Here is a 281,276-nt window from a genome sequence, read left to right as displayed (position 1 = left end):
TGTAGTACTTCTCCCAAGGTTGCAAAAGCACGGTTGCTAGTAGCTGCTGTGGCAGCGAGCTTTGACCAGGCCGGCACTGAGTCAGGGTTATGGGGGGTTAGGGGTTCAGCAGGCAGGACCTTCCTTAAAGTGCTGAGGGCAGTTTCTGTTTTCAGTTTTAAGTTTGGACTTTGCACACTCTACCAACACCAAATCACGACAATGAGCCTGACAGACCTTTAGATTTCTTCTTCACGTCACAGCATTGACGCCCGATGTCTGTCTTCAGGTCATCTTCTTCCAGAAGAGTCGTGACTTTCTGTGAGCCTCTCCATTCAGGTAGCCGCCTTTTATTTCCATCTTGTGTTTGTAGCTGATTACAGATGAAACCTGTTCAGCGTGGGACCGGCTGTTTCTTCCATGTTCTGTGTGGGCTTTAACTCCCATCTCTGCTTCGTTTTCTTCAGCCTCTGTCTGCTTTTGGTTTGCAGTTTCCAACAATCTCCCTGGTTTCAGTAGAACATCTTTTTCCTCCCCTGACCTTTCACTCTCCTGTCCATCTGAGAACAAGGAACTATTACAAGGAACAGTCCGCAACGAGGACTGTTCACTCTCCTCCCCTCAGGACGGAGGTACAGGAGTGTGAAATGCAGGACCACCAGATTTAGGAACTCTTTCTTTCCCTCTGCCATCAGACTCCTTAACAGCTGACTGGAGTCTGGAAAACAAACTGCACCTTTGCTCGTCCTAATTGTTGCTATTGTCATTGTCACTTTTGCACATTTGCACTTTAAAACTGCCACTCGACATCTTGTGTTTTTGTTTTGTGTGTATGATGTGAGTGAATTGTTTTGTTCCTCTATACTCTTGGTATTTGGAGCAGACAGCAAAGAAAGAATTTCATTGTGCAGGGAAACCCGTTTCTTTACTGTGCACATGACAATAAACCCTTTGAATCTTGAATCTATTTTACATTTATTAGTTCAGACGACACCAAGGTTGTCACAGTTCACTAAAGCCAAACAAAAAACGACCATGAGAATCAAAACATATAATTGAGCTGAAATAAATACTAGAGTTTGGAAAAAAATGAAAACGTGAAAATATTTAAACAATAAAAACCAAACTGGAACAAGTGAACCCACACTGGAAACTGAAACTGACTATGGAGCAGCTATGGTACAGAGGTAGAGCGGTCGACCTCCTATTGAAACATAAGTTTGGTTTCTGCCTTGCCCACATGTGTCCATGTGTTGAAGTGTCCTTGGGCAAGACACTAAACCCCACATTCCTGGTGGTTCTAGGTTGGTGCCATTGGATGTATGTTAGGACTGTGAAACACTTTGGGTGATCAAGTAAAGCGCTAAATACGTCTCCGCCATAGAAAAACAAAGTAAAAAAACAATGAAATGGAAAAACAACAACAGTATTAACTCTGGAGAACAGCAATGAAGATGAAATTACTAATAAAAAAACCAAAACTTTTAGATGTGAAAGAACATAAGCGTTCCATGCTGCTGTTCTCTGCTATCAGCTGCTTCTGGATATTCTGCCTTTAGCCTCACTCGTCTCCTTCTTCCTTTCTTTTGACCTCCCCTCCACATGAGTCATGGCAGCGCAATGATAGAACAAGAAATAAATCTGAGGGAGGAGAACAGCTTCAGCCCCTTAAATCCCACCATCAGCTCACGACACCTGTGGCTGGTTAGGTTAGTTTTTGCATGTATATATATATATATATATATATGCACAGTCAGGACCATAAATATTTGGACAGAGACACATTCTTTCTAATTTTGTTTCTGTACATTACCACAGTGAATTTTGAATAAAACAACTCAGATGCCATTGAAGTGCAGACTTTCAGCTTTTATTCCATGGGTTGAACAAAAAGATTGCATAAAAATGTGAAAAACTAAAGCAACTTTTAAACACAATCCCTTCATTTCATGGGCTGTTAAGTAATTGGACAAATGAAATAACTGAAAACAGAATGCTCATTACTAATATTTGGTAGAAAACCCTTTGTTGGCAATGACAGCCTGAAGTCTTAAACTCATGGACATCACCAGATTCTGGGTTTTCTCCTTCTGAATGCTCTGCCAGGCCTTTACTGCAGCGGCTTTCAGTTGCTGTTTGTTTGTGGGCCTTTCTGTCTGAAGTTTAGTCTTCAACAAGTGAAATGCTGCTCAGTTGGGTTCAGATCAGGTGACTGACTTGGCCGTTCAAGAATATTCCACTTCTTTGCTTTCATAATCTCCTGAGTTGCTTTGGCTGTATGTTTTGGGTCGTTGTCCATCTGTATTATGAAACGCCGCCCAATCAGTTTGGCTGCATTCACCTGGATCTGCGCAGACAGGGCTGCATTCACCTGGATCTGCGCAGACAGTCTGTCTCTGAACACCTCAAAATTCATTGGGCTGCTTCTGTCCTGTGTCACATCATCAATAAACACTAGTGTCCCAGTGCCACTAGCAGCCATGCAGGCCCAGACCATCACACTGCCTCCACCGTGTTTTACTGATGATGGAGTGTGCTTTGGATCAGGAGCTTCTCCACGCCTTCTCCATACTTTTCTCTTGCCATCATTCTGGTAGAGGTTGATTTTGGTTTCATCTGTCCAAAGAATTTTTTCAGAACTTTTTTAGATGCTTTTTTAGCAAAGTCCAATCTAGCCTTCCTACTCTTGAGGCTTATGAGTGTCTTGCATCTTGCAGTGTTCCCTCTGGATCTACTTTCATGCAGTCTTTTATGGTAGACTTGGATATTGATCCGCCTACCTCCTGGAGAGTGTTGTTCGCTTGGTTGGCTGTTGTGAACGGGTTCCTCTTCACCGTGGAAATGATTTTTTTTTTTTTTTTTTAAACTTGTCCTGTCCAACAGCTAGGCAGACAGATGAGAGCTGAGGGCCTCTTGGGTTGGACATATTTTACTTTAACAAGAGGGGTTATTAATCTTCAGACAAACCAAAGGCATGACTGAATAAACCCCTTTTGTAATTGAGGCCAAACTTTATTAATTTCAACCATGATTGAAAATCTTTGGTGTTGGACCGGACGGAAAAGGAAAGAAGGGAAGAAGAGAGAGAGATGTTAGAGAGGGGGGGGGGTGATAGTGAGAGGGGGGGGGGGGTAAGACCATGAAGCATCATAGAGCAGACAGGTTTACTGGTTGTTTATCATTATGGTAAGGTTCAAATGTAGTACAAAAAGGGCGGGGCCTGTTCACACACACTCAAATGTTATCAACACACCTGCTAGCTGCAAAAATGTCCACATGTCAACATGTACACAAAACAGATAGTGTTCACGAACGCATACCTATGCCTTAAAACCAACTAGTGTGAAATATTTCAGTCATTCAGTCATGCAAACTATAAGTGCAAAGGTGAGCTAACACCTGTGTTCAGGTGAGTGTTTATGTTCTTCTAAAATGGATGGTGGAATGTGAAAAGAAGGAGGGAGAGTGCCCAGCCATCCCCACACCAAGACCCCCGCCGCAGCAGCAGCGGCAGCCGGAACCCCCCCAACGCCACACGTGAACCGGCAGGGAACAACCGCCCCCCGGGCGACCAAGACCGCCACCCAGGCCAGGGCCAGCAGGACCGCCGCGAGGCCCCCAGAGCCAGAGAGCAGGGAGGCGCAGAGGGAAAGAGAGCGCCGCCCCAGCCCAGCCAGGAAAGCAGCCCCCCCGCCGCGCCGGAAGAGCCCAACGCAGGGCCCCACCGGAGAAGGACGCCCACAGCCCCAGACGAGCATCGTGGAAATGATTCTGCCATCATCCACCACTGTTGTCTTCCGTGGACGTCCAGGTCTTTTTGCGTTGCTGAGTTCACCAGTGCTTTCTTTCTTTCTCAGGATGGTCCACACTGTCGATGTTGCCACTCCTAGCAGTTTCTGGTTTTTTTCTGTTTTCTCAGCTTAATGATGGCTCCTTTCACCTGCACGGAGGACTCCTTTGACCGCATGTTGTCTGTTCACAGCAAAATCTTCCAAATGCAAGCACGAGTCCTCTAATCAACTCCAGGCCTTTTATCTGCTTCACTCATAATGACATAACAAGGGAATTGCCCACACCTGCCCATGCAATAACATGGAAGTCAAGGGATTGTGTTTAAAAAATGCTTTAGTTTTTCACATTTTTATGCAATCTTTTTGTTCAACCCATGAAATAAAGGCTGAAAGTCTGCACTTCAATGGCATCTGTGGTAACGTACAGAAACCAAACCAAACATTTTTTGGTCCTGACTATGTGTATACCCCCAAAAAATAAAAATGATCATAGTTAGTCACTTGACAGATTATCAGAAAAGAAACAAATTTTGTAAAGAAGATTTGTACTTGTGGAGTTCTGTAATATTATGTTTAAGGTTCCAAACAGTGTATTATATTTAGGCTGTGTCCAGATTCCCTCCGTGTTCTCTAACCCCTAAAAGTCACTAAACATTTGTACTCACTGCTCTTAGACCTGCACTCTGCTTGACAGCTGTGCAATACCTTTCCCTGCATATTGTACTTTGTAGGTCACAAACAAGATTTGAATTTAAACAAGCACAGATGGGTAAAAAATAAAAAAACATACAAATGACCTTTAATCTTCCCCATCACAAGCAGTGCTTGAGAAAAACAGCAGTTCTTAGCTTCATGATGGTCATTATCGTCTGAGGGATTAAATCAGCCGTTTTTAAATCTTATTTTCGCACCTTGGGTCATCGCTGAAGCAGCACCATGGTAACCTGAAGCTTTGGAAGGAGATGCTCTGCCTCTGATCCTGCAGCCTGCAGCATCTCTGTTGTTCTTTTTTGCAGGAACTTGTGCTGAGTCACTTCCATCCTGAAAATCCCAGCCTGGTCCTCGGCTCGAACACCCTGCCTGCTTTCCATCTTTGCTGCTGCTTTGCTGTCTCGGATGTTTTCATGTTCTGCCTGACCGAACACACCTGACCCAGGTAACCAGCAGCAGGGGGAGCAGACCTGGACTGAGCAGGGCAGAAAGAGAAGAACTGAAGCCAAGACGGGCAGACTGAGGATTCTGCTGTCTCTGTAGAGACAAACAGGAGTGATGACTTATCTCTACAGCAGCTTTTGGTCAGAGAGGTTTCATGGTTCTGCTGTGACCTCCTGCAGATGCTTTAATGTGCTGCTACTGTCCTGGAAGTAGCCATTAAGACAAGGAGGTAAGGAGACATAGTAACTTTATATAAAACATGAGAAACAACTCCAAAGGGATATTTTCTTCTCCTGCGAGCCCAGGATCTCCTCCCTCTCCTCTTCAAGGATGCTGCTCCGTCAGCATTCCCACGTTGGGAGTGAGTGTCATGGTGTGGGTGGATGACGCCATGTGAAGCTGCATAGATGAGTCCGGCGCGATTCCTGTTCCTACCAGCAGAGGGGGTCGTTGTTCACATCTCTGACAACAAAAACAAGGCGAATCCCCCCTCCCCCTTCCCTCCCCCACAGGCGTGCGCACACACACACACACGGCTGGGGGGTGCGGCGGCGGCGGGCAGCAGCATCTCGGCTGCTAGACGCGCATCGGTGCGCCTTGTTCAGCGGGGGAACGCGCAGGATCGGCGCGCAGGATGATCATGGACTCCCGGCTGGAGATGTAGCTGCCAGGATGCTGCCGAACAGAGTCCGTCTTCTGCTCCTGCTCGCCTCGGTCTGCACGGTTTGGGAGGCTCTGGCCAAATCCGTGCCAGACCAGGGAGCCTTTGGTAAGCTCAACTCGCGGGGGATGCAGCACAATGAGGAGATGGGAGTGGTTGCGTTTTTATGGCTTTTGTCCGCGTCTGCTGCGCTTTGGTCTCCGAGCAGATGGGAGGAAGAGGAGGCCTTCCTCTTCATCTGAGCTCGATGAGCTGATCCCGCTTTTAACGGATCCGTTCATCATGTCGAGGCGTTTTAATGACAGAGGCCACACCGGAGGGGGTGGGCTGCTGAAGAAGTGTGTGTTTGGGGGTCTGCTTTTAGCACTGGGCTGCTGGGGTCCAGGCCTTCAGCCTCTTCGCTGCTCTGCATGCTGATGACTGGAGGGGCCGGGGGTCCTGCAGGAGGGGCCGGGGGTCCTGCAGGAGGGGCCGGGGGTCTTGCAGGAGGACCCGGGGGTCCTGCAGGAGGGGCCGGGGGTCCTGCAGGAGGAGCGGGGGTCCTGCAGGAGGAGCCGGGGGTCCTGCAGGAGGACCCGGGGGTCCTGCAGGAGGACTGTCCCTCCTTTTTATGGCTGCAAAAGGCCTGTTTTTGTAGAAAGCCTCACACAGCAACAGCCTGCAAATTCTCTGTGTTTCTGTCATGTCGTGCAGTTTGAAGGACATTATGCAATGATCTTGTATTATGCATGCCTGCAGCTATTTGGAGCTGCATGGATGGTCACAGAGGCTGCAGGAGCCGAACCCTTCCTCAGTGTTGGCTCTGCAGTTTAGCACTTCATCCTGCAAAGAGAGCCAGACCTGCTTTAGCCTAACGTCTAGGATGCAGCTGATGAATAACGTCATTGCACAGACTTCACTGATTCAGTGTTATCTTTGGGAGCATTTTATTACAATCTTAGCACAGCAAACACCTGCTGTGTAGTTAAATTCTGATGTAAATCTATGTATTCGGTTACTTAGTTAGTTATTTAACAAAGATTCCATAGGAGGCCAGTTTACTAAAGCCTTTAGTGTCGCTGTAAGGACCACAGCTGGCCCTATTTATTCGGTTTGAAAGCGAACCGTTTGTCTCACCGTCAAACTGAATGATAGGGAAAGTGAATCGCTGCTTCCCTCCTGTGCATCAGCATGTTGATGGGGAACACGTGTGGTGCTGAATTTAAGGATTTATTATTTACCGTTTTATTTCATGACACCAAGCTTAGTATAGGCATAGTAAAAGGTTTTCCTTTGTTGTTAGCAAATTGAAAAGAGGATTTTTTGGTAGTTTTTTTTTCACAAATCATGTGTATAACCGAAACAAAAGTGTGACCCAAAAACTGAGGTTTGGCCTGAACCGTAAAGTAAATTGTTGCATTTCTACTATCAATTCATAAGAATAAACAGATTTTCTTTCGTTGTTTTTTTTTATGAAGAGTCCTAAATGCATTGTACTTAAAGGTTAAAGACTTTAATGATGCACATTAAACTTTAGTTTTCCCCGTTATGGGAAAAATCAATCCAAATTGGTTTTGTAAAAGAGATTTGAATTTTTTAAAAATTTTTATGATCTGTTTTAAAGCTAAATAGGAGGTGCTTGCTTAAATAAATAAACCCTGAATAGAAAAGTTAATTTTCAACACATTTCTGCTTCTTTTTAATGTAATTGGTGTGAAGTCACTGAGGCCTTGACTGTTGTTGAAAATTCATCCGGTTGTTTAAACCGCAACAGTTATTGATGTTAATGAAAACGTTCTTGAATTTCATTTTCAGATAAAAGTATTTGGCCTTAAGGGAGTTGTCATTTTGTTTTTTGGAAGCAGACGTGGAAACCAAGAGTTCCTTTTCTTTATTTATATTGGATTTCTAAAAATGCAAACGAGGTCTTTTGCTTGACAGGCGACCAATCAGGTTTGTGGTCACATGACCACCATGAAAACAAAAAAGCCCAGGCTGTCTTCAAACCAGCATCAAGCCTCAAGCCGGGCTCGTTTAATTAAAAACGGTGACTCTTTGAATGTTGACTAAAACTTTATATGCTGCCTTTTGTTTTGACAGCTCAGGTATGGTGGCCTGCAAGAGTAAAGTTCATCAACAAATCTCTCAATGTAAACAACAGAAAATTTAAAGAAAAGGAATAATAATAATTTTAAAAAAAGCATGGCGTTTTAGAAATGTAAACACAGTTCCAGAAACCAAAAGGTTTGAGTTTTGAATAGGAGGGAAAGCAGAAGTGTGTTAACGAGATGACTGAACAATCACTGAATCTTTGGTCAGAAGCTAAAAGACGCATCTTCTGTCTGTAGATACGCTACAACAATAACCTCCTGTTGAAAAGGTGAACGAACGTCATTATCCGTAACATCCACCTTCTCTGGTTTCTTATTAGTTTATTTTTTGAATTTCTAAAAATTACTTTTGTTTACTGAAATGATTTTTTGAGAAATTGTTTCTGGAATTTTGTTTTTACTTTTAAAAAGTAAAGTTTTTATTATTTGTTTTGCTTTTTTAATCCTCTTATTATAATACCAACACATTTCCCTGTGGGGTCAATTTGACCCCAGGGATAATTGCCTTCAGAAAATGATTTACATATAATTGTTAACCAGGTTTTTGTGTCAGGCGTGCTGTTTATTTGTTGAAAACATAAATAACTCCTTGATAATGAAACAGATCAGTGAGTTGATCTGTTCTGGAGTCTAGCGCCACCATCAGGAAAACATTTAAATTAAAATGAATGAATCTTGTAAAGTTTTCATACAAATCTTCTCAAATTCACTGACAACATTGATGACCACAAAAGTAGGAACCCTATTGGTTTGGGTGATGATATGATGTTTGCTGCAGCGCCACCATCAGGTCAAACTTTCAGTTTTAGAGTTAGTGGATCTTGAATATATTTCATCCAAATCTTTTCTAATTTGCGGTGCACATTAATGACTCACAGAATGAAGCATATTGACTGATGTTGGTGACCCCCCCCCTTCCTCCTATAAACATATTTATTTACTTATTTATATCTCCTTTTTTGTAACATATTTGTGGTTGGTCACTATAAAGTCTCTCTCACCCCTCCTCTTTTGTGATCCGGGCTTGGGACCGGCAGGTGTGAGTGCAGTAGGTCACACAGACACACACCTTCATGCCCATGGTGCGGGAAAAGTCTCATGAGAATACTGTTTCCCCCTCCCCATGTCACGTGAGCTCGAAAAAGGGGAAAATGATGGTCCTTCTACTCACTTCAACAACAAGGTAGACGTGCTGCTAAGAGTGTGTCCCACCAGACACACAGTCAGCCATGTTGAAGACAAAGTCATTATTCAAGCTCTTCATATAACCATCAATTGAAAATATTTTACTTGAATGATAGAAAATACCTTCCTTAAAGGCCCAAAGTGTTTTACAGTCACAAACCCATTCACCCATTCACACTGATGCCGGCTCCGCTGCCGAACACTGGCGGCAACAGTCCACCAGAGGCAAGGTGGGGTTCAGTGTCTTGTCCAAGGACACTTCGACACATGGCGGGAATCGATCCTGCAATCTTCAGACCAAAGGTCGACCGCCCTGCCACGGCCGCCATTGAGATAATAATTTCAGAGGGGAGGGATGTGCAGTTTGAGAGACTTGGATGAGATCAACTCACGAGACGACAGTGGCTTCCTCAGTTTGGCAGGAGTTCATGTTTCCCACATGCCCTCACCCCGAGAAGTATCAAAGTTCTCGTGGGAATAGTTGTTCCCCGTCCCCACCACCCTATGTATCAACTCAAAAGTATCAAGTCTGCACCTGCAGGTGTGGGGTTGTTAGGTCACACATGCAGACAGTTTACTCAGCTAAAACAGCCTGGGGTCAAATTGACCCCAAAGGAACACCAATGTATGCAATTAAAAAAATATATCATGATCATTTATGCTCAATCACTTGTCCCCATCAAATTAGGAAAAGTCATGAAATGTGAAGTAAAAACAAAAAAGTCAACTATTGTTTTTTTGAATGACAAACATTAAATTGGGGTAAAATTGACCCCAAGGATAATAGCAGGGTATCAATTGCCTTTGTGATATGATTTTCCATGAAGTGATTTGTATCCGGATTTATCTGCAGAGAGGGATGGGATTCAGTTTGTCAGCAGGAAAACCAAAAGACAGTTTAAACTCACAGACACGTTTGCTCAGGACGACGAGTCTCTGATGGAACCTGACAGAGTTTAGGCGAGTCCGCCGACACGTCGCGTCCACCCCACTGCCAAGCAGAGGCACTCCTCTAAGGATGCACAACTCTGAGCTCTCATATTGATTACACCCAAACACACACATGGCCGTCACTCGTTAAAAAAAAAGCAAGAAACATTTGTAAAAATCATGCTGTTTCTATTTGAATTTGCTTCAATGTTGGGAGTTACACAGGATTTGCTCTCTTTCTTGAAACCAGCTCGTAGTGGTCATCTGAGGATCTGCAGTGATGAAGGCCACGCTGGTCCTCGCTCAGCCTCGTCTCTACATCTCTGCTCTCCTCACACCATCACTGAGGGTGGGGTCATGATCTGCTCTGGTCTGGGGAGTCCCTGTGCTCGGAAAACCTGAAAACGTTTGGAGCGGGGCATCTACAGCAGTCTTTTCTGAGAGAATAGCGTGGTGGTTTGTTGGTGCTGTCTTCCTGAGACTGTGTTGGCTCTAAAAAGATCATGTTCGGCTGAATAGCTGCTTTGAGAGAGTCCTGCAGCGTGACACTGTGACTCAGTGTTTCCATCCGTGAAGAGACTTCAAGTGGGCCGTCGAGAGGAAGGAAATCCCCTCCCAGCCTCTCACTCAGACAAGGAAACCTTTATGGCAGCAGTTATTGTAATAGATGACAACATTGATCCTTTCTCAGTGGACATTCACGCGCCTGCACTCTCGTAGGTGCTGCTTGTCATCTGACAGCAGCCATTGGTGTGACCGCCACCGTCACGTGGTCGCCGGCGGCTTCCAAGGCCAGGGGGGAACAAAGTGGGGGAGACGGAGCAGCTTTTGGAGAGCCGGCATGTTTCCATGGAAACACTCCCAGCATGACCCACATGCACGCCGTCCAAGAGGCGGGATGAGAAACAAAATGTTCCAGGCGGAAAACATGGGGATTTGAAGAGGGTGTGTCTGTAACGACAACAGACGCGGGCGCCGCCATCGGGATGGTCATCCTGCTCCGCTGGGAAGAAGTCCATCCGTGTGTGTGAAGGCAGAGGCGGGACTGCTTTCATGAACAGCTCCTGGTTCTTTTAGCGCGGCAGAGACGAAACAAGAGGCTTCAGTTGATCTGGATCTTTACATTAGGATGTTCAAAAGTCTATACTTCATAGAAACCCCGCTGCCTTATCATCCTTAACTCTTTTAGAGGCTTTCATTAAACAACCTACTGATTTTTTTCCAGTCAAATTAATGAAGGATTAGCAATACTGGGAAGAAAAACGGTCACTAGTTAAAGTTGGAGTCACTTCATGCACTGTTTGCTCATGGAAGGTTCAAAGACAAGTGGACATTTGGACATTTCATAAATAAAAGTATAATGTTCTGAGTGCTGCTGCTTCGAATGACGCATCCTTCCTGTTTTCCCGGTTACAGAGAATGCAGGGAAGTTGAGTTGTGAGTTATAGCACCACCAGCTCATGCTGTCTGCAAGCTTCCTACTGCTCAGATTTTTGATATTTCTTCATTGCTTTAGAAGCTCATCTTAAAAAAGAAGATCCCTTTGTTAGCTTTAATATCTCTTGGGATACACTCTATTGTAAATGTCACATCTGTTTGTGTTCTGTGTTACTGGAACCGATTCTGAAAGACTTTGTAACCCATGATCTGAGCCAAGTGTCAGCCGTTCCTAGGGCTGCCTTTAAAAATGTATTCATTGATGGAATGCTCTATTATAAGACGCACAGACAGATTTGCCTTTAAAGAATTTAAATCCGTTTTTTTTGGGAGAAAACTGATTTCTGTTTGTTTTTCAGGTGAGAACTGACTTTTTAAGGAATGCTATATGTGCGCTTCATTTTCAACCACTGCTCATGTCAGGGGTCCCCACAGTTTTTCCAGCGAGGGCCACTTGGCGTTTCCATTCTCTGATCGGGGCCCAGGGTCAGTTTGAAACAGAAAGATTGTTTCCCAGAAAGCCACACATAGCCAAATATAAATAACCCGATCTGATATCAAATAATCCTCTCTGGGTTCTTCACCAAAAAAAGAAAATAATAAGAATCAGCAAATACATAGTAACTTAATTGCTTAATAGCTATGATAGCTTTGAGAGTTTGTCTGCTCACAGTTGAAAGCTATCATATTTCTCTTTGTGACAGGATTCATAATGTCGGTATAGATTGACTTCTTTGAATTCCGCCACCGTCTATTGGCAGACGATACAAACAGCCTTTTCTTTATGCTGAACAAAAAAATACTTGTTTGTCCTCCACAGGTTAAATACTCTGCATTCTGGACCAAATGTTCTCTTTCCTAACCTTTTTGTCATTTTTCCGTTCTGATTGGGGGTCTGTCCCAGTCGCCTGGACACAGCGCCATTTGGCAGTTTTACGACTGGGGCAAAGTGAGGTTGCAGTAGCAACATTTTTAGGTTGGCTGACATTTCAATTCAGCTAAGCTTTATTGACGTGAGGAAACAATTCCAGGGATTCTGTTGGGCAGGCCCAGTTCACCATGCTTCACTTTTCCATGCTTCCATGAGTCTCGATCATGTGACCATGCTAAAAAAATAAATTAAAAAGCAACAAAAAGAAAAGAAAAAGGACTCTCTCTGGTATCCTTCAGGGGGCCGGGTCAAATGCACAGGCTGGCCGGGTCTGGCCCCCGGGCCGCAGTTTGGGGACCCTATGCTTATGTTGTTTTTGTTAAAGCAATATTGGTTTTGCTTTAGAAATGTCAAAAAAAATGTTTCAATATATTCAATAACTGAATGTTAAAGTCTGAATTTTCTGACTAAATGAAATCCGAGTTTTGGCAGTTTGGGTTCAGTCCAGGTTAGCTTCAGAATTGCCATGAATAAATCTGATTTTAGAGATTGCGTGAACCAAAATGAAAACTCCACAGAGCACCATCAACTTGGTTTTTATGGATTTGTCATGTAAAAGATGTATTACAGCTAATAAGAACTTTGTTTAAACAAGAAGAATGAAGAGTTTAGCACTTCCTCAGTTGAACAAACATTTCTGGTCAGTGCAGGTTGTGGCCTTTGGCTTGTTTTCAGTCGTTTTCTTGGTTCTTGTCATGTTCTCTTTTCAGAGTCTGTATTTTCCATAGTTTTCAGGGGCAGGTGAACAGTTTGCTGCTGCATTTCCTCCACCAACTGAAGTGGAGTGCAGATCAGGATATTCATAACCTGCTCTTTATCTCCACATTCTTACCCATAAATGGCATCGGCTCTACTTCAAACATGTATTTGTCATAGAAACTTGCTTAAATCAAGACCATATAAATCCTAAGTTATGGCTCTCGAACTTCCTACTGAACTTGCCACGCTGCCTGTCTCAGTCACACCAGGTTTGCGATGATCCACACTAAGGTTCATCCTCCTTGGTGTCTGTTTTTCATGTCCTGTATGTCGTCACCCTTCTGGCGCTCTCTTGTTTCACAGTTCGTTCATGTTTAAGTGTTTTCACCCTCATCACTGGGTTTTCCTGGTCTTTACATCTCTTTCTTGACACAGTCTGTGAAGTCACAGCATCCCATAATATAAATTTCAACTGACTGATTCATATTTTAGACCAGTGTTTTTCAACCAGTGTGCCCACGGCACACTAGTAGTGGTCAGGTGTGCCGTGCCTCATTAACTGATCTAAAAACATTTCCATCTCCAGGATATCAGCTCTGTGTTCATCCAAACAGGCCCTGATAAAACACTGAGTAGTTAGGAATATGAAAGATCATAAAATACTTTTTTCTTTGTGTTTATTTGATTCTATTAAAGACATTTTGATAATAATCACGGTACCGTGATTTAGCCGTAGCTTCAAGACGTTTTCGGAAAAGTCCCGCCCCTTTAACTGTCTCCACCAATCATTCTTGGAGGTTTAATCACACGTCATCAGTCTGACCAATCAGAAGTGGTTAAAGTCTTCACTTCCTTGTTCTGATTCTGCTCATAAAGTCTCTCAGTTCCAACAAAAATACCAGCTAAAGCTCGTCTTTAGCGGTGTAGCTTTCCACAGAATCCGGTGTCAGACCGTGGAACAAGTGAACAAAACCATGAAGCTCAGAGAAGAGAGTCTGTCTGCGTTTGGCGGCTATTCGCACTACATCTCCCATGATGCATTGGGTTTAAATTGACAGCATCTCAGCACACAATCAGTCTTCCCTGTTAAATGTCTTGAAACCACAACGAACACACATCAGACAGTTTTTAAATCTTCTAACTTAACTTTTATTACATCTTTTAGGAAAAACAGCTGCAGCTTCCAGCTTTTTCTGCCACAATTATCACAGAAATGCACATGAGATTGCAGAGGGAATGTAGATCAATACAGACTATGAGTTTCTCTTTTTTAATTGTTGGATGCTGGTGTGCCGCGGGATTTTTGTCAAGGTCAAAGTGTGCCGTGGCTCAAAAAAGGTTGAAAACCACTGTTTTAGACTGTGTTGGCTCCAAACAGCTGGACAGTTGTGTTGTGGTGCAGTGTTTGACCTTACTTCTGACAAAGGAATCTACTGATTTGCTTTCTGAGTATGTCTTTTTTAAAAGTCTTTTTTCATGGGGAATTATAACAGAAGACTGCTTTGCCTCTTCTCTCTGTTTGTGCTTTCAGAGGTGCAAATTAAAGTCCAGGTTTTTGACAACAGTGACCTGTCGCCGTTGGCGGATGCTCAGGTGAACGTTCATGGTAATAAGACCCTTCTGGCGTCCGGCCGTGCGGGGAATGACGGCGTGGTGCGAGTCAGCTTCCTGTACCGGACAGGCTCGTGGGTCATCATCACAGCCGCTAAGCGGGACTATGTCACCAACTCTGTGCCCTGGCACTCCAGCCGCATCCCCTGTGAGTCCGTCCTTCTCATTTCAGGCTGCTGTTAGACTAAAACATGTTGTCTGGAGTGTCTGTTTAGCTGTTGGTGGTTTTTGTGGAGCGTCAGACAGAAGACACTGTCCTCTAATGCAGCAGCAAAGAAACTCATCATCCAGTCATGTGATGTGTTGAAGAAGCCTAAAAAGTCGAGCCTTTTTTAACGGAATTAGGCTTTCATTTATGTTTTTTTTTTAATTTTATTTAAAAAATGTCAAACACACATTTAGGCTGAGGTTTTCTTTGGAGTAGTAATGGCCCAACCAAGAGAGAGAAAGAAACCTGGGGTAACTTCAGAAACAGGCAATATTTCACAGAGAACTTATTCTTCTTCTGTTCTATGTTTATGGAAATGTTGTGCAATGAGGATTTTTACCCAGAAATCAAACACACCAGTTGTGGTGCATGTTGCACAATAACCTAGTCTTTTGTATTTCATTGATGGCGTCTAGAAAAGGATTCAGATTCTGGAAGAGTCAATTTACAACGAGAGGCTTATAAGATTTTTTCAGAGTCAAACTGATGACTTTTTATTTTTACATCTGATTGTTGCATCACAAATGTTGTCCAATACACTTCCACTTCCACAAAAGAGCTAACAATAACCAGTTCTTCAAGTGTTGGTGCTTTAGTTCAGAAACTGTTTTGGTTAGTAGTTTTACTTTTAAGATTTAATTTTGTCTGAATTTGAGATTTTTAATATTTCCACACCAGGTTCTGCTCATTTTAGCCTGGGCTGTTTTGTTTTCATGTATGAAAAGCAAATGTCTGGAAAAAGGACATGGAAGAAAAAACTATAAAACTGATATGAAAAATGCGTGGAAAACATAGTTGCTTTTTAAATTTCTTATATTCCACAGTCGATTTTTACATGATTCAGACATATTTCTTTTCAATGTCATTTATGAAAAGAATGAGAAAGAGGCCACTTTCAGGAGATTCTCATATAAAAGACTTATAAGTCTTACAAGATGCTCAATATATGTGAAATATACTGCAGGAGATCTAAGTTTCTTATAAGTTTTGGCTAGTTCTGGGATTTCATCTTCTCCTGATCCATCGTGATTTGAATAAAGAAATACTCAGAAATGCTGTTTTAATCTTAAGTTATTTTAAATATGTCCTCCTTCATGAGACAAATGCTACAAGAATACGTGAAAAAGACCAAAAGCCTGATTTTCATTAACGTAGACGTGCGTTTTCGCTGTTTCCCCTGTATGGTCTGCTCAGCTGGTTGTATTTCTGTCTTTCAGTATATGCATCTGTCAGCCTGTACCTTCTAGTTCAGAGGCCGGGAACTCTTATCCTGTACGAGGATGTCCTGCAGGTTCTGTCTGGGTCCCCAGGTAAAACTCACCAAACAACTTTTTACTACTCATGGCTGATTTCCTGCTTCAGGTGTGTCCAGCCAATCAGAACATGCCAGAGCAGGGTATGTTGGAAAACATGCAGGAATGCGGCCCTCAGTGCCCACCTCTGCCCTAATAAGAGATTATATGAGGAAGAGGGTAATTAGGGGACAGCTGGTAGACTGTCCCCCGGTGGTCAAACAGTCCTCTCCCCCAGCATAGGGCTCAGGTCCCCATAGCCCAGGGGTCCCATTCCCCGAAGCGCTGACCCCCAGGCCCCACACCACCCACCCCACACAGAGAGAGAGGAGCCAGAAAGCGCCACCCCCCAGAGCAAGTCCAGCCCCCCCCCCCCCCCCCCCCCCCCCCCCCCCCCAGGCAGGTGGTCAGGCCTCGACGGTACCGAGGCAGCCAACCAGCCGGGGCGACCGCCGATTGCCTCAGCGGAGACCCCGACCCGTCAAACCTCCAAGGTCCCGTACTGATGGTGGACCCTCCCCCAGACAGCCCCCCCCCCCCCCGATCTGTGGTTATTAAACATCTGGGCGACCGTTTGGTCCTTTAAAGCTGCATCTCACATCCACCTGTCTGTTCTGCCCTCATGCTGTAAAATCCGATGCTTTATATTTAGAAAACTGTTGGTTTTTCTCAGCTCCGTCACAGACTCCTCCTCCTTTTAAATGCAGTAGCAGCTTTTTTACCACCTCCTTGACGAGTGGGAATGTTCTCCCTGCAGGAACTCATAACCAGCCGCTGGTGCAGCTCCAGAGAAAGTCCCTTCAGCTGCCTTCCACCTCCAATTACACCGCGCTGTCTGCAGCACTGACCACAGCCAGGAGTCAGTATGAGATTGGAGGTTTCCCTTTCCTCCTGGGCCAGGACACCAACAGCTCAGGTCAGCAAATGCTTGTTTGGTATCAGCTCTTCTGCTTTCATCAGACATAGATAATAATGCATTCTTATGAACCATTGTTTATCAGGACGTTGTGACTCCAACCTCCTTCATACTATAAATTCCAAAAGAAAGAGTTAAGAGTTTTCCAGCCTTTTTACAGGCGAAATAATGCCTGAAGCTGTGAATGAAGCTCATCTTCATTTATTTTAAAAGGATCAAATAAAAAATCTAAAAATAAATATCAAAAGTGTGGAGTAAAATACATTTGGATGCTGATTTGTGGATTCAGAAGACACGTCCTTCAGGCTGAAATCTCATTTCCCTTTTCTCCGATCAGGTGCAGAAACCGGCTGGGCAGACCTGACAGCGCTGGCTGTGGTCAGCGTTGAACTCTACGATAAAGATGGAAGTGCAGTCAGAGCGTCCGATCCCATCCACGTCTCTGTGCCGCTGCCTTCTGACACGAGGAACCGGATGGCCACCAGTGTGCCTGTCTGGCTCTATCAGCCAACGAGTGGTAAAGAAAATCCCTGCTATTGTCCCAGAGCAGAATCAAAGCCATACCTTATCTGAAGTGGAACGCTGTTTTACACCTTGAACATTAAATCCTTACTCTTGAAGCAGGGATGAGCGACTCCAGGGCTCAAGGGCCGGTGTGGGTACCGGATGTTCTCGGGTTGCCGGATGTTCTCGGGGTCCTTCGGGGTCCTTCGACCAATGATGACGTCACACTATTTGATTGGCTGTAAGTTGCCACGGCCAATGAGTTAACGTCGCTAAGTTTTTCTAAAAACTTTATTGACAATTGCGGTATCATACATTAACAATGACATTAACGTTAACAACGAACAATAACGATGTAATCAATATTGCCTCGAAGATCAGTCACCATTGCCAAATATAACATATTGACATAGAAAATAAAGAATAGAGGGGAAAAAAAAGAAACAATGAACATAACACACAAATAAATAATAACATAAGTAAAAATAAAATAAAGGAACATAGAAAAAATCAAAGTAGTCTAATACTAGTTAAGTTAGGGGTACTCGTGAAGTTTTTATTTCTGAACAAAACTAAGCAATTTCAAGCCATTCTTCTTTTTCATAAAATGAAGTGATTGAAAGCAAAAACAGAGCTCTTTATTAAATGTTATAAAAGTGGTTTGGTCTTCAAAACTTGACCTCACCAAGATGGCGGTGCTCTCCTCCCATGAGGAACCACGTGATGTCTCCTCTAGTGATATAACTCATTTGAAGGACCCCCGAAGGACCCCGAGAACATCCGGCAACCCGAGAACATCCGGTACCTACACCGGTGTCTGTGATTTCCAGATATCCAAACCCTACTCATGACTGATTACCTGCTGTGTTTAGCCAATTAGAAAATGCCAGAGCATGGTGTGTTGGAAAACTTGAAGGAATGCGGCCCTCGAGGCCTGGACTTTCCCATCCCTGAACTATGAATAGGAAGATAACACTGGTCTCGATCATTTTGCAGGACTGTGGGTTCGGAATGGGACTGGTTACATTAAAAAGGACGGTAATCAGTTTGTGTGGAATGTGGTGGTTCCTCAGATGGGATACTGGTTGGCAGCCTTTCCTTCATCTTCAGGTACTGGAACTCTGTTAAATCAACATTTTCACGGCACTTCTGTTTTATTTTCTTCAAAATTGTGGGAGGCTGATGGTTCCCTGAAAAGACTTTGTGGTTCTTTGAAGTGAACTTGTTTCAGTTTCAGATAGTTTATTCATAAATTCACAGTTTTTATTGGCCTACTTCAAAATGTACCAGACTTCTCTCCAAAAACAATCTCCTGTTTGTTTTGAATTACATGTTTAATATGGGACTCACATGGGACAAACTATTATTTACCCTGGCTTTGTCCATTTTTTACATTTTAATGGAGTTCAGAAAACTCCATCCGTCCATCCGTCCATCCATCCATCCATCCATCCATCCATCCATCCATCCATCCATCCATCCATCCATCCATCCATCCATCCTGCCAGCCCACCCGCCAGCCAGCAAACTATCTAGCTCTGAATCCTTTTCAGGGTCACGAGGCTGCTGGATACTATCCAATGTGACCAATATGGAGTCTGTTTATCTAATCTTTTGTCCTTATTTGTCAAGTAATAGCTGAGTTCAGGATTTTCTTAGTGTTAGCTCAAAGCTACCATGGGGTTACAAAATGCTGTTATTGTTGGTCTTATAGTCACACATATATAATGAAGAGTGAAGAGTTACAACAACGATTTTCAGCCACATTTCCTGTAATGTTTCACAGGTTTCAGTCTGTCTCACCCGGGATTGAGGGACATCACCACCTACCACACCCTGTTCCTGCTCTGCATTCTTGCTTCATTGGCCCTCCTGGTGCTCATACTCCTCTGTGTACTGCTTTACTACTGCAGGTAAACTGGAGGAAGTCATTTCATGAGTCATTTCTCTTTGAAACTTGCTTTAAAATACTCTGGATTCTTTCTTTTGATCATAAGTAGGTACGTTTCTTTTAGGTGTCTGAACTTTACTGTCTGTTTACCATCCAGGCGAAGGTGTTTAAAACCCCGTCGACAGCAAGGCAAACCCCACATGTCCAATCTGAATGGCGCTAAAAGAGACCAGGGCACATCTACGTCACGTCTAAACCTGATCTGTGGAGGCCATGCTGAGTCAGGCTCCTCCAACGACAAATCAGAGTTATCCCCGTCTCGAGACTATCAAAGCTCAAGGGAGGACTTGACCAAGCAAGTTCCAGCCCACATGCTGCGACACACAAAGGGAAAAAATGCTTCTACTTCCCAACGAGGAGAGAGCTTCCCCATGAAGGTCACACGAGCCACAGAAACCAACAACCTGGACAACCCTTTGCTGAGTGAGGAATACAACCGGAGCTACAGCCCCAAGGAGGGTAAAGATTTGGAATATCACAAACACCACAACGACAATCGGGGATATTCATCGGATCCCCCTTCCCCCCCTCGCTTCCAGGGTTATGTGCCAAGTCAGTCAGACAAACCTCCGGAATATTCTGCAGCAGCAGCAGACAGCATTGCCAGACCTACTTCTCTCAACACCCAACCAGGTCAGATTATCTTCTGCAGCTCCATCGACCAGATGAAGGAAAACATGTACCGAAGCATGGTGCCCACCCTGGTTATCCCAGCACACTATATGCGCATTCCGTCAGAGTTTTCTAGTAAGGATGGCAAAGACCAAAAGGACCAGGACAAAGACGCACAGATGGGAGGAGGTCAACATCACCACCACCACCACCATTCTCAGAAACAAGGCCAGCAACAGCAGCAACAGGGAGGATCCCAAGGTGACGATTCCGAGGAACCAAGCTGGGCATCGGACTCGTCTGGTGGAGCTGTGACCATCCCAGTCCTTTTCAATGATTCTACAATGGCTCAGATGAACGGAGAATTGCAGGCTCTAACTGAGAAGAAGCTGCTAGAATTGGGAGTCAAGCAGCACCCACGGGCTTGGTTCATCTCTCTAGACGGACGTGCCAATGCTCATGTGCGCCACTCATACATAGAGGCTGGGAATGATCTCAGTGGTGGGGGGTTTGGAAGCGGTTCCAGTAGTGCTCAAAGAGATATTAACCTTGAGCCGCCCCTGGAGTCTCAAGAGCGAAAATCAGGTGCCAACAGGAAGGTTAAAGAAGAGCGTTGGGGGACCGGAGGGCGCAAGGGCCTCGGTGTACCCAGCAGTGGCGGAAAGAGTTATTCTAAGCTGGCCTACCCCGACCACAGTGAACCCAGCAGCATCGAGGGACGCCCAGTGTCCCCCGAGGAGAATTCGCTCACCCCTCTTCTGGACGAAGGCGCATCCTCGCGAGGATCCACTATTACCAGAAGAGGCCGAAGCCGTGTGAACAGCAGCCGCAGCAGCAACAGTGAGAACAGACGGGACTCCATGACAAGTCCTGAGGACGATCCAGAGGACAAAGACGAGAACAAGAAGAGCCCCTGGCAGAAGATCGAAGACAGGCCTCTCATGGTCTTCCACCCCAGAAAGTAAGCGACTTACTAAACACTGGACCTTCAAGACACAGAGGGGAGACCTTCCACACGGAAAATTAAATACAGGGGATGCTTTCCCAGAGAAGGATCCCAACAATCACCACTGCTGTGCTGGTTTGTTTTCTGATGGTTTGACGTTCCCATGATGTTCTTTGATCAGTCTCAGTCCTTCCCTTCATTTTCTACTGTTATAGACTGATTCTGTCCAGTTTTTTGTGCATCCTTTTACATGTCCAAACCATGTCTGAGCCATTGACTCTACTGACTTTGGAAATAGCCATTTTATAGAGCAAAATTAAAAGAACTTAAAGACAATTTGATAACTGATTGATATTTAGTAAATGTTTTTGAAGGTTAGGGTTAAGGTTACGATCAGGGATCTGTTCTTCAGGGTAACTGAACGTCTTTAGTTTTACTGCTGATGGGGAATTCCTCCAGAACCAGAGAAGCTACTTGGATTATTGTGAAACTTTAGGTGCCCTGAAAAGCAGAGCCTTCTTGTTTTGGTAGAAAGGAGATTTGTAGGGGATACATTGAAATGTAAATAAATCAGATTCCCTTTTTGTGTGAAGTTTGCACAAAGTTTCACTTATTTGACCTAAAATGTATGTAGAATCTGTTTCATTGGAAAAAAGCAGAAGTTGTCTAAATCCTGAAAACGTTTGACACCATCCATCATGCAACCTGCACTCGGCGGTGCACCTGATTTCCTTCTGCACAGTAATGCAGTTCATCATTTAAATAGCAACGGCTGGCATAATCAAGCATCGGTAGCAGTCTTTCACTGACTTCATTTATTTCTGTAGAGTTCTGCCAAATACTTCTGCCTTTTTCTTGGACTTAATCAGCAGACTTCTTGTAAATAGCCTAACAGACATTTGATAGGTTTATCCTATTGGAATAGGAAGGCTGCATGCAGATGAATGTATGACGTTAACTGAAGGCGCCAACAGCTGCCCCTCAATGTTGGGTTCCTTTGTAAACATCGCCCTATTTGCCAAGAAATATGTGAAAGTCCGCCAAACAGCCACTTCACTTGAAGCTTCACTGCTGAGATCTGCGCAGTTGCTCGTAGACGGGGCCTTTGCCCCTCTCTCTACTGTAAGTGCCTTCTTTCACAAAGGATGGGGTGACAGGCATACCCTTTAAAATGCAGTTTTTGTCACCTTGACTTGGCTGTCGAGATCAGCAGACACTAATAAGCACACGCTGCATTTTTGGCAACGACAACACCTGTCCCTCTGGAAAGCATGCCGGCTAAAACGGACGACTTTCCTTGTGGCTGTTTCGTCACTGATGATCTAAATTTCTGGTACTCTTTTTCACCAAACTTGTAAATGGTGTGATAAATTCTTAGAGAACTGATGTGTATACGATGTGCATGTAAGATGTAGAATAGGGTGTTTTTAATAAAACCTGTTTTTTTGTGAGGAGGTTTGGCAAAAATGGGCTTCACAGACGCACTGACACACGTCGCCAAATGAACTCTGCTATATGAAGAAACACCGACTTTTCCCTCAGTCTTGCTCTAACGAAACTCACTTCCGGTCGTTAATGTTTACAAGAATAACATACTGACCACCACCCTCCTGCCGTCACTGCCTGTGGCACATCAGTAACTGTGAACTTGAAAATGTTTTCCATTGTTCTTTTTCTTTTGCTGCAAAGTGACAGTTTGCCTTCCAAGTGGAAATGTTGGGACATTCACACTGACATGTTTCTGTTGTTTGCTTGCTGTTCATAAGCCTGTACCACCTCGCCTACGGCGCCAATCTGAAGGAGAACCCTGCCATAAACCACACGTCCACTGCTGTAAATGTACAAGTTTAGAACCATTTATGGAATAACTAAGAGTTGTGAAGTAGTGACTCTCCTGTCTTGGTTTTTGTTCTGCAGTCAAACCTGTGTTTTTGTTTCCTGTGTAGATTTTGTGAATTTTTGCATTGGAGAATATTCAGGCACAAAGGATTCATGAAGAAATGAATCGGATCAGACACTTCAAAGCTGACACCCAACTAAATTGGATTTTAATCCAGTTTAGGAGGGTTAAAGTGCAGGCTCTCATTCTGTGCAGAAAAACATTTGCTTTATCTACCCAGTCAGGAATTTGTAAACTGTACATTCATTATTTCTGTACACAAAACAACTTATAAATAAATTGGTTCCCACTGTATCTTGTGTGTCTGCCAGTATCTTATATAGAAATAATCTGTTGTTTTTTTAAGCAGTAAAGATAATAGTCACATAAATTTAGACATAATTAACTCTTTTGCGCAGAACAATGGTCCAAAACATGTTGTTTTATAATGATGATTCCGGTTAATGTAATGCAAATACAAAATGATTTACCTAACAGATAAATGACTCATCAATACATTTAACTAAGTTAGAATTTAAATATGCTTAAATTGTTTTAAGAAAAAGCAAAACATGTCATTAAGCTGATTGATTCATGAGTTTTTTATTGATGCAGAAAATGTGTTCTTGGATTACAACAAGGGTTTTATTTTAATGAATATTCGAATAAAAGATTATTTTTTTGGTCAACCTCACTACAAATAGCCAACCATTTTCCCATACATTGAATTGAAAGTGCTGGGCGGGGTTTATGCCGCCCCCTGCTGTTGGCTGCTGGGTACTGCCGGTTTCAGCCGCGCGAGTGCCCTCAGTGTCACGTGCGAGTGTGTCACGTGATTATTAGCCTAACGGAAGAGCACCTTAGCAGTTCTGTCTTCTCATAGAGCAGCAGGGAGATTTGCGTGGATTGGAAGTGTTTTGACTTTGCTGGGAAGTATGTTTCTCCTTCGTTGTACAGTTTTGTTTATCCTACAAAAATTAAAAATAACAGTAAAGAAGAACAAAAATGTCTTTGAGGTTTACAGCTAGCTTGTTAAGCTAAATTGATTTAGTGATTTGGATTATTAGGCTAACTGCAGCTAGCTCGTTTTTGATAAGTGCTTTTAAACGTTTTAAATGTTTAAATTTCCTAAATGCTGCTCAGAATTTTCTCAGATAACCCCTTGTTTTTTGTTTGTTTGTTTGTTTAGGTCATCAGAAGAGGATGCATCTGTGAGCTTTCTGTTGTTTTCAGACGACCTGCACGATCTTCTATCGGCTTTGAGGTAGAATGACCTTAAAACGCATTTATCTATTATTAAAACGCATTTCATGGCGTTTAAAATGATAGATAGGAAAACAGGAATGAATATGTTGTAAATTCTGACGGTCTGCTAATTACAAAAATTAGAAGTAGAGACATCAAAGTTGAATAGTGATAGAAAATAAGAGATGTTTGAGGTCATTTTTAATGTCAGGCACAATTTTGATGCACAGCAATTTCAACGCTTATTTTTTAAAGATTTATGATGCATAGATGGGCTGATGTATTATTTAGGTTCATGTGAGTTAGTGCAGTGAGGAAACCTGATCAATAGGGATGTGCAGCTGCCCAGGGAATCCATGAGAGGAGTGTTCTGCATGATCCCGTCAAACGCGGTTCCGTTTTGTCTGCGCTCCACAGATGAGGGCCTTGTGTGTGGTTCTGGTGGGGCTCAGTGCTGCCCTGCTCTGTCCTGATGGAGCCGTGTGTGCAGACGGACACAAATGCTTCCTGAACAGCCATGGAGGATTCACATGTCCGCTCCCCCATGTGAGGAAAACAAATGCCTCTTTGCTTTCAAATGTCTAAAATGAAGATTGTTTCACGAGTAATTTTAATGTTTACTCTGCAAGCCTGTGGAGAAAGTGTCATGATATGGGCACAGCGGTGTTCTATTCCCTTAAAAAGAATAAGTCATCTGCGTCAGTGGATGAAATCGTAGTATCTGTAGATTTTCTGCCCTTGAGGTGCAATGCCTATGTGCTCTTGGTAAACATGGTTACTGGAAATCCACAGAAAGCAGATTTTTTTTCTATCCACAATCCACTTCCTGTTTTTTTTTTTCTGTCTGTGGAGTTGCTGGAAGTGAGTTTATTTGATTGTAGTAACGGCTGACTTTGACAGAGCCTTGAATCAGCAGGATGTGGAGCAATGCTTCTTTTCTTTAGAAACAAAGTGTGGCTAAAGCAGAAACCACAGAGTGTTACCTAAGAGTCTCAAGAAATCCAGGTGAGATGGGCACAAAGCTGCATGAAGCTGGGTTTAAAAGTTGGTTCATCTTCACTTAGAAAATGTCACGTTAGTTCATCAAACTGAGTTGTCTTTCAAGATGTTTTCAGAGTATTATTATTATTATTTTTTAATATTGTAGTTTCAGGTATGGATTGATGCTAATTTAATATTTTCGAAGAGAAGAAATCTCTGTGGGCCATGAATTTTGCAGATGCCTTAGTGGTCTGTAGTGAGAGCTGGAAGCAGCTGGAGGTTTACTCTGAAAGGGAGAGGAATGAAGGTTGGAGCTACCAGGAAAGAGGCCTAGAGGAAGACCAAAGAGAAGGCTTATGGATGCAGAGGAGGAGGACATGAGGTTGGTTGGTGTGAGCGAGGAGGATGCAGAGAAGGTTGGATGGAGGCAGATGATGCAGCTGAATGACAAAGCGGGGTTACGTTCTAGAAATAATCTGCCACACGTACAATCCATGAGGTAGGATTCAAGGCTTTACAGCCCCTCAGTGCACACTTTCCACTCTCTCCTCAGACAGACAGACAGACGGGAACATTTTCACACTTTTCTCTCTTGTTTAAACTCTCAAAGTTCCAACATTTGTAGAAAAATAAGTCCAGTTTTATAGAATCAAAACAAACATCTAATCGCCAGCCAAGATTTCTGTAAACTTGGAGACACGGACAGAAGAGATTGATCAGATAAGGATGCAGAACACGGTGCACTGTTTAAAAAAAACAACAAACATGTAAAACTGCACTGAAAAATCTGCAAAACAGTGAGGCCATGAAAGGTGAGCCATGATTCAGTGAGGAAACCATGTTAACAGTGCTTTTGGGTGGTAGTACCCAGGAGGAGAGAGGACGTCCTTCTCCTAAACTAGGAGGAAGGCCCTCCTTCTAGAGCAGGGGTGGGGTAAATCACGGCCCGCGGGCTGGATCCGGCCCGCCTCCATGTGTGGTCCGGCCCGCTGAACAATATCTGTAGGATGTGCGACGCCAGAGTTGACTGACGCGCCAAGCGGGCTGTAGTTTCCCTATACGACAAAGAAAATGAGTCTTTCACTCCGATCAACTTTGCATTACTTTGTTTCTTTTATTATTTACACTACTGTACGGATTGGACTACTCTTTTGCTTCATTTCCCGCACAAGCGGTCAAAAACAGTTTCTCCGTCTGGCTCATGCACACCTGTGTGTGGTCAGGTCATCGACCAATTTATAATTGACAGCAGAATATGAAAAACAGCGACACCCACAGGACATGTTTCTCAATAGGGCTCCTACAATATCTGAGACCCATGTTTTATTTTTGTTTTTTTTCTGGCCACACGATCAAGACGTGAAATTTTATTCCCCCCTCCTGCAGTCTGTGCTCCAACCTGAAACCCTCTAAAGCAGGGGTTTAACCTTTTTGGCCGAGAGAGCCATAAACGCCACATATTTTGAAATATAATTTCGAAAGAGCCATACATTAATGTAGTGTCTCTTTCCCACACTGAGGCACTGAAACTTAGCCTCTGTTAAGGTTCTTTATTCTGGTTACTGCAGACCGCAACAAACGCCGTACAATTAATTCAGCAACTCCTTAGTCTCTCCCGCTGAGACGAGAGCGCTTCTCCCTACTTTATATTCCCCTGCTCCCAGCCCTCCCATTTCCCTTATTTGGCCCATAGCTGAACCCCATTGGTCCAAATTACTGAGCGACAGAACTGAGAGCCAATCAGATCTCTGCTTGATCGATGCGTTCAATGAACTCCAGAACTTATGACGCGGCCCAACAGCCAAGTTGAACTCAGTCCGCAACAATATGTTTAAAACTAAATATACAAATGAATGTGAGCATTTGATGTAATTTCAGCATTTTTAAAGTACAATAAGTCTGTGGATTCTTTTTAATAACATTGTTATGCTGTTGCTAATAAATGATGAGTATTTCTCGTGGTAGTTTTGCTGATGGTCTAGTTTGGTTGATACGTGGTGAGATTCTGCTTCATGCAGGCGTTGAGACTTCAAACGTGATCGTAGGTCTGAATGTTCTTTAGATGTGAGACAGACATGGAACCAAACACACACTCACACGCTGCAGTGAGTGACGGGCAGCGGGTTTACGTTTTTACCATCCCATCACCTGCTGCCCCCCCCCCCCCCGGCTTTCTTCCTCACACATCCCGTCCCCGAAACTGCGCGCTCTTCCTCAGAGACGGGAGCGCGCAGTTTGAGGCACGGCAATTCACAGGTTTCCGGTTGGTACAAACTCTGTGAAATAATAGATGATAGTAAACTGATAGTTTTCTCTCCAAGCACCACTACTACTGCGCGCCTCTGGCATCGCATCGCGCCCGAGAAGGACTGGTCTAATGAAAAAAAAAGTATAATTAAGGATTTGTCTGCGACCATCAAAAGAGCCATATATGGCTCGCGAGCCATAGCTTCCCGACCCCTGCTCTAAAGTCTCTGTCAACCAGAACAGAAGCCTTCCCAGTCCATCTTTCCCGGTTTAGCTCATTATTTCTGAGCGATTATGCTGCTTTTCTTAAACAGTGCACCCTGTTCTGTGTCCTGATTGGCTGGAGACCCTGTCAATCAATCTCCTCAGTCCGTGCCGTGTCTCCTGAACAGAAACGTGGAGCTCTTTAGATCTACAGAAGTTTGTGATCGATGATCAGATCTTTGTTTTCAATCAAAGATCCTGGACCTAATTTCTGTGAAAGTTTGAGAATTTAAACAAGAGAAAAGGTGAAAATGTTCATGTATGTATGAGAAAAGTGTATTTAAGCAGTGAGGAGATTTACTGCCATTAAAAAACGTCTGTAATAATCAGACTCTGTGGATTTTACAGAACACGGTTATTTTTTGAGTGCAACTCCTGCAATAAATGAGGGAACTCTGTTCTGGTGAAAAGGTAACACAGATATATGATTAGCTGCAGCAGAAGACATAGAAATGTGCTTTTTCATTATTACTGGATGAGAAACAGACGTGAAGGACACAGATGATCAGTTTTAGTGCAAACTGTTTGACGAGTGAGGAGCTGCAGCCTCAAAGTCTTTATTAGGATTATGATGGCAGAGGATCCACTATTTATTTATAATTATTTTTATTTATCAGTATATTTTTTCTGAATTTTTGTCTTTGAAAATCATAGTGTTATTTAGTCATTGTTTTATTTCATAAATATTTGTTTATTTTATTGAAAGGATCATGAATGAATGAAACTTTATTCATGTAGCACTATTCTGTTTTAGAATATAATTTTCAATCCAAATGTTTTCATCTACATTCCATGTTATATCATTCTCACACAGCTGCTCGTGGTCCAGCCCTGTTCTAGAGGGTTGACGTCTGTCAGTCAGGACCGTTGAACGTGAAACAAACGTCTGGGTTCAGCACACAGGAGCATGCTCTCCATTGTGGCATACCACAATGAATGTTGAGCGAGAACCGTTTGTATGTCTTCTGTAGGAAAAGGCCAAGTGGATGAAGTTCAGTAAAGCTCACGTCAACTCCTCCAGTGTCAGGCTTCATTCACAGCTGAGAACAGGCTTTGCAATGAAAGAAAACAGAATACGTGGGCAAATAGAGCGACCCATGGGACCCTTAGACATTTAGAGGGCGGAGTCTTTCATTTTCCTCAAACCGTACCAGGATGCACTGTGTGGCTACGGTGAAGCCTGGAACAGACTCTGCTGCATTTGAAAGCAAGCAGGTTCCCGAAGAGACACAGACGAGCCTGTTTAGAGAATCCAGAAACGGAAGAATAGTTTTAAGAAACGCTTTTCACTTAGTTGTTGTTGACTTTTCTGCTACAGTCGAGCAACTGATCGTTCACCTGGCCTCAACGTTTAGACGTGCAAACGTCAATGTTCTCCCCTGACTTTGTTCAACTTTATGAAGGTGTAGAAGTGGAGCCGCTGTCGCTGTGTGGACCAACTCAAAACTCAGTTACACACCGCTGTGTTTTGGATGAAGGTCAGGGGCAGAGTGAGGGTCTCCCACACAAAAAACGCTGGAAGGTTTAGTGCTTTAGCTCCAAACACATCAGTGTGGATCAGGACTGTGAAGACCCCTTCATCCAGGATGGATCCACAGCAGACAGGGTTCTCAAAAAGTCATCTGGACTCCGTGTCAGAGCGGATTTCTCTGCTATAACTTTGGTTCATACCAACCGTCAAACATCTCAAAGGACTGTTGCTCCCTCTGTTTATTCCAGTTTTGTGAAGGAACTCTGAGGAACATCCTGAAGCGAGCACGTTGTTCTGAGAATGAGATGATAACGCCACCACACAAAGCGGGTGTTTGTACAACGCTGGTCACTGGGAGACCCAGTGTGTTTCCCCGGGCAACCATTCATGTGACCCCGGCCATTCTTTAGCGCCAACACTTACATCCCTTATCGGCACATAAACATTCAGTCTGGTTGGTTTTTCTTTGGTTTTCTGTGTTGTGAAGAGTGTTTTTTAACTGTTCATTCCACCGTTAATGAAGAATATTTCTGTTTTTTTTAAACCAGGTTTTCTGAGCACTTCAAAGAAACATGAAAGTGGACATTTTTGATTGTTTCACAGCATCTGAACAAGGCTCCTGTTTGGTCACCTGTGCTATTTGAAATGCTCACATGCATTCTTGCACCAAGATGATGAAGAGTGGATTAGATAACAGACTTTATGTAAGATGCCTTTCCCACTGGAGAACTGATCAGGTCAAACTGTCACTGAAACTTTCATTTTGACACGAGTGGGAATGCTTTTGTTGTGGACAGTGAACAGGCATGTTTGAGTCTTGTAAGATAAATGACCCTGCAGAAAACGTTTTGACGTCCTTCAGAAGGCGTAAAAAGAAACCTCTGAAATAGGCCTGCACAATATACCGCAAATTTATCGTTATCGCAATATCCAGCTCTGCAATATGCATATCGCAAAAGACGGCGAATATCGCAATAAATAGCAAACCCAAAATGTGTTAAAACAATCTTCTAGCAGCTTGAAGCATTTAACACATCAAATAAATCCCTTTATGCTTTGACCAATCAGATGCACTCCTTCCCATTGTTGACCAATCAGATGGAGGCCTATTATGTTAACCCCTGGTCCTGAAGAGCCTCAACCCTGCCTGTTTTCCAGCTCTCCTTAACCAGCTTGCTGTTGATTGGCCGACTCAAGTGATTTCACATCCTGATTGACTGAACACACCTGATTTTGGTTATCATTATCGAGCAGTCTAGGGAGAATTGGAAAACAGACAGGGTTGAGGCTCTTGAGGACCAGGGTTAGCCACCCTGACGTTTGTCCCCCATGTCGATGAGGGTCATTTGGAGTATAATTTTTAAACTGTTGCGATGAAATGGGAATGATGTTTTTGTTTATTTTTCTATTTGTTTATTTACCGCAAATTTATCGTTATCGCAATATTGATCACTAATATCGCATATCGTGCAGCCCTACTCTGAAAGACACAAACCCACATGGTGGTCAGTTTTTGGATGCTCCATAGCAGATGCTCTGTCGTTCAGATGATATGCAGACGTTACAGGTCTTCTTCTTCTGCTCTGCCGTCATGTGTGGCTCCAGACGAGGGTGGGGGCAGTAATCTGTCCGGATCAGGAGTCCGAGTGTCCGGACGAAACCACGTGCTGCCAGCTTCCCGATGGCTCCTGGGGCTGCTGTCCTTTCCCCAAGGTGAGGAGCGGTCGCAGACCCACGTTCTGTTGTCTGAGGGTTGAACTGCTTTGATGACATCACTGTCTTATCAAAAGCCAGGCTGCAAAGAATTCATACTCAAGGGTATCTGAAGATCTCAGGATGTTGAGACTTGTTTCTGGTTTAAAAAAAACAACTGTCTTTTAAGATTTAAATCTCAGAGAAAGTATGTGTTCTGTAAATGGAGCACAAACGACAAAATCTGGTAAAGTGTGATGAAGGAGGATGAAAACGGCAGATCTTTAAAGTGTATAAAGCAGATTTAAAGTCTACCAAAAAGAGAGCAAACATGAAAGACCATCTGCTGAGAACAGGATGAGCTGTCATGACCACTGGCTGGAAAGTTGTCCAACAGCGATCCGGGAATGTCTGGATATTCTCAGAGAACAAAGTCTGACCTCCAACCTCCTGTTTTCAAAGCTTCTGGCTTCAGAGAAAAACGTTCCTTTAACGTGTGAGCGTCACGGTACGACGGCGGTTTATAAAATCCTCCACCGTCCTCACCTTTAAGAAGCCAAGGAATGCATTTTGTCAGCAGAAACCCAAGTTTGGGTCAGAACCACGAGTTCATTTGAATGTCTTTAATGCCCGAAGAGGACGGACGAATGCAATTTTTCATTGCATGACGAAGCAAAAAGTCCACTGTCACTTAGGCACAGACTGTAATCATGATTAGTAAGTGGCAGCCATATTAAATGATCTCATTTCTCTTCACACGAGGAAGCTCTCCTCCTCCTCCTCCTCCTCCTCCTCGGCTGTCTTTCCAGGAGGAGCAGAACTGCTCTTGGCCTGAGCGATGGTCCTGGTTGTCACAAGTGATTTGCTTCTCTGCAGGCGGTGTGCTGTGAGGACCAGCGCCACTGTTGTCCTGAAGGAACGACTTGTGACTTGGTGCACTCCAAGTGTGCGTCTCCGTCTCTGCAGGCTTTCCCCATGCTGCAGAAGGTGCCTGCTCAAAGGGTGGGGACTCTACCAGGTGGGGGGCCTTCAAACAAGCTAAGCATCTGTACAGCTGTTTCCATGTCAGGCATTCAATTCACAGCTCAACGTCTGTCCAGAAATGACAGACAAGTGTGGGAGGAGTCAAACGCCTTTACCCTGACCCCGCCACATAGGGTGATGTCTGTGTAAACCTCTTTACAAAGTACGGACGACCCGGGTGATGTTTAGAGATCAGGTTTATCTATTGTGAAAAGTTCTACTAGAGCAGTGTTTTTCAACCGGTGTGCCGTGGGAGATGGTCCTCATTAACTGATCTAAAAACATTTCCCATCTCCAGGATATCAGCTCTGTGTTCATCCAAACAGGCCCTGATAAAACACTGAGAAGTTAGGAATGTGAAAGATCATAAAATACTTTTTTCTTTGTGTTTATTTGATTCTATTAAAGACATTTTGATAAGAATCACGGTACCGAGATTTAGCTGCAGTATTAACTGTTTTCGGAATAGTCCTGCCCCTTTAACTGTCTCCACCAATCATTCTTGGAGGCTCGATCACATGTCATCAGTCTGAACAATCAGAAGTGGTTAAAGTCTTCACTTCTTTGTTCTGATTTTGCTCATAAAGTCTCACAGTTCTAATAAAAATACCAGCTAAAGCTAGTTTCCCCTTCTTCTTTTTTTTTTTTTTTGGATGCTGGTGTGCCGCGGTATTTTTGTCAAGGTTAAAGTGTGCCGTGGCTCTATAAAGGTTGGAAAACACTGAAGCATCGGTAATCATTCCTCCATGTCTGGATTCATGACATCATTCAGAGACTCTCACGGTACGGAGAGCTTCTCTCCTCCTGCGGGAGCTGCGTCTGAATGACGGACGCTTTCAGCGTTACTTCCGTCTCTCTCTGACACAGTTGGATGACTTGCTGTCCCGCATTAGTCCAGAGGAAAAAAAACACATCGTTCATATTGGAGGATCTTTTTAAAGCGGAGTCCCTTATTGGTTGACGCAACAAAGTTCAAATTTTTGCTGCACCGATGCGCCACATCCGACGCTGAAATTGTGCCTCAAGATCTCTAATCGCGTCTGCTCATTGACTTAACATTGAAACTGGACGCCTGTGCGAATCCCGTTGGGTGTGAACGCAGCTTAACAGTTCAAATCCCAAAATGTGTGATGAAGACGACATCTATACTCACGGAAGCACGTGACGCAGACGCCCCACTTGAATGAATCCTGATTGATGGACATGTGGTCTTCAGTTTGTTTCATCGTCTCTGATCGGTTTCTTTCTGTGTTCTTGAGTATTTGCAGCCGCTGCCTCAGTGGTGTGTCCTGGTGGCAAAAGCAGCTGCCCCAACTCATTTACCTGCTGCCTGCTGACCAGTGGAGACTTCGGCTGCTGCCCCTACCCACAGGTACGCACACAGGTGTCAGTGTTGGTTATTCTACATGGGACAAAAGGTTTTCCGCTGCTCTTCAGGCCGGATTTAAACCACACTATACCCTGTCTCCAAATCCCTCTCTCCCAACAGCATGTTTTTCTTTCATATTTCTGTTCACTTCAACACATTTGCCCGGATATTGACTCTAACTGAAACGATGGAGGAACACTCCGCTCCTCACTGAGGTGACTGACAGTGATGCTGGAGGACAAATGTAAAGACAAATTAGGATTAAAATTGCATTTTGGATTATTCCTTTATTCAAACTGTGGCATATCAGGAGCAGACGAAAACCTCCTGTTGGAAAGCTTGTAGTTATGATAAAACTACAGTCAGCGGGACCACAAGCGTCCGGCTCCACTCCATTCTGATCATCCACTGTCAGACCAACAGATCCACGAACGTCTCTGTTTTCCGGGTCTGAGCTGGAATCTGGATCTTTTGTTGCACCGCTAATGTTAGGCTGGGGTTGTGAGGGGCTGTAAGCTAAACGATGGGAAATGAGCAATGGCTTACTCTGCACCGACGATCCCGCCCACACCTCATCTAATGAAACTGTCCTAGAAAACAACGCAGGTTTTTGTCTAAAAACTGCATCATCATAATGAAAAAACCCACTGGGAACGCTTTGAAAGCAGATCAATAGATGATGGAGTGGGTCCTTAAAGCAAGTGTGAAATGTTTCAGTGAGACAAACGCACACGTTTGTGGTTTTACTGAATCCTTCCTAAAACAAAGGAATGCTGGGATGTCACTGGAGGCTTACTTCTGTGCCAACAGTCCCGCACAGAACCTAGAGAAGGATTTCTGATGGGCTCCTGCTTTCTGCGCTGCAGAAAATGGGTCTAAAAAATAGATGCAACGATTTTACAACAGATCCAAAACAGTTGGAGTGGGACTTTAATGGACCTGAAACATTTCAGATACATTTTTTTAATTAAAGTTTTTTAAACTCCTGTAGCTGAGCAGGTAAATTCAGCTTATGGGAAAAATCAACGTTAAATCCTTTTTCTCCTAGTCTTTCATAACAGAATGTGTCGAGCATTGAATCAGAGAAGGTTGAAGTTGCTCCCGCGACACGGTCCTGGATGAGCGGAAGAAGAAAAAATGCTACAGTTAAAAACCCTTTAACACCATTTCCATCAGAGATTCTACAGCGTTGTCTTCTGAGTACAGCTGAGCATCAGAGATGTTTCACCACAAGCTTATTTTCCCAACATTATTCAGCAGTTATTGGACAGACCACACCATCAAAATGATGGACGACAAAACAGATCTTTCCTCTGCACTGCCCCTCTGTGGGAAGAACGAGGATGAACACAAAGTGCAGTTGCACAGACAGTAATCGAGCGCATGTGCTGGTTTTCCTTCTTCACATGATTGGAAACGTCGAGCCGAACCCTCCTAGACTTTTCTTGTTTGAAGGGATTTCTGTCTACAGGAAGGATAGTCGCAGCTTTTGTTACTTTTCGGCAAAGTTCCTTTCTCTCCATTCAAAACATATTTTGTATTCATAAATATTTGATAGTTTTTATTCAGATTTACTCCATGGTCCTGGTGAATTCTTGATTCTGATTGACTGATGGGCGTTCATAATGCACGCCTAAAAAAGTAGATCCGGTCACCTAGCTTAAGTGTTTTGTATCCCTGCGCTGCTTCTTTAAAACAAACTTTAGCTTCATCATCTGGACAAAAACAAGCGGTAAGAGGTGAACTTTCTCTCTGAACTGATGCTTTATTTAACCCATCGTGACCATCAGCATGTATATCACTTTATATCGCCGGACCTTGACTGCAGCGGTGGTTACCGTGACAATGCGCCGCACCACGTAACAAATAGTCCACTTTTTGTGAAAAAAGTGACCCAAACCAGAAAAATAACAAGAATGAAGGACTAAAAAATGGTTGAATATTTCTGTGACCACGGTATAAGCGGGTTAATGGCCTTAGAAGTGTTCATTATCAGAAATGAACACACTTGGCTTCCTAATTTCTGATAATGCACACTTGGAAGGCCATCAACCCTTGAGTTTCATGCAGAGGCATGTCTTCTTCTAGATTTTTCTCTGTCAGTCGGGAAACAGAGATTAGACGGCATCTGTCAGTGTGAGCTGGATAATCCTGGTAGAAACACACCTTTCTAGGGTGTATCGGATTAGCCTCACCAGGGGGGACTGAGCTGAAGAAGCAGACTGAACCCTGTGAGCTACACTTGTGAAGGGTGACTCATGTAACGTGGGGGGAGGATCTTCGTGCGATGCTGTGGGTCCACACAGACGATGCTCCAGGGGTTTTCTAAAAGCATCAACAGAAGTTTGTTGATGAGCAGAGGAAGCTGCTCTCTGGCTCTGCTTTGTTTCCTCATGAACATGCTCCTCTCTCTCTCTCTCTCCTCCTGACATGGGGGACCCCATGCAGGCCACATGCTGCAGCGATCATCTGCACTGTTGCCCTGGCAACACCACATGTGACCTGGAGCGTGGAGTCTGCAAGTCTGGGGAGGCGCGCGTGGAGCCAATAAGAGCGGTCTCCGCTTCACCTGAAGACGGTAAGCGGCGGTTCCTGCTGAAGAAAAGATCCTTCACCAGACTGCATCTCCTGATCCCTCTGCTCCGTCTCCCCGTCAGTTTTGTGTCCGGACCAAAGGTCTATGTGTCCAGACGGGACCACCTGCTGTCAGCTGAACAACGGCACCTTTGGCTGCTGTCCTCTGCCCAACGTGAGTTACCTACACCCCTGCTCCCACATCTCAAAGTGCTCCTCAGGACAAGGGAGACCCTCTGATGCCTGCCTTTTGCCAGCTCAGTGGCCTTGTGGTAGAGCGTCCACCCTGTGGCTGGAGGGTCGTGAGTTCAAAAACAGGCAGAGTCATACCAAAGACTCTAAAAATGGGACACTCAGCATTATGGGGGGTTGAATTACCAAATGGTTCCCGAGCACGGCGGTGTCTGCAGCTCCCTCTCCCCCAGGGGAGGGGTCAAATGCGAAGAACAAATGTCACACACCTGGGTGTGTGAGAGATAATAGGACTTTTTGACACTTATGCTGTCGTTTTCCCACTTTGATCTGTTGTAAAAGTGTTCCTGGTGGTCCTTTAATGGGTTGAATGCTGTAAATCCTTCAACCATTGTTTTCCTGTTTCTCTTTCTTTATTCTAGGATCTTCCTCCATTTTTTGCCGCTTAACTCTTCCTACAATTATTCAGCTATTTCAACTATTCAAATGTTCAGCTCTTTCAGCTTTTTCCAGCTGTGACTTTTGGTCCTTCAGATCCTTGAACCTTTCCAGATTTTCCAGGATTTCCAGGGTTTTTGCCTCCATCGAAATACATGGAGAATCCTTGGTGCAGAGGCTCGCTGGTTCAATTCCCAGCTCTGGCATTTTTCCCAAAAATATATTTTTTGTTATTGTGCTGTTTTCACTTTATTTATGGTCAACTTTGATAATTTCTTTAATTATTTATTTATTTTGTTGTTTTTTTGTGCCAATTTTTACCCTTTAAGGTTTATTTTCTTTCAGCAATACAGCATCAACCCTGTATTTTCTTCTGGAAATGCAGTTCCTTTTTGGTCTTATCATAAAAAATCCATCCCAATTTAAATAAAGAAAAACTCAGAAACACAGTTTTCATCTTAAATTCTTTTATTTATGTCCTCCATCATCAGAGAAATGCTACAAGAAAATGCTCTAATAACCCGACTTTGTCTGAAAGACTGTCTTCATGAATCTAAAACTGCTTTGGAGACTATTTCTCTGCCTGTTTCCAGGCTGTGTGTTGTTCGGATCACATGCACTGCTGCCCTGAAGGCACCACGTGTGACCTGGCCCACAGTACCTGTGTCTCAGCTGCAGGGGGCACTGCTGAGGCTGTGATGGTGCCAGTTTCAGGGACGCCACCTAAAACACACCCAGTCAGAGGTCAGTGAGTCCGGATGTAGACCTTGTAGAAGTTTTCAGTCCAAATTCGATTTTAATCTTTTTCTCTCTCTCTGCTTTTACTTTCTTTGAGAAAAATTCCAAATGATGGAATATATTTAACAAAAACGATTCTATTTTAACATCTACTTTGGAAATTGTCTCTAACACAAAGTTCAACTGAAACCAAGCGGTAAAAATGTTTGCAGAACAAAGCAGCAGATGTTTGATGAGCCACCGCTAGCTTGAGCATCTCATGCAAAGAAACACTAGAACGCGCTCGGAAGAGCATTTTTGGGAGCAGCAGCACGGAACGGCTCGTTAGCTTAACATTTAGCATCATCGCATCAGTGTGGAACCACACCGCCGTCTCCAAATCAACACTATTATTCAAAGTTCTGTTTCTGCTGGGAGTAAAGCAGCTTCATCCTCCAGATCTGTCTGGATCCCCATCAAATCCTCTCACGTTCTGCCGCTTCAACAGCTTACACTGTAGCTACACGGAGCAAATTAGCTGAAGTTATAGGGGTGGGGGGCGCTTCTCATGGGGGGGCACATGGGCTTGTATTTTTTCTTCTTAGCCTCGCGGAAGAAGAAACTCCTCTTTGCTCGCTGCTGTTATCACAGCTTTGCAACAGACTGACTTTACCCTGAATAACGGAAGAGAGCAGAGAAAATAAAACCCCAATCTTCCCAAAAATAAATCGTCTAAAACAACAAATTCGAATGAATCGATGAATCGCCCAGCCCTATGTAGAAGTAACCTGGATTTCATCAGTGTGGATCCAGAATCTAGTCTGATGATCAGAAGTTGTTGTAGTTTTGTCTGTACTTGTGCGGCTGGATGGCAGTAAAACGTATAAAAAACCCTCAATATCTTTGTCAAAAAGACTTGAACAATCCCAGATGTAGGAGGGGAAAGTTCATAGCAACAGAGGAAAGCAGGAGAACCTGGAGAGATGAATGCAAGGGAAAGAAAAGCCACCAACATACCTCAGGATTAAAGCTGGTTAAACATTTTTAAGACCAACTTACCCCTAAATTAATGAATGTTGTTTAGGATTTAAACATTCTTCACTGGGATGATTTAACTTAAAAAAAAACTGGAAACATGCAGATTATCTTCCTGGTCTGTAGACAAATATCAAAGGTGTTGGAATGTAATCAGTGGAGTCTAAAGTCACGTTTGCAGACGTGCTAACATGTGATGTTTGTCCTGCAGGTCTGGCCGTTCCCTGCAACGCCTCTGTGGCCTGTGCTGACGGCAGCACCTGCTGCAGAGCTTCCAGGGGACAATGGGGCTGCTGTCCTTTACCGGAGGTACGGAGACGCCGACACCGCCTCCTCTGCTTCGCACTGAGCAGTAAAAACCCCCACCTACTTCCTTTGATGGTGACGCTAAGATGCTGCACAGCAGCTAAAATGGAGCTCAAACTCCTACAAGTTCTGAACTTTAAAAAAGCCTTCACATTGCCTCTGCTGGCTGTCTTTTCATTGGCTTACTGTTGAAAGGTAAGACCCACCTGCTCAGTGCAGAAACACCAATAGGCAGAGGGAAGTGTGAAAACAGAGCTATGAATCTTATTTGTTTTTTAACTTGTCCTGTCCAACAGCTGGGCAGACAGATGAGAGCTGAAGGCCTCTTTTGTTAGACATATTTTACTTTAACAAAAGGGGTTATGAATCTTCTGACAAACCAGGGGTATGCCTGAATAAACCCCTTTTGCTATGAATCTTTCTGCAGATTCTGGTGAGAAGTTCTGCCAAACATCACTCTAAACACATTTGGGTTTACTTTTGCTCAAAAAGTCAGTGAAGAACCATCTCAGAATGAAGTGCACGTCTCTCCATAGTATATCCTCTGATTTACTGCAACTGATTTGTATTATTTATGAGCCTGTCCTATTGTAGAACTAACTTAAAACAGATGAACGTGGCAGCCTGGAGAACAAGCCTGAGCGGCTCACCGTTCACCATCATGTGGTCGCTGAGACACCCCAGCAGGCGGCTGTGCTGCCCCCGCGTGGATCATTGGGGTCTACAGTTTTCTAGCATCAGGTTCAGGTTGAGATCCTTCTAGCACGTCAGCATTAGGAAGGACGGCGGCTTGTCCTTTCAGGGTTAGACATTTTCAGCCGTGAACGCCGTTCTCCTGTGGAAGGTGCCTGTTTTTGGCTGTTTGCTGTCAGATGTGTGTTGCTGCTTCCACACAGGCTGTGTGTTGTGAGGACCATCTGCACTGCTGTCCTCATGGAACCGTCTGCAACCTGGTTGCCTCCACCTGTGACGATCCGTCAGGCTCCGCCCTGACGCCTCTGCTCTCCAACACGCCCGGCTTCCCTTACCGAAGCGAGAACGGCAGGTGTGACGAGTCTGCGTCCTGTCCCGGGGAGGCCACCTGCTGCCGGACCCGGGCTGGAGGCTGGGCCTGCTGTCCTCTGCCACAGGTACTCCAGCCTGCGGACGCTTCTGAAAGAGGCGTTCACGAGCTCACCCGTGTGGGATGTGTTCACCTTCCAGGCCGTGTGCTGCGACGATCACATCCACTGCTGTCCAAATGCCACCATTTGCAACCTGGAGGCGGAAACCTGTGACGACCCTTCAGGCCTCTCCCCCCCGCTCCCCTGGCTGACCAAACGTCCCCGTCTGACGGCAGGGATGGAGGAGGAAAAATGCGGCAAAGACGCCGTGTGCCCAGGACGGACGACGTGCTGCAAGAACAGCTCTGGACAGTGGGCCTGCTGTCCTCTACCTCAGGTCAGAGATGTACAGTAGTTCAGTGGAGGGGAAGGTAAAGAAGACGCTGTCCTCAGTACCAACCTGTTTGCTGAAGCTAGGGGGTCTGGAGGCTCCACAGCCCCAGGCCGCTCCTCCATACCCACATTGTGACTCTTTGGCTTTAAAGAAAAATGCCAACCATTTCAATAAATGATGGCTTTGTAGCTTTGGCTCAGTTGTTTTAGTAAATTAGGTCATGACGGTATATTTTTAAGATGTCAGATAACTGAGACCAATTATGGTTAGAGTGGTTTATAGCTGGATCAAGCGTAAAGCACATAAAGAAATATTGGATTCTGCACCAATGTCGTCATGTTTCAACCAAAGATCCACCAAAAGTCATAATGATGGAAAACATCATGTTTCTTGCATATTAAAGAGCCTTAATGATGCTTTTCTTAAGCCTTTCAGAGTAAACTATATCCACATTTATGATAATATCTGAGCTTTGGCACACTAAAGAACTATTTCTTTTATGAAATATGAGCTATTTTCATAGCCCTTTTTCTCACCTGGAAGTGAGTCGACTCGATCTCTGAGGCCCCGCCTTTTTGTCCTTGTGGGTGCCGCCCATTTCATTACATCATCCTAGAGTCAATTAATATTTTATAAGTATATTAAAATAATTTTATTTAAAGAGTGTAGTGGTTCTTTTTCTGTCTAACCTGACACGGTCAGACAGGATCTCAGGTCATCAATTGCACCTCCCTGAAAACCATTTCCTGTTCCATGTGAATCCTGTTCCTCCAGGCTGTGTGCTGCTCAGATCTGGACCACTGCTGTCCCAAAGGCTACAAGTGCAACGCATTTGACCGAACTTGTGAAAGACCCGGCGGTCCAAGTCTGCCGTGGCGGCAGAAGCTCCCGGCTCTGCAGCAGCGGTCCGGTCAAACTGGGCCTGTTGAAAACAAGTGCGACGCTCAGACCAGCTGCCCCAAAGACACAACCTGCTGCTTCATGGAGCAGACGCTCAAATGGGGGTGCTGCCCGCTGCCACAGGTCAGTGCTCAGGTCAGATCAGTCCCGGATGTTCAGGATAGGCTCTGAAGAAATGGTTTGTCTCCCAGGCCGTGTGCTGTGGAGATGGAAACCACTGTTGTCCCCGCGGACACTCCTGCCAACCCCACCGCTCCTCCTGCTCAAGAGGTTCCCATGTGGTCCCCTGGTTCACCAAAGTCGGCGCTTTGACTGAGCCGAGCGGCGTGACCGACGTCAAATGTGACAACAAGAGCAGCTGTGCTTCAGGGACCACCTGCTGCCCGCTGCAGACGGGAGGCTGGGGCTGCTGCCCACTGGTCAAGGTCTGAACACCAACCATGCATCCACCAAGAGCTCCTCTGAAACCAGAGCCTCGTTTCCACTCTGCGGTCCGGTCCGGTCCGGTCCGGTATGTTGAGGTTTTCCACTATAAAATAAACTCATTAAGCCGGACTGAACCGCACCATTTTAGGGCCCGTGTTGCTTGTAGGTCCATAGAATAATGGAATGGACCGGTTAGGGCGGAGCTACTGTTGAAACCCATTGATTTTATAGGTCATTATGTCTAAAGAAAGTATTTCCTCTTCGCCCACAATCCTCCTAACGACATAGAATGCTTTGTATCTACGAAGAACCAAAACGAGCTGTTTGTTGTCAGCTTCACCCCACATGTGCCACGACGGTCCATTCTGAACCGGACCGGACTAGACCGGACCGCTCAGTGGAAACGAGGCTCAGCACTCGCTGAATCGAAGCTCCAAGAGCGAAGCAATGAAGCCCGTTTTAATCAAAGGAACGCAGCAGGTTTGCATTGAGAGCTAGATTCCAGAAACGCAAGCACTCTGCTTTGGATGTGAAGGCAGAGAAAAGGGCAAAATATCTGCAAAAACACAGCGTTTGCAGATGATTGATAAATGTTGCAGTCGGTGTTCAGGTAAGGAGGGGACTCAGGTGTTGAGGTAGAACAGTCCAGACCTGAAACAGGAGATTCTGTCCTCGGTCCAGAAAGGAACAGGATTCAGCTGCTCAGGCGTCTAGATGCTGCTCGCATGTTTTGCTGATCAAACACTGAATTCAAGAAAGGTTTCCTTCTTTTTAAGGGTTTATTAGCAAACACATGAAACAGACACGCCGTTAAATGACTAACTAAAAGGTGTGAACAGACAAAAAGATGGTGTCCTTAAAGAAGTTTGTCCTGTTGGGCGTTAGGCGGTTTGCTGTGCCGACCACGAGCACTGCTGTCCTCAGAGCTACACCTGCAACATGCAGACAGGAACCTGCGAGAAGAAGGCCGGCCAAGGCCTCCCTCTGAGCCGGGTGGTGCCGGCCCAGCCCCAGGACACCCAGGATGTACCATGTGACGGGACGGGGGAGTTTAAGTGCCCCAAGCAAAATACCTGCTGTCGGATCTCAGCCACGGCGTGGGGCTGCTGCCCCTCACCTGGGGTAGGTTCAGTAGACGAGGGGCTTTCCAGACGTTTGGAAATGCAAACCTCAAATGCAATGTTGATCTAAAGACTTAATTTTTGCCTCTCATGTACTTGAATCTCGGTTTGTATATGTTGGTATTTTTTATAAATCGCTAAAACAAGAGGAGGTGGAAGAAACCCAGCTGGTCAGTAACTGGATTCAGTTTCATCAAACCTCTACACGCTCCATCACATGATCAAATCCCGCTCATTACTTATTGATCTGCGTTAGATTCCACTGATTAATGCATGAAGTTGGTCTTTTTGTTTAACAGGATTCCTGATGGCTTTAGGGAGCTTCCACTAGCTGCGTTTTCAAATTCCAGAATTGTCCAAAAAAACACAATTTTACAAATACATTGTTTCCATTTAATCAAATTAATGTGAGTAAACACAAACCGACGAACGCGATAAATCATTCAAAAACATGCGACGGATGTGACCAATACTTTGATTGACAGCCGATACATTCACATTCTGCCACGGCGCTAGCGCTCATCATCATCTATCAAAGGAGACGCTTCTTCAGGCCGTGGAGCGGCGAGCTCCTTGCACGTGGGAGGGGCTACGGATGAAGCCATTTGGGGAAATGGTGGTTGTTGGTTCTACAGAGGAGCTGTAGAGCCAACAGTTCCACAGACAATGGAAAGACGGCTAGTAACGCCGTCCAAAACACGAATATGGTCTGTTATTTCTGCATGTGGAAGCGAGACGTGCTGCAGGCTAGCAGAGCGGGTCTCTGCTGAGAAGATCTGGATGAGATCTTTAGGATGTGAGGAGGATCTGTAGACCAGTGTTTTTCAACCTTTTTTGAGCCACGGCACAATTTAACCTTGACAAAAATCCCGCGGCACACCACCATCCAAAAAAAAAAAAAAAAAAGCAGGAATTCATGGTCTGTATTGATCGACAGCCCCCCCCCGCAATCTCACGTGGAAAAAAAAAAAAGCAGGAAGATGTGGCTGTTTTTTTCTAAGAGACGAAATAAAAGTTAAATTAGAAAAATTTAGAAACTGTTTGTTTGTTGTGGTTTCAAGACGTTTCAAAAGGACAACTCATTGTGCGCTGGGACACTGTCCCTTTAAACCAGGGGTCGGGAACCTATGGCTCGCGAGCCATATATGGCTCTTTTGATGGTTGCATGTGGCTCCCAGACAAATCTTTAATTATACTTTTTTTTATCATTAGTCCAGTTCTTCTCGGACGCGATGCCATGCCAGAGGCGCGCAGTAGTAGCGGTGCTTGGAGAGAAATTTCTGCGCCAGCACTTTCAGTTTACTATTATCTATTATTTCACAGAGTTTGTACCAGCCTGAAACCTGTGAATTGCCGTACCTAAAACTGCGCGCTCCCGTCTCTGAGAAAGAGCGCGCAGTTGCGGAGACGGGATGTGGGAGTAAGAAAGCAGAGGGTGGGGGTTATGGGGACAGGCAGTAAGGTGAATCGCGCAGGGATTGTAAAAACGTAAAACCCGCTGGCCGTCACTCACTGCAGCGTGTGAGTGTGTGTTTGGCTCTGCGTCTGCATGTGATCAGTCTGTCTCACATCTACAGAATATTCATACTAACCAACGATCACGTTTAAAGTTTCAACGCCTGAACAAATTTGGCTTTGGAAAATCATTTATTAACTGGATTAAAATACTATATGCCTCTCCTAATGCTCGTATCAGAACAAATGATCAAACATCTCCAAGCTTTAATTTACAAAGAGGAACCAGACAAGGCTGTCCACTATCTCCGTCTTTATTTGCACTATTTATTGAACCTCTAGCTGCTGCTATTAGGCAAAGTCGAGACATTGAAGGCATTCAAACCAAAAATTTAGAACACAAAATAAGTCTTTATGCAGATGATGTTTTACTATTTACTCCTAATTCACAATCTTCCATCTGCCAAATCATCTCCCTAATTAATAGATTTTCCTCAGTTTCAGAATACTCCATAAACTGGTCTAAAAGCACAATTTTACCAATTAATTGCAATTATCTAAATCCGTCATCTATTAAAATACAAACAGGCAACATAAAGTACTTAGGTATAAATATCTCCTCTAGGCTTTCTGATCTACTCAAGCTAAACCACACCCAACTACTTAAAACAACCGAGGCTGATCTCACTAGATGGAAAACTCTACCCATTTCTCTAATCGGGAGAGTTGCAGCCATAAAAATGATGATTCTCCCAAAAATTAACTACCTATTTTCAATGATTCCTTCCAAACCTCCAACTACTTGGTTCAAATCATTAGACTCATTCATTTCCCAATACCTCTGGGAAGGTAAACCCCCACGGATTAGTTTAAAAACTATTAAAAAACCTAAAGATAGAGGAGGACTAGGCCTTCCAGACTTCCAGGACTACTACTCCGCGAACAGATTGTGTTATGTACAAAAATGGCTGAATCCTGGTGTGCTAGATGAATCCTGGCTAGACATAGAACAAAATCTCTGTGATAACCTAGATATTTCTAATTTACCTTTCTTCAGTTCTAAAATTAAACAACACAAATGCTTCAGAAGTTTAAACATCAGCTCATCCTTAACAGCCTGGTGGGATTTTCTTAAAAAAAACAACCTCACATTATTTCCATGTAAACTTACCCCCATTTGGAATAACCCTGACATTTTGATTAACAAAAACATGATTCATTTTGCTTCATGGAAGAACAAAGGAATCGAGCAGTTCCAGCATATAATTCAGAATAGAAAATTTATGTCCCTCTCAACGTTATCCTCAACCTATGGAATTAATATAAACAAATTTCTAGAATATCAGCAGCTTAAATCAGCTATAAGCACTAAATACTGCCTGACCCAAATAGACCTAGACCCTCCCCTTACAGTAACACATTTCATGGACCTTAAAAATCCCAAACTCACCTCCAAAATTTATAAGATGTTATCAGACATAGATGAAACCATTTACTTACCCATGACAAAATGGGAGTCTGAGCTATCATTGAATTCTAGTGATCAATTTTGGCTACAGATCTGTTTGAATGCCTTTAATATGACCAAAAGCCCTAATCTGCAACTTATTCAATACAAGATTCTCCACAGAACTCACTACACCGGACAGAGGTTATTTAAAATGGGTCTCAATCAGTCTGCTACATGCACACAGTGCATAGGTAACAACATAGACGACTATTTGCATGCCCTGTGGGTCTGTCCACCTGTCCAATCATTCTGGCGTAAGGTTTGTGAGGATTTATCAATCTGGTTTAATCATAAGATTCCTGCTTGCCCCAAATTCTGCTTATTAGGTGACCTGAATAACATCAACATGGAATCTAACAAGGCTTATATGGTTCTCACCGCTGTATGTATAGCAAAGAAAACTATCCTCCTAAACTGGAAATCTAAAAATAATCTTAGCATCAACCACTACAGAAACCTCATGTCAGAGCATATTAGTTCAGAGATAATGTCCTCCACAAAAAACCTGTCGGCTTCAGACTCTCCCTGGCTCCAGCTGGTTAGTCACATCACCTAGTGGGGGTGGGATGGTGATAGGTTGAGCCGGGTCCTGGCTGGTTGGGTGGGCCGGGGTGGGTTTGGGGGGGTGGGCTCTGCCGGGCCTGTCGTTCTCCCGGTTCGGGGCTCTGGTTGCCTGGGTGGGGTGGTGGTGGGGGCGCACACTCTGCCGGCAACTTGGCAGGGGTTCCTGGGCGGGTGCCTGCTGGGCGCAGGGTAGGCAGTGCGGCTGACCGGGAACGGCGGCCGGGTGCCGTGCTGGGTGGCTGGTCGCCGTGGCGGGGGCTGGGGGGGGGCTTGGGGCTCTGGGGCCTGGGGTCGTCTGCCCGTGGCCGGTGTTTCGCCCGTGGCCGGTAGTTGGCGCGTGGCCTGGCCCCCCGGGGGTCGGCGCCGCAGTCACAGCAGGGGTTAATGGGTTCACTTGGGTGGGTTTATTTCATTATTATTATTATTATTATTATTATATTAATTATTTTATTATTATTATTATTATTATTAGTATTATTATTATTATTATTATTATTATTATTATTATTACTTATTTATTTTTTTGGGGGGGGGGCCTGGGGGGGCAGTGTGCTAGTCCTTAGGGGGGCCAGGGTATGAATGGTGGGGCTGGACCCCCTGCCCCCCCCGTTCTGGCACCGGGACCCTTCCTTGCTGGCTGTCTCTCGGCGCCGCGAGGCTCTGGCCTCCGACTGCGGCTGGCTTGGCGTTTCTGGCTGCCCGGCCGCTCTGGGAGGGGGGGCGCCTACCGCGGCCGGCTGGGGGGCCGGTCGCTCGGGGGAGCCTTCTCCCCCGGTTGTGCCCATCCGCCCGCTCCTCCCCGCTCTCACCCAAACAAATATTGCACACAGGCACATAGGGCCCCGGGATCTGGATGGGAGGGGTATGCTGGCGGGGCTCACTGGGGATGCCCCTCTCTGGGTTCTCGTTGGCACCCGCCCTCCTCCCCGCTTTTTACTTGCATATTAGACACTCTGATTCATCTAGGGCCTTGTGGAGAGGGTCTGGTGGAGGGGGGCACGGTGAAACATCCGTGCTCACCTTTCGCTGGCCCCCCCACAATTTTAACTTCCTCTGTAGACACACACACTGCATGCTAGCAGCACACACACAGCAAATACACACCACTCACAGAGGGACTCCGGAGTGGGGGGCTTTGCGGCTTGGCAGCGGTGGATCCCCCCACACTGGTGACCTCCTATTTTACCTGCAGCACACACACAGCACTCCCACACCTCCATACATGGGTGGGGTCGGGGGGGGGGCGGCCGGTCTTCACCCGCCTGGTCCTCTCAGGGCGGCCGGGCTTAAGGGTGTCCTGTCGGCTGCGGGAGGGGTCGGGCATGCGGCGCTGGGGGTCGGCCGGCTGGGGGGGGGTTGCTGCTTGGCGGCGGGGGTAGGGAGGGTAACCAGATGATTGTGAGTATGTGTGTGTGAGTGCATGGGTAGGACCGACCTGGGGGCTGGCTCGCTGGGACCCTCTGGGGCTTTCCCTCCCCATCACAGAGAGGGGAGGGCACTGAGAGGGTTGGGGAGGGGGGGTCAGATATTATGGCGGGGGGGGGTGGTAGTGCGTAGGGTTTTAGGGGGGTGGCTGTGGCTGTGGGTGCGTGGCGATCCCTGGGTTGCTAAGGTCGCGGGCCTGGGCTGGCTTGCGGGGACGGGGCGCCGGTCGGGTGGTGGCCGGCTCTTGGGTTCCGGGGGCCCTGGCTTCGTCCCTGGCCTTTGTCTCGGTGTCCGGCGCCCGGTGGCCCCCATGGCTGCCGCCTGGTACGGCTAAGCGCTCCTGTCTTGTGGCCTGGGGGCCGGACACTGGGTTCGCTTGTGCCTCTGGGCATTGGGGGGGGCCCTGTAGGGGGGCCCTCTCTGTGCCTGGCTGGTGGGGTGGGCGGTCCCCTCCTCCTCCCCTCCCGGGCTGCCTGGGTCCGGATGCTGGGGGGGCTTCTGGCCTGGGGGGCTCTCCTCCCCTCTCCTGGTCTGGCTGGTCTGGCTGGGTAGGATCTGGCTCCCTTTATGAACACACGGTTCACGTCGGCAGCATGCATGTATCTCCACCCCCACGTGCACGTGCACACTCCACACTGCTCCCTGTCTGCTTCATCCCTCCTCCTTACCTACAGTGTATTGATGGACAGTTTTTTTTTCTCGCTCATCTTAGTGTCAGATTTTCACCTTTGATGTAACATTCGTCTTTCCAGCAGATCTGGTATAATTGTTACAGCTTAAATTAATAACTTAGTCAAATCAGTGCTTGTATCCCCCACCTTTTCACCTTTCTTCCTTTTACTCTCTTCCACCCTCCCCTCACATTCTTCCCCTCTCCCTCCCCACACACACTAAATGTAACAAATAAATAAAAAATAATACGACAAAAAAAAAAAAAAAAAAAAAAAAAAAAAAAAAAAAAGTTTCAACGCCTGCATGAAGCAGAAACTCACCACAGATCAACCGGACTAAACCATCAGCAAAACTACTACGAGAAATACTCATCATTTATTAGCAACAGCATAACGATGCTTTTAAAAAGAATCCACAAACTTATTGTACTCTAAAAGTGTTGAAATTACATCAAATGCACACATTCACTTGAATGTTTAGTTTTAAACATATTGTCGCAGACTGAGTTGGATGACTGTCGGTCCGCGTTAAAAGTTCTGGAGTTCATTGAACGCATCATGCAGCGATCTGATTGGCCCTCAGTTCTGTCGCTCAGCCTGTTGTTAGGTAGTTTGGACCAATGGGGTTCAGCTATGGGCCAAATAAGGGAAATGGGAGGGCTGGAGCAGGAGCAGGGGAATATAAAGTTGGGAGAAGCGCTCTCGTCTCAGCGGGAGAGATTCAGGAGTTGCTGAATTAATTATACGGCGTTTGTTGCGGTCTACAATAACCAGAATAAAGAACCTTAAAAGAAGTTTGGGCCCGTGCCTCAGTGTGGGAAAGTACATTATTGTATGGCTCTTTCGAAATTACTTTTAAAAATATGTGGCGTTTATGGCTCTCTCGGCCAAAAAGGTTCCCGACCCCTGCTTTAAACCAATGCATCATGGGAGATGTAGTGTGAAAACTGCCGAAAAAGGGCAGAAAGACTCGCGTCTCTGAGCTTCATGGTTTTGTTCACTTGTTCCACGGTCTGACACCGGACTCTGTGGAAAGCTACACCGCTAAAGACGAGCTTTAGCTGGTATTTTTGTTAGAACTGAGCGACTTTATCAGCAGAATTAAGAACAAGGAAGTGAAGACTTTAAGCACTTCTGATTGGTCAGACTGATGACATGTGATTAAGCCTTCAAGAATGATCGGTGGAGACAGTTAAAGGGGCGGGACTTTTCCTGACAGTTATAGCTGCAGCTAAATCGCGTACTGTCATTCTTATTAAAATGTCTTTAATAGAATTAAATAAACACAAACAAAAAGTAATTTTAAGATCTTTTATATTCCTAACTACTCAGTGTTTTATCAGGGCCTGTTTGGATGAACAAAGAGCTGATTTCCTGGAGATGGTAATTGCTTTTAGATCAGTGAATGAGGGCAATTTCCCACGGCACACTAGTGTGCCGTGGCACACTGGTTGAAAAACACTGCTGTAGATGAACGACAAAACCTTTGGTTCTACCCGTATCTCAGTGTTTTCCCTGGGTTTGTTCTTGCAGGCTGTGTGCTGCATGGACTCCAAACACTGCTGCCCAGCTGGATACTCGTGTGACCTGAAGGCGGGAGGCTGCACTCTGGGGCCCCGGCTCAGCTGGGACTCCTTGATTGGGGGCAGGAGGACAGACTTTGTCCCTCAGGGACTCTAACCGTCACTTTTCCATCCTCCTGTACTTGTGAAGGGACGTCCTCCCTGAAGTCTGTCCTCAGAGAGGCAGTCATGATGGCAGACACTGAACGTTTTTAGTTTCATTTGAACTCTCCTCAGGAGCCCACGCGTGTTCTTAGCATGATTTTATAGCTACTTTTCGTCCTAGAGATGTTTGTGTGGTTTAGGGGCCGTCCCGGTCTGATTGACAGGTTGGAGGTCCACATCTGGAACCCTCCTCCATCATTTCTGTGAGGTCAGAGGCCAACATGAATGTACTCTGATGCCTGATGGGAGCCACACTCCCCCTGTGTGGCTTCAGGCCGCCATTGCTCCTCTGAACAGACTCTAAAGACATTTGGACTTCCCCTTGTTTCATGTAGACAATGAATACATTTCAGAAAGTGCGGAAGCATTTGAAGAGCTTCTCGTCTCATTTCTAATCTGCGTCTCTGGGATCTGTTTGTGTTTTTGGAGGATTTTTTATTTTATTTTATGTTTTAGAAAGAGGACAGCTGTGTAGTCCACTTCTCTTTTCTTCCCCTTTTAACGTCTTTTTGCTGAACGCAGAGGAAGACCGACCGAATCCAGACAACGTGTGCCTTCTTCAGGTTGACGGGTTCTTTGCATCCAAAGTGTTGCTTTTTTCTTATGTTACATTCTCCGTTTCTTAAGGTAATAAAAACAAATGAGGTCATTTAGCAGACCCCTTGACAACAGCATTTTTGTCTGTTTTGTCCTAAGTTGTCAGATGATTGGTGAAAACAGAGAAAAGCTTTTATAGTCTGTGACTTTTTGTCCCCTTGATGTTTGAAAAAGGCTTAAATAAAACCTTTGAAAAAGTTCTTTGGTCTGTTCTTAACAGCAGCTGACCTCCACACCACCTCCTCTCCTCCCTCCTGGATCCTCACATCACATCACAAATCCATTCTTGGATTACAAATGAGTTTTTTTCCCCCCTTAAAAATCAAACTGGAAATAGAAAATGTTCCCTGTAAAAAAACCAAACATTTAAGTATAGAGTTTTCATGAAATCTTTGAATAAAACAAATGGATGTAATGTAAAACCAAAGAACTAAAACTACAGCAGAGACGGAGGGGGGAGGATGAGGGACACGTGACATTTTAGTCTGTTTTCTTCACTGCAAAGGTTTCGACTTCTGTTCTTCCGCCGTAAACGGAGAAGTGCTGCTTCCAGAAATTCATTTTTTTTATTTTTATTTTATTTTATTTTTTTTTTTTTTTTAACTTGTCCTGTCCAACAGCTGGGCAGTCAGATGAGAGCTGAGGGCCTCTTGGGTTGGACATATTTTACTTTAACAAGAGGGGTTATTAATCTTCAGACAAACCAAAGGTATGTCTGAATAAACCCCTTTTGTAATTGAGGCCAAACTTTATTAATTTCAAACATGTCTGAAAATCTTTGGTGTTGGACCGGACGGAAAAGGAAAGAGGGGAAGAAGAGAGAGGGACGTTAGAGAGAGGGGCGGTAGGGGGTGATAATAGGAGGGGAAGGGGGATAAGACCATGAAGCAGCATAAAGCAACAAGTTTACTGGTTGTTAATCATTATGGTAAGGTTCAAATGTAAAAAAACAACAAAAAAAAGGGCGGAGCCTGTCCACACACACACTCAAATGTTATAAACACACCTGTTAGTTGCAAAAATGTCCACCTGTCGATATGTATACAAAACAGATAGTGTTCACACGCATACTTATGCCTTAAAACCAACTAGTGTGAAATATTTCAGTCATTCAGTCTGTTGAGCTAACACCTGTGCTCAGGTGAGTGTTTATGTTCTTCTAAAATGGATGGTGGAACGTGAAAAGAAGGAGGGAGAGTGCCCAGCCATCCCCACCCCAAGACCCCCACCGCACCAGCAGCGGCAGCCGGAATCCCCCCAACGCCACACGGGAACAGGCAGGGAACAACCGCCGCCCGGGCGACCAAGCCCGCCACCCAGGCCAGGGCCAGCAGGGCCGCCGCAAGGCCCCCAGAGCCAGAGAGCAGGGAGGCACGGAGGGAAAGAGGGCGCCGCCCCAGCCCAACCAGGAGAGCAGCCCCCCCGCCGCGCCGGGAGAACCCAACGCAGGGCCCCACCGGAGAAGGACGCCCACAGCCCCAGACGAGCACCCCACCACCACCCAGGAGTTCCGGGCATCCCCCCGCCCCAACCCCAGGTACGAGCAAGGACCCCCCAAGGGAGACCCACTCCGCACTCCAGGCAGCCATCCGCCCGGCCCACGGTTGGTCCAGGGAGGAGCGAGGCAGGGGCCCGCCGCCCCCGCCCAGGAGGGGGGAACCCCGGGGAAAAAAGAGGGCCCACAAGGGGTGTTGTAAATATGGCCCGACCAGGCTCGGCCACAGTTGGAAATTTGGCGGGGCCCAGCACTCAGGAGCAAGGACCAGAACCCACCCCCCAGGGACACGAACACCCCCGGCTCAGATATAATGTGAACCCCCCCACCGCGCGGAGAGAGCACCGCCGGGCCCAGGAAGCCGGCACCCCGGGGACACAGCCGCCGTTGCAAAGGGGCCCGTACCCCCCACCAGGGAAGAGGCAGGGGACAGATGGTCCTAGGTCCCACCTTCCTTGCAAAATGTGTGTGCGTGTATGTGTGTTTAAGAGAGTGTGTGTGTGCATGTGTGTGTGTTTATGTTGGGATGTATATATTGAGGGGGGAGGGGTGTGTGTACTAAGGGGGGTGCGGTTAAAATTGGCGGGTAGGGCACTAAGGGGACATCTCCTGAAGAAATTCATTTATTTTGATGAATTCTTTTGTCTAAGGCATTTTTTTCTGCAGGGATGGAAGCAAACTGAGGAGAAAATACTCAAAAATAAGCAAAAAAAATTGCTTAAATGGCCTAAAACGACTCATGTTAAAATAGTTTGTCCTCCCCCGCTCCTCTGCATCAATGGACTATTCCACCCTGATGCAGTGAGCAGAGACGCTTACAAGATATAAAGAATATGAAGCGTAGTTTTCCACAGGGAAAGTGGTCTTTATCATTATACTGTTGATGCAGTAAAAGACAAAAACATTTCACACAAAATTCTATTGTACGTTAGACAACAAAAACATATTGTATATAAAATACATTTGTTTAACATTTAAGCCCTTCCTGTTGCTAATTTGCAGTGTGCCAAATAACCAATTACTGCACTTAATTTAGCTTCATTTTGAACGGAAAAACGTTCTAGAATATTTTTCAATTTAATTGAAAGTAAGTCCGGACGCTACGGGTTTAAGCGCTATTCAGCAGACGTTTCAGCCTAGGAAAGGAACCTGTTAAGAATCATAAATACATACAGAAAGCCCCCCGTTACTGTTGGCCTGGGGCCCCCAAACTGCGAGGTCCGCCACTGGACCTCAGAGCAGGAAGTGTTTGGGCTTTTTTTTTTTTCAATCAGCCACTTTGACTTTAATTTTATTTTCCTTCTTTCTTTGAATTCTTCAGAATAATCTTTTTTACCCGCCCTCTCTAATTTGATCCAGACATTCTTGACATGGTGTAACTGGATTAGAATGAATGAAATATCCACATTTTTTTCAATATTATAAGTATCATTAAAAAAGAATGGCAAAAGATGAGATATTCTCACTATAAAGTTGAAAAAATTGGCAAAACTTTTCCCACTGAAAGAGTTTCATGGAAGCAGCCACTTTGAAATGATCAGGAAAAGCTCCTCTACTGCCCCTAGTGGAAGAACGATGAACTACAGGGCAGAAAGCATGGACCAAGTCATCTAGAATCCAGAAAAACATATTGAAGAAACTTGGAACAGCAGAGTTTGTTTTTGGTTGGCTGGTTGGTGTTTCCAGCCTCCACTGGCTGCATCCAGCAGACATTTCTTGGGTTCATCCTCTCAAAGAGAAGTAAAGGAACTGAGAGAGCTCACTGAAGATTTTCAGCTCTAAGTTTAGCTGGCCTGACCCCCCAACAGCAGAGACCCGGTGACGTGTGACGGACGCTGGGCTGGTCCACCGCTGATCCCACTGAGGTGTTGCCGGGGAGATGGACCTCCACCCACAACACACACTGAAAACAAACGCACACACACACAGCGGACACACTCCCTCCTCTGGTATTGTGCTAACTCCTGCAGGAATGTGTGGAGTCCAGGCCTCTGTGGTCCAAGCAGATGTGTTGCTGTGGAGGAAGAGCAGCTGAAGGACGGATGTCGCAGACTTTGCTTCTCCTTTTTTATTCAGCTTTACAGTCCCGCTACGATCCTCTTGGTCTTTTAATGATGATTATTCCATTTTTAGACAAAATCTAGGACATAGTTTCTGCAGAGCAGCAGGAGTTTCTTAGAAATTCACCTCTGAGTTGTAGACGGGACACAACAACATTTTGTCATTGGCTCCTGATTCACAGAGATTTGAATGAAGAAATACTCAGAAAGGCAGTTATAATGGAAAACTAGAACTGGAGTCTTCCAAACAAATCTGGTCATTTAAAAACCCCAAACTGTGATGCAAACTGTAAATATTGATGAGAAATTCATTCAGAAATAATAAAATAATATATATTACCTGTGTAATTGTTATCATGTTTTAATTGGGATCAAAGATAAGAACAAAAAAGGAAACAACAGAGAGACTTTACATAAGATTAAGAAGTGAAATAGATAAAACATAAATAAATACAAACTTTGCTATAAGCTTAAATTAAACCCTGAAGAACCCACAGGGTCACATTAATCCACAGAATTTTTGTTCTCAGTTTTATTTTGGTAATTTTATTTTTTTAATTGTAGTCCTTCATTGTTTTGGCTGCTGTTTGGCTGTGCGGCTTCCTGCCACAGTCCAGAAACACGCTTCATAGGTCAATCAGTGATTCTAAATTAGGTATGAATGTGTGTGTGTGGTAGCGCGGCCTTGCAACAGACTGCCAACCTGTCTGCCAACCAGAACACCAGTGGGGGACATGAATCAGAACACAAATGGGGGACCAGAACCAGAACACGGATGGGGGACCTGCACCAAAACACGGGTGGGGGACCTGAACCAGAACACCAATGGGGGACCTGAACCAGAACACAAATGGGGACCTTAACCAAAACACGGATGGGGGACCTGAACCAGAACACCAATGGGGGACCAGGACCAGAACATCAATGGGGGACCAGAACCAGAACACCAATGGGGGACCTGAACCAGAACACCAATGGGGGACCAGAACCAGAACACGGATGGGGGACCTGAACCAGAACACAGATGGGGGACCTGAACCAGAACACCAATGGGGGACCAGAACCAGAACACCAATGGGGGACCAGAACCAGAACATCAATGGGGGACCAGAACCAGAACACCAATGGGGGACCTGAACCAGAACACCAATGGGGGACCTGAACCAGAACACAAATGGGGACCTTAACCAAAACACGGATGGGGGACCTGAACCAGAACACCAATGGGGGACCAGGACCAGAACATCAATGGGGGACCAGAACCAGAACACCAATGGGGGACCTGAACCAGAACACCAATGGGGGACCAGAACCAGAACACGGATGGGGGACCTGAACCAGAACACAGATGGGGGACCTGAACCAGAACACCAATGGGGGACCAGAACCAGAACACCAATGGGGGACCAGAACCAGAACATCAATGGGGGACCAGAACCAGAACACCAATGGGGGACCTGAACCAGAACACCGATGGGGGACCAGAACCAGAACACGGATGGGGGACCTGAACCAGAACACAGATGGGGGACCAGAACCAGAACACGGATGGGGGACCTGAACCAGAACACCAATGGGGGACCTGAACCAAAACACGGATGGGGGACCTGAACCAGAACACCAATGGGGGACCAGAACCAGAACACCAATGGGGGACCAGAACCAGAACATCAATGGGGGACCAGAACCAGAACACCAATGGGGGACCTGAACCAGAACACCAATGGGGGACCAGAACCAGAACACGGATGGGGGACCTGAACCAGAACACCAATGGGGGACCTGAACCAGAACACCAATGGGGGACCTGAACCAGAACACCAATGGGGGACCTGAACCAGAACACAAATGGGGAACCTCAACCAGAACACTAATTGGGACCTAACCCAGAACATCAATGGGGGACCAGAACCAGAACACCAATGGGGGACCTGAACCAGAACACCAATGGGGGACTTGAACCAGAGCACGGATGGGGGACCTGAACCAGAACACGGATGGGGGACCTGAACCAGAACACGGATGGGGGACCAGAACCTGAACATCAATGGGGGACCAGAACCAGAACACCAATGGGGGACCTGAACCAGAACACGGATGGGGGACCTGAACCAGAACACGGATGGGGGACCTGAACCAGAACACCAATGGGGGACCAGAACCAGAACATCAATGGGGGACCAGAACCAGAACACCAATGGGGGACCTGAACCAGAACACCAATGGGGGACTTGAACCAGAGCACGGATGGGGGACCTGAACCAGAACACAGATGGGGGACCTGAACCAGAACACCAATGGGGGACCTGAACCAGAACATCAATGGGGGACCTGAACCAGAACATCAATGGGGGACCTGAACCAGAACACAAATGGGGGACCTGAACCAGAGCACGGATGGGGGACCTGAACCAGAGCACGGATGGGGGACCTGAACCAGAACATCAATGGGGGACCTGAACCAGAACACAAATGGGGGACCTGAACCAGAACACAAATGGGGGACCTGAACCAGAGCACGGATGGGGGACCTGAACCAGAACACCAATGGGGGACCTGAACTAGAACACTAATGGGGCATGTTTCTGTGTGGAGTTTGCATGTTCTCCCCGTGGGTTTTCTCCGAGGACTCCGGCCCACACATGGTCCAAAAACATGGTTCATAGGTTAATTGGCAACTCTAAATTGTCCATGGATTGGGAGAGTGTGTGATTGTGTCCTTGCGACAGACTGACGACCTGTCCAGGACGTCTTGTATAACAGTGATGACAGGACAGCATCAGTGTAAACCAGCACACACTGAATGCCCTTCTGTTAATGACACATTGACACATGGATTTCTAGACATAAAGTCTTATTTTGTCCTTCAGAATGAAGTATTTTTTCATCTACGCCGCTGTTCAAAGTCCTGAAAACATTTTTTGGGTTGACGTTCTTGTCTGCTGGTTTCCAGCGTCTGCATGCCGTTCATTAACAAACAGGCGGGTCAGAACCGAGCGTGCTCTGAGGATTGTGATGAGTCAAAGCTGAGGTGTGACAGAGGACATCTGCAGAATGCCTCCAGGCCACGGAGGGCGGGGGCCCGATGGGGGCGGGTTGGAGTGCCTGAGGTACAAGAGCTCCTCCGTCACGCTCATGGGTGCCAATGAGCAGGGCCTGCGGGGGCCGAAAGCCGGTGTCTTCTGAGGCTGACATGGACATGACAGAGGAGCTGACGGAGACGGAGCCGGGCGACTCTCCTTCATCTGGAGCTCCAGGTTTCAGCGGAAACTCCCAAAAGTTTCTGTCCCTCTGAGGTACCGTCCCACCTGCTGAGCTTTGCTTTCAGAAATTTGCTGCCTGATTTCGTCCTGTGCCTCCAACACTCGCATGGCCCAAACTGACCAGGACATTTGCTCCGTCTTAGTTGAAATTGTGAGGAATAAGAAGACCTGTCTGTGTCACTCCACTTTCATGGGGCCTCCAGGGCCTCAGCTGGCCTCATGGGGGTGGGGGGCCCATCTCTGTTTTGATCTTCCTGTGTTTGCTGTCAGCGTGAAGCGGGCTGAGGAACTCTGACAGCTGATCGGCCCGGGGGAAAGGCATGCAGCCGCCCCCGGCGTGCCGCAGCTCCACGAGCTATTTATACCCACCTTCCTGCTCAAGTGGCCACGTCTGTTCATTCACCCCCCCAGCACAGCAGATAGCAGCACATTGGAGGGCATCTCCACCGATGAGACGAGGAGAGCCGTGTCTGTTGATGGGACGTACCTGAAGCAGAATCAAGCCAGAGATTTTCTTTGTTCCTTGTGCTATCCTATGGGGTCCAGATGACCCCACCCTTCCAGTGACGTGTTCTCCCTACCATGACAAAGGTGGAGAGGATTTCATGTAATCCATGGACACCAGTGAAGATCACAAATCATTGAAGAAAAATGGTTGTGGGGTCCAGATGACCCCACTCCCAACGTTAACGTGCCTTGGAGGCACGTTAACGTTTGGAGTGGGGTCATCTGGACCCCACCAGACAGCACAAGGGTTAAGCTGCTGTTCTTCGTTTTTGTTCAGGGTTATATTGGGGGAGTGGAGGGAGGAATCTGGTGAGGGAGGGGTACCAATTTTGTGTGATAGTCCTGTGTTTTCTGTTTTAACACATTTTCACATTTTATGGCTAATCCATCTGCTTTTTTATGTAAAGCGCTTTGTGTTTTCTGTCGAAGCGAAAGGCGCTACACAAATAAATAAAGCTTGAGTTTGAAAGCTTTAGTTCATAAAACACTTTACACGATTTACAGACTTCAAACTGACTTTGAAAACTCAAATAACAACTAATCAGGTATAACCATAATATAATCTAACATAAGGAATCCAAAACCAAAGCTCTGAAAGTAGTTGTAGCTGTTGGATTATCATCTGTCTTATTAATGGTTTTTACAGCCATGTCTTTTATTTCTTTTGAGCAACAGAGTCAAAGTCTTTGTGTCGATCGTCCTCGGACATCAGTAGAGCCACCGACACGTCAGCAGCACTGACTTGTTAACTGAGGAGACAGTAAAGCAGGGAGGTGGTAAACAGCAGCATCCGTTTAGAGTTTCAGTGGCTCCTTTGTCGGATCATTCTAGGAAAAGCTCAGCAGATCTTGGAGGGTTTTCCTTCGACCGTGTTTCTCTGCACTAACATCTTTCCCAACATCGAATCTCTGCCGTCTTTGTGGTTATTGAACCTTCGTAAAGGAATGTTAAGGCCATGAATGTGAGTTTGAGCTCACTGTTTTCTTCTCTTTCATGGTTGTAACATCTGCATCAGCAGCTTTGGAACGACCTGCAGAAGAAACGCTCATCTGGAGCAGAACTGGGCTGAAACCGGAAAACATTTTCTACCATCTTCACCTACAGATCTTTTCTTCTTGTTGATCCGACTTAGAAGAAGATAAAGCTGCATGTCGTGTCAGGGGCACCCACATTTTTGCATATCTAAGACATAACCTGTGTCTGATGTACCACCCTAACCCCGAGATAGTGCCCTGTATAATAATAATAATAAACTTTATTTGTACAGCACCTTTCAAGATAAGAATGCCAAAGTGCTTCACAGTAAAACACAGAAAAACAGAATATAAAAATACTTGGGAGTGGACAGCTGCACAAGGTCTTTTATGTAGACCGGTGCTTGGCTGTTAAGATATATAGAGCGTTCTCCATTTCCTAGTGCTCTTCGAATCTAGAATTCCAAAATCCAGAGCCCTAGAAATTTCCCAGAAGTCCCTGCGAGAAACCAGTGTGCAGCGACGCTCACTAGAAAGGTGAATTTAAATTTTAAAAATATTTTTTAATCAACCATCCACGTTTTTTATCTTCAGAAGACAGTGGACTCATAAATAATCGTCCCAAAACGCTCATATTAATTACAGTTTAACTTTGTGGAATCGATGACGTCATATATACCGTTAAAAAGAGAAAGTAGTGAGGTTGGTGTCTGACTTGCTTTTAAAATCCAGGGCACTACATAGTGCTGCTATATAGTCTTTTAGTAGTTAGGGGTTGGGGGGGTGGGGGATTTGGACAGATTGATATTTCTAACCACAATGGTCCTTCAATCTTGCAGAGCATCAGCAGTGTGATGGAAGTGTCCACGTTTGATCCGCACCTTTCTGCTCGGCAGGTTGACGATGTTCTCCGACACAGAAGTGGAACTTCCACAGATGTCTCACACGTCCCTGGTTCTCGTGACGGACGGGTCGGAGCTCTCCTGTCTGGGTAAAGAAGGGGTCGCCCAAAGGTGTAAGGAGAAAGAGGAGCCCCTGGGTCAAGCCTGCACCCCCCCTTTGAGCCTTGTGATGCAGCGCGGCACTGCGAGGCACGTGGTTCCAGAAGGGTTCCACGAGGATCCCTGCGTGTCCATAGTTGTGCAAGCAGAACGTAAGGCCATAACCCTGAGAGTCCTTTGCATTTGGCTTTCTTTAAGATCATTTTAATCCAGTCGTTCTCTGATAATCGTCTCACGAAGCGGAGGCACGCCCCAGAACCGGTGTGGCACCACATTTGGTTTATGATCCCATGATGTGACTGATTGCATCATGGAGCGTTCTGGTGGCCCGATCCGTTTTGCTTGTTGTTTCTTTCCAGGAGAAGACTTCCAGGAGTTCAGCCCCTCCAACACCCGCTGCTCCTTCTCTCAATCGCGCCTCCTCTCTCCAAAGCCCAGGTGGGTTTAACCAGCTGGTCAAACGTGGGAGGTGTTCCACTTTGTCCCAGAGAGGATTTCATCCAGAAAACATTTTCCTTCAAACGTAAACATAATATACATTTTTAGAGATAATAAATATGTTTTTACGTACAGGCATAAACATAGATTATCATCTGTTGTTCGTTTGGATTTCAATAATGAGAATGAGTGGTCCTCATACATGAAATACCCACATTCCTCATTTCTACACCTGAAAAATCAATCCTTGTTATTGAGGAAGAGAACATCCCCCACAATGCATCTGGGTTCAGTCAGACCTGCAGATTCCAGTTCAGCTTCAGAGATCCACTCGATCCACTGATGATCCATCATGAGTGATCAAACCTCTGAAGGACTTTCAGTGACATTAAGACAAGAAGGAACATTAAATCTACGACGTTCATTCAAGCTTCTGTTCAAAATCCAACAATCAATCACTGAAATGAAGAATTTCACAAAGGCTTCCAGAAATAAGTGCATGAAGTAAATGTTTGTAGTCTTTGTTTGTCTTTTTACTTCATTGGATGAGAAGAAAAGTTCAGAGAAACACTGCTGCATTTTTAAGTTTGACAAGTTTGTTTTTTTGATGGCTGGACGAGTTTCAGCACAACAGCTGATCTTTTGAACCTGAATGAATATTAGTGCAACATTTGTGTTTTCACTGTTCCTGCCTCCATGTTAGATTTCTGTTTTTAACCACAAAACTCTTCAGGATGTCCTTCCTTCCGTCCTGCTCCTTCTTCTCATTTTGCCTCCAAAAGGTTCCTTCTAGAAAAGGATTGTAGGAAGTTTTCTTGAATGTCATCAACTGTTGGGTGTGTTAACCCCCCCCCCCCCCCCTTCTTGTTTGTTTCACATCATTTCAGATCGTGGAATGAAGTCTTCACCAACAGCACAGATGAGGAGGACCCCTCAGCCCCCCCTCCTCAGAGGAGACAGTGCAGGAGGACAAGAAACAGACGGAGGAGACAGGAGGAAGGGGAGGAGCCTCCCATCATCAGGGGTCTGTGGGTGCAGGAGATTGACTGGCTGAAAGCCACGTCAGCTGCTGGAGTCATCCCACCGCCTCCTCAGTTTACTGACCCGCCCCCGTGCTGCCATGGCAACCCGCCGGGCACATTTAGAGGCTGTGTCTGTGGGACAGAGGAGGCGCCACAGAGGAAGTCCGTCCACGCAGACGGCAGTGATAACAGAGGAGGCTCAGACTCCGACTGGGGGTCCATAAACTCCCGTGAGAGCCAGTCGGACTCTTCTTGTGTGGTTGAAGAGGATGATCTCGGGGAGGGTCCTTGTCTCGAACTCCTGCATGTGTCTGGATTTGAACCCTCGCCTCATGCAGGCTGGGACTCTGACTCCACAGAATGGGTGCCGAGTCCCCTGGGAACGCCAGCCTCCAGCAGTGTCCACAGCAGCGTGGACTCATCCCAGAGCGCCGTCCAGGACGACCCCGGGGACGGCGTGCTGGATGAGCTGAGAGGCAAAGTGAGGCATATTTCAAAGTTCATCGTCTCTGCTTTCCTCAGAGCTTCCATGAAAGACATTCTGAATGACTGGAAGACCTCAGCGTTCGCCAACCAAGGCCTCCTATTTCACAGAGTAAGACGTTTTAATGTTTATCTTCTCTTCTGCAATTCCACCTAAACAACAATGAAGCTGGAATCACGTGCAACAAACCGCGAGAAGAACAAAACATGCAATTTCAAATTGGCCCCGCCCATTTTAGAGCCAGGTCTCCTTTGATGAACAGATAGGACTTGAACGCATGGCATGACAAATGAAGGACAGATCTCTGGTCCAGTGAAAGTGGGATTCAACGGAGAGTCAAAACCTTTACAGCTACTGTAAAAAATAAACTGCATCCACTGCTCTCTAGTATAAAAACCCTTTAAGAAGCACAAACTTTCCTGCTGTTCTTAAAAGCACATCTAAGAAATCTGAAGAAATCTTTTGGTCTTAAACCTTGGAAGCAGCACAGCAGAGACACTCATGAATGCTTAGACGGCTGCCCAAAACTGTGTGCTGTGTCGCCCCCTTGTGGCCGTCCTGGCCCATCACGCTCTTAAGATGTCCTGTCAGCAAAAATTCTTGATAAAGAAATTATTTTGTTTTGTAAATAAATGTTTAACATTTTGGAAATACCGTGATTCGAATACATGTAATAATCATTGCAGGAAAAAGAAAATGCAACATTCATGGTCTTTCTGGACATAAATAGTGATAAAACTGAATAATTACAGCTCTGAATATGTTAACTTTTGATGTTGAAACATTCATATACTGTCTACAATTTGACACGTTTTGTTTACAGCTCATTGCTTATTACTGTCTAACTTTTAAATTTGGTGTCAGTCACAGGAGGCTTTTAAAACTGAAAGGCACCACAAAAAGTCCTTTTGTGCTGTTTCAATCCTTAAAAAACACATAACGACATTAATTAGAGCCCCAAATCTCTTGTTTTTTGTGTAACGCTGAAGAGGAAAAGTTCAGTTAGGAAAACGTACTTTTTCTAAAATAAATCAGAGGATTTGGATCTGACTTTGATTGTTCTGCAGCTCCTGCGGCCCAGCAGTTGTCAGTACCGGGAGTGTGAGGAGTACTCTGTCCTTCATCACATCCAGAACGGCTCCTACGGGGACGTGTTCTGCGTTCGGGATAGAAGCACCGGATTCCAATGTGCTGCCAAACGGGTGAGCTGCTGAACCCACGTCCGCCGCTCCCGGTGGCTCGGTCTAACTGTGCTCTCCTCTCAGATTCCACTGAGTCACTTCCACAGTGGGGAGGTGAGCTCGTGGAGCGCCCTGAACTCCCCCCGGGTTGTGGAGCTGTTTGGGGTGGTGAGGGAAGGCCCAAACGTTGTGCTGTTCATGGAGCTGAAGCAAGGTCACTTCTTGAAAGTGCGACTGAAAAACCTGGAGAAGAATGAAATCATAGAAGTTCTTTTTTGTGTGGTAATTGTTCCAGCTTGCTTGGGCCAGCTTTTAAGGCAGACGACCTGCCTCCCGGAGGATCTGGCCCTGCATTACCTTCATCAGACCCTGGAGGCGCTGGAGCACCTGCACAACAGGAAAGTGCTTCACCTGGATGTGAAAGGTGTGTTGTTTGCTGAGTCGATGTCAGGTTGGTCCTTTTTAGCATCTCTGTATCCCAGGATGATGCACTGAAACTCAGTTATGTGCTTTAAAAAGCTTTAAAGGTTTTTATTGACAGCATTCTCAGGCCTTGGAGTATCCTGTACGTATTACAGTACTTTAAATTCCACTCATGTGTTCATGATCTCAGGGAAGCTTGATGGTCATCTTTGTTTACTTTCCCTTGCTGATGATTTCATGTTGCATCGATCTGATGGAGTGGGGGGGGTCAGTGATGTGGAGGAGACTGGACAGTTATGGGGGGGGGGGGGGGGGGCATGGCAGTGATAATCTCTGAATTGGAAGTCCGTGACGGTGCTGGTGATGGGGGGAGGAGAGGGGGTCTGGATCGCTGCATCCCAACTGCATACCAGAATGTTTACATTAAAAGGGTCCAGCAACTGTTGTGCTAAATTAGGCCTGCACAATATATCGCAAATGTATTGTTATTGCAACATCAAGCAGTGCAATTTGCATATCGTAAAAGACGAAAAACACGGCCAAAATCGCAACGAATGGTTACCTGTGCTAAAAGAATCGTATGGCAGCTTGAATTATTTAGGCATTTGACCAATCGGATGGAGCCCTTTTGTCCTAGCTGTTCGTCTCCAATGCTGACGAGGGTCATTTAGAGTACAATTTTTAAATTGTTGCAGTGAAAGGGGAATTATGTTTTTGGTTGTTTTGCTATTTGTTCACATACCACAAGTTATATCGTTATCGCAATACTGATCATTAACATCGCATATCGCAACTTTTGCTCATATCGTGCAGCCCTATGCTAAATTTAGGAAGCATTTATTATTTATTATATTTGTCTTCATTGCTTCTAGCTTATTAGCAAATTTAAAAAAAGGACTTTTCGGAAGTTTGTAGTCTTTTGTTGTTGTTTGTAATATCCATTTCTTTTCCCGCCGCTACATCCCTGTCACGGTCACTGGGTTGCTGGTGTCAGAACTCTGTGACACCGGCGGGAGCAGTCTCCAGTGTACTGAAGGCACTTCATCTCCCAGCAACCCTAGCACACACTTCCTGGATGCCGCACACCTGACTCTCATTCACTCATCAACCACAGCATACTGAAGCTCTGCACTGAGCTTCATTCAGTGTGAAGTTTTGTTTGTGCCACTCTGCCTTCCTTACCGAGCGTTACATCTGGACCTGATCTTCTGTCTCCTAACCGCCTGCCCCGACCCTTGCCTGGATCCTGATTGCCTGGTCTCTCCTCTGATGATCTCATGTCTGCTGTCGACTCCTTCCTGATCCTGATTTAGCTTTGTGGACTTTTAGCTGCGCTAATAAACCTCCTGCGCTTGGATCCAGCCGCCTGCTCTTGTGACTTCTGGAACTTTTCCTGGCTGCTGATGGGTGAAGGCGGGGTGCGCACTGGTCAGGTCACCACTTTGGTACCGGGCCACACAATCACACACACACACACACACAAAACTAGGGACACACACACAAGAAAGTTTGTTTTGTCGTAAAGAAAGTTAGAAAAAAACAGGATCTAACTGCTGACAGATAAGGGGAAGTAAATAGATGATGAAGAGGGTGAAAGAGCCCTGAGGCACACCTAGAGGGACTGGATCGGGATTGAACTGAGAGATGAGGGTTGAACCGGTCCAAAGGGATGTGGGCGATGCCGATGGTGGAGTCTGGTGAGGGAGATCATTTCAGTAACCTAGTGGTCATTTGAGGAGCTGCAACATTTGTGTCTATTGTTTGATTTAAAGGAGGGGTTTAGGGGTTTGTTTTTACAGGACTAATGAAATCCAAAGACGCATGAGAAATGTAAAACCAATATCACAAGGGGCTTCTGCAGGGGGGGGGGGGCTCTCTCCACCTCAGAACTTTCACTCAAAAGGAATCTGTCATTAATTTTTTCAATTTTTTCAATTTTTTTCCATTAATTCCATTAATGGAAACAAGTCCCTTCAGACCATCTTCCCATGGAGCAGAGTCTGTAGGCTCGTCCTCTTTAGAAATCAAACTACTCTTTCAGAGACTGAGGCTTCGTCTCCCTGCTTCTCAGTCGACACTTTGATCTTTGAGACACCAAATACAAACTGTCTGACTGAATCCTGTGTGTTGATTTTATTCCAGCTGACAATGTGCTGCTGTCTGCAGACTGCAGAGACACATTCCTCTGCGACTTTGGCCTCTCAGAGACGTTGGAGGGCAGTGGGTGGAGCTCCAAGGCCGTCATGGGTGAGAAGATCCTGAAAAGTCCCTTTTTTATTTTTTTCCCTAACAAAACTGCAAACCAAACCCCTGAGACGTGTGCTCATGCTGGAAAACACAGTGGTTTAAGGGAAGTCATGATGTCATTTCTGTCACTTAATTACACTTTTAATCACTGCACTCATTCAAACAACATCGAATAAACCAATAAATGTAGTCGGTGAATCTAACTCCAGAACCCCCCCCCCAATCAAATCAATAGACTTACTTCATCTGATGTCAGAGTTTACCAGCATCATGAAGTAAAAGTGTGTTCCTGCATGTATTGCCTTTGATCAGCAGTGATTTAAAAAAAAAAATTTTTATCAGTTCTGAGGCACAAAGATGTCAAACCAAACCCTGAGGAGCTTCTTTTCATTGCAGGAGCTGCGTTTCCGGGCACAGAAAGCCACATGGCCCCTGAGGTGGCAGGAGGGGACCGGCTGAGCGCCAAGGCGGACGTGTGGAGCAGCTGCTGCATGCTACTGCACATGCTCAATGGATGCCAGCCCTGGATACGATGCTACTCACATCCTCTGTGTGTCCAGGTCAGAATCCCGGTCGTGTTTTTCATTTACCATCAGACAGAAGTTCACGCTTCTCTGTCTGACAGATTGTTAACGAGCCCCCTCCTCTGTGGGAGGTGCCGTCCAACTGCAACAACTTCACGGCCAAAGTCTTTAAAGCCGGACTACAGAAGGATCCAGAGAGACGAGCGTCATCAAAGGAGCTCAGGAGGAAAACCACCAAAGCCCTCAGAGCAGGTTGATGCTTTTCCCATGCAGTTACCGTTGAGCGACTGCAAAACCTTTTTACAAACGTGTCTCCAACTGCTTCTTCTGCAGTTTTGGAGACATCAGGTGATGACCTTTTCAGTCACATCACTTCTGTGGATGTTTTCTCCACAGTTGGGGGTCTGAGTCCCTCTTCCATACATGCAGCCTGTGAGAAGCTGCTCCTCTGTCAAAGGCAGGACGACAATGGCCTCAGCGTCTCATCTTCTCAGATCCCAGTCACCAAAAACAGACCTTCGGCGCCGCTCTGGGTGAGCCCCTGGAGGACTTTGGCGGGCGATGAGGACAGCAGCCTCTGTGGCCATGGTAGCTCAGACCAGCACTCTGATGTAGAAACCGACTCTGTAAATGGAGAATGGGAGTCCTACCCAGATCCCCTGCAGGAAGAAAACAGAAGTGCAGCCGAATGGGACACTGGGTCGGAGTCAGACATCGATATCTACATGGGAGAGGAGGAATTCCTGCAGAACAAGTGTCAGAAAACTGACCGAGACTATGAGGGAGACTGTGAGGAGGAAAGGGCCAATGAGGAGGAGGAGGAGGAGGAAGAGGAGGAGGAGTGGGACTCTAGTGCATCAGTGGAACATCCTTTTTCTCTCAGAGACCTCTTCCCTTTGCTGCAGAAAGGTCAAAAGAGATTGTGGGGATCAGAGGAAGAGCTGGAATATCTCAGGAATGGTGAGTCTGAAAAAAAAAAAAGAATCAAAGCAAAAACTGAACAAAGCTTGTTGTCACATTTTGCAAAAGAAGTACCCGTAAGAGAAACCAACATGGTAATAAAATGCATTGATTAGGTCAAATTTTACAAAAACTTATGTTACATGAACACATTTCTGCTTTAAGTCCCCTTTGCAATCATTTCCAATGGTCCTTTAAGACAGGCATGTCCAAAGTCCGGCCCACGGTCCGCATGCATCCCGCACTCAAATCTCCATCGGCCCGCAGGCTCCTGTCAAATCTAGGATCATTTGTTTCTGCTTTTCAAATACGAAATTCTCAGTAATTTGGGTAAAAATGGGTCTAGTTTTCAATTGCAATAACATTTAATGTTATTGTAAGTGTTCAATTAATGCTGGTTCACACATTTTCACCTCACCAAATCTGGCTGTCAAACAGTTTGAACCCCCCTGTTTTCAGATCAGACACTGAGTTTTTGGCTGAGGTTCTATCCTCCTCTCCTGTGTTTTTCTCCACCGTCTTTTCTGGTTCTTGACAGTGTCCAGCAGGTTACAGGAGGAATTCCAAACCCTTACCTCACCGCTACACTTGAAGACACTTGTCTTCCAGATAATTTTGTAAGGACTTTATTGTCCGGTCCAATCATTTTACAATGATGTCTTAACAACTGTGTGGACCCCTTAAGGTTCATTCTGTTTAAGGGATGGGCAGGGTAGGCTTGGGTCAATGCACCACTCCCTTTTTAGGTTACTTTTACCCAGAATTCAATGGGAAATGTTGGAATATCCATCCATTTCTCCATCTCTCCCCTTTTCCGGCCTCCTATTCTTTTTCAGGGCCACTTAGCTTTTAAGAAATCTTTCTAAAAGGGTCAATAAAACTTCCTACAACATTTGGTTTGGGAAAATTGGATCAAACAAATGTTTTTTTGTCCACTCTTTTCACCTGTGACCAGGGGTAAGCTAAATTTATTTTCTTTACATTAAAAAACATCCAAACATCATATGTCATTTTACCCATAATTCTTTGCCCAAATCACAATTAATATAATCATTGGTGCTTTAAAAAGAAACAAAGGTGGTGGTTCCCACAAATGTATGCTCGTTTGCATTTTGTGGAAAGAGGAACAACACAACTGTACAAATGATAATGACAATATAAACCAAGATGAAAGACTTTTCTGGACTAATAAAGGGATTTCCAGATGACTTCCTCAGGAAAACGTGAGAATGCGGAAACAAACATTTGTCAGTGAGACCACACATCATTAGGAATGGAGGTGAAGCAACCATTTGTCTAATCAAGCAAGAAGTCCGACTGCTCGAAGCAACGAATAAAAGGTCGTAACGCTGGAACAGTTGATTCCAGCTGATGAAATACAAACTGAGAAAGGAAAACTGCTGGTGTTATGAACAACAATTCAGTCTGTTTGTCAAAGCAGAGTCCATCGTCCAAAACATTTCTTCCTCTCCAGATATCCCAGTTGGGACCACAATCCAGTGCTGGTCTCCAGAACCTCGAGATGAACCTCCGTCCTGCTTCAGCTGTTCAGACACCTCCCAGATGGATGCATCAGAGAATGTGAGATTCATGCACAAAACCTCTAAAATGTCGTCTGCACCAGTGAGAGCCTGACCCATAAAACGGCCACATTTCCTTTTTCTTCCAGGACTCTGATCATTCTTCTGATGACTTGAGCTCTGGCGTCTTCTCTTCCTGCAACCGTCACTCGGACGGGCTTCTGGAGTGGAGAGCGGCGGACCGTCAGCGGTCCTCCTGCTGCTTTGAGGGTAAAACGACTCTCCTGGTCACTCGCTAATCACCTGCCACAGTCTGACATTTTAAAATCAGGTCTCTGGTTCTGGTGATGGCAGGTGTTGATGTCTGGATCGAGAACATGCAGGGGGAGTGTCTGCGGATCCGAGAGAGCCGGCAGGTCAACGTGGGTCATGTTGCCGTAGGAATCAGTGATCAGGTATGAAATCCTGCCTTCATTTAGCAAAAAGGAATCTTGATATCATGTTAAAATCGATTGAAACATATAAGTCTAAGGGACTTTGTCAGACTTTCACATCTTTCATCACATGGATCCTTCACCAGATCTGGGGAAAGGCCTTCACTTTGGAAAGTTTGGACAGAAAGCTCGTGCCCCTGGAAGAGAAGGTCAAAGTGTCGGGTCTGTGGCTCCGCTGTGTTCCCGCTCCTGACGGGTGTCAGCGCTGGAAGTGGAGGGTCAGAGACGGCAAGCTGGAGCTGCGGGACTGAAATGGACTTGAAATGCCGGAGAACTCTTCTTCCTGCTCAAACATCGTCCTTCTGTCATGAGGTTCACTACCTTCTTCAAAGACTACGACGCCCATCCAGACTGAGGCAACAGCATCCTCAGTCGTGAAAGACAGAAAGCCGAGCCGAAAAAAACAAAGCTGTGGATTCACCTGTTGCTCTACATTCCAACAGCTGCCTGTGGCCACAGGCTCGGAAAAAAGCAAGTCTCCCAAAGGAGGTTTGCTTGTGACTCTAGCAGAGCTCCGCTTCAGGAATTCAGACCTCGGATGTCCAACAAGACCCAGGAAAAATAGAGCTTTGCACAAAAGTTGAGAATGTTCTGTATTTCAATAGGATTCTTTTCAGAGAGGGGAGATCTGAGGACGGAGAAAAGGATAACGGACGTGCAGGAAGGTCTGGGGGTTGGCGCCTCTGTGACCCCCGTCAGAAAAAGACTGAGATGAACGCATGGAAGAAAAAAGGTTGAAGCCCTGTGAAGAAAATGTCTCCATCAGCAGCAGATCTGGACTGTTGACACAGAGCAGGTTCGGCCCCCCCCTGGATTTATGCTGTTGGCTCTGACCTGCAGACTCAGCAATAATGGAGATCGTTCAACCAAGCTTTGAGTTTTAACAACACTTTGTCACTGACGACCTCTGAAATAAACAGGATCTGTTTGCCCCCCGCGGCTGTGGATGACCTTTTGGGGCTCCTCTGTGGAGTTTTCTGTTTGCAAAAAACTCTTCAAACCAACATTATCTTTGCATTAAAACTTTTTAATAATGTAAATCATACAAAGATTGTTACAAGTTAGGGACATCTTAAATCTTTAAAAACAAATACTTTCTATTTAAAACATTTTTGAACGTCTTTGCGTTTTTTTCTTTGATTTAATTAAGTACAGATGTGGTTTTTATGCTTTTCTGTTTAATTTTAAACTTCCTCTGTGTTTCTGTGGGGAAAAAATTCAGAAATAAAATATTTAAACAGGCAGGAAAAAAACTAAATATTGCTAATAGACGTGACAAAAAACAATGTATAATAAAACATTTGGTGTATAAAGACTGGATTTAAAGGAGCATAAACTGTTTAAATTGTTGGTATTTTGTCAAACTTCTTTTGATTCCTCAAGTTATATGAAACAGCATTTTGTCAAAAACACAAAGACACTTAAAATATAATCTTATTTTGCAGCACTAAAGCACTTTAAGATGTCTAAAATGATTAAAATCTAAATGAAAAACATTACTGTTCCATAAATATTCCATTGGGAATAATGTACATACTCAAAACGCTACAGCCAGTTTAAAAGCGAAGCTTTTACGTGGAATTATCACGCATCGTTTCCAAAACAGGACAAACTCAGGAGTGCAAGAAACCAGATTTATTTTATTCTTTAAACGTGAAGCAGCTCAGGTCCTGCAGAAATACAGCAAATGTCTGGATGCTACGGAGACAGGAGAGGGTTAGTGATGGGAAGTGATCTTGAGTGGTCAGAGCAAATGCAGGCTCACTGGGATGAGGAGTGTGAGCCGCAGGTAGCAGAGAGGGGGCGGAGTTAAGTCCTCTGTACAGCAAATGGATGGAAGTCAGACACAGATGTCAGAAAAGAGAAGGATGCTCGTTGGAGCGTGGTGGAACTCAGGAGTCTAGGGCTCAGTCACAAGCACTCTTGATTTTGCAACCCAAAAAACTGGTCTCCAGGAGGGTCTCTGGGAAATGGTTCCAAAATTGCAGAGGTGCAGGGGCTTATGAGGCTTGGGGCAGAACGGTGATGCAGGGAAACAGGAGCAGAAAACGGCCATAGCAGCATGGAGCTGAGAGCAGAATGGCTGGGCAGGTTAGCTGGAAGCGCGGCTGAGTGGCGAGCAGACAGGTAGGCGAGCAGGCAGAGGACAGAGCAGGTGAGTTGACTGAATGCTTGCAGTGCAACGATCCAGCAGAGAGTGAGGGGCAGAAGCAGTGATACCTAAAAGAAAAAAAATACTCATCACTCACCTTCAGCAAGCCAAATAACCAGCTGTTACTTTTGCTCATGGCGGACCACCTCTGGTGGGATATTTATGGTGGTCTTCTAGTTGTCAAGTCTTTCCCACATTGAACCAAACTGAACCCATTTAAAGACATTTGGGGAACCTGTACTGGTGTTTTGAGTTCAGTAGATGATGGTGAAACTGTAAGAAATATTCAGAATTTGAGCAGATTTCTCCACTCGATCAGGATTTTGCGAAATCCTGTTTTCTAGGGTTTTATGAGCTGGAACCTCAATTTATGTAAAAAAAACAACAACTTAACAATTAAACCTGGACCCTGAATCTATACTCTATGAAAGCTTAGTTCTAAAATGGAATTATAAAAAAATGAAAACACTTTTCCATGTATTTTATTAAGTGTCTGTACATTGCCACACAAGTGAGCTCATATAAATGATGGTTTAGGTTTTTGGTGTCTCTGGAACCTAATGTGAACCTGAGAATGTAGGAAAAAACAAAAAAAACGTTAATAAATAAAAGCAAACCAACACTGACATGTATAAAAAAGACAAAAAGAGTCAAACAAAGAACAATGGATCCAAGTAGAAAAGACACCAAAGGAAATTCAACCCAAGAAAGACACTGAACACAATGAAAACCCGCCTGTTGTTCAACCTAACAACAAGGAAGAGAGGACAATATCCTTTATTTGTCATGATCATTGTACGCCTTTCTCGTGCACTCTGCTGGAGAGTGCCGCATGTTCGATCCCTCCCTCAGCTGTCAGCGGCTGAACCGTCCTCCTGTCACGTTGACGGCGGTGGAACTTGAAGAACTTGAGTTAACTTCCTCGACATTTTGTGCATCGTCGACGCACAGACGATCTTTCTGCTGATTGGACGGAGAGCTGGGCGGGGGCGGGGACATTTGGTACACCGTACGCGCTGTGATTGGCTGAGGCTTGATAGTGGGCCGTGCCCGACGCCGGTGTCTCCCTGGTTGCGCAAGACGCCATTTTGGAGTGACAGTGAAAGATAACCTAAAGACCAGCAAGCTGTCTTTTTAAAGGTAAAAACCACCAGAACCAATTACTTTTTTTACTCTGTATGCCGTTTTATGAGAGTGAGTTCAAACTCGACCTAAATGATCAAATTTTGGTGTGGTTTTGCGTGACGTCATGCTGTTCTCTATGTAATGTGACGCGGCATCGAGCTAACGGCGGCTAGCTAGCTAGCTACGGTGGTTTCTGGATCGACTGACAAGAAAAAAACGAGTAAAAGATACTCACTTTACACGACACATATTACACCAACGGGCTTATTTATACGTCAACCTTTAACTTCGTGGATACGTACCGCCTGTTCGTTGTTGACAGAATGATTTCGCACGGACCAAACCCAGTCTTTAGCCGTTAGCAGCAGGCTAGGCTCAAGTCGAAGCATCCGCCCTATAGTCAAGCTAACCATCAGTTGGTAATGGGTGGTGACAGCACAAACTTTCTGATTTCCTTTAAAACAAACTGTTACATTTGATATATGACTGCTGCCCGTAAAAGGAAAATACTGCTATTTTATTTTTTACTATTCTTCAGTCGTTTACTGACTGACAAGGCCCCAGTCATCTGTTAGCTGTGCGGTTAGCCGGCTGTCCGAAGTATTCGTCCGTCCAGTTTGCTGCGGACTCCATTAAAACACGCAATTTATGGTCCTGGAGCTCGCACGTCAAGTCGAGATAGAAGTTAGGGGAAATATTTAGTTTGTTGATGCTGGCCACATTGAGTTTCGATCCTAATAGCCGAAAAACTTTGATAAATGACATTTTCACTAAAAATCCCAATGAAAACACATCTGATGTGTTTATGTAGACCTTCACAACTCCCACGTTAAGGAAAGCAGTTATGCACATCAGTCTGGAGATTTACCTTAAACCGTGAATGCCTCCCAAATTATATTTAGGGTCATCGATGCTCTGGTACTGTCATTGATTACCTACAGATGACTAGGACTCTAGGTCAAACTATATGTCTGAATAGTTATTTTGATGGTGCAGATGTAAAACAGTTTAGCCAAAGTGAACATTTAACTCTATATCTCTAAATTTCTGTTATTGAGTCTAAAACACGACAGCGTTGCTTCAATCCTACTATTATTGTCTGTTATGATGTTCATTTATGTGTTGGTTTTCTTCTACTATTTCTGTACGAGTACTAAAATGTTGTAGTTATTTACTTTTGTTGTTTTCCAGCTCTGTCATTATGGGGAATGTATTTGCAAGCTTATTCAAGGGCCTTTTTGGCAAAAAAGAGATGAGAATTCTAATGGTTGGGCTGGATGCTGCTGGAAAAACGACTATCCTTTATAAACTAAAGCTTGGAGAGATCGTCACCACCATCCCCACCATCGGTAGGATTTCTGTTTGCAATGGATCGTTTTTCATGTCAAAACGCTGCATGGATCTGTTCATCCTGAAACTGTCTTAGTGAGAGAGATATTGTTAAACCCAAAAAGCAAAATGTTATATTAATGATATATAGGTTACGCCAAAATTGTTGTCGGGATTTTTTTTAAAAATTGCGTTGAACGAAGTCTGTTCTGATCTCAACAGAAACAGCAGTAACAGCAGTGGATTGCTAAAAACATTGCAATTTCATAACCTCTCTGTTTCTGCATACAATGCATTTTGCTGCAGTATTCTGTGCTTGAATAACACAAATCTTCTGGTTTCTCAATTAGTTTCTCCAAGCTGACACTGAACTCATCACTGTTTACCTGTATTTCATGGTTTTTGAGTTAACCATTGTGTGTCTAAGTCAATACTCCGGCTGTCTGGATAGAAAACATTTACACCGTCAGCCATCAGAGCTGACTTTCAGCTCGTTTCCACAAAATCTAAACATATTGTGGCCAAAGATTTTTACAAGGAGATGCATTTTGCTGCCTTTGATCCTAGTTATTCACGGCTGTTATTGTTGCTTCCTGGTGAATTCTTTCAGCTCGATCTGTGGATCGGCCCAGATCACATTCAGCTGGATGAGTTCAGATAAACGTATGAAAACGGAGACGTTTCAGCTCCACGTGGGCTTTTCTCTGCTTATTTGTAATATCTCTGTTCTGCACGTTTTGGTAGCTTTAGTGTTGATTTAAACGTTTAGTTAAAAATGTATTTTATCAGCCTTATCATCTGAGAACATTTTTAAAAGATTGAAAAAAATGACATTTAGAATGATTTAGTTTATGAATTTGTAATGAACAAAGATATTGACAATTAATGCTTTTAACAATGGAGATACTCTGTGGTAAACTTGAAATCCAATTAAAATGATAATTTATGACCTGTTTAATGTAACCTGGGGAGCCTTTCAGATCCGTGTCTGCCACTAAGCCTGTCCTCATTTGTGCAGGTTTTAACGTTGAAACGGTAGAATACAAGAACATCAGCTTCACGGTGTGGGATGTGGGCGGTCAGGACAAAATCAGGCCGCTGTGGCGCCACTACTTCCAGAACACTCAAGGTAAGGGCCGACTGTTGGAGCGCATTACTGCCTATAGGGGGCCTAACTTCTGCGCTGAAGATGATCTGAACGCTGCTGGACCGATGACTCATACTTTTGTTCAATTCTTCTAAGGGTTTATTGTTTGACTCCTCCTTTTTCCTGACATTAAAGTCGTCAGCAACTATTAGGGCTATTTGAGTTTTTCCTGCCTAGAAAATCAACAGTTGGTGTAACAGTTAGGTTTCAGAGACAAACCTCCACGTCTGGTTTTCCTCTCTATATTTCTCTGTCAGGGCTTTTCTTTTTTATTTTGTCAATTTTAATATAAAAACAAACGTTTTTAAGCTTTTGGGAACGACATCACCTTAAAAGTAGTCTATTTTCACCATGGCAACAAATCAGTGTTGTTGTTTTAGGCCCAAATCGTCACGCTTAGATCCTGGGATTAGACTATCTGAGTTAACGTAAGTCATTTGAAAACAGAAGAATACATGAAATATGATAACAGTGGTCACCTGGAAAAGGATCTCAGCCAATCAAGGCTTCGTTTATGTGTTGTGTGTGTGGACTGTGTATGTGCTTAGCTGTTGAAAATATCGCAGGTCTAGCATATATGGGACTAATTCTTGTCAACTGCAGTGAGCATCCAGAGAGGCTCTGGAAAACTCAGCAATCCTCACAGGTTCTGGGTTTCCCATGGAGTTAAACCCTCCTGGCTCAGTATGTGTGGAGTCTGTAACCGTTCATCCAGACTCTCCTGGAAAAAAAATACATACTTGCATGTCTGATAAGCTTTGTTGATTTATTTAAAATAGAACTACATTTATATAAATGAATGACATTTATTATTTACGTAGCAATTTACAAAAGTGCTGTACGATAAAGGACTGAAGAAAGTTTAAAACTAGGCAAATTAAGAACACAATTCATAAAATTACTAATGCAATAAAATACATAAAAGATCAAAGTAGTGCAATAATAATATGTTCAGATATTTGTGGAAAAAAGATCCGTTAAGTCTCGGGTCAGCTGGAGTGACTGAACGAAACATCGGACACCAGCACAGGGTTTGTGCCGAGCGGCAATCAGACCAAGAGAAACACGCTCACAAGGGAAGAATGCACCAGTATCTTTAAAATCACCTGTAGGGTCAGAATTAAGCAGTTCAACAGTGAACAGCACTAAAAAATGTGTGTGTTGTCAAAGTTACTGTTGTTTAGTCACAGAAAACGGGCAAATAAAGAAAGTTTGATTCAGGAACTGTCTTTTTAGCAGCTAACCAGTTCCAGTTTGATGGAACTGATTCTAGTTGACTTCTGATCGGCTTGAAAGCTGCGTCCAGGTAGACGTTTGGACTCCCACGGCTCGCTGTTCACAGAGCTTTTCCTCTCAAGGCTCTTTTCTACACTTCAACCTGCTGTTGTGCTGCCAAATGTTTTGTCTTCCATTTTTAGTCCTTCACTCCTGATGAAGACTTTTCCTTTTGCTACACTTACCACAGTGGGAAATAAAATAAACCCACTCTAATTTATCATGTGCTGATCATTTTGATCTATTTTTTTTATGACAAGTACTTTTTGTTTGTTTGTATATTATATCGGGTAAAAAATTACCCGGCAAAAGTGATGCTGCCATTTTTATAGCCAAAGTGGTCCACGGTTAACTAGTAATACCCGGTAACCTAGCAACGAGTTAAACTGGACGTTAAACATCCTGAAATATTTTTTAGAAGCAAAGCTTTTGACAGAATGTCAAAGATTCCCGACTGTAACTTTGAAGTGTCACAGCTGTCTGACTGTATCTCAGCCGCGTGACATTCACGTGTTTTATCACGACACTCGAAAGTCTGTTTCACCGCCGCCTTGTGGTCACAGTGGCGCATGACGTCCAAATGACAAAGGTTGAAGCAAACGCGTGTGTTAAACCCAAAGACTCCAGTTCAAGAGTTTCTATTGGATCCAGTCAAAGATTTCAGAAGTCCTCCAACATTTTATGTGTTCGTCTGTAGAAATAGCATCGTTACAAAGAGGCAACCTCCTCTTTCAAAGCCCAGCATAAAGGTTTTGTAATGCAGGTTCGATTCCTCTGTCTGGCTGTGTCTTTCTGAGCCGGTGGTCTCTGCCGCTTTCTTCGCAGGGCTCATTTTTGTGGTGGACAGCAACGACCGGGAGAGGGTGAACGAGGCCAGGGAGGAGCTGTCGAGAATGCTGGCGGAGGATGAACTAAGGGACGCCGTGCTGCTCGTGTTCGCAAACAAACAGGTGAGGCCGGACGTCTGCGGCGTCTTCTGTGGCGTGAAGAACAGGCGGTAGCCGCATCTCCATGTTTTCAGGATCATTGTTTTGAGGAGCGATGAAACCTGTTTGTTTGAACTAGGGCTGCACGATATGAGGAAAACTTGCGATATGCAATAGTAGAGATTAATATTGCGATAACGATATAATTTGCGGTATATAAAAAAAATAGAAAAATGCCAAAAACATCATTCCCATTTCATTAGAAACAGTTTAAAATTACACTCCAAATGACCCTCATCGACATAGGTGACAAACATCTAACATAATAGGCCTCCATCTGATTGGTCAACAATGGGAAGGCGTCCATCTGATTGGTCAAAGCATAAAGGGATTTATTTGATTCGTTAAAAGCGTCAAGCTGCCATAAGATTGCTTTAACACATTTTGGGTTTACGATTTATTGCGATATTCGCAGTCTTTTGCGATATGCCTATTGCAGAGCTGGATATTGCGATAACGATAAATTTGCGGTATATTGTGCAGGCCTAATTTGAACGAAGGCCATCTCTGATCAGGACCTTAGAGCAACAGTCAAGCAATTTAGTGAAAAAACTCTATTTAATGTGGGACATAACGTTCACTGCAGTAAACCCATAAAGGGGGGAATCTGGGCCAGCAGGTGTTGGCCAGAACCAGGTCCAGATGTGTTCTTGAGCGGAGCATTTGCTCCACCATTGCTGACGTTGTCCTGTCTTCATAGGATCTCCCCAACGCCATGAATGCTGCAGAGATCACAGACAAGCTGGGCTTGCACGCCCTCCGTCAGCGCAGCTGGTACATCCAGGCCACCTGCGCCACCAGCGGCGACGGCCTGTACGAGGGCCTAGACTGGCTCTCCAACCAGCTGAAGAACCAGAAATGATCCATTCCACCACTTTTGATTTTTGTTCTCTTTTTCTTTCCTTTTCCTGTTTCAACACGACGGCAGCACGGACCCAGGCCCCTCTGCCCCCCTGTCCCACCCGGTTTCCCGCCCTCGTGCTTTCCTTTAAGAACTTCCTTCATTCCCTCGCCCTGCTACCTTCTTCTGTCAGTACTCTAGGGGCTGTAGCCTGTGCTGCTTGTGTGTGCGTGTGTGTGTGTGTGTGTGTGACCTTGTGTGTTCAGAGTGTGTGGGTGTGAAGGCGCCTGTGTGCGTTGGCTGGGACTGGGAGTAACCCTGGCGTGCCTTTTACACACCTCCTGTGGAATCAGCAGTCTGGTTTTCAAGCCCTCTCTCCATCCACCAAGCTCCGCCTCCGCCCCACTCAGTCTTGCACGCCCCCCCCCCCCCCCCCCCGCTCTCAAGAGGAAGCATGGTTTTCACATGGCAAATGAAGCCCCCCCCCCAGTTAACTAGAAATCGTCCCCCGTTGTCGACCAAATGTCAGATGTTCCTTTGAAGCCGTTCGATTGAAAGAGATCCAGAGAACGGCATCTTAACCTGTATCAGGTCAAGTCACACAACTGTAAAAGTCTAGCAAAAGCCCCGCCCACCGCCATCCCGGTGCCATTTGAAAATCATGCTCTTTGTTTTATTATTATATTGGAATATATCATATTATTCTGGCTGTGGCTCTCCGGTGAACACTACCTTTCTCCCACCACCGAGACCGTCAAGCACAAAGCAAGGCAGCAAGTCCGAGTCCACGGTTGCAGATCTGGTCTTTTGGTAGTTGGCCTCTGATTCCCTGGATTAAACGACATTTTTGAGAAGCCCTTAAGTGTGATGTCTTATTGTGACGGCGTTCCGATTGGATCCCGCTGGTTTACCTGCTTTCTCTACCTGGTGTTGGCGTTTCTCAGACCGCTGAAGCAGTCCCACTAATGCAGCACACGGCTCCAGAACCTTCTAGCGCCTGAGCTGGCTCTTCAGCGGGTTTCTCCTCCTCTTCCTCACTGTTTGCTAGGTTTTTTTTTGCCTTTGCTATCCAACCGTAAATGTTTGTGGGATGAAGGACTGGCACCAAATATGAAGGCTCTAAAACTGTGAAGAATCCAGACGGGAGGCGCAGACGGGTCCGCGACTCCTCGCTGCAGCGCTGCATGCGCCGTGGCGGGGAAGACGGTGGCGGGCCGAGGAGTCAGCGGGTGGAGGGGGGCATGTGCAGTAAACGGTGGCGAGGTCCAGGAGGCGCCTCGGCGTGGAATCCTAGGGGTTAATGAACTTGTGTCGAGGATGATTGTACATCTGTATGTTCCCCTGAACACTGTGTGGGGATCTCTGAACATGAATAAAGTTGATTTGATCCAAACTCTGCTGCAGACGGAACCTGGATGGTGTCAGAACCGCATGGACTCTAGGATTTCTCTGTCTCTGCAGCTTAAGGTTGTGATGCTGATTAAAGATGCACGTTTTGAAAAACATTTGAAGCTTTTTGCAGCACTGACACGCTGCAGGAAGCCCCAAACGTTACTGGAGGAAGGCGAGCGGATTCTTTTTGTCATGAAGTAGAAGCAGACGAGTCTGCTGTCCGTTAAAACCCCAGAATAATAAACCCTGATCTCACAGAGGGAGAACCTTCCGTCTCCTCTGTGATGATGAGCGGTAAACGTTGAACCAATCCGCTCGAATGTCAGTCGGGCCTCCATCCTGCTGGCTTTGTCTCTGCCTGAACACCTGCACAGGTGTGATGACGTGACACAGGAAGCTGAGGACTGAGAAGACATCCAATAAGACGGCTGGTCTGAGAAACAACAAAAACCATTGAAACCTCGACCAGCGTGACTGACAGTTCACCTGACCTGACGAGGGAAGGACGGTGGTGAGAAGCTTCCTGTGAGTGCAGGTGAGGTAAAGGTGGTTTCTTCCTTTAACTTTATTGAACATAGAAGCGATTACACAGTGGCGCAGGTGAAGATGGATTCAGATGAGCAGACATGTCTGGAGGTCACCTCCAGGTCACCTGCTTGGTTTTCTACCGCTGGAAAAAGGCTTTAAATGATATGAATGTGGATGAAAACGTTCCATCCGGGAACTTCCTCTATATCTGAGTAAATCACGAAAATCCCCCGTTCCTGATCTGAACCTGAACCGTGCACGCACTGCGCAGGTGGAAAAGGGCGGGAGTTTGAGGCGCACCTGACCACAGGCTCCTCCCACCCCAGCACAGACGCTCGTCTCGCTGTCTCGCCTGCGGTTTCGCGGCTTCCTTCAGCGTTTGATTGACTTGGATCCAAAAGCCGAGACCCCGAAAGGGCGCGCGGCGATGACTGCTTGGTGAGAGCCGCAGGGCCACGCGACGTTCACGCCACACACACACACACACAGGTGAGTCCACGCAGGCGCCGACGCGCCAGCTGGTTCCAACAGGTGCGGACTGCTTTCGTGATGACGGACTGAGTCCAGAGGCTGTTGTCGCGTGGATGTGCGGGATTGAAGGGTTCGGGTCGAAGTTCTGGAGGCCCCTCTCTGGTCACGTGATCTTCTGCTCTCACCTTAACCAAGAACACAAACTCTCGATTTTCCTACGTTTTTATGTAATCCGACCGCACGTGACCGTGGAACCAGACACCTATGGACCATATGGATCGATGATCATCTGCACTGAAATGAGTGTTTGTGATTCAATCTGACATTATTGGATTCAAAGGTTAAAGAATCAACTGTTTGCCCTTTTTGTTAAAATTCTTTTGAGAAAAGTATTTATATTTAAAAAGCATTGATTGTTTTTTTTCTTCTTCTTTTCCTTTTAATAATGTTTTTAAACTCAGCACAAAATCTGGATTAAGTAGATTATTTTGGTATATATTCCTGCATAGATTATTATTATTTCTTTAATTTTAACACTGCAAAAGAATAAATTTCAAGTGAAATGTGTTTCAGTGAAAGCTCTATAGTATAACGTTCTCAGAATAGGTAGCCCTTTTGTTTAAATTGCTCATATACTCAGCATTGACTCATGTCATGCATTTCAAACGTGAGTAGTTGCATCTTTTCCTGCCTGCTCAGATCTTTGCAGCAGCAGCAGGGAGATGATGTGAAGCAGAGCTGTAGTCACTGATCCAGTGTTCAGAGGCTCTTCTGGCTCGCTGCCACGCGTCTATTTTAAGCAACAACAACCCGGTAGCTGGTTGTTGTTTTTGTGTCCTGATGTGGGACGGGCTGGAGGGTTTAGTGCTTAACCGGCAGCATAAAACCCCTGGTGGATTTGGACAGAGTGCAGCTGATGTTAATGGGTTTCAGTGGAGTAAAGGTGAAACTGACTCTTCAACTTGAAATAATCACGACACACACAGCTTTACTCAGCACTAAGCTCCATGAGACATTTCAAATCGATCCTTCTGGGCTGAACCCGAAACCAGCCTGTTGCTGTGAGTCACAGTTGACCCAACTTTTCCACAGAGCTGCTCAGAACGTGGGCTTAGGAGTTGCGTGTTGTTGTTGTGCGTCAGAGACGTGTTTGCATTTGATTCCAGCGACATGAACTGAAATGTCAGAACCTGTTTACACAACTGCCTGTGGAAACTTTTCCACTGATAGATGGGATGGTGAGGAGCGGTCCTGAAGGCACCTGGATCAGCTGTGGCTACAGGTCAACAGGCTGTGTGAAAATCTGCTTTAACCTCATTGAGTCCAGTAGAAACTTGAAAACAGATAGGAACACCCCCCCCCCCCCATTTTCTGCTGCAAATCTCCTCCAAAAGTCAGTTAATCTGCTTCCACCGTTGAAATGAAACGTGTCAATCCTTTTGTCTCTGATTAGTGTACTTGTTTTTTATATTATTTTTACCCAAACAAGAATATCAAGTTACGAGTGATAAACAGTTCACGAGTGACGTTCTCTTGTGCTGTCGTATGTTTAAAAATAAACTCGGAGTGAAAAATACTTGTGAATCTGAGTCACCGTGATGCTGCTTTCTCTGGCTGTCGTCCAGTCGGTTGTAGCGTCTGCAGCCCACAGCTGTTCCCCTCTGAACAGGAAGGGTGTGCTTTTATTGTGAAACAAACAGCGCCTCGCTCTCTTCTGTCCCTCCAGCTGACATGATGGAGGTGGAGGGCATCTACACAGAAGTGTTTGAGTGCTCTGAGAGGAAGGAGGCCTCTGCTGAAGCAGATCCTGTGATGCTCAGCTCCACTCTGAGCTTGGCTCCTCTGGTGGAGAGCTCGCCGTCCGTCCACCGCTCCCAGCCCATCCGCATCACCTCCAACAGGTATGAGACGCCGCTGACGCCTCTCACTGAGGCCACACAAACAGTGGAGCCGAGCCCTGTGACTGTGGGACAATGGGAATGTTGACTCAGTCTGTGACTCAAGGATGTTGAAAGAGGACGCAGGTTTCTGTGAAGACGGCTGATCCTGATGCTGTTCCGGCTGGACTTTGTCCTCTAGATTAGATCCAGTTAGCCAACGTCTGTAACCCTTGTGCTATCCTAGGCACTTTAACGTTGGGAGATGGGTCATCTAGACCCACTAGACAGTGCTCTGAACCTTTTTTCTTCAATAATTTGTGATCTTCACTGGTGTCCATGGATTAAAGCTCTCATTTCAGAAAGTGAAAGTCTGCTTTTTAATTACACTGAATGTTCTGGTGAAATAGAAACCAAAGGTTTTTTTTCCTCTTCTGTTTTTGAGTTGGAAAGATTAAAAACTGATAAATATATTTCATTTACTTTAAATGCAGAAGAAATCCATGTGTGCAACATTTTCTTTTTCTTCATTTCCTTCCTTCTGTTTTTTTTTTAAAGCCAAACAAACCAAAAGCTAACTTGTTCCTAAAACATGAAGAACTTTAACCAAAACTTCTGTCTCACGCTGTTAATGTATGGACTTCTCAGATAGAGATGCAACAAAAAATGTTGAAAGGAAGCTGTAGTTGGAAAATTATGAAAAAATAAATAAATTAAGACACGTAAATGTGTTGGCTGAAGCTTTATAGTGACTTTAGCTGTCGTTTTCCATTATTATTATTAATACAATGACAATATATCAATAAGAAGGCATTTCTTTTAAATAATAATAATATGGAATTTCTTCTGGCTTTTTATAAAACCTGAATCAAGAACAACAGAGATGAATATTTATTCAAACAGCTTTTCAACATCCAAACTTTTGGAACTATAAAGGAGTTCTTGATCAGGAAATAAAGTTCTAGAAGTGAATAAGAGGTGAGAGAAATATTTCTGAGCTGCAGAACAATCAGAGCTTTTTTTTATTTGAGTTGCCCAGTTCCTACACAGACTGTCCTTATTGGGAAAATATATTCAAAGAAAAATTATGGTTTATGAAATGAATAAAGTGAGCCTACATTGCAAAAGGGGTTTATTCAAATATACTCCTCGTGTGTCAGAACATTCATAACCCCTGTTGTTAAAGTAAAATGTGTCCAACACAAGAGGCCTTCAGCTCTCATCTGTTTGCTCAGCTGTTCAGTTGAATCCACTGCAAGTAAAAGCATCGAGCAGAGTCACAGTTTGTTTGTTTTGCTGCTGATAAAATAATCAATCTGAAAATCCTCACCTTCCGCTCAGGATTTTTGGTAAATCAGTGATTGGGTTGATGTTGGAGGTCGAGTTTGAACCTAAAGCTGAAACGTCTGCACCTCAAGGCAGAAACCAAAACCCTCAGGTCAGAGTTCATTCTGGTCTGGGACAGTTCCCGCCTATAATCTGAATGAAAGCGCACGGAAATGTTTGTCCTTCGTGTCACAGTAAAGATGAAGGAGGACGTTAAACATCGGCGAGAGGCGACGTCTTCACGCGAGGACGGCTTTGGCCTCAGCTGCCCGACAGAAAACCGTCCAATAAAAGTCTGAGTTTGAGCCAGTTCCTATTTTAATCCAGTTTACATCTGTAAACAGATTATTTTATAAAGGACAGGGGGCCTCGTATTGCAAGTGCTGCTTTACATTTACTCCTTATAGATTAAGTATAAAATCCAGAATTCAAATATTTTTTGTCTGTTTTCTCATTCAACAATCATTGAAAAACATCTTTTCTTAACCAATTTGATGGAGTCTTTTCTCTTCAGTGAACACATTTCTAAGATTGTTTTTGTCTGTTTCCTGCTGGAAGGATGAAGGGCAGCGACTCGTACTCCTCCTCTGTTCCCTCCATTCCCAACCCCTTTCCGGAGCTGTGCAGCCTCGCCAAGTCTCCTCTGCTCATCAGTTCTCTCCCGCCAGAGTCCAGCCAAAAGCACGTAAGCCTCGGCGTTTGTGTGTTTGTTTGAACATTCTGTGGAAGTGGCCGCCCTGCAGCTGCAGATTCCTTAAGGAAAGCTGTGCTTTCACGTCCTCACGCCATGACTGGGGGTCTGTTTGATGAAGACTAATGAGGACGAGGAGTTTCCTCAGTGGGAGTCTGATCTGGTGGCCTTCCAGCAGCACGGCTGCAGCGTCCAGGAGGCTCAGAGGCGATGAGGTGATGTTGGGCTTCACATCCGAACCCCTTCCTGGCTCTTTGCCTCTTTTGGCCGTTCAGGATCTGGGATTCTCACTGCGGCCGCAAAGTTTGGACGCTGTTCTGGCACGAACCTTTTTGAAAGGTTTGAACGAAGCAGAAGGGGGTCAGACACGATATGAGCTGCTCAAAAGAAAGTTTTTTTCTTCTTTTTCTAACAAAGCAAAAGATTTCCAACGCGCAGAAAGAATGTTCCCTCTTCGTCCTCCCGGATTATTTCTGCGTAATGACTCAGAGATTTCTCGCCCAACCGGTTAGGTTTGAGCAGACGGAGTCCTGCAGGTTTCCGGCTGAGCAGGTTTCCACGTTGATGATGGTGCAGACTGTGAGTCACAGCGAGTCTGGCGCTGAGGAACCCTCATCTCAGAGACAAAGGACAGACTCTTGTCTGCAAACAAGGAACAAACGTGTTCATTTGTTGAGACGAGCAGGATTTCAGATTCTGTAAACACTGAGACTCCCGGTTCTTCCCCGAGATTAAAAATAGATCAAACCTGTTTGTTTGTTTTTAAATCAGAAGAAGACGGCCTGGTGATGCAAGAGCACCTAAACCCTTTGGACACTCTCACCATAAACGTGGATCATCAACAGTATTCATTGATCCGTTTATACTACGGTCAGGTGTAGGGCTGCACGATATGAGGAAAACTTGCGATATGCGATATTAGAGATTAATATTGCAATAACGATATAATTTGCGGTATATAAAAAAATAGAAAAATGCCAAAAACATCATTCCCATTTCATTAGAAACAGTTTAAAATTACACTCCAAATGACCCTCATCGACATAGGTGACAAACATCTAACATAATAGGCCTCCGTCTGATTGGTCAACAATGGGAAGGCGTCCATCTGATTGGTCAAAGCATAAAGGGATTTATTTGATTCGTTAAAAGGTTCAAGCTGCCATAAGATTGTTTTAACACATTTTGGGTTTACGATTTATTGCGATATTCGCAGTCTTTTGCGATATGCCTATTGCAGAGCTGGATATTGCGATAACGATAAATTTGCGGTATATTGTGCAGGCCTAGTCAGGTGGAATACTGGATTCTGGTTGCCTGCAGGGTGTCCATTAAAAAGTGATATGGACACCTAAAACAATGTTCTGGTCACATATCCCGATGTTCTATACCGAGGGGGGGGGGAACCTTTTGACTCTGGGACCACAAAGGGTTCTAAAATTTGTCACACGGGCCGAACCAGAGGTGTGGAGTGTTTCGGTAATCCACCTCATGAGAGAAAGAGATAACCATGTGGATGATGTACTTTCATTTTGATTGAAAACGGACATATATTAACTGAAAAAAGGAAAAAAATGTAAACTTAGAGAAATGCTGCGTTCATGTGGTGTTGGAATGATGGGAAGAAGGATTTTCCAACTCGGAAGATGCACAAAAAAAAACAACAACAAATCTTCCAACACCACATGAGACAAAGGCCAGTTTATTTGTGGTGCAGCATCTACGGGCAGACACCAAAACTACTGGGAAAATAAAACATTATTAAGGATTATCAATATGATTTATTCCAGTTTGGCGGGCCAGATTAAACGTATGGCCCCCAGGCCGCAGTTTGCCCACCCCTGTTCTATACTATTGTTCTGGTCTAAACTTCAACCGGAACGACAGAAACGTGGAATGTTGGTGGAAAGATGACGTTCCACAGTTAAGATCTGTCCTTCAAATGTCTCTCATGATGGACGGGACTGGACCTCTGCCCCATTTGACCATCAACGCCACAGTGGACTTTCATTTAAATAGTCTGTCCTTCTGTCTTGGTTACTTTATTGCTTGGTACAGAATAAATGTGTTTATAAATCATTTTATCATTAATTAATGACAGTTTGTTTGTCGATCCACATTCATTGATCAGAGTTCATGGTGGATTTTCTTCAATCAAAGCGATCTAGGAAACTACTGATGGACTTTTGTTTTTCTCTGAAATAAACTTTATCTTCATCATCTGGACAAAAACAAGCAGGAAGAGGAGAACTTTCCCTCTGAACTGATGCTTTAGAACCTCTTTCCTCCGCTGGTTAGTCCTCAGACACCATGATAGCTGTATTTGTTTGGTTGGTTTTCATTAGTGACCATGGTATAAGCGGGAATCTGGCCTTCCAGGAGTCGAATCAGAAATGACACACAGAGGTGTGAATCAGGGAAACCGAACGCTTGGCTATGTTGGAGTTTCTTAAATGCAGATCTGGTTGGAATTGTAGAGGGATGTTTTGATTCAGGACTCCCAGGGCTGCTCTTTATCCGAAATATTTAAACCTTCAGCGGATCTCAGTTCTTGTTACTCGCATGCTGCCTGTGAGGACTCTGACTCGGTGTGAGGACTCGGTGTGAGGACTATGTGTGAGGACTCGGTGTGAGGACTCGGTGTGAGGACTCGGTGTGAGGACTCTGATTCGGTGTGAGGACTCTGATTCGGTGTGAGGACTCTGATTCGGTGTGAGGACTCGGACTCGGTGTGAGGACTATGTGTGAGGACTCGGTGTGAGGACTCGGTGTGAGGACTCTGATTCGGTGTGAGGACTCTGATTCGGTGTGAGGACTCGGACTCGGTGTGAAGACTCGGTGTGAGGACTCGGACTCAGACTCGGTGTGAGGACTCGGTGTGAGGACTCGGTGTGAGGATTCGGTGTGAGGACTCGGTGTGAGGACTCGGACTCAGACTCGGTGTTAGGACTCGGACTCGGTTTGAGGACTCTGAGGTGGAAGTACTGACGCAGAGTGAAAGTGGTCTCAGAAAGAACAGTCCTGGTTTGACTGATGGATCCGTTTGTTTTAGTCCATCAGAAAATAGATGGTTTTGGTCTGGAGGATCCGCATATTCTGATTTAAGCCCAAACATTTATGGTTTTCGTGACGCCATAAACAGTATTTTTTACAGCTTTGCCATTTCCTGTTCTTTTTGTTCATACGTATGATCTGTTGTGTATTTTTTAAAAATGGCAAAAACGATTTCTATTCATATTTAAGTAATTTTAAAGCAGATTTTGTGACGAGCTCCTGATCAGCCTCTAATGCAAACAGATTTTCCAATTCTCTTTTTGTGACTCAAAGATAAACCTAACATAGAAACAGTCTTTATAGCTGTGCTTTGGGAGGTTTTCTGTGCGGTCCACCTGTGGAACAGGTGAGTTCAGAAACGCTTTCTGCTGGTGTTGCTCGTCTCTCTTATCAGACTCTGAGCCAGAAATAAAACCTGAAGACAAACATCAAAATGCAAACTCTGTCGTCTGTTTATTTAAGGCAAATTCTTTGCTGGATCCTCCGATCAGGGAGGGAAATTCGTGAGCTGCAGCTTTCAAAGCAGACGGCAACAGCTTTTTACTGAGTAAGTGAAGAGGAGCGGCTCAAATAAAAAGGTCTGAACACTGCAGGGGAACTTGTTAAAAGAAAAATAGAAAAATGGAAAAGTCTGTTTAGCTGTAGGTGCTTGAAGGACGTCCATCATCTGCGGTCAATAGATTACTGAAGATGATTATATTCATGGGTAAAAAAAAAAAAGAAGTGAAAATCTAACAGATTCTAATGAAAAGTAAAGAAAGATGATATTTCTGTTCCAGGACAAACTGCTTTATTTTGTAAGTTCAGCAACTTCCTGTTTTTCAACTTTTTCCTTCGACTTAACCAGTTTGTTCACCCCCCCCCCCCCCTTTTTTTAAGTTTTCGTGATGCAGATGAGGCTTAAAGAACAAAACTAGAACAAAATGCATAAATGTTTCAGGCACAGCGCTGTCCAACACTCCCTCTGTCCTTTGTCGTACTCTAAAAACAATAAAGGTTAGAAGAGTTTGGCAAACCGAGGATGAAACGATAACCAACGACGTGATCATAGAAAATCAGAGATTTGAACCTTGAAATAAGACGTTATAATGACACATAACTACCTTTTATAATCATCACATCTAAAAAGATTTTTAGATTAAAATATTAAACAGAATTTTTTTGTTTTTTTTAAAAGATTTATTTAGATTAGAAAGAAATCACATTTAAAACTTTTCATTTTCCTTAATTTTTTAACTGTTTTAAGGCGCCCTTGTGATGATTTTACGTTCAATGCCAAGAATTTAAATTTGTCAGAGTCCTGACAGAAAAAGAAAAAAGGATTGTTGACTTGGTCATCAGATGAATGGCAGCTAATTTTTCTGTCTTAAAATGGTTGAGGATGAAAGAATTGACCGCTTCTTTTCCTCATTAAAACTTCTCGACATTTTTGCATTAGTGGTTATATTTACAAAGATTTTATTCTCCAGTGTTTTTCATTTTCTGATCTTTGAGCTGGTAAAAAAATCCTGATCACTTCTTTAAAAATGTTAGTTGTGCCTTCATTTCTATTTGGAATAGGTCAGTCTTTTGAAAACGTGTTTGGTCTGTAATCCTTAATCCACAGTCTGAAGACGTCGCGTCATTCATTTTTGTGCAGTGTCAGAAGAAAATACAAAAAACAAAACTCTTTAGGTTCAGGTTCCAGTGAAAAAACCACACCAGTACTAGACAATGGTTATTAAATTACTGCACACATTGTGAATGTGTAGGTCTTTGAAAATGACATAAAGTAACCCCTTAAAAGACCCATTATGATGAAAACTGTGTTTTGGGCGTTTTTTTCTGATGATGGACAGATAGAAAAGAGAATTGAGATAAAAATGAAGATATTTCTTTTTTTTTTTTTTTTTTTTAAATAGTAGTGAATCAGGAAGGAACCTTTGGAAAAAGCCTGTGGCTGTGACCGAGAAGCTGCAGTCGTCTGTCCCCGCTCTGCTCCATTCTGATCATCCACTGTCAGACAAATAGATCCATGAACGTCTTTGTTTTCCTGGTCTGAGCTGGAGTCTGGATCAAAACTGGACAGCTGGATGTTGCTGCCGTTTTTGGTTGGGGTTTTTAGAGGCTGTAAGCTAGTGGGAGAGCAAGTAAACATATTGATGTTATGCCACGAAAACAGTCCAGCCCACTGATGAACTCCTGCTGCTCTGCAGAAATTATGTCCTAGAAAACAGCTCAGGTTTTTTCGTTTTACCTACAAACAGCATTATCATCATCTTAAAAAAAACTACTGGGAACGCTTTGAAAAAGGATCAAAAGAAGATCAGAGTGGGACATTAAAGTGACGAATCAAATGAATCCCTTTATGCATTTGACCAATCAGATGGAGCCCTTTTATGTTAGATGTTCACCTCCTATGTAGATGAGGGTCATTTGGAGCATAATTTACATTGTGTTGTACCACGGTCCGGGTGAATACTCGATTCTGATTGGCTGCTGGGTGTGCATTAAAAAGTGATATACCACAATGATAATGCACACCTAAAAGAGTAGTTCCGGTCACATATCTTAAATTTTCTGTATCACTTCTTTAAAACAAACTTTATCTTCATCATCTGGACAAAATTAAGCGGTAAGAGATGAACTTTCTCTCTGAACTGATCCTTCATTTACACATCGTGACCATCAGCATAGATGTATCGCTGTCCTTTGCCGCTGCAGTCGAGGTCGGAGGTTGGAGCGTTGAAGCGCGTTGTCACATTACCGTGACAACGCAAGTTATATTGTAATCACAATATTGATCACTAAAAATGCGAGTTTTCCTCATCGTACAGCCCTAGTATAAACATTTATATACTGTTTATAATTACAAAATCATAATTTGACAGTAACGTTATTTATTGACCGTGATGAATGTTATGAATTTTTGCATCATGCATTAAGTGGCATCATTTGGTGGTGAAAATGCTGTAAACTATATATAAACAAAAGTGGAAGTGTTGAATTTCTCAGGTATCTTGAGCACCTTTGTAACAGGGGTCACGGCGTGTTGGTGGAGGGTCAGGCCTGCTAAATTTCACGTAACGTACGTTTTGTGTTTTTTCTCTTAGCTGATAAAGGTTTACGGAGAGGACAACAACTGCAAGTCGGTGTGGGTTTCTCGAAGAGCCACGGCTCGCGAGGTGTGCCACCTGCTGGTGCACCAGGCTCACTGCAGCGATCAGGAGAGCTGGGCTCTCTTCGAACATCATCCCGCTCTGGCTTTAGGTAAAACTCTGAGCCCAAACCTCTCCTGCGAAGTTGCAGGTCATCCGTGTTTGACGCTTTCGGCTGTCTTTTTTTTTTTACGCAGAGCGATGTCTGGAGGACCACGAAGTCGTACTGGAGGTTCAGGCCGCCTGGTCTTTAAAAGGGGACACGAGACTCACCTTCTGCAAAAACTACGCCAAGTACGAGTTCTTCAGGAACCCCACGGTACGCGGCGCTCTGCTGTTACAAACCGGAAGCTTTTGTTAGTAGTTGTGTTTTTCTACATACCTGACATGTTTGGACGGCCGTCGAAGACGTCCGTCCAAACATGTCAGGTATGTAGAAAAACACAACAGTCTCTGATAACAGAAGATCCTAAGAAGTCGGTTAATAATCCAGACACTTTATGGAACTAGTTCACCTGATGGTTGCCCGGGTTGAGCATCAGAGGCAACAGTTTATTTTGTCCTCTCGCATGTTGCTTGCACCAACCAAGCATGGGTCCGATGAGCAACCAAGGTGTTCAAAAAGCCTTTCACACCCGATAACCGCAGTTCAAACTCTCTTAACTGGAGAGGAGGTAAGCACAACCCCTAAGATCAGCATAAAGACCAGAGTTTTTACTCCGTCCAAGTGAACAGTAGTCCAAGAGTGACGGTTTGGTTGAGCCCTACCCATCAGAACAAAACGGACCTTTTTAATTCTGAGGCTCTTCTCTTTTCTCTGTTAGCTTTTCTTTCCAGAGAGCATGATCTCCGACAGCGCTGACGTCAGCAAGGGGATGACTTCTTCAGAGCTCATTCAGGTAAAAGGTTTGATGATGGAAAGAGGATCCCATTTCTCTCCTGCTGAAGGAAGGGACTCCTTATTGGAATAGATTTATGTAAATATCTACAGCCATAATTTATAGAGTTATACAGTTCTGATCTAGTCAAACTTCATTTACAATAAAAAAAAACAGGTAATCAATCAATAATTAAACATGATTTTAGATCTCAGTGGCCTGATCTTCTGTAGAAAATACCTGGGAGGCGTTCTGCTGGACACAACCAACCAGTGAAAAGCAACCACAGGCGTTCTCTCCCATGTGGAGCTGTGGCACTTTTTCCTTCTGCATCTCAAAGCAACACTGTTGTCATGGTAACCAGCCCACCAGGAGAAAGTGTCTAAAACCAGACCCGATGAATGCTTCAGAACCAAAGAGGAGAACTTTGAGTTTTCGATGCTGGTTGACTCGTAGAGGTTTTAGTAGCCTTCTCCTGCAACAGTCAGAACAACAACAACACCGTTTGAATCCGACTACAGCAGAAACCCTTTCATGATGACGACTTAAGGCCGTGTCACACAGCCACTACGTACATTTTCTACAGATAAAACGTTGTTCTTTCGTGATAAATGTGTGATCTTATGTAATTTATGTTTCTCGTGTTCGTCATTCGTCGATTTAAACCTAAAGTAGTTTCAGTTCAAGGGTTTCAGGCGACGGTTCAGAACTTTTGGTTGGTTGAGAATTACGTAGTTTATGCATATTTTACGTAGTTTATACACAATTATATTGCAAATCGTATGTAGTTTATGCATATTTTACTTGGTTTATACACAATTATTATGCAAATCTTACTCAACTGTGCGTTATTCTTATGAGATGCAAATGTGTGTCTTTCCACGACTGCTCCACGTTTGTCTAACAGACTTTTCACGCATGAACCACAGATGTATAACTTTTAGATCACGTATACGGCGCACATATTATTTGTATTATTCATTTATTTGTACTTTTTCCGTGGTTTTAACGTGGTTCATTTGTGATTCATCTGTGAATATAAATCATAAAGAACCACAACTTTTCAAACTTTTTCATACGTGTTCACGTATGACCAATGTTCATCCATGACATATGCACTAAATGTATGCAGTGGCTGTGAGACACGGCCTGAAGGTCTTTAATTGAACCATTGAACCTTTTTCTGTCATTGCAAGTTCAACACAATTGCCACAGCAAGGATGGCCAGAGGAGGAAAAGAGAGGGAAAAAAATAATCTGCCCTCTGCTTGCATCAGAAGTAGACGGGGGTTGTTGGAGCAGGAGCTTTAGGTGATAAGGAGACGAGGTGCCAGAGTAACCAGGACTAGACTCTCAGCCTCTGGAGTGGAGACGTTATGGGAACCCTAAGGGCCACTTCCCTCAGTCAGAGAGATGCTGATTAGATAACAGTTCTTGGTGCTAGCAGACGTGTTTTCCGCCTATCTGTGTCCTTGACTGGTCGGACTGTCTGTGGGGCAACTTTATATGGCAGACATTTCTGTTGCCACCTATTTAGTTAAAGGGCTGCAGGCACTCTGCTCAGTCAGGGAAGTCAGGCATCTAGCTTTTGGTTGAACTGCGACCGTCTCCCAGTCTGAGTCTTAACCACTCAGGTTGTCTCCACAAACGTAAAAACCCCGCCTCTCGCTGTCAGCAGTTGCATCAGAAATCCTCCGGTCCAAATTTAGATATCAAATGTTCAATTAGCTGCACGTCTTTGAGATCATCCACAAACAGTTGGGATAGACGCATCAACCTCCACCCGCCCCATGGGTCATTGATGGATCCTGTTTGGACAGGAAGGGTCTGCATTTCTGTTCCTAAACCTGGATAAGGGGGTTGTTGATGGTATTCAGATTATCAAATCCATTTCCAGATGGAGAGATTGCGCAAAATGCCGACACGGGAGAAACCTTGGGAAGGAAGGAAGAACAGAAAATGGGTCTGACTCCAGCTAGATCAAAAAGAGAGGCTAATGTAGATTAGCTTCTAGCTTTTTCAGATGACGGTTTTTCTGTAGTATGATGTTTCTCTGGTGTAAAAGGAATCTGCTCCTCCTCAGAATCTGCTGAGATCCGGCACGTGTCCTGAGATCCAGGGTTTCCTGCACATGAAAGAACCCAGTCGAAAGGCCTGGAAGAAAGTTTACTTCTTTCTCCGACGTTCTGGACTCTACAGTTCCACCAAAGGCTCCTCTAAGGTCAGGACAGCAGGACTTGGAGGCGAAAATTCCCATTTACAAAAGATTTACATTTACGCACAAAGAGCAGCGTACAGCCGTGGAAATGTGCGTCCAAAACAACTGAAACATTCCTGAAAAGCACAGGCATGGCTCCCAGACGGGTAACACATACACATGCACGCGCACATGCACGCGCCCCTGAAGTGAGCTGAGTCTCCTTTAATGAACCTGTTCCAGGTTTTAGCAGAGCTTCAGCCTTGCAGTGCACCAATATTTCATTTTTCTTTTTGACGGTCACATCTTCAGTTTGACTCGCGGACTGAAGCTGTTTTTGAACGTTTGAATATTCATCTCCCAAAAAACCTGTCCTTGCTTCCTCAGAGGTGTGGATGTGGCCGTGCGCTGTGTTCCACGCTGACGTTTTAGACCCTCAAACGGCTTTTGCTTTGTGTGTTTGGGAACCAGGAGCCTCGGCACCTGCAGTGCGTGGCCGACCTGGACAATCTCAACGTCTACACTGTGGTGAACAGCCGGAAACTCTACGGAGCTCCGACAGACTTCTCCTTCTGTATCAAGGTGAGCCTCTCCACGCCACAAAACGGGAGTGGACGAAGCGAGAAAACCAGGAAATGTTGAAAATCTTTAGCTAAATCAGCTTTCCCTGAAGCTTTTCCACACTGTTGCTCCGCCGTCCGTCTGAATCAGGAGCTGCTCAGTTCTCAGGAGGATGTTGGTGTGCGTTTGAGAATGACGGATGATGAAGGTCCTCTCAAGGACAACACTTTAAAGATTGCTATAATCCCAAACCAAAAGCTTTGTCTCCAGTGCTGACATGCTGTCGACTGTTTTAACTCCTCAACTTTTAACCCAATTCACGTAATTCCAGCGACAGCAGCCCTGTGCTGATGTACAACCCTTTACACTAGTGCAGTGTTCATGTAGTCAACGTAAATCAGCTGATTTGGTTGCGGAGAAAAACGGCTTTGTGCCGATATGAAAAGTGTCTTTTGTCCACATCAGAATCGCTGATTCTCTGTGGTCGTGTGAACGATGAGCTTCGGTGTGTCAAAGAGTGGCTTATAGATGGACATCGCCATGTTTAAGGGTTAAAACAATTCAAGGATGGAAAGAATAAAAACAATCTTGTTTCATTGTTGTCACAAATTACAGTTTGATTTCTTTCCAAGTTTATGACCAAGCATCCACCAATACATTTGGTATCTAAGAAAAGTTAAAAGTTTACCTTGTGGAAGAAATTTCCTTGGTCTGAGAAGATCTTTGGTCAGAAACAAAAGATAAAATACATTTTCTGTGTTTGTATAGAAAATGGATTTTACTTTTTTTGTAGAAGCATTATGAAAGCAGTCTGACGTAAATGTACGTTTTTGGTCCCGTTTCCTGTTGATGAATTGCTGCCTCTGGATGACGGCTGTCTTTTCACACGTCTGTTCGCAGCCGTCCAGAAACCCCACCCGGGTCCAGGACCTGAAGGTCTTGTGTGCTGAGAACGAGCAGACGCGCACGTGTTGGACGTCGGCCTTTCGGCTCTTCAAGGTTCTCACTGATGTTTGCTGAGCAAAATGAGGTTGTTCCGTTCATACCTGTGCAGAGCAGGACGGTCATGGTGGTTGTGTGTTTGTGTCAGCACGGGAAGCAGCTCCAGTCTAACTACCAGCTGTCCAAGTCGACGCCGCGAAGCCTGGAGAGCTCTGCCCCCACAGACCTCAAGGTGAGGCCCCTGAACATGAAGCTGCAGAGTCAGGAATCCTCTGGGCTCCGTCTCTACAACTGTGCCCGTGTGTGCAGGCCGAGTCCAGCCTGGTGGCCATGGACTTCTCAGGGAAAGCTGGAGGACGGGTCATCCAGAACCCGACGGAGGCCCAGACTGTGGGGATGGAGGAGGGTCAGGCCTGGAGGGTGAGGCTGGAAGGGTTCAGTGGAGGCAGATGTAGTGGAGTTAAATTGTGGGATTAACTCAAACATGAAGGAGCTCCTAAATGTTTGGGATTGAGAAACAATGACTTGAGCTTCCTCGCCAGCTTCCTGTGCCCCTGCACGGAGAAATGGCATCAGCTGACTAAGAAGTAGCCGGAAAATATCCTGAAACGCTGAGGAAGACGATCACAGAGAATAATTATCATCCGGATGTATGAATGATGGATGAAACTGGCCTCTTAAGGAAGAAGTGACGCTCAAAACACGCTGCTGCCGGACGGACGCGCCGTACCCGACGCTAAAATCGCGGTGCAGGACCTCTGGCACTAAACTGATGGAGGAAACACGGACTCCTGGTTTTAAGGCACAGAGTATTATAAAGTACTGTATGCTACAGTCTGTCGAGCTGAATAAAAGAAACTCTTTATGTTGAGTAATGTCCAACGTTCTTTGAGAAAAGTTTTACAAAGCATCAGAAATGTTTCAGAAAGGTTTCTGATGATGAAGGATCAGTGACGGACATTCTATGGCTGCGGGGTAGGGGTGGGGGGGTTCTCCTTATTCGCGGGTGTCTCTGGTCCACAACCCTGGGGGGGGGGGGGGGGGGGGGGGGGCTGTAGTACTTTAAACAGGATGTTTGGGAACGTACTCTATCAAAATCAAAGTATGAAAACTCATAATAACCCAGGAGTGTTACTTTGAGTTTTGAAAGGGTTTAAGGCTCGCCCTTGGGCAAACGGGTGTTGAGCTTTGAACCCGAGTGTTCCTCATGTTCTTCCCCGACAGAAGAGAGAGGCCCTGAGGTGCAGTCTGCCCACCGTGAACTCTGCGGCCAGACCCTCATGTGAGTCCCCGTCAGCAGTCCTGATCCGGGCCGCGCGGACGTTAATGCTGAACGGGTTCTGGTTCTGTTCTGTTCGCAGCCATCCACAAGAGCCAGCCGTGGTTCCATGGAGGCGTGTCCAGGAAGGAAGCAGAGAGGCTGATCGAGAAGCAAGGCTTGGTGGACGGGTGAGGCGCCGTCCTGATGAGGGGATTTCAATAATTCTGAGCATCACATCACGCTTGACGGGTTTGGAGCAGAACAAATAAGATTTATAATAAAAAAAACATTATTTTAAAGTCTCACCACACGCTGACAGGTCTTCATCATAAAGGTGCCTTGAAAGCCTCTGGAGTTTTTGGTGAATCCTTTTCCTTTTGGCTTTTAATTCCAAGTGTTTTTTTTGTTTTTAGCAGCAGCTCTCCAAGTGAGAAATGCTCCTGCTAACCTCCATAGATCTTCTGAAGAAAACATGTAGATATTTTTATGATAAAACACTCCTAAACAGAGGTGAACATTGTGGACCTCCTGCGCGTCCCTCTGCAGCAGGGGGGTCTCTGTGAAGGGCTGAACCCTGCAGGATTCCCTCTGGACAGAAGAACCTCCGTTTTCTCTTTCAGGATGTTCCTGATCCGAGGCAGCCAGCAGCATGAGCAGTGCTTCGTTCTGTCGCTGTGCTTCCAGCTGAAAGCCAAACACTACCTGGTGATCCCTGTAAGTTACCACGGCTCCGCCTCCCCCTGACTTTTGAAGGCGGCGCTAACCCCCCCTCGGTTTTTCCCTCTGCAGTTTGAGAAGGGGGGAAGGAAGTACTACACCATCGACGATGGCGTGACTCTTTTTATAGACCTTCTGCAGCTGGTGGAGTTTCACCAGATCAACAAAGGTATCCTGCCCGTGTGCCTGAAACACCCCTGTGTCTGCGTCACGCTGTAGCCCCGCCTCCTCTGCAGCCCAGTCGGCTGAGGACGAGCAGCAAAGCACCGAGTGCTTAAATTGTCAGAACTGTAAGAAATGGGTAAATATGAAGGATATTGTCACCCCCCCTCCCCTCCATTAGTACTTTAAAAGATTTTCCACAACCTCCACTCCTTCACACGGTGGCCGGTTTGAATCCTGGACTGCAGGCTGAGTAGGTGATGGAGCACTTCATAGATGTTACTGGCAGAGAGACTTTTCCGTGAACCAGTGGAGCAGCCTGGAAGCAGCAGCAGCCTGGAAGAAGCAGCCTGTAAGCAGCAGCCTCACAAATGACTGCTGCAGAAAACACTGGAGTGCAGTGAACTGCCTTGGCCACCAGAGGGAGCTCCATCTCTGCATCCATCAGCCCCACTGACGCAGCATCAGGCTGCTTTGCATCTCATGTCATAAATGGAGTGGGGCTGACTTCCTGCAGTGGATCGATGCTGCACTTGCACAAACATTATGACAAATTCCACTTCTGCCTAAATGCTGTATAGGAAAAGTGGAAATTTTTAAATGATCTTGCCTACAGCTGTTTAGGAAAATAAATGTCAAAGTCAGAGGGTTTTGCAATCCTCCATTGCAAATCTGTAGAAACAGGAAATTCCCAGTTATGCAAGTATACCAGACGACAACTTCAATGTATAATTAAGCTTCTATTTATGAAGTATTGTTTATTTATAAATGAATGTTCAGCGTTTGAAAATAATTCCGGGAATAAAGTCTTCTTATTTTGTCATTTTAAAAGTTGTTGCACAACCAGGAACCTGTAAAATAAAGTTTTCTTGTATTAATTCCTCAAAGATTTTTTTTTTTTAGTTTTCATCTGTGTGAATCTTAAATATTTGTAAATTAGTATTGGCATTACAGAATTCTTTTTATATGGATTTTTGGTTTATTTTTGAGTGTTTTGTTCATCTGGTTTACATAAAATAAATGCTTTTGTATTTAAAACAAACTGTATTTATTGCTTGAATTAAAGTTGAAATCCTTTCGTAAACTCGGATACATTTTTAAATCATCTCGTATTGGTAAAAACGTGTTTGAGGTTGTAGAGATGTAATTTAAAATGGCAAAAAAGTTATTTATAGTTTCTAATATTAGGAAAACATCAAAGGCCAGTTTTAGCGTGTATTTTTTGTGTGGTACTTGTGTTGTTTTTGTGTGTCTTGCAATGTAAAGATGCAGCTCACTTTCTTTCTTTCGTCCCAATTTTTCCGGAACAATTGACATTTTTTTTTAATTTCTTTTTTTTTCTTTTCTTTTTCTTTAACTTGTTCTGTCCAACAGCTGAGCAAACAGATTGGAGCTGAAGGCCTTTTGTGTTGGACAGGTTTACTATCACAAAAAGAGCTTATATAACTTCAGAAAACCAGAGTGTCAATTTGTATAAACCCCTTTTTGTTTTTTATTATTTTTTATTTATTTGTTACATTTAGTGTGTGTGTCGGGGGGGGGGGGGGGGTGGAAGAGTATAAAAGAAGAGAGGTGGAGAATGTGGGGGATACAAGCACTGATTCGAATAAGTTAATAATTTAAGATGTAACAATTAAACCAGATCTGCTAAGACGACAAATATTACATCAAAGGTGAAATTCTGAAGACATCTGTCCTTCAATACGCTATGGGTGAGGAGGGGGGATGAAGCACACAGGGAGCAGTGTGCACGTGCACGTGGGGGTGGAGATACATGTATGCTGCCCAAGTGAACCGTGTGTTCATAAGGGGAACCAGATCCTCCCCAGCCAGACCAGGGGCCTCATTTATAAAACTTTGCGTAGGATTTGCGTCAGAAGTGGCGTACGGATGAAACATAGGATGTGCGTACGCACAGAAATATTCGGAGTTATAAAACCGTGCGCACGCACATCCTACGCATCTTTCCCTTAATAAATCACAACCAATTCTAAATGCTGCGCAGCTTTTGCGGCCTCATGACACGCCCATAGTTGCCCATAAATAGTCCGTGAAACGCCCACAAATGAATATTCATTGATTGCGAAACCATGGCACACACCGAGAGGAAATCAAAAAAACGTAACTTCACTCAATGTGAAGTAGAAGTTATCGTTGGCGAGGTGGAAAAGGGGAGAATAATGTTGTTTGGAGGGCACAGTGTGGCATTACTAATGCCAAAAAGGCACGTGAGCGGCAAACGGTGGTAGACGCTGTAAATGCTGTGGCCTCACAACCTCGGACCGTGGCCGAAATAAAAAAGAAAAGGTCGGACATCAAAGTCAAGGCAAAAAAACGTCTAGCGCTGACCCCCCCCCCCCCCCACACACACACCCGTGTCTGCCACGGGTGTGGGGGGGGGGTGGGGGGGGACACCGGAGCTGACCCCTCCTGATGAGAGACTGGCGGCAATAATTGGGGAATCCCTTTTAAGTGGAGTGGTGACTGAGGCGCAGGGGGACACCGACGCGCCAGATGCACCGGGTGACACACCCCCAAAAGCCCGCAGAGGAAGTCGGAACCGGCTCATAAGCCACTCGTCCTCGTTTGCCAACAAGTCTCCTTGCTGTCTAAAGCAGTGACGTGCAGTCAGGAGAGGCAGGTGAGGCTGTGCCTCACCTGTCATTATGGGAAGAAAAGAGAAAAAATAAATTCAATTATTATATTTAATCAGTAATTTGTGCTTTGCAGTCTTTTTCCATTTAAATTTACCATTTCTGGGTGTTTTTTTCTTTTCAAAATCGCTGAATTTCCGCATTTGCCGTTCAGATACTAAGAAGTGATGTGTGATGAGGCACCAGCCCGCTGAGCCTCACCTTGGATTGCGCAATACCTATGCAGTCAGACGGTGCTGCTGTCTCTCTGTATGTCGGTTCAATCACTTGTACTATATGAGCTGAGTTTACATAATTTAGCAGATATATTTGATGCACAGTGCTTGTTTTTATAAATAACTGTATGTGAGGGACGTGTTTCTTGTGCTGAGCGCTAAACGCCGGCGAAAAAGCCGCTGGGTGAGGCCAGCAGTTCTCGTGCCTCATGTTAGGGGGCGCCGGTGAGCCCTGAGATTATGACGCTAAAAAACAATAGAATAAGTGATAGCAAGCGGCAAGTCATTTTCTTCAGAAGGAGCGGCGTATGGACTTTATTTACAAGTAAAGGTAAGATGATAATAATGTTTGTGCTTTTTTCTATGCTGCAGTTTGTATATGAAAAAAAACATGTTGAAATGATATTTTAAACAAAACACGTTAACTGTTGTCAATCAAATGGTGAATAAGTTACTCAGTATGGTTCATATGTTTGTAAATCTGACTGATGACGTCAGTGCCTCACCAGCCATTAACCTCACCGCACGTCACTGGTCTAAAGATACGTTCACTCCGAATTCTTCCATTTGCCACATCTTCTAAGAGCGCAAGATCAGCCATTGTGCGTCATTACGCATTGTGATGTTATAAATGAGGCCCCAGGAGAGGGGAGAAGAGACCCCCAGGCCAGGAGCAACCCCGGCGACGGGACCCACGCAGCCCGGGAGGGGGGGACCGCCCACCCACCCATCCAGGGGCAGAGGAGGCCCCTGGATGGGTGGGTGGGCATATGCAAACCCGGCGTTTGGGCCCCCAGGTCACAGGACAGGCGTGCTTCGCCGCTGCACTGCTTGGCCACTGACCACCACTGCAGCCGACAGGGAACCCACAAGCCCGGCCGCCCTGAGAGGACCAGGCGGGTGTAGACCAGCCACCCCTCCCCGACCCCACCCATGTATGGAGGTGTGGGTGTGCTGTGTGTGTGCTGCAGGTAAAATAGGAGATCTCCAGTGGGGAGGACCCCACTGCTGCCAAGCAGTAGAGCCCCCCACTCCGGGGTCCCTCTGTGATTGGTGTGTATTTGCTGTGTGTGTGCTGCTAACATGCAGTGTGTGTGTCTAAAGTGGAAGTTAAAATTGGAGGGGGACCAGTGAGAGATGAGTTGATGTTTGTTGATGTTGATGAGATGATGTTTCACCGTGCCCCCCTCCACCAGACCATCTCCACAAGGGCCTAGATGAATCAGGGTGCCTAATATGCAATTGAAAAGCGGGGTGGAGTGCGGCCGCCAGTGCGACCCCAGAGAGAGACACCCCCAGTGAGCCCCCCAGCATAACCCATCCATCCAGTTCCTGGAGCTCTATGTGCCTGTGTGCAACATTTATTTGGGTGGGAGCGGGGAGGAGCAGGTGGATGGGCACAACCGGGTGAAGAAGGCTCCCCCCGAGCGACCGGCCCCCCAGGGCGGCCAGGCAGCCAGGAGGCGGCAAGCCAGCCGCAGATAGAGGCCAGAGCTGTGCCAGCGCCGATAGACAGTCAGCAAGTAAGGGGCCCGGTGCCACCCCCGAGGGGCAGGATGTCCAGCCCCACCATTCATGCCCTGACTTCCCTAAGGGACTAGCACACCCCCCCCCACCTAAAATGTAAATAAATCAATTGAAAAAAAAGAGGAAATGTGCATTTGTGCCTTGTAAGATTATTTATTCTTATCTTCGTGTTAGAAATCTGGAGGGAAAGCAGATCCGATAATGAACAAATGGATCCTCTAAATATACTTAAGTTACTTGCAGCTCTGCCTCCTCTGTAGTGTCGGCGGTTCCCGCACCTTCTGCAGTCAGCTTCTAATGTTCACATGCTGCTAATGTTTTTACGCGTTCCTCTTTTTAGGATAAGGTCTCCAATCTGGTTTACAGCATTAAAGTTCCTGTTCCCCTGGAATCCTCTGCCTCCTCTTCCTCTCTGGGCCTGGGTGCTTCCCTCAATCCCCCTCCGTAACACATAGTCCCTTACCAACCAATCAGAACACTTTACTCACTAAATGCAGGACTGCTTGTGGTTCCTAGAATTAGTAAAAGTACGGTTGGAGGTAGAGCGTTTAGCCACCAAGCCCCTGTTTTATGGAATAAACTCCCAGCTCATGGAAGAGAGGCCGACTCAGTTTCTACATTCAAAGTTAGACTGAAAACATTCCTCTGTGGACAGGATTATTGTCAGACTAGATAGTATTCAGAGATTATTTAACGTACTATTAACATGTTTGAATTAAACTCAACAACAATTAGTTTTTAGTAGGCTGCTAGAAATTTGAAGCTGGGGAAAGTATGGAGCACTGGGGTTCTGTCCTCTATTCTCATCTACTTCTCTATTCTTGACATTATTTCTCCATGCCTCTGTTTGGTACAGTGCCATTCATGTGTTATCCCTCCTTCCCAGCACTCTCCTGGGTCAGGGTTAGGGTTAGTTGTTTGTCACGCTGTGACAAAATCCTGTTTGTCACGCTGTGATGTCATCAGCTGGGAGACGGAGCAGACTTCTTTAAAGTTGACTGTTTTTCCCCTCTCTGATCTTTCTGGACAGTTTTGTGAATCCCCTTGCATGTTCAGTGAGTTCAAACTAAAAGAAGGAAGAAGAAGAATCCTCATAAAAACAGTTGATGGTTGTGGTGTTGTGCAGTTTTGTGTCTGCGCGTTTAGTGGAAAGAGTTTTCAAGGAAGCGAGTCTCTACCTTTAGCAGCTCTTGACTTAAAAGTGTTCAAAAATGATCTGAATCTTCAGTTCCAGCTCATTCTTCCATCAGTTCAGACGGGCAGCTTTCCTCCCTGAAGAGCTGCATCTCCGTCAGAACCTCATCCACCTGGAAGATTTAAAGGACTGTGGATCTGGAGCTCAAGGAGGCATCAAGTGACCAGCAAACACAAAATGACTCTTCCTCTTTGTGGCTCTAGGAGGAAGGTGATCCAGAGGAGCTGCAGTGCACTGAGCGCACACCGAACTGCAGTAACAGACCCAGCTTTTGTCTCTGCAATGACATCCGGCTGTGAAACAATCTCTCAGAGAAATGTTTGTTGCAGGTTTAATGTCAGCGGACTGTTCATCATCAGGAAATCCTTTCACTGCTGAACAGAAGAAGAAGAAAATGTGCTAAAAAGGGAACACTAAAACATCCAAAAGCAAATCTGTGTTGCTTTATTATCACCAAAGTGACTCTTTAAACTAAATTCCCCTCAGATCCCGAACAGCCAGGTCAGTCGTAACATTCCAGGATGTTTGCATTTTCTGGTGGGGACAACTTAAGGGTCAATACAAATTCCCACACCAGTCCTGTTTGATGCACTAAAAAATATACAATGTTTGATATGTTAAGACTTAAAGGTTGAAGAAAATGGTGTTTTGGGTGTTTCTGACAGGCCTTCTTCTCATGAAGAAAATTCAGATTAAGACTACATCTCTGAGTTTTTCTTTATTCAAATGGTTGTAAATCAGGAGCAGACGAAGGTCGTATTTGTGACACAGAAATGCGCTGGGCGGGGTCACAAGCTCCCCGCTCCACCCCACCGTCAGACCAATAGATCCCTGAACGTCTCTGTTTTCCTGTTCTGAGCTGGAATCTGGATCAGAACCGTACGGCTGAATAGCTCTGATATCGCTTGCTGTTTTTGTGGCTAGGTAGGGGGGCTGGAAGTTAGTGGGTAATCATGTAAACAGAGAGCTCTCATAAATGAAGAGGGGAAAGGGGGGGGGGGGTTGCTCCGCCTACAAAGACTGCTGGGAACTCTTAGTTCTAAAGATGATTAGAATGGGACTTGAAATGACGATGAACAATCAGGCCTACTATGAACTTCCTGGACTCGACAAATGTTAGATCTTTTTCTAGAACACTTCTTGACTGATGAAAGCTCATTTTGTATATTGTATGTTAAATGTGTTTATTTCCATTAACAGATGAGTCTTAGTTATAAAGTGCTTGCACAGAGTTTTGTTTTAGCCTGTCCTTGTGTTGAAGACCTGGAGGTGTCTCAGCCATGTATCCACCCTGGAATAACAGCCAGCAGACAGATTTAAGCAGAGTCCCCACAGTGCAGCAAAGTCAGCATTGACCAGTGCACCAGTGCATTGTGGGGGATGGGTTGGACGGCCTTGTGAAGCACGGCTCATTGGTGACATCTTTCTCTTCCTCCTGTTGTCTTCAGCCTGTGGCATCAGTCTTTATCTGGGTGTCTGTGGTTCGTTGCGGCGGGCGGCGCCTCTTCGTCTTCAGGATGGACTCGGGCTGGTGTCTGAACCCTCAGCAGGTGAAGTCTTTCCATCAGGGAGACCACACTTGGTTCTTTGAACTTCTCTCCACCTGTCTGTCCATCTGCTGCTCACGTTTGTGAGGCTGTAACACGTGCGCATCGGCGCCATCCTGATTCATTATTCAATTCCTCCGCCCAGATGTAGCAAAAGAGCAGCTGTTCTCTCAATCACAGGCCAGCCCGGACTCTGCGTGAGGAAGGATCTTGTCGTCTTTATCCACTGGCTCTCTTCCCTTCAGTTCTGTTCTCCTCAATCCTGGCTGTTGCAGACGGTCATGCTGTGGAAGGAACACTCTCTGCTGCTTCACTGACCGCCAATGAATGGAAAGCAGAAATAGCTGCTTAGGACAAGACAATAAAAACGTTCTGCAGAGCTAAACATCTTTTTTCTGTAATGGAGGACACAAGGATTTTTGGTTTTTGATTTACGCCGGGCTGTCCGGTTCAGCAATCACACCCGAACTGTACGGACGATTAGCTTCAAAGTTTCAACGACTCCCCCCTGTTTCTGTGAAATGATGGTTGAGTTTTGTCACTTGAAATTGTGTTGAATAAGTGATCTTTGTCAGAGTTCCACCAACAAGTCTTCCTCCTGCATGAAGCTCCTCTAAACCTGGAACATCTCCTGACCTCCTGCTTGTGTTTGACCCGCTGATTACCTGAACATCTCCAAAATATAAACCTTCTGAAATCTGAAAATGAAACTTTGGCATAATTTCTATAAAGAAGATCTACCTCATCTTCAGGTTTGCAGATTCATCCCTCACACGTCACTCATCAGTTACTCTTCACTCTGAGCCAACAGCTAAAGCTCTCACTTTCCTCACAGCCAAACGTAATACAAATAATAACAATAATAATCCATTTTATTCAAAAGCACCTTTCAAGAAAATCAAGGACACTGTACAAAACAGAGGTTCAAAAATCTTCATTAAAAACACAATAAATAATACGTGAAAATCAAAAGTGCATCAGGAGGAGAAGGCAAGTTACGGAGGTCAGGAGGTCAGGAAGGAGGGAATTCCAGAGTTTGGGAGCCAAGCAGCTGAAGGCTTGGGTTCCCATGGTACCGGGTCGGGCCGGAGGAACAAAGAGCTGAACAGAGGGGGAGTACTGAAGAGATGGTTGAAACACAGAAACTTGCATGTTTCTGTTTTTGATAAGACCTAAAACAACTTCAGGAATATATGTTTGAATTAAGTTTGTGTTCACATTTTATAGTAAACAGATTCAGAACCCAGTGCCCTAAAGAAACTCACAAAATGTGTGTGCGTGTGCTTTGCAAACTTACAATCAGGTTTTGAGTTAATTGGAAAAAATCAACAAAAAAGAAAAGAAAATATTGTCCGAAATTTTTGATGTCTACATCAGTTTTTCGTGCACGGACACTAGTGTCCCATGGAGATGGTCAGGTGTGCCGTGGGAAATTGCCCTCATTAACTGAACTAAAAACATTTGCCATCTCCAGGATATCAGCTCTGAGTTCAGCCAAACTGATAAAACACAGAGTAGTTAGGAATATGAAAGATCATAAAATACTTTGTTCTTTCTGTTTATTTGATTCTATTAAAGACATTTTGATGAGATTGACCGTCCCGGGATTTAGCCTCAGCTACAGCTTTTTTTGGAAAAGTCCCGCCCCTTTAACTTTCTCCACCAATCATTCTTGGAGTCTTAATCACACCCCATCAGTCTGACCAATCAGAAGTGGTTAAAGTCTTCACTTCCTTGTTCCGATTCTGCTCATAAAGTCTCTCAGTTCCAACAAAAATACCAGCTAAAGCTCGTCTTTAGCGGTGAAGCTTTCCACGGGATCAGACCGTGGAACAAGTGAACAAAAGAAAGAAGCTCAGAGACGCTGGTCTGTCTGCCATCACTACATCTCCCATGATGCATTGGGTTAAAGTAACAGCGTCTCAGTGCACAATGAATATTCAGTGTTAAACGTCTTGAAACCACAACAAATACACATCAAACAGTTTTTAAATTTTTTAACTTAACTTCTATTACATCTTTTAGAAAAAAACAGCTGCAGCTTCCAGCTTTTTCTGCCACAATTATCACAAAAATGCATGTGAGATTGCAGAGGGAATGTAGATCAATACAGACTATGAGTTTCTCCTTTTTTTTTTATTTTTTGATGCTGGTGTGCCGCTGGATTTTTGTCAAGGTTAAAACTAGCTCCACTGAGAAAGTGGAGTCTGTTAGCCTAGGGGCGGAGCTGGCAGCACAGACTCTTCCTGGAAGGGGCTGGTCCTCACTTTGTGATGTCACAATGTGACAACCTCTTCGTTTGGGTGGATTGGGAGGGGCTGGTGCTCAGAGAGCAAGTTTTAGAGGAATACTCAGACATGAATGGATCAAAATACCACTTTGGGGTTGTTTTGAGTCAGGGATGAACAATGTAATACCCTAAAAAGCTTCATAAGTTGAATTATCATGATATCAAGTACTGTGAGGCGGTTGTGGTGCAAAGGTAGAGCGGGCGACCGACATCTGATCACAGGTTATGTTCCCGCCCGGTCCGCCAAAATGTCCTTGGGCAAGGCGCTGAACCCCACATTGCTCCTGATGATTATAGGTTGGCGCCGGGTGCTCGGCTGTGACTCTGCATTTGTTTTTGGGTAAAGGGAACTGTGACTGTGAAGCCCTTTGGTCTTCAAAAAAGGCAGTAAAACCCTCTGGAAGTACCGTACTCACCATTTACTATTTCCTGAAGGAGGATAAATGGAGAAGATAAACGTGGGGTTAGGGTTAGTTTATGCCTGATGACTAGGATAAGGCCTTGGATTCAGGTGTAACTCTAGGGACATTTTGAAGCCACATGAGCATCAGTGAAAGATGACTTTAAGTGTGTCCATGTTTTATTCACCAGTGAGTCAATGTAGGTAGGTCACCCAGCAGCAAACTGGCTTCTCTGTTTACCAGGGAGGAGCAAACTGCCCACCTTTGCTTGTCTGGACTGATGTGGTGTTGTCTCCATCTATCACCGCTTCCTGGGTCATTCCATGAAAATGTGCCCTTTTGGACATGAAAATCTGTCATTTTTTACCAAAATGTTTCCTTTTTTAATATGTTCTAAGTTATTGGGAATGTCTTTAACTTTCACAAAATAACGTTTTCCCATCTCAGGCATTATTCTGATTTGATAAATTTTCATTATGCCCTGCGACAGATTGGCGACCTGTCCAGGGTGTCCCCTGCCTCCGCCCTAAAGTGGCGGGATAGGTTCTGGCAGCCCCGTGACCCCATAAGGGACAAAACGGAAGAAGATGAATGCATTTTCCCTATTTCTAGCTGTGGTTGAAGTAAATTTTCAACCCCATCACATACACTATGGAATCTCCCTGAATATTATAAAAAAAATTGTTAATTAAAGATGTAATATTTTTCAATTAGTCATATTTCCCCTGTTCTAATTAAAATCATTTCAAACTGAACATTTCTCTTAAAAATAATTTCTTCTTTCTAACAGGTTAAATTCACTGTGGTCATTTTCATGAAAAAGTAATTTATTAGAAGATTTGTAATCCATAATAATGATAATAATAAATTTTATTTCAAGCGCCTTTCAGGTCACCCAAGGTCGCTGTACAAGGTTAAAAAATAAGAAAAACAGAATAAAACATCAATTGGAAATGATCAGAGTAAACGATGAATAAACATAAAGACATAAAGACATAAAAACAGGACAGAAGAACAGACAAACGAGGTTGTGTTAACTGAATGGATTAACTGTATGATTGTTTGAAGAGATGAGTCTTGAGTTTGGATTTGAACAGTGGCAGTGTGTCGGTATTGCATAGATCTGGAGGAAGAGAATTCCATAGCTGGGGGGCGGAGCGACTGAAAGCTCTGCCCCACATGGTGGCAAAACGGGCAGGTGGGACTTGGAGTTGGAGAGAGGAAGTGGAGCGGAGAGATCGGGAGGGAATGGAAATGTGAAGAAGGTCAGAAATGTAGGGTGGAGCCAGGTGATGGGGTGCTTTGAAGGTTATGAGGAGAATCTTGAAACTAATTCTTTGTTTTATGGGAAGCCAGTGTAAGTTTTGGAGAACTGGTGTGATGTGGTGGGATAACGGGGTCCTGGTGATGATGCGGGCTGCAGAGTTTTGGAGAAGCTACAGGTTCTTGAGTGTTTTATTGGGCAAACCAAACAGGAGGAAAATACAATAATCGATTCGAGAAGTGACAAGACTATGAACAAGAACAGCAGTTGTATGAGGAGTGAGAGAAGGGCGATGAAAGTAAGCAGAACGGGTGATGTTTTTAATATGAGATTGAAAGGAATGTGAGCTGTAGTTCAGCTACGTTTCAGCTATTTCAGTTTTTGATTTGATGAAAAAGTTTGAAATATTCAATACATTTCATTCCACTTCATGATTGTGTTCCACTTGTTTTTGATTCTTCACAAACAATTAGTTTCATATCTTTATGTTTGCAGCCTGAAATGTGGCATAAGTTTGAAAAGTTGAAGGGGGCCTGTCCAGTGTGATGTGACTACAGTGGCCTGGTTTACATAGAAGGCAGATGACTTTTACACCTTGGCCGCACAGCTCACACATGCTCTCTCCCTCACACTGAGCTCCTTCTGTTTTATGGGTTCCAGATGATTGGCTGGCCACGCCCAGGAAGGAAACCACTTTAACCAAACAAAATGAAGAAAATACACAACAAAAGAAGAAATGTCTTGTAAATAATACAGTCCTGCAAACAAAGACAAGCATAAATAAACAAACAACTCAAATCATTACAACACAAGGTATACAAAGAAATCCAAGTTCTTTCCACTTCCTGTGCCCAAGTACTAAAAAGGAAGTAAAGACCTTGGCCACCAATTTGTTCTTTGGGCACCAGCAGGAAGAGAAGGTGAGAAACATGACAAAAAACAAACCAGTCTTAAACATTTGGTGATTGTGCTTTAAATGCATGATGTGTCTAAAAGTGATGAGCTATGACAGACAGGTGACAAGTAGATACATCTCCGTTTGTCCCAGGGCCGAATACTTTCGCAAGGCACTGGATTTGCCTCTTGAGTTTATGTTTTGTTTTGTATTTCTAACAACACAAATATTAAAATCTCAACCCCGTAACATTAAAGCGTTACAGGGTTGAGAATTTTGAACAAAATGGCCACAGTTTCATATATCAAGCACTGAGAAGTGGGTACATAACATCCAGAAAGTTCAGAATTAAATGTTTTATTTAAATAACAAAAAAACTTTTAAGCAAGTAGTAGTTTTTCTATAACTTTTTCATGGTTCGGAGTTGAGTCGCAGCGCTTGACCATATCAACTTCACCACATAAATGACAAAAAATACAAAAAAGGCTGCAACTGAGCTGCTTCCTCTGGGGCTCCAGGGTCCAATAGATTTCATTATTTTTTGAAAAAGTATTAAAATTTGCATTTCATTGTATCCATTAAGCTGTTTGAATATAAAGCTTCATTATATTATTATTATACTAAATACAGAGAGGGACACTTTTTTGTGGAATGTCTCTCCTTCACTAATCTGTCCCACACACGTTTTCAAGCAGCTACACTCCTGCCTTAAGGAAGGTCTGGTAGTTAGTGTGTTCAACAGCACAGACACATGTTATGTGTGAGCACATGTGTGTTTGCATGAATGTGTTTGAGCAGAAAAGTCCACCTGACCATTTCAACTTTAGTTTTCTACTGTCACTGTTGTCTTTTTCTGTTCTCTCATCACATTTTTTTTCTCTTTCATTTTATAATAATATAATATAAATAATAATATAAATAATATAATATAAATACCCCCCCCCCCCCCGACACCCCAACCCCACACACATCCATTCCACATTTTCTCTTTGTTCCTTTCAGTCTGGAAAAAAAAACTATCGATAACACAAATCACTCCATCGCAAAGAAAACTGAGCCTCAAATCCTGAAGCGGTTTGAACGGATGAACCTGCAGGAGACACCCGGTTCTGTTTTCTCTGCTGCTGGACTGGACTGTAGAAAAACATCTTTTTAGATTATCTTTCATATTAAACTCATATGTTTGTTAAACGGATGTGTGGAGTGTTTTTCTTACATCAGGAGTCAAAATGTCCCTAACACATTGTTTTTCAAGCTTTTATGAGCCACGGCACACTTTGACCTTGTCAAAAATCCCGCAACACACCAGCATCTATGAATAAAAAAAAAAAAAGAGGAGAAACTCATAGTCTGTATTGATCTACGGCCCCTCTGTAATCTCACATGCATTTCTGTGATAATTGTGGCAGAAAAAGCTGGAAGCTGCAGCTGTTTTTTCTAAAAGATGTAATAAAAGTTAAGTTAGAAGATTTAAAAACTGTCTGATGTGTGTTTGTTGTGGTTTATAGACGTTTAACAACGAATATTCATTGTGCGCTGAGACGCTGTCACTTTAACCCAATGCATCATGGGAGATGTAGTGGAAAAATCCGCCAAACGCAGACAGACTCTCTTCTCTGAGCTTCATTGTTTTGTTCACTTGTTCCACGGTCTGATTCTGTAGAAAGCTACACCGCTAAAGACGAGCTTCAGCTGGTATTTTTGTTGGAACTGAGAGACTTTATGAGCAGAATCGGAACAAGGAAGTGAAGACTTTAACCACTTCTGATTGGTCAGACTGATGACGTGTGATTAAGACTCCAAGAATGATTGGTGGAGACAGTTAAAGGGGCGGGACTTTCCCAAAAACAGCTGTAGCTGCAGCTAAATCGCAGTACCGTCATTCTGATCAAAGTGTCTTTAATAGAATCAATTAAACACAAAGAAAAAAGTATTTTATGATCTTTCATATTCTTAACTACTTTATCAGGGCCTGTTGGATGAACAGAGAGCTGATATCCTGGAGATGGAAAATGTTTTTAGATCAGTTAATGAGGGCAATTTCCCACGGCACACCTGACCATCTCCCACGGCACTATTGTGCCACGGCACACTACTGGTGTGCCGTGGCACACTACTGAAAAACAGTGGTCTAATTGAACTGAAATCTGCTTATCTGTAGCTCACCGACATGGAGGACATGGAGGGGGACACAGTGAGGGGAGGCAGGGTCCTTTTGTGATGATCAAGATGGATGTTTTTGGGTTTTGATGAGTCATTTTTCCTTCAGAACATTGAAGTTCTAATCACATAATGTCTTTTTTTTTAGTTTTTTAGCTGCAGTCTCTCATCCCGTTCCAATCAGCACTCATCATGGTACCTATGAGGTGTTACTTTAAACTATGAGTTCATTCCAGTTTAAGAAGAAAATGGTAGCTCATCCAATCAGGAGCGCAGAATGACAGAATCACTGACATTTCACTGACAGAGCAGAGCTCTGCTGAGATCCACTGGGACGGTCTACCTTCACGTTTTTCCCTCACGTTGTCTGGATCAGCAGAGTAAGTGGAATGTGTAGGAAGAAGACATCAACCCTTTCATCCCCTGCATGCAGCCTCAAACTCTGGAGCTTCTTCTTCTTCTTCTTCGTTTTAGGGGAGCAGCTGAAGTTTGAGCTGCGGTTTTGCTTGGAATGACGGTAACGTTCAAATCGTACATCACAGATGCTGCTGTAGATCCATGTGTGGGATTGACTCTGATCAAAAGGTTACAGTGCCGTGTCTGAACATCAGACCGTCCCGCTAATGTGAACTTTATCCGTGTGAAACCATTTAAACGGATGATGTAAAGATGAGAAGATTCTTCTCCTGCTGCGTGATAAAAGATCTACGGACGTCTGATGACACAAATGGTTTGGTGATTATCATCACCCCCAGTTTAAAGGGGAAATACTTACCAGCTCTGAAACACGGTGGTGGTGGTATTATGCTATGTGGCTGCTTGGCTGCAGGCAGATGGCTGTTTTCCTTTCAAACTTCGGTTCAGTTGAAAACTAGAATGAGCTGAGGAGATCTCATCACGTATGAAGAGGTGAAGGTCCTACTCGTCAACATGCATTCTTAATATAAATAATACCGTTGCCATTTGGGGACTCCCTGTCTGCCGTTGATGGGATAAATGTCTCAGTTTGGACTGCCTGATGCCGTACTTTTTACCATTGTTATGAGACTGTAATCCCTAACGAAGGTCTTGTGGTCACAGTTCTTTAAATTGATCATGTTTGATGAACCTTTCCAAACTAAACCACTGAACTAACCGAAAGTATAACGATGACGGATCAGTGTCAGCTGTGGAAGGCGCCGGTGATCATGACAACACTGGTGAGACTTGTTGGTAACACACACAGGCACACACACGTACACACACACACACACTTTGTGTCATTAATTCATGGCCTTCAGGATTGTGTTACATTCAGCGCTGGGCACGGCTCTGTTGATGCGCTGCTGTTGCTGGCTGGTATTCATGCTTCACCTTTACGTCAAGTTGGTCTACTTTTAAAGCAGAGGAATGTCTAAAATCAGCTGCTCTGTTTTTAGACCCCCCCTTTCATCCTCCAATCACCTGCTTTCTCTCCTCCGCCGCAGAGACCAAACCCAATTAGTGCTGCTGAATTACTGATGCACTCCACAGTATATTTCTGCAGCCACATGTGAGCACACGACTCAAATCCAGGGCGCACAACAGCGAGATCAAAGCCAGCGGGGAGTGGGGTACAGGCCCTTTAAGAGAGGCAGAGCGGGGAGGGCTGTGCATCCATAAAAGATGAGTTTATTCAGTGGCCATGGTAAGACATGGTTAAAAGCGCCTCTGCACTCTGCTGCGCTCTCACTCCCATCCCAGACATCCCTGTCCTGCCTCTCACATGCTGACGAAGCCCGCCGAGGAGCCGGGAAATGGACGCACTCAGAGCACAGGGATGAATCTGGACGCAGGGCAGGAAGAAAGAAGAGTGGCTGGACAAGAAAGAAGAGGAATAAAGAAGACTCTAACATCTGAGTGAAGGACAGTGAACAGTTACATCAAGGCGGAGAATGGGCAATTCCTCCTTCCCAGGCATGTCCCCTCTCTCTACGTCCATTCTGTAGTTGCAGGTATTTCTAACTTGAGTGCCTTTCTGTGATGTGCTGGGAAACTGTTTGCCTCTTCTCTCCCTCCTTTCACACGTCTTCTGCATGATTCGGAAAGTTCATAACTTTGAGAGTGACCTCTGTCACAGAGCTGGGACTGAACACTGAAAGGACTTCTCTAATCTTCCTGTTTCATTACAAACCTTTAGTCTTCTGCGGAACCACACCTGGGCTAATCCGGTGCAGTAATCCACTTAAAATACAGCAGAAGTGTAGGGCTGATATCGACATGCAGCAGCGAGTGAAGGGAGGAGTGACCGGGGGTGTGGGTTGCGTCTGGCGAGCTTGTTTACTGTTGTGTGGATGTGAGACGCTTGATTTTCTGGCTCTCAGTGCCTTGCATCTGGGGCAGTGTGAAAGAGAACCACTGATGGATTCACAGAGGCTGCTGTTGAGCAGACAGGAAGAGATGCTGCAGCTTCACTCTGCAGGATTTTAAGGGCCACATCTGAAAAAACCACCCGCTGTCTTTCTTTTGGTGAAGCACCAGCAGTTTTTTTGGTTGTAAGAAAAAAACTGCGTTTAAATCGCTATATTTGTTTTCCATCACTGGGGCTGGTTTGGGTGGAGAAGGTCTCAAACAGAAAGAAGTAAGGATTCATTCAAATGTTGCTGGAAGTGTGCCTGCTCTCTGTTCATCACAGACGTCTTTGATCACACGCTAAAATAATTGATCGCCTCTCCAGTTTTACATGTGATGGCTCGTGCGACGTCTCAGCCTCTGCGTCTGTCCCTTAAGTCCTCTTTGGGTTGGACGTGTGGGTTCTACCGTCTCTGTGTGAAAAGCTGAGCTGCTGCTGTTCTTTAAAAAAAATATGAATGTCTGGCGGATTCAGATGAGCTCAAACGTTTTCCTCACTGCAGTACTTTTCCAAACTCGGATGTCGCTGTGTCCTCCTCTGGAGGAGGAAGGACGCCGAAGCCGAAGCCATCTTTACTGAGAGGGGGCAGGGGCACAGGTCATGGGCATTAAGGGTGGGCTATTCTTCTGTGTTGAGTCTCTAGAGCCCCTGCATCACTGAACCTGCTCATGTGTGTTTGCATAACTGTGTGACTCCCCGGTCAAACACTAGGTGGCAGTGAGAGCTCTCTTTGTGTGGCTGGAGCTGGTGGATCAGGTGTTTACTGGGAAGCAGGTCTCCTTGCCTTTTTTCATCGGAGTAACTACAGCTGCTCTCAGTGTGAAGTGACTCACTGTCAAAGTAGTTATGAAATCATACAGATGTGGCAGGCTTTTTTTTTTAATTGTACTTGAACGGCGCTCTTAAGTCAGTATTTGGATCTTGGCTCTAACAGTGGCAGACCGTGCACTACACACCCGGGCCTTCAGTAGTGCCACGTCTGAATCCCTCAACCCCCTCATCAACCTTTTTACCATGCAGAAACCAGCTCTGCATTGCAGATTGGAAATGCCTCTAAATAAATGGAATCAACAAAACATTAAACAAATCTCATTATGCCACTACAGCCAGCACTAAACATTGAAAATACCCACATAAATTTGGAATATTATTTATTCTATTTATCGAAAAATTGGATTATTTGAAGACAAAATCTGTTCTCCTCTCTTTCTTCTAAACAGTCCATCACACTGTCATGTGTGGTCTTCAGATCCACCAACTCACAATCTGATTGGTTAAAGGAAATGACTGACCGACACTGATTTTGCATTGGGGGCCTGCAGAACGGATAGTGAAGGCCTTATTAGCTCTGACCCTGCCTAGCAACACAGGACAGCTCCCGAAGCGCGGCCTGTTTATGTAACCCCGCAAAATAAATTCCGACGTTTGAGAACCACTGTGTTAAATGAATGAATGATTTTTGAGCCAGTCTGTTCTCGTTTGTTCTCTACACAAGTTGGTCTGTGCTAGAAAACCTGTCCCAAAAACCCTGAAGAAACGCCTTACTGTCAAATTTAGGCTGCTTGGAAAGAGGCCTGTCACATTGTGGATGCAGTCACACGACTTCTAACTGCTCAGCTGTCCTTCGATGTTCTAAAGTTGTGTAGTGTGCGTCGTCTCACCTCAGGGACACAGCAGCGTCCTCCCCGGGTCCCTGCCTAGCTTTGAACGAGGAGGGATGAGGGTTCATAGGCTGTCACGCGTCACGAGGGACGGGGGAACGTGGGAAAAATATGCTGGTGTGGAGAATCTGAGGCAGCAGCTAAACTGCAGCTGTCCCATGACAGCCCCATCAGACTTGCTGACAGCTGAAAGGGAAGGCAAGACAGATGAAGAAAGAAATGATAGACAGAGAGAAGAAACGGCAGCTGAAAGGATGCGGGTACCAGAGGATGCAGATGACACCGAGCTGCCAGGTGAGGATGAGCAAACTGTAAGGTCATCCCTGGATGATCTGCTGTCTCTGGAGAGCTGCTTTTCATGAGATGTCAGAGCGCTTTTCATTGTTACGATTGCATCCTTGACTTCCTCAATTAAATGTCAGGCGGTCTTTAGCAGATAACATTTGATAGCAAACACAGGTTTTGCTCCAGATGCTAAAATTTCAATAGTTTTGTTCAAAAGGAAAATAATGAAACCTGCAAACATCTTCAAAAAGTCAAGTTACCAACAAGAAAGACATGTTTGGGACAGAGTGTTCCTTAAAAAGTCCAAAACAACAGTAGTGACATCATCTTTAGAATTTTAACCATTTAAAGAAGAGATTAGAACTTTGTCATGCAGATTGTGTGCAGAGACTCTGGGAGCTGCAAACCCAAATCTGCCATTTCCACAGAAAGCATCTTCTGCGTTCTGCGCTCCAGGCCTAATGAACACCCATCCATCTTTTTCTCAGCTGGAACAGCTTTTTCATCTTCTCTGGGAGCTGGAATCTGTGACAAAAGCAGGACGAAGCTGTTTTCTTTATTTGTTGCATAGAAACATTTTTTTTTCTTAAGGGCTTGTGGGTATTATGTGGTAATTTTGAAAACCATGCAAACCAAGCCAGCTCTGTGAGGAAATCTATGGTCTGCATTTTTGGCTCTAATGAAGTCAAATGTCTGTTTTCTGGAGGTGGGGGCGTGTTATAACAGCTGGAAGGAATTTTTACAGTGTACCTGTTCTCACATGCTCCTATGATCAACACAAAAAAAATATTGTTATCATCATCAAACTAGTCCATTGATTTGAATCAGATTCACTTAGTTATGAAAAGATTTTATGTTTGATTTGAACACGTATTGATTTTAAAACAATACAAACAGTGTGAATCAACGGGTGACTGGAAGTGGGGGCGGGCTTACTCTGCACCAACGCAGATTTCTAATGAACTCTTACCGCTCTGCATTAACTATGTCCTAGAAAACAACACCGTTTTCTTTATTTTTTAATGAATGAGCTTCAGGAAAAAGGGCTGAGTAAATTATGGGATGTCTAACTTCACAGATAAAATGGCTGGACTGAAGGCATGGCTTCATGGTGGAGTGTGCTGCCACCTACTCACTCGAAGGGCAGCTCTAACAGCTAAGATGTTTGCAAGCTTGAGGGCAGAGTTCTTCATTACTAAACCCCCTCAACATGTCCAAAATGACCTTCAGGAGAACCCAGCGCTAATGACCAATCCCCACTACCATGCTTCAAACTGCTATGAGACATTTTTGATGGAATGCCGAAAAGTTAAGAGATAAAACAATAAACCTCAATGGTGGATCTTAGTAAAGTAGTGCATTATTTACTAAGATCCAGATTAAAGAGTGACAGACTGTGTGCACACACAAACATGATCAACAAGGACTTTTGGAACAGTCACTAACAGCTGCAAACAGCAGTAGCTGAGTGTGTCAACCCAATAGAATAAATGGAAGAGGCAAATAAAACTATTTCAGCAACAACTAAATATAATCAGAAGGATTTTATGTTGGGGTGGGGGCATTTGGCTTGGCTAAAGCTGTGCTGGATTGGTTCTAGGTTAGTGAATTGATCTAGTTGGACCAATCAAAAAGAACCAATATTGACTACAAATCGCATCAGTGTCACAAGAACAGACAGACTATCTATCTATCTATCTATCTATCTATCTATCTATCTATCTATCTATCTATCTATCTATCTATCTATCTATCTATCTATCTATCTATCTATCTATCTATCTATCTATCTATCTATCTATCTATCTATCTATCTATCTATCTATCTATCTATCTATCTATCTATCTATCTATCTATCTATCTATCTATCTATCTATCTATCTATCTATCTATCTATCTATCTATCTATCTATCTATCTATCTATCTATCTATCTATCTATCTATCTATCTATCTATCTATCTATCTATCTATCTATCTATCTATCTATCTATCTATCTATCTATCTATCTATCTATCTATCTATCTATCTATACTATACTATACTATACTATACTATACTATACTATACTATACTATACTATACTATACTATACTATACTATACTATACTATACTATACTATACTATACTATACTATGCTATATAGAATTTTTTTTTAATAACCTGAGACCATTGGAACACACATCTTTCTTTAACTTTAGGTCTAAATTGAGTATTCCTTAAAACAGTATGTCCTTTTAAATTGTAATTACTGTGTTTTCTCATGTGTTTTGTATATTATGAGGTAAACATTTATACATTCCATCTTAAAACACAATATTTGACTAAATCTGTGAATTTTAGTTCACACATTTAATTCTAACTTTAAAAGGCAAAGACCAAAAAAATCGATTCTGAAAAAAGAAAAGAAAGGAAGATTTTCTACCAGAGTTGTGACTAGTGTGTTTTGTCCAGATTCAAACCGCTGCAGCCCCAAACAGACTCCTAGATCTGGTTGCAGCGCTCGGTCTGGCTGTGCTGGGATCTCTCATCTGTGCAGTTCAAGCTTCCTTCAGCCGAGGAGGAGAACGATTTCATCAAAGTGACACGTGTGCTCGTTCCTCCATATTTCTGCCACCCGGGCCTCCAGCCTGGAGGCCTTCAAAGGCTGCCCTCCAAAGGCAACAATCTCTGCTTTTTTCTTTGTCTCTACAATCTGATTCTAGCTGTGCTGAAAGTAGCATTTCCGCCCTATCACAGCAGCAGCACTTCTGCTTCTTTCCTTTCCTCTCCCTCCCTTCTTCTTCCGCTTCTTGCTGTTAAATCCACTAAGCAGAAAATGGGTCCAGGCGAGGTTGTGGGCTATTATCTGTTCAAACTATCTGTCTTGATAATTGACCAGTGAGAGGAAATGTGTGATCACTGTGATGCTAATACATTCTGCCAATTTAGCACGCTAATAATCCACCGGGCTCCAGAGCCCACCCCACAGCCATGGCAGCGATGCGAAGGTTTGTCGAGTTGGTGCACTCCCATAGCAAAGCAAAACTGAAGATGAGATCTCGTTTCTGTCACATTTACGTCTCCTAGACATAAATGAGAACTGTTTGAGACTAAACTGCTTTTCTCATTCTTCTCAAACATTTCTCCTGAGAAATAAGTCTCACAGTGAGCACTGTTTGAGATCTCAAAATTCTCTCACAACTGTCTCTTCTCCAGATCTCAATTGAGAGAAAAATGAGCCATATTATGTTGCGCTCAAGTATGTCTCAATTTGATATCCTTACTTCAAATTCCTATCTCAGTTATGTCTCAGTGAAAGACATCAATGGTTCTGTCTCTCGTTGCTCAATAATTTAGATCTTGTTTTAGCCTTTTTTTTATTGTCTCAGCAAAAAGAAAAATTAGAGTAGTACAAGCCCTAAAATGAGTCTCATGATGACACCATTACAGTTCATCTCTAGAAAATAATATTTTTTATTTTATTTATGTTCAACTTAAAAAAGTTGTTTATTGCTTACATATTTATATAACTTAATTACAATTTCAAGAAAAAAAAGTTAAATCATTAAGACGGTCATGTCCTCAAAAGACATATTTTTGAAACTTTTTAAAAAACATGAAATTTCAAGACAACGTTGCAGTGTCGATTTAATAAACTTTTTTTTTGACTGCTTAGATAAACATAAATGAACAAGAATGTATGTTGGGTTAATGATGCTAGGTTTAGTTAAACACAAACACACGCATGCACTGGCACACATGCATACACGCACAAGTGCATATACGCACACTTATATGTTGGTGGGTATAAAACATTTAACACATTGATGTCTGAACTAAATAAAGGACATTTGGGATCATATTTGGATCACCTTAAAGTGAACAAAAAATAGATTTTACATTTGAAACAAACAAATAAAATACACAAATAAAAATAATCAAATTAATAAATCAACTTTAGGGCGGTACAGATTTATGGGGTTCAGTTTGAGTTAATTTATCTTTGTCTTTAAAAATCACCCTTCATGCAGCCTTACAAGCTGAAAATATTTTCTGTTTTCTTGATTTTAGTCTGCATCATATTGAACAAACAGAAGCCTGGAGTAACCCGATTTGAATTTTAAACTGTATCACAGCCTCACTTGACACAGATTTCTGATTGGCTGATCACGGTGGGAGGGAAAACTCTGTGGTTGACGTCACCAACGGGCCGGAATCTGCAAGCGGGAGAAGTGCAGAGAACGAGAGACTTTTGACGACCGTTTGTCGTATTTTTTCTGCGTTTTAACAATCCGTGTGATGAATCTCCAACATTTTTTTTGCTTGTCTGGAAAAGATTCAAGTAAAATCTTTGAAGTTTGCACGGTAAGTTTGCGATTTCTTCCCTCCAACTCTGAACTCAGTTGAATGCTAAAGGTGTTTTAAGCTAGCTCCGCCAGTAATGCAGACGTCTGGGCTACTCGCGGTGGCTTTGGCTGTATAAGTAATTATTACTTTTTACAAAGGTTTACTTGTGCTTTTTGTAATAAAAAATAGACATTGAAGAGTTATTTGCAGTGCAGAGTTTACAGAATGAGCCTCGATATTTTTCCAAACGCGTGAGTGCTCAGTAACTGTTGGAAGACATTTTGCTCTTCAGTTAAGGGTCTGCAGAGTTCGTCCCATCACAGTGTGACGACACCACAGTCCATTATTCCAAACTTCAAAATGTGCAGTTTCACTGTATGTTCAATTTTTACGCTGTAAAAAGCTTTTATCTTGTTTAAAAGATCATCTTGCAGACGTTTGGCCTGGCATGCCATCTTTTGAAACTGGTTATGGACATGTGTTTAAAGTAAAGTCATCATTAACTGCTCACATGTCTAGAAAGCATAATCTGAAAATGTAAGTATGCATATTAGGGAAACATGTTCTCAGCCCTCTGTCAGTGGTGGAGATGTTTAGAGAGCACAGATGTAGCTAAGCCAACAAATGTCAACACTGATATGTACGAGGATTTTAGTGAATCATAAATCATATTTAAAAACCTTTCCAGATCTTACTTTGTGCTGTATAAAATGTGTGTACATGATGTTTTTTTCCCCTCTCTGATTCAAGGTGATCTAAATACACGTGAAAATGAGTGAATCAGAACCCATGTTCCTCCACACTGCCATTATGGAGGTCCTACCAGAGCCACAAAAGACATCCTGGAAGAACACTTGCAGTCCATTGGAATAAATGGAGTTGTATGAGGATCTACGATTCATAGAAGAGGCTGACTTGCTGCCAGCTTTGAGACCTGTTCAAGCCCGGAAACGTCTTGCTCTTTGGAAATTGAAATGTGAGTCTCAAACATTACAAATGAGTTTTTGTAATGCACAGAAGTGGATATGAATATGAATGGGTAACACACTGACAGTACAGTGTAAACTTAATACACTTATACTGTTTTTGTTTTTTGTTGCAGACCAAACGCCAGAGAACAGCACATCATCATCTGTTGAGACCTCACCAACACAATCATCATCACTTTTGTTATAGTCACCGAGGAGTTCGTCATCCACATCTTCCAGAAGCCGAGGACTGTACGTACATTGACTGGGAGGACAGCTTTGAAATTCCATGGAGTAAGTTTTCTGAGGAATTTGTGGAGTCTTTGGAAAGAGACCTGGCCCAAGACTAAGGAAGGAAATGGTTTGCACTCTTGTTGCAGAAATGATGAAAGCAAGACGTTTTTCCAAACTCTAAAAGGCTGCAGATGATGCGGGGAGAGCAGAGTGGCTGCTCAGAAGAGATGAGATGTTAAAGAGATGCTCTTTCTTCTGCTCTGCTACTTTGAGGAGGATGCCATGTTCTTGTAGAAGATGCAGACGAGGTCCAGATGCAGCAGGTGCCGTTGACTCTCACTGTTATTGTATGTGGTAAGTAAAGTTTCAAATGCTAAATTATTCTAAAGGTTTTGTCTTTGTACACTGTACATGAGTGACATGTTTACTTTATCCATTGTTCTGTCTTTAGGACAGTCTTGCTTTTCCCCAAGGAGGTTCATGCTCATTTGGAACCGCTCCATCGTACACAACAACATTGCAGCACTGTGCCTGATGTTCAGAAGCTACTTCTGCTTTAACCGTCATTATCCAACTGAGCTGGCTTCAACCCTGGAGTTTCTGCAAAGGTACATATTTATGAGTGCTGTCATGCGATTCATTTTTGGGTGTGGTTAGTTAATCATGACCTGCAGTTAATTATTCTTATTAATCTTGTATTAATCTAACTCAGGGCTGCTCATCCCTGGTCCTTGAGATCTACCAGCCTGCCTGATTTCCAGCTGATTACCTGGACCAGGTGTGTTCATTCAATCAGTATGTGGAGACATCTGGTTGAGCTGATCAACAGCTAGCAGGGCTTGGGGATCTGGAAAACAGTCAGGGTGATTGATCCCAAGGACCAGGAATGAGCAGCCCTGGCTAACCTAAAATTTAGCTTTGGAAATCCTTATTTTGGGGTAATTTGATTTAAATAGTAAGATTGTGTCACATTAAAAGAAATAAAATACAATTTAAAGGGTGGCTTTATGAAGTTTTCCAAGTATAACAGACTTTTTTCCAATCTTTACTTTTGTACCACTAAGGGATAATTCTTCAGTCTCAAACAGAACAAAGACCTAAGCCAAAGTGCTCTAATTTAAAAAACTAATGGAAATATTCTGAACAATCCAAAAAATATTGACCACAAAATTCTTAATGATACCATAATATATATTCGTTGAAATATCTTATTCCACAGTTTGCTGTCTGACACGATCAGCCCTCAGCGTCCCAATTAAGACATGGGTATTATTTTTCCCTTGTTAAGAGCCAACCATGCAAAATGTGACTTGATCATTTCTTAAATGTTTGATCTGGACTGTATCATGAAAAATGAAATGAAACTGATTTGAACCTTATTTGTTAAATAGTTAATGCCCATAGAATGCTGCATTTCAATTCTTTTAACTGAAACAGATGTCCTCTCAAGCGACGTGTGGCTGCTTTTAGGGATGACAGAAACGTAATCTTATGGTAGCATTATGCAGCTGCTTTTATAAAACTACAGTTTGCTTCTAGCTTGAAGTGTTATCTTTGTTTGTTATGTGCGGTCTATTATCAATTTGTTCATGCCAGATTTTAATGTTCTTGTCTTACAGCTTATGTCCTGAGATGTGCCACTCTACCTGGTTGGGAACAAATTGAAGAGGCCAAGCTCAAGAAAGCCGTTGTCAACAAATGTAGGGCAGAGCAGGTTCTAAGGCCACTGCTATGATCTACAGTATGCGGACTGGTTTCTCTTCCATCTTTTTTCTTATTTTTTATCTTAATTTGGTTCTCAAATTGGTCCATGGATTTGGTAGGCTGCAAGTTTAGGAGAATGTTTTTATCAGGTACTTTTTTATGTGGTTACATAATCTTGTTTTTTTCCTTGTACCTCAGCAGTGATGTCAGTGTGTTTGTTGTTTAAAATATGGAAGTTTTCTTTACCATCATGTCAGCCACATTTAGTACGCCACAGTTCATGTACTTAATGCATTTAATATTTTAAAAAGTGTTTAATACTGCTACCACAATTCAAATGCTGTACTGATGATGGTGCTGCCCAAATAAAGTGTAAAGCATTTACATTTCTAGTATTGTTTTTACTGTTACTGTATATCAGTGGTCTCCCATCCTGGTCCTTGAAGGTCACTGTTATGGATGTTTTAGCTGTTTTCCTGCTCCAACAGATCTGCTGCAGTGGTTGAATTGCCTCCTCAAGTTCTGCAGGAGGTGGTTAATCACCTGTTGATTCACATCTGGGGAGCAAAGAAACATCTAAACCCTACTGGATGGTGGCCCTGAGGACCAGGATTGGCTACCACTGCTATAAAAATAACTTCTCTTTTCTTTCTCAAATACATCTCAAATATCATTCTCATTAACGGCTTTGGTAAGACATTTAAGAGAAATGATTAAGACATGAAAGAGACATCAGACAGACAATGATGAGATCTCTTTTAGGACTCATTCTTCTCAGATTTGTCTCATGAACGTCTTAGGTTCGTCTCTCCCACTTCTTAATTATTGCTCTAACAGTTGTCTCAACTCAACCTCATTTGTCTCAGTGATGTCTTTTCTCATTATAGCTTAACTCTTGCTCCTAAGGGACCCTTAGGAGCAAGAGTTAAGAAGCAAATGATCACAGAATGATACGAATATGAGACGCTCAAACTGATCTCAAGAGACGAGATCAAGCAACATATGAGCAACAGATTTTTCCTATGGGCTGTGACATCATGGATACGCTCAGTACATTGTTTGAGTGGGTGGGTGGGGAGCAACACTCGTGCTAAAATAAGAACAGAGGAAAAGGAAATTAATTCAACGATGTGCAGACACACGATATAGATGGAAATCAATGGAGCTGTCACAAACAAAATGAGGTGTGAAGGAAAAAAAATCATTTCTTATTGCAACCAATTTGCTTTATTTGAATCTCAATATTATAGTGACAGTACCTGGAAATGTGAGCACTAAGTCAGCATTTTAGCCACACCTGCAATCACTTCAGTTTTGAGTTTTAAATTTCCTAATCCGTGTTTCAGATACTTTTCTGCAACTTAGCAGAAAACTAAGGTCAGGAAACTGCAGCATTTCCTACTTTCAGATTTTCATGTTCCTAAACTTCCCCTGGGCTACACGGTGGAGTAGTGGTTAGCCAGTGAGAAGCCTCGGGTTCAAATCCCAGCTGGGTTTTGTCCAGACACTCCGGTTTCTGCCCAAAGACAGGTTTCATGGTTTAGTTTGTGTCTTGGTTGAGTCCCTCAAAGAAACACTCATATTTACCATGTGGCATTTTTCTCATCATGGAGGACATGTATGTGAAGAAAATCAAGGTTAAAACTGCATTTCGGAACGTTTCTTCATTCAAATCACTGTGGATCAGGAGCAGATGAAAAAGTACGGTTTGGAAAAGCTTTCAGCAGGTCACAGAGTCCCTGCTCTGCTCCATTCTGATCATCCACCTGCAGACGGATAGATCCTTGAGCGTCTTTGGTTTCCTGGTCTGAGCTGGAATCTGGATCAGAACTGGACGGATGGATAGATCTGATATGGCTCACCATTTGTGTTGCACTGCTAATGTAAGGTTGGGGGTGTGAAGAGCTATAAGCTAGAGGGAGAGTGTAAACGCAGGATGATGAGGAATGAGAGCTGACTTACCCCACGCTAACAGTCCCGCCCACAACTCAGAGGTAAATTTCTGATGAACTCCTGCCGCCCTGCAGAAACTATGTCCCAGAAAACGACACAGGTTTTCAAAATTTTGAATAAAAATGGCCAAATTGTACTTAAAAGGCCGCTTGGAACTCTTTAAAAAGATCAGAAGATGATTAGAGTGTAACTTCAAGTCTGTGTTTGTGCATGCTTGTGTGGTTCTTTGTCTCTGGTGCTGTGGAGAACTGCCCTGGGTGTACCGCACCTTCACCCAACAGTAGCTGGGATAGGCCCCAGCAACCTTCTGACCACTAAAAGGACAAACCAAGCTTAGAGAATGGAGGAATTTAAATGAATTTTGAAGTTTCCCATTTTTTAAAAGAAATTGTAATTTAATTGCTCTCCCAAATCCCAGATGGGGAACTGCAGTCCTGGACAACTACTGTCCTGTTGGTCTTTCAGATACCTCTGCATTTTTTGCTACTGAAAACCTGAAACAAGAGTCCTTTTTCTAAACTAAGCGGCAAAAACAAATAGGACGACTTGAGTTTGACACGCGAACTGTCTCTTTAGCTTGTTGAATGGGTTGTACAAAAACATCCTTACATTTTCTCTGAATTGACCCCTTAACGTTAAAAATAAAAAAGAAGCCGTTTAGTTATTCTTTAAATGACTGCAAAGCACCAGAATTGAAAGACTTATTACATAATGTCAGCAACTGTAGGCACATGCAGCACACAGCCTGCTCAGATGTACTGCCAGACTCTTCCAGATGGGATGAAGGATTGTCTGTGAGTCACGGACAACATTTGCATAGTGCACCTTAAAGCTCTGACAAAAATGAGACCACAAGCTTCAAACGCAGCTGAAGCCACGGTACAAACAAAGCAAACTCCAAACATGGTTTCAGCACAGAAATGACTCTGAAGGATGAGAAGGCTCGTTCAAATGCCACAGCATCGCACCGCGGCGCCACTGTCATCATTCAGGGGAGCCGCTGCGACACGAACAGCCTGAGTGGTGTCATAGAGACCCAAGCGGAGGGGAAAGGCTTGATATAGTTGCAGCAGTCATAAAGGGTGGAACTCTTTCCTGCCGTTCTGGCTTCTATCTTCTGCAAGGTGGAGGCATGGAGAGGCTAATTCTGCTCGGGGCTCATGTGCAGAGACGAGATACTGAACAAGAGGGAAGTGGAGGGAGAGATAGAGCCGGTTCATTTTCAGCTCGTCCCCATAGACTCTGGAAGGGATTATACTCTCACTCAGAGAGAGGGAGGGAGATGCATACGCTGAGTACCCTGCCTCCAATCCTCCACACTGCACTGTGCCATCTCCTCATCTCCTCAGCACCACTCACTTCTCCCTCTTCCCTTCACCACACACCAGTGTGCAGACACAAACACTCGGCTGCCATGTAGAGCACTGACCAGAGGGGGACCCCCACCTGCACTGGACCACGAGCCAGGTAGGTTTCCTCCATGCGTCTATCCACATTCTTTCGTGCCCCAGCCTTTTTTGCTCTCACTGCTGCAGTAGCGATGCAGCCCCACTGTCTCTTTAGAATACTTTTGCAGGCTGGATGTACCAAGATTAGCCAGCGTCTTTGCGTAGCCTCAAGAGAAGCAAAAAGAGAAAGTCAGCAGGGGAGAGTGGAGTCAAGTAGGAAGAAATGGAGGAGGGAGGTTAGAGGGCAGAGAGAAGGGAAAAGCCATGCAGCAGCAGCAGCAGGAGTTGTCATGTGAGGCAAGAAAAGTATGCGACAGCTGGTCATCTTACCGGGGTTGACCTTCACAGGTTCTCCTTTTTCCGCAAATGGACAATGACCACAATTGCTTCCTAGGTCCAGGTTGCTGGTTGCATCTGGTACTTACAGCAACTCCACAGCTTCTCTCATGAGCCTCATTTGGTAATCATACACTGTCCACATCTCAGGGGACTTGATACAGTTGCTTAAGATGCAAATGAGCCAGCAAACTGATTATTCACTGTGGTGAAATTAATGTGTGTTTGTCACAGTATGGTGGGTTAAATCAGTGGGCTCTGCTCTCTGCTGGTGACACATGCCTCTTCAGCACAATCGCTGACTTCATCTGTGATTTTCTGCTTTAAGCCAGTCATTTCCATGCACCGAGCCTTCTGCAAACCCTCCGACTTACATTCTGCTTCAGACCTTCGGATGGGGATGATGGTTTTTATTTTGCATTCTGAAGGATGCTGTGACTCAGAATGTGGGGCTTCACAATTCACTTTGATGCTGGGTTGACTCTCACATCTCATGACTGCAGGGGCCTTTCCCTTTCTGGAAAATGTTGGACTGAAGTTGTCCTGGCCTGAAGACCAAAAAGGCAATGCAAAGAGAGTTTTAATCTGAGTCACTGCTGACGTTTCTGATTTCTTTGATCTTACCAAAGAGTCGGAGCTTTCTGCCATAAGCTGAACAATCGGAGGCTAATTCCACTGTTCTACTGGAGCCTTTAAAGCACAAGCTTGTTAGGACTTCATGATTAAATTATGTTGATTGCAAAGTCAGTTTTTGGATTTCCAATTGGAGTTAAAAATAAATGCCTTTCAGAACCACGTAATATTTGTACTCTCTTTAAATTAGCTTTCAGGATCTCAAACATTGAACAAGGATGATCAAAATCCTTCGTAGTAACTGCTAGGCTTAAAGGTGCAAGACAAGATGTTTGGATTGTTTTATGTTTATCTCTAGTACTGTCTAAGTCAACAGGTAAGAATATGTATGTAAGCCAAAACTGCAGAAAATACAGCAGGAGTTTCTAAAGACAGTCAAGTCCTGTAGGAGCCCTAAAGTCCAAAACAGACCTACCTGATGATGGAAGTGTTTGCTGTCTCTACATCTGACAGTAAACCACAGCTGAGTCCGGTCAACTGCTCACTCTTGTGGTTCATCACTAACGTGCAGTCAGCTGGATGGATGAAGGTGCGGATGTGTGGATGGATGCATGAGTAAGGGATGCATGCGTAGGTTTAGGGATGGACAATAGAAGGATAGATGCGTTGATGGAGGGATGGAGTAGGAGACAGGTGGATATCATGGACGTGTGGATGTGATGGATGGACGGAGAGATAAATGAATAGATGGAGAGATGGATGGATTGAGGAATCTTATACTTGGTTATGAACAATGGGGTAAAAACACTAATATGAGCCCAAGTCTTATTTATCATAAATGGAAAACTAAAGTGGGGGAGGGGGCAATGAAACAGGTTTGATAACAATGACTAAGGCCTCGTTTCCACTAAGTGGTACAGTCCAGGATGGTACAGTATTTTCAACGTTTTCATTATAAATTTGACCAATTAAGCCCGATTGTTTTTGGGCCCACGTTGGTTGTATGTTGGTGGAAAAATGGAACGGAGCAGTTAGGGTGGAGCTACTGTTTAAACCTGTTGATTGGCTGAAGATCATTGTGACAAAAGCTCAAAGAAAGCGGCTGTATTCATCTTAGCTGCCCGCAAACTTCTCCTAGACACTTTGACATTGGGAGTTGGGTCATCTAGACCCACTAGACAGTGCTCTGAACCTTTTTTCTCCAATGATTTGTGATCTTCACTGGTGTCCATGGATTACATGAAATCTTTCCACCTTTATCCACCTTTGTCATGGTAGGGAGAACACGTCAATGTAAGGGGGGGTCATCTAAGATAGCACAAGGGTTAAAAGCTTTATACCTACGAAGAAATAAAAACAACAATGGATGACCTCCATTGTTGTTTTTAGCTTCATGAGCCATGACGGTCCAATTTTGAGTGGTAACGCTTAACTAATTTGCCTGGACCATTCTAAACTGGAATGGACCAGACGGCTCAATGGAAACAAGGCTATATTGACCACTAATGATACATGACACATCCGTCAGAGTTAGTTTATCACATTGAACACAGACATAGACTGTGTTTACTATTGTCTGTAGTGTTTGGGTCAAAACAGGACACAGAAAATTCTTTCAGGCCCATAGAAAACAGGACTAACAGGACTAGCTTCTTTTTCGGTCTTGCCCTGTACCACAGTACCACCAAGTTCAGTCGCTTTTTATCCAGATGTTTGTTTTTTGGTTGATCGTCCTTCAGTGTAAAATCTTGGGTTGTAGTTTGTACTAATCAGCTCCTCCTATCACCTTCTTGGTTCTTTTTTTTGGTGCTAAAAGAAACAAAGGTTTGTTTCCAAGCCCAAAAGTGAGTCTAGTGAATAATGTTTTTTCTATTGTTTTTAAGCATCTGTTGGGTTGTATATATCAACGTTTGCTTAGAAGGGTCACTGAATCCTCTTCTGTTGCACGTGTGTTCTTAACCATAGCCACAGAAATGAGTCACATGACCAGACTGCAGCTTGTTTGCATTAATTCTGCTCGCACGTCTCCTTGTTTGAACAACGCTGCCCCAAAAGCAAATTAAAGCAAGGCTGAAAATAGTCCATAAAAATGCCCCATTTACAGTTTGTTTCAGTGAAGGTTGTCAAAAATGACACGATTACTGTTTGAAGAAAACGCTGACTCTGTTCAAAAGGTCTAGGTAGTTTCTGGAGAGATGGACAGCCAATTATAGAGTTACCCCAGACTCAGCACACAGTTGAACTCACCATGATGAAACCATGACCAGCCCTTTATTTATTTTTATTTTCATTGTCTACATTGCAATGTCCATCTAGTCACAGTACAGTATAATTCCCCTGGTGCTGAAAACAATTACCTCATAGCTCCAGACTTCTGCAAAGCCTCTTAATCGCTGCCTAAGCAAAGAGCAGTCACTGTAAAAGGTACTGACGCTCACAGTAACGTTAAGACCTGTCCCCTCTAACGCTACTCTTTGCTCCTTGGTGAAGCTCTTCTCTGTGAGCTTTTCAATGCGACACACCATCGACAAGCAGCTGTCACTGAAAACCAGGTCAGTATTCAGAGGAGGAAAAAGAGCATTTAGCGTCTTCACCTGCAGCTGGAAGTCTTTACGTTGTTTCCTTTGAGGGATGATCCATTTCTGGACCCCACTCCATCCAACATCTCTGGGATGTGTGTCAGACTGAACCTTACCAACCTTTGAACATGCAAACCCCCCGAGAGGCAGCCACCTCCGGAGGTGTAGAACAAGGTGGTGGGGGATTTTACAGGCCAGATGAGAGGACATACCTGCAGGAGAAGAGAAGGAGAACAGCAGACACCCATGACGCTGCAGGAACATGACCCTGTGAGCTCTCGGGGCATGGCCTCCTGTTAACCGTGTTGTGATTGTGTGTTTGCCCTCCTCCCCGGAGGGAGGCCGACCGACACAGACATCAGTTTCAGCTCTGGCTCTGAGCCCACTAAGCTGTCAGCCTCACATGCCAAAGGCTTGGAGGAGAAAAGGGAAAGGAAACGCTATGGAGGAGATCAGCTATACAGAGATACAGAGCAGAGAAGAAAGTAGACCACCATTTGGGTCGGGCTCCAACTTTGATGCTGGAATGATCTCAAATGAGAGGAAAGGAATACTGCCGTCGTTTTCCGCGCATGAAAAAAGTCACAAGTTGCTTTGTGTTTACAAAATCTTTGTGATCTAGGAAATCCTGGGAGAACGGTTTCAGTTATTGACTCTGTTGGGTTTGAACAGTTTCTTAGCCTGATTTATTGATTAAAGGCTGTGACTCCACCTAAGAATTACAATGATTTCTGAATGTCGGGGCAGATTTCTGGATTTGTGCATCAGTTACACCGACAGCTCCCTCTTTGGTGGCTTTCATCGCCCAGTGGACTCCGTTTCAAATGGTAGGAAAGGCCGATAAAGAGTAAACCTTTGATTTGGTTATCTGTCACAGTCAGCACTCTCAGAGGTAAACCAAAGATGGGCCCAACAAACTGTCTGGAAAACCCCCACAGTTCCAAACTTTGGTCACTTGGGGGCGGTATAGTTTGACAAGACGAGGAGAAATTGCACAAAGAAGAAAAACCTGTGGTTCAGCTGATCCTCCAACCCTAGTGCAGTAATGCCCCCCCCCCCCCCCCCCCCCCCCCTTAGCATTGTCATTTGGTTCCTGGCTCTTGTCATTTAAGTCCTTAACTTCACCTCCACACTTTGGCTCAAGTCATCTGAGACCCTCCAGGGTTGGCCTGTTTGGTCCACGCCAAAGTCCAGGTGAGCGTTCACACACCTGTGAAAAGGAACTTCTCATTCTGTCCCCATCACAACTGGTGTCCCTCAGGGTTCTGTGCTCGGTCCACTCCTCTTTATTATCTACCTTCTCCCGCTTGGTCATATTTTCCAAAAACACCACATCCATTTTCATTGCTATGCGGATGACACCCAGCTCTATCTTTCCAGCCAACCCAACTCCACACTGCCTCCATTAGCACTGGTTGACTGCATCAATGAAGTCAAATCCTGGTTCACCTCAAACTTTTTAAAACTCAATAGCAATAAAACTGAACTTCTTCTGATTGGCACCAAATCTACCCTGAGCAAGACCAACCATTTCTCTCTTTCCATTGACGGCTCCACCATCTCTCCCTCCCCTCAGGTAAAGAGTTTGGGTGTCATCCTCGACAGTAGTCTCTCTTTCACTTCTCACATAAACAGCGTCACCAGATCAGCTTACTTCCATCTACGCAACATTCAACGTCTACGTCCCTCCCTCACTACTCAGTCCACTGCTGTACTGGTACATAGTCTTGTTACTTCCCGCCTGGACTATTGTAACTCTCTTCTATTTGGTCTCCCACAAAAAACCCTCCATAAACTTCAAATGGTTCAGAATTCAGCAGCTCGTATCATCACACGCACTCCCTCCATCAACCATATCACACCTATTCTTCAACAGCTTCACTGGCTACCCATCCCATTCCGCATTCAATACAAAATCTTGCTCTACACATTCAAAGCCTTTCACAACCTTGCACCTCCATATCTCTCTGACCTCCTTCATGTCTCCATACCTGCTCGCTCCCTCCGCTCCTCTTCTTCTATCCAGTTTTCTGTCCCTTCTGCCCGTCTTGTCACCATGGGGAGCCGGGCATTCAGTTGCTCTGCTCCCCGGCTTTGGAACTCACTCCCCCCTGACCTCCGCAACACTGACACACTCCCACATTTCAAATCAAAGCTAAAAACTCATCTTTTCCAAATGGCCTATTCACTTTAACATTAACCTTTTCACGTTTTTATATATTTTTTATTTAATTTTGTATTTATTTAAATTGTTGTTGTTGTTTTAAGTGTTTATTTTATTTTATACTGTATACATGCTGTGCGGCGACCTTGAGTGCCCAGAAAGGCACCTTATAAATAAAATGTATTATTATTATTATTATCCAAGGAAACAAACTCTGCTGCCAATCAAACCTTGACCCTTTGGGGTTTGATGACCGGAGCAAATGCACTAAATAAGTCAAACATATGAAGGCATCAGCCGGTAGGGAAGACTGAACATTACTGTGCAAACCCCTCCAGGACCTGAAGCAGGGAAGTCAGTGGATTTCCTTCATGCTTCAGTGCATCAGAGGTCTTAATGGCACTGATTTGTTTCCACTGATGCCATTTTTTCCAGTTAATCATCAGCTTCAGGAGGAGAAGCAGATTTTTAAACAGTTTTTGGAAAGGGATCAGACAAGAAGACACAACACTAAAAAAAGGAACCCCATCCCTTTGTTCATGCTTCGAGTGAACTGCTGGGAGTTTGTTCCGTCAGTAAAGGGGGAGTCAGTGTGATTTTAACAGGAGTTCAGGGCCAAGCTTTTCCTGGGATGAAGTGTCTGTTGATGGTTGCAGATGCAGAATGCAAACAGAGAAGAAGCTGACGTTTATACTCGTGGGCTGTTTCAACACCAAACGCTAAATGTTTAGTCTGGGACATTTCGCTGTAGATGGAAAGACGTAGAACGCTGATGAAAATATTCGGAGATCATTTGTGACCTTATGTCTTTAGATATCTCCAGTATTTGGTGTCTCCATTCTCAGTTTCATGCTTTGATCTTAAGGCGATTTATCTGATGAACTAATGATCTGTGTCCAAACGCATCACCTCGGAGATTCTGGGTCTCCTAAGCTAAAGGGATCCTGACCAGCTTTTGGATTCTATAAAAAACTTATATAGGTTTTTTTTCTATAAATCTTGGCTGCAGCCATTAGTTTAAAAAAAATATATTCATCCAGAGATGTTGATCTGGGTTCATTCCAAAGGAGACAGATTTTTCATGTATTTAAACTGTTTTGATGTTTTACTCAGATGTTTAACGTTAATATACCCCAAATGATTCTGAAGTTAGATTTGTTCATGTTTTGAAAATGCGCATCAGGTTGGTTTCTGTTTATCTGCGGATGCATGGGGGCTGTGCACAACCTGCAGTGAAAACATGGACGGCGTCTCTTCTCACTGCAGAACTGCAGCTGTCTGCCTCGCTGAGCCTAACTTACCACTGATTAGTTCCACTAATAGATCTCCTTCCCTGACTCCCCCCCTCCCCCCCCCCCCCCCACTGTTCACTCAGTGACACTAATTACTCACCTTCATGACTTGTGCTGGACTCAAATAACCCTTTCTAAATGTCTTGGGTCAGACAGGATTTAGTGCTGTGAAAGTTACTCCCAAGCTGTAGTACAATACAGGTGACTTGTTATGATTATTTAAAAGTAATCATTTACCTAATAATCTTTTTGTCTTAGAATTGTAGTGTTGATAAAAAATGGCACATGAGTTCCTTTTTTAGGTAAATCTTGCAGAAGTAGAACCTAATATAAAGTACTACATGTATTTTACATTTAGGTGAGGGTTGGACTGCACAACGTGGGGAAAACTAGCGATGTGCAAGATTAGTGATCAATGTTGCGATAAAAATATGACATATGATGCGTGAAGAACAACAAAAACAAAAAACAACTAATACATCATTTCCATTTCACTGCAACAGTTTTATTTAAATAAAAGTCAACATAACATTTTACTCCAAATGACCCGTATTTACATAGGAAGTGAGTGATTGGTCAAATGCATAAAGGGCTCAATTTAATTTGTTAATAACTTTAAGCTGCCATAAGGTTGTTTTAGCATGTGTGTAAACATTTAAGGTTACCATTTATGGCAATGGACTTCTTCTTTTGCAATACGCATTTTGCACATGCTGATGGTGCGATGACAATAAATTTGTGATTTATTCTGCAGACTATGAGGGACTAAAAATGGCTGCTAAACATGCTGCATTTTTTTGGATGAGTGAAGAACAGGACAGTTGGAGGAGCAGCTCTCAGCTCCGTTTAGTCCACTAAGGAAAATGTTGATTTCTACTGAGACAGGAATAAAAGAGAACCCGAGACTGTCTGTCTGGAGACTTTTCATGCTTTGTTCAGTTCCATTCAGATGGTTGGAGAAGCTACCGAACATGCAATGAATGAAAGGTAATGAAAAATTGAACAGCAGGGAATTTACAATACTTCCATCCATCTGTCTTGTGAACATGCTCGGTCACTTTTAGGGTCACCGGGTTGCTGGAGCCTATCCCAGCCCCTGTTAGGCAAAGCCAGGGTACATCCTGAACAGGTCGCCAGTCTGTTGCAGGGCCACAAAATAACAAACACGTTCGCAACAAGGGACACTTTAGATTAATTAAAAAACAACAACAGTTTTTCTTAAGTAGTTACAAACAAGATTGAACGTTCTAGCGAAAGCGCTAAAGCAAATAATGTGTAGTGGTGTTGCACTGTATTGTTTTAGACATGGATCGGAGTTAACATGGTCACAATAACTGTTCTTGTGTGAATTTTTTTTAAGCGCTGTAAAAACAGATTCCAGAGTTACTTGTCAACACAGTTACTAATGTATGACTGACTGATCTCTGCCTCTTTTGTCTCCCATTGTTGGGCCTTATAGCTCAGTGCGCCTCATTTAATTGACGTACATTCAAATAGTCTGCATCAGTTTAGTTTAGTCTTTGGTGAGGAGTGTTGTGGTCTAACAGGAGACATGGCTGTGTGTGAAGAGCTGAATTCAGTCATCAGTGATGGAACACCTGCCCGCTGCCGCATCCCTGCCCTCACCCACCCTCCTCTCATCAAGCAGCCTCTCATCTTAGATTAACGACACCAGGGAGGGTCCACATCCTGAGCGTTGGCAGAGTGTCCCGGAGCTGGACACCTCGGCCAGACGGAGCCAGCAGGATGAGAAGGAGGAGCAGACAGAACCGCATCCACCAGACCAGCTCAGAAGGTCTGCTGAGACCCTGTTAACATGGCAGAGGGGATGCTGGGGTGCATGAGGACGAGTTCCAGCTCTCATCTCTTCCCCAAGTCAGTTCAACATCCAGATTTTCTTGAAAGAAAATTCATCAAAATGATGAACTTCTCTGCTTAAATGTGGGAACTCTGAATCTTTTGCTGAGAGTTTTCCTGGCAGAACAGTGAGTGTTCTGCTGGCTCGGATTTTCAGAGAAGACACCCAGGAGACAGTGTGATCACATGTATGCAGATAATGTTGATACAGGGAAAAATGTCAATGTTTACTGACTGAGTAGCAGCTTCAGTGGTGGATAATTATGACAGGAAGGGCTTTGCTGTAAATGTAATCAGCTTTATTAAAAGTGAAGGGATTTTGCTGCAGACATAAACACATGTTTTTTTTACAAAGTTTTCCTTTTCTGTTTTTTGACATATTTCTAAAAATAGGCATATAACTTTGAAGCAAATAGAAAGTGTTGGGAGAGTTGATGTATTCGGTCTTTGTAGTAATAAAAACAAATATAAACAGTAATAAGAACTTTGTTGCTGTTTCAATAGTATTCTTAGAAGGTAAAAAGGATCTTATCATCAGCTCTTGATGTATTGATCATCACGTTCACTGTGAAAAAAAAGGGTGATATCACAACGAGAGCTTACTGAAACTGAACGGCAATGTGTGCATTTAGGCTGATTGAAAGTCTTTTCCTGGAACCGACTGCAAACGTTTAAAGTGTTTCAGGCAAAAGTTATAAACTAAACTTATCTGAACTGAGATCAGCTCAAATGAGCTACTTTTAGCTAAACTATGATGAAACAATCCAGGCTAAGGAAGGAAAAGATGAGATCAGATATGCTAAACGAAGTTGATCGAAAATGAAACAAGCAGATAAGGTGAAAGGTATACAGAGCTAATCTACACTAAACGTCGTGTGACACTTTTGTCCAAATTGCACAGATGAAAACTGGTCATACGTGAACATACGTGAACATACGTGAACATACGTGGAGAAAGTGAGAAAAGTTGTGGTTCTTTACGTGAAATTTTCACAGATGTATCAGAAATGAACCACATTAAAACTACAGAAGAAGTACGAATAAACCACGCAAAGAACACGTAAACCAACGTAGAACATGAACCGTGTGATTATTGTGCTGTTTATCAGAAATTCATCAGTGATTCATGCATCAATGACATAATTGTAATGTGATATGTGCACCGTATACGTGATCTAAAAGTTACACATCGGTGGTTCATGCGTGAAAAGTCTGTTAGACATACGCGAAACGGTCGTGGAAAGACACGCATTTGTTTATGCATCTCACAAGAATCACACACAATTGCATACAATTTATGTAACAAATTGCGTGTAAACTGCGTAAAATAATCAAACTGCATAATTCTAAACCGACTAAAAAGTCTGAACAGCTCAAAACTGAATTAATGTAAAGACCCGTTGGCTGAAACCCTCGACAGATATATCCCTCTCTCTAACATCCCTCTCTCTTCTTCCCTTCTTTCCTTTTCCGTCCGGTCCAACACAAAAGATTTTCAAATACGATTAAATTGAATAAAGTTTAGCCTCAATTACAAAAGGGGTTTATTCAGACATACCTCTGGTTTGTCAGAAGATTCATAACCCCTGTTGTTAAAGTAAAATATGTCCAACACAAGAGGCCCTCAGCTCTCATTTGTCTGCCCAGCTGTTGGACAGGACAAGTTAAAAAATAAAAATCAAAAAATTAGTGATAAACAGCCCCTATCTGACAAAACATAGTTACAGTTTTCTTAGAAACATTGTAATCAGACAAAAAGCACAGAATTAGCACCATTGAGTTGTAAAAAGTGATTTGACAGGAACCAAGAACCAGATGCAGCTGGAGCTAATTATAGAAGATTTTACAAATTAATTTTAAAAAAATCAAAAAAGCTCAGTGTTGTGGCAAAAATGCAACAGCAGCAATAATTCAGGCTGGATTTGCCTCATTCCTGACGATTACTGGTTAATTGAACTCCCAGCTGCAGTTTGAAGCTGAGCTGCATCCTCATCTGCTAGCACTCAAAGCATGAAAGATCCAATAAACTGAAATCCCAGAGGGGAGCTGCAAGGGGGGAAGAGAGGTTTAGGAGTCGGTGGTTAAATGACTTATCACCTCAGTAAAGTGCTCTCTAAAAGTGCCATGGCGTCTGTCTTCGGTCACTACTTTCTCATATCTGTATAAGGCCTCATCATTGAGCTCATAGTGATGTCGTTTGCAGCGCTAAACAGTATTTTTAGCTAAAAAACTCTTCAGTGAAGATGTTTGGACTTCCAAAGCATCAATCAATGGAGCAGACATTTATCATTATTAGCACTTCATTCAGATTATTTAGGCTACCTTCATAAATTGTTGATTTTTTTAAGCTAATTGGCAAGAATGAAGTGAAAAATTGATAATTTTAATTTAAATTCTTTGCTAACTTTTTCCACATAATGAATAGTTTTGTTCATCAGTTATTATGTTTGTGTCGTGTGACCCTGTGAATGATTGGAGAATTATAGAGCGAGCCGCAATCATTCGTTGGGATAGGCTCCAGCAATCCTTTGACCCCCAAACGGGAATACGTAGGTTCAGAAAATGGATGGATGACTTGCTTTAAGGAGTTTCTGAGAAATATAGATGTCTGAACTTCTGTGTTTTTTTCCAGCGAGTGTTCTATATCTCTGCATTACACATTTACGAAAAAGGTTACACACTTAACGGAACGTGCATCAAAGCGACAATGCATTAAACCTGAGCAGGTAACTCTTCACTCACTCACTTCACTCATTTGGTCCACTCAAAGTGAACCTGTTTGTGAGTCTGTTTCCCCCCCAATCCGAAACAAATTTTCAGTCTGAATACATCCAAGTGGACCCTGGTCCGGGACCAGGAACTGCTTTCGGACCCATCATTGGAGGCGGTCTCGGTCCATTTCCAATTGGACTGAGCTTTGGTTCTCTCTAAGATCCCTCAGTCTGAATGCGATCCGTCCTCACAGCGAAAAACTGAACCAAAACGGCCACCGTAGCCGACGTAAACAGAGTAGGAATGAAACAACAGATGAGCCAACAAATGTAAAATGATTGTCGTGTTATCAACAGAAAAAAGAGTCCAGCTGTTTATTTGTTAGAACGTTAATTTTAACGCTGCTGACTCAGGCTGACCCAGCGGGTTAGATCGTCCTGTATGCTTTTCAGTAATGAGGTGTAGTTTAGCTGCACCAGTTCTGATTTCATATTGCCTTATTTGACTGGTATCGAGAGTCTTTGCTCTGCGTTACTGTTCAGTGATAATAAAACAGAGTTATTTCTAATTAATTTCACGTTTTTATAAAAGTCTTTAAACATGTTATTAAATCTGACCGGGTCTTGAGTGACATTTCCTGTTTGGTCCATAATAGATGTGCTGATTGTTATTTTTCTTTGTTCATTTTAAGCTGATTAGCTAGAAATTTGCCAGATTTACTTGAGTTTTCAAATCTTTCAGCAGCATAAGCAGCCTGCAGAGTTTTGATTCTATTTCCTAATTCTAATAAATCTGCTTTGTCTTTGTGTTTTTTATGAGTTGAGTAAGAGATAATTTTCCTTCTCATCACTGCTTTTGCTCTTTCCCAAACAAGACATAGTGAGATTTCAGGAGTATTGTTGAATTCTAAGAAGGTTGCCCACTCTATTTTAAAGAATTGAATAAATTCTTGGTCTTTTAGCAGAGATGTATTAAACCTCCAGGATGTACCTGAGGTTGTGGGGATTTCCCTAGAAATATTAACGGAAACTGGTGCATGATCACTGATAATGATTGGATGAATGTTGGAACTTCTGATATCTTTTTAAAGAGATTTACTGATTAATAAATAGTCTAAACGAGAGTGTGATTTGTGAACTGGACAGAAGAAGGTGAACCCTTTAGTGTTTGGTTAACATGAGCGCCAAGCGTCGCAGAGACCCAGATCCTTCATGTACTGCTTTAGTATAGTTACAGTGCGCTGTTTACCAGTACGCTGGTTTGCTGCTGTGCTGAGTCTGTCAAGTTCAGGGTCCAGAATCAGATTGATGTCTCCTTCTATAAGAATTGTGGAGTCAGAGTGAACTGAGATTGAGGTGAAGAATCTGTCAAAGAAGGAAGAGTCGTCAACATTCGCGCCATAGATACTAGCTATGCAAAAGTCATTATTCTGAACTGATATGTTAATGATTACAAACCTGTGCCAATAACTGTATCCTTATGAGTAAAATTGATGTTTTTATTAATCAAGACAGCAATTCCTCTTTGTTTGGAGTTGTAACTAGCAGAATACATGAATGGAAATTGTGAGCAGCACAGGAAATGATCAGCTGATTTAGATAAGTGGTTCTCCTGCAGTAAAGCTAGATCTCCTTTAAGACCATTCAGTTGGTTTCAGTCTCTTTGTACCGGATCCAAGTCCATGCACATTCCAGCTAACAATGTTAAGACTGGACATAACTACTCTAACTGGGAAAGTGTGAGGATTATTAATGCGTGTGTGCCCGACTGTGTGCCCGCTGACCAGCGGAGGAGCGCTGTGTGTTTTGATTGTGTGATTGTTTCCTGGCTGTGTGAGCTGCATGTTGTGTGTGTCCAATGTGAGCCTATGTGAGGTGTTTGCAGGATGTCAACGAGTCTGTGCGGGATCGCGAATGCATGCCCGTGTGCATTAACAAATAACAACTTGCCAGGGATGTGTTGCCTTTACATGATTTAAATATGGGGAGAAGGGGACTAAACAGATGAAAGAGGAAAAGAAAAACAGGAAGAAACAAACACAACAAAACAACAACAGAAACATGAGAGGGGAGAGAATTAAACTGCTTTAACGAGATGGAGGTGTTGGTTGTTCATGAGCCGGTTTTCCATTCATTTAAACCAGTTTGGCCTGTGTCTTTGGCACAGCTCGGATGTCAGGTCTACAACACAGCCACGAGGTGATCTCTGGGTCCGGAAAGAGCTAGTGGTCCACAAACAGTTTGTCCACGGTGAGGTGTTTCTTCCTCAGTGGGAAAAGGATCTTCCCGCGCCGCAGGATCTCTGACGGAATCTAGTCGTTTACACTGAAGTGCGTTCCCTTCAGCTTTCGGCCACGGCTCTTCACCAGCTCCTTTTGCTTGTAGTGCTCAAATCTAGCAATAATTGGTCGCGGACGCTGGCTGTCAGATCTCCCTCCTACGAGCCGGTGAACCCTGTGGAAGGAGATCTTCTGTACCTCCTCCTTGGGGAGCTTCAGCTGGACCCCCATGAAGGATTTCACCCTGGCCTCCGGATCTTCTCCTGCCTCCTCTGGAATACCCGAGATTACCAGGTTGTCCCTCATGCTCCCCGCCTGAAGATCCAGGAGGGTTTCTTTAATGGACCGGTTCTCTTCAGAGGGACGGGCGGTGTCACTGCTCAGATCTTGACGGTCTCACTGAGGGCCTGGTTCTCCGCTGCGAGCTCCTGGTGCTGGCTGAACTCCAGAGACTTCCGCAGGAATTGGAACTCTTTGTGGAGGATCTCTAGCAGATTTAGGCGGCAATCAAGGCTAAAGAGCTTTTTATTGATAGAATCTAGTGTGTCAATAATTCCGCTTCCTGGAGAGGAGGCGGCCCGGGAGAATCTTCAGGTCGGCCGTGTTTGGAGAAAAGGGTGTTGGTGCTCTCGTCTTCCCCATAGCTAAGATAGTGCAACAGCTGCTGATGTAATTCTCCAGGCTGTCAAAGGCTTGTTAAACTTTTTCAGATTTTTATCATATTTTGGTTCATTTTAATATGGCAGTAAAATGAAATAAGACCGAAATGTTTGTTCAAATACTTACTCGCCGCCAAGTTCAGTCGCTACACTCATCTCTTTGGGTCTCGGGATACTATAGGATCTCACCCGACCTGCAACACACCTTTCTGCACATCTGCTGCACACCTGCTACAAACCTGCTGCACATCTGCCGGACACCTGCAACACACCTGCTACACACCTGCAACACACCTTTCTGCACATCTGCTGCACATATGCTGCACACCTGCAACACCCCTGCTGCACATCTGCTGCACACCTGCAACACACCTGCTACACACCTGCTGCACATCTGCTGCACACCTGCTGCACACCTGCAACACACCTTTCTGCACACCTGCGACACACCTGCTGCACATCTGCTGCACACCTGCAACACACCTGCTGCACATCTGCTGCACACCTGCAACACACCTCGTATACTCCTCCAGTGTCAAGATGGAAAATGTTTAGGTGACTCTTCCGCTTTCTATCGCTAGGCTGCTGCTCCAGTTGACGTAATGAAATGCATAATTAGATTTAATTTTGTCAAATGTTTTCAACTCAATAATAAACAAGTTATCTCAGATTTCTTTATTTATCATTTTTTATCCGTTCAAATAATTGTATTCATTAATTAGAACAACTAAAGGAAAGTTCCAGCTGAACACATCCCTGTCAAACAACCAGTTATTACCAGAAGTGCAGAAAAATGTCAACTTTACACACAATTCTACATCTGGACCTGACTTCTTTCCTTAACCCTTGTGCTAACCTATGGGGTCCAGATGACCTGGGGCCTCATTTATAAACGTTGCGTACGCACAAAAGAAGGCGTACGCCACTCTCTACGCAATAGTTGAGATTTATAAAAAGCAAACTTGAGGGGAAAATGTGCGGTCCTTCACGCAAGCTCTGACCCAGGCGTACGCACAAAAACGGGTGAAATGAGAAACGGCGACGCCGTCGGCAGATGGAAGAAACACGTGAAAGTGAAAATGACAATACTGCCTCTCAGAAATAACATGAAGACTTCACAAAGCAAGTCTTACAATTAACAGCCTACACCAACACCCGTTGGACCGATCAGCAGTGAAACAAACAAAAAAAAAAATCAAACGAAAATTACAACAGAAATTCAAATGAACACATATTTGCAAAAAGAAAAGTGAAATATTTTCTGCAATATTGGCATGTTGTGCAATTCATCCTCATAAATAATATAAATAATATAGTTAACAGAACGAAATAATGTACACAACTGATATTCCCGTCAATGTGTCCGTCTGGCGGAGCAGATATAGGAGCAATTAGACAGACAGATGGATAGATAGAGAGAGATGCATTAATTGTCAACTAGGGAAAGTTGTTTTCATAGTAAAATATTTCTTCATAAGCTACAGAATTATGGTATTCATTCATATGCCTTTAGTTTGTTTTATTTTTGATGAAACAATGTATGGCGTATGTCTCAACCATTCAGAAAGCAACAAGAAATTACATTTGTGCTGATCAATTTCCCATTTCCACGTCGATTATTACCGACATCTGTAGCTTGTCAGATGTAATTAAATGGAGGGAAATAAAATGCCCCATCACAATGCGTAATGACGCACAATGGCTGATCTTGCGCTCTTAGAAGATGTGGCAAATGGAAGAATTCGGAGTGAACGCATCTTTAGACAGCAAGGAGACTTGTTGGCAAACGAGGACGAGTGGCTTATGAGCCGGTTCAGACTTCCTCTGCGGGCTTTTGGGGGTGTGTCACCCGGTATATCTGGCGCGTCGGTGTCCCCCTGCGCCTCAGTCACCACTCCACTTAAAAGGGATTCCCCAATTATTGCCGCCAGTCTCTCATCAGGAGGGGTCAGCTCCGGTGCCCCCCCCCACGTTTTTTATGCCTCGACTTTGATGTCCGACCTTTCCTTTTTTATTTCGGCCACGGTCCGAGGTTGTGAGGCTACAGCATTTGGCGTCTGCCGCCGTCTGCCACTCGCGTGCCTTTTTGGCATTAGTAAGGCCACACTGTGCCCTCCAAACAACATTATTCTCCTCTTTTCCACCTCGCCAACGATAACTTCTACTTCACATTGAGTGAAGTTACGTTTTTTTTTTGATTTTCTCTCCGTGTTTGGCATGGTTTCGCAATCAATGAATATTCATTTGTGGGCGTTTCACGGACTATTTATGGGCAACTATAGGCGTGTCATGAGGCCGCAAAAGCTGCGCAGCATTTAGAATAGGTTGTCAAAATTTTAAATATTCCCTTTTTTTCCTAATGTGATGTTCTTTTCTATATGGAAAATCTGGACCCGGGAATTTCTGATGTCATTAATGTTGTTATTATTTTATGCAAACATTTCATTCATTTGTGTAAAGGGAAAAATACATGCCCTTTATTTAGTATTTTTTTGAATTATTTTTCTGATTATTATAAGTGTCTTAAATGCATTCCTAACAAAAACAAGAAAACTACAGTCATTTATCAAAATATATCAAAAGTATTATTATTTTGAATTGTTTTGGCCTTGCCTTTGCCTATTATTTCATTTTTGTTTCTTTTTTTTCTACATGTGCATTTATAACGTTTGTTCACCCTAATTTGGTTTGTATATGAGCATCTATAAAAAACAAAAAAAAAAAACAAAAAAAAAAAACAAAGAGGCACACACATTGTTAAAAATGTTACTATTTTTCGTTTTTTCCGTCTTATATTTGTGTTTGATATTAACAATTGTTTATTGTGCAAGTAAGTGACTGTGAATGTCTGTAAATTGAAAAATATACAATAAAGTTTGTTGGAAAAAAAAAAAATTTAGAATTGGTTGTGATTTATTAAGAGAAAGATGCGTAGGATGTGCGTGCGCACGGTTTTATAACTCCGAATATTTCTGTGCGTACGCACATCCTATGTTTCATCCGTACGCCACTTCTGACGCAAATCCTACGCAAAGTTTTATAAATGAGGCCCCTGATCCTTACATTGACGTGTTCTACCTACCATGACAAAGGTGGATAAAGGTGGAAAGATTTAATGTAATCCATGGACGAGGTTTTACAAATCATTGAAGAAAAAGGTTCAACGCACTGTCTAGTGGGTCTAAATGACCCAACTCCCAATGTTAAAATGCCCAGGATAGCACAAGGGTTGAATGAAGAGAAAAATGATCCAGTCATTATGTAACATAGTACTTTAAAATTATCCTTTGGTGAGATCATCATTATCATCTTTATTTATAAATCCTTTAAAAAGTCATTCCCATTTTGTAGCCAAAATTAAATTCAAGAAAGATCATGAACAATACAATGATTCAGTTCAATCCAGCAGAAAAAACTTTATAAATCACCAGAAGGGAAATTAGAAAATTCAGATCATCAATACTATTTTCATCCCATCAGATTCAGTCTGAATAATCTGCTATGTAAAGAGTTTCAATGCAAATTTTTAAAAATGAAACATGGAATAAAGGTTTTAAATAAATGTACTAATTAAATACGTCTCTTTAAAAAAATGCATCAGTCTTTTATCATCTGACAATGACAAGTTTGAAAAAATATTGAATTTACAAGAGTTCCAGGATTATGTTAAAAATGGAATAAAATTTTCTTTTATAGAAACCGGAAAAGGGTGAATCCATGTATCTGAAAACAATAACAATTGCAAAATGATGGCTAGATGAAAACTGCAGCAGCAGATGACCACCATTACCTCTTATCCAGTTTTTTGTGTCCTTACGCACAACTATCCCACCCACTCACACACAAACCCCCCCCCCACACACACACACACACAAGCTGAGGTTGCTCAAAGCTTCACATAAATTACAGTGACAAGGCCTTGTCTCTATGTTCCCTTCGTCTCTGGCAGTCCTCCTCGCTTCTATAACCTTTCTTCTACTTCCATGGATACACACTAGTATTCCACTAACTGTAGCTGTGACCTCTTCAGATGCTTCTGCAGACAAATGCCGCTGTTGTCAAAGCAAATCCTCGTTTGAGTTTGAGTACCATGGGAATCCTTCTCGTACGAGACTTTACTAGCTGTGCTGTTGTCAGCTGGCATTGATGTGATTCTTATCAAGTATGTGTGAGGTGTAATGCATACGCAGAGGACCGTCGCCTGGCTTTCAGCTGTAGAAAACTGTTTCTTAAACGTCAGCTAATGAAGTTAAGCCTGCTCTAGTGCATCTCTGCTGCTCAGCAAGTAAATACCTTGAGGGAGAGATCAATAATGGATTCACAACAAGTCTGTCTAAACACTGCAAGTTATGTAATTGAGCCTGTTTTCCGAGCAGAGCGCTCTCCTCAATACGTCACTTCTGGGGAAACTGTCTGTAAAGTTTTCCTGATGTGGCAGAAAATCCATGAGACAGCCCATGAAAGGACTGTGAATGAGTGCTGGACTGGTGCAGCACAGGTTGGTTCCCATTTGTAGAGACTCTACACACACACTGTGTTGTGTTTTGTTTTGTATAGAAAGGGAACCTGAAACTGGAGCTGGAAACAAATGAACCTCTTCTGTCAGAACTCGATCTACTCCATCATTTTGGCTTCTCTGGTAGAGATGGAAGAAGAAACGTGATACTTTGGGGGATTGGTTACTGATAGGTCGTTGAAGCAATGTTAAAACCTTGTTAACAGCAACAGCTGACCAGCTTCCAGATCCTGTGGACCCTCATTTGAGGGATCTGTCTTGGTCCAGGATTTGCCATCAATACCTTTTCTTCCAGAGGAAGGAGAGACTCCACCTTCCTTCACCAACAGTAGTGAACGGCTGTGCAGTTCTGTGCATCCTGATCAACTGTGGGACAGTTTAGGTTGAGAAGTTGCTCTGTTGTAGATCACAGATCCAAATACTCTCCTTTCAATGGTTGAGAATGTCCAAAGATCGAGCTTCCATCTGTCTTTGCTCCGCCCACCCTCCTCACGGAGTCCCTTCTATCCTTTCGCTTCAGGGGCTTACAAACCAGGATCAGAAGAATGAAAATACACGGATAAAGAGTGACAGTAGAGCTATTTCAAAGGTCACAATGTCAGACTTCTGATAGAAATTTAGGTTTAGCACCAAGCTAACTTCTGATGCTCATTATGTTGTGATTTTGCCCCTTGCCGTTTTGCTTCTAGGTTTTTCTTGAGATTTGTTTTTGTGCAAGTTGGCTATGCCTACTCCTGTAGGCCCCGCCCTCCTGAGTTCTCTTGGAGATGCTCGCATCTGCCTGCAATGGTCTCATTTGTGCTCCTTATTTAAGTTGTTTCTGTTATGTGTTCAGTGTTGGATCATCTTTTGTGTTGTGGCTCTCTGTTATAAATTGTTTAAATGTCTTTGGATTTTTTCAAGTCTTCCCGCTCCTGGGTTTGTGTACCTGTAGCACTTAACCCTCCATTAGATGTGCAAAGCAGGGCATTGGGGCTATAAAGGTTAAAACAAATCTGAAGTCTTAATCTGTTTAATTCATGTCCATTTTCACCATTTGTTTCAACAAAATGCGTGTTGTGTTTTTGTACATCGGAAAGGCTGAATGTTGACTAAAGAGGGCCCAATGGGGAGTAGGGTTGGGGCTCACAACAAGAACAATGCCTGCTTTAATTGTTGGCTTGTTTCTCCAAACTTCTACGTCAGGTCTTTTTGACACAACAACAACAACAACAACAACAACACACTTGCAGGATATGTTGCTTTGTTTGTCTTTAGTCTCACTTTATGGTTCCCAGAACAGTTTCCAACTTTTCAAAGAGAATATGGTTGTTTATGTCCAGACTTTAGGATCAACCAGGGGAACATGTGTCATCCAGACCCTGTCAGAGGTCATGTGTTTCCAAGAATGTGTTATAGGGAAGAGAAAACAGGTCTTTGCTGATGTTGTCCCCTGCAGATCCCTCAAAGACATAATCATTGCCTTCAGATGTATCTCACCTCATTTCTGAATATTCACTGTTGACTATCAAGCATCTTGTCTAAATCGCAGTCCAAGACTCCTGAGTGTTTAGAAAGTGCATTGATTTTTCCAGCCTTAAAAGATTTCCAGTATGGAAAAGTGTCTTCTTTATTTTTCCATGTGCAGGTTAGTATAGATCTAAGAAGAGCACAGCGAACACCCTGGAGATCGCCTCTTAGCTCTGGGTTTCATTTTGGACTGCAGTGAAACTTTGACTGGAACTTTCATTGGAACATTTTTAGAAGGTATACCGTATGAATGGAACTTAACTTAAATGTCTGCAATGAAATTCAACTGTCTTTTTCTGTATAGTTCCATATATATCGTGAAGCTTAAAAAACCCAACAAATTAAAGTGTTGAATTGTCTTCCTCCGCACCTCTCCTTTTGTGTCTGTTAGTCTTCTTCTGCCCTTAAACTTTGAGATGTCCCACTGTCTGTAACATCAAAACACCTAAACTGGCCTAATCTGACCAAATTGGAGGTCTTTTGAGTTAAAATGTCTTTGATGCCCCATAGCATTACCATAATAATTTATCAAAACATTTCCTGTTCTCCAAGTCCTCAAAATCCACCACCCTGCCTGTTTTCCAGGTCTCCCTGCCCTCCTGGCTGCTGATTTGCTGACTCAGCTCTCCCTATTCTGATTGACTGGACACATCTAATCCATGACATCATCCGCAAGAAGGTCAAGGAGCAGGAAAACCGGCAGGGTGGCAGATCTGGAGAACCTGGGTTGGGCAGAGCTGCTGTAGGCAATGTTATCGTCAGGTACGAGGGTAGATGAAGGCCCCAAAATGCAGAGATGGGCTGGCAGAAGGTTCCAAGGCAAAGGGGTTTACTTACAAACATAAAGCGCTGCTGAGCAGGGAAGCCAAACCAAACGTCGGGGTAACCAGGCAGACATGGGAGAAGGCAATCAGGGAAATGATGGTATGGACCAGCACAGAGACAAACATATCTACAAACAGGACTGACGAGACTCAGATGAAATCGATCAGGGGAGATTGGGACCAGGGGAGTAAAACTCAAAGCCATGAAATGCAGGAAACCTTCAAAAGTATACAGGAAGCAGAACTAAAATCATGGCAGAAACGAAATGGAAGCAAAAACTAAGGAAAAACACCCAAATCGTGACAGTTATCTGAGTTCATGTTGAGTGGATGAATGTTGAAATAAAAGAACATCAAACAGTATCTGGCTGAGGACTTTGTGGTGTACAACTGCTATTTGTAATGTTTTTCTGCCTAAAGAAATGTTTTTAAACCTCAATGAAGACAACAAAACCACATCCTGGGAAAAGAGCAGTGGAAACTTAAGACATTTGATTTACTTCTCATTCAGTTTAAACCAAGCTCTCATCTTTTGTTCCCAAACTAGGTGTTGCAGTTCTCCAAAGGACCGTTGGAGGCTGGTTGCAAAATGGAGCAATCCTGTTAAGACTTTCATGTTAAAATGTCAGATGTTACTCCAAAAATGTATGCATTCCCCCTTCCTTAAAGCTTTTCAATGCTATCTTAATTTTCAATTTGTGTCAACAGAGAAATGGGTTATGACTCATTTTGTAATTAGTAATCCTGACTTTATTAGACCTCATATTTGATTTGGCATGTGAGTGGAAGAAAACAGTTACCACTTCAAACAAAAACTTGAAGGTGAAGCCTAGAAGATTCTGGATCCCTAAAAACTCTGGGATCGCACCAAACATTTCTTACTTCCTCTCTCAGTAACTGTAGAAAGTCAGCAGCAGATGAAGATATCTGACTTTTATCTAATTTTACCTTCTAACTTCCTTTTCCTTATCTTATGTTGTCATTTAAATTCGTATAAATCTAAATCTGAGTTATATTTGATCAAGAAAGATTTTACCTCTAAATCTATTTTGGAATTTGACTTCATGGCAGAGTGTGGTTCATCATCACAACGTCATTGATTTCTAGCTTTATAGGGTCCGCTGAGGTAAACGACCCTGAAATAAACGGTCAAAACATCTAAGATTGAGTGTAGAATTTGTTGGTAAGAAGTCAGGTGAGGTTCTGGCTAAGACTTTTATCCCACAGCTGGATTCCCAAACATGAGTCTTATCCTGCTGTCTCTTCGGATCTCTGATCAATTGAAAGTCAACATCCTGCAGTTTTACGTGAAGATGTGTGATGATGTCCGCGGCGCCTCACCTTCTCACCTTGTTTTCACATCTCAGGCCGAGAGAAGAGAAAGGCCCCCATGATCTCAGCTGGAGATGCCGAGTTTCCCCGGGATTACCACACCCTGGCCTCAGGTGGGAGCAGAGGGGCGCGCCATTATCCTGACAACAACAACGGGGGCTTCAAGACGTCCTCGCTGGACCGTCGGCACAGTTCTGTGGCTGCCAAAAGTTTGGAGGCCCTGAACAACATCCACAAAGCGGACATCGAGCGGCAGCGGGATGCCCTGATGGACCTGCAGAAAAACAAGTTCTCCAACAGCCCTGGCAGCCTGTCGCAGGGCTCGGCTGCCGCTGGACGACAGGTACGTCACCCACAGTCACACAACATTTACTGGGACACACACATGGGGTTAGATAACTGTCAAGAAGAAGCCTACATGGTTGTGCACAAATTAGTACTTTGAGCACAACAAAAAATAGCATAAACTTTGAAATGTCAAAAATGCAAAGATGTCGGCTTTTAGTTCCAGCAAGAAACATATAAATATTTAAAATAATTTCTTTTGAATTAGAAGGAGTAAGCTTTACAATCTGTGTTTTTTTGAGTATAACAAAAACAGGACATGGTGTCAGATTTGTTTCTGCTTTCTTATACCATCGACTTTAGTTTCGGGTATTATGATTGCAATTTGAAAATCCAGACTATAATGTCTACAAGATGTCATCTCCAGAGCATTGGGCGACAGTAAATAAAGACTCCTGAAACTGAATGTTACATCTATTCATCAATGTTTGACCAGGGTGGACTGAACTGACATTTAAACAATTTATTTACCTGACAAGCAGAACCTTGGAGAGCGAGTTGGACAACCTGGAACTACGGTGGCCTTGAACTGCCAATCATACCAACAAATCAATGCAAAATCATTGTAAAGATCACAACAACACTTAAAAAAAAACCAACAATCAACATTACAAGTTAGAAATCAAAACAAAATGAAACAAAAATAAAACAAAATGAAAAAGAAATATTTTGAAAACAACGTGATTTTTAAAAATTAAAATGAAATGTTGAAAAAAAACCTTAAAGAAACCGGTAAAGGTCGATACCGTTGGACATTTGTCATTTCAGCCAAAAATCCTTTGGCACGAAGCAATCCTGGATCAGGTCCAAACTAATCAGAAAACTTATCTTAGTATGCAAACATGAAAGACATTTTTGAAAACACTCAAACATCATCATCCACTCAGCGATGTCCCGTAGCACCAGCTTTTTGTTTTTTAAAATTTCATTTTAATTTCTGAAATAAGTTGTTTTCTGCAACACTTCATTTTTATTTTGTTTCAGTTTTTTGGAATTGTGATTTGGTTTCTGGATTTTTTTTTTCATTTCTAAAATGCCATGCTGTTTTTTTTTTTGGAATAATTTTCTTGCTTTTTTCAATTGTAGTTGTGATATTTCTTTGCATTGAGTAAATTGCATTTCAGGTCAGGAACCCCCCAAACAAGAGTTTATGTTAGAATGAGCAGCTTTGTGTGTTTCCCACTGCTACTCATCCCACAAAGGCCTTTCTTATGAATGACCAAACACGCAGTAGTTCAGACGTACTACAGGAGAAAGTGTAGCCTCGGGAAGTTTGAGCTTTCAGTTTGTTTTTATTGTCTTCCTGGGAAACATCAGAAACAAGAGCATTATGAGTGGAGCTCCTCTGGGGCTCCAAGCTCACACATGCATCCTTAGGACCTGCAGCCCGACTCAATGATGGACACGTTCTGTTCATCCATCAGAGAGATTAAGCAACGGGAAATAATTCAAGTGTGGCAGCGTGAAACCCAAACATCTCCTCCCTCTTTATGTCTTTTTGTCTCCTAGTCTTTCTTTCAGGCTGCCATCAATCAGTGCATGCTTTGACTCCACATCCCTGACAGATGAACAGAAACTGACCCAGCTCTTTAAATAAATGGCTTGGAGGGAAGAAAAAAAAAGATTTTTCAAAGAAATGATTCTGGTTTGTGAGACCTGGAGCCAGAATGTGCTTGCCTGAGAACTCTGTTCCTCATTACACGTCTCTGAACTGTATGTTTAGTTTATGTTAAGTTCCATATTTGTTTTGCCCATGATGGAGGAAATCGACAGAGAAAATTAAGATTCGAAATTGCATTTATGACTATTTCTTTATAAAAATTGTTGTGAATCAGGCGCAGATGAGATAATGCCGTCTAAAAAGGCTTCTTGTTGTTACGAACAAACTTCAGACGGCGACCCAAAGTCTCTCTGCTCCTCTCCATTCTGATCATCCACCTACATACCAGTAGATCCATGGACGTCTTTGTTTTCCTGGTCTGAGCTACAATCTGGATCAGGACTGTTCGGCTGGATATCTCTGACAATGCTGGCATATTTGTTGCATCAGTAGCGTTACGTTGGGGTTGTGAGGGACTGGAAGCTAGTGGGCGAGAGTGTAAATAAAAGGATGATGGGAAATCAGTGCAGTTCCGCCCACAACCCGCGTTGCTAAAACTGTGGCCTAACTATTTTCCACTGATGTTTGCTGCTGGAGCCGCACATTTCAACCAACTCATCTCCAACAACAACTAAGATAAAGGAGTTGTTATTTTCAGACAGATGTTATGCTTGATCAGTAAAAGTAAATCAAAAAAGTTTCACTGCAAACAAGACAAATGTATGTATTTTTTACACGTCTTTCCAGCATTTCATTCACTTCTGTGTAATGGTCTGTCTCCAGTATAAAATTGGCAGCATGTCTTCCTTTACAGCTTCATCACCTCCTGATTCAGCCTTTCAGGGTCACATAATGAATGCGTTCTTTTGTTTATTTTGGGAGTTTGTTCTGTAGTAGTTTGTTTCATTTCTTCACAATGATTATGTTTTAAGGCTGTGAAACTCCTTACTACACACTACAGACACACATGAACTTTTTCAAACTTTTCTCTCTTCACAGAAAAATAATTCCAGTTTTGTAGAATGAAAACAAAGATCTGATCATGATGCAGTTTTAGCAAACTGAACACATTCTGTACAGAAAACACAACACAGAGGAGATTGATTGACAAGTCTGTAGCCAATCGGGAGACAAAACACAATGGGCAGATATAAAAATAAAAATAGGCATGCAAAACTACGTTGAAACAAATTTGCACTCCAGCAAGCCCACAACAGGTGAACCAGGATATTGAGGACCCCTCATCATTCTCTCAGATCAGTGCTTTTCAACCAGAGATGGTCAGGTGTGCCGTGGAAAATTGCCTCATTAACTGATCTAAAAAGATTTACCATCTCCAGGAAATCAGCTCGGTTCTCATCCAAACAGGCCCTGATAAAACACTGAGTAGTTAGGAATATGAATGACCATAAAATACTTTTTTCTTTGTGATTATTTGATTCAATTAAATACATTCTGATAAGAATGACTGTACCGCGATTTAGTCGTAGCTTCAGCTGTTTTTGGAAAGGTCCCGCCCCTTTAACTGTCTCCATCAATCATTCTTGGTGTCATCAATCATACGTCATCAGTCTGACCAATCAGAAGTGGTTAAAGTCTTCACTTCCTTGTTCAGATTCTGCTCATAAAGTTGCTCAATTTAAACAAAAATACCAGCTAATTCTCGTCTTTAGCGGTCTATCTTTCCACAGAATCCGGTGTCAGACCGTGGAACAAGTGAGCAATACAATGAAGCTTATAAATATAAATAAATGTATAAATAAAATGTATTTGATTTGAATTTGAAGCTCAGAGAAGAGAGTCTGTCTGCCATCGCACTACATATCCCATGATGCATTGGGATAAAGTGACAGCCTCTCAGCGCACAATGAGTATTTTTTGTTAAACGTCTTGAAACAACAACGAACACACATCAGACAGTTTTTAAATCTTCTAACTTAACTTTTATTACATCTTTTAGGAAAAACAGCTGCAACTTCCTGCCACACTTATCACAAAAATGCATGTGAGATTGCAGAGGGGCTGTAGATCAATACAGACTAAAGTTTCTCCTTTTTTTTTACATTTTTGGATGCTGGTATGCCGCGGGATTTTTGTCAAGGTTAAAGTGTGCCGTGGCTCTAAAAAGATTGAAAAACACTGTCTCAGATAAAATGGAAATCTGTTTGACTGGTTGGCACTGAAAGAGGAGGAGGAGCTGACCATCTTCTTCACCCTTCAGTGCAGAAACATCTAAATAACAGGCTCTTTGACATACCTAAAGTCATCAACTGTTTCCATGATCCCTGTGAATCCACTGATTCTGACGCGGGGAGCAGCGGCTTCGCATATCGGCTTTGGACTGTTAAGATGCTTTTCTCACAAATCAGCTGATTTATCTGCATTGCTGCATTACAAGCCTGCAGTTCTTTGTTTCAGAATCCACTGGAATTACGTTGATGCGTCATCTGTTGAAGAGTAACAGTAAAGCTCTGATGCAAAAGGGTTGAATGGAGACACTGGTTTTACAACCAGTAGGGGGCGTTGTGACCCAGAGCTCCAATACTTTAAGAAATGATTAGGACCAGTAGCCCACAGCTTCCTTAGCATTTGTTTTATTGAGTTAGCATGCGATTGGCAGTTCAATGCGCTTTGCAATGTAGTGTCAGCTTTCCCCAGAAGCAACGCTCTTTTTTTCTTAGCTTTCTAAATGAGTGAGTTTCTGCAGGGACCATTGGTTTGGACCTGATGCCACAGTCACTGGAATTCACCAGCCCTGCTCAGCTGCACGGCCCAATGGAAACTGTGAGGAAGGATGGCTGATCACTTTCAAAATCTCGTGATGGGCAGTGAAGGCAGGCTTAGTTTGGTGGCATTGTTTATTATTCAAATTCCGAAAACTTTTTCTAACCAAAGGGCGTTAAAATTAATGTTTGCAGGCTTTGTTCATGCAAGAGCATAGACAAAAAGCATATTAGCATGTTACTGGAATTTAACATTAAAAATATGAATAAAGCACAGCCTGGTAAAGTATCATGGGGTATTAAATATGTTGTAAATACTCCATGCATAAAATACCATAAAGTATATATATTTAAAGGGAAAAATCAATATAGTCTTTTTTAACCCTAAAAGTTAGGGGTGTGTAATGGCAAGAGTCTGGCGATACGATACGTATCACGTTTTTGTACCCGTACACATCTTGAAAAAAATATGATCTAGAAAAAACTACCTGAATTATTATTAATACGCCTTTTATTGTAATAAAATAGTAAAATTCAATTTATTTAATGATCACAATGCCAAGCACTGCAACTGTGTCTCATATATAAGTTGCTTTTACCCAGGCAAATATGTAGTGCTTTTATTTTGGTAACTTAAAATGTAGAAAGGGAACAGTCAACATTGTCTGATTTCCACAACAACATATATTTCAGAATAAGAAAAATAAATAGAATTAATGTGCTTTAACCAATAAGGTTCTAAAATATGATTGAGGAAATAAAGCGCTGTTTATTTTCAACATTAATGTAGCTTCTCCAGAACTTTTAAACGGTTCAGGAGCCTGAACGGAGCTTCAAAAATAAAGGGGGAAAAAAACATAAACATTAATTCTTTCCAGGAACAATAAAGTGTGATGATGAGGCAGCGTGACGGGATGAAGGAGATACATGTCTCCATGCATCAGCCGCTGTGCAGCTGCAGAGCTTCACTCCTTCTTCTCTGAGCTACAAAGAACCACAATCTGTGTTTTTATATGTTAGTGGCAGCAACACGGAATAGAGTTTTTGTTCAGTTCCATCCCAGTAAAAACTAAGTAGTTCATGTCTGATAACAACAAAACAAGCTGCTGCTTCTCTGAGGTCTTGTTGTTTTGTGTAAAGCTGCTAAAGAGGCTCAGTGTTCTCTGCTGCCAACTAGTGGTTGGAGGTTGCAGTGGAAAACAAGAGTCAGACGCTGAAGGACGCTCACAAATAATGACATAAATATTGTCCTGACAGCATTTTGAAACATTACAAGTATTGCTAAATGAACTATATATATCGCAAATTTAATTTTCTAATACCCCTACTAAAAACATCTGCAGGAAGCAGAATGCACCTTCCAAACCAAGCCAACCAATTGTGTTTATGAAACATAATTGCAGGGTTTCGATCATTACATTGCAAATAATGGGAGGTACTTCCTGGGAGTAAGTCGCCAATTAAAAGATGAATAACCCTGGCTGCTTCTTAGAAATGCTGCTGCACTGCCTGTGTAATGCTTGATAAAATTCGGACTACAGGCAGCTGCTTCTGTTTCTTTCCTAAAGATTTGACGTTTTATATGATGCTCTCATTCCTGATTCTTAAATGTTCAGAAATCTTTTTTGTTGCAAACAACAGAATCTTTTTTTTTTATATCTGCGTCAGCCACTGGTCTCTGTCCATCACTTCTCCACTCGCTCCTCCCACACAGTCATCTCCACCTTCTCCTTGCTCCATGTGCTGTGTCCCAACAGCCACACCAAGCCATCCATCTCCTGATGAAGAAAGGAGGACTCAGACAGGGAAGGAGGTGGAGAAACAGGTGGAGTCTGCTGTCGTCATGGCAACCCACCGTCTCCCATATAAGGCAACTGAGTGATATCATGTAGCTGGCAATGCCTGGGCTCTGGAAGGAAGCACACGGTGTACGGAGTGTAAAGAAACGTCAGCAGGGGAGACAGGAAGCCATGGGGAGAAACCTGGACAGAAGAAGGAGGTTTTTCCTCTGTCAGTGATGGAGGGAGAGACAGGGCGACTGGGCAGCTGGAGGAGGGACAGGAAGACATGCTAAGTGGCTCTTAGGGCGTTACTACGGGAACCAGAGAGGGGGAATTCTGGCAGATCCTCTGGGCGCGGGAAACACTGAGAGCTGCAGTGAAACAGAAAAAATGAAGAGGGAGGAGGAGGAAGAGGGAGGCGTGTGGAGTTTGAGGACGCGCCGTCATTAAGCATAAACGGTAACTCTCTAGAGCTGTCCTCCGCTGTGACGATCCTGTGTGATGCTGCTGCTGCATGTGAGGCGACGGAGGGATGATGTGTGTGCACACATGTGTGTTCATCTTCTGCATGATGCAGGAGAGCCGTAACCGTGTCCTCCCTCTGTAACCTGACATCTTTGTGTTTTCAGGGGAGGGTCTGCTCGCTTGCATGCTGGCAGGTGAGGGTCAGGTGTGTCAGACAGAGATGCCGCAATGATGTGCGTGCATGTGCCCATGACAGCCTGCATGCATGCACATGTGTGGAAGTGAGTGCATGCGTGTTGGTGAGGTTACAGAGGGAAGAGGGAGTAAAAAGATGGCTACTTGTCATGCAGGTCAGGCGAGCATGCCTCTCCTCGTCCTGGTTACCTCCCCTCATTTTTCCAAGATACATCTCTGCTCTCCTTGGGATTTCAGCTCCGGCTGTCAAGAAACATCGCTGATCACAGAACACAGGGGGCCAGTTTGTTTTCTTAGAGACACATTTATGTTCTGTAAAATGCCAGGATGCTGGTGCAGTATATTATCCCTGGAATGACTTGGCTGTAGGATTTGCTGCTCTGATTTAAAGGTGATAAAATCCAGCGAGCAGGTCATTACACGGCGCCCGGCTCTGTGTGACTGCCGACGTAATGAGTGCTTGACTTCATAATTATCAGCTGCTTGTTTCTGCAGTAGCAGTTCTGCCTCAAACCTCAGAGAACTCTGATAATATTCGTATAAATTCCCATTTGCTAGCTTGTAATTGCGGAGCTACAGCCTGGAACGGCTTCAAACTGAAAGCAGGAAACCAGCTCGAGGCCGATAGTGATGCACCACTTCAAATGTTCCGATTCCAGTTTTTTCCTCAAGTGATGGCGACTACTTTCCATTCATTTCCTGAGAATTTTTATAGTGCAGTATCCTAAATCCTTTGTGCATCAGAAAATAAACATGTCAAAACGTGAAAATGACAAAAATTGTTGTTTCAGAGGATGCCATGATGGACCTTTTTTATTCCTTTAAATTGTATTCCATTACTATTTATTAAATGAATTCATATTAGAATAAAAAACAAAAATTACAAAAGGAAACACATTAAGCAAGTTTGTAATTTTGGTGATCTGTTCATTCATTCCATAACAGATTGTTCACTTAAACAGATCATGTGTCCTCACAAAAATACATTTAATATTTGTGTTTATTAACAAAAGCAAATTGATAGTAAATACATTCTTAAGCATAAAAGCAGCTGCAAAATAGAATCTATATATATATATATATATTTCTGCTGCGCTGTAGACGCTGCTGGTCTTTTTTTCTCATCACCCAGATTGGATCCTCCTTATCTTCCTTTCTTATGGTAGAAATCTGTATCCACATCATTTCTCCAGGTTTTGGGTCGTTTTCAAGTTTTGTCTGAAAGGACAAGAGTTTTAATGCATCCATGGCAGCGAAGAGTCCAGGGCTTTTGTCTGCCCGTCCCAAGTGCACGTAAATTCCGAGGGTTTGGTCTTCGGACATAAAACCAAATCAAAATCTATTCAGCGAATCACAAACTGAAGTTTTGTATCAGATCAGTCGTTGTCTGGATTAACAACAGCCACCACCGATGTTATTGACCTACAGGAAAATTTGTCAACTCTTGGTGGAAAAAGAAAAAAATGTGTTCTTCAGAAACGAGAGTAAAGAAGGAAAGCAGGGAAGGACTTGGAGTAAGAACTTTGAATGTAGAGACTTTGCAGGAAAACTATGGAGGTGGTCGACACAATGGAGAGATGAACGATGGATCTCCTGTTTGTTCAAGAGACCAGATGGAAAGAGAGCAAAGCTTATAGATGGGAAGCATCTTCAAGATGTTTCATTGTGGTGTGGATAGAAAGAAATACAGTTGAGATCCTGAAGGAGGAGTTTGATAAGAATGGACTGGAGGCGAAGAGAGGGTCAGATAAGGTGATGAGTCTGAAGCTGGAAGTTGAAGGTGTGACGGTGGTTTAGTGCCCCCCAGGTAGGATATGATAGAGGAAAAGGTGAAATCTGGAGGGAGATGGATGAAGAGATCCAGGATCTCCCCACAGAGGGTAGATGGGTGATTGGAACAGACTTTAACAGACATGTTGGTGAAGGAAACCGAAGAGAAGCTTGATGTTCAGAACAGGAATGCAGAAGGTCAGACGGTGGTGGACTTTACTGAAAGAATAGAAATGGGAGTGGTCATTCTTCCAAAAAAAGAGAGAAAAGGGAGACATGTAAGACTGGAGGGAGGAGAACGAAGCAGGAGGAGGAACAACTAGAGAGGTGGAGGATTGCTCTGGAAAGGTGAGAAATGAAGGTCGGAGGACAGAGACTAAAGCCAGTCATTGACAATAAAAGTAAAGGTGAAGAAGAGCAGCCATGCTGTTGGTTTAGAGATTCAGATGCAGAGACAGGAGGAAGAGCTGGAGGCAGCAGAGATAAAGATGCTGAGGATGGATCAGGAATGAATCCATCAGAGGATCAGATCATGGTAGATGTTCTGGAGATCAATGCAGGGAAGCAGACGGTTTGGAAAGAATGAGAAGTGATGATGATGGTGAAAGGATGCTGAGCTTGGAGCTGCCACCAAAAAACGTCCAATTTACCTCATTAGACCCAATCATCCATTTTCAGAACCTCTTTGAGTTAAGTTGAATAAACCCCAGCAGAGACCCACTTCAGGCTTCATTTTTGTCGTTCAGAATCCTGTGGATGATGTCAGAGATGAATGGTCCATCTGCTCTCACTCTTTATGGCCATGGACCCCCCCCCCCCCCCCCCACCAGTCATCCTAAATGACGATGATGACTGCTCTGCCCTGGCTTCCACTCTTGGACAGACACCCACAAACCCCACAGACCTCAGGAATCTGGGTCACCTAGACCCACGAGCCCACTCAGGTCCATGCTTGCTGCTCTGCCCGCCTATTTTCTCGGAGTTCCACAGAACGTGAAGATGAATGTTTTTAGACGTCTAGACTGCAGCGGAGGACTCACCAGGGATGCTTTCAGCTCCCAGAGCAGCTGCTCAGACATGAATCAAGTTCCACCTACACTTCAGCTTAATTAGTTTGAGGGCAATTTAACGGCTTTTCAGACTTTTATAAAGCATCACGACTCCCATTAGATCCAATATAACAAGCTTCTTCTTCTTCTTTCTCTTTCGGCTTTTCCCATCAGGGGTCGCCACAGCGAATCATCGTTTTCCACTTCACTCTATCATGGACATCTTCTACCCTAACATTAGCCAACTTCATGTCCTCTGTTAAGACATCCATATATCTCCTCTTTGGCCGTCCTCTTGCCCTCCTGCCAGGCAGCTCCATCTCCAACATCCTTCTACCAATATATCCACTATCCCTCCTCTGAACATGTCCAAACCATCTCAGTCTGGCTTCTCTGACTTTGTCGCTAACACAGGCAACATGAGCCGTCCCTCTGATGTACTCGTTCCTTATCCTGTCTAACCTGGTCACTCCTAAGGAGAACCTCAACATCTTCATCTCCGCTACCTCCATATCAGCCTCTTGTCTCTGTCTCACTGCTACCGTCTCTAACCCATAGAGCAGAGCTGGTCTCACCACTGTCTTGTACACCTTTCCTTTGAGTCTTGCTGGCACTCTTCTGTCACACAACACTCCTGACACTTTCCTCCAACCGCTCCAACCTGCCTGCACTCGCCTCTTCACCTCTTTTCCACACTCCCCATCACACTGAACTGTTGACCCCAAGTACTTAAACTCCTGCACCTTCTTCACCTCAGTCCCCTGTAACCTAACGCTTCTACCTTGATCCCTCTCGTTCAGACACATGTATTCTGTCTTACTACGACTGACCTTCATGCCTCTTCTTTCCAGAGCAAACCTCCACCTCTCTAGCTGTTCCTCCACCTGCTCTCTACTCTCACTGCAAATTACAATGTCATCCGCAAACATCATTGTCCAGGGAGATTCATGTCTTACCTCGTCTGTCAGCCTGTCCATCAGCATAGCAAACAAAAAAGGACTCAAAGCTGATCCTTGGTGTAGTCCCACCTCCACCTTGAACTCCTCTGTCTGACCTACAGCACATCTCACCACCGTCATACTTCTCTCATACATGTCCTGAACTACTCTGACATACTTCTCTGCCACTCCAGACGACCTCATACAGTACCACAGCTCCTCCCTAGGCACCCTGTCATACGCCTTCTCTAAATCTACGAACACACAATGCAGTTCCTTCTGACCTTCTCTGTACTTTTCCATCAACATTCTCAAAGCAAAAATGGCATCAGTGGTGCTCTTACGGGGCATGAAACCATACTGCTGCTCACAGATCTCCACCTTCTTCCTAAGCCTGGCTTCCACTACTCTTTCCCACAGCTTCATTGTGTGGCTCATCAACTTTATTCCTCTATAGTTGCTGCAGTTCTGCGTGTCACCCTTGTTCTTAAAGATCGGGACCAGAACGCTTCTCCTCCATTCCTCAGGCATCTTCTCACTCTCTAAAATCCTATTGAACAACCTTGTTAGAAATTCCACTGCTGTCTCTCCTAGGCACTTCCATACCTCCACAGGTACGTCATCAGGACCAACGGCCTTTCCGCTCTTCATCCTTTTCAGAGCCTTCCTAACCGCATCCTTTCCAATCTCTGCTACTTCCTGCTCCACAACAACCACATCTTCCTCCCTTATTTCCCTGTCATTTTCCTCGTTCATCAGCTCCTCAAAATACTCCTTCCATCTTTTCTGTACACTCTCCTGGGTTGTTAGCACCTTTCCATCTCTGTCCTTAATCACCCTTATCTGTTGCACGTCCTTCCCATCTCTGTCTCTCTGTCTGGCTAGCCTGTACAAGTCCTTCTCTCCTTCCTTTGTGTCTAACCTGTCATATAGCTCATCGTAAGCTTTCTGTTTGGCCTTTGCCACCTCTCTCTTCACTCTACGCTGCGCTTCCTTGTACTCCTGTCTACCTTCCTCAGTCCTTTCTACATCCCACTTCCTTTTAGCCAACCTCTTCCTCTGGACGCATTCCTGTACTTCCTCATTCCACCACCAAGTCTCTTTACCGTCTTTCCTCTTTCCAGATGACACACCTAGCACCTTCCTACCTGTTTCCCTGATAATCTCTGCTGTAGTTTCCCAGTCATCTGGAAGCTCATCCTGACCACCCAGGACCTGCCTCAACTTCTGCCTAAATTCCTCACAAGTTTCTTCATTCTGTAGCTTCCACCACTTGGTCTTCTTTTCTGTTTTCCATCTCTTCTTCTTCCTGACCTCCAGAGTCATCTTACACACCACCATGCGGTGCTGTCTGGCTACACTCTCTCCTACCACCACTTTGCAGTCACTAACCTCTCTCAAATGACTTCGTCTACATAGGATGTAGTCCACCTGAGTACTCCTACCTCCACTTCTGTATGTCACTCTATGTTCCTCTCTCTTCTGGAAGTAAGTGTTGACTACAGCCATTTCCATCCTCTTCGCAAAGTCCACCACCATCTGTCCCTCCAGATTCCTTTCCTTCACACCAAACCTGCCCATCACCTCCTCATCACCTCTGTTGCCCTCACCAACATGCCCATTAAAGTCTGCTCCAATAACAACTCTCTCTCCTCTGGGAAAACTCTCTATGACCTCATCCAACTCACTCCAGAATCTCTCCTTCACTTCTAACTCACAGCCAACCTGTGGCGCATACCCACTGACTACATTCACCATCACCCCTTCAATTTCTAACTTTAGGCTCATCATCCTGTCTGAGACTCTTTTCACCTCTAGAACACTGTTCACAAACTCCCCCTTCAGAATCACTCCTACCCCGTTTCTCTTCCTATCAACACCATGATAGAACAGTTTGTATCCTCCTCCAATACTACGTGCCTTGCTGCCCTTCCACCTTGTCTCCTGCACACACAGTACATCTACCTTCCTTCTCTCCATCATGTCTGCCAGCTCTCTGCCTTTCCCTGTCATTGTGCCAACGTTAAGAGTCCCTATTCTCAAACCTATGTTCCTGCCTTTTCCCTTCTCTCTCTGGCCACGGACCCTTCTGCCTCCCCTCTTTCTTCCACCAACAGTAGTCAAATTTCCACCGACACCCTGTAGGTTAACAGCATCGGTGGCGGTCGTTGTTAACCCGGGCCTCGACCGATCCGGTATGTCTAAAGTGTTGTGGATGATTCGCATGGTTATTTTGGCAATTTTTTACGCCGGATGCCCTTCCTGACGCAACCCTCTCTATTTATCCGGGCTTGGGACCGGCACAGAAGTTACTGGCTTGCAACCCCTGTGGCTAGATTCAATATAACAAGCTATGTACCTAATAACCAAAGCACCAAATCATGTTAAAACAACAAACCTTTCTTTTTCAGCAGCTTTTGTTGGCTTTGCTCTGGATGTCTATATTTGTTGGAACCTTTAGTTGTTGGTGTTTCTTTTCTGTTATTAAGGCAAATCAAGAGAGCAAAGATTGCACCAATGTTCATTTTGATCAGAAAGACTTGACGGCTTAACCTCCTCAGTGCTGGGATTACACCGAAAACCCTTCAACGTAACCTGTTGCTCACTTTTTAGAGTATTTTCTGGCTGTCATGACTTCTTTTTAAGGAGACATTTTTACATTTACTTCTGAAATTATACAACTAAATGAACAGAAAAAGAAAGAGTTCAGCCCCTCCTCCTTCAACATAAGGAAATATGAGCACTGTTGCTACAACATGGCTCAAACCCGGATGTGGAGGTTGTCCTTGGGATTTTCACTCCTATGCTTCACCGTAGCGTCTGTGCATTAGCTGCTGTTTGCTCAGCCTCGCTCAGAGATCTGCTGCACACACGAGTGACAGACATGAAGCCTTTGAGTCATCACAGATGACGCTCTGAAGTGAAGAAGCTGTTCCAACCTTAACAGTACACTATAATGTGGCACTCATCAAATCAGAGGTCCGTCCACCGTGGAAGGACTTTCAGCTCCTTAAAGATGGGGTCAATGACTGACATCAACTGATCATGATGAAGTTTCAGCCTAGCTCGAGTGGGTCCTCAGGTGGGTGCAGTCATGTGACCATTTCTGCTTTTGTCCACGCGTCTGAACCACCAGACTTCCATGGCAACATCAACCTCTGAAGGCTTTTTTCCCCCCTCCTCTGGACTTTAATCAGGAATCAAATGTCCTATTTCCCAGATGTTCCTTTTCCAGATAAATTATATATAAAAAAGAAAAGTCTTTAAAGTAGCAAACATTGGCCGACTGTGGTCATATAAACCCTAAACATGGTTTACTATAAATGCTGCTCTCATAGTACGGTAACCATGTTTTTATTTTCTGAGCAGAGAACAGAGAAACTTTAAGCACAAATGTCCCCCTGAGACCTTCTGCTGTCAACTGTTGGGAACAAAATAAAAATGGAAACTTCTGAAAAAGAGACAAACTTAAAAAAGGGGAGTTGGAAACAATGCTGTCTCCTTCTGAGTAATGCTACAGTTATACATTACAGCAAAAAAGAATTTATTACTTCAATACATTACCAGTGCAGAGAGTTGCTCCTCGCACAGATGCATTGTAATCTTAATATCTATTTCATTATTTAATAAAAAAAGGATTCTAAATCTGTAGGATTCTGTCACTTAAATCCAGAAAAACAGACGACGTCTGTGTTGTCAGATAAAAATCACATTTTCTAAAAGTGATTTGTGACACAGTGACGATTTATATTGAATACTTTGAGCATTGCATTTACCTGCCTGCAAATAAAGCACATGACTTTATCCAGCCCATGAGGTTCGACAAAGGAAGCATTTGTCCACTTAGCTTTTAAGCACCTTTTCTTCTCGCCAACACAACATTTTCCTCAAAGGTACCTGCATGGCTCTCTTTTACTGAAGGCCACAAAAAATATTCCCGCGGGCCGCCATTGGCCCCCTGGCCACACTTTGAGAACCCCTGATTTCGAGTAAGAAGCATGTTTTCGGACAGTGGGAGGAAGACATGCAAACTTCACACAGAAAGGTCCCCCGTTGGTGTTCTGGTTAAGGTCCCCCATTGGTGTTCTGGTTAAGGTCCCCCATTGGTGTTCTGGTTAAGGTCCCCCATTGGTGTTCTGGTTGAGGTCCCCCATTGGTGTTCTGGTTAAGGTCCCCCATTGGTGTTCTGGTTGAGGTCCCCCGTTGGAGTTCTGGTTGAGGTACCCCATTGGTGTTCTAGTTCAGGTCCCCCGTTGGAGTTCTGGTTGAGGTTCCCCATTGATGTTCTGGTTCAGGCCCCCCATTGGTGTTCTGCTTCAGGTCCCCCATTGGTGTTCTGGTTGAGGTCCCCCGTTGGAGTTTTGGTTCAGGCCCCCCATTGGTGTTCTGGTTCAGGTCCCCCATTGGTGTTCTGGTTGAGGTCCCCCGTTGGAGTTCTGGTTGAGGTTCCCCATTGATGTTCTGGTTGAGGTTCCCCATTGATGTTCTGGTTCAGGCCCCCCATTGGTGTTCTGGTTCAGGCCCCCCATCGATGTTCTGGTTCAGGTCCCCCATTGGTGTTCTGGTTGAGGTCCCCCGTTGGAGTTCTGGTTGAGGTACCCCATTGGTGTTCTAGTTCAGGTCCCCCGTTGGAGTTCTGGTTGAGGTCCCCCAATGGTGTTCTGGTTGAGGTCCCCCATCCGTGTTCTGGTTCAGGTCCCCCATTGGTGTTCTGGTTCAGGCCCCCCATTGGTGTTTTGGTTCAGGCCCCCCATTGGTGTTCTGGTTCAGGTCTCCCATTGGTGTTCTGGTTCAGGTCCCCCAATGGTGTTCTGGTTGAGGTCCCCCGTTGGAGTTCTGGTTGAGGTTCCCCATTGATGTTCTGGTTGAGGTTCCCCATTGATGTTCTGGTTCAGGCCCCCCATTGGTGTTCTGGTTCAGGCCCCCCATCGATGTTCTGGTTCAGGTCCCCCATTGGTGTTCTGGTTGAGGTCCCCCGTTGGAGTTCTGGTTGAGGTACCCCATTGGTGTTCTGGTTGAGGTCCCCCAATGGTGTTCTGGTTGAGGTCCCCCGTTGGAGTTCTGGTTCAGGCCCCCCATTGGTGTTCTGGTTCAGGCTCCCCATTGGTGTTCTGGTTCAGGCCCCCCATTGGTGTTCTGGTTCAGGTCCCCCATTGGTGTTCTGGTTCAGGTCCCCCGTTGGAGTTCTGGTTGAGGTTCCCCATTGATGTTCTGGTTCAGGCCCCCCATTGGTGTTCTGCTTCAGGTCCCCCATTGCTGTTCTGGTTGAGGTCCCCCGTTGGAGTTCTGGTTCAGGCCCCCCATTGGTGTTCTGGTTCAGGCCCCCCATTGGTGTTCTGGTTCAGGTCCCCCATTGGAGTTCTGGTTGAGGTCCCCCGTTGGAGTTCTGGTTGAGGTTCCCTATTGATGTTCTGGTTCAGGCCCCCCATTGGTGTTCTGGTTCAGGCCCCCCATCGGTGTTCTGGTTCAGGTCCCCCATTGGTGTTCTGGTTGAGGTCCCCTGTTGGAGTTCTGGTTGAGGTCCCTTAGCTGGGACTCGAACCAGGGGCGAAAGTGGTGACCACTGCACCACCATGCTTTAAAAAAAACTATTTCTGGTTTTTATCTGGCAAAAGAAACTATGTTTTTGTATTTTTTATGTAGGACTTCATTATTTCCATAAAAATGTTCCAACTCTGTTGAGTTAAAGTCTCTAACTTTGTAAAAACAAAGTTGTTGGCAGGATGGAGCTTTGACATATGCATCAATACTGAATTGTTTTAAAGTAGAAATCAAAGTTGGGATTGAAAATCAGTACATCTGTGTGGCAGTGATACGCAGTCCTGCACCTCCAGATGATTCATGGATCTTCAGCTGATCAGGTGATGTTTTAATTGTGAGAAACATGCGTTGAGTTTGAACTCCATCCAGTAAACGCCGATGTCAGCAGAGTGGCTGTCAGACACTGATGACTGATGGCTGCTTAGATGAAGACAGCTGTACATATGTCGTAGATCATCACTGATGGATCACTTTGAGCTCACTGCTGATGAAGTTTGTCTACATTTACGACATATTTTGACCATCTGACAACATTTACAGCAAACAAAGCCCCTTGGTTCTGGGTTTCTGCAGTCTGTGCCCAGTCTGCTAATCAAATCAGGATTTGCTGTTGTTGCTGTGAAAGAAATGATGCATGGTCCAAATGAGATGAGTGTATTTACAAGGTATCACTGGACATGTGAGAAATTTACAGAAAAGAGGATTATTTAGTGTTTTAGCAAAAATCAAACCCAACTCCAAAATAGTCAAAGGAATCAAGAAACTGGAATCAGGATTGTTCTTCCCCAACACTGTACAATAATTCACAGTGTAATAGATGGCGTTTGCACATTTTTGCACATTGTTACCTGTTTGTAAATAGTCTTTAAATTATACCACATTATTTGTTTACATTTATGCTACATTTTTGTATTATTGTTTTTATATTATTCTATTTTCTCTGATGTTTACTTGCCACGGTAACACACACATTTCCCACATGTGGGATCAATAAAGTACTTCTGATTCTGGTTCTGACACTGATATGGGGATGGGTCAAAAATATACTGTATCTGTGACGGTTTCAGTTTCTTTCCTTTTGTGTTTTGTTCTTTGTTGGTTTTGTGTTACTTCCTGTTTTATTTTGTAGGGTTTCCTGTTTTGTTGTAGTTTTGAGTTTTACTTTGGTTCCCCATCCTTCCTGATTGTGATCACCTGTGACTCGTTTGTCTGTATGTATTTAAGTCTTGTCATTCCCTTCCTCCTGTGCTGGTCAATAGTTTATATTTCGGCTCTTCCCCTGTTTCGAGTGTTTTATACTGTTTCGAGTTTTCTAGCGTGCTTGTGCAGTGGTTTTTGGTTTGTAGCCTTTTGTTAATATTAAAGCCCCTATCCACTTTGACCTCATGCTTCATCCTCTCTGCGCCTGGGTACTCCCCCAACCACCCGCCGTAACAGTATCATATAATATATACAGTATATTTTAATGTAGCAGTGCTTAATACCACTGAAGAATAATGGAGGGTCTAAAAGAGCCGGCACCACGTCTGTATTATACTGTACAACGCGTCTCTGTAGACCAGGGGTGTCAAACTAATTTTCCCTGAGGGACACATCAGCATCGTGGCTGTCCTCAAAGGGCCAGATATAACTTATACATGTAACTAAATGTAATGAAAAATAAATGTAACTACTCCTTAATGTTAAATCACTCATGTATTAATTTACTATAACTTTTTAAAGTGACAATTACAGTTGAATAGAAAACATATGTTTGCTTGTTACTTTAGCAAAAATCCTGTTAAATTTGATTCTGTCAGGTTTGGTTATATGGACAGTGTTTATGTCCTAATGTATAGTTGCTCAACCAAGATTTCAAGTCCAATTCCCCCTGGATGTAAATAAATACACACCAATTTTTTTTTTTTATTCTAAGAAAGTAAAAACTTTTATGCTCTCGCTGGCCAAGAATGATATGGCGGGCCACAGCGGGCCTACAGTTTGACACATGTGCTGTAGATAAACCCACAGGTAGCTAATCAGAACCCGAATCAGGTGTTTTGATCAATGTCTAAACTCCAGTTTCTGTCTCAAAGTCACTGGTGGGTCTGATCAAGCCATCGTGTCAGGACACCTAAGGGTGGGTTTGAGGAGCCGCCCGGCCCCGGGTCGTTAGTCACACCAAATATTTGATTCATTCCTGTGAAGCTATTACAATCAATTAAAAGCCCATGTCTATGGCAGTGAAGGACGAAAATATGAATCTGGATTTCAGGATCATTTCAAAATCATATTGTGCCCCGGCCTTAAGGCAGAGAAAAATATTTTTTTGTTTTGAAGCTTCAACATGATACAGTTTCCATTTAAAGGTAAATGACGGCTCTGTGGTGTAGTGGGTTATGAGTAGTCTCCGGTTTAAATCCCTTTCTGATGGAGTTTGTATGCTTACTTTGGTTTACTCCACAGTCCAAAACCGTGCCGCATAGGTTCACTGATGATTCTAAATAGTCCCTTCATGCGGTTGTGGGTCCCTCTGAGGGACCGGCGAGCCGTCCAGGGTGAACCCTTGCCCAACAGTAGCTGGGTAGGCTCCAGCCACCCCGTGGTTCTGAACGGGAAAAAGCCGCTCTAGAAAATGGATGGATGGAGATGGAAACTCACCTTTTGCAGTGTGAAATGTTTACATGTCTGGGAACTCAGTGACGAGGCATTTTTCTGCGTTCGCTCGGCTCTCTCTTTTGTTTTGTGGTAATCTGACAAAGTCTAACTCAGTGCTGTTTCTCTTTCTTCTCCCCCCTTCCTCTCTGTCTCCTTTCTTTTCGTCTCCTTCCCTCCCTTAGCAACAGCCACACTACTGGAGCTTCAAGGTCAGTGCCAGCATTGTGTTTGTGTTTAGCATAAATTGCCGCCTCTGTATGGATTTGGCTCTAACAGGATCGAGCCTTTGTGACTTTGCATGCTCTTTTACCTCTCCTGTGTTTCATGTTGCTAAAACGTGGAAGATCCACTCGCTGAGACTTTTCTGCACCAGAAAGTCAAGAAAACAGAGAGCGATCAGAGCGAGGATGAAGGAAATCTTTCAGGGCTGCTCTTTAACTTTCAGAGAAACATTTGCATTTAAATAAAGATGCTTCTGACCATCTTATGCTCCAGGTAAGTTACTGCAGGAGATCAGAGGAAGATGATTCTCGTTCCTGTTGTAATGTTTAAGGTGTTTGTGGTTTAGAGTCAAAAGGGTGATGTACTTTGAGTGTCCAGCTCCAGAAGAGCAGCTGTGGATCGGGCCGACATGGGCTGGAACATATCAAGGACTTAACAGTAGAGAGGGCTGGTGACTTTAGACCTTCAGAGCCAGACTTTAATGAAAAACCCTTAAATGATCGGAGAGTTCAGTGGAAATGCTGCTAAGAATGTTTTTTTCATGCAAAGAGTGAACTTTTTGGAGCATGTTTAGCAGAGCAGCTAATTCATTTTGTCATGTGCCAGTTTGTTGAGTTTGGCTCTATTAACATGGAATGAACTGTGTGAATTTTTAATCATCAATACATCTTAATTTCAACCATGTTAGACAAAATGAAAAACAAACAAAAAAAGGTTTTCCAATCATCTTGGAGAGAAAAGACCTGAACTTCAAGGTTCTGAAAAATGTCTGCAACTGTTGAATCCCTGCTGTTCTGCACATCTCCACCTTTGAATTAAAGCCTCACCCATCATGTGATCATGATGTCATCAGAATCTGGTCATTCCTCTCTCCCTCATACTCAATTGTCAAACGGTTGGTACCACCGTTAAATAAAAAGGACGCTAACCATACGTCACTGCCAAAGTCCCTGATTGGTCAAAACTCAACCTTCACTTTCAACACACGTTTCAATGTTTTGTACTTGAATGCGAGTTTTGAACGCAGAAGCCCGAAACGCACATTTACATAAACTTTTTATTGAGACTGGTCGCTTGAACACTTGAACCCGCGTTGCAGAGGATGATGTGAACGTAGCTTAAGTTGTTGCTGATGCAGCATTAAGCTGGAAGATAATTACATTTACTATTGGTTGTTCAAAAGTCTCTCTAAATTTTGATCAGAAACAAAAAATTGTAAAAACACTTATGGTTGCTGACAGTCTCACTTTAAGAAACTTCTTGTTTGAATTTCTCTTTTTGACCAGGGGTGTCAAACTCATTTTTACAGAGGGCCACGTCATCACAGTGTCTGTCCTCAAAGGGCCAGATATAACTTATACATGTAACTAAATGTAATGAAAAATAAATGTAACTACTCCTTAAGGTTAAACAACTCATTATTTATTTACTATAACTTTTTAAAGCGACAATTACAGTTGCATAGAAAACATGTGTTTGCTTTGAAATTTGATTCCGTCAGGTTAGGTTATGTGGACAGTGTTTAAGCCCTAATGTATAGTTGCTCAATCCAAGATTTCAAGTCCAATTCCCCCTGGATGTAAATAAATACACACCAATTGTTCTCTGGGGATATCCGTTACAGGATTGAGTTCTTACGTCCTGCAGTTCAGACTCCGTTTGTTCTGTTGATACAGGCAGCCGCTCCAGAACTGTGTTTCCTGCAGCCGTGGCTTTGTAAGACGAGCAGTTGTCTCGTTGGAAAACGGAATTTTTACTTTTCAAAAGATATATTTTGAACCGTCGAGTGCTGATAAGATCCTTTACCCTGACAGAGACTGGCTTCAGTGACTCAGAGGATTATCACAGAGCCGGCCTCGTAGCCAAAGTGCTCAGGTCCAGGAAAACTGTAACTATGAGTGATGGGAATAGATTAGGTGGATGTGGAATATAGGAGCAACGTGAGCAATCCATTCAAAACAATATTTAGCTTTGTCATTTGGATGTGAATGAGATCTTTTGACCTGAACTCTGCTGCTGTAGCAAGAAAACGTGATGAACTTTTGGTAAGTTTGATCATCTTTGGGAACGTTAACAGCTGATACAGACGTGTCTGTATAAAAATCACGTTTGTTCCCTTTGGATGAGGGAGACCTGGGTCAGGGTTACCTGTTCCTCAGCTCCCACTCACGATGCTCATGGGTCACTGCAGGAAAAAGCTGTTTTTCAGTCTCAGTCTTTTCCAAATTCTGCGGCTGGCATATGGGGGATGTCTTCCTCGACGCGTTTACACTCACATAACATGGAGCTGTCTCACACTGTTGACATGCTGTCCATCACTTGCTTGATCCACAGCTGCCATAGTTCAGGGGAAATCCAAACGGGGGCTAGCGGTGGCGGTCTGCTATCTGCGCTGGACATACCGCTTCCACCGTTTATTGTCTTCACATGCATTGTTGATGATGTAAGTCACAAGGATTTGAACAACCTGTTAAATTATAGCTTTGGAATGAAATGATTAAGGCTCAGCAGCTGTAAATCCTCATGGATGTGTTGAGTAGGACTTCCTGATTCCTTCCTGACTCTGGTTCTGTTAAAGGCTCTTCCTATTCTCCATTTCTAAAGCAGTTCTCTTCTTACTTTCTGTTTGATTGTAGAACCTGAATTCTCCCAAACCAACACAACTTATTTGTTGCAGAAGTTTATAACAGTTTCTGTGTTGACGTTGAATTGACAAAGTTAATAAGAGTATCGTGTTTAATTTATCTACATGCGACAATTCCCATTTTAAAATGGAAGTCAGCTTTTCTATGCACAGTCTTTAACGCTTCTTTCTAAAAGCACAAATGAAATGAAATATTTAGCTCTGCGTGATCTTATGCAGCCGGATTAATTCGAGAAATTGAGATTAATCACAGTTTGTCTTGTGTGGGAAGGTGAATGCTGGAAAAGATTTCAAGCTTTTAGTTTTCACTGCCACATATTTCAAGTCCAACAGTTTCATTGTCTTTCTGTGGAGTTTTGGCCCAAAAATCTGTCTTTGTGTTAGCAGGAACTTTGCTAATTTGCACATTTTTAAATGTTTTTTTTAAGAGCTTGTTACACACAAAGTTGAGCTAATCCGAACTCCTTACATCGCAGCTGCAATTGCACTTTGGCTGTGATTGTCGGCAGATCAGACCTGGCCCGTCCCAAGTGTGGTCACTGTCATCACTGGGATGGAAGCCATGAGTCGGTGGGAATTTATGTTAAACATGGTCTGGACTGCAATTTCCACAGTAGATTCAGTGGAAGACTTGAGATGGAATGAGTTGATATGAAACCAAAGGATGCACGCTGCTACAAACGCAGAGTCCATCTATGAACCTCTCGTGCTTTGAAAGCCTCCGCTGGTTGAGTCATTTGCTGTGGCTGAAATGAAGAGCATAAAGGGTTGCTCTGATTTAAAACGTGTGCAGTTCGGCCTCCTGGCATTCTAATGAACTGAACATCGTGTTGCCTTGCAGCTGATTTGCTCGACATGTTTCTGTTCTGTGCAAGTCTTAGGCTGACTTCCACTGGTCGGTCTGCAGTGCGTCTCTGTTGCATTGACACAGAACGTTCATTGATCAATCAGAATGTTTACATCACATCCGTCATGTCTGTGGTCCACGGCCGTCCCTCCGCAACCGAGGCTTCATCCAGGAGTTCTTCTTCCAGTCCGTTGGCGCCTCTGTTACGCTGCAAAAAGCCAGGGAACTGGAAAAAGGGCTGGGTTTCAAAATAAAATGTTGTACTTTCAAACTAAAACTTTTGAAGACTAAATTTTATATTTGTGGTGACGCGCTCACGCGATAATGCACGTTAACGCCACAGAAAACACCACTGTGGAGGTTTAAAACTTCGTTTATGACACACAGCATGTATTTTACAAGGATTCAGTTAGGGAGGAGAGGGCATGGGGTTTCATCATTTATGTGCTGGGGGAGCGGGACGAAGGACAAGACAAACAGCTTCTTTGTTTTTTTTTATTTTTTATTAATTCTCGTAGAGTCGTTATTATCTGTCCAGGACTCTTTGATCCAGACACCTTTAGGTTACAGCTTTTAATCTCTTTCTTTAACTTTCTTGAGTAACTTAACACATTTGTGAGCTGCTATCATAAAAAACACCATCAGCATTGTGGAAATGACATCTCTGATAGTGCCATCATCACAGCAGGCTTTTCCTTTCAGATATGGAGCATGAGGATACGGAAATGCTTTCCCTTATCATGAAACTCTCCTGATCTGTTCATCTGTGTACCTGTCAGAGTCTACGCAGCAGAAATAACAGCCTGGTCTTTAATCCCGACCATCAGATCGGGTACCTGCCCACCTGCTGACGCAGCGAATAAAACTAAACCGAAGGATTTTCTGTAACAGAGCCATAAAAAAGCTGCTGCTTTAGGATGAAATGGGATGTAAAATGTTTGCTATAGTCTACATTAAAATGTCAAAGGAAAAGGGCAAGAGGATAAATCCAAAGGCAACAACGGAGGGAACTGTCTGTTGGTCATTTTATTTCCTCTTCTTGAGAAAAAATGTTTCAGCTCAGCAAAAAGCCTGAAAAATGTTTGTCTGATTTGAAGATTTAGAACCTCACAAATTGATTTATTCATTCATCTTTTATACTGTTTTGTTCCATTTCGGGGTCACGGGGGCTGCTGGAGCCTATCCACTCGTGGGCGGGGACATCCTGGACAGGTCGCCAGTCTGTCACAGACAAATTGCTTTATGTTTGACAAATTTTACAGAACAATAAGTTGAGTTTGTTTCATTCAAGTTGACATCTCAATAACCATGGGAAAAACATCAGTGGGGGTTTGTAGTCAAGTTGTAGTTTTCTGTCAAACCTGAAGCCTGTCAGGTTTTTTTTTTAATAAAACAAATCTTTATTCTTACAGAGAAATTCACTGGTTTAGCGGTCTCTTATATACATAAAACAAAAAGAAGGGAATACAGAAAAAGGTGTAAAAGAAAGTTGACATGTTTCCATAGTTACAATAACTACAGCCAACAATTTGACCATTTAAAATATATTTTGGGGATGTGGGTTTTTTGTTAAACACAGATAAATTCAAACTAACTGTATTAGTAGTTTACAATGTCTTGATGCAGCAGAAATTAAAAGATCAAAGAGTCAGAGGTCAATGTTATGAAGTAGGAAGGCATTTTTTCTTAAATAACATTTCATAAAAGAGATCCATCCATCCATCCGTCCGTCCGTCCGTCCGTCCGTCCGTCCGTCCGATGCAGCATTAAGCTGGAAAATAATTACATTTACTATTGGTTGTTCAAAAGTCTCTCTAAATTTTGATCAGAAACAAAAAATTGTAAAAACACTTATGGTTGCTGACAGTCTCACTTTAAGAAACTTCTTGTTTGATTTTCTCTTTTTGACCAGGGGTGTCAAACTCATTTTTACAGAGGGCCACGTCATCACAGTGTCTGTCCTCAAAGGGCCAGATATAACTTATACATGTAACTAAATGTAATGAAAAATAAATGTAACTACTCCTTAAGGTTAAACAACTCATTATTTATTTACTATAACTTTTTAAAGCGACAATTACAGTTGCATAGAAAACATGTGTTTGCTTTGAAATTTGATTCCGTCAGGTTAGGTTATGTGGACAGTGTTTAAGCCCTAATGTATAGTTGCTCAATCCAAGATTTCAAGTCCAATTCCCCCTGGATGTAAATAAATACACACCAATTGTTCTCTGGGGATATCCGTTACAGGATTGAGTTCTTACGTCCTGCAGTTCAGACTCCGTTTGTTCTGTTGATACAGGCAGCCGCTCCAGAACTGTGTTTCCTGCAGCCGTGGCTTTGTAAGACGAGCAGTTGTCTCGTTGGAAAACGGAATTTTTACTTTTCAAAAGATATATTTTGAACCGTCGAGTGCTGATAAGATCCTTTACCCTGACAGAGACTGGCTTCAGTGACTCAGAGGATTATCACAGAGCCGGCCTCGTAGCCAAAGTGCTCAGGTCCAGGAAAACTGTAACTATGAGTGATGGGAATAGATTAGGTGGATGTGGAATATAGGAGCAACGTGAGCAATCCATTCAAAACAATATTTAGCTTTGTCATTTGGATGTGAATGAGATCTTTTGACCTGAACTCTGCTGCTGTAGCAAGAAAACGTGATGAACTTTTGGTAAGTTTGATCATCTTTGGGAACGTTAACAGCTGATACAGACGTGTCTGTATAAAAATCACGTTTGTTCCCTTTGGATGAGGGAGACCTGGGTCAGGGTTACCTGTTCCTCAGCTCCCACTCACGATGCTCATGGGTCACTGCAGGAAAAAGCTGTTTTTCAGTCTCAGTCTTTTCCAAATTCTGCGGCTGGCATATGGGGGATGTCTTCCTCGACGCGTTTACACTCACATAACATGGAGCTGTCTCACACTGTTGACATGCTGTCCATCACTTGCTTGATCCACAGCTGCCATAGTTCAGGGGAAATCCAAACGGGGGCTAGCGGTGGCGGTCTGCTATCTGCGCTGGACATACCGCTTCCACCGTTTATTGTCTTCACATGCATTGTTGATGATGTAAGTCACAAGGATTTGAACAACATGTTAAATTATAGCTTTGGAATGAAATGATTAAGGCTCAGCAGCTGTAAATCCTCATGGATGTGTTGAGTAGGACTTCCTGATTCCTTCCTGACTCTGGTTCTGTTAAAGGCTCTTCCTATTCTCCATTTCTAAAGCAGTTCTCTTCTTACTTTCTGTTTGATTGTAGAACCTGAATTCTCCCAAACCAACACAACTTATTTGTTGCAGAAGTTTATAACAGTTTCTGTGTTGACGTTGAATTGACAAAGTTAATAAGAGTATCGTGTTTAATTTATCTACATGCGACAATTCCCATTTTAAAATGGAAGTCAGCTTTTCTATGCACAGTCTTTAACGCTTCTTTCTAAAAGCACAAATGAAATGAAATATTTAGCTCTGCGTGATCTTATGCAGCCGGATTAATTCGAGAAATTGAGATTAATCACAGTTTGTCTTGTGTGGGAAGGTGAATGCTGGAAAAGATTTCAAGCTTTTAGTTTTCACTGCCACATATTTCAAGTCCAACAGTTTCATTGTCTTTCTGTGGAGTTTTGGCCCAAAAATCTGTCTTTGTGTTAGCAGGAACTTTGCTAATTTGCACATTTTTAAATGTTTTTTTTAAGAGCTTGTTACACACAAAGTTGAGCTAATCCGAACTCCTTACATCGCAGCTGCAATTGCACTTTGGCTGTGATTGTCGGCAGATCAGACCTGGCCCGTCCCAAGTGTGGTCACTGTCATCACTGGGATGGAAGCCATGAGTCGGTGGGAATTTATGTTAAACATGGTCTGGACTGCAATTTCCACAGTAGATTCAGTGGAAGACTTGAGATGGAATGAGTTGATATGAAACCAAAGGATGCACGCTGCTACAAACGCAGAGTCCATCTATGAACCTCTCGTGCTTTGAAAGCCTCCGCTGGTTGAGTCATTTGCTGTGGCTGAAATGAAGAGCATAAAGGGTTGCTCTGATTTAAAACGTGTGCAGTTCGGCCTCCTGGCATTCTAATGAACTGAACATCGTGTTGCCTTGCAGCTGATTTGCTCGACATGTTTCTGTTCTGTGCAAGTCTTAGGCTGACTTCCACTGGTCGGTCTGCAGTGCGTCTCTGTTGCATTGACACAGAACGTTCATTGATCAATCAGAATGTTTACATCACATCCGTCATGTCTGTGGTCCACGGCCGTCCCTCCGCAACCGAGGCTTCATCCAGGAGTTCTTCTTCCAGTCCGTTGGCGCCTCTGTTACGCTGCAAAAAGCCAGGGAACTGGAAAAAGGGCTGGGTTTCAAAATAAAATGTTGTACTTTCAAACTAAAACTTTTGAAGACTAAATTTTATATTTGTGGTGACGCGCTCACGCGATAATGCACGTTAACGCCACAGAAAACACCACTGTGGAGGTTTAAAACTTCGTTTATGACACACAGCATGTATTTTACAAGGATTCAGTTAGGGAGGAGAGGGCATGGGGTTTCATCATTTATGTGCTGGGGGAGCGGGACGAAGGACAAGACAAACAGCTTCTTTGTTTTTTTTTATTTTTTATTAATTCTCGTAGAGTCGTTATTATCTGTCCAGGACTCTTTGATCCAGACACCTTTAGGTTACAGCTTTTAATCTCTTTCTTTAACTTTCTTGAGTAACTTAACACATTTGTGAGCTGCTATCATAAAAAACACCATCAGCATTGTGGAAATGACATCTCTGATAGTGCCATCATCACAGCAGGCTTTTCCTTTCAGATATGGAGCATGAGGATACGGAAATGCTTTCCCTTATCATGAAACTCTCCTGATCTGTTCATCTGTGTACCTGTCAGAGTCTACGCAGCAGAAATAACAGCCTGGTCTTTAATCCCGACCATCAGATCGGGTACCTGCCCACCTGCTGACGCAGCGAATAAAACTAAACCGAAGGATTTTCTGTAACAGAGCCATAAAAAAGCTGCTGCTTTAGGATGAAATGGGATGTAAAATGTTTGCTATAGTCTACATTAAAATGTCAAAGGAAAAGGGCAAGAGGATAAATCCAAAGGCAACAACGGAGGGAACTGTCTGTTGGTCATTTTATTTCCTCTTCTTGAGAAAAAATGTTTCAGCTCAGCAAAAAGCCTGAAAAATGTTTGTCTGATTTGAAGATTTAGAACCTCACAAATTGATTTATTCATTCATCTTTTATACTGTTTTGTTCCATTTCGGGGTCACGGGGGCTGCTGGAGCCTATCCACTCGTGGGCGGGGACATCCTGGACAGGTCGCCAGTCTGTCACAGACAAATTGCTTTATGTTTGACAAATTTTACAGAACAATAAGTTGAGTTTGTTTCATTCAAGTTGACATCTCAATAACCATGGGAAAAACATCAGTGGGGGTTTGTAGTCAAGTTGTAGTTTTCTGTCAAACCTGAAGCCTGTCAGGTTTTTTTTTTAATAAAACAAATCTTTATTCTTACAGAGAAATTCACTGGTTTAGCGGTCTCTTATATACATAAAACAAAAAGAAGGGAATACAGAAAAAGGTGTAAAAGAAAGTTGACATGTTTCCATAGTTACAATAACTACAGCCAACAATTTGACCATTTAAAATATATTTTGGGGATGTGGGTTTTTTGTTAAACACAGATAAATTCAAACTAACTGTATTAGTAGTTTACAATGTCTTGATGCAGCAGAAATTAAAAGATCAAAGAGTCAGAGGTCAATGTTATGAAGTAGGAAGGCATTTTTTCTTAAATAACATTTCATAAAAGAGATCCATCCATCCATCCGTCCGTCCGTCCGTCCGTCCGTCCGTCCGTCCATCCGTCCGTCCGTCCATCCATTTATCAGTCCGTCCGTCCATTTATCAGTCCGTCCGTCCATCCATCCATCCGTCCGTCCGTCCATCCGTCCGTCCGTCCGTCCGTCCGTCCGTCCGTCCGTCCGTCCATTTATCAGTCCGTCCGACAATCCATCCATCCATCCGTCCGTCCGTCCGTCCGTCCATCCGTCCATCCATTTATCAGTCCGTCCATCCATCCATCCGTCCGTCCGTCCATCCGTCCGTCCGTCCATCCATCCGTCCGTCCGTCCGTCCGTCCGTCCGTCCGTCCATCCCTCCGTCCATCCATTTATCAGTCCGTCCATCCGTCCCTCCATACATCCATCCATCCATCCATCTATGACCGAGGCGTTCCCAGGCCAGCCGAGAGACATAGTGTCTCCAGCGTGTCCCCAGTGGGACATGCCTGGGACACCTCCCCAGGGAGGTGTCTAGGAGGCATCTGGACCACATGCCTGAGCTAACTTAACTGGCTCCTCTCAATGTGTAGAAGCAGCAGCTCTTCTTTGAGCTCTCTCCGGTTGACTGAGCTCCTCCCCTTATCTCCAAGGGAGCGCCCAGCTGCCCTAGGAAGCTCATTTCAGCTGGTTGAAATCGGACACTTTCCTTTTCCGTCCTGAACTCTCACTAAGACTCCCAGGACCCCATTTTCACAGACTGGGAGTGTTGAGCTGGTCCACTCTTCCAACCAGAACCATATCGTTCTTAAATTTGAGCTTCAACTTTCTGCCAAACTCTCCTCTCCAGGAATCTGGAATTGCTTTTCCCAAGGAGCATGAGGAGTCTGGTTCTCCAGTCATTAGCACACCCTTCAGATATCCCTTATATAAAGGGGACCCAACACCCCCCTTTGGGCTGATATAGCGGTATTGTCCCTGACTGCCATTTAATGTCACTTATCTCTCAGATAGTTACATGAATGTCTTTGTTTTTCTGGTCTGAGCTGGAATCTGGATTTAAACTGGACGGCTGGATAGCTCTGATATCGCTGCCTTTTCTGTTGCAACACTAATGTTAGGTTGGGGGTGTGAGGGGCTGTAAGCTAGTGGTAGAGCATGCAAACAAAGGGATGGTGGGAAATGAGGGTGGGCTTACTCTATGCCATCCACTGCTCCGCAGTGTAAATATGCACTAAAAAGTGCTATTTTTTACAGGGAATAACACATTTCTTGATCTATTTACCTGAATAAGATAGACATGTCACTCTAAGCAGAACAGCAGACATACTTAGGACCTTATACGATACTGTAACTGTATTTATTGCCATTCTACAGTCATATTACAAAAAAAATAAGGCATCTAATTAAAAAATTCCAAATCTGGTCACTTTAACTTCATAAATTATCTTCATCAGAGACGACAAAGAGTTGTTTGTTTAATAAACAAACACAAAATACAGCTTGGTGAGCAGTTAAAACAAAGCTGCCAGGATAAATGATAGTCTGTAAGGTTTTTCATGGTAAATTACACGTTTTTTCAATCAACCCATTGTGAACAGAAACACAATGAACAAAACAGACGACATAATACTTGGTCAGCAACAGTAAAAGCATTTATCTAATTCATTATACTCTATGCATGTGTGCACTATGCCACCGTGTGACTAACAGCCTCCTCATGCTCCCTTTTTCAGATATCTCCTCTCTCCCCGACTGTTCAGTCTTGAATAAACCCAGTTTTTTTCCTCAAAAATATCTTCCTCTTTGTCGCTGGGTTGTGGATTGGTTATCCCTCCTCTTCCTCTCAGGGAGCCGGGGAAGAGGAGTCTTCCTCTGATGCAATAGAAGCCCCTGCAGCAGTGCACTGCTGGGCTCATATGTGCGAGGGTGTTTGGATGTAACAGTCCCCCATGTTTTTCATTTGGATGCGTCTCTGGCTTAGTTTCCCGCTTTCTAAACGCCCTCGAGCAGCGGTGGTGTTCTCGCTGCAGAAACGCACACATAAGCAAACAATGATACGGTAATAGGGCGCGCACACACGCTAATCCACGCATGGGCCTGCAGTGGAGAATGTGATGGGATTATGCAAATGCAGTGCGCTCGTTTTAAGACTCCGTCTCACATGTTCTCCTCCATCCTCTAGCAAACGGCGGCCCGTCAGCTCGTCCACAGGGGTGAAGCGATTGGAACAGCAGCCTGCAGCCGTGCTGACAGTGTCAAAGACATTATGGAGCAGAAAACGGCATAATTCTTCCCCTAACACTCCCAGCTTCAATATTAGAGCTCCATTTTAAATCTCCTGTCTTTTTTTTTCATTGAGTGGCCACTGTAATCACAGCCTATTGTCTTTAGTGTTTAATTTAGAGCAATGCAGCAGACTGTAGGCTTAGATAGAGGAAAACAATCAATTGAAACTGCCTCCAGCATTCCACTCATTCATTAGCTGCTTTATTTACAGGGAAATCATAATGGAGCTTCCTTTTTGCAGGATTTTTCTTTTTCTGATTGCCGGAATAACTGTAATGATGCAGCACAGGGATAGTTTTGCTAAAAACGAAGTTCGCTCACTTCTCTTGTCCCAAATATGAGCAAAGCATCAATATAGGGGTTTGAAAGGGGAGGACTCATCTCCCTGTGGCAATGATTTCTGTTCTCTCTGTAAAATGATTGGGAATGTAGCTGCTCACGTGTTTGCTTGGTTGGATGAAAGCAGCTAAAGATGCTTTACCTGAACAATTCCAATCTGAGTACCGGCTGTTTCGTTTTCCATGGTAACGACTCGGTGACATCTGAGAGCAGCGGTTGCCTGGAGACGCCTCATCAGCTTTGGTGATCAAGCTCTGACAGAAAAATATCACACATCATGATTCATAGGTTTGGTGTTTTGTTGGCTTTCTCTCCTGTTTCACAAACATTTAGGAACACCTTTTATCTTTGACTTGGGCTTCTTTGAATTCTGCTGCATGAGTTAGGGCAGAAGAGATCGGTTTGTGTTGAATTCTCTGCATGATGTTTGTCATAAGTGCGTTTAACTACCATCATCCTTACAAATACTTCATGGTACACCTACCACACAAACAGCAATGGTACGTTCCATTTCCCTTAAGATGTGGCCGCTCTTCTCTATGACCCTCCACCAACCAGACAACCCAAAACCCTGCAGTCATGTGCGGGTCAACCGACCCTAACGGGTGTGACTGGAGCTTGAAATATCACTACTGTTGACCCAAAAGAGTACTACATAGCCTGACGTATGTTGTGTTCCCATCAGTTTAAACCTGCTGTAGAAAATTGTATTAGATTCATATAATTGTGCATCATTTCATAAGTAACTTTTTCCCATTACTCCTCTGAAAGGTTTTGTAATTTGTCTATTTTCTTCCAAAAGGTTTCTGAAAATTAACAAAAACATCAATTTTATGCTCTTATCTGATTATTGATCTGAATAGCGTTCTGCATTCAGCTCTGCAGGGCCTCTTTGTGAATGTGTGCATCGTCATACTGAAGGACGACACATCCCAGGAGGTTTTACTGACGGAAGAAATGAAGCAGAAGCTCATTTGAGGAGCGGGATGGTTCGCTGAGTCCTCAGAAACACTGTGACGGATTCTGCTCCGGACAGCCCGGACACGGATTCACGCACATCCTGTGATGCAGTTCAGCAGCGACATCCTCGTCTGAAAATAAACCGCTGCTGGCATTGAACACTTGTGAGGCTATCTATAGGTAGCTAAAGTTTGGTAGCACACCTCAACCGTCTCTCATTTGTTTTGTCGTCCTCTAACAGTAACTCTCTGGTCCAATGAAACTCAGCCAAACTATCCTGCGTGGTCTTTTCTGTCTTTTAGTTATTTCTCACATAAACCATCACTCTGCCTTTTTTTTTTCATATTTCTTCTACCCACACACTTCCTTCATTGATTCATCCTTTCCTTCATCCCACTCTATCCACCTGTTACTGGATATCTCTCTCTCTTCTCATTTCTTGCTCCTGTCTGTTTGATCTCCTCATTCTGTCATGGTTTGAATGACGTAGCAGACCCAGATGCTGAAACCCAGAAGTAGACTCAGGTCAAGAGTGGGTAACAAAAGAGTTTTATTTTTCCAGGCAGGAAAAATCACTAGTTCTTGGTGTTTAAGTTCAATAGCTTGGAGCTCCGAAGCAGAAGCAACGTCGAAGTAGTTAGAGGGACCTTCGGAGCTTATGGCTGGAGCGGAGCTTGAGGCGAGGAAGGCAGCAAACTTCGGAGGTCTTGGGAGACGTGGCGTGGCAGGAGCAGAGCGTGACTTGAAGCGAGGATGGTGGGAGCGGATCTTGATGAAGATCTTCCAGGTGGACACTCGTGGAGGTGAAACCTGGGAGCGGATCGAAAGGCAAGGTAAGTAGCGAGTCAAGACTTGGTGAGCCAGAGTAACTTGATGACCAAGCAAGCACCGAGGTAGGTAACGAACTGGCGATGAGGGTCTGGGCAGGATCTCCTTATGAAGGTGGTGAGGTGATGAGCTGAGTGTCCACAGCTGGTTCCAATATTCGGGTGCGATGAGAGAGAGGAGGTGAGTAGAACTGACAGAGGCACCATGACACATTCACTAATTCACCATTTCCCACCATTCTTCTCTCCTGTCAATAAGCCTGGAATTTGTGCTGTCCTTTAAAAGTTCCAATCGCAGGACCTTTCTCTGCAGTCCCCTCACGGAGAGGCTTTTCCCTCCACAGTGCTAGCTTGTGCCTGACACGTTCAGAAAGAAATGCATCTGCCGTCGCTCTCACTGCGCCACTGTTCATACGACGACTGTGGAAAATGACAGAAACAGCTCGAGTGTTTGTGTTTTCCTGCCATGAAACGGCTTAGGAAGCCGACTGTTGCAGCCCTCGCAGGCTGGCACCGCGCTGCGGCGAGCCGCCGCAGTCTCTTGCTGCTACTTTGCTGTCATCTGCCAGAGCTGCGAGGTTTGTCTGGCACTGCAGAACTTCACTGAAACAGCAAAGCTGAGAAGTTCCCGGAAGATTCTATGCAAAAGTGAAGCCTTCTTCACCGTTGAATCCACAGGTGAGGGAACACAAAGGTGTCATGGGAAGAAACCATGTTTCCTCTCAGCTAAACGCTCCTCTGGAGGAGCTGTGCACAGAGTGCTGCCCTCCTCCTCCACCTGCCTCAGCCTCCTCAGGCTGTTGTGAAGATGTGAGGCCTGTCGTCCTGCGTCACGCAGCAGAAACCCAGCTGCAGATGCCGGGTCACATTATGTGACACAAATGTTCCCAACAGAGTTTGATGGGAGGTGGCTGGAGTTTCAGATGCTCTGGTCCTCAGCTTCAGTGGGAAGGAATGCAGCATGAAACCTCAGCGAGGGGGCGGGGGGCAGAGGACAGCTGGGCACAGCTGCCTCATCAATCAAAGCTTGTGTTGGCTGGTGGGAAACCTGGCTCCTAGCAGCCATTCAGCGCTCAGGAAGTGGGGACGCAGCGTCGAGCTGGCCAGTCTTAGCGGCCTGAAAATGAAGAAACTGACATTCTGAACGGAGCTTCATCCCTGAAGCAAGCAGAGAAGGTAAGCGTGAGGACATCCAGGGTTTTCACAGGGTTTGCTACTCAGCTTGGTGTGGTTTTACCCCGTGAACTGGATGCTTCTGCATGGGTTCACGTTCCTAATGAATAGAAGTGAATGAAATGAAGTTAAAAAGTAGAACATGTCAGCGTTGTGAGCCACAAGCTCGTCGACACATTAAGACAAGAGAACAACAAAAAACAAAACAAAGCTATGACTTGAAAATAAGAATCAAAGGTTTCTATGAAATAAAAATAAAAAAGGCAAACAGAAATGCAACAACTGTTGGTGTACCAGTGTGTGATATGAGGTAGAAGGGAGGACCGGACCGTTCTGGGCTCTGGGTCTCAGCGGTGAACGTTTCTCAGCAGAGCTGGTGGTGTTCTGGTCTGTTTGCAGTCTTCTTAGAAAGTAGACATCTGACTTTCCTGACAATGTGAGTGGTGCTAACAGTCTACCACAAACGCAACGTCTGTTCCACCTCCTCGTTGAGGATGTTCAGGCACCATCTCAACACCTACACCAGAGAAGGATGGTTGAGATGGTTGCTATCACCTGATGCCACCCATGTCAGTGATCAGTCCCACCATGTCATCAGTAAGTTGGTGTGGAGCCTTCAGAGCTGAGCTCAGAACATAGCCCTGAGGAACTCCAGGTTTCCCCCTCTTTACACTCATTTTCTACCTCTACAGGTAATATAATGACATGAACTTCAAAGTGATGCAAGAGATAAGGGACAATGCTTTAAGAAAGAAGGGGTACTTTTCATTATTAGTGATAAGTAACAAGTAATCTGTTAATGTATTACAGTTTGAAAGTAATTTGCACAACTCTGCACTGCACGGATGATCACACGGATCATTTTGAGCATTTAAAGTTTGCTTTTACCTCACTGAGTCCCACCTGGTGAGGCGAACTTCGATTGTACGACTGGGTCTTCTATTATTAAAGTTCAACAACTGTGGAACATGACGGCAGTGATTCTCATGAATTACCTCCTTTTTTGAATCAAAGATGCTGCAGAAAGTGTTCTGGCAAGACGGATCCTGTGGGAAGGCTCGTTTACTTTTTGTGTGGAAAGTAAAGCATCAAACCTACAGAATGCTCAGCCTTTTTCTTTGGGCCTGATTTAAAAAGATCTGCATCAAGTCAAGGGAGAAAAGAGAATGTGTTAGAAAAGAGGAGTGCTCCATTTTTCCCTCCTCTGTTGCACTTGCCTGCTTCTTGTCCTTTAATTCCTGCAGTGCAAATTACACCCCAGTTTTTATTTTTCCTTTTTTGTAACTCTCATCTGCTCCTTTTCTTCTTTACAGTTGCCTAAACACAAACGTTATGAGTCCCAGTGGCTCTCCTGTTCCCTTCAGTAACTGGGTTCTTGTGGGTATGAAGCAGAAGGCGAGCGCCTGGCCCACTCTGAGACCGTAAAGCTCCAAACATACGAGAGGGCGCTCACATGATCCGTCAGGCTGCTTCCGTGTCAAAAGGCGTGTGCGCGCAGTTTAGTCACTTTAGGGACAAAGCCTTGACGAGGTTGGTTTTATGTGGAGCTGCAGTCGTGTTTGTCTTTCATTTCGATGTCTCATGACAACCTTTTTAGTGTTTCCCTCTTGTTTGCACACACATGCATGGTTGAGCATCATAACTACATGCCCTCGGCTCATCTCAAAGAAGTCGCTCGCAAGCAAATGTAAGACACAAAGCGCAGGCTGCAGATGCGTCGGGCAATCAGCTCTGGCTTTACAAAGCACTGTGGGAGCTCATTACTGTATTCTTTGGACTGGAAAATGTCTGTCAGTAAGGATTCATTAAAGCCAACCTGCTGCAGCAGCGCCTGGCAGCGCTGTAATGAGAGGTCTGCGACAAGTGCTTCAGACTGGACAGGTGAGTTATCAGTGGGAGTCTGCGGCGCTGGAGGAGGCTGCTGCTGCTGCGGAGTCTGACTTTGTCCTCCAGACAGTTCAACCAAACGCTGAGGCTGCAAACATGCAAGAATACAAACGTCCTTTGGAATTTGTTTTATTTAGATTTACACAGATACTGTGTCAGAATACAACCACCCATTTATGCCTTATTATCATGCACCCTTACGGGGGGGGGGGACCCATGCAAGTGCTGCAGGATTTTGGGTCGTCCGGGTCCGTGGAGGGTCGTAGAGAGAAGCGGATGTGTCTTAAGGGGAGTGCAGGTGTGTCTTGCAGTTCCTTTGAGACTTGTCCTGACAGCTCAAGGATGGTCATGAAAATGGAACGTACCATTGTCGTGCACGAGTTGAGGGCATCGTGAAGTATTTGTAAGGATAATGGAAGTTATGCACATTTATGACATACCGGTGATGGCATGCGGTGTCTTAAGGCCTCGCTCTGGTCATTGATGAAGTGTGAGTGCTGGCTCCTCACTGACTACGCCGCTGACAAACTACTCTCTGATCGAACAAAGAAAACACGGCACTCAGGAAACGGTTTAATTTGTTATTTTTATTTATTCATTTAAATTAGGGCAGTGCATATTAAACAATGTTTCAGCAGCTTCTTCAATATAAGATGCCAGAGTTGGCACAGGAGCTACATTTCATCCGTTGTCCTAAGGCAGGACAAAAGGTTCAACAGTTACATTTACAACACAATGCAATAGCACAATATTAGTGGTAAAAATATTCACAAAGGTTATTTACAATAAAAAGCGAGTCTAAAAAACCAACATTAATGTCTGCAGTACTGGTTTGTTTTCAGCTATTGTTTAAGGTTGGAAGGTAGGATAGTTTTCACAGTTTCTAATGTGCTGTGGCAGCGTATTCCATAGCTGTGTGCCTCTGATTGACACCACTGTTTGGCTGAATTTAGTCCTGCGCCTTTGAACATTACAGTCCCCTCGAGTTAAAGCCCTGGTGCCTCCTCCTGCATTTGTTTTTTTACTTATAAAATCTAATAAGGGGGGAGGGGCCAGCCCATTCAATACTTTAAAAATGAGACAGGCATCCATGTACATTTTGTAACTTTCAAAATCCATTATGGCATACTGGTCAGAATGTCACAGTAATGATAACTCAAAGGCTTTTTGTCTAAAGCTTTCAGGGTTCTCTTAAACAGAGACTTGAGGGGTTTCAAAGTGCTTTCATTTGTCTGGAATCATGTAGTAAGACAATATGTTGAATGCATATAAACCTTTGCTGCCTAAATAGTCAGAGAAGACCTTATTTGCTTAAAATTAGACAGATTAAATGTGACAATATTGGATAGTTTCTTTACATGATCTTTAAAAGTTAAGTTTGCATCGAAGATTACGCCAAGATACTTGAATTGTTCTGCAACTTCCAATCGTTCCCCATGACCACTACAGATGGTTGTTCTTCCCTCGTTGGCTGATGTGAAAAAAACATCCAGACTGTCTTTTTAGTATTGAGATGTAAGCAGGACTTTTGGAGTCGAGGAGAGACTGGAACCATGGCTTCAGACAGAACTGCAGCTGCTTCAGCTTTTGTTTTGGCATGAACGTATAGAACTATCTTTATCTTTATTTATTTATTTTTTTCCACTGGTGTTTGTCTTTGTGTATTTTATTGTGTGGGGCTAATTTAATGTATCTTATTGTATTTTATTGCATTTGATTTTGTTTTTATGTACAGCACCTTGAGCTGTCTTTGCTGTCATGAAAGGTGCTATATAAATACAATTAATTTGAATTTGAATTTGAACTGGATCGTCTGCATATAATTGTATTTTTGTTTTCTTGCATACATCTGGCAGGTTGTTCACATACAAGCTAAATAGAAGTGGCCCCAGTATTGAGCCTTGAGGGACTCCATCTGCACAACTAAGAAATGATGACTGTGAATTATCAATTTGTACAGCTTGTTTTCTGTCAAGGAGATATGGCTTCATCCAGCAGATGACACTGTTTGAGAAATTAAAATAAGTTAACTTTGCAAGGAGACCATCATGATTAATAGTGTGGAAGGCGGGTTTTCAGATCAAGGAAAACAGCATACACAAAGCCTCCCTTGTCAAGCAGCTGTTTCACATTTCTGAGGAAATAACAAGTGACTGTATCAGTGGAGTGATATTTTCTGAAACCAAACTGCACTGGATGGAGAGAGGTTTGACTGTTGTTGAGATGTATGGTTAGTTGTGTTGTGACCCATTTTTCAATTTCTTTTTAAATAACTGGTAGAATGCTCATTGGATGGTAGTTCTGAGGTTTTGTTTTGTCCCCTGACTTAAAAACAGTTATAACCCTAGCAGTTTTCCATGTTGTTGGCACTGTGCTATGGTTAATAGACAGATTTATCAAATGCACAATTGGATGTGCGAGAACATTTTTAAAAAATGTCTAGAGAAACCATAGGTATGTCTAGCTTTGGAGCTTTTGAGGGATGAGATCACCTTTAGAACATAAGGAGGAGATATCTCCTTAATATGAAATATTGGCCTACTATTGTCTACAGATTTGCTTGGGATATCTGGACATTTTAGTTGCCTCGTTAAATCTTCAATTGAACTTATAAAAAAGTTATTAAAACTGTTGACATTAATATCCAAATTGTCCGTTAATGCACCATTTATCTGAAGCTGGAGCTCTCTGGTGTTATGCTCTTTTTTGCAACCTAATAGCTTATTTAGGTGCTTCCATTCAATCTTTCCATTTCCATGTGCTTTAATAATTGAATGAATGAAAAAGTTTGCCCTTGCTGTACGCATGTGGTTAATAACCTTGTTTCAAAGAGATGTAAATATCTGACGGTCATTTGTAGTTTTGGTTTTTAGGGATTTTTTCAATGCACTGTCTCTTTCTCTCATTAATTTTTCAATATCATTATTAATCCATGGTAGGTTTTCTATAAATTGTTTGGATACTCCTTTCTTTGAAAAAGGAGCCAATTGTTACGGTTTCAGTCACTTTGTGTTTTGTTCCTTGTTTTCCTGTTTTATTTTGTAGTATTTCCTGTTTTGTTGTTGTTTCGAGTTTTACCTTGCCCCATCAGTCCTGAGTGTTTCCACCTGTGTCTTGTTGCCTTGTATGTATTTAAGTGCTGTCTTTCCCTTCCTCCTGTGCTGGTCCATATTGTATTCTACCCCGGTTTCGAGTCTTTCTAGTGTTTCGAGTTTTGCCTGCCGTATGCAGTGGTTTTGGTTTCAGCTTTAGTTTTCTTATTAAACCCCGTTCTCCTGCAACCTCCTGCCTCCTCTGCTCTCTGCGCCTGGGTACTTCCCTCACCTCCTTCCTCTCCCCGTGACATTATGGACCAGCCTTACCAGTACCCAGCAGAGGGGACCTGTCTCTGGTGGACCCCTGGCACTTCCCAGATCTACCGGGACTTCAAGGGGAGTCGCCTGGCCGTAAGGGGGGGTCGACCACATCACCGCCGCCCCCATTCTAAGTCCTCCCCTGTTTCCTGGTTGGAGCGAGACATTCTCCGGCATCGGTCCTTCCTGGACCCTCTGGACCAGGACCTGTGGCTGTGGGAGGACCCTTACCTGGAGGAGGAGGGGGTCGAGTCCCAGTGGACTTTGGAGGGTCAGCTCCCCGCCTCCTTCTTTGACGGGCCTCGTTTGGCTGTGCGTAGGGTCCGTCGTCGTCGCCACCGTCCCTCTCGACGCCCCGTTTTGGTTCCGGAGATGGAACTGGAGGCGTCCCAACCCGGTCCTACGTCCAGGAGGGAGCCGGACCCACCACGACCCGTTCCGGCTCCAAGGAGGTTGCCGGACGCACCTCGACCCGTTCCGGCTCCGAGGAGGGTACCGGACGCACCCCGACCCGTTCCGGCTCCGAGGAGGGTACCGGACGCACCCCGACCCGTTCCGGCTCCGAGGAGGGTACCGGACGCACCTCGACCCGTTCCGGCTCCGAGGAGGGTACCGGACGCACCTCGACCCGTTCCGGCTCCGAGGAGGGTACCGGACGCACCTCGACCCGTTCCGGCTCCGAGGAGGTTGCTGGACGCAACTCCTCCAGTTCCTGCTCCGAGGGTGTCGGACCGTCCACGACCGGTTCCGGTTCCGAGGAGGTTGCCGGACGCCACCCCTTCCGTTCCTGCCGCAGACCCCGAACCCGAGCCGCCTGCCGCGGACCCCGAGCCGCCTGCCGCGGACCCCGAGCCGCCCGCCGCGGACCCCGAGCCGCTGCCGCACGCCGCGGACCCCGAGCCGCTGCCGCCCGCCGCGGACCCCGACCCCCAGCCGCTGCCGCCCGCCGCGGACCCCGACCCCCAGCCGCTGCCGCCCGCCGCGGACCCCGACCCCCAGCTGCTGCCGCCCGCCGCGGACCCCGACCCCCAGCTGCTGCCGCCCGCCGCGGACCCCGACCCCCAGCTGCTGCCGCCCGCCGCGGACCCCGACCCCCAGCCGCCCGCCGCGGACCCCGACCCCCAGCCGCCCGCCGCGGACCCCGACCCCCAGCCGCCCGCCGCGGATCCCGAGCCCGAGCCACCAGTTCCAGACTCTGAGCCCGAGCCGCCAGCGGTTTGCTGGTTAGACTGTCGATGCCGGATGGCGCTGCCTCCCGGCCGCCCTCCGGATCCGCCTCGCCGGACAGGGCGGTCTCCGGGCCGTCCTCCGGACCCGCTTCGCCAGACTGCTGTTGGCCCTTGGATTGGCCTTTCGGGCCCCCTCCTCCTGGACTCTTGGAGGAACCTCAGTGCGGTTCCTTGAGGGGGGGGGGGTTATGTTACGGTTTCAGTCACTTTGTGTTTTGTTCCTTGTTTTCCTGTTTTATTTTGTAGTATTTCCTGTTCTGTTGTTGTTTCGAGTTTTACCTTGCCCCATCAGTCCTGAGTGTTTCCACCTGTGTCTTGTTGCCTTGTATGTATTTAAGTGCTGTCTTTCCCTTCCTCCTGTGCTGGTCCATATTGTATTCTACCCCGGTTTCGAGTCTTTCTAGTGTTTCGAGTTTTGCCTGCCGTATGCAGTGGTTTTGGTTTGCTTTAGTTTTCTTATTAAACCCCGTTCTCCTGCAACCTCCTGCCTCCTCTCCTCTCTGCGCCTGGGTACTTCCCTCACCTCCCACCGCTCCCCGTGACACCAATGTGTCATTCATCATTCATATAAGGAGATTTGAGCTTTCTTCAATGTTTTTGTTTTCAACTACATTTGTCCAACTGAGATGTTCAAGATCATTTTTCAAATGCTATTGCATATTTTTAGGAATAAAAGGGTTAGGTAGCCCTCTGTGTGATCCTGTTGAACGCTGGTTCCTGATTTTTCTCACAAAGAAAATGAAGTTGTGGTCAGAGAGACCAGAAAGAAAATAAAATGTCTTGGTAATTCTATCAGGTTTGTTAGTAAATATTAAATCAATTATAGTTTTAGACAAGTGTGTTACTCTTGTTGGACCATTTATGATCTGTGTCAATGTGTGTTTATCAACAAGCTGTATAATTTCTTCCTGTCTGGTATTTTTTCCCAGTTGATGTTGAGATCACCCATAAAAATATTCTCTCTTGAAGAATTACAGTGATTTCAGATAAGGGCTCAAACAGATCATAAAAGATGTCCTTGGCCGAGGGAGGCCTATACATACAAATCACAGTAAAAGACATTGTAGAATGAAGTGTTACATTTAGACCTATACATTCAATCCCTGTTTCCTCTGGCCAACTAATTAACTCACATTTAAAATGATCTTTCATGTAAACAAAAGCCCCTTTTCTGAATAATTTGTATCCTGGAATATTAATGGCAGCTGTAGGTGAAGTCGATGTCAGCCAACTTTCAGATATTCCTATCATATCAACATTGGAGTCACTTATGTTCAATTTGCTCACTTTTATTAACAATGCTGCGAATATTAATGTGGCCAAGTAGAATTCCTTTTGGTTTTGATCTGGAATCCCAAATAATTTTTGGATTATTGAGTTTTCTGGAAAAATCACATTTTCCGTTGTTTTTTTTATTGCAGGATTGAGGGTCTTTGCAGTTGAGGAAAACATTTTTACGTCTCTTATTGATGATGAACTTGTAAAACAAGGTTCATTTTTGTTAAACACTGTTAATTGCGGTATACCTGTATCCAATAATTGTGTCCTGGGGAGCTGAGGTGGAGGAGCCCTGGTTAGGGAATCTGTTTAACTGGGGTGACAGCCAAGGCTGATGTAGTGATAGCCTGGTTAGCTGTGGTGTTAGCTGTTGTCCATCCAAGTCAGAGCTCAGAACAGGTACAGAATTTTTTATCAATATCACCAGCCAAAATGAGTATCATCACAAGGTTGATGGAGGGGTCTTGTTGATTTTACTTGTTCATGTTTACCTGCCGGTGGCCTTGCATGTCCAAAATCCAGGACCCTTTCAAACAGAAGTTGTTGACTCTTCTTTGTTGAATAAAGAGTTGTGTTACTATCCATTTTTCATGGACACATCAGACTCCAGAAAAGATATAATGCCATAAAAACAACAGAGGGATGAATTAATGGGAAACTCCAAGGCATTTTGATTTTTAGGCCTTTTTTGTGACAAACACACAGGACCTGCCAACCTGTGTGTTTGTGCACATTTCGTGTTTTCCCAACGCAAAATGTGAAAACACGATACAGAAATGTGAAGAAGTGCTTTTCCCTCCTGAGTTTTCATTTGCTTTAAGACTTTTTTCCCTGTAGTCTCTTTGTCTGATTTAATTCTCTCTTCTCAAACTGAGAGTAAACCAGGTCAAGGCAAACATCACTATCAGCACTTGGTCAACCATCTCTGTTTGAGGAGATGATCAGGACAGAGACACATGCTGACGAGTTGAACATCATTTTAGAACCTAGATATTACAAAGATCAAATTCTGATCTAATGCTGGATGATCAGAGTGAAAGCTAAAGACCTGATTTCTTTTGACCAAATTTTCCATTTTATATTGTTAAGGTCCCCTTTTCAAATTTCCAAAAAAGTAGTTTTTCTCCGCATTTACCCCCTATGAAACTGCAGTGTTGTTCAGACGAAGGCCTGTTTGGTTTGTATCTGTCCCTGCTCGTTGTTGTTTGCATAGCTGGAGCTAAACAGCTCGCTGCTGTCTTTCGAATTAGAATTCTGTTTGTATATTCTATTGTCAGTTAGTCAGCCATTCATCATTTCACAGATTCATTGTTCCCATGACTTTTTACAGCTCTACAGATCATTTCAAAGGAGTTTAACTACAAGCTTTACTTGACTTCTGCTTTTACCAGTGTTTAAAACCGGAAGGCAACAGGACACGTTTAGTGGTTTACCCTCCTCACATCTCTGTCTCATGTTTTTTTTACTTTTTTTGCTTTGTTTCTTGGTGTGACGTTGTCTCAGCTGGATTCTTTTGTGCTCTCAGTGAGTTTTTTGTCACTATTTTGTGTTTCAGTCTCGTACGCCACGTGTGACACGACTCAGCCCGCCACAGCCGGCTCTCACTGAACAGGCCAGCAGGGTTTCCTTCGCGTCCGCCGAGAACTTGGAGACCATGTCGGAGCCAGACATTCCCATTGGCTTCAACCGGATGAACCGGCTTCGCCAGAGCCTGCCGCTGGCCCGCTCGTCCAGCCAAGCCAAGCTGCGGGCGCCAGGTCAGATTCATACAATGCACCAGGGCCACATCAGCCAAGTCAATAAGTCTGCTGTGTCCTCAGACATATAAGAAGGGAAGCAGCAAATGTGGCTTTTTGGTTTCTGTCTCTAAATCAGCCTTTTTGTGCCGAAACACAATGTTTTTCACAGGCTGATAACCAAAGAACAACGTGAATTTGCTCCATACGAAAAAAAAAAAAAAACTATATGTGGCAAGATTAAAGTTAAAGAGATGTCTGTGGGGGTCTGTCATGTGACTGGAGGAGACCAAACTTTATTTTTGGGTGACTCATAAGGAAAACTTCATTCTTCTTTCTCACAATAGAACACAGGAGTGGGATTACTATTAGTTTGTATGACAGGAAAGTGTTTACGCTTTAGGGAATATTAAGAATCTGCAACCACTTCAGTTCAGATGGAATGGACCATCCCGCAAAACAAAGAAACTTGACAAATTGACAAAGCCTTTTGGATAGGAGGTGAAACGTCTTCTAACTTTAAAAACTAAGTCCAGATGACAGCCCCCAAACCTACTACTACGAAGGAATCAACCTGGATGAATGAGTCTTCATGGACATGAAACTTCAAAAGGTGACCAAAACCTCAATGTCGTTTCACAGCCACTACGTATATTTTATGCATGTTGCAAGGATGAAAATTGGTCATATATGACAATATGTGGAAAAAGTGAGAAAAGTTGTGGTTCTTTACGTGAAATTTTCTCACATGTATCACAATTGAAGCACGTTGAAACCCCAGAAGAAGTAGGAATAAACCACGCAAAGAACACGTAAATGACATAGAACACGAACTGTGGAATTGTTATGCTGTTTATATGCAATTCATTAGTGATTCACGCATCAATTACGTAATTTGAACGTGGTGTGTTAACTGTATACGGGATATATAATTCAAATTAATTTTATTTCGATAGGATCACCTTTTACGTAAAAAGCACAGCTCACATAAAAAAAGGCAGATGATTATAAGAAAGCTAAAAAAAAAACAGAGCACCCTGACGGCGCTGTCCGCTCTGTCGTCCTGTTGGCTGGAGCATCAGCATCCAAGCAACACGAGCACAACAAACACTCATCCCCAGCACCACCCACCCGACAGCCCCCCAACTCCCGGGTCCGATATGCCCAATGTGGGAACACCAGACCCGGAACAAGAGGTGCCAGAGGACAAGTTACGCCAAATCTCTGGGAACCCGAAGACAAACACCCCAGCCAAGGGTGTGGAAACCCCCAAAATGTAGAAGTTATAAGCAGAAATGATAAAATATAAAAATAGCTAAAATATGAAAATATAAATAAATCAAATGACTCAGATGTACATTCTCATAAACAAAAACAACCATCCCTATTGGAAGCTTGTCACACCTGCACACAAGTACAGGAATGAGACTTTCGGAGTCGGAAGACGAAGCTTATTTTTCTCACAACAGCAGGGCGCAGCGTTGCGACCATGGATTATCTTTTTTGATGCACCATTGAAAGATCCAGTCGCACTCTAGAGCCCTGACAATTTAGAGAAACCAGTAAACCTTTGAAGCATGTTTTGGACTGTGGGAGGGAGCCAGACTTTCCTGGACAAGCCCCATGCATGCTTAAGGAGATCATGCAAACTCCACCCAGGACCCAACTGGGATTTGGAGAGCAGAGGATACAGTGCTGGAGGACATATCCTAATGGGAGGACAAACCCCTGCATTGGATGTACCACCGGACCATAACTGAAGTGGCTGATATCAAGAAGTCCTACCAATGGCTAGAAAGGGCTGGCCTACAGGACAGCACTGAAGCCCTCATCCTGGCAGCCCAGGAACAAACCCTGAGCACCAGAGCCATAGAAGCTCAGATCTATCACACCAGACAAGACCCAAGGTGTAGGCTGTGCAAAGAGGCGGCTGAAACAATCCAGCACATAACTGCAGGGTGGAAGATGCTGGCAGGGAAAGCATACATGGATCGCCACAATCAAGTGGCTGGAATAATATACAGGAACATGTGTGCAGAATATGAACTGGAAACCCCAAGATCAAAATGGGAAACACCTCCGAAGTTGGTAGAGAATGAGAGGGCAAAGATCCTGTGGGACTTCCAGATCCAGACTGATAGGATGGTAATGGAGAACCAACCAGACATTGTAGTGGTGGATAAAGAACAGAGGAAAGCCGTTGTGGTGGATGTGGAGGTGCCAAGAGATGGGAACATCAGGAAGAAGGAACATGAGAAACTGGAGAAATACCAGGGACTCAGAGAAGAACTGGAGAAAGCTGGAAAGTGAAGGTGACAGTGGTGCCTGTGGTAATTGGAGCACTCGGGGCAGTAACCCCCAAGCTGGAGGAGTGGCTACAACAGATACCTGGAAAGACCTCAGACCTCTCAGTCCAGAAAAGTGCAGTGCTAGGAACAGCTAAGAGACTGCGCAGGACCCTCAAGCTCCCAGGCCTCTGGTAGAGGACCCCAGCTTGGAGGAGAAACCACCCACCAAAGGGTGAGAGGGGCGGTTTTATATATGTGTATATATATATATATATATATATATATATATATATATATATATATATATATATATATATATATATATATATATATATATATATATATATATATATATATATATTTTTTTTTTTTTTTCTTTGCCTGCATCCTGTCCTCTGAGGAGACAGCCGCTCTACCGAATCTGGTGCTAATGAATGGTTCTTCCTTCCTGTCCACTGTCACCTTGTACTTGTTCATTGGGAGGATTAGAACCCAAACCCTTTGACGTCATTGGCTGATCATTTGGCATTTAGCATGGCTACAATTAAGACAAACTGGGCGGCTGTGGAGCAGCGGTAGGGCGGTCGACCCATGATCGTAAGATATGTAGGTCCGATTCCCGCCTTTCACGCCCATGAGTCAATGCGTCCTTGGGCAAGACGCTGAACCCCACCTTGCCTCTTGTGGGAGGTTGGCGCCTGTGTTCGGCAGCGGGTCCGCCACCAGTGTATGAATGTGTGTGTGACTGGGTGAATGGGTCTGTGACTGTAAAGCGCTTTGGGTCTTGAAGGTAGAAAAGCGCTTTACAAGTATACGCCATTTACCATTTACAATCTGCCTCCATGGGAAGAATCACATTATACTTTGCTTTTTGTGCAGCTCTTTAAAGGAACCTTGTTTTAAACTAAAGCTTTAAACAAATTGAATTGCTAAACTAAGTGTAGGTGTTTTTTTTGCTGTCTACCATTAACCCTTCCTCAAATGCTTCAGTGATCTGTTGCACAAAGCCATGAAGTGTCATGGCCCGAGCACATTATTTTGACATGTCAATCTTTTCCCAGCCCACTTCTAAAACTACATCCTGTGACACCACTTCATCTCAATCTGATTCTCTTCTGAGCTTTGACTTGAAAAGTCTCACGTAGCATTTTAGCTTCTGATGTTTTACTACCCAGCTCCTCTCCAGCCTCCCGTTTTCCCCACTGCGATCGCCCTAATCTGTGTTCACGCCTGCTGTCAGGGATTCTGCTCTGCTGTCTGGCGTCTCTGCTGCTGCTCTCTTCGCCTCAGGCGTGTTCCGATAAAACCTGAAAGGAAGGTCCCAGATCAGAGTTAAAGCATCAAATATAAATCTATAAATTGCATGTACAGCTGCAAATGGTTCTGATTTTCCATTCAATGTAATGTTCACTAATTAAGTGGATCATCTTTTTTTTTAGCTGAGTCTCCACATTTATCACTAACTTGTTTGGAGTTTAAGATAGATAGAACGAGCAGAAATATAATAGAAATGTTTCCGCTTCTTCTGCGTGTTGAAATAGAATTTCTCCAGGCAGAAACTTCAGCAATCCTTTCTTCTGTCATGCACCCTCCTCCTCTTCCTTCGTCTCCCATCCATCAATGCAGGGATCTTGTTCCTCCAGCTTGGGGAGGAGACCCGGCGGGTGCACCTGACCCATGAGCTGACCAGCCTGGACACCCTAAGAGCCCTCATAGTGCACATGTTCCCCCAGAGACTTACCATGGCCATGCTTAGGTAAGACACCAGGAGTCTGACTGACTGTGCACACAGTTTCACCATCAGCCTGCTTTTATTCAGAGAGTCTTTTGCAATAAAACATTTTTTTATCATTATCATCTAGTTGTAAAGTCTAGAAGGGAAACTGCTGAGAGGGACTCACCTTCTTTTCAGGGACAATATGAGAATAAATGACTGCATGCTGGTGCCTCATTAGCTGCCCGCTCATCTGCTCTAATCACTGCAGCAGACTCAGGAACCTGCTCCGCTGTCCAACAGCGGCCCCCCAGGAGTGATTCCAGCTACGCTGCTGTCCAAGCTAGCCTCCGTTTTGAGGAAGGTTTAAATTCAGGAAAGTTTCTTTGGGCAACAAACAGCAGGCGGTGTACATCTGTAACAGTTAAAGAGGCTGAATCATCCTCTTTTAAGGCTCTTTAATAAAAAAGGTTCTACATCATACAGAGGTTATTTCTTTCATAAGATGCAGAGCAAATTAAATGCAGCTTCCCCCCACGTTGGGTCTAAGCAGGGGCAGCCGTTAATGCAGCACATTTACTGCCCAAAGCAAACTTTGCCTTGTGGTGATTTGTAGAAGTTTAGAAGGAATTGACAAAAGCAAAAACATGAAAAGACATTGGACTGAGATGCTGAGACAGTCTGACGTTTTGATCCAAAACAGAATGGTACATTCCATATTTTGTAGATCCTAAACAGAATGGTACATTCTTCAATCTTTTTGTTATTGTTTTTAATGTTTGTGCAGTTGAAATTTTTATATTTGAAATCTTTTTGTTCAATGGTGAATTCCCGCCGTGTTAGAATTACTCTTAAAGCTGCATCATTGGACAGAAATAAACAAAATTACCCCCCTTCCCCCACCAGTTCCTGGCAGCAGTGTCCTTTCATCAAATATAGACGAGTCCTGGTGTCCCACAGAGTCAAAACTCCTTCATTCGCATTATTCCTGTCTCCAGTAAACCAGACCTCTCTGCCCATGTGGCCTGGTCACATATTTATCACACAGCAGATGTTTTCATTATCTGGTGTTGCCCACAGCACTTTACACTCACACACACATCCACCTGCTAATAGCAGCAGAATTGCACCGTGGGGTTCAGTGTCTTGCTCATGGACACTGGCGCACAGCAGAGTGAGAACTGAACCTGCAGTCAAAGGCTGGCCACGCTTCCTCTGCACTGTAGCTGTAATTACATGAAAAACAATCACTATATTTTTTATTTGACTGAGATTTTATCTTCTTTATCTTGTTTCACTTTACTAAATGTAATGAGAGACATGGATCAAGGTTTTCCTGAGGTATCTGTTGCTGGAAAAGTCTTTGTAATTTTGAATGAGTTTGGATGTTTTTCCTGCTTTTTTATTTTTAACCCCCAGGTCCCCCAGCACGGCTCTACTGATCAAAGATGAGACTCGTAACGTCTTCTACGAGCTGGAGGACCCGCGGGATGTTCAAGACCGCTGTGTCATCAAAATCTACTGCAAAGAGCCTATCTATGGCACATACCCCGGACACCACAACCCACATCTGGCCAATGGAGACCTGCGAGTGAGTGTGCACCAACAGTCTTATTTTCACTCTGTGATGTCTGCACCAGCAGCTGTTTACTGCTTTTCTGCTTTATTTGGCTTCTGTAAAAGCTCATCTGTACAATGAGTGTTAAGGACAGTTTACAGTTTAAAAGTCACAGTCAGTAACAGAAAAAAGTCGCAATTTTACGACTTCAAATCGTGTAAATTTACGAGAAAAAAGTAGTAGTAATTCACAAGGAAAAAGTCTTAAATTAACAAGGAAAAAGTCATAAATTAATGAAAAAAAGGAATAAATTAACCAGGAAAAAGTATTTAATTTACTAGAAAAAAGTAATAAATTTACTAGAAAAAAGTAATACATTTACGAGAAAAAAGTAATAATTTGACCTGTCCAGGGTGTCCCCTGCCTTTGCCCACAAGTGGCCGGGTTAGGCTCCAGGAGCCCCGTGACCCCGAAAGGGAATAAACGGTAGAAGATGAATGAAAAGTAATAATTTAACGAGGGAAAAGTAATAAATTTACTAGAAAAAGGTAATTATTTAAGAAAAAAATAAAACTTTACGAGAAAAAAGTAACAAATTAACGAGGAAAACTTGCTGAACTGAATGCTCACTTCTAATTTAATCTTGTAAATTTACAAGAAAAAAGTTGTAAATTTATGACTAGATCTTGTAATATTACTGCTTATTTCCTGCTGCTGGAAGGAGGACATCTTTAATGGATTGAAGAACAATCAAGGGAACTCTATTCCATCAGAAAATATAGTTCTTGGTTTACTTGCAAGTCAATCGTGGTGCAGTTCCGTACAGTGTGAATGCAGATGGACTATCCAGTTGATGAGTCACTAAATAACTGAGTAGTCACATCAGCACAACAGAGGAACATCACAAAAAGGGATATTTGAAAACAGTTTGTTGGTAAACATGTAATGAGGAAGTAAAAGTTCTTACACGCTTTAATAGTTAGAGCACCAGAGGAAAAACCTGGTCACCTTTACCTTGTTTGTCCAAACCAGCAGTTGTCATAACCAAAGAGTTGCCTGGTCTATTTTGCCATCTCTATAGTGTGGTGGATAATAAAACAGACTCACTGAAGGTGTGAAGTGGTTACAGGTGCCTCCCTCTTCCTGTCCCCGGACCATCTTTAAAGCAGATTTTGTTTCTGTTTACAAGCCGTTGGCGTATAACCCAGCCCTCCCACATCAGTGTGTTCACATACACCACTTATGTTTTCGGTCATGTGATCAGAAAAGCTGCCTAGACTTGTGCTGGTGTGTGCTGACTCAGCAGAATAGCAGCAGGCTGGTTGTCCATGTTCAGAGATGACAGACATGGACGCTTCCATGGTTGAGAATAAAGACTCTTGATTGGTTTGTAATCGGTAAAATGGGGCCTTCACTTTAGAAGTGTGTTTCATGAAACCAAATTCTGCTGACCAAACATTTTATTAGATAAACCTGTTGAGTTTCGTTGAAACAGAAGTGACTAATCAGCCAATCACATGACTGCATTGAGTCACGGTGTTTAAAGGTGATCTACACTAGTGATGACTCATCATGAGGGTTAAATACCTGCTGATCTAAGCAGTTTCTCTGATACGATGGTAAGTTTGTTGTGTTTAATGTCAAAAGATAGCTGTGTGTCTGAGGGGAAGAAAAATGGTTTGGGGGGATTTTCCAAAGATTTGCCCACTTTGGAAGAGCAAAAGATTTCGGACATGAGTTCAAAGTAGAGTCTGATGGAGAAGTTTGATACAGAAAGATCAGACGTGTAGCGACAGATCTCTGGCGTAAACCCATCTAAACAACCGAGTCCACGACTCAGTTTTATGTATAGATATCCATCATTAAAGAAACACTCCAAAGTCTTCTCATCGTGCTACACGACATTTTTTAACATAAAGTGTGAAGAAACAAAATTCAGCCTCGAGACGTCAGTCTCAGAAAAAAGGATAAACGTTTGTAAATAAGTACGGTATTCGTTCTGATACTGTTGCTTAAAATTGTGAATCCTGAAATGTAAGACAAAACAACAATACTTCTTCCACTTTCGGCTTCTCCCATCAGGGGTCGCCACAGCGAACGAGTCGCATGGTAGATTTGGCAATGTTTTACGCCGGATGCCTTTCCTGACGCAACCTTCTCAAACCAGGCTTGGAACCGGCAGAGGTAGAGAAGGGAACAGGGAGCAGCCCGGAGTCGAACCCTGGTTTCACGGACGGAAGGCGCCGCAAACCAGCACGAGCTAAACCGGCTCCCCTAAGACATAACAACAATAGATGTAGAAAAACAGCACATCAGAGCTTTAACAATTAACTAAATGACATTAAGAACACAAAAAGAGCTTTTTCTGACTGAACCTTATTCAAAACAATAAAGAAGCTGTTCATCACCCTGACAGCTGTGCTTGGGGTCCTTGCTATGCACCACCCTCTCTGCTTGAGGGGGTGGCAAACATTTATGTGGCGGGTTGGCAGCTTCTTGCTTTATGCATCTGCTGCTGTAAATAATCTGTCTTTATGCAAACGCATCCACAGTGCAGCCCCTTTTTTCCAGCTGTGGCCTCTTCACCTCACACCTGTTGGCGTTCAACCTTTTCCTGCTGACTTTTCTCAGAAGGTGTAGGTGTTGTTGGACAACAGGGAGAACATCAGTCTGTCAGAACTGTACAGCCATCTCTTCTGTTTCCTTAACATGAAGGAGGTTCACCCGCTGTATGAATGCTGACTGGTTCCACTGATGATCCTGTGACTGCTCTGTTATCTTCCTCATGGTGTTGACCTAATGGGGAGCTCTGATGTCACGAGTCAGCAGAATGTACAGCATCGGGCTGAGAGGACCGTCATGTGGAGAGACTAAACTGGTTCCCAGTGAGAAGACGTTATCGCTGATTCTGAGGGACTGAGGTCTGTTTCAGAAAAGATCATTGAAGTTTTTTCATCAGTGGTCTATATCTCCTATACTTGACCATGGGTCCTGCCTCTTGCTCGTCTCACGCCCCCAGCCGTCCCCCAATTCCATCTGGATGAAGCCCATCTGCTGGACTATTTAAATATGTGGTTGTAGAGTCAGATAAGTTAGTTCTTCTATAAGAGTTCTGGTACGTTGCCTGTCCGTCCTGGGGGAGGATCCCTCCTTCATGTAGACACCCCTGAGGTTTCTTCTTTTTTTCCGGAATCTGTGTTTTTAGGAGTTTTTCCTTACTGAGAAGGTCTGTTTAGTTTAGTTTAGCCAGTGACTTTCTGTTCTTTATGATTTCATGTTTAGTACACAACTGCCGGTATGAAGCGCATTGAGATGACTATTGTTGTAAATTTTGGGTTGTATAAATAAAATTGAACTGAGTTGAATCCGTGTTTGAGGAACGATGGTACTAAGAGGTGGACCAGAAGACGTAGGAAAAGTTGTGTTTCTGTTTTCCGATGTGCTGAGGTTTCATGGAACATAGCAGAAAGTAACATTAGCTGTAAGCACACTGGGGATTAAATCTCTTCACAAGACTTTTCTATATCTGTATCAACACAGGCCAATAAAGCCCTTCATTACTCGTTAAGTGGTCATGTTAGCCACAGGATGGTAATTGCTGAGGCTGGATATTGTTCCAGTGTTTAGTGCAGGGATGATAGCTGAGATCCTGAGGAACGTCAGGCTAGAAACAGTCCATCAGAACCTCAGAGAACCAGTGTGTGCAGTCATGAAGTGTCTCGCCGGTTGATGTTCATTAGCTGTCAAATGACGTAAAAACGTGTTTGGACTTGGTGATGGGTGGGGTGTTAAAGATATCAAAACAAGCTTAGATGGAATGAGTGACCTCAGGTAACGATGGATCCTCAATAGAGCTTCTCCAGTTGTAATCTGTGATGCGCTCCATGGAAGTGGCTTTACTTTGCTTTATTCCTGCCATGCAGCCACACAACCGCTTATCCAAATCCGCTTTAAGGACTTCCAGCCGGGTGGACACTCACATCATTACAGTAGCAGCTGTCATAGTCACTGTTGTAAATCAAAATGCAAGCAGGGATCTGCTGTTGAAAACAGTTTGTTCCTGACTGAAAAGTGAAGCTCCACTTCTGATGGCTGCTTCAAAAGTCTCACCTGTATGACCAACTTAAGTCAAATCATTCCAACAGATAAAAAGATAAAACTTTATTTTTTTAATAGTTTGTGTTGAAGAACGATGCAACACACCAAAGAAAAGGGCACACCTTTAATGTATTTTAATAACAGTGTTAAAAGTACAAAATTGGTATTGTAGAAAAGTGTATATTTTTTGGTTATAAACCAGGTAAATAGAACAGGTAAATAAACTAGGTAAGTTTCAAATGATTAAAGATAAAAGTCTCAGAAAAGACTGATCAGGAGGAACCATCCTCTGTTAAAAACAGTTCAAGATAAACCAAAGCATTTTAGAAGGAGAGCTTAAAATTGCCTGTGAAGCACGGTGGTGGAGTCACTATTATATGGGCTTGTATAGTAGCTGTAGAACCGAACTGCCAGTTAGTTACAGTTTTGTTTTTTAAGATAGTTGAAGTTTTTAAGAAAACCTATTGCTCACCTGAAACTCAGTTTCTGTGAGGCTTGTCTCTGAAACAATTATTACATTTTATTTATGTTTAATATTACATTTGATACAAGTATACAAACCCTTCATGCTACTAACTATGTAGCCACTCGAGGGCCCAAGTCTGGATCCTGCTGTGTCGGTCCCCAGCTCGGATAAAATACAGGGTTGTGTCAGGAAGGGCATCCGGCGTAAAAATCTCCGCCAATGCTCGTGTGTGACTCAGTGAAAGCTGATTTTCTCTGCTGAAGTGAAAATGATCAGGAAAGAAGAAGTACAGTACATGACTGTAGTTTTGGTGAACAGCACAGCGTCACGTCACTACAGATGAGGCCGACTTGGCAGCACTTTTTGAGTGTTAATCTTTGCATCTCTTGATATCTCTTCAGTGAAACAGTAGGAATGATGATCATGAATCTGAGAAGCATCTGTCTTGTTCGGGAACGTCCATTAATGATGAGCCACAGAAGGTTTTTAACTCTGGAGAACAAACTGTGGTTAGAAATGCTTGTTTGGCTTTTAGTTACAGCTGGACTAATTCAAACCTTTTCAGTTGTTTTTTTTTCTCTTTAAAAGCACAGGTCTTCTTAATTACACTTTGATAGCAGTAATGACTAATCCATAATTAAAGGAGAAAATACATTTTGAAGTAAATAAATTGAATTACAGAAAGTCAGACATATGTTGGGCTCACTGAGTGAAAAACAGATCTGCATGTTAAACAGCTGCAATGAAGTGAACGCTGCTGACTCTGAGGTGTTTTTTTCTAGTCTTTTGACACATTTGGTTCTGCAGACAAACAGCCCTGGGGCTTTGTGTTTACATGCCTTGCTGTGTGATTGCGTTCCGGCCTGCTGCTGTGCATGATTTGCAGCTGCCCGCCAATGTTCTGGAGGTCAGCTGTTCCCATAGGGTCTTTTGCAATCTTCAGCTCGCCTCTGAAATCTTCCGAGCCTTTTATGACGTTATCGAGCCAGGAGGCTTACCTTGAGAGTGATGTGTGTGAGGAGTGCAGTCGCTGCTTCTCATGTCGCCAAGGTGAGCACTATGGTTGTGAGTGTGTGACAGGGTGTGTGAAGCCACGGCGGGCATACTGCCTGGAGTTTACTCTGCCCGACACCATTGTGTTGCAAAAACGGGTCACCTGCACCTGCTCAAATGCCGTTAATAACAAGCGCCTTATTATGAACAATTTCAAGCTCCATTTGAACAAAATGAAGGTGCTTTTATGGAATGATGGCATGTTGTGGAGTTCCCAGAAGGCATCTGCAACAGACATGTCAGTGTTCAGGAGGTCCCGGAGGTTAAACTGTCTGATGGCCTCAGTGAGGTTGGAGGATGGTGCTGATGCAAGGTTGTTGCTAAGCTACAAGATTTCATTGTTGGCTGACATGGGTCTTGCAAGACACTTTGGGTTTGTTGTGGGGATTTATTGGCTTTTCAATTTGTAATGTCTCCTGTAGATGGTTTTGTGCGTCACGAGCACTTAGAGTAGACTTCAGTTGTGTTTGCTTGCTTGATTTATTTCTTCTGTCTGGTAGCCTCCAACATTTGTCCCGCTGATTTCTTTTTTGTGCCGCTGCCTTCCTCTCTGAAATTTTGGGAGCGTTGCTGAAACATACATTTGTCATGCTCAGATGGTCAATAAGCTAGCAAGCTCCACAGAACCAGCATTTAGGGAGGATAGGCAAATTGGAGTTATTCAAGTCAGTCATGAAACTGGGAGCTGCTGAAGTGAGCTGTGAACTTTGCTGATCCAGAAACTCAATGAAAACAAATCTTTTCAAGCCTGAAAAATAGCAAAATACGAGAAAACTGTTTATAAAAATAAAAATTTTGAAAGATAACTGACCAAACTAAATGTTATAAAAACTGTATATTTATCAAGAAACCCATGGGTTGACCAAAAATCAAGCAGATGTTTAAACTCAGACCTCAGAGCCAGTTTTGTTCTTGATGAATCTTCCTGCACTCATTTGCAGCATCAGCAGCTGCTGCTGAACACTCCCTGTTTAAGTCGCTCGGCTGCAGGCCACACATCCAGAAGAATATCTGCTCTCACTCCAAGATAAACACTCATGCATGTTGGCTTGTACATAGAGTCACTGGTGACTTTATTAGGTGCACCTGTTCCGTCTTTTGTTGAGACAAACATTGTATTCGCTGATCACATAACAGCAACTAAATGCTTTCAAACAAGCTTATTATTTCTGAAAATTGCAGAATTTCCCCATATTTCCTCAAGGTGTCACAGACAGAGAAAGAATATGGAAAAGTTTCTATGAGCCTCAGTTGTGAGAGTAAACAAACCTTTAGAAAACTGTAGGGAAACAGCATTAGATCATAAAAATGCAACTCAGATGATATTAAATGGAGTATTAAAAAAATGCTCTAAAGCCTTTTTAATGCAAAAACCACTTTTATTTAACACAAAATTCAAACAGACTAGTAAAAACAGCAAAAAGAGCACATCATTGACTTTATCATTTATTATCCAATGTTGAGGTGCATTGTGGGTGGTCACTGTTACTTACAGTGTTCGTGCATTGTTCTTTTTATGGTCAAGTTGGATTAATGAAGCCAGTGTTCTTTCTTTGATTTATCTGTTTTGTAGTTTCTTGTGTTTAGCGTGTGTTTTGTGTGCATTTTAAGCTGGCATCATGAGTGCATGCTGGAGATAAAGCAGTCAGTGTAACATATTTTCCAAAGAGCTGAATTTGCGCAGTGTTTCCGTTTTGGGGCCTACGTTGCTACTTGGAGGAATTTCCTAAACCCCATTGTTGACTGGTTTTCCTATAACTTCTTCTGGTGTTTGGAGATTTACATCTGAAGTCACATATTGTCCTGCCATCTTTCCAAAAGAGCAGGTGATGCTGTGAAGCTCCGCCCACCCCAAAGCAGTCTTGAGCTGCTAGTTTGACAGTTGGATCTCCCTTCTGTTGAGCAGAGGGAGATCTACACCACGCCACATGCAAATGAATTATACTGGCACGCTATTACAGTAGATCTCACTTCTGATGAGACATATTTTTATCAGGCACGGACAAGCATTTCAACTTTGGAGCATGTTAGTCTTTTGTAGCACTTAAAGCCAAATCATGGCCACTCCCACTTTTTAGAGTGGTGGTGTTAAACAGATGAATCAGGTTCTCCATCATTTCCAATTCTGACTCTGTCCTCCACCTCTCTAGATGTTCCTCCACCTGCTCCCTGCTCTCCCTATAGATCACAGTGTCATCTGCAAACATCATGATCCACAGAGATTCCTGTCAAATCTTGTCTTTCTTGCATTTTCAGTTTCTAGATTAGGAAGAAACTAGAAATAAAATGTCTTCAGTCATCTAAGTGACGTCTTGAAGATAATTGATTGCATTTAGATTTAAAGTATTCTTTCTGTGAAACAATTTCCCTCTCAGTCAAGGGACTGTGTGCACGTTACCTCTGCGTTTGATGTAAGACCGTTCAGTCATTTGTGGTTTGGAAAGTGGATAGTGGAACTGTGTTGTTTACATAAAAATGCCTGAGTCTTTAGAGTTCATGTCTTCTATCGTTACCTAAAGTCATAATAAATGTAATCTGCTACCAGAAGGACATCTGGTGGGTATAACTTGCAAACCTGTGTTAAGTACATACGTTATTGCAGTGTTCATGTCAGCCACAGTAAAGAAATAAACGTGTCTGGACTCCAACAACAGACAGCAATGCAGCGTGTGACATGTAGACTTATATCTTATAACAAAATGTTGTCTAAAACATTTTTGGGTGCAGTGTTGTCCACTGTGATGAACTAGTAAAATAAAGCTACTGTGCCTCGATCCAAATGGTGTTTTCACATATCGGTTGCCGACTATTTTTAATGGTTTAGGTTGATTTGATTCAATTAACAACTTGACTCAGACAGATCAATTTGATTGGATCAATCGATGCATAGTTAGACTCTTATGACATATGTTCTCTTTTCTGCTTAGATTCCCTGTTTGTGTGAAGAAAAATGCCTTGCTCAATAACTCCTGTCATTCTTGTCTTTCCAGAGGGAGATGGTGTACGCCCCTCAGGACTCTCCCTCTAACCGCCGTCTGAGTAACCCCCCCATGTCCTCACAGCACTCGTCCTCGTCTGCCTCACCCCCCCATGGCTCACCCTCCCGCGCCCGCCTTCTCTACAGCAGCGCCGGCAGGCCCTCCTCCTACGCAGGGCCTCCTCATCACACCCACTCCTTGCCTCACCCACACTCCCAGTCTCACCATTCCTCCCCTCACCAGCAGCCCCAGCTCCACCAGCCGCATCACTCCCCCCCGGTCTTCTGCACCTCCTCCAGTGCTATTTTGGAGCGCAGGGATGTGAAGCCTGATGACGAGATGGGGGGCTCCAGAAGCATGATGTTGCTGCGAGGAGACGACCGGATGGGAGGTGGGATCTACGCAGATCCCTACTCTTTGGGGCCGGACACAAGTCGGCTGGCTCTGGCTGGAGGCCCTCACTCCCCAATGCCGGCCAGAGCCGACCCCTACGGCTCCTTATACCGTCGTGGGGGAGGTGGGGGAGGCGGTCATGGATCCGTTCGCTCGCTTACTTCCTATTCTGCTGCTGCTATACAGGGGGAACTGATAGAGAGCAGCGCCCTCTACAGGCCAGGAGGACCCCTTTATAATGATGCTTATGCAGCGTCGATGTTGGCCATGGGGCTGCGGGTGCCACCGCCGTCCTCCCCCCAGAAGATACCTGACATGAGGGACTCCTACGGAGCTACCATGCCTGCTCGGGGTTCCCCTGGGAGGCAGAATTTGCGAAGGGACTCTGTGACCTCATCTGTGTTTGGAGACAGCCCCAAAGCCAGAGGCCAGGGTCCTGGGTTGAGTCTTACCGCAGAACAGCTGTGCTTAATGCAGGGGGGGGAAGGAGGGGGTGCAGGGGGCTTCGGTTCACCACTTCTGGGAAATGAGACAGAGACTCGGTAAGACATAGAACCTAAGTATCACGTCAGTTTGGTGAAGAAAACCTGAAAGATTTCCCCCAAACAGCAGTAAAAATAAAATAAAGGGTAACAGAAATGCATCATGGGAAAGGCTGACTTATCAGTTCATTTCAAAGTAATCAAGTTAAGGATCTGCATTCAGCCATGCACAGGAAATGACACTAAAGGTTTACAGTAATGAGCTGGAGCTTATGAAGTTGGTTAAGTGCAACACTGACGTGGGAGATCAGGGTTCGATTCCCAGGGGGCGCAATGAGCTTCATCCACTGTGGGTCCTGCCTAACTAAGCAGCCACTGTGTAGCCTGCGCCCGTCCCCAGCCCGGATAAAATACAAGGTTGTGTCAGGAAGGACAAACCCACCTGTGCAGATCAGTGACAGGTGATGGCGACCCCTGTTAGGAAATGCCGAAAGGTCAACAACATCTCTTCCAGATGTATTGACCTTTTTGAATCCAAATGATATAAAATCATGTTACTCTTTGATGGTTTTCTAAGTATAAATAAGTTAAATACATACATACAAACATAAAGTTTGACTTTAATGAAAGGTGCATTATCTTTAAAGGAGTTTATCCTTTCATAAATGAAACGACTGTTATTCCTGCATTTCTGCTGTAAACCTAGGGAACGTATGGAGGCCATGGAGAAGCAGATCGCCAGTCTGACCGGGCTGCTGCAGAGAGTTCTGAGCAGAGCGCCTGAACCTGAAAGCCCGTGAGACCAATGTGCACACACAGACACACAAACACACAACGTACAAGCCCAACGACAAACACATGTTAAGTTTTCTAATGATCATTTCAGATCTAACTTTCCAGAAAATTCTACTCTGTTGTCAAAATATTTCTGGTTGAAATTTTGATTTAGTCACTTTAATTTAGCTGACCTGTGCTTATACAACTATTTGGAAATTCTTCAAACCTTTCATATTCTTTTGGTCACTTTAGCTAAAAACCTGTTGAACAGTAGTGAGACAAACTTTAAGTTGATCATTTTGAAGCAGTTAAGATTAGTGATCTTTCAACCCCATTTAGACATCACATACCTTTTCTAACTTTATATCAAATTTGTTCGTTGTTTGGGACTCAAATCTGAATAAAATTCAGATTTCATGAGCTAATTTGACTATTTAATATTGATCTAAGCATTGGTGTTTAATAGCATCCAAGAAAACCTTAAGGATGAATAGAATTGATCAGAAACAGCAGAAAAGTTGACATTATGAGACTTGGTGTGTATTTTTTACATTAAAAATGTAAAAATTGTTATGAGGACAAAATTAAAGAAGTAGAAATTGCTGTTTCCTTGATTAATTTAAAAGTCTATTGCCATAAAACATGTACTGATATCTAATCTATTATAATAGTATTCCAAAGTGTATAAAAAGTAAATGTGATTTAATGAAAATTATAATAATGTTGTCTTAATCAATTACAATCTTCAAATATTAAAATGAGTTACATTTGTTGAAGAAAACTCACACAGACAAACAAAAAATGTTTCTTATTTGTCATTTCTGCATTTTTAAGTGATGGGGAACAATATTAGAAAATGATCTAGCATATAGCAGAAGTAAAACTGTGGCTCTACTTTTTCTGAAAGGCAATTTAAAAAATAGCTGGATCATCGATCTATTCTGCAGTGAGCTGCGCACAGAGAACACATGTTCTTCATGAGGGCTCAGGAAAAAAGGAATTCCTATTTTCTCTGGACTTTTAAATAAAATTAATATCACTGCTGGATTTCCCTCTGGAGCTTTAATCTCACAAATGTCAAGCAGAGGAGGATCCAAATGCAGGACTTACAGCCAGTATCGGCAGAATGATTACAGAAACGGTTGTTTTTAGGTCCAAAGGGCCTTGATCAGGCCTGGAACGGAAAACTGCTTCAAATTAACGGCGGATGCCTCTCGTGGAAAAAACAGGAATAACGACAGAGCAAAGGTAGCTGAACAAAAATATTACATTGAGCTACAATTCAGACACAATGATTTTACTGTGAGCCATTTTTGTTGGGTGCAACCTAATAAAAAAGTAAATAAAATAAATGAAGAAAAAAAAAATTGAAAAACAAACAAGATGTTTTGTATGTTTATGTGCATTTTATTTTTAATGCCAACATTATATAAAGCATAAAGTTGTAAATCTGACTGAAGCTGGGTATCAAACTCATTCTGTTGACATTTAAAGCCAGTCAGTGTAAGAAAATTGACTGATTACAAAGATTTCTAACTGTCAACATTAACGTGATCGTGCATATATGTTGATTTTGCTGAAGCACTCATTTGCTGCTCGACACTCAAGCTCATCCGGTTCTGTCGCTGTATGGTTGGACGGCCGCGGTGAGGCCCCGATGACGGGTTCTTGTCAGGTCTGCCTGTCTCACAGACTGATCAGAAACACCATGTGTGACTTTGTGACTGAAGAGAAGTGTTGTAACATTTTTCAGTGCAATAACAGGAGACACAAGTGAGCTGAGATCCATCAATGTTCAGATTCATCCAGATTAGAGCAGACGCTCAGTTTAGTATTAAAGTTGAATCATTTATTTAAAGTGTTTTTTAGAATATTCTCCTAAAGTAATTACCATTCCGTATGTATAGGAGCCATTTGAATAATAGAACCAGGAAAATGGGGGCTTCATGCAAAAAGAGGCGCTTATTTGAGGGGCAACAAAATGCAAAGTTTACTTCTCGACCTGCTCACGTCTATTCTAGTAAACATTTTCAAAAACAGACACACCTGAGAGCTGCAGAAACATGAATCAAACGCAGGATGGAAGCACAGATGACCTTTCTGTTGATGCTGAGAAAGGCAGTTTTTCAAATACATTTAAAACTAACAAGAACGCCACATTCAATAATGTTTTAATATTGACGCTGATATATTTTTGTTCCTGCAGGGAGAAGGGTGAGTCCGCGAGCGACTGCTCAGGAACTGAGGGTAAGTGGCTCCAATAGCAGACGTTAATGCCGCCTGTGCTGCTCGCTGCTGCTGCTGCTGCTGCTGCTGCTGCCGCCGCTGCTGCTGCTGCTGCTTGTTGACAGGCTCCTCTCTCAGACCGGCTGCTGTTTCACTTTCACCTGCAGTGCTCTTAGAGTGTGCAGTCTCATTTGTGAATGCAGCGGATGACGCTGCAGCTGCTTTATTCTGTATGTGCTGGCTTTGATGGGTAACTGCTGCTCATGCTCCTTGTTTTAGCTGGACGAACTAAAAAACAGAAAGGTAGCTACTGTGTGTGTTGTTGGAGTGTCTGGTTCCTGTGCCCCCGTGTGCTCCACCCTCACTCCATCCTGGTCTTCCTTCTTCATGTGGAGCCCCGTTTGCATCCGTACTTTGAGGTTTTGAAAGGATGCAAGGCTCCTTTATTGTTGTGGTTTTCCTTCTTAGACAACAAAAAGGTATTGAGTTGCATTTAAATATTCCAATTTAAATCCGTAATGCATCACTCTAGAAACACATTATGTTCCTACTTAATGTGTGAAATCTCTTGATGAAATTTTTTTGTGTGCATTTATTTAATATCATGCTTGTTGTATGTTGTTGTATATAATTGTTTTTAACTTGATCTTGTATGCATTGTATGATCTATATGTCGGACAGTTATTCTCTTTTGAAGCTTTTTTGAAACAGTTAAGATAACATTTCTTTCCGTCAAAGTTTCGAATCTTGACAAATCAGAATAATCTTGCAGTGACTCAACATTTATGAAACTGGATCTGATCTGAATTGTAAGATGCATTAAATTATCATTATGTAACATATTTAAAGTAGAATTATCTAATTGAAAGTAAAGTGGACAAACAGCAAAAGAACAAAAAGAAGAGTCAAAAGATTTCAGTGGTGAAAGAAGTAGAACCTTTACAGATGTACTGCTCTTTGGTGCTGAGTCATTGTGCAGCATGTAGTGAAGGATTACACAGGTATACAGGTACCTGACTTTACTTGGCAAAGGTCAGAGTGAGATATAACCCAATCGTGTTTGGAAGAAATCTCATCTGACCAGCCCAGCTGACCCTGGCAGAGGGCAGCAAAAGCTTCAGGCTAAAACCAGATTCCATGAAGGAAAGGGTTCAGTTACAGGTCTCCGTTGGAACAGCTGCTGTCAGGAATGCTCACAGGCAGAATCTGCCATTCCAGGGTCTTTATCAGAACTAACATTGCAGGCAGATATTTCATCTTACTGATTTATATAGATGTTTTTTCCCCCAATAATGTCTTCCAGTCCCATTTATTTGTAGGATATTTTTTGCTTTGTTTGAAGACTTTTAGTGGGTCTGTTAGGCTACATAATGTGGCCACTAAAGCTGTGAAGTGACCTGTAGAGTTCCCTGCCACCTCAGTGAGGCATTTAGTGGACAAAGGAGAACACAACCTTTGCATCAGAACTCTAACTTTAAAGCGCTAGCCGTTGTGCTATCTTGTGGGTGAGCAGGATTTCATGTCTGCCATGGACATGGCCTGGTGAAAATCAAAAATCATTGGAAAGAAAAGGTTAGCGTGTTGTCTTGCACGTTCCAGATGACCCCACTTCCAACGTTAACGTGTCTTGGAAAGCTCAAAGGGTCAGACCAGAGTGTTGACAGGCCAGCGGCAGATGCATTTCAAAATGTGAATGCTTGTTCATCCCCTAGAAAACGACAGATAGGCCTATGTGTTAAATCATAAAAGTTTATACTTCACCCCACATGCCAACCGGTGGTCAGTCCTAACTGCAAACAGCTAGTGCTGGTGAGATTATCATATTTTGGGCAAAAACACAGTCAAGGTTTTGCAAAGGCATGGACAAGAAAAAAGCCGATGACCAGTTCCATCCATCTGTAGTCATGATTCCAGGTGTGTTTAATAAGGATCTATAAGAGTGAACCCACATTCTGTGTGCTGCAGCATCTGAAGTGCCAGAGAGGAACCATCCGATAGGCTGGCGCTGTGCACCGTCGGCGCATGTAGTTAAAGTGTCCTCCTCTTCTTGACTACCGAAGTTTCAGAGGCAGGTTTGACGACCGCAGAGTCTCTGAGCTGGTCAAACACTCCTCCAAAGCTGTCATCAATTAGGCTTAAATGTGGCCAGAAGCCAGCCGCCGCGCCGCCTGCAGCTCTGCTTGTTAGAGTTTCTGGGATGCACACTGGGGTCATTTTCTCAGCAGAAGAAAGGCGTCGGCATGGAGGTGTTTGAATTACTACCGTGTTGAGATGTGGTTCTAGGGAGGAGTTTGGACTTTTTTTCCTTGTGATGAATGAAAGCAGCCTTACAAATGCAACTCTGAACGCCCACTCTGTTATTGATTGGTTGTCTGCGAGTTCCGATGCCTTGTCTTGTTCTGCATGATAAGTCATGGCTCCCTCTCATCGTCATTTCAAAGGATTATCTGATTTGGAAGCACTCATACATTCCTGATGTCTGGGGACTGCGCTATAATGAGATACTTGGAAGTATTGCTTTTCATTATACATTCAGTGTTGTCCCTGAAGCCTTTCCATTCTGTTTATCATTCAGTCTGCTGTAATCTCCTCTCCTGACCTTCAGCACTGATGGAACTTGTCCCGTTGCCAAATTCTGCAATTATGTGAAATTATGTTATGTGTATCTAACAACAGACAGAGAAACTTGACATGAGCACAAAAGTAAACCTACAAAATGTTGCATTTCCATTCTTTCATCTTCAAAGTGCATTTTGGGACAATGTCTATCACTTCTGACAGTTACCGCGGAAACTAAATTATGCGTTAACTCAAGTGTTGTTTGCTGGGCAGTTTTGACACCATCTGCCCCCCTGGCCCTGATGCCGCCTCCCTCTCTGGGGCCCAACCAGCCTGTCCCCGTTTCCCGGCTGCAAATGCAGCTCCACCTACAGGGCCTGCAGCAGAACACCAACGCGCTGCGCAAGCAGCTGTCGCAGCTACGCAACATGCAGGTGTGTGTCTATGCGATTTGTGCATATCCTGAGCAAACACCAAAAGTGTTTGATCAAATACAGAGGTGCCACAGTATTTCCTCTTTAGATGGTAATTTTTAGAGAGCTAAATGGTAATGGCTTATACTTACATTGTGTTTTACTGCCTTCCTTTAAGGCCCAAAGCGCTTTACAGTCACTGATGGCCGCTCCAGTGCCCAACTCTGGCGCCAATCTAGAACCACCAGGATCAACCTGCAGCTTTTAGCTGAACTCTTTTGGTCCAGCTTAACCAAGCATCCATACATCCATTTGTCCATCTATCCATGCATCCATTTGTGTTGATGCGGGTGCTGGTGCCAATCTCAGCCACCTATTGCAACGCCAGTTTAACTAAAGGCGGCTAAAATTTCAAACTTCATTTACTTCCAGTCACGACAAAAGGTGGGATGCTGTGGTAAAAGCTCCACCTTTATTTAAGACTGCATTTAGACTGGACATATTTGGTTCCCTTAAAGTGAACCAGAGTCCGTTTCCCCGATAATCCAGAACAAATTTTTCAGTGCAGCCCGGTCCAGCACCAGGAACCGTTCTCTGGCCCATCTTTGGAGGTCGTCTCGGTTTGTTTCCAATCGGACTGAGCTCCGATTTGTTCTGAGTTTCCTCAGTCTGAATAGGCTCCATCCTCGGAGCAGAAAAACTGGACCAAAAAGGGCCAGGTTTTAAGGGAAGTTAATGGATTAACTGTGATGATGAGACACATCAATCATTAAAATGTGATTGGATGAATGCAGGATCATTAAAACAACTTCTAAGGTGACACACAATGGTTCCCACTGTTTTCCTGACAATCTGTATGTCATAAACATTTATTAGCGTACATTCTTCGCCGTCGTCTCCTCAGTAACCGCCCTGCAGCACGACTCCACCGGACCAAAGTAAAAAGTGTTGTACACAACGTTGATACAGACAAACAGAATTTGTCAGTGAAATAGAAAGTTTGTCCCGAAAAGGATTGCAAAGCGAAGGACTTTGATTGTTCTCTCTCCCGTTGCTTCATCTCACCCTCCTAATTCCTGGCCAATGACGGAAGAGATCTTTAGTCATGTGGTTTTGTAAACAAGCTTTGGTTTGAATCAGAAATTTCTGGTAGATGACAATCTGAAAACAGACCAAATGCAATGTTCAGGTCCAGTCTGAATACATCCTTAGTGTCCTCTTTACGCCACTGAAGTCCCTGCATCAGTTTTCTGTTACTGAAGAGCTGCAAAAGAGTTACTAAAATATTCAGAAGTGGAGCTCTTGAGTTAGTCCTTTTAGTGTTCAGAAAACGTCTTTAAAAATATGGACTTTTTTCAAAAAAAATGTCAGATTGTCAAACATTTTTTAAATGTTTCTGTGACGTTTGTGCAAAAATGCTAAGTTGTTTCTTAAATGTAACATTTAGCTTTTCACATTTTTGCGATCTTATGTTGTGGAATTTCTAAATGTTCATTCAGTAAGTAAAGAAATAGAAAAATAATAAAGAACTTTTTTTTAAACTGACCTTTGACACTTTTTCTTTAAAACGATTTTTCATTGTATGAAAGCTTTCTGAAATGCAAACAACACATAATTCCAAACATCAGGACTACGCCACCCTAAAACTGTGTTTTCTCTCTTACCGATCCTTTGGTTGATGCAGCTGGAGAACCAGGATGCGGTTCTCTCCCTGCTCAGACAGACCGAGTCGGAGTTGAGCCTCATGATGCTGGACGCTATGCGTACCCAGGAGGACCCCCTCCAGAGACAGCGCCTCCTGGTGGAGGAGGAGAGACTCAAGTACCTCAATCAGGAGGAGCTGCTCATCCAGCAGCTGCAGTGAGTTCAGTGCCGTATTTTGATGATGAAAAGATTTAGTTTTACTATAAAACAACTGTAAATTAAAGTCTTGTTTTAAACCAAATGAATCATAATGTTGCACTGTTCAACAATAAGTGATCTGTTTTGTTTTGTTTTTTTTACTTGTCCTGTCCAGCAGCTCAGCAAACAGATCAGAACTGAAGGCCTCTTGTGTTGGACAGATTTTACTGTAAGACACGCGAGGGGTATATTTGCATAAACCCCTTTTGTGTATTTATTATATTATATTTGTGTGCATTTTATTCAGACAGAAAAGAGAGATGTTAAAGATGAGGGGTACAACAATGGTAAAAAGGGGGTAAATAAGTTGAAGAATGTTTAAAAAAACATAAGGAAAGGGGTAAAGTTACAAAAAAAATTGCTTGTGTTCATGAGTTCACATGTTTATCAAAAGGGCTGGGCCTGTTCACACACACTTCAATATTACAAATTGGCTACAAAAACCTTCACACAATTCCGATACAGATCAGCTCACTCACAACAGTGGGGTGTCTTAAATTCCCTTTGTTAGACAGGAGATGCTGTTTGGAAGAGTTAGTGAACTTAAGGCCGTGTCACACAGCCGCTACGTACATGTTGTGCATTTTCCACGTATGACATGTCGGTCTTTCTTGATCCCTGCGTGATCTGCGTCATTCATGAGTGTTTATTGCGTTCGTCAATGTGTGCAGACGTCTATCTAGGCTTTCAGCCGACGGGTCTTTGCGTGAATTCGGTTCAAATTTTTCAGTCGGTTGAGAATTACGCAATCTTATGCTTATTTTACGTAGTTTATAGTCAATTATTACGTAAATCTCATGCAATTGTGTGTGATTTTTGTGAGACGCATAAACAAAGTTGTGTCTTTCCTTGACCGTTCCACGTATGTCTAACAGACTTTTCACGCATGAACCACTGATGTAAAAAGACCACAACGTTTCTCACTTTTTCCACATAGATTCACGTATGACTACCGTAGTTTTCATCCGTGCAGTATGCGTTAAATCTACACAGCAGCTGTGACACGGCCTTGAGTTTCCACAGTTTTGTTTTCAAACAGTGGTGAGGCGTCTGCAGTTCTCCTCTCCAGAAGGTTTTATCTTTTTCTGTAAATTAGTCTCAAATTATTTAGTTGCAATAACATATTTCCTCTTTGTCTGTTACTTCTGTAGACATCTTTTTTTTTAAAACCACACAATTCCTTTCTAGTGAGAGTCAGCAGGGACCGTTCCTACTAATTAGCGGCTTTTCTTTGCCAGCTTTCTTAGCCGAGCACATCTGCTGCTCTTTGAAGAGTCCTAGAGTTTGTTCTGAGGAGGACATCATGGAAAGTGTGTGTGTGTCCTCCACAGTGATCTGGAGAAGTCTGTGGAAGAGCTGCAGAGGAATTCGTCCATCAACCACGGGCTGGTGACGGAACAGGACGTGGAGCAGAAAAGCAAAGAGCTGAGGATGCTGGGGGAGACACTCACGGAGCTTAAAAGTACGACCGACAGTGATGAGCTGCTCATGTACCTCCCCAAAGTCTGTCTCTAAAACTAACTTTACTAATGCGTCCCTCTGAGGCAAAGCACAACAGCTGCTTCCAAATTTCCAGCAGATGCTGGACCAGCCTCCATCTTTTATCTCTGTTATCTTTGCAGTCTTGCAGCACTAAACACTAATTATGATTATTTTTGTCTCTCAAACCTCTCCTAAACACATGCTCAGTGCAAATCTGCTTGTTTCTTAAGCCCGGATTGAAGCCAACTGTCACATCATGATGTTTCCATCATTGTAAGAACAAAGACAGCTGATCACAAACAAGAACTCCCTTAAACAAAAAGATGTCTCAAAGCAACAAGAAGCTATGAAAATATTTTAGGGTGTGTCCACCTCTAGACTGACGGCACTCAGCTGCACATTACCAATGAGGTAATGACCCTACTCTGTGTGTAAGAAATGATCAGAAGTTACAGCAAAAGATCTTAGGTGTGCGTTGCTTTCTTATTTTTTTTCATTCATGATGCATGTTTACAGTATCAAACACAAAACCACTGTCAGTCATTAATTATGCAGAAGTGACTGGTCATGGAAACATGGCCACATTTATGCTCATCGAAGACATTTTTGCAGAATGTTGGACAAATATTTACAAATCCTCTTGAACTGTGGTTGCTCGTCATGAACGTTTGGTCTTCGTCCTGCTGCTCAAAAACAGGAAGTCTTGTGGGGATGATTAACATTCAACCTTTGTGAATCTCATTTTTTATAGTAATAGAATTCCAAGAATTTGGGCACATAACTGTAAAGGATGAAGTGGTTTCCCAACATTTGACAGGGATTTGCAAAACCTTTCCAGTGACACAACTGCTGGATCAAATGCTAAATGTTTAGGTTAAATATTTGTTGAAAAAGTTGGAAGCCATTGGATAAACACCTGGGGCTCTCCTCGAATGACATTTGAAATGAGACTAGATGATTCAGGCCTCAAAACAATTCAATATCGAAATAATGACCAATAAATTTTCATGCAATCATGGTTCCTCCTCATTATGTGTTCTGTTTCTACCTGGAAAATATCCAATAGAATTTAACAAAAGGCGTGAAGCAGAAGTTTTACCAGAGGCTTTGGTCTTCAATAGTCTTTCACTCCTTCACACACAACCCTTCTTTCCCTTTCGTCATTGTCTTTCTTCTATTTCATCTATTTTTCTGCAGACCAGTTCCCCAGCCTGCAGAGTAAGATGCGGGTGGTGCTGAGGGTGGAGGTGGAGGCTGTTAAGTTTCTGAAAGAGGAGCCTCACCGGCTGGAGGCTCTGCTGAAGCGCTGCAACACCATGACCGACACGCTCAGCTCACTGCGAAGGTACTGTACTCTAATATTTCTGACTTTGATAGGAAACAAGATTATAACCAGCAGAAAACCAGGCGTCACACATGATATCACAGAGTTCACGTTCTCATTTACAAGCTTCTTTTTCTTTGAGGTAAACCTCTGCAAAACTCCTTTCTGCTTTGGTTAAATTGCAAACAATCAAATTTGTGGTACGATGGCGTAAGGATGAACAGGAAAGACATTGAGAGGACACAAAGGCTTAGATCATTCCTGTGGTTAACGCCGTTGGTAGAAGATGTTTAAAATGATTCAACATTTACCAAAAAAAGTGTTGCCTGACTTCCAACCGCAACAAACCCAAATCCACACTCCACAAGATGATACATCAAGATTGGAAGGCCATGTGAAAAACGATAGGACATCTATAAAAGCTTGCATGATAGATACACATTTTTGTAATATTATGGGATGTTTACATGTTTAATTTGAGCCATTCAGAGTTTTTCCTTACTCCATCGTATCGTCCTACATATGTAAATGTACCGTTAGTTCTGACTGAGGAAAAAGTGAGGACACCTTCCTGTCTAATCCTACTTCACAAAGGGGAAACCACATGCAGGTGCATCACAGCAAGAACACATGCTAAATCGATTGTTGCTTCACTCTGAATGAGTCTCTGTAAACCTCAGACACTTGATTCATGAGGCTGCTGACTGTTGAAGTGAGAACAAACACCGTGAATAGAACAAAAGAGGGTGTCAGAAAAAAGATTGCAGCAGTTAGAAGTCTGGGAAGGGATTTCAAACGTTCCTTAAGGATGTTAAAGTCAGCCATCTCATTGGTCTGCAGGTGAAGGCCCTTCCAAACAACTGCCAACATGCCCTGGTCTGGTCATCTCAGCAAGCAGATCCAGAGAGCAGACAGAGAACAAACAAAAAAAAAATTATCATTACAGCACCTGAAGCTGCTGGTAGTGCACTGCAGAGGGTTACCGTGGAGATGTTCCCATCTTCATGGCCAGTCTCAGGTTTTTCAAAAGTGAATCATTTTGACAGCACAGAAAAGAACATGTGTGGTGAACACCAAAGACAGCATTCCAAAACAAAGAACCTCACGTCAACAATAAAACACGGAGGTGACAGTATCATGGTGTGACCCTGCAGGAGCAGGTCAGCTCAGCATCACAGAACCTACCATAATGTGGCATTTGTACGATCAAAGGATGTTTGGAGAACATTTTCCAATACTTTTGTGCCCACACAGTAAACACCATGAGAGGGTGTTTGAGAAACATGCGACTGAACCTGCAGTGGGTGACGGAAATGAAAACACAGCGAGGATTCAAATCAACCAAGGACTGTCAGAAAACATGAGGAAGGGACAGTCCTGACATGGGGGGTCGATCCTCAGCTGCGGTGAAATTAGCGTGACCCCCTCAAGGGTAGAAGTCAGATTTAAGCCTAATCCACACACTAGGTCACAATTAATGAGATTAACTGACCATGAAGCCGTTTTTATAGCTCCTCCCATCTGATGGTTGGCGTCTGTGTGACATGCTGTCTGCTGCTTATGCTCCGGACCTGAAGATCAAATACAACAAATAAAGAATGCTCATTTTTGGTGGATTAGAAAGCTCACTAGAATCTAAAACAACATTTATTGTGGCTGAGGCATGCATAAATCCCCAAAGCGTTCATATGAAAAGGGGAAATGCCAGTGAATTTCTTCTATGCCTGAGCTGAGGCCGTTCCCTGCGCGGATCCAATCCCGCCAGGCCGGTCAGTCGCACGCCTGACAAAAACAAAGCAAAGAGTTTGTCTGCTGCTGTGGTGCTAATGCTCACGGTGACTGTGGCCACGGCTGCGGTCGAAGGTAGAGGGGTCATTCAAGTTAAGCTCCACGTCGGACGAGTGCCGTCCGGTCAAAGCCTTTCTCGTGAGGCCTCATCTGAGGCCGGGACACAGAACCTTTACTTGATTTTTACACCTGGAGGAGTTACCTTGAAATGAATGGAGAGCTCAAACTTTAGACTCACACATCAGCATAGAAAGTTATACATACGAATGTTTACTTTTAAAAGGAGGATCAGACTAGAATGCGGACGGACAAAAAAAGGACCAGCATGAAAAAACGGACAAAACTTTGATGAAGAGGGCGGAGCCTCCATGCAGGACGCGATAGAATTTGAAATTATTTCAGAGGCCATAAACAAGGAAAAATCAGCATGTAACACACAGAACAACTCTTTCTGGGATTGTTGGCGTACATAAAACCTTGATGCTTCACCAAATGTACCATTGTCTCTAAAACCCGGAGCTTTGGCTCTGTAAAGTTTGCCTGACGTTTAAAAACCAGCGCCAGCAGCAGCAAAGCTGCATCCTCTGATTACTGCTGTGTTTGTCTCTGCAGGCAGGTCACTGACGGGGTTTGGAAGAGTCCTGAAGACTTTTCCAGCCAAGCCCAAAAGAAAGGAGAAGACCTGAGTCACAGCTCAGACCTGGACGTCCTCAACAGTCCTCCGCTCAGTCTCACTGACCTCAGCACCAGCGCCGGCCTAGCTAACTGGAAGCCTTTCTCGGCTGTTGATGCAGATGTTTCAGGCCCGGAGCAGGACGTTCAGTCCTCCATGACCTTTAGAAATCGAATTCTGGATGAGCTGCCAGCCCGGCGTTCTGCTGACAAGTCTGTTTCTGCTGAAGTCCGACTGGTAATCTGCTGCTCGGGAAGAGTTTCTTTGCAGAGGAACACTTTTCATTGTTTTGCTCCATCGGGACAGGCCAGATGGCAAATATCCATTCATATTTGAAAAAACCCATCTCAGAGCTCTTAAATCTGTTATTGAAACTCTGTTTACACAACAGCAGATGGTTCATTATTCCATTTGTCCTTCCATGATCAGCAAACAAACTCCGTCCCAGTTGTGTCTGCTGGTGTTTTGCATAATATTTGCCTGTATCTGTATTTGTGTCAGGCGGCGGAGCGGGACTGGGAAGAGAAGCGAGCCAGTTTGACCCAATTCAGCGCCCAGGACATCAACCGCCTGCTGGAGGAGACCCAGGCCGAGCTGATGAAGGCCATCCCGGACCTCGAGTTCGCAGCCAAGCACATAAACAAGCCAGCAGTGCCCCCCAAGCCCCATATTACCCTCCCCATAACGTCCACCACAGCCACGTCCTCTGCGGCTGGCACCACTGGGACGACAGCCACCACCGCCGCCACCACCGCCACCACCGCCACCCCCACCAGCGCGCCCAGCGGCGACCCACAGCCTGGAAAAGTTCATCTGGCTGCCCAGAAGCTGAACAGTATGGAGGGGGGCGGTTCCCACCGAGGGTCAGGTGAGGCGCCTGCATCCCTCATCGCTGCAGAGAATATTTAGCATCACTGCTCGCCAACTCTGCTGTTTTCATAGTGGATCTCAGCGCAGCCAAGTACAGAACGGAGAAGCCCTCCAAGTCTCCTCCCCCGCCTCCTCCTCGCCGGAGCTTCCCGTCGGCACACGGCCTCACCACCAACCGCACAGGGGAGGTCATCGTCACCACCAAGAAGGTGGAGGCGGCTGTTCTCTCTTTGTGTCCTTTTTATGAGCAAATATGGTTCCGTTGACTCCATTCTTTATTTTCAATCCCTAAACTGACACAAACATTTGGTTTTGCTCCTGTGAGCTGCTGACGTTCCGCTCTCCATCTCATGTAGAACGAAGATGAGAGTGAGCCGCCCAAGACTCTGGTGAAGCTGAGGAGGACCCCGTCCGACGCCCCGCGGCCGTCCTCCACGCCGCCTGTGATCGCGGCGTCTGCCAATCAAGACGAGGACGACGAGGAGAGGATCATTGCAGAGCTGGAGGTGGGACACTGGCCGAGCGATGCTGCTGCACATTTCTGTGTCTGACTCACCTCACCAGCACTCTCCCTCAAACAACAAAGATATTTCAGAGAGTGCCTGTAAAGGTTTGTAGAAAAGCCTTCCGCTCCCGACCCAAGGCCTCCCCGCCCCGCCTCCTCGGGTCCTTTGGCAGAAAGGTAACTGAAAAATCTGCAGCTTTTGCCGTCACTGCCGCTGCTGTGGACTTCTGCTCCTTTTGGCTTTGCTCTCTTTACTGTTGCTTCTTTGCTGCAACTTCTCATCATTTATTGCAACGTAAACAAAAGCTGAGACAAAGGAAACGCTTCAAAGTAAGTAAACAGACTGTAGGTTTGGCTTCCATGAGCAATATCAGAGGGAAATGTATTAAAATAGGAGTTAACCCTTTAGCACCCTTAACCCTTTTGTCATCATCTAAGATGAATTAAAGTCAACGAAAGTTTTCCGGTGTGCTGCAGCTCACAACCAAATCTCGAGAAGATGATTTACTTCAATGTATTTTTAGTAAAGAAAGTGGAAAAATTGTTCAAATACTCAAATCTTGCTCCAACAACCATTTTCTTTAGGGCTTTTATAGTTAATTAGACAAATGTGGTCTCTGTTTGTTCATTTGGGGAGCAGTAATTAACAGCAGCCGACAAATAAAAAATAAAAGACAAAAATAAAAACATTAAAAAAAAATTAGCACAAAAAAAAAAACAAAAAAACAGCCAAATTTAAACCCTGTGAATTCTCCAGAGTTAAGCTGGACACTAGATAAGAATTTGATAATAATCTTGAGGAAGTGAGCAAAGGCTTCTTTAGACCTATACAGCACTAAATGATCCTCCATTTTTCACATTTTAAAACCTGCTAAATCTCCTTCTGTACCTGGAAGTGTAAAAATTAGGGAACAAATCTCTTAACGCGTTGTGTGCTTCCAGCTGGCAAAAACAAAGAACAAAGCTTTATGGAAATCCTTCTGCTTTGTTTTCTAACACGCATACATGAGGATTTCTTTGTTCACATGCTGATGAATCCAGACCCAACATTCAGGTCACAGAGAGATGGCTCACACAAACTGAACCAATGGCTTTCCATCCGCCTTTGGTTCGTTTGGGACGTTACAGCCTCCATCTCCCTGTCTGGGAGAAACCTTTGACAGCAACATTTTAGGCAGCACCAAGTAAAGATTTGGCTTCAAATTTGTTGTTTTCAATTCTTTTGAGGAAGGATGCAGGGAAATAATTCTATCTGACACAACCTGAAACCCTAAAATGCCTTTTTTCTAAGATCTTCTTGCTTTGTGTTGTTGCAGTGCCTGAACTAAACATCCTGTTTAACCCTGAGAGGGCTCCTTTCTTGCGCTCACTCTCCTTCCTCGTTAGACCTCTAACTGTGCTTGTCAGACATGTGGGGAGCCTCGGTTAACCCCTGCTTCAGTTGTGAAACACGCTGCCTCGTAACCGTCGTTGAGATGTGCTTTGAGTCAGCATGGCTCCAGGCAGACGCTGCACTTGCTCTCCGGGCTGTGATCAGCTGGAGCTCCTCGTGACAGGCGTGGTGACGAATTTAGCTGAGCACAGAGCGCCTGCTTTTGTCGGGATTATCAATCAACCACTTCAGGAAGGGAGCTGTCAAAATAAAGGGCGGGGTTTTTCAGGCTCAGAGCTCCAAGCAGTTGGAATCCATTTTCCCTCCTGCAGGTATTTAAAATTCAGGTCTGGTTTGTGAAGAGCAGAGCTGCTGTTAAACTGCATCTGCAGGGATTAATGTTGGCAGAAAGTCCTCCTCTCTAATCGTGGCAGGAGAGCTTATTTTCCCCTTTCACAGCTCCTCCAGCACTCATGCAGAAAAACTTTACAGAATTTACAAATACAAATAATTTTTTTTGCCATTGATGCTACTCACATTAATTATTCTATAACTGTTTTCAGTAATCCTTCTGAACCTTTTTTTAAATGTTTTCTGCCAAAAATAGCGCCTCTGTAAATAAGCTGTTAAAATCTGAAAGAAGAGAACCTCAGCAGTGTTTGACGTCTCCTCTCCCTGGTTGCCTAATTACTCGATACCCGGCTTCAGTGGAGGAAGAGCAGCAGGAGTTGCATGAATGAACTATGCATGCAGAAACTCTTTGTACTGTTTTCTGAATAAAAAGTCTGGTTTTTGAACCAAAATAACAGTTTCTTAGGCTTCATAGAGTGCAAACATCCTCCAGCAAAACTGAAATATGTAAGAGGAAACGTCTGCTTCATGGATCCATGCGGAGAATAGTTGAAAACGTGGTTTTAATGGATAGATCATCTGAATATAGAGTATTATTTTGTTTTTATTCGGATCATGTTTTGTATTGTTATTATAATTTCATAAAGTTCCATTCCGATCATCTTTTAATTTATTTCCAAAAATGTTCCAGTCGCCTTTTATTTATAATGATGCCATTCTTAGCCAAAGTCTAAAAATTGTTCTTGTTTTCTCTGACATATTTTCAGCAGAGCGGCAAGACTTAATTAGAAATTTAAATGAGTTATGGGCGGGATTGTGGGGCAGAGTAACCCTGTCCCCATTTCCCATCATCCATCTGTTTACATGCTCTCCCACAAGCTTATAGCTCTTCACCAACTCAAGCTAACATTAGCGGTGCAACAAAAATGGCAACAAATGTTGAAACTATCCATCCGTACAATCTTGGTCCAGATTTCAGTGGATGGGGTGTGAACTTCCAACAAGCTCACTCCTGATTGGCAACAGTAGTTGCCATAGAAACCATGACTCAGACTGGATCGAACCAATCACTACTTACTACTGTTGTCTGGCTCCAAAGGGCTGCATCCATATCATGGAAAAATGGCTGCTGAAATGATTTTGTTTCGTTAGAGTAAGGCATTTTCTCTGGATGACGCCACTCAGTCGGTCCAGTTCTCGCAGGGGGCAACATCACTTTACCCATGAGCCAGTGTTTGCTGAGGTCACCAACGTTCTTCAGAATCAATCACTTCAACTTTAAAGTGGTGTACAGACTCATTCAAGAACATGTAGAAAACCTAACATTGGTGTTTTCGGGCTGAGCACCTGCATGGTAGTCAAACATCTGCAGAAGAGATGCACAGCTGTGGATGCAGTGGTGAAAACACTGATGTGCAGAAACATGTTCCTCACAGTGACTGGGATATCAAACAATTTCCTGCTTCTTTAGGGAGCAGTTTGCAAACATCCATAGACCAGAGCACAAAGAAGGGTAATGAAGTCATGGGTCTGAGAGTTTGGAGGGAAGGAACTTTGCCGGGCTGCTCAGAATCCTGATCCCAACCTGGCAGAACATCTTGGAGATGAAAAAAGGCTGAGCTTCTTGTCCAACACGTGTCTAAAACTGCATTTTCTTCAAACTTTGGTTCACAGAACAGCACCAGTTCTCCTGGACCGATGAAAGGCCCGACTGTGGCTGCTCGACTCAAACACCTCCAGCAAGGCAGCCTGGAAAGACCCAAGACCCGCAAGCAGAAAGAGGACTTCCCTAAAGTCCAGGGCCAGCAGCAGGTATTCCACTTCTGAACCCTCCACCTCTGAAGCCTCTCCAAAGGAATTCCCACCTTCCCTGCAGAATGCTGGAGACGAAAAACAAACTATTTCAGATGTAATAAAGAGAAAAAAAGGCATTTCTACCTGATCTCGATGTGTTTTAACATTTAAGTTACTGGATCTCACCTGGCTTGCTCAGAGATCAAGTCTTTGTCGTAGAAGTCTGTTGATGTTCTGACTTGCAGAAAAAGGTCTCTGTGGTGCTGGTGGCTCACTAAACTAGCTTTATTACAACTGTTGGAGCCAGTTAGAGACACGTTTTGCCTCAGCCGTGCAGCGGGGTTGTCATCAAAGCCACGGTAGGATCTCATCTGTCAGACTGATGAGGATTCCCCCTGATCTCCTTTTTATCTTGGCTCGTCCTCTCTGTCGTACTCATTCCACCCAAAGGTCAGCAGGCAGGACCCAAACACCTGCTGAAGACAAAATGGCTTTCTGACAAGTTATCAAGCATGCAGAGAGATTGTTTCTGCCTTTACACAGCTAGAATGTCATCACTGATCTCAGCAGATGATGAGAAGTAGCAAAAAGTATGTTTTTGTTCACAAACAACAACTGAGAACACACAGAGTAAAATAGAAAGCAACACGTTCTACAACTGAAACCTAAAACTTGTGCTTTATTTCAGTATTTTCCTCAAGTAAACAAAATCTTATGTTTTATTTTAGAACTAGGTTTTAGTCTGTCCTCCTTTAAGAAGTACCAAACCTAAAACAAAATTTTCAAATCTCAAATACTTGCAGGTAAACTGATCAACTTTGTTCTATTGTTACAGGAAATTGAGGCTCAGCGGCTGAATCAAGTTAAAAAAAAGATTCTTTATATTTTTTGCAAAAAGGTCAAACTTTTTATGATTTCTTCAGGTTTGTCCAGACTATGGAAGGGTTTTAGAACACTATTTAGGCTTTTGATACACCTGCATAGATTTGCAAATGTTGATATTTTATTTCAACAATCAGATTCAAATTTGACTATTTGCTCCAGCATAACTGCACCTGAAATCTGCATAAATACACAAGATTTCTGCAAGAAAACACCTGCTGTGTGCATAAATGCACCTGTCATCTGTATAAATGCACCTGTCATATGCATAAATGCACCTGTCATCTGCATAAATGCACCTGTTATCTTTATAAATACACCTGCTATCTGGATTGATACACTTTCTATCTGCACATTTGATTCTAATCTCCAGAGAGGAACAAGATTTCTGCATAACATACACGTCATCTGTATAATTGCACTAACTGCACTACACTACACAAATGCACTTTCGTTCTCCACAAATGCACCTGGCATCTAAATAAACCCATTTTTACATAAACGCACCTGCCATCTGGATGAATACACCTGATATCTGTACAAATGCCTTTGACAATTCACCTGTCATCACATGCTGTCTGGGCAAATGCACCTGTCATCTGCATAAATGCACCTGTCATCTGCATAAATGCACCTGTCATCTGCATAAATGCACCTGTCATCTGCATAAATGCACCTGTCATTTGAGTAGATACACTTGTCATCTGCATAAATGCACCTGTCATCTGCATAAATGCACCTGTCATCTGCGTAGATGCACCTGCTGTCTGAAGAAATGCACCTGTCATCTGCATAAATGCACCTGTCATCTGCATAAATGCACCTGTCATCTGCATAGATGCACTCACTGACTTGCTCTGCAATCTGGCAGAGCAACCAACACTCCAGAAGTCTTACTAATAGACAGACTGAAGAATGATTTTCATACGTTCTCAGCCTTGAGTCACAAATCTCATCTGTAAATGCAATCTTTTGGCAGAGCTTGTTCTACCGTCAATCACAGGTTTTTTTCATTTTCAAGGTATTACCGCGTTTAGGATCTGTGTAAACAGTAGCTAAAAGTTTGGGGAGACTCCCTTGTTCGCAGAGTGTTGTAGGGAGCAGTTTGTGCTGACTTCATTTGGCATCGTCATGGAAACACAGTGACTCCTGTGACAAGTGACCAAACTTTAAAGCTTTCAGAAACACAAACCTTTCCTGACCTTCATTCAAGGATCTCCTTCTTTTTTTCTGACAACAGTCTCTTTGCTCTGCATTTACCTTTCCTTCGCATTATAAAAACCTCTAGGATTCTCTTAGTCTCATTTTCTGGTTTTATTTTTGAGCCTGTCAGAAACAGACCAAAACAAAAGGATGCATCACAATCATGCCTTTTTCCTGATAGCAGTAACAACAGAGGTGTGGCCGGGTGTTCCCTTCTGCCATCACTGTCTACAACAGTGACAGATAGCTGCTCTGGCTTCTTGATGGCCTGAAGTATGTTCCTCATGCTGCAAATGCAGCCATAGTTGTTGTGCACAACAGCTCTGGAAATAAGATTTGTATTTTTTTTAGATAAGCTGTCAGTTACTTTTTGTTAATAGTTCATTTGTAACCAGTACTCTGGTAGGATCTATTATAACTCTGTTCTTTGATCAGATCACACCCACTATGAAAATGTGATCAATGTTTAGGTACAAATGAGAAGAAAAGAAATGTTATGAACTTGGTTTCTGGCAAAGTGTTGGAATAGTCCATTTAATTATTATTATTTTTTTTTTTTTTTGCAAAGGTCTAACTTTAGTCAATGATCCAAAGTCCCAGAGCTAAAAGATCGGGTCTTAAAGCATCACATATTTATTTAAGCAATAACACTTTTGCATTTGGTGAAATATTCTCCCTCTTTGGAAATGATTGATTTCACTGCTGTGTTGTTTTTGTGTTTCTGTTGTGTAATGTTGTTTCATCTTCTATAGTGCTGTAAACAACAACAACAAAAAGAGCGTATTGGGCTGGGTTGATAAAATCAATTAATTGATCTGATTTGATCCAAGCTTAATAGATCACTAATCTATCCATAAAAGTAGAGATCGATCTGTGGAATTTCCCATTGGAAGGCCAATGCTAACGCTCGTTCAACCTAAACAAAAAGGTTTATAGACCCATAGGCAGGAATCTTCCAAACTCTTTTAAGGAAACATTTTTTTTGTGGTGTAAAGCATCGTTTTTGCTCCAATCTTCTGGAATAAAGTGTGATGCTGTAGTGAGAGCTCCACCTAGTGGCCAGACTGCAACACCTCCAGGAGAAGCAGAACATTTGATCTGTACATTTTTGTTGGAGCTTCTCCATTTGAGAAATCGCGTAACGCTGTATGGTGTTATTAATTTCACTGGTTTATTCTTTCACTAATAATATTTACAGTATGTGAACTGTATTGTAATTTGAATATATTCAAAACAGTTATAGAATATTAATGTAGTTCTATGAAAAGATGTTTAAATGTGAAAACCGTATAAATTCAAAATTGAATGAAATTAAAACAAATTGAGTGGACTGAAAGAATCTAAAAAAATCATGAATTGAATTGATCCAGGTTCTGGTGAATCGAATGGAGTCGATTCTGGAAATTTGGTGATACCCAGCCCTGCCCGCCTGGTAAAAGGCATTCACAAGAAGTCCTTCCTGTCGCCTGGATGCTGGTGGCAGTGACTGTCTCACTTTTTACTTCAACACCCTGAAAGTCGCGGTCTGATTAGTACATTTGAAATGAGAGATGCTCTCACATCCCTTCTGTAAGGATGGCCAGGAGAACGACAGGATGAAGACAGCTACCTCTCTGATGATGAGGAGGAATCCACTAAAGTTTCAAATCTGAGGTCTCAAGTCTTTAAGGCGAAGTCTCTGTCTTACGTTTCACTAGTGAGGAAGACTAGAAACTGTATTTTTTAAGATGTCAAAACATCTGAGGCTAAAGCGAACCAAGACTTTAAGAAATCTGGTTCTCAGATGAAAGTTCATTACTGTGTGAGCTCACTGAGCCCCACCTTGCCTCTGGTGGAAGGTTGGCGCCAGTGTGTGGCAGTGGAGCCGCCATGAGTGGGTGAATGGGACTGTGACTGTGAAGCACTTTGGGCCTTTGAGGAAGGCAGAAAAGCGCCGTACAAGTATTATCCATTAACCTTTTTATAATATATATATAATTCAGCAACAGTGGTCCATTTAATTTTTTTTTTTGCAAAGGTCCAACTTTGGTCAAAGATCCAAAGTCCCAGAGCTAAAGGATCTGGTCTTTCAGGACCACAGGCTGTCCTATATTTTTTATCTATTCTCAAAGTGTTCCCGGTGGTCTTTTAATTATAATTGTGCATTTTTTCAGCCAAATTTTTTTTTTAAATCTGTGTTGCTTTTTAGGACAGATTTTCTTCAGGAGTTAATAAGAAATTTCAATGTGAGCTGTGGGGGGGACAGTTGCCAGGGGGTAAACCTGCTCTCATTTCCCATCATCTCTCCATTTAGACGCTCTCCTGCTGGTTTACAGCCCCTCACACCCTCAACCTAACATTAAAGGTGCAACAAAAACAGCACCAGTATCAGATCTATCCATCCATCCATGGATCTGCTGGTCTGCAGGTGGATGTTCGACTGAGAGCCTTTTTTAAACGCCACATTTTTATCTGCTCAAGATCCATCACTGTTTAAATAAAGAAATACTCAGAAATCTTAATTTTCTTTATATTTGACCTCCATTGTGAGAAACATGCCACAAGAACATTTGAAAAACACCAAAAAGATCATTTTCATTGGAGTGGGTCTATAGATAGATAGATAGATAGAAACTTTTTTAATCTCCCGTAGGAGAAATTCAGGTGTCCGGTAGCAACAACCACACACAATAAGCAACCGTAGAAAGACAGTTCACAAAATAAGATATCAGTTCGTATCAGGCAGGTTCATTAAACAGCCTGATAGCTGAAGGGACAAACGAGTTCTTAAAGCATTCTGTCCTGCAGATAATAATATGCAGGTATAATGCAGATATATGCATAGTATAATGCACAATATAATGCATAATAATGCAGATGTAATGATCCCACAGAGACAGTTTGGCATTGTTGAGGCTGAAAAGCAATAGCAGTTACTACTGTTTTTATGCTTCTTTAGGTGCTTATAACCCTTGTCCTATCCTAGGCACTTTAACATTGGGAGTTGGGTCATCTAGACCCACTAGACAGTGCTCTGAACCTTTTTCTTCAATGATTTGTGATCTTCACTGGTGTCCATGGATTACATGAAATCTTTCCACCTTTATCATGGTAGGGAGAACACGTCAATGGAAGGGGGGGTCAACTGGACCCCATAGGATAGCACAAGGGTTACACAGATGTTTTGGTCATTTGCCCTGTAAAACCCTTCTCAATTGAAACATCAAGCCTTTGCATGGATGCAATTCATTTATTTATCGATAGCTTTTTTTATTTCTTTTCCTTTTCTCTTCAAACACTGATACAATGCCTTGTCCTTTTTCTATCCCTTCCTCTCCTCTTGCTCCTCTTCCTCTTCTGCTGTGGTTGTGGCATCACACAGATGAGGAAGCGGAGCGTCTTCTGTCTGTGACAGCAGTGCAGCGATGCATTACTTCTGCCTGTCTGCAGTTCAGAAACCGTCTTTCACCCAATCAGGAGCACAGCCATGCATCAAAACTCAGCATCCTGCAGCAGCCCATCCTTTTATTTCACTCAGCAGGGGCGGTGCTGTTCTGTGGAGCCTCAGTGACTCAAAGCAGAGATGGAGCATAACTCAGAATTACATTTGTCTGTTACCAAACTTTGTTTATCTTTTTTTCCCCTTTCCCCTCCCTCTCACTGCTTCATTTTTTTCCTTTGAAATATTTTCTTTTGCTGTTCAATCTCCCCTCTCTCTTTTTTGGGCAGCATTAAACTTTTGTTGCAGCTTCCAAATCGCATCGTAATCCATCCAATCCTGATTTTTCCAAACTTTCTCCTCACTGCTTTTTCGGACATCCTTTCGGTCTGCGGGCTTCCCGTTTCTTTTCCTCTTGCTTTGCCTTTTGTCATTCTCTGTCTGCCTCTCAGGTCTCTCTGGTCTCATCTGGACTAAGTTCCCGAGGAGTGAGCGCACGGATCAGTACAGTTATGGATTCCAAATGCAGACCTCAAAGGTTTGACAGTTTTTCATTCGACTCTGAAGCCTTGCACGACTCTAAACAGTGTCGTGGTGGGCTGTTAATGAAGGATCAAGTCTGCAGAATCTGTGGAGTTCACAGATTTGTTGCTGTTTTATTCGGCATCATGGGGCATTGTATTGTAATGTGCAATCCCAGATTTTAGGATCCCTGACCTCCATATTTGTTTACTAACTGCAAGCAGAGACATCTGCACATAAAACAGAGCAGGAAGCCAATGCTGATCCATGCTGCTGTGCAGGAGCGGATCTCCGCTGGGATCCACATGCCACTGAACCGTGTGTTCCATACGAACCTTCAGACATTATTTCCCTGATGAACACGTGTGTCTCTCTGTGACTCTTATAGGAGGCAAAAGTGGATCACAACAAAAACCCAGCTGACTTTAATGTAGCTGTTGCCATGGGAATCAATGTGTTTAGGCTTTTACCTTTGCTTTCATTAGTTCATAAACTCACCCTTATAATCAGGCATTAAATGGAACTTCTATGTGTTCTTTATATCTTCTTCATGCTGAATGAATTAACCCGTCTACTCAGCAGCATTGCAGAAGTGGAGCTAAACGTGATTATTGCTCCTTCAACTCAATGTTTCCCAATAGTTTCAAAATCCATCATGATTTATCAGATCTTGTTCTCCCCCCCATGTCAAATTCTCAGACTGGCTCCCCTGAGCCCCCCTGAGCCCCTCACTCCCTTTTAAGAAAGGATGTATGAAGCTCTTACGAATTGCTTTCCTGTCCCTTCACGTGACATCTGATGCCCTCACCTGTGGACACGGGCGAAAAACCGGCAAACCTTTGGGGGGCACATAGGGGGTCCACACACCGTAGACCGCCCGCTTAGCCCGGAGAGCAGAAATGTTCGTTCACATGACAGATCTTAGTGAAAACTTAACATGTCAGTCTGTGAGATGCAGGCATGATGTCCAGATTTTTCCTTTTTTCAACCTTCCCAAATCCTGGAGCCCCTAAGAAAACGTGAAAAGTGTGCGCTGCTTGCATGCGGTCAGAAAGGTGCCAGTACTCCCACGTCACTATCCACTAAAGTGTCGTGTAAGGACACCATGTGACAGCATCACGGTTATAGATGCGTTCAACTTACATAATCTTTACAAATACTTCACGATACATTTACCACACACACGACAATAGTACTGTTCATTTAATTGACGTCTCTTGAGGCACGAGCCTCAAGCGAACTGTAAGACACACCTGCACCTCCCCTTAAGTTGCAGCCGCTCCTCTCTATGACCCTCCATGGGCCTGGCCAATCCAAAAACCTGCAGCACCTGTACAGGTAGACTCCCACCCATGAGCCCAGATGGGTTCAGCAGCAGGATTTTTGGGATGGAAAGCTTACACCGTCAAAAAGATCTTTAGGATTGGACATGGTTTTATAACCCACGCAGAGTGATGCATTTTGGGTATGGTAGGTGGACTGGTCAGCCTACCATGCTCAAAAAGAAAAGAAAAACAATACAAACAAAAGTCTACAAACGTTTGAGGCAACAAGACGTTTGTTGAGGAAGGACGACATCACCAGATTTAGTCAGAACTTAGAGAAAAGCCTAAACAGAAATTCATTTCTGTTTTTTTTACTTTATGCACAATTTCCATTTATGTAAAGACAAAAGTTAGCCATATAAAATCACTAAATATTCCAGATGAAATGCACAGATCCACCTTTTCAACCCACTTAAATGACAGAAAGGCCAACCAGATATTTCAATGCTGCTTTCTAAAACTCCCATTGTTCAGGAATTCACAACATGGAAGGAAAAAGGACTTTAAGCTGCTAACTGTAGAGAAGGTAGTCACTGATTTTAAAAACTATGTTGGTTAATACTTCTGAGATGGCTCTGATGTGGCCTCAGGTGGGAAAAGAAGCAGAAGCGAGTTTGAAGCCTCCCAGAAGCTTTTCAGGAAAACTAAGCTCCAATAAGTTCTGAACCTTTCCTTTCTTTGCCTGGAACACAGATAGAGGTGGAATGACACAGATGCTAGTACAAAATGTCAGCTTTTGTCTTTTATGGAAGCTTAAACTCCAATAGTTTTCTTGGTGTCAGGAGGACAGAGAGAAACTTAAATGTTTCAGAGTGAAGTGTATGAAACGAATCTCAGAGATAAGAAGTGTTCCTGCAGCAGATCTGTTCCTGAAGGAAAATAAAAAAACAGCAGGTAATCTGAGCTAAAGCGTTAAATGAGAGTCTAATAAATGTGTGGACCCTAAATATAGGGTAACAGACGGACACAGGTCACATAGAAAGGGAATCTCTCCACAGATATGTTGTATGTATTTTAGTAAAGGATCATAGTTTTTTTTTTAACAGAACATGTATAAAAGAAATTTTCATCTATGTTTTATATACTCAAGCTTTTTTTGTATTTTTCTACTTGAATAGGACCCATCCACATGGAACACATTTACTCTGTAAATCTTTATTTTTCTGCATTAAATAAATTTGTTTTGTTGCCATAGAACCAACCAGAATGACCATTTGTTTATAGAGACCAGGGCGCCCTCCGGATGGTGCCCCCACATTTCTAAAAAGCACATGAACCGATCACCTCACTGACGAGACATCCTATTGGTAGCTGTTTTCCTCTATTATAACCAATCGTGTGCGTGCACTACACAGAATATACAGTTAAAACTGTTTATTGATGGTTTCTTGATGAATTTGTGATCGTTAAACCATTTGTGGATGTTTAACTCGTGTAGATAAAACCCAAATATTAAAATGTTGATTTCATGTGAATTTTCTTTTTTTATAGGAAGTGAAAATTATATATAAATATACTCCCAAATGGCATGCATACTGTATACATTCCTGGAAAATCTGCACGCTGGGTCAACAGAGGTCTCATTTTCTTGTCAATAAATCTGTGTATACTTGTGAGTGTATAATAGAGTAAACAATAATTGTACAGCGACATTTTTGTATCACGTTCCAAATACTAAAGAAGAAAAACATGCGTTTATTTAGACGAGTATCTGAGAGATGCTGTATATCAGCCACATACTGTTCCGTCAGTCTGAAAGTGATGCTTGCTGTGTGGGTCAGTGTTGACTGTGAACTGTGAAGAAGAATAATAAACTAATACAAAGTCAGTATACTGCAACTAAAGACCTGTCAAACCGTGCAAAAACACAGCACAACTTTGTGTGTGGAAAGTGAAAAGTTGCTGCTTCGTGTGACAAAAAAGGTGAAAAAATAACCAAACCGAACGGTTGCTGCTTTTGTACATTCCTGTTGTGTCTTTGTGACATTAAAAGTGAGACTCTTATACAACTCTGTGTCACTTTATTCATTCAAATTGTGTGTGTGTGTTTGCAAAGCCGCTATGAAAGCCATCAGCTGATCGCACGCGCAGACAAAGGTTTACGGTGTGTTCAAAAAACGGGTTGTGTACGTGTCGCCGGCGCCAGCTCCAGTGGTAAAGGGCTGAGTGTAACTCCTCCCTCTGTGCAAACATGCTCTCTTTGTGGAAATGCCTGAAAATCTCCAAATAACAAAAGCAGTCAGATCCATCCTGTAATGCAAAATATGTAAAGATCCAGGTCAGTCCCTGGGGTTCCACAAACTATCAGATATGAAGAAGTTACTTTGTGAGCAGGATGATGCCTTTTACTTACCTGGGTTACAGAAAAAACCTCCCTGTAAATCATGGATTTGTTTTGCGGTTTTACAAAATATGTGAATTGGGATGCACCTCAAAAACCTCCAAACGCATAAAAAGGTTTCCACAAATGACAGTTTTTTCAAAATTCTCGTGTTGTCCTTAGCCCTTGTTCTATCCTAGGCACGTTAACGTTGGGAGTTGGGTCATCTAGACCCACTAGACAGTGCTCTGAACCTTTTTTCTTCAATGATTTGTGATCTTCACTGGTGTCCATGGATTACATGAAATCTTTCCACCTTTATCCACCTTTGTCATGGTAGGAAAAACACGTCAATGGAAGGGTGGGGGGGTCATCTAAGATAGCAAAAGGGTTAATCATCCATCAGTTTGGTCCACACGTGGCAGTTTCTCTTTGCATCACATGACCAGCCAGTGCTCTAGTATCCTGTTGTTGATTGAAAGGAGTTTTTAAAATTACATTTACAAATGCATTTATTCCATTTAAACTACATCAACTGTTTAAAAACACACTAAATCAGCAATGCCAGATGCTTTATTAGGTGGGTGCTGAAAGAAAGAAGTAATGTAGCATTTTCATATTCATATACTTAAAATAATTTAAATATGTTACGAGTCTGTAATCTTTGAAACCGGCCATAAAAACAGAGGAAATAAAAGAGAGTGAACTAATACTCTAAGCTTGTTTTTTTTGGTTTTCTTTGAGAAAGCTCCAAAAACTCTTCCAGCTGACAAGGATGGAGGTTTCCTGGCGTTGTGGAAGCAGCTCTCATGCTCCCCGTCAGCGGAGTCGTTTAGACTTTCCTGCTATTCTCTCAGTTTCCACAGTCTTTGACATATTTGAACCTCTGCTCGTGCCTGCAGTCCATGTAAACTGCATCAGTGTCCGGGTGCAGTTGCGACCTCGCTGCACGCGTGTCCAGCTCTACATGTCGGCGTGCAGAGCGGCGCCGCACAGTGCTGTAGTTCTGCTGCAGCAGCCTTTTCTGCCGCTCAGAGGGAGATGTCCGAGGAGACTTGCAGCTGTTGCTTGAGCTTCCCCTTGGAGCTGTGGCGCCCGCTGTCCAACCGCCGGTACGGCTGATTCCTCAGGTCTGAAAGGAAGGAAAAGTCCATTTGGTTAAAACACTACATCAGAAAATGGAGCTCAAAAGAAGGTTCAAGCTTTTCTTGGTCATAAATTTTAATTTGAGCGAGTCGGCGGTTTATTTAATTGACTTGTTAAAATGGAAAAAGCATCTTTGCAAAGCTCCCATTAGTTATTTATGATATTGGGAAGGATGGTCGTTGCTCCAGAGATAACAGTGGATAAAACCACAAATCAAATACATCGAAATTCATTCTTTCAAATTAAAATGTGTTATGATGTTTTAATTTGATGTTTATGTTTATGAGTCTTTGATCTGCGGGCTTTTTGATTTTTTTTTTTACATACTTACACACATTAAGTCTCTGTTATCAAAAATTTTTTTATAAAAATATTAACTTTCTCCTCAAACTATTGAAATGGTAAATGGAAAATGCTGTATACTTGTACAGCGCTTTAATACCTTCATTAAAGTTAGTTAAAGTTCAACCAAACAGGTCAAAAAGGGTCAAGGTTTAGGAGATTTTAGGCAGACAAGTTGGGTTGTCCAACTCTGCAAAGTTTAACCCTAAGGGCTTTCTGGCTTTCTGGAGGGAAAACAGAACTGCAGCAGAAAGGAAGCAGGGAGATGGGTTTGAAGGCGTCACCTCGTCACAGAAGAGGCGTGAGGAGCGTTTGGTGTAGCGAGCCACGAAGGCCACAGACTTCAGAGCTGACGAACGACAACAGAAGAAGAAATAAAAGAGACAAAACACGAGAGGAAGTTAACAAATAGATGAAAAAAAGCAGTCAGAAGAAGAAGTAAAACACCAAAACAGAAAACTCCCCTCAAAATTGTGATTGTCTACAGTCAAAAACCAAAATGTCTTTTTTTGCCTTTTGGGACTCAAATATTCCTCTGAGCACTGCAATCCTAGAAAGGTGCAAATAAAACATGCATACATAAAAATGTCTAACTTATATTTTGCTGTTTCCTCAATAATGTACTACTGCCATGATTCTATGACATGCAGGTCTACTATTAGAGAAAAACTGCCTTCATCCAAACAGTCAGATGTGGATTTTAGTCATTTTTAGTCGTGCTTCACACATTTTTGGCTGAGGAATCTTTGTAGGAGGGGACATCTTTGCCTGGGGGGGTCAGAAAGAGACTGATCACCAGAACTGGTTAGGGTCACACACCAGTTTCTTCAAGAACAACCAAGGTACACCACAAAAAGGCTGTGGTCTGAAGACGAGAAGCGGTCTGAGAAGTCTGGGATGGCGGCCGTGGCGCCCATGTACCTGAGATGATGTCCTCGATGGTGCCGTCCTTCCCCTCCCTCACCAGAGGGGTCGACTGCCTCTTCTTCAGCTCTGCCATCAGATCCATGTGAGGCTTTACGCATGGTGCTAAAGACTGTGGAGACAAACAGATGTGACTGAACATTTAGCCTGATTCACTTCATCACTGATTTAACGCAAACAGATCAAATGAACATTGTTGGAATCTTCCAACAATCTGTCCGGCAGTCATATGTTGAACGAGGAAACAAAACCAAAAAGCGTTGGAAACTATTTGCATGAAAACCTCCATGGCTGCGGCTGCGGCTGCTTTCGACTCTTTGCATGCATGTAAAGTTGATGGCCTGTGTTTTCTGCTCCAGCCGCCATGGCTGGATACTTCTCAGAAGGAAAATACATCAGGAAGGAGCCATGCACAGTCAGGAGATGATGGAAAGAGCAGAACTGAAGCCCTCACATCACTCAGTCAGGTTCAGACTTCATGATTCAACAATGAGAAGGTCCCTGAACCAAAAGAGAGTTTCAGGAGTAAAACTCTGCTAAGATTTAAGAATACTAAACTAACGGCATTCGCTTATAACTTCAAAGAAACATGGAGCAATGGTGGTGGTAGTGTCATGATCTGGGGCTGAAAAATCCTGTTTGAAAAAGTGGCACAGTGGCTGCATTTCCATGGACTGGTGGGTGGAAGAATGCCTTAAAACTCTGCAAAGAGCTAAGCACGCAAAGGAGGAACGCCAAGAGTTTCGAGGGAGGAACTTTCTGGTTTGAGGTAAGCAAAACAATTTTCTGCAGCTAACTCAAACCCAAACATTATTGGAATTGTTTTAAATTGATGACCACTTTCATGACAGCTACTTTGTGAAGATCCTGGAATCTCAATGTCCTATTATGGACTGCTCCAGTGGTTACAGAAAAGTTAAAGTTCCAGAACAACCTTCTCATGTCTCTCATGAATGTTACAGACTTCAGTGTGTTACCTTCCTTTCAGCCCCCTTTGCATTGACAGGACCCGATCGAGCTTCGTACTGCAGGTCAAACTTCTTTCTCTTCTGCTCTTTCTCAGCTTCCTGTCAATCAAAAGTCAGTCAGAAAGGCACTGTGCTGTACTTTTTGGCCTTCTGTCTCCATAAAAAAACTGCTTCCTTACCTTGTATGCTTTGATGAACCTGTTAAAATGAGAGAAGAAGGCGGAGGGTGGAGTGGATTTGGGATCCTCTCCAAAGTACAGCACAGCTGACTCGTATGCATCCTGCCCAGCAGAAGAAAGGAAAAGAAGAAGCCAAAGCTCAGGTCTGGAGCCCAAACATTAAAGGAGTAATAAAAACATTTGTCTCACGGCTGAGCCGGTGAGCTGAAGCTGACCTGAGCCGTTTTCCCATCAGCCACAAGAGAGCTGAGCAGCTGAGTGTTGCTGTCCACAAACGTCTTCAGGACTGCGTTATCCTCCTCTTCACACAACTCCTGCTTTGTCAGCTCCATGCCTCTTTCCAGAGCTCCCACATCCGCCAGGAGCTGGTCCAATGAAACTAAAAAAGAAAAGCAACTCAAAGAGGTTCTGGTGTTTGGAAAGTTCGTCTCTGAAGAAATCTTTGTATTTATCTGGCCGGTCGGTGATCACCAAGCACTGCCTTGTCCAGGAAATGCAGCTCTGTGTAAAACGTCTGCAGATCTGAGTACTGCTCCTGGATGACGTTAACAATGAAGTGCAACAGCGTCTGCTTCCGGTCTGTAGATTTGGTCTCAAATAGCTAGTTTGCAGAAAACGGGGGGAAAAAAATGAAGATATTAAGGAACAAATTGACTGAATTGTGCATCAACGATGAACGGCAACTGTTGCTCGAGACTCACCAAATTCAGACTTTCCAGACGGAAGCCATACACCGGCCCTTGTTTTCCGCTGTTCATGTAGTTTCCAAACGCCAGGATAATCTTCACACGAGAGTAGCGGCCAAATACAAATAGAAGCAGTTACATGTTAAAGGCTAAGCTAAACTAATATGAACTAGGATAAATGCTAAACTAAAGTGTTTCGAAGAGACAGGTATACCTCAGTTTATAGTAATTCACTGAGGGTAAATGAATCCTTAGGTTCCTGCTTTAAGCAGCAGAAACATCCTAAACGTGTCTGACGACACATGACATAGTCATTACCTCCAGGATTCTCTTCAGCTTGTTGGAGGATTTGATTGACATGGAGGCTGCGATGATGGCGTCCAGTTGCTGCAACAGACAGAGTTTGGATCAGATCGTTGCGCTTCGTGTTCCTCACAGCTGGCTGAACGACAGCTGAGATCATCTGGTCCCGGTCTGCTCTGAACTCACCGGTTGGATGAGCTGCACGCTATCGGGGAAGTTACCCATGAAAGTGAGGGTGCTAATACGCTGAGGGAGCCGAGGGATCTTGCTAAAGTGCACCATGAAGCGGTCCGCTTCGCTGAGCTCGTCCAGACACCTGCCCTCTGCCTCAAAGTCCTGGATGAGCTTCATTTCGTGCTTTGTGGGGATGAAAGGCTCCAGAAGCTCCAGGAAATCCAACCGCAGAGCTTTCAGGTTGTACCTGTTGGACAGGAAGGAGCTGGGTCAGTCCGACTCATTGATCGTTTGAATGGACACATCGACTACTTGACTAGTCGCTCACGTTTTGATGGCGTGGCAGATTTCAGAAGCATCCTTGTCCTCTTGGCGCAGAGTGATGGCCAGATTTTTGGACCTGTGAAGATTCACCACAGACACTTTGATGGAAGGCTTGGGGCTCGCTTTTGTCTTCAGGGTTCCCAAGTCCACAGTGGAGGCCTGGGCTTTGGTCTTAAACTGATCCTCAAACGTGGACATGTCCAGAGTCTGCAGGAACACAGAAAAACACACAGAATGCACGTGTTAAAAAAACAACAACTTTCGGGTCATTTCTTCAAAATTCACTGAGAATGTTTTTTGTAACCCTTGTGCTATCCTAGGCACTTTAATGTTGGGAGTTGGGTCATCTAGACCCACTAGACAGTGCTCTGAACCTTTTTTCTTCAATGATTTGTGATCTTCACTGGTGTCCATGGATTACATGAAATCTTTCCACCTTTGTCATGGTAGGGAGAACACGTCAATGGAAGGGTGGGGTCATCTAATTCAATTCAATTTTCAATTCAGTTTTATTTGTTTAGCCCAAATTCACAACAACAGTCGTCTCGATGGGCTTCGTATCGGTAATTGAAAAAGTGAAACATGAACTCAAAAGGATCATGAATACATAGAGTTCAATAGGGGTCTAAGATAGCACAAGGGTTAGCAAGGTTTGATTGTTTTTTGTGGGGGCGATTATGTTCCGTTTTTTTGCAGTCTGCAGTCTTTCTGCATGAGCTGCAGCGGTTCAGTTCAATTCAGTTCAGTTTTATTTCTTCAGCCAAATATTACAACATAGTCGTCTCAACAGGCTTCAGAATGGTAATTGTATAAGAAGATGTAATCCGTCGTACAATCCAAAAGGCAATGGCTAAACTCAGCGAACCTTTAAGACAGACGTGTCATCCAGCTCACTGAAGATGGTGCCCTCCACCTGGTAAGACTGGAGGGGCTTCCAGTTCAGCAGGGGCATGCGGTACTTGGTTTGGATGGGCTTCTTAGTCTTATTGCCTGGAAGAGAGCAGAAATCTCAAATCTACAGGATTCTTCTTTTAGAAAGGCAAGAAAAGCTTCTGCAGGTTCTGTGAAAAATACAAAAAACATGTCCATCTTTTATTTGTTCACCTAAAGAGATGCATTTTTAACCCATCAGACGAGGAAAACACCTGTAGTCTGCAGACGAGCAGTGATGCCTGTTAAAGGATTGTTCTGCTTGTTCTTTGGTCTCACCACATCCTTCTGAACAAAACAGCTCAGTTGTATTTGTTGATTTGGACATGTCAACCCAAATTAAGGTCAAAAGAATGAATGAACACATGCAAACACACGGGTGAGTGTTTGTACCATCACACGGAAAGGATGCTGATATGTCTGCACGTCTGCATTTGTGTTTGCAGGATAAATGCTATCATGTCAGCTAACAAGTCTATAATCCTGCTACTGATTATTACTGGTATAATACGATAACTGTGGCTGTTGCATTGATCATTTTTACATACATGTGATTTGTGGATAATATTAAAATCAAAAGATATGATGATCCTATTAAAAAACGTCCCATCATCCTCCCTGAGGTTAAACGTGCTGCATTCTGTTCACAGAATTTCACACAGCAGCGTTTTTTCTGTGACTCCTCTTTCCTGACGCTTTCTTCAAAGTTGCAGCACAATAATGCGATTCTGGTTCTTAATGTTAGTGTGATTTCAAACTCAGAGAAGTGGGCTTAAATAAAATGACATTTAAAATCGTGCCTAATGACACCACTAGATTGATGGTGGTTTTACAGTATCTATGCATCGTTTTCAAACCAACGGTGGGAAACCTGGACCTGGACTCACCTCCTGCATCCTCTTTCTGGTTTGTGAAGCCTCCAGAAGACAGTGGGGGTGGTGGAGGAGGTGGGGGAATTAAGGCTGGAGGCGGCGGAGGCGGAGGAGGAGGAGGGGGAGGAGGAGGCGGAGCAGCAGCTGGAGTTTGCGGAGATTCTTCCGTTGGGGGTTGTGGGGAGGTCGCAGCAGCATCAGTTTCATCTTTGGATGTGATGAGAAGAAGAAGAGGAAGAATTCAGATTTTCCATCAAAACATGAACAGCGGCGGCGGCTGACCGTCGCTGCTGCAACAGAGCAACCTGACTGCCCGTGTGGCGACGCGTTTACGACTCTAACAGTCGATTTTAGTTCACGTTTGACAATCAACTTATAGCTAAACTAACGTAGCACTGAACAAGTATGGTCATAAAACTTTCATTTTCTTGAATTCTATGCTGAGTCCATGTTTGTTTTCCTCACATTACAGAAATACATTGACTTTATTTCCCTCTCACACGTTGTGCTCGTCCTCATAAAGAAAAAAGCCAGGGACACACCTGAACAGAGGCATTTACCTGATGTTTCTGAGGTAATTACTCAATTTTATTTAATCACTTTTCAATTGATTTATTACATTTATTCTTTATCATTATTTTTTTTAAATGTGAATGTCATGGAAGTGTATTAATTTCCAAAATTCAATCCAAAAAATGTAACTTTCTCAGAGTATAGACTCATTGCCCACTTTTTAAATGTTTTTGAGTATATCTTTATATGAATTGGGGTTCCAGCTCAAAAAAACCCCCAAAAAAAGGATTTAAAAAAATTTAATTAAAGACCCGCTCCATAAAGTTTTATCCATCCACCCACCTATTCTACCACCCACCAATCTGTCCATTCATCCATCCATCCATCCGTCCATCTGTCCAACCATCCGTCCAACCATCCGTCCATCCATCCATACATCCATCCATCCATCCATACATCCGTCCGTCCATCCATCCATCTATCAGTCCATCCATCCATCCATCTATCTGTCCATCCATCCGCCCATCCATCCATCCATCCGTCTGTCCGTTCAATTCATCTGTCATCCCTCTATCCATTCATCCATCTGTCCACCCACCAATCTGTCCATCCATCCATTCGTCCATCCGTCCGACCATCCGTCCATCTATCCAACCATCCATCCATCCATCCATCCAACCAATCAGTCCATTCATCCCTCCAACCGTCCATCTGTCCATCCATCCGTCTGTCCGTTCATTTGTCATTCCTTCATCCATTAATCCATCTGCCCACCCACCAATCTGTCCATCCGTCCGACCATCCGTCGGACCATCCGTCCATCTATCCATCCATCCATCCATCCATCCGTCCATCCATGCATCCATCCATCCAACCATCCGTCCATCCCTCCATCCATCCATCCATCCATCCACCCATCAATCTGTCCATTCATCCATCCATCCATCCATCCATCCATCCATCCATCCATCCATCTGTCCAACCATCCATCAATCCATCCATCCATCCATCCATCCATCCGTCCGTCCGTCCGTCCGTCCATCCATCTATCCGTCCATCTGTTCGTCTGTCATCCCTCCATCCATCCATCCGCCCATCCATCCACCCATCCATCCATCCGTCTGTCTGTTCATCCATCATCCCTCCATCCATCCATCTGTCCACCCACTGATCCATCCGTCCATCCATCCATCCGTCCATCCATCCGTCCATCCATCCGTGTTTCTGACGATGGAGGACATGCTGTACATTGTTCGTCTGATTTTCTGTGGTTACAGTTAAACTGAAGCAGTTAGTTGTTAGCCATGACAATACAATAAAAACCTTTGTTACACGAATATGTTTTGAGGATGAGAGAACATTGAAATCGTGAAGCATAAGAACCAGTTTAAGATGGTCCAGAAAATCAAAACAGATGCCGACCTGTCTGCTGGACTTTGACAACTGCTTCCCCGGTGGGGGAACGCTCCACACAGAGGACACCCTGCTGCACCAGAACCTGAACCCGGGAAACCAGTTTATGTGGATCGTCTGTGTTTCCCTGGGAGCTCGGACTGTTAAGACTTCCCTATGACGATAAGTAGATATAAGTGCATGTTACTGCATGTAGAACACAGAAATGCGATATTTGTAGTCCAGCATAATATTGATGGATGTCAGGATCTGTGTTCTAAGAAATTCTCATGTTATTCTGCTTTGTTTTTGTTTGTGGTATTTAATTTTTTAACTCCGTTTCTCAGCAGGCTCGGGCTAAAACGTTTGCAGAATCACTCTCTATTCCAGTTTCTGGATCGAAGTAGCAGGAAGGACATTTGGCTGCGTTCCTATCAGGACACCAGTCTTGAAGGCCTGGACAGAGGATGAGTCCAGGCTCAACAGTTAGGCTGCTGATCCTGGTCGTTTGGTTTTTGAGACAAAAAGTGCAAAGAAAATATTTGACAAAAAAATCTCCACACATCTCTATTTCGTGGAAAACATCAGGAAAACAAACAACATTAGTATTTAAACAAGTTATATTAAAAAAATAAAAGCTCATTTTTAAACATATGAGTGTTTTGATCACAGACCAGAGAAAGATCTGTGGAATTAAAAAGGTCAAAACGATGAAAAAAGTAAAAAACAAAGCCAGTCCATGAGGATTTTCAGTGAATTGTTATGTCCTTTACATTTTCAGAGAAGCAACAATGATGTTCTTGAAGTCAAAACCTAGACTTTGACTCTAGTTCCGTGTTTCTCGTCCATCTCTCCTCAGAGAGGCTGATGTTTTACCTTCAGGAGCTCCAGTTCTTTGGTGGTCTGGATGAGCTTGTTCTCCAGCTGTGACACTTTGACCTTTGCCTCGCTCTCGCTCTCCTGCAGTCTGGTGTTCAGCTGTGGAACAACAGGAAACGCGTCTTTCAGGAGATTCTCAACGGTTCTTTTTCATGAAGGCAGTGTGTGTATGTATGCTTTGTGGGTCTCAGCGCACATCCATAAGGTCTGAATTTGAATTATTCAACCAAAACTCCGACCGACAGAATGTGTCAAAGGCCATACTGCCTTATTCTGGTAATATGACTATTTGTCTATTCTGCTTTGTGTACGCGATCAACAAAATGTTTCTGAATGAAGGAAGAATTGAGGCCAAGCTGCTGTCCAGAATAATGCCTCTGTTTCCTCACAGAACCGCAAAAGCCACATTAGTGGGGAATGTTTCAGGAAATAAAAGGGCCCTGGCTGTCACTGAGTGTCTCACTGCTGTGTTAGCAGTCCATGTTCATTCCACCTTAACGTTCTTCTCCTGCAGTTGCTCCACGTGCTCCATCATGGCGTTCTTCGCCTCTGCGTCCTCCAACAAAGAGCCCACATCAAACAGATTGTCCAGGTAGGCCTGGATTTGCACCAGCAGCCTGTCGCTTTCTGATAACTTCAATTGCTGCACAATGATAAGAGCAGATTAAAAAAAATATATATATATATTCTTCATGCTCCAGTTTCAGCCAGTACACTGGTTTACAAACCTGAGAGACATAAATAACTCCTCTGGAGTTCTCAGTTGTTCAAGATGACTAACTTGTGGGGCAAAAAGTATTCAGTCAGCCACCAACTGTGCAAGTTCTCCCACTTAAAAAGAAGAGAGGCCTGTAATTTTCATCATATAACCTCAAGAGACAAAAAAAAACATCCAGAAAATCACATTGTCTGATTTTTAAAGAATTTTTTTGTAAATTATGGTGGAAAATAAGTATTTGGTCAATAACAAAAGTTCAACTCAGTACTTTGTTAGCTACCTTTTGTTGGCAATGACAACAGTCAAACGTTTTCTGTAAGTCTTCACAAGCTTTTCACAAACTGTTGCTGGTATTTTGGTCCATTCCTCCATGCAGATCTCCTCTAGAGCAGTGATGTTTTGGAGCTGTTGCTGAGCAACACAGAATTTCAACTCCCTCCAAAGATTTTCTATGGGGTTGAGATCTGGAGACTGGCTAGACCACTCCAGAAACTTGAAATGCTTCTAATGAAGCCACTGCTTCGTTACCCGGGCCACGTGTGTTTGAGACGGTTCTCATGCTGAAAGACCCAGCCATGTTTCATCTTCAATGCTGACGGAAGGAGGTTTTCATTCAAGATCTGACCATACATGGTCCCATTCATTCTTTCCTTTGCACGGATCAGTCGTCCTGGTCCCTTTGCTGAAAAACAGACCCAAATCATGATCTTTCCACCTCCTTGCTTTACAGTAGCTATTGTGTTTTGGATGTAACTCAGCATTGTTTCTCCTCAAAACATGAGTAGAGTTCTTACCAAAAAGTTCTATTTTGGTTTCATCTGACCATAGGACATTCTCCCAACCATCTTCTGGATCATCCAAATGACTGTAGAAAGGCCTGCATGTACATGTACTGGCTTTAGCAGGGGACACGTCTGGCAGTCCAGGGTTTGAGTCCCTGACAGGGTCGTATTGCTGATAGTAGCCTTTTTTTACTTTGGTCCCGGCTCTCTGCAGGACATTCTCTAAGTCCCCCGTGTGGTTCTGGGATTTTTGCTCACCGTTCTTGTGATCATTGTGACCCCACGGGGTGAGATCTTGGGGGGAGCCCCAGATGGAGGGAGATCATCAGTGGTCTTGTGTGTCTTCCATTTCCTAATAATTGCCTCCACAGGTGATTTCTTCACTCCAAGCTGCTTAACTGTTGCAGATTCAGTCTTTTCATCCCAGGGCAGGTCAGCAATGTGGTTTCTGGTGTCCTTAGCCAGCTCTTTGGTCTCCATAGTGGAGTTTGGAGTGTGACTGTTTGAGGTTGTGGACAGGTGTCTTTTCTATAGATAACCAGTTCAAACAGGTGACATCAGTACAGGTAACCAGTGGATGACAGAGGATCCTCTACAGAAGAAGATACAGGTCTGTGAGAGACAGAAATCTTGTTTGTTTCTCGGTGACCAAATACTTATTTTCCACCATAATTTACTCATAAATTATTTTTAAAATAAAATCAGACAATGGGATTTACTGGATTTATTTTCTCATTTGTCTCTCATAGCTATGGTACACTTTGATGAAAGTTACAGGCCTCTCTCTTATCTTTTAAGTAGAAGAACTTAAACAATTGGCGGCTGACTGAATACTTTTTCCCCCCACTGTAAATGCAAACTGCTGAGTCATGTAAACCATCAGGTTTTGTGAAAGTAACAGTCATTGGTCAAACATGCCTCCAGGTAGTCATCCAGCTGGAGCTGAGTGAACTCGTGCTGAAGGTAGACTCTGAAGTTCAAGTCCTCCACTGAGTGGACCACAATGTTGATGAACTGCATACAGGCCACCTGTTGGGCAGATACAGAAAAACACACTTTGACCTTAATGCAATCTGCAGCAGAAGAAAATGTGTAACTTCTCAGATGGTGAAGTCAAAGCACTCCTCACTGGAGGATGAAGTCACATTTGGGACGCAGAGGAAGCAAAACTCTCGACTTTAAGGGGGGAAATGGTCTGTAAATGAAGACTAAGCAAAAATAAAAATGATGTAGGAGTTTGATGTAGGAGTGGATAGCAAGGAGCTGTACCAAGAGGTTTGACTGTCATCTTATTTCAACGAAAAGAAATTCAGTCATATCCTGGTCAGTGCTGTTCATTTTCTTTACTAGTAACAACTTAGAACACCTGGAGATCCACAAACTGACATTTGGGTTTAGTGTCACCATAAATCCTAATTTCCATGAGCTTTTTCAACTAGCATAAGACCCCACATGGGTCACCATGCAAAGGATTCCCTTCAGTTGGCTGGAAAATGTTGACTGTGAAGTTAACAGCTAATCTGCTGAAAAAAAGCATTAAATGTCTCTGCATTCAGTTTAGGAAAAAAAATTGTTTCCGAAAAATCAAAGCTATAAAATGACCAAAAACACGTAACTTCCCTTATAAACAGGCAGTGAAAAATCCAGTGGACAGTGTGAAGCCCCATGTAAGAGGAAAGGGAAGGATCAAATGAATCAATATCACCTTAAATGTCCTATTTTCTGCTTTAGTTTGCCACCAAACACAACATAAAACAGCAAAGGAAGTCTCACCATGAAGTCCAGGTTGCTCTCCTCACTGCGGAAATATTCCATGAGCTTCTCAAATCGCCTCTTTTCCCCACAGACCTAAAGAACAGAGGACACGGGCTCAGAGAGCAGCCCTGAGTGTGAGTTGTGTGTTGGACGGCTGTAAATCAGCCATAACCAGCAGCACACACATGGGGGCAGTGTGCTCTCCCTGACTGAAGCTCTCATTCCATTCCTGCATATGGCAGCTAAAGTGAATCTGCCATCGGATCCTAAATCCTTTTCTAAGTATTGAGACATTTTCCTAGAGGTTCAAGAATGTTAAAAAAGATCTTTAAAAAAAAAAGAGTGTGCTGTCTTTACCACTGAACCTCTGTAACGCCCAGTCCTTCCACGCCCTCTAAGTGATGCAGGGTGCACACCTGACAGGGTGTCCTCCTGGCATATGCGACGTGACCTTTTTTCCTTATTCATGCGAGAAGTTAGTCATTTTTAGGTCTTATTAAAGTTCTTATTAAAAAAAAAATTTCTCCGCGGGTGGTTTCTCCTCCAAGCTCGGGCCCTCTACCAGAGGCCTGGGAGCTTGATGGTCCTGCGCAGTATCTTAGCTGTTCCTAGCACTGCGCTTTTCTGGACTGAGAGGTCTGAGGTCTTTCCAGGTATCTGTTGTAGCCACTCCTCCAGCTTGGGGGTTACTGCCCCGAGTGCTCCAATTACCACAGGCACCACTGTCACCTTCACTTTCCAGGCTTTCTCCAATATCTATCTATCTATCTATCTATTATATCTATTATATCTATTATATCTATTATATCTATCTATCTATCTATCTATCTATATCTATATCTATATCTATATCTATGCTGAATGCTGGCACCAACCTACCACCAGAGGCATGGTGGGGTTCAGTGTCTCCTCAAAGGACACCTTGACACGTGTGGCCAAGGCGGGAATCAAACCTGTAATAATCTGATCTGAAGTCGACCTCCCTGTCACTGCACCACAGCCTCCCAATAATTCTTGAGTATGTCAAACCTATTAAGAGCTTGGGCAAAGACTGAAAACCTGTCCTCAGTGGTGGATAAAAGTGTTTCCATGACCAGCATCCCCATGGAAACAGCTCTGACCTCTTTGAAGTTGTTGAAGGCAGAGAGGATGATGCCATGGCCCCCCTGGACCAAACACACGGCTGCCAGCAGCTCCAGCACCAGAGCATTGGTCCTGTGGAGACACGCACATTTACCTATATTATCTGCTCTTTGCCTTCTCCACATTTAGTCGTTGGACACGTCCTTGTGCTATTTTTGTCTTATTTATTATCTGTTGTTTTTTCGAGGTTTAGTAACTAATCAGTTTCCCCATAGTGGGATCCATTAAAGTTTATTCATTTTTTCGTGTCAGATTATCATTGACATATTTTCTAATAAACGGAGGTGTTTTATGTTTAACTGTATAGTGAATTTAAATTAATGAAAGTGCTCTGATTGTGTGCATGTGTGCTTGTGTGTGTGTGTGTGGGGGGGCTTTTACCTGGGGTGTCTGTCATTGAGGCTCAGCGTGATCTCGTTCACACATGAGGGGTGCTGCATCACCTGACTGAAGCCAGACTACGAAGAGACAAAACAGACAGAACCAGATCCTTCAACAAAAGCACGAGGAGATCACAATCAGAGCTAAGATTGTTGTTTCCAGGCAACCTTTGTTCCTTTGGAAGAGTGTTGAAAACAAAAAAATGCAAAAGAAATCTGCATCCATCAGATAATAACAGACACTGGATGGAAAATAGAACATTTCAAGAAGAAAATGCAGGGTTGAATATGGCTGAATGAAAATGAAACTTAAAGGGGAAATAGGCAAAAAGAAAGAAAAAAATGATCAATGTTGACCATAAGCACAATAACAAAAAAGATCTGATTGTGAATTATGCAAGTGCTGGGCATTAAACCAGGAACCCTCTGAACCACAGCTCACGTGTCATGTCACTACTCCACCAACCAGGTACACTGAAGAGGACATATAATCAATATAATCCTGGATTATCTTGAAAAGCTCAAGAATTTGAAGGACCAAATGTCATTGCTGGAAAAAGCTGAACATTTGAATAGTTGAATGGTTGAAATAGCTGAAAAATTGGAGAAGGAGTTGAGCGGCAAAAAATGGTGGAAGATACTAGAATAAAGAAAGAGAAACAGGAAAACAATGGGTTGAAGGCTTTATAGCATTCAAGCAATAAAAGATATTCACTCCTGTAGGGAAATGTTACAGTCTAAAGTGAAATATGTTATCAGAGATGGAAAGGATGTCCAGTTTGTGAAGCAGCCGGCGTCCAGACAAGACAGAGAGGAAAAGGCTTTGCAGCAAACAGAAAAATGCAGAAAAAAAGAATACACTGCAGTGACTGCAGTATTTGGAATGAAGGACTTTCATATAGAGCTGGGTGGTGAACATGGGATTCATAGAAAATCTACTTTTAATCCTTCTCTCTTACATTTATTTCAGTTAAAAACGAGTGAAAAGAATGTTGTAAGGTGGGATTTCTCTTTTGGTCGCCTCACACATGCAGACTTTCAGGCATATTTACATTTCTGCTCACTGAACACTGCGACTGTGCACGTCACTTTTTTAAGAGCGCATTCCTTCACCAGTGCATGGCATCTTTGGCAACAACAATAACATTCAAAGCAAAAATGCATTTTCCTTTTCATCGTAGCAGCAAACATACCAGCAAAATCTGTACATAACCTTTTAACCAGAGCCAAATGAAATCCTCACATCATTGTTACAAACTAAAAAAGACTTAAGAGGACGTAAAACTCATTCAAGTTCACTTTGTCTTGGTAATAATAATATTAATAGAAGATCACCTGATAGTTCATAATGGCACGTAAACACATGATGCACAGATGGACGTCATCTTTCTGACTTGAAACACGGGAGTTCCTCATTGGTCTCCTGCAGGGAAAAGAGCAGAATCCTTTTTTTTTTCATTCATTCATTTTCTTAACCGTTTATTCCCTTTCGGGGTCACGGGGTTGCATGAGCCTATCCCGGACACACGGGCTGCACGGTGGCGCAGTGGTTAGCGCTCTTGCCTCACAGCAAGAAGGCCCCCGGTTCAGGTCCCGGCTGGGGGACATGAAAAACACAACATCAATGGGGGACCTTTCTGTGTGGAGTTTGCATGTTCTCCCCGTGCATGCGTGGGTTTTCTCCGGGATCTCCGGCTTCCTCCCACCGTCCAAAAACATGCTTCATAGGTTAATTGGCAACTCTGAATTGTCCATAGGTGTGAGTGTGAGAGTGAATGTATGTGTGATTGAGGATATTCCACCCTGCGACAGACTGGCGACCTGTCCAGGTTATCCCTTGCCCACGCCAAAGTGGCCGGGATCTTCTTTCTCTTTCGGCTTTTCCCATCAGGGGTCGCCACAGCGAATCATCCTTTTCCACCTCACTCTATCATGAACATCTTCTACCCTAACGTTAGCCAACTTCATGTCCTCTGTTAAGACATCCATGTATCTCCTCTTTGGCCGTCCTCTTGCCCTCCTGCCAGGCAGCTCCATCTCCAACATCCTTCTACCAATATATCCACTATCCCTCCTCTGAACATGTCCAAACCATCTCAGTCTGGCTTCTCTGACTTTGTCCCTAACACAGGCAACGTGAGCCGTCCCTCTGATGTACTCGTTCCTTATCCTGTCTAACCTGGTCACTCCTAAGGAGAACCTCAACATCTTCATCTCCGCTACCTCCATCTCAGCCTCTTGTCTCTGTCTCACTGCTACCGTCTCTAACCCATAGAGCAGAGCTGGTCTCACCGCTGTCTTGTACACCTTTCCTTTGAGTCTTGCTGGCACTCTTCTGTCACACAACACTCCTGACACTTTCCTCCAACCGCTCCAACCTGCCTGCACTCGCCTCTTCACCTCTTTTCCACACTCCCCATCACACTGAACTGTTGACCCCAAGTACTTAAACTCCTGCACCTTCTTCACCTCAGTCCCCTGTAACCTAACGCTTCTACCTTGATCCCTCTCGTTCAGACACATGTATTCTGTCTTACTACGACTGACCTTCATGCCTCTTCTTTCCAGAGCAAACCTCCACCTCTCTAGCTGTTCCTCCACCTGCTCTCTACTCTCACTGCAAATTACAATGTCATCCGCAAACATCATTGTCCAGGGAGATTCCTGTCTTACCTCGTCTGTCAGCCTGTCCATCAGCATAGCAAACAAAAAAGGACTCAAAGCTGATCCTTGGTGTAGTCCCACCTCCACCTTGAACTCCTCTGTCTGACCTACAGCACATCTCACCACCGTCATACTTCTCTCATACATGTCCTGAACTACTCTGACATACTTCTCTGCCACTCCAGACGACCTCATACAGTACCACAGCTCCTCCCTCGGCACCCTGTCATACGCCTTCTCTAAATCTACGAACACACAATGCAGCTCCTTCTGACCTTCTCTGTACTTTTCCATCAACATTCTCAAAGCAAAAATGGCATCAGTGGTGCTCTTACGGGGCATGAAACCATACTGCTGCTCACAAATCTCCACCTTCTTCCTAAGCCTGGCTTCCACTACTCTTTCCCACAGCTTCATTGTGTGGCTCATCAACTTTATTCCTCTATAGTTGCTGCAGTTCTGCGTGTCACCCTTGTTCTTAAAGATCGGGACCAGAACGCTTCTCCTCCATTCCTCAGGCATCTTCTCACTCTCTAAAATCCTATTGAACAACCTTGTTAGAAATTCCACTGCTGTCTCTCCTAGGCACTTCCATACCTCCACAGGTACGTCATCAGGACCAACGGCCTTTCCGCTCTTCATCCTTTTCAGAGCCTTCCTAACCTCATCCTTTCCAATCTCTGCTACTTCCTGCTCCACAACAACCACATCTTCCTCCCTTCTTTCCCTGTCATTTTCCTCGTTCATCAGCTCCTCAAAATACTCCTTCCATCTTTTCTGTACACTCTCTTGGGTTGTTAGCACCTTTCCATCTCTGTCCTTAATCACCCTTATCTGTTGCACGTCCTTCCCATCTCTGTCTCTCTGTCTGGCTAGCCTGTACAAGTCCTTCTCTCCTTCCTTTGTGTCTAACCTGTCATATAGCTCATCGTAAGCTTTCTGTTTGGCCTTTGCCACCTCTCTCTTCACTCTACGCTGCGCTTCCTTGTACTCCTGTCTACCTTCCTCAGTCCTTTCTACATCCCACTTCCTTTTAGCCAACCTCTTCCTCTGGACGCATTCCTGTACTTCCTCATTCCACCACCAAGTCTCTTTACCGTCTTTCCTCTTTCCAGATGACACACCTAGCACCTTCCTACCTGTTTCCCTGATAATCTCTGCTGTAGTTTCCCAGTCCTCTGGAAGCTCATCCTGACCACCCAGAACCTGTCTCAACTTCTGCCTAAATTCCTCACAAGTTTCTTCATTCTGTAGCTTCCACCACTTGGTCTTCTTTTCTGTTTTCCCTCTCTTCTTCTTCCTGACCTCCAGAGTCATCTTACACACCACCATGCGGTGCTGTCTGGCTACACTCTCTCCTACCACCACTTTGCAGTCATTAACCTCTCTCAAATGACCTCGTCTACATAGGATGTAGTCCACCTGAGTACTCCTACCTCCACTTCTGTATGTCACTCTATGTTCCTCTCTCTTCTGGAAGTAAGTGTTGACTACAGCCATTTCCATCCTCTTCGCAAAGTCCACCACCATCTGTCCCTCCAGATTCCTTTCCTTCACACCAAACCTGCCCATCACCTCCTCATCACCTCTGTTGCCTTCACCAACATGCCCATTAAAGTCTGCTCCAATAACAACTCTCTCTCCTCTGGGAAAACTCTCTATGACCTCATCCAACTCACTCCAGAATCTCTCCTTCACTTCTAACTCACAGCCAACCTGTGGCGCATACCCACTGACTACATTCACCATCACCCCTTCAATTTCTAACTTTAGGCTCATCATCCTGTCTGAGACTCTTTTCACCTCTAGAACACTGTTTACGAACTCCCCCTTCAGAATCACACCTACCCCGTTTCTCTTCCTATAAGCACCATGATAGAACAGTTTGTATCCTCCTCCAATACTACGTGCCTTGCTGCCCTTCCACCTTGTCTCCTGCACACACAGTACATCTACCTTCCTTCTCTCCATCATGTCTGCCAGCTCTCTGCCTTTCCCTGTCATTGTGCCAACGTTAAGAGTCCCTATTCTCAAACCTATGTTCCTGCCTTTTCCCTTCTCTCTCTGGTCACGGACCCTTCTGCCTCCCCTCTTTCTTCCACCAACAGTAGTCAAATTTCCACCGACACCCTGTAGGTTAACAGCATCGGTGGCGGTCGTTGTTAACCCGGGCCTCGACCGATCCGGTATGTCTAAAGTGTTGTGGATGATTCGCATGGTTATTTTGGCAATTTTTACGCCGGATGCCCTTCCTGACGCAACCCTCTCTATTTATCCGGGCTTGGGACCGGCACAGAAGTTACTGGCTTGCAACCCCTGTGGCTAGATTTCCAAAGTGGCCGGGATAGGCTAAAAAAAAAAAAAAAAAAAAAGAGCAGAATCCAATACATGCAACTCACTGCAGCAAAGAGAAATGAATCTGAAAGTGTATCAAAACTGATGTGAGAGTCCTGCATGGAGCAACATAAGAAGCCACTATGTTTGTTATTTTAATATTTATATATACTGTATTTACACACACATCTATGTGTGTGTAAATACAGTATTGTTTGAAACTCTGTTTCATGGAATGACTCTCTTGGCATTGCTTCATTTTCATTTTTTCTTTTTAGATCTAATCTATTATTTCTGTTGTTGATTTTTTATTATTTATCATCATTTACAGTAACACTTTTTCGCCTTTGGATATGTTTTTTATTTTTTCACTTTCAAAGCAAGACGTTTCACATCTGTGGACTTTTTTGGCTTAGGGGGTGTGGTATCAGTGGAAGGGCGTGGTCTAACAAGAAAGGCATGATCGAAAATTCGTCTCTAGCTCAAGTTGCCTCGAGGAACCGTTGATACTGGAAATCTGAAAGCCTATTTTATTTCAGGGAAATGAAGTGTACGGACTGCACTCCACCAACATAACACAAATCAATCCTCTGAGGTTTATTTATCCAGCATTTTGTTTTCAGAATCGTCTATAACTGCTCTTTTCACATCCCTGTGGGGCCTTTAACGCCTCACAGTCCTCTGGGTTAATGGACTCTGCTGCATCAGAACAAATAACTCCTGGGAGTTTTGAAAAACTGAGAGTTATTCAACTGTCACCATGCCATATACAGCAGTCATCAGTCGAATCATTTCCTTGTCATTTCAGATAAATAATGTCACTACAGTCACATACCTGAGTGTGAAGCCTCTGCTGGCTCTTGAGGCAGAGCTCTTGGGTGGGGGGCTTCCATTGAGGTTGTCCACAGAAGCGTAGGTGTGCTGGTCTCTGCATTCGGTGTTTCTGTCCGAAGTGTCCACATCATTCCTGCAGGTCAACATAGACAATAATCTGTCTTAATCTGAACTCCATAAGGCCGCACGCTGCTGGAAACAGGGATGGATTGGCGGTTAGAAGACATTAAACTTTACACTTACTTGACTGTACTGTTAATAAAAGAAAGATAATTCACAAGCACGTCCAAGCCACGATTCTCTTCATTCAGGAACTCTTTTGCCCATCTGTAGAAAGACAGAGGAACACTTCTTACCGTAGCTAAAACGTTAGGACCAACTAAAGCATCATTTATTCTTTAGAGTGTTTTTTTGTTGTAATTTGAGGTGGATTATTGCTTCAGTTGCATTATCGCCCCTATAGTTCCATCAGTACAATGATGTGATGCACTCATTTTTCTGAACCCAACTCTCATCCTAACCCCACAAAGGCAGGAAATATAGCCAAAGACTGAAATTGTATTTCTACATTTTTACCACTGGTGCTACAGCTCCACACATTTGTCCGTCATGCCTGTTTCCATCAGGATTTAGCGGACAGTAGCTTCCGTTGGACTTACCCGATGTGGTTGGTTCTCAGGGAAATCTCCAGCTCCCTCAGGACGGGTGTGGATTCTTCAACACGTCTTTTGAACTGACAAAACACATTTCAAGAAGGTATGAGGTTTTTGTCCAGATCCCAACATAAACGGAATTAAGATATTTCTGAAAGGACTTAAACTGCAATGTTAACAGAGTCCAGAAAAAGAGGTAATAGTCATCTGAGAAGTGTGTTTTTGTCCTTGAGCAGAAAAAAAGCAAAAGCTCGTATCGGTTTTTTCTGGGTTTTACCATCCAGCCAATTCCTCCATTAACCTGGTGAGCTTTCAGCTTTTCCAAGTAAGCAGACGGTGGATTCTTGACCTTGAATCGCTCCTGAAGAGGCAGAGAAACAGATGCTTTGATTTCTTCTCACATGCAAACATACTAAAACCTACTGCTGTCCTTGTTCACGTGCTGTTAGACACATATGTACAATAACGTCAGCATAGCTTTAAGTTTGGCACAGATGAGAGCAGTGAAACATTGATGTCAGACGTTGAACAAATGCACAAGTTGTGACAAAGAAAGTTTGTTTCCATTTTCATCTCTGGTTGCTGGAACTTCATTTGGGTGAGGAAGTCATTGGTGCAGCTTTACCGTGTGAGTGTTTTTTTTTTCAGGAAATGCAAACATTCTGTGAACAGAAAAACTGGTTTGTGTTAGAAACCAGGAAGCCCCTAATCAAGCTTTGTCGCCTTTGGCCCTTTTTTGGTTTAAAGCAACAAGCTGGTCTGGCTTTGAATGGCAGAGGCCAGAATGAGCCAAAACTGAAGTAAACCACAGCTTTTCATTTCTTAAAACAGAGTCGGAATGCCGAAAGCTGTTGCTGCTGCTGCTGACTGCCATTGGCTGCATCAAAAAGTGGGATTTTAGTACCAACATATTTCAATTATTTCAAAATAGCTGTATTTCAAACACTGTTTTAAAGCCAAAAACATGCATTTCATTTAATAAATAGGAGGTTATTTACTCTGAGAGGTACGTTCAACAGCACATCCTTACTTTGCTAACTAAAGTAAAGTTTCACTGTGATCTTAAACTTCTCTCTTAGATTTTCTAACCTATTTTGTAGAAAGGTAAAATGACAGAATTTATTAGCCAATCTGCAGTCTAGTCATTTCAGAGTTGACATTCTTAAGACCTGCAACACATAGAATGCTGGTGAAATTATTAGCATCACTGCTTTTTTGCTGGAAAGCTCCCCAAGAGTTTCAAAATTTACCAGAGGAGAAGAAAATGAACTGTAGTGATTCTATTTTTGGATTTTTCTATTAAAGAGGGAGCAACATTTTTATAGCTTCTCTCTAAAGGCTGTGAGCAACCTGTCCCCAAATAAAAACCCACAAAGAATGGGAAAAAAAAAGTACCTGATCACAGATCAATTCCCATTTCTTCTCGTTGTCATACTGAACCAGGATCTCTACTTTGTCGGGCGGAAGATTCATTGTGTTCTGGAAACAAAAAGAAAATATCAAATTGCTTATCTTAAAGGTTAAAGAGCCAATAAAACAACATTTGTTGGAATCATAACAGCTGCAGTTTAAGTGTTTAAAATGGATTTATCTTTTTGGGTGAGACTGGGATTTTCCAAAACCTCCATCAGGTTACAAGAAGAAAGGAGGAGCAGTTATGCAGAGACGCTCAAACGTCTTTTGGGCACGTCCAGTCTTTTAGCTTCCATTTGATGCATTCCCAATGCAAAAGCATTAAAAAGAGAACTTTTATTCATAGACTGGACAGCGATGTTCTGCAGATCAAAAATAAACACATCTTCGCGATTTTCAAACCCCAAACCTTTTTAATTGAAATTGAATTGAACCTTTATTGTCATGCAACAAGTACAACAAAATTGCTACAGCAACGGGGACTAAAGAGTGCGTAAAGAATAACAGAACCCCACTAATACAGAACAAGGTACACATCAAGACGACACACATCCGAGTCTGAAGCCCACGTCCCCATCTCTGTAGATGGACCATCTGAAGTCATCGTTCAGATGTGTTTTAGCTAAAGAGGAAATGCTCAAACAGTGACAAAAGATAAAACCCCATTCAACTGGGAAGACTCTATAAGAAAAGCCCAAATATTAAGACGTTGAAAACTTTGACCGTCTTTTCCCTGTTAAATAAGAACATGAATAAACATGATGACACATCATGAAGCTTCCCCCTCTGTGCTTCACTCTGTTACCTAGTTTGAATCAGGTTCACTGAATCAACCCCTTTAGACCCGGCGTCTGCATGCAATTGTCCAGTGGCCATGATAAATGTGATGAGTGGACATCACATTTTGGGTTTTTTAATACCACAGTAGGTCAGGAGCCTGTTAGTGCTGTTAAAGTGAAAGGTCCTGGCCAAAATAAATTAGGAAATTAAAAAAAATCAGAACATAGTTTGAGTGGGGGTATCCTATTTGCGTGCAGTCAAAGGGAGCCAGTACTGGAACTTACAACCGACTGGAGTGCCGCACAGAAGGCACCTTACAACAGCACCACCCATACATCATAAGTGTGTACGACTATACCATCAGCCTTACAAATCCTCCAGGATGCATTTACCACATGCACAATAATGCTATGTTCCATTTTCATGATGTCCCTTCATGAGGTGGCCGTACGAGCCCCAAGGGAACTAGACACACCTGCAGCTCCTCCCCTCCAGAACCCTCTACGGACCCAAAAACCCCCCAGCACCCACACAGGTCAACCCCGTACGGTGGTTGACCTGTGTGACCTGTGTGACATGACATTAGCAGACATTGAGCTTGCTCTTGCATGTGGTTCAAATCAGTTCTCCATAGTTCTTGTGTAGTCTAGGTTTTCTGTAACACCGGATCGTTTCTGAGACCTTAATGCATTTTTACAGCAATTTACTTCAGTTTCTAGCTAAATCAAAATTACCATTTTACCCCGAACCTGCCATTTTATTTTTATTCTTTAGCTTTCTCGTCATTTGTAAGCATTTTTCATTCATTTTTTCTGCCCGTTACATTGTCTTCATCTAATTTAGTTGTGATATTTACCATCAGAGTTTTGGAAATTAAACAAACGTGATTTAAATGCTTATTTACACTGAAGTGTTTTACTACTACATACCAGTACAATGTTTAGGAAAATGCAGTGTTCCAGTCTTAGTGCTGAATGAAATATTGATCCCCTTTTTTATTCATTGGTTTTATGTTTGTGGAAATCTTAATTTCATGTCATTTGTATTGTTAACGTAGTACAAAGAGGGTGTGTCAAAAGGTTTCTAATTTATCTTTTATTAAGTTGCTGTGGTTTGTAGAAGAATGGACTGTGAAGGTCAAACCTGATCTTGGTCTGATCTTTGCATGTTTCTGTACACTAAAACTGTAGTTTTTTAATAGTTCTTACTGTGCAAAGACATGAAAGTGTGTCGATGTGCAGAGTCAGGAAAGATAGATCCATAATAACACTTCTTGAAGCCTTTGGTGACAGACATAAAAATATCCTCGTGTAAAACAAAGAGTCTGAAAAGAGGAAAAATAAAGTGGGTCTGAAATATGAAACACGTGCAGAGGGGCTGCATGTCCCGTGTTGTTGGGATGAAAACAGGCCATCAGATCAATAATGGATGAATCTGATAAACCTAGTTAGGGGGGTGTGGGGGATGGATCGATGAGGGTTTGTGGACCCGTTTTAACCAGAACATTCCTACTGTTTGACTTTCTTAGAAATTCAGTGTAGACCAACATTTTCTCCATGTTTTTGTCTTGAGGTTCCGCCCTTCCTTCTTCTCTGTGGATTCTTCAAGTCATTGAAGAGAATCTTCAACAGCAACAACAGGGCATATTTGAATGAAAAGTTACGTTTGGATTGGGACTTAAACCAAGGTCCGACAATGGGAATGTACGTCATCAGTGAAAATGAGCACATAACCAGGAACATGAATAAAATAATGAAAAGGCTGACCACACATAATTTAATAAAAATCAAAAATGTAATCGACTAGTTAAAACACTTCAATGTCAAAATGAAGGATGTGGATCGTTAGAAAAACATTTGCTTTACGTTGCTGTACTACTAAACACCCAAACAAAAGAATCCCTGAATGCCTTTCGGGGTCACGAGGTTGCTGAAGCCAACCCAGCTGCTGTTGGGCACCTGCCGCCAGTCTGCTGGGGGGGCACACACTCACAAACTCGCCAAGAGACAATATGGAACCACCAAGTAACCTATGAACTGTGGGAAAAAGCCAGAGCTCCTGCAGGTTGGGATTTGAACTAGCGCCTTCTCGCGAAGGCCAAAGGTTTTTTAACTTCATTGACATTTTGGAAACAAAAATAATTTAAGTGTATAGATTTTTATAAACACGACTAGAAACAAAAAAGTAGAAAAAAATAGTTTGTCACCTAAAAGTAAAAATGCTGAAACAGAAAAAAAAAAAAAGTTCATGAATCCTCACAGTTAATGAAACTGATGAATGGCGGTCTCTGTGCGCCGGTGATCACATATCCTGTCAAAGAACACTGAGGTTGTGTCCGAATTCCTTCCCTACTCACTCTATAGTGCGTTCTCCATTTTCTAGTGATGTCTCAATCTACAATTCCAAAATCCAGTTCCCTAGAAATTTTCCAGAAGTCTCTGTGAAAAACCAGTGTGCATCGATGCTCACTAGACCTGCGAATAAAGACCACAATGCATTGCAGCGGAAGAATTTTTGCCAAAAAAAAAATCTTTAAATAAACCATCAACATTTTTATTGTCAGAAGACGGTGGAGTCACAAAACGGTCGTAGTAATTAGATTTTAACTTTGAGAAATCGATGACGTCATATATGCCGTTAAAAAAAAATACAAGTAGTGAGCGTGGTGTCTGAATTGCCTTTAAAATCCAGGGCACTACTTAGTGCCACACTACATAGTTTATTAGTAAGGGGTGGGGGTGGGGGTGGGGGGGGGATCTGGACACAGCCTGAGTCAGTCTCAGAGGTCAGGCTCCATCTGTAAAACAATTCCTCAAAGGTTCAGCACCAACGGCAGAATCCCACGGCAGTAAGGAGGACTAACATCAGGGTAAATGTCAACGTCCAGGTCTGGCTGAAACCTGCGTCTCATGCTGCTGGTCGGCTCCCCCCGTTTTCTAGAGAGGACCGCTGACCACGAGCTGTAGCGTCTGATTTGCATCATTGTGCATGAAGATTCATTTTGACCAGGATGGTCAAGACTGTAACGGACAATAAAGGTATGAAATCAATGAAAGGAACCTTTGCTGTGTACAGTATAATGATGAGTCTGCCGTCGCTCCATGTTCACTTTAATCATTTGACTACAAACTTTTTAAAGATCAACAGAGAACCATTTTGCCGTCTCTGCATGTCCAACAGAGTGCAACAGTAACAAGAACTCTCCTTTAGATAATTATTTATTATTCTTTTGAAAATTCAGAGGTTTCAGTTTTCCTTATCATCATTCTCTTCAACCATAGATATAATGAACCTGGAGTGAGAATCTCTGATGTCGCCCACGTGGATTCTCAACGGCAGAAATGAAGCAGCACATGTCGCCCCTGTTGACTGAAGTTCCTCTTTGTGGAGTTTGCATGTATTTTAGCTGGAGCAGGAATTTAGCCCAAACTAAAAGCTGTTTTAATTTGGGAGAACCTGAATTAAGGAGAACCTGAACATCATGTGATTCACGCAGATTAACTAGTGTGATGAATGCAGATGAATGTTCTGCTACAATCAGATTTGAGGTTTCAGTAAATCCAATGGGGTTCAATTAAAATAAAACTTACATTTTTATTACATTTTTAGATTTAAAAGGTAAACATTTTAGAAAAAAAAACCTATAGATTTCATGCAGCATACCTGTCTAAGTAAGCTTTAAAGGTTATTGGTTTGTCCCTGCTACATATGGCTTCTGTTCTGAAACGTGCAAACAAAAGAGGGATTGCATTTGTGGCTTTGAATGATGTCACAGCAGAGCATCAGGCTGTTTGGAATCAGATGTCTGATCCGGTGATCACATTGTTTACTGTTGTATTGTAAAATGATCCGGCCCTGGTGTCGTCGCAGGCTCAGCTGAGCGCTGCATGTGCGCCACAACAATCAAAAACACAACCTGCGAAGCGCCGTACGCATCAGGTTTCACCTTTGATGAGTTTCCTTTTCGCCTCTCCGTTGGCTGAACGCCTCGGTGCACCAGATCACGCTCACAGAGATGTGTCCTTGTTTTTGTCCACATCAGAAGCGTCGACATGTTTTCAGATTACAGGAATGTAGAATATTAAAGTTGTGTTAAGAAAGGTCCAGATAAAAATGATGACTTGCAAAGAAATGCCTAAGAGTGTAAATGCAAACAGACTTTCCAGTGGAGCAAAGAGCAGAAGTAAAGTAATCAGAGTAAATGCTGTTCATGCCATGAATCAAATTAGGAAGAAACAAAGTGCCAAACGTTAAAAAGTGTGTATAAAATGACTTGGGAAGTGCAGCCAGATAATAAATTCATCCTTTTCCTCTACTCAACGGATGAGCTAAAGAAAAAAAACGATGGCTTCCTGGTTTTGTGATCATTTTTCCTCTCATGTAAATCAATTAAACCTAAAGAGCAGCTGCAGCAGTTTTTCAGGAAGGTTAGCTTTAACTTTGGTTGGCTTCTGAGTGGATGATGATGATAATAATAATAATAATGCATTTTATTTAAAAGCACCTTTCAAAACACTCAAGGACACTTTACAGATTCAAAAGTAAAACAATAAAATCACAAAATGTTGTTAGCACAATGAATACGTTGAGCTCATTAATAAATTTAGATAACAGAAGATGAAAATATCAGAATTGTGATCTGGAAAAGCACATTTGAACAGGTTTGGAGTCTGGATTTAAATATTGAAAAGGAGTCAATGATACGGAGGTCTGGGGGGAGAGTTTCAGAGTTGGGGCACGGCTCCCCCATGGTGACCATACGGGCCGGAGGGACGGAGAGCTGAAGGAGGAAGAAGAGCGGAGAGACCGGAGAGAGCTTTAATATGGAGGAAATATAAGAGGGAGCCAGGTTATGGAGGGCTTTGAACGTGTAGAGAAGAAGTTTGAATCGAATCCTGAAAGATACTGGAATCCCGTGCAGCTGCTGGAGAACGGGAGTGATGTGATGGAAGGAAGGAGTTCCGGTGAGGATGCGGGCCGCTGAACTCTGGACCAACTGAAGTTTATTCAGAGTTTGATTGGGAAGACCAGAGGGAAGTGCATTGCAGTAGACGAGGCGAGAAGTGACCAGACCATGAACCAAGATGGAAGCGGAGAGGACGGTGAGGGAGGGGCGGAGACGATTAATATTGTGTAAATGAAAGTAGGCAGAGCGAGTAATGCTGTTGATGTGAGACTGAAAGGATAATGTACTGTCAAGGATGACTGTGTGGGGTAGTGTGCAACAGCAACACATATCAGTCCCTGTTCTGTCAAGTTGAGTCAACAACACAAGTTTTGTTTGATTGTTAGGCATTCCATTCTTTACACAGACAATGGCGACAACACAAAACAACAAAAAACAGGCCTGTGCTGAGTAGGGACAAGTGAAAATGAGGGGCAAAACATTTCTAAACGTCCTGTCTTGTTGCTTTGCAACACTAGCTGAGTTCCAGTCACACATCAAAATTCTAGAAATGTCGAAAAAACACAATTTTGCAATTACACCGTTTCCAACACAACCCAACTCATGCGATAAGTCCTTTAAAAACACGGTGACCAATACTTTGATTGACAGCAGATCCATTCACATTTCTGCCGCGGCGCTAGCGCTCATCATCGAAGGAGACGTCGCGTCTTCTTCAGGCCGTGCTCCCCTCCTGGGAGGGGCTACGGATGAAGCCATTTTGGGAACTGGTGGTTGGTGATTTTCCAGAGGAGCTGTGGATTGGGGATGGGCCGATGTAATTTTTTTCCAGCCAATACGTCCCCTAAATCTGTGCCCGATAGCCGGTATTTGTCGATAAACCTGTCTCTAGTACCACAAAGTTTAGGTTTCTTTTTTGCTTCTTTATTAGAAATGCACAACTTTTCTTTTACTGGACAATCACACTGTAATGGCTTTCATAGGAACAAGTATCACTTTAAAACTTCATATACATGTATTTGTAAGCATTTAGACCATTTATTGAATATTGGACACAACTGTCAACCATAAACTCCCGTATACACGTATATCAAAAATAACATTTACCTGAAAAGTGTCAATTATGGACAATGACTGTAAACATAAGCTTTCCAATCTATTAGGAACAAGTAAACATTTCAAAGATAGTCTTTCTAAAACAGTCAGAAGAATATCTGTAGATTTGCTGGCACCAAAACAACCATCCCGTTGTTGTTCATGTGACTCATTTAATTTGAAAAAAGTGTTTCCACTGCAGTTTTGCGAAACATGTCAATTTGGATACGCCTCAAAAACCACCTCCTCCTCCAAGTGCAAAAACTAGTTTTTCAATAAATGCAAGTTTTTTCTAAATTCTCGTTTTTCCATTATTCATTCATTCATTTTCTAAACTGTTTTGTCACGTTCTGGGTCACAGGGCTGCCAGAGCCTATCCTGGCCACTCATGGGCGGGGACACCCTGAACAGGTCGCCAGTCTGTTACAGTCCGTTACCCATGCACTCTCATATTTACACCAAGGGACAATTTAGAGCCACCAATGAACTAATGAAGTATATTTTTGGACGGTGAGAGGCAGTTGGAGAAAACCCACGCATGCACATGGATAACATGCAAACTCCTCACAGAAAGGAGCCCCATTGGTGGTCTGGTTCAGGTCCCCCATTGGTGTTCTGGTTCAGGACCCCCATTGGTGTTCTGGTTCAGGACCCCCAGCTGGGACTTGAACCAGGGGTCTTCTGGCTGTGAGGCTGGCCACCATTAGGCAAATTTATTGTATCCAATTTGCACAATTTCATAGTGAATGGAAACACAGCTACTGTGACCAACATGTTCAGAGACGAGGCTGCATGAGCGGCACGGTTAGGCCCAGATGGAGCATTGATTGCAGCTTCCTGTGACACAAACTGTGCTTATAGGGGCTTCTTGAGTAAAAAAAAAGACTTTCACTCCTGTATAGGTGTGGGAAAAACTACTGTGGTGAGACTTCCTGTTATTGGAACCACTTATTTAAGTACATTTTAAATTCAAATGTATTGTTATTGAAGTCATTCCTTGTTTTTACATTTTAAAAGCACATTTTCTAATGAACTACATACTTCTTCCTTTTTCATTTCTGTTTATTTATAATCCAAATGGTAGAGAAGTAGAATTAGAATTCAACTAACAACAACGTTCTTTGTTTGGAAATATTCAAAGTTTATGCAAAGCATGGGGGGAGTCTCAACATACATGAACAGTCATTGTCTCCTGGTCAGCTTATGTCACTGCAGCTGGAAACACAAATAGAGCTCCAACAGAAGCCGCTCAGGACTCAGCTGAACAAATATGTGTATTTCCCCGCTTTTCTGTCTACATGGAGCCATGCCACAGAGGGCTCCTCTGTATTCTTTGACGGTTTGTTGTGCAGACTCAGCAGGTCTGAGATGCTGGGGGGGGGATCTGCTTACGGTCGGGGACAGTGGTGATGTAGCAAGAGCAACAGGAAGAACAGGAACTCTTTTGGCCGCTGAATTACCTGTGATTATTTCCTGCATTCACACACAGCCAGATCTCTGCTGCAGTAACTGCTGCGCAACTGTCACAACACTTTCCACCACAGCACCATTAAACCCACTCCTCACACACACACACACACACAACTCAAGAGGATAAAAGAAGATGGAGATAATGCTCAACTGAAGTCCTGAACTTGGCATGTTCACTTCAAATGAAACCAAAGTTCAGTTTCTCCGGGGAAAACAGACCAAATTTCAATAACTTCCACACGTTCTACAGGTTTTAACTTCTCCAATGTGTTCACTGGTAAAGCTGGTGCTAATCGCCATCGCTAGCTGCATTAACATGGACAAAAGTAACCAGAATAAACGCCTGATCAGAATAAAAATGTGTCACGTAAACACGCCGTTCAGAATACTCTGCCCCACTCAGGCTTGTTGGATCAAAATTTCTTTCTGATCGAGAAAGGTGTCTGCTCTGGAGGAGGCTTCGGACCGGTCTGGCCGGCCGCTCTGCGTGAGCGAGCTGCTGGACTCAGGACAACCGGGTCTCCAAGCAGAGGAGCGGCTTTGGGACGGTATCTGAGCTAACGGAGGCGGCTTTGTAAAGCAGAAATGCCGCTCATTTGTGAGAAACCATGTAAACAATCATTTAAATTCATGTTTCCAACAGAGTCCAGAAAAAAATAAAAAGCTGATGTTCCCACATGTTTATGTTCAGTCAAGATGCAGATTGCAGCATTGACCGCATGGATTTTAACTGCATTAACAGCTAAATGTTGTTGTTGGCACGTATTAATCTAACCCTAACCGTTCTTCCGGCCAAGAAAAAAAGGAGGAAATTATGAGCCAACAGGCGCTTTATAATAATCATAACATTAATAAAATCACGTTTTGAAGATCATGTCCCTCTACGCTGCAGGTTTGTTTGTTTCCAACAGAACTCAATATTTCTTCTTCTACAGTTGTTTCCAGTATTTTAGAGAGTTCTGCACGTCAGAATGATTTACTGTAACTGAACGTGTGTTGAATATAAACGTTTGTTATAATCGGATGGAGTTTTTCTGTGCCCATGCACACAGTTCAATCCTAATCTGATCTTTGCTCCGATCAAAGATATTTTGCACATAGCTCTGCGGCTATTGAGACCAAGAATCAACCACAACATCCTTTCAGATTGGTAGAAATTCAGAAAAAAAGATGCTTATTTTGGTGGGGAAAAGCAAACAAGCCTGTACTGTATATGTTTAAACAAGATTTATTGAAAGTTCAATGACGTCATCACAAATATTCCATCCAGTACTAGTTTTTTTTCTCCTAATCAATCCCAAAACACGCTCTCCTCTCATCCACCTGTTCATGCAGGTCAGTGAAGTGACCCTCTTCCCCCTCCTCCACCCACACCTGGATCTACTCTGACTTTCTTCGATGTCTCCGCTCCTCTTCATGCAAACTACGGCAGACTGGCAAACCTTCAAGCTCAAAACATCCTTCCAGCTGGCTTCTTGCCCCATTGCAGTCCTCTGGCGTTCAGAGTATCAGAGATGTTGTATTCACCATGAATTCATGTCTCTCCTGAATAAAAATGTTCTAAAGATGGCTCATCCACATTCTTCAGCTCAGGGCTCTGGGTGATAACTAATCCCTATTCACCATCAGAAGAGTCAAAGTAGTCATAAAATACTACAGCCAGAGTTAGCTATTGTTTAAAAATGCAGCACAAGCAGCGGAAAAGGACACAGGGATATGCAGATTGTTCTATAAATAGATTTTTCTATGGTTTATGAAGCATACAAACATTTTAATATCCTGACCGGGTCAAATGTACCTGCAGCTAACCAACAGCCTGACAGCTAGACCCTCAGTGGGGCTAATGGAGTGTTTTCAACCAGTGTGCCGCATACAAGTGTGCCGTGGGAAATTGCCTCATTAACTGATCTAAAAACATTTCCCATCTCCAGGATATCAGCTCTGTGTTCATCCAAACAGGCCCTGATAAAACACTGAGTAGTTAGGAATATGAAAGATCATAAAATACTTTTTTCTTTGTGTTTATTTGATTCTATTAAAGACACTTTGATAAGAATGACGGTACCGCGATTTAGGCGCAGCTTAAGCTGTTTTCGGAAAAGTCCCGCCCCTTTAACTGTCTCCACCAATCATTCTTGGAGGCTTAATCACACGTCATCAGTCTGACCAATCAGAAGTGGTTAAAGTCTTCACTTCCTTGTTCTGATTCTGCTCATAAAGTCTCTCAGTTCCAACAAAAATACCAGCTAAAGCTCGTCTTTAGCGGTGTAGCTTTCCACAGAATCCGGTGTCAGACTGTGGAACAAGTGAACAAAACCATGAAGCTCAAAGAAGAAAATCTGTCTGGCCTCGGCATACGTTTTTTCACTACATCTCCCATGATGCATTGGGTTAAAGTGACAGCGTCTCAGCGCTACAGTGAGTCTTCCCTGTTAAATGTCTTGAAACCACAACAAACACACATCAAACAGTTTTTAAATCTTTTAACTTAACTTTTATTACATCTTTTAGAAAAAACAGCTGCAACTTCCAGCTTTTTCTGCCATAATTATCACAAAAATGTATGTGAGATTGCAGAGGGGCTGCAGATCAATACAGACTATGAGTTTCTCCTTTTTTTTTTAATTTTTGGATGCTGGTGTGCCGCAGGATTTTTGTCAAGGTTAAAGTGTGCCGTGGCTCAAAAAAGGTTGAAAAACACTGGACTAATGTACATCTGAAGACCTTAAACCAGACAAAAGACTTCCCCTCTATGTGCAATCCAATCAATTCAATACAGAAGAATGAGGCTCATAAAAGTCCAACCTGAGTCATCTGTTCGAATGAAAGATTCCAACCACACAGGTGAAATGGAATACTAAACCTCCATGCAGGTGTGTTTGCTTCAGATGTAAAGTGGAACCATTTTACACTGAAGGGAATGGGAACCGCCTTTTGTGTGCAGCAGGAATGGATGGCTTAAACTGATCCAACTCTTGTACAGCATGCTTCACTCCAGAATTCAAAGGTTTCGCTTTCTTCAAAGCCCTCATTTCCAAAGAAATTCCACTTGAGACGCACATTTCTCGTGATTGTCGAGTCCTGATGTTCCCACTGTTGTGTCAACACTAAACAGAATTGATTAGGGTTCTGTTGTTCAGAGTTTGGAAACAGCTCTAGCACTTTTTTTTTTAATTATTGAAACAAAGAACATGAGTAACAGACCAAGTGTTTAGATGCTATCTTAGACTCCTATGATGGTCCAACCGTTCTGACTCTGCTCGAATCTTTGCAGTTTAGATTGAAGAACTACCAACATGTGCCACTGATGTGGACATGTCCCCAAAACATCGTTTCCCCACTTCAGTACAAAACCAAGTTTCAACATTGGATCATTTTTCTTATCATGGTGTGAGTTAAATGTCTCATCTTTTTGTTTTATAAATTTGATTGTGTTTTTAAGTAAAGCACTTTGTACGGTGGCCCAGAAGGGTCACAACACAACACATTAACTTTATACACAACACACTAACTTTACACACAACACATTAACTTTACACACAACACATTAACTTTACACACAACACACTAACTTTACACACAACACATTAACTTAACACACAACACATTAACTCACAACACAACACAATAAATCACAACACAACACAATAACTCACAACACAACATAATAACTCACAACACAACGCATTAACTCGTTGAAGGTAAAGTTTGAAACTCTGGGTCCAAACATGCATTCACCTCCATGCCACTAAAAAGACAACACCCCTAAGAAGAAAAAAAGGGCTAATTTGAGCCCCAATAAGAACAAAACAGAGGATTTAAACAGATCTGAATAAACATGTGTCCCTACACATGTTCAATGAATAGAAAATAAAGCATTAACCACCAAAAAGTTCATTGTAACCAGACAGTAAATATATTCATTTTTGGTTTTTATTACTCAAGTCAATTGGAATTCTTCTCTCCTGCCACTTGCCTCCAGTGGTGGAATCACAACATCTGGCTCTCACTTGTTTGAACAGAAGGTTGGAGCTCGGCTGCATCACTCTTAAAAATGTTCCTGCCCACACCTGGAAGAATATTAATAATAATAATAAGGTTCTGCTGTATTTTCCTATGGAGGTGTATGATGGGAGCATTCCGCATGACCAGTGTCTAAAAACAGGTTGTAAGTGTCATGGCACACGCCTTTCAGGTCTAACAGATGCTCCCGGAAGTCGTTTTACAAAGTGATGAAATATTTGAAAAACTATTTCCACCACACAGTCATGATCCAGCACAGGAGAACCAGCTTAACCTGTATGTTTATCGCAAATGGAAAAAAACAAAGTCAATACTCGGAGGATACCATTTGGTATCTGGAAATCAGTGTTTTTGTTTTAGGCAAGATTTGCAACAAATGCATGTACCAAACTCAAAGGTTTGCTCATTCTTTCTCTAGCTTGACTCTTACTTAAAGACCACACAGAGGAAAAACAAAATTTCTTGAAAAAAGAGGAACAAAAAAACCTCTGTAGATAATTATTAAACTGCAATCTTCTGTTGTTTTTTGTACATGCCTTTAAGCCCAGGCCTGTATTTTCTTTCTCCTCACCCAGAGATGTACGTCTACGAGTCTGAAACACAACATTCTTAGGAATCAGTTACTCTTTCAGTGTCTGCATCTGATGGAACAGTCAGTCTTTCTCCTGTGTTTTCCCAGCCAGCCTTACTCACAGATACACTGATGACGGCTAAAAGGGCAAAAAGAGATGTGAGCAAGTGCCACTCAACCATGAAGAGCCTAAAATCAAGATGAGAAGGATTTTTCTGAATCTCAATACAGGTCATTCATTCATAAACCAAGCATTGGTCCTCCAGCTGTTTGACTGAAGAGAAAATGAAAACATTTGCTGGTCTGTAGAGGTAAAGGCCGATCCTCCTGTCTGTGGCTCAGCCGGGTGAAAACCACCTTCCTTTCAACTTCAGGAGCAGAAGAATCTGAGGTGAGGTGATAAGACGATAAAAACGAGGAATGCGGTTGATAAGAGAGCAAGTTGTCTGGTGGCATACTGAACAAAGGCGGGGTGTAAAGAGACACAAACCTTGTTTTTCTGAGGGAGGGAGGATGTCGAGGAATGCTGCTGTCAAAGGTTTGGTTCTGAATGTGACTTTGACCGAGTTCTTAGAAAATTACAACTGTTGTGTCAATAAACCCTTTACCTCCAAAACCCAAATTAATATTGTTTTTTTCTTCTTCTATTTTTGTGATGCATCTTTCTATAAAGAGCTCCAAAGGGTCTTGTGCTTTCTATGCCTCCCTCCTGGGGACTTGTAATTCTTTTCTAGTTGACAGCAAAGCATCTCTCGTCACTCACAGGACAGCATGAACATTTAAACACATGCAACACCAACTTTGACATTTGGCTCATAACCATAATAATAGGTCTGGTTTATGCATGAAGGATTTTTACTCTAGAAGTTTCCCAGCTGAGATGTAGAAACAGGAAACACTACAGCAGCAAATGTGGCAGGAAAGAAGCCAGAACAACATCTGAAAAAAAAATGTTCTCATTTATTCAGTAGTGGATGTTATTTGGAAACAGTGGCGGTTTTTGATATGGGCAATGTGGGCGGTCGCCCAGGGCGGCACTTCGTGGGGGGCGGCATTTGGCGTGCCCGATGCGTGCGTTACGCACATATAGTGTTGTGCTACGATAGATGTCAACGATATTCAAAGAGAAAGCTTGCAGCTTTTAATTTGAAATTGCTTCAGCTGCCGACACTCAACACTTTTATTTTGATACATCAGACTGTTAAGAATGTCTTCATCCTATTTGATCTTCACACTTATGGTGCAAAAAAAAAAAAAAAAAAAAGATGAAATAACTCAGAGTGAAACAACGTAAAACAGGCACATGAAAAGGAATTGGGCAGAACAAACACCCGTGCTCAACCAAATTTCGACAAAAGCAGGCAATGGGGATTATTTCCCACAATTCCTTGCTCTGACACGGCAGACCCGACACGCACGTGACCACCGCCTTCTGCTGCAAGACATTTGCGGCCACACCTCTTTGCGGTAGTCTTTGGAACATAAGTCAAAAAACTCGAGAGAGAAGCGCAACTCGCCGGTGGCTGGCTGAATCACACTAACAGGTGATTGGGAGTCTTTTTCTATCTGACAATCAACTCTGGGCCGCAGCTGCGCCCCCCGTCATAGAGACGGAGCCGCGTGTGTCAGAGGGAAGGGGGGGGGGGGGGGGGGGGATGAGCGCAGACCATTTTTTATGGATTGAGGTTTTTTGGAGGATTTCTACTGTTGGTGTTGCACAAAATTAGGGAAATGCCAAATATTTTTTGAATAATCCCACTGATGAGTTCTATGATTTAGTCTTTAATGTTTTATAAGACCTAAACATATTAATCACAATAAGTTTTATTTTTTAGATCTAATCCCTCTGATATGTTTCACAAAGACACACACAGGACGTCACACATTAAGAAATTATTGCTAAAAATGAAGCAGGTGTCTAGCTCTAAAAAAATGCTCTAAAAAATGATAAAAGAGCAAAAAAAAACGGAAATATTTGATTTGTAATTTCTTATTAATATTTCCAGGCTTTCTTTGTTTTGTTCAGAAGCATGTTCATATTTGTATAATTTTGACAGAATATATTTCTATGGAGAGCAAAATATTACAAGTTATTTAAGGTTTAACTTGTGTTCCTGTTTTTATTCATATTTATGTTCAAAAAGTTCAGTTTAAAAGGTTTAAAAGTTTAGCTTTAGTGTGTTCAGTAAATGTTTATCTTCTTCGGCCCAAAACCTTAAGCGTGTTTTTAACTTAGGCCCCTTTGTGACTGAGTTTGACCCCCGCTGTAATACGAGTCTAGAAAAGTCATGCATTTTTTTGTAAAATGGCTAAATAGAATATAAGGAACACAACAGGATGTTGTTGTCAAATTTTGTATGTGTGCGGGGGGGGCGCTGGTTACTCGCCCAGGGAGCAAGTCAGTGTAGAACCGCCACTGTTTGGAAACATCTGTCAACTAAAAAAAAGGAAGAATTTAAATCAAGAAAACAATCCTAAAAGTTAACGTTATTTTAAACATTTCAGAGTTTTATAATGAGCTTCACTTTTTGTCTACTTAAAAACAATTAAACGAGGGGTTTATCCCTCAAGAAACACGTTCGTTTGGAGGCAGACTGCAGTGAGTGACGCACAGACCTGCTCTGTCTCCACCCAAACAACAGGATGACCCTCAGTGAGCTGCTGGGACATGAAGTTAACCTGCGGTTTCTGGTTTTCAGCCAAACAAATGCCTTTTTAAATATGAACACCCGTATCAAACTAATAGACGGCATTGAATAAAGAGTAAAGACGTTTTTTTTTCCCGGTAATCGGATCTGTCCTTGTTGCGTTCCTGCCTCTCTCAGCAGAGACGCGGAGAGCGCTGCGTAAAAACGCTCCTTTGTGCTCCCGCACACTGCTTAAGTTATGCACGCTTGGCACAAACATGGGTTTGTTAAGGATGTCCGACATATTCCACATTCTTTCTGTTTCTGTGCCTCATTGTTCTTCTCTGAACTCTTGTTTTCAGACTCACCAGAGCTGCGCTGAAGCGCTCCTCCAGCTCCTCCTCGGGGGGCATGGGGGGGTTCACACCTGCCGCCTGTCTCGCGGACCCGGTGGGAGTCAAACTCCTGGTCTCCTTATTTTGAGAGACTGCGGCACTTCCAGCTGCGTTCCCCATGATTATGAGTTCAGGGAATCCAAACAAGACAATAAATCCTTAAAAAATAGTCCTCTTGTAAAAATGTCTCTTATTTAAAGTTGTGTGGGACCCGAGGACTCCCAGTCAGCGCCTCCAAACCCCTGTGCTGATGCATATCGAGGCCGTTTTCATCACTGGCTGATGGTCTCCAACAAGCAGAGGGATGAAATCCACCCCAGCCTGTGAATGAGCGGCAGATCCCGGCGCATTATGAAACCCTAGAAAGAGGGAAGGAGATATCCTCACACTGACAGACACAGAGTGACAGCCGAGGGAGCCGGGAGGAGGAGGAGCTCAGGGCAGGTGCCTTCAATCAAGAACACAAACTGTCACTTCTCTGAGGCAAACTCCGAGCTGTCAGGTGCGCTCAGGTCACGTGGGGACCTCCTTCACCTGCGGCCACCATGTCCACGAAAGGAGCAGGACACGGAGAAGGTGGAGATCCAGAGAGCAGCCGCCCAGCCTGCCCTGCTCAGAGGGAAAGGCAGATGCTCCTTGTTTGACAGCAGCGAGCACGCTGGGTCCTAGTGCCGCCCTGTTATCAGCACCAATCACTCATTAAATAATTAGTTTGGATGTGTTTCAAAATTGAGATGTAATGCAGAGAAAATGTTTGTGGATAATGTAATTTTAATAATGGTTAAATATATCAATTGCATGTGTAAAGGTGCCAACAAATCAACTGTTATGCATGTTTTTTCAGACAGAAATGATACCATATGTAAATAGGATTAAATCCTGCACTAACAAAAAATCTTTTAGAACAGTGAAAACATGGTCTCTTTTAAAACTTTAACAGATTCCTTCCTTTTTATCATTTTCGTTTTATTCTTTGTTTAATCTGTTTTTTATTGCTATTATTATGGCTTTTTGTCATTTTTTTTCTTTTGCCTGGCAAATGTGAAAATGTTGTATTTTGCACATTGTGTGGAATATCAATGTTTGGCATATTGTATGTGTTGTGTTGTTAATAAAGTTTGTTAAAAAAAACCTATTAGCGGTTCAACAAAAATGGCGAGCAATATCGGAGCGATCCAGCCTTAGAGATTTGATCCAGATTCCATCTCAGACGAAGAAAACAAGGACAGTCATGGTTGACTACGAGTGGATGCATCAGAATAGAGCAGAGCAGGGAGGCTATGGTAACAACTACAGACTAGACAAAAGCCTTTCAATGAAAATTGTGTTTTTGATGTTTTTAACATGGTCTTGTAGAATGTAGCCATGAGGGGGGGGGTGTCTAAGCCAAGATCTGATTGTGCCGGTTTAAAGCCCGGATAAATACGGTGTGTGTGTGTGTGTGGGGGGGGGGGTGTTCAGGAAGGGCATCCGACGGAAAATCTTTGCTAAACCAAACTGCGAGTTACACCTGTGATATCCGTACCGAATCAGCTGAGGCCCGGATAAACAACGACCACCATCTGTGTTGTTCACCATCAAGGTACTGATGGAAATTGGACCACTGTTGGTCAAACAAGGAGAGGAGGAAGGGGCGTTCATAGGAAGAGAGAGAAGACGAAAGTCATGGGAGTTGGACTGAGAAGAGGGACACTGAATGTTGGAACTATGACAGGAAAAGGTAGAGAGTTAGTTGACATGCAGAGGATGAAGGTAGACGTACTGTGTGTCCAGGAGACCTGGGGGGTATTCCAAAAAGCAGGTTATGTGAGTTACCACGTTAAGTTTGAGGCTAAGGAAGCGGATAAGCTCAGGGGGTATTCTAGGAAACACGTTTAAACTAGCCTGACTTTAACCCTGAACTCTGGCTGAAATCCGCCTGAACTTGCTTACTCTGCATATGTCGGTTCCAAAAGACCGGATATGAGTTAGCGTAATTACACTTGACTTGGTAACCCTGGGTTAATGCACGTGCACAGCAGGTACATAAAGACATTCTCAATGGATCGCTGATTTCCGGAGTCACCATGGAAACGCGTGGAGAACAAAAGAGAGCGCTATGCTTCAGTGAGACGGAGTTGGAGATTTTAATGACGGCGTATGAAGATTATACGTCCATCAAAAAGTAATACGGCTGCATCATCAGCAAAAGAAAGAGTTTCTGCTTGGAGAAAAAGAACGGACAAAATAAACTCAAGAATTTCTGATCTTATTTCCATTTTCCCTGTGACGCATATATATATATATATATATATATATATATATATATATATATATATATATATATATATATATATATATATATATATATATATATATATATATATAAACTTATCCAATTTTGCCACCTTAAATGAATTACTTCTATTGGTAACAAATAATTGAGTTAAAATTATTGAACCTAATTTCTTACGTCTATAAAACTTAGTGTTTGTACAACTCAAATTTACACATTTATCTAACTAAATGTCATATTATTCCAATTCAATTAATCTTTTTTCCATCTTAATTTATTATAACTCTTGAACTCTCATATGTCTAAGTTTGAGCCAGCAGATATACCGGTAATCATTTTTTATAACAATAAAAAGAAAGAAACAGCATTCACGGGAGGTACACATACATTTACCAATGCAGCATTAAACAGTAGGGGTGCTATATAAACTCTTCATCCTCTCCTGTAGGTCCTGACCAACCAGAGCCTGTTTCAGCTGCTTCTTAAAAGTCATGCAACATTTTTCCTTTTTCAGTTTTTGTCCTCTTCTCTGGCTTTGCCCTTTCTTTTTTCATCTTTTCCTCACAAGAGTCATCCTACACACCCTCATTCTAAGTTCTCTGGAAACACTCACATGCTTGAAAGCAGGTTATGCTAGCTCCCACGGTATGTTTGAGGCTGTCATGTCTCGTCAAGTTTCCTGTTGTCTCGTGTGGGGTTTCCTGTTTTGTTTTGAAAGTCTAACCTACCTCTCGTTCCAGACCTTCCCCTTCCTGCTGTGTCTGCTCCCCACACCTGTGTCTGCCTCATCATCCCTGATCATTCCCACCTGTGCCTCCCCTCCTCATGTATTTATAGCCTGTGTTTCCCTTTGTCCTGTGCCTGTTTGTCATGTGCTTTCACCTGCCAAAGCTAGCTTCTCTCTTGATTCAAGAAATTAAATCCTTAAGCTCTGCATCTGAGTCCAGTCCTGTGTTCTGCCTTGTCAGAGGCTAAGGAAGTTGATAACCTCAGCTTTTGGTTCCAGCAATAGAGGCATGTTTCAGGGTATGTCAAGTTGGCATAGTAACTCATGCTCTGAACATAGCCTGATCTGGAGCAGGTTTAGTTGAAGGTTAGTTTGTTTTCAGAGAGGTGAAGCAGCATGGCGTGTCCATTTGAAGATGATTTAGTGGATGAAGAAGCTCAGATAATACTTTTTCCACCATGAGAGGGTGATAAGACCACATATGGATGTTGGAAAGAAACTTTTTTACTTTGATCTAACTTAATTATTTGCTTCAGTTAAGATAAATCATTTTTTTGAGTTCAGTCAGCTTAATAACACAGTTATCAGACAATTATTTTTTCATTCAAATTAATTCAGTTAAGTAGGTGTAACTTTGGTGCTGCTGTTAGATCGGCACCACTAGGAGTTGTGGGATACCATTCCCTTTGCCTGTCTGGACGGATTTGGGTTTAAGTGTGGCTTTTTGACCAAATGTGTTTAGTTGTTTAGCTGTTTTACTGTGTTTTGCCAAGTTATTTTGTCCTATGTTTAATTCTTTCTGCACCATGAGTGAGAGGGAGGGAGAGGATGATCATATTTAGCACCCCTACAAGTGTTGCAAGAACTGAAGGTAAAGTCAGAATCATGATAAAAGAAAACATGTGAAACATTGCAAATCCACATTGATTAATTCATGTCATTATGAAAATCAGAATATCTGCAGCCTCAAATTTAGACATGAGAGTTCAAGAAGTACAATAAATTAATATGGAAAAATATTTAGTTGAACTGGAGTACAATAACAGATAATAACATAAATGAGTTTTAAAAACAATTAGAGTTGAATAAATTTAACTCAATAACCTGTTACCAATTGAATCAATTCATTTTAGTTGGATAAGATATATATGCATCACAATGAAGATGATAGAAACTCATGCATTTACTTTTGAAACTCTTTTGATGGAAATGGCTCTAGTGAATACATTCTTTGAGAAGAGGCAGGAACAGGGTGACCTATTAAAGTGGAGGTAGAAGCAGACAGACTGCAAATTGTGTAGACGGTGTAATCTGAAGGAGACCAGTGACGGCAAAGTAGTGGTAGGTGAGTGTTACGCCCCTTTTAATGTCTAAGGGCACGTCAAGGGCCAAATTTAAATTAACAAAAAACAAATTTCTCCATACAAAAGTTGACAATTTGCTTTTACAAACAAATAAGAACAATAACTAAAAGTGAAACAAAAAAGCTTCAGGGTGAACTAAGGCCAAAACAACAAACAAAACCCCACCTAACTGAAATCTGAAATCTTGTTTTCTTACCTGTACAAAGGAAAAAGGAAATCAAAGATAAACACTAACCTCCCTGAACTAACCAAAACAGGAGAAAACAAGTACCAAAGAAAATGGCAGCTCACCCCTACAGGTTTACTTAAACATGACTACAAACCAAAAGACTAAACAGAGTGGGCACTGGGCACAAAATCACAAAAACTACATAATACTAAGGTGCAACACACAACAAAACAGGTGAAGTACAAAACCAAAATGTAGAAGAGAGCCACGCTACAATGGAGACTGCAGCCAAACTCCCTTCTCACAGACTGGAGGTCCAAGTAGTGCTTTTAAGGCTGCCTCCATCAGGTTGGGTCCAATGGGAGGCCACACCCTTTCCAGCACACCTGAAAATAATCACACATAGTCATACATGCACAAAGATCTACAAAAACCACAGAAGTCCCACTCTGATACAAATCAAATACGCAAAACACAAAAAACACAGAATAAACAGAACAAAACAAACTCAAATACGGCCACAGCCGTAACAGTGAGTGTTTCCAGAGAACTTAGGATGGGGGTGTGTAGGATGACTCTTGTGATGAAAAGGTGGAAAAAAAGAAAGGGCAAAGGCAGAGAAGAGGACAAAAACTGAAAAAGGAAAAATGTTGCATGACTTTTAATAAGCAGCTGAAGCAGGCTCTGGTTGGTCAGGACCTACGCCCAGATAACTGGATTGCTAGCTAATGTGACCATGAGGAGGTGCAGGAGTGTATACAGAGTAAGAGGCTAGCTGAGAAGTGGGACACTGACAGGACTGAGGAGAGTAGACAGGAGTAAAGGGAGTTGTAGCGAAAGTTTTATGGCAACTACAGAGAAATAAAGCTAATGAGCCAAACAATGAAGTTATGTAAAAGAGTAGTTGAAGCTAGACTAAGAGCAAAAGTAAGCATTTGTGAGAAGTAGGATGGTTTTATACCAAGAAAGAGCACTACAGATACAATCTTTGCGTTGAGGATGTTGATAGAGAAGGTCAGAGAGAGTTACACTGCCTCTGTAGATCTGGAGAAGGTTTGGAGTTTCTAGAGTAACTGTGGTTTTGTAGGAAGTCTGGAGTGACAGAGAAGTGTGTTAGAGCAGTGGAGGACATGTATGAGGGCTGTAAGACAGTGGGGAGGTGTGCTGTAGGGTGATGGAGGAGTTCAAGGTGGAGGTGGGATTCCATCAGGGCTCAGTTCTGAGCCACTTCCTGTTTGCAGTGGTGATGGACAGATTGACAGTTGAGGTTAGACAGGAATCACCACGGACTATGATGTTTGCAGACGATAATGTTATTTGTAGTGAGAGCAGAGAACAGGTGGAGGAGAAGCTAGAGAGGTGGAGGTTTGTCCTGGAAAGGACAGGGATGAAGGTAAGCGGCAGTAAGACGGAAAACGTGTGTGAATGAGAGGAACCCAGGAGGAAGAGTGAGGTTACAGGGAGAAGAGAAGAAGAAGGAGGAGGGTTTGAAGGATCTAGGATCAACAGTCCAGAGGAATGGAGAGAGTGGAAAAGAAGTAAAGAAGAGAGTGCAGGCAGGTCGGAATGAAAAGTGTCAGGAAAGTTTCAGCTGAAAGGAAGGAAAGGTGGAGAAATGTGTGGAGAGAGCAGCCCTGTTGTTTCCTAGAGACACTGAGGAAGACAGGAAGCAGAGATGAAGATGCTGAGGTTCTCTTTGGGATGGATCAGGAATGAGGACATCAGAGCAGCACATGTTAGAGGTTCTGGAGATCCAGTCAGACTGAGATGGTTGGGACATGTCCAGAGGAGAGACAGTGAATCTATTGGTAGAAGGATGCTGAGTCTAGAGCTGCCAGAGGTCTAGAGGAAGACCAGAGAGGAGGTTTCTGGATGCAGAGAAGGAAGACATGAAGGTAGTTGGAGGATGCAGGAGACAGACGGAGGAAGCTGATTGGCCGTGGAGACCCTGAAGGGAATCGGCCAAAGGAAAAGAAGAAGAAGAGCGTGTTTTTGAGGCATTTTTCTCATGATGGAGGACATATACAAAGAAAATTAAGATTAAAATTGGGTTTCGTACTATTTCTTCATTCACATCGCAGGTGAAAGAAATGCCATTTGAACAAGCTTGTGGTTGTTAGGTAAAAAACTCTGTTGGCTCCCTGCTGTGCCCCACTCCGAAGCCAACTTGAAGACGTTAAAGGCAATTCTTTCATGAGGTAGAGATTGCTTTTGGAGAATCTTGTCTCTCTGCAAAGGCTATTTCCAAAATGTTGAGGCGAGTTCTCTTCAGAGCCTGGCGAGGAGTCATGGAGTCTCCTGCATGACACACAGTGGACATAACGGCACTACCTGTGAGCAGTGAGCTCATTCCTCTTTTTCTTTAAGTTACTGGTGCAGTTGTTCTGGCTAATGTCTCACCTGCTTCAAACCCTGCAGAGATGCACCGACTACTTCTGAAGCACAGCACAGGTCAACAGAAAGAGCCTGAAGCAGGGCATTTGCAGACTTTAAGGAACCCAGAACCTTTAGAAGAAACGTTCCTGTTTCTAAGAAACGATGCCTCCTCAACATCATCAGCAACCCGGACGCCTCTGTGCAGATGTCACCAGCATCAGCTCTGACCTCTGTGACCTCTGACAGGACACTCACAATAGCATCCTGATTCTCCACAAGGCCCTTTGTCACATCATGATGGCTTGTCCCCCTGATCTCCAACAGTCGTTTCAGGGAGAGAACATCATAGTTCTGTGACACATAATGAGCATGAAAAAACGAGTGCAGCGATCCCGATAGATCAGAAAAGGTTTTTGCACACGGCTCTGCTTGCATTGCATGGATCACTGCCAAGTGCATAGAGGGAGATGTCCTTCCCTACCTCCTGTTGCAGTAAGGGCTGAACCCCACCCCTGAGCCCACTCATGACAGAAGCTCCATCATAGCACTGACCGATCCTTTCAGCTGCACTTTTAGCTGAGTCAGAGAGGTGCTGAACTATTTGGGTGGTGATAAATTCAGCATTTAACGACCCACTGTGGTAAAAAATGTGTTTTCGGTGTTTTTAACATGTTCTTGTGGCATTTTCCTGATGATGGATGGATTAAAACTGTATTTCTGAGTATTTCTTACCTTAGGTTGTTGCACAACACCAGCTCTGTAAGGTTACAAAGGCACTACTAATAAAGTTCCATACAAAGTGGATTCACGCCAGTTATTATATTAAAAATATACTGTTTTTAATTAATCTCCTATTAATTAATTGTGTCATATTTATCTGCCATGTTTTAAAATCTGCTCCATGAAAATATTGACTGACTTTTAACCGATTCCATAATGGCGACACATGAAACATCCTAACATTGCATCACAGTAACAATCCTGCAGAGAAATCGGCAGCTTTTGAGCTTTCCACACTGTCATGAAGTGGAAGTTCTTTTACTGCTAGGAACTAAGCTTCTTCTCCAATTGTTTTTTAAATAATAAGCCTACTTTTTTTTTTTATTTGTGTGAGCTGAAGGGCTTCTCTTTTCCTCTTTCCCTGTGGCTTCTCTTTTGGATATTCCAGACCAGGCTTTTGCATTTTTTACGTGGCGTCGCCTTGATGCGTTCTTTGGTAAATGGTAAATGCCGCATACTTTAATAGCACTTACTACCTTTCTTTGCGGGCCCAAAGGGCTTTACAGTCACAGTCC

At 43.4% G+C, this 281,276-nt stretch overlaps 7 protein-coding genes and 1 long non-coding RNA gene across 23 annotated transcripts; 6 read left to right on the top strand and 2 right to left on the bottom strand.

The window, feature by feature from the left end:
• Positions 1 to 5,444: 5,444 nt before the first annotated feature.
• Positions 5,445 to 23,092, top strand: fam171a2 (family with sequence similarity 171 member A2). The gene is made up of 8 exons (XM_023949421.1): positions 5,445 to 5,694; positions 14,390 to 14,617; positions 15,895 to 15,987; positions 16,727 to 16,885; positions 17,223 to 17,402; positions 18,386 to 18,499; positions 19,176 to 19,302; positions 19,438 to 23,092. Exons 1-8 carry the CDS (start codon positions 5,598 to 5,600, stop codon positions 20,915 to 20,917), a joined length of 2,478 nt encoding a protein of 825 aa, XP_023805189.1. The 5' UTR covers positions 5,445 to 5,597; the 3' UTR covers positions 20,918 to 23,092.
• Positions 23,093 to 23,584: 492 nt separating this feature from the next.
• On the top strand, positions 23,585 to 50,364 carry grn (granulin precursor). 3 transcript variants are annotated; one of them, XM_011488533.2, is made up of 16 exons: positions 23,585 to 23,710; positions 23,967 to 24,041; positions 24,440 to 24,568; positions 30,591 to 30,698; positions 31,554 to 31,695; positions 32,969 to 33,072; positions 35,518 to 35,647; positions 35,727 to 35,818; positions 36,867 to 37,017; positions 38,237 to 38,334; positions 39,228 to 39,461; positions 39,535 to 39,771; positions 40,543 to 40,791; positions 40,860 to 41,093; positions 41,980 to 42,216; positions 49,374 to 50,364. In XM_011488533.2, the coding sequence occupies exons 3-16, from the start codon at positions 24,440 to 24,442 to the stop codon at positions 49,518 to 49,520; spliced, it is 2,292 nt and encodes a 763-aa protein (XP_011486835.1). In that variant the 5' UTR covers positions 23,585 to 23,710; positions 23,967 to 24,041; the 3' UTR covers positions 49,521 to 50,364. The 3 variants fall into 3 exon arrangements, with proteins under 3 accessions (XP_011486835.1, XP_011486834.1, XP_011486836.1); XM_011488532.2 differs by having other exon boundaries at positions 32,960 to 33,072; XM_011488534.2 differs by lacking the exon at positions 41,980 to 42,216 and having other exon boundaries at positions 32,960 to 33,072.
• A 6,448-nt stretch (positions 50,365 to 56,812) lies between these two features.
• LOC101166422 lies at positions 56,813 to 69,708 on the top strand. Of its 2 annotated transcripts, none has more exons than XM_023949804.1 (15): positions 56,813 to 57,015; positions 59,360 to 59,616; positions 59,824 to 59,902; positions 60,790 to 61,519; positions 62,476 to 62,610; positions 62,674 to 62,803; positions 62,885 to 63,013; positions 65,179 to 65,259; positions 65,656 to 65,819; positions 65,885 to 66,035; positions 66,180 to 66,743; positions 68,218 to 68,324; positions 68,413 to 68,533; positions 68,618 to 68,718; positions 68,844 to 69,708. In XM_023949804.1, exons 2-15 carry the CDS (start codon positions 59,367 to 59,369, stop codon positions 69,006 to 69,008), a joined length of 2,907 nt encoding a protein of 968 aa, XP_023805572.1. In that variant the 5' UTR covers positions 56,813 to 57,015; positions 59,360 to 59,366; the 3' UTR covers positions 69,009 to 69,708. The 2 variants fall into 2 exon arrangements, with proteins under 2 accessions (XP_023805572.1, XP_023805571.1); XM_023949803.1 differs by having other exon boundaries at positions 65,155 to 65,259.
• A 2,209-nt stretch (positions 69,709 to 71,917) lies between these two features.
• LOC101155726 (ADP-ribosylation factor 1) lies at positions 71,918 to 79,005 on the top strand. Its single transcript, XM_004080725.4, has 5 exons — positions 71,918 to 72,049; positions 73,226 to 73,383; positions 74,382 to 74,492; positions 76,611 to 76,735; positions 77,472 to 79,005. The coding sequence occupies exons 2-5, from the start codon at positions 73,236 to 73,238 to the stop codon at positions 77,631 to 77,633; spliced, it is 546 nt and encodes a 181-aa protein (XP_004080773.1). The 5' UTR covers positions 71,918 to 72,049; positions 73,226 to 73,235; the 3' UTR covers positions 77,634 to 79,005.
• Positions 79,006 to 79,444: 439 nt separating this feature from the next.
• LOC101166170 (growth factor receptor-bound protein 7) lies at positions 79,445 to 97,144 on the top strand. 3 transcript variants are annotated; one of them, XM_020712064.2, is made up of 16 exons: positions 79,445 to 79,539; positions 79,804 to 80,012; positions 81,727 to 81,904; positions 83,765 to 83,891; positions 90,044 to 90,200; positions 90,286 to 90,407; positions 90,913 to 90,987; positions 93,049 to 93,186; positions 93,634 to 93,744; positions 94,624 to 94,722; positions 94,814 to 94,897; positions 94,975 to 95,085; positions 95,890 to 95,947; positions 96,027 to 96,114; positions 96,547 to 96,640; positions 96,716 to 97,144. In XM_020712064.2, the coding sequence occupies exons 3-16, from the start codon at positions 81,735 to 81,737 to the stop codon at positions 96,860 to 96,862; spliced, it is 1,581 nt and encodes a 526-aa protein (XP_020567723.1). In that variant the 5' UTR covers positions 79,445 to 79,539; positions 79,804 to 80,012; positions 81,727 to 81,734; the 3' UTR covers positions 96,863 to 97,144. The 3 variants fall into 3 exon arrangements, with proteins under 3 accessions (XP_020567723.1, XP_020567724.1, XP_011486832.1); XM_020712065.2 differs by having other exon boundaries at positions 79,804 to 80,021; positions 81,730 to 81,904; XM_011488530.3 differs by lacking the exon at positions 79,804 to 80,012 and having other exon boundaries at positions 79,452 to 79,539; positions 81,730 to 81,904.
• Positions 97,145 to 112,542: 15,398 nt separating this feature from the next.
• LOC101165922 (SRC kinase signaling inhibitor 1) lies at positions 112,543 to 234,584 on the top strand. Of its 10 annotated transcripts, XM_023949234.1 has the most exons (21): positions 125,590 to 125,927; positions 148,575 to 148,882; positions 167,766 to 167,792; positions 191,979 to 192,180; positions 196,074 to 196,203; positions 197,581 to 197,752; positions 206,327 to 207,249; positions 207,896 to 207,985; positions 210,173 to 210,213; positions 210,472 to 210,495; positions 213,025 to 213,185; positions 214,849 to 215,024; positions 216,398 to 216,528; positions 217,746 to 217,893; positions 220,273 to 220,570; positions 220,835 to 221,201; positions 221,276 to 221,412; positions 221,560 to 221,709; positions 221,790 to 221,885; positions 225,106 to 225,243; positions 231,019 to 234,584. In XM_023949234.1, the coding sequence occupies exons 2-21, from the start codon at positions 148,598 to 148,600 to the stop codon at positions 231,022 to 231,024; spliced, it is 3,702 nt and encodes a 1,233-aa protein (XP_023805002.1). In that variant the 5' UTR covers positions 125,590 to 125,927; positions 148,575 to 148,597; the 3' UTR covers positions 231,025 to 234,584. The 10 variants fall into 10 exon arrangements, with proteins under 10 accessions (XP_023804999.1, XP_023804998.1, XP_023805000.1 ...); XM_023949233.1 differs by lacking the exon at positions 231,019 to 234,584 and having other exon boundaries at positions 225,106 to 226,754; XM_023949231.1 differs by lacking the exons at positions 125,590 to 125,927; positions 225,106 to 225,243; positions 231,019 to 234,584 and adding an exon at positions 112,543 to 112,926 and having other exon boundaries at positions 221,790 to 222,480.
• On the bottom strand, positions 225,423 to 227,197 carry LOC105356609. Its single transcript, XR_910719.3, has 3 exons — positions 226,931 to 227,197; positions 226,763 to 226,846; positions 225,423 to 226,699 (listed from the first exon to the last, which is right to left on the bottom strand). It is a non-coding gene; the product is annotated as an uncharacterized LOC105356609 (long non-coding RNA).
• An 805-nt stretch (positions 234,585 to 235,389) lies between the features above and the next one.
• Positions 235,390 to 273,692, bottom strand: LOC101165675 (formin-like protein 1). Of its 2 annotated transcripts, XM_011488529.3 has the most exons (27): positions 273,044 to 273,692; positions 257,186 to 257,269; positions 256,068 to 256,151; positions 255,797 to 255,870; positions 255,381 to 255,464; positions 255,139 to 255,270; positions 250,641 to 250,728; positions 249,307 to 249,383; positions 248,904 to 248,997; positions 247,801 to 247,875; positions 246,946 to 247,056; positions 245,021 to 245,170; positions 244,525 to 244,626; positions 243,679 to 243,823; positions 241,759 to 241,950; positions 240,807 to 240,931; positions 239,946 to 240,148; positions 239,630 to 239,864; positions 239,459 to 239,527; positions 239,156 to 239,236; positions 238,926 to 239,055; positions 238,670 to 238,833; positions 238,455 to 238,556; positions 238,285 to 238,374; positions 237,305 to 237,419; positions 236,668 to 236,732; positions 235,916 to 236,027 (listed from the first exon to the last, which is right to left on the bottom strand). In XM_011488529.3, exons 1-27 carry the CDS (start codon positions 273,188 to 273,190, stop codon positions 236,022 to 236,024), a joined length of 3,024 nt encoding a protein of 1,007 aa, XP_011486831.2. In that variant the 5' UTR covers positions 273,191 to 273,692; the 3' UTR covers positions 235,916 to 236,021. The 2 variants fall into 2 exon arrangements, with proteins under 2 accessions (XP_020567784.1, XP_011486831.2); XM_020712125.2 differs by lacking the exon at positions 236,668 to 236,732 and having other exon boundaries at positions 235,390 to 236,027; positions 273,044 to 273,689.
• Between the last annotated feature and the right edge of the window lie 7,584 nt (positions 273,693 to 281,276).

This window comes from Oryzias latipes, chromosome 19 (assembly GCF_002234675.1).
Source record: "Oryzias latipes chromosome 19, ASM223467v1".
Classification (NCBI taxonomy): Eukaryota; Metazoa; Chordata; class Actinopteri; order Beloniformes; family Adrianichthyidae; genus Oryzias; species Oryzias latipes.
This window is presented reverse-complemented; position numbering and strand designations above follow the sequence as displayed.

Excerpts from the sequence above, each read along its gene's own strand:
- LOC101165922 (XM_023949231.1), top strand. The coding sequence starts at position 148,598 with ATGATCTCAGCTGGAGATGCCGAGTTTCCCCGGGATTACCACACCCTG. Across the intron at positions 192,181-196,073 it reads AGCCAAGCTGCGGGCGCCAG|GGATCTTGTTCCTCCAGCTT; the intron begins GTCAGATTCATA and ends CCATCAATGCAG. Across the intron at positions 221,710-221,789 it reads GGATCATTGCAGAGCTGGAG|ATATTTCAGAGAGTGCCTGT; the intron begins GTGGGACACTGG and ends CAAACAACAAAG.
- fam171a2 (XM_023949421.1), top strand. The coding sequence starts at position 5,598 with ATGCTGCCGAACAGAGTCCGTCTTCTGCTCCTGCTCGCCTCGGTCTGC. Across the intron at positions 14,618-15,894 it reads GCACTCCAGCCGCATCCCCT|TATATGCATCTGTCAGCCTG; the intron begins GTGAGTCCGTCC and ends TCTGTCTTTCAG. Across the intron at positions 18,500-19,175 it reads AGCCTTTCCTTCATCTTCAG|GTTTCAGTCTGTCTCACCCG; the intron begins GTACTGGAACTC and ends AATGTTTCACAG.
- LOC101166170 (XM_020712064.2), top strand. The coding sequence starts at position 81,735 with ATGATGGAGGTGGAGGGCATCTACACAGAAGTGTTTGAGTGCTCTGAG. Across the intron at positions 90,408-90,912 it reads AGTTCTTCAGGAACCCCACG|CTTTTCTTTCCAGAGAGCAT; the intron begins GTACGCGGCGCT and ends TTTCTCTGTTAG. Across the intron at positions 96,115-96,546 it reads AAGCAAGGCTTGGTGGACGG|GATGTTCCTGATCCGAGGCA; the intron begins GTGAGGCGCCGT and ends TTTCTCTTTCAG.
- LOC101165675 (XM_020712125.2), bottom strand. The coding sequence starts at position 273,190 with ATGGGGAACGCAGCTGGAAGTGCCGCAGTCTCTCAAAATAAGGAGACC. Across the intron at positions 240,932-241,758 it reads CCAGAAAGAGGATGCAGGAG|GCAATAAGACTAAGAAGCCC; the intron begins GTGAGTCCAGGT and ends GCTCTCTTCCAG. Across the intron at positions 238,375-238,454 it reads GGTTCATCAAAGCATACAAG|GAAGCTGAGAAAGAGCAGAA; the intron begins GTAAGGAAGCAG and ends TTTGATTGACAG.
- grn (XM_011488532.2), top strand. The coding sequence starts at position 24,440 with ATGAGGGCCTTGTGTGTGGTTCTGGTGGGGCTCAGTGCTGCCCTGCTC. Across the intron at positions 33,073-35,517 it reads GCTGCTGCCCCTACCCACAG|GCCACATGCTGCAGCGATCA; the intron begins GTACGCACACAG and ends GACCCCATGCAG. Across the intron at positions 42,217-49,373 it reads GCTGCTGCCCCTCACCTGGG|GCTGTGTGCTGCATGGACTC; the intron begins GTAGGTTCAGTA and ends TTGTTCTTGCAG.
- LOC101166422 (XM_023949803.1), top strand. The coding sequence starts at position 59,367 with ATGTTCTCCGACACAGAAGTGGAACTTCCACAGATGTCTCACACGTCC. Across the intron at positions 65,260-65,655 it reads GAGCTCCAAGGCCGTCATGG|GAGCTGCGTTTCCGGGCACA; the intron begins GTGAGAAGATCC and ends TTTTCATTGCAG. Across the intron at positions 68,325-68,412 it reads AGATGGATGCATCAGAGAAT|GACTCTGATCATTCTTCTGA; the intron begins GTGAGATTCATG and ends TTTTTCTTCCAG.
- LOC101155726 (XM_004080725.4), top strand. The coding sequence starts at position 73,236 with ATGGGGAATGTATTTGCAAGCTTATTCAAGGGCCTTTTTGGCAAAAAA. Across the intron at positions 73,384-74,381 it reads CACCACCATCCCCACCATCG|GTTTTAACGTTGAAACGGTA; the intron begins GTAGGATTTCTG and ends TCATTTGTGCAG. Across the intron at positions 76,736-77,471 it reads TCGTGTTCGCAAACAAACAG|GATCTCCCCAACGCCATGAA; the intron begins GTGAGGCCGGAC and ends CTGTCTTCATAG.